Source organism: Heptranchias perlo, chromosome 20 (assembly GCF_035084215.1).
Source record: "Heptranchias perlo isolate sHepPer1 chromosome 20, sHepPer1.hap1, whole genome shotgun sequence".
Lineage (NCBI taxonomy): Eukaryota > Metazoa > Chordata > Chondrichthyes > Hexanchiformes > Hexanchidae > Heptranchias > Heptranchias perlo.
The window spans coordinates 10,891,953-11,180,310 of NC_090344.1; the positions used below are offsets into that span (position 1 = coordinate 10,891,953).

The 288,358-nt window shown below is 44.8% G+C and overlaps 2 protein-coding genes, 1 long non-coding RNA gene, 40 other non-coding genes and 1 pseudogene across 43 annotated transcripts; 26 read left to right on the forward strand and 18 right to left on the reverse strand.

The window, feature by feature from the left end:
• Nucleotides 1-1,856: 1,856 nt before the first annotated feature.
• Nucleotides 1,857-1,928, reverse strand: trnac-gca (transfer RNA cysteine (anticodon GCA)). The gene has a single exon. It is a non-coding gene; the product is annotated as a tRNA-Cys (tRNA).
• A 10,578-nt stretch (nt 1,929-12,506) lies between these two features.
• Nucleotides 12,507-12,578, forward strand: trnac-aca (transfer RNA cysteine (anticodon ACA)). Its single transcript has one exon. It is a non-coding gene; the product is annotated as a tRNA-Cys (tRNA).
• A 4,510-nt stretch (nt 12,579-17,088) lies between these two features.
• trnac-aca (transfer RNA cysteine (anticodon ACA)) lies at nt 17,089-17,160 on the forward strand. Its single transcript has one exon. It is a non-coding gene; the product is annotated as a tRNA-Cys (tRNA).
• A 2,279-nt stretch (nt 17,161-19,439) lies between these two features.
• On the forward strand, nt 19,440-19,511 carry trnac-gca (transfer RNA cysteine (anticodon GCA)). Its single transcript has one exon. It is a non-coding gene; the product is annotated as a tRNA-Cys (tRNA).
• Nucleotides 19,512-23,368: 3,857 nt separating this feature from the next.
• On the forward strand, nt 23,369-23,440 carry trnac-gca (transfer RNA cysteine (anticodon GCA)). The gene has a single exon. It is a non-coding gene; the product is annotated as a tRNA-Cys (tRNA).
• A 3,856-nt stretch (nt 23,441-27,296) lies between these two features.
• On the forward strand, nt 27,297-27,368 carry trnac-gca (transfer RNA cysteine (anticodon GCA)). Its single transcript has one exon. It is a non-coding gene; the product is annotated as a tRNA-Cys (tRNA).
• A 2,235-nt stretch (nt 27,369-29,603) lies between these two features.
• On the forward strand, nt 29,604-29,675 carry trnac-gca (transfer RNA cysteine (anticodon GCA)). The gene has a single exon. It is a non-coding gene; the product is annotated as a tRNA-Cys (tRNA).
• A 3,863-nt stretch (nt 29,676-33,538) lies between these two features.
• Nucleotides 33,539-33,610, forward strand: trnac-gca (transfer RNA cysteine (anticodon GCA)). The gene has a single exon. It is a non-coding gene; the product is annotated as a tRNA-Cys (tRNA).
• A 2,280-nt stretch (nt 33,611-35,890) lies between these two features.
• trnac-gca (transfer RNA cysteine (anticodon GCA)) lies at nt 35,891-35,966 on the forward strand. Its single transcript has one exon. It is a non-coding gene; the product is annotated as a tRNA-Cys (tRNA).
• Nucleotides 35,967-42,701: 6,735 nt separating this feature from the next.
• trnap-agg (transfer RNA proline (anticodon AGG)) lies at nt 42,702-42,790 on the forward strand. The gene is given in 2 exon segments: nt 42,702-42,737; nt 42,755-42,790. It is a non-coding gene; the product is annotated as a tRNA-Pro (tRNA).
• A 4,853-nt stretch (nt 42,791-47,643) lies between these two features.
• On the reverse strand, nt 47,644-47,725 carry trnas-gcu (transfer RNA serine (anticodon GCU)). Its single transcript has one exon. It is a non-coding gene; the product is annotated as a tRNA-Ser (tRNA).
• Nucleotides 47,726-55,324: 7,599 nt separating this feature from the next.
• trnag-gcc (transfer RNA glycine (anticodon GCC)) lies at nt 55,325-55,395 on the forward strand. Its single transcript has one exon. It is a non-coding gene; the product is annotated as a tRNA-Gly (tRNA).
• Nucleotides 55,396-58,531: 3,136 nt separating this feature from the next.
• Nucleotides 58,532-58,602, forward strand: trnag-gcc (transfer RNA glycine (anticodon GCC)). The gene has a single exon. It is a non-coding gene; the product is annotated as a tRNA-Gly (tRNA).
• Nucleotides 58,603-67,173: 8,571 nt separating this feature from the next.
• trnar-acg (transfer RNA arginine (anticodon ACG)) lies at nt 67,174-67,246 on the forward strand. Its single transcript has one exon. It is a non-coding gene; the product is annotated as a tRNA-Arg (tRNA).
• Nucleotides 67,247-79,528: 12,282 nt separating this feature from the next.
• trnat-agu (transfer RNA threonine (anticodon AGU)) lies at nt 79,529-79,602 on the forward strand. The gene has a single exon. It is a non-coding gene; the product is annotated as a tRNA-Thr (tRNA).
• Nucleotides 79,603-82,509: 2,907 nt separating this feature from the next.
• Nucleotides 82,510-82,591, reverse strand: trnas-cga (transfer RNA serine (anticodon CGA)). Its single transcript has one exon. It is a non-coding gene; the product is annotated as a tRNA-Ser (tRNA).
• Nucleotides 82,592-90,576: 7,985 nt separating this feature from the next.
• trnag-gcc (transfer RNA glycine (anticodon GCC)) lies at nt 90,577-90,647 on the reverse strand. Its single transcript has one exon. It is a non-coding gene; the product is annotated as a tRNA-Gly (tRNA).
• Nucleotides 90,648-94,072: 3,425 nt separating this feature from the next.
• Nucleotides 94,073-94,154, reverse strand: trnas-gcu (transfer RNA serine (anticodon GCU)). Its single transcript has one exon. It is a non-coding gene; the product is annotated as a tRNA-Ser (tRNA).
• A 3,268-nt stretch (nt 94,155-97,422) lies between these two features.
• Nucleotides 97,423-97,496, reverse strand: trnat-ugu (transfer RNA threonine (anticodon UGU)). The gene has a single exon. It is a non-coding gene; the product is annotated as a tRNA-Thr (tRNA).
• Nucleotides 97,497-102,826: 5,330 nt separating this feature from the next.
• On the reverse strand, nt 102,827-102,897 carry trnag-ccc (transfer RNA glycine (anticodon CCC)). The gene has a single exon. It is a non-coding gene; the product is annotated as a tRNA-Gly (tRNA).
• Nucleotides 102,898-110,855: 7,958 nt separating this feature from the next.
• On the reverse strand, nt 110,856-110,928 carry trnav-aac (transfer RNA valine (anticodon AAC)). Its single transcript has one exon. It is a non-coding gene; the product is annotated as a tRNA-Val (tRNA).
• A 7,391-nt stretch (nt 110,929-118,319) lies between these two features.
• On the forward strand, nt 118,320-118,831 carry LOC137335913 (zona pellucida sperm-binding protein 4-like; the record flags this gene model as incomplete). The annotated part of the gene is made up of 3 exons (XM_068001430.1): nt 118,320-118,372; nt 118,448-118,581; nt 118,662-118,831. Coding segments are annotated over 3 exons (357 nt in total), but the record flags the coding sequence as incomplete, so codon positions are not given.
• Nucleotides 118,832-119,062: 231 nt separating this feature from the next.
• Nucleotides 119,063-120,245, forward strand: LOC137335619 (uncharacterized). The gene is made up of 3 exons (XR_010966460.1): nt 119,063-119,199; nt 119,354-119,426; nt 120,213-120,245. It is a non-coding gene; the product is annotated as an uncharacterized lncRNA (long non-coding RNA).
• Nucleotides 120,246-136,121: 15,876 nt separating this feature from the next.
• Nucleotides 136,122-136,202, forward strand: trnal-uag (transfer RNA leucine (anticodon UAG)). Its single transcript has one exon. It is a non-coding gene; the product is annotated as a tRNA-Leu (tRNA).
• Nucleotides 136,203-140,112: 3,910 nt separating this feature from the next.
• On the forward strand, nt 140,113-140,194 carry trnal-uag (transfer RNA leucine (anticodon UAG)). The gene has a single exon. It is a non-coding gene; the product is annotated as a tRNA-Leu (tRNA).
• Nucleotides 140,195-141,701: 1,507 nt separating this feature from the next.
• trnak-uuu (transfer RNA lysine (anticodon UUU)) lies at nt 141,702-141,786 on the reverse strand. Its single transcript is given in 2 exon segments — nt 141,702-141,737; nt 141,750-141,786. It is a non-coding gene; the product is annotated as a tRNA-Lys (tRNA).
• A 6,321-nt stretch (nt 141,787-148,107) lies between these two features.
• On the forward strand, nt 148,108-148,179 carry trnaw-cca (transfer RNA tryptophan (anticodon CCA)). The gene has a single exon. It is a non-coding gene; the product is annotated as a tRNA-Trp (tRNA).
• Nucleotides 148,180-159,643: 11,464 nt separating this feature from the next.
• Nucleotides 159,644-159,717, forward strand: trnai-aau (transfer RNA isoleucine (anticodon AAU)). The gene has a single exon. It is a non-coding gene; the product is annotated as a tRNA-Ile (tRNA).
• Nucleotides 159,718-161,967: 2,250 nt separating this feature from the next.
• trnai-aau (transfer RNA isoleucine (anticodon AAU)) lies at nt 161,968-162,041 on the forward strand. Its single transcript has one exon. It is a non-coding gene; the product is annotated as a tRNA-Ile (tRNA).
• A 526-nt stretch (nt 162,042-162,567) lies between these two features.
• On the reverse strand, nt 162,568-162,657 carry trnap-ugg (transfer RNA proline (anticodon UGG)). Its single transcript is given in 2 exon segments — nt 162,568-162,603; nt 162,622-162,657. It is a non-coding gene; the product is annotated as a tRNA-Pro (tRNA).
• Nucleotides 162,658-164,515: 1,858 nt separating this feature from the next.
• Nucleotides 164,516-164,589, forward strand: trnai-aau (transfer RNA isoleucine (anticodon AAU)). Its single transcript has one exon. It is a non-coding gene; the product is annotated as a tRNA-Ile (tRNA).
• A 7,519-nt stretch (nt 164,590-172,108) lies between these two features.
• On the forward strand, nt 172,109-172,202 carry trnay-gua (transfer RNA tyrosine (anticodon GUA)). Its single transcript has 2 exons — nt 172,109-172,145; nt 172,167-172,202. It is a non-coding gene; the product is annotated as a tRNA-Tyr (tRNA).
• A 3,585-nt stretch (nt 172,203-175,787) lies between these two features.
• trnay-gua (transfer RNA tyrosine (anticodon GUA)) lies at nt 175,788-175,881 on the forward strand. Its single transcript has 2 exons — nt 175,788-175,824; nt 175,846-175,881. It is a non-coding gene; the product is annotated as a tRNA-Tyr (tRNA).
• A 4,177-nt stretch (nt 175,882-180,058) lies between these two features.
• Nucleotides 180,059-181,902, reverse strand: LOC137335615 (zinc finger protein 271-like; annotated as a pseudogene).
• A 35,003-nt stretch (nt 181,903-216,905) lies between these two features.
• Nucleotides 216,906-216,987, reverse strand: trnas-gcu (transfer RNA serine (anticodon GCU)). The gene has a single exon. It is a non-coding gene; the product is annotated as a tRNA-Ser (tRNA).
• A 3,560-nt stretch (nt 216,988-220,547) lies between these two features.
• trnat-ugu (transfer RNA threonine (anticodon UGU)) lies at nt 220,548-220,621 on the reverse strand. Its single transcript has one exon. It is a non-coding gene; the product is annotated as a tRNA-Thr (tRNA).
• A 5,330-nt stretch (nt 220,622-225,951) lies between these two features.
• Nucleotides 225,952-226,022, reverse strand: trnag-ccc (transfer RNA glycine (anticodon CCC)). Its single transcript has one exon. It is a non-coding gene; the product is annotated as a tRNA-Gly (tRNA).
• A 7,618-nt stretch (nt 226,023-233,640) lies between these two features.
• Nucleotides 233,641-233,713, reverse strand: trnav-aac (transfer RNA valine (anticodon AAC)). The gene has a single exon. It is a non-coding gene; the product is annotated as a tRNA-Val (tRNA).
• Nucleotides 233,714-240,010: 6,297 nt separating this feature from the next.
• Nucleotides 240,011-243,394, forward strand: LOC137335915 (zona pellucida sperm-binding protein 4-like). Its single transcript, XM_068001431.1, has 9 exons — nt 240,011-240,245; nt 240,821-240,999; nt 241,069-241,166; nt 241,242-241,375; nt 241,455-241,644; nt 241,880-242,027; nt 242,179-242,251; nt 243,022-243,135; nt 243,209-243,394. Exons 1-9 carry the CDS (start codon nt 240,023-240,025, stop codon nt 243,355-243,357), a joined length of 1,308 nt encoding a protein of 435 aa, XP_067857532.1. The 5' UTR covers nt 240,011-240,022; the 3' UTR covers nt 243,358-243,394.
• Nucleotides 243,395-254,045: 10,651 nt separating this feature from the next.
• Nucleotides 254,046-254,127, forward strand: trnas-uga (transfer RNA serine (anticodon UGA)). Its single transcript has one exon. It is a non-coding gene; the product is annotated as a tRNA-Ser (tRNA).
• Nucleotides 254,128-258,298: 4,171 nt separating this feature from the next.
• Nucleotides 258,299-258,372, reverse strand: trnat-agu (transfer RNA threonine (anticodon AGU)). The gene has a single exon. It is a non-coding gene; the product is annotated as a tRNA-Thr (tRNA).
• A 9,353-nt stretch (nt 258,373-267,725) lies between these two features.
• trnas-gcu (transfer RNA serine (anticodon GCU)) lies at nt 267,726-267,807 on the reverse strand. The gene has a single exon. It is a non-coding gene; the product is annotated as a tRNA-Ser (tRNA).
• A 15,676-nt stretch (nt 267,808-283,483) lies between these two features.
• Nucleotides 283,484-283,556, reverse strand: trnak-cuu (transfer RNA lysine (anticodon CUU)). Its single transcript has one exon. It is a non-coding gene; the product is annotated as a tRNA-Lys (tRNA).
• Nucleotides 283,557-286,529: 2,973 nt separating this feature from the next.
• trnai-aau (transfer RNA isoleucine (anticodon AAU)) lies at nt 286,530-286,603 on the forward strand. The gene has a single exon. It is a non-coding gene; the product is annotated as a tRNA-Ile (tRNA).
• The last annotated feature ends 1,755 nt before the right edge of the window (nt 286,604-288,358 follow it).

The window sequence follows — 288,358 nt, forward strand, 5'->3', positions numbered from 1 at the left end:
ATGCATTCTGCTACCTGTCCCCTGACTCCACACGCCCTGATCTTAATCATGCGTCTACAATGTGGTAACATATTGAAGGCCTATTGTAAATCCAAATATATTACATCTACTGCTTTACTCTTGTCCACTCTTTCTGTTACTTGGTCAAATGATTCAATAAGTTTGGTCAAGCGTGACGTTCCCTTTTGATATCCGTGCTCGCTACACTTTATTATGTTTCAGTTTTCTAGATATTTTTCTCTTTCATCTTTGAGTAATGATTCAATTATTTTTTTTCCCACCAACATTGAACTAACTGGTTGAACTAACTTGTTCGATCCCCCTTTTTGTTTTCAGAATAACATTACCTGTCCGCCAGTCCTCTGACACTATTCCCTTTTCTAGTCAATGTATTTATATTTGCAATATTGCCTCTGCTGTCTCTTCCCTAACTACTTTTGATATGTACTGATCCACTTTCTCCAGACTGGAGGTTTTATCTTCTCTAAGTTTGATTAGTTTATCAATTAACTCCCCCTTTCATTCTTAAATATCTTTACACCTTTTCTGATCTCTTCTTCTAATGTCCTGCCCACCTTGTTAGTCTCCTCTGGTAAATACTGAGGCAAAGTAAGTATTCAATATTTCTGCCACTTCACTGTCATTATCTGTGAGTTTATCTTGTGTATCCCTTAGTGGCTCAATTAATTTGATAAGTACCCTTTTGTTATTGATGTGTCTGCAGAATAATTTATTATTTCTTTTTATATTCCTTGAGAATTAATTTCCTAGTTTCTCATTGCTTTCTGAATTGTTTTTTGACAACCTTCCTAACCTTTTGCCCCAGAGCCTGACACCTCCCTGAAAGTGCGAAGGCTCCCCCAGAGTCTGACTCCTTCCCCAGAGTCTGACTCCTCCTCCAGAGCCTGACCGCTCCCCCAGAGCCTGACTCCACCCTCAGAGTCTGACTTCGCACCCAGAGACCGGACTCCGCCCCCAGAGACCTGACTCCCCCGCACAGTTTCTGACACCTCCCCAATGTCTCACTCCTCCTCCATAGTCTGACTCCTCCCCCAGAGCCTGACTCCGCCCCCAGAGTCTGACCCCTCCCCCAGACACTGTCTCCTCCCCCAGAGGCTGACTCCTCCTCCAGAGCCTGATTCCTCCACCAAAGCCGGACTCCTCCAGAATTTGACTCCTTCCACTGAGCCTGATTCCTCTGCTTGCCTCAGTTTCTTTGACTTTTATCAGGCACTGTACAGACACAGAATCTTACAATCATAAACTGGTTACAGCACAGAAGGAGGCCATTTGGTCCATCGAGCCGGTGCGAGCTCTTTGTAAGAGCAATCCAGTTAGTTCCATTCCCCCGCTCTTTCCTTGTAGTCTTGCAAATTTAAACCCTTCAAGTGTTGATCCAATTCCCTTTTTGAAAGCTGCAATTGAATCTACCTCCACCATCCTATCTGGCAGCACATTCCAGATAAGGAACACTTACTTTAAGATAATTAAAATGTTCCATATGGCGGACAGAGAGAGGAAATGTTTCTATCTTGCGGCGGAGGCCAGAACGAGAGATCATCGATATCAGATGGTCTCTGATGTGTTGAGAATGAGGAACTCGCCAGCACGAGGAGCAGTCGGAGCAAACAGGACAGATTGATCACAGGGGAAGATGGAGGAGCACTGGAGGGGAGGGCGATAGGGTGAGATGAAGTGGGGAGGGAGGAGGCTCGTGTGGAGCTTCAACAGTGGCATGGACCAAACGAGATGAGTGGCCTGTTTCCCTGCTGTCGACTCGACGTAAACATCAATCCTGCTGCTGCACGGAAAGCAGACTGAGTTTGTGGTTCCCAAGATAAGAACTTAAAAGGTAGAGAGAGCATTTGGATTTGAACCAAAGACCTCTTAATCTGCAGTCAAACGCTCTACCACTGAGTTACACCCCCCACCTCTATGATGATTTCTTGCACACACAAGTTAACGGAGCTCAGTACCTGGCCGTCACCAATGTTGATACAACCAACCTGAATAGAAGCTTCATCAGTTATTCTGGGAGACAAATAACTACGGCAATCAGAAATGTTTCATGAACGGAGTGAGTTACACTATTGTGTAAAGATGCGATGTACAACCCAACATGGACAGTGTTGTCACTAAACTTCAGTGAAGACATCCTTCCCACAGAACGCAGAACTCGAAGCACCAGACAAACGACAGCTGAATTTCAACGAGACGTTTCTCCAGCTGCATTCAAATGCTCTCTCACTGTGCTCTGCCCCCAGCTCTTTAGATCGTTGCAGTCAACACAAGAAACACCACGTTCAATGTGCAGTTTCTCAACATCATGCTCTCAGTGCCATATATGGAAGTGTACAGAATATCGCACCAATGTAATAAATATTCATCTAGCAGGCATTAGGCAAGTGTGGACAGGAGGAGACAGTGTGTGAAGCGACTGTAACTTACATGAAGTCAGTAAGCTCGTTTGCAGGTTGCGGAACAGAAGCGGGTCTTAATGAATGGAAACGTGTGTAAATTGCAGAATTCACATCCTGGCCATGAAATAAGAGGCTGTGAAAGTTCAAAGTGTGAATCCTCCAGGAATTAAAAGTGGAAAATGCTAAAAAAAAGTATCTTTTCATCCATCAGATGCAAGCAGAAAGTTCTGGTGACAGGGTTGTGGCCGTCTTTCTCAATCATTATTTTAAACCTTATTATGTTATGATCGCTATTACCCAGATGTTTCCCTACCCTGACATTTCTTAACTCCTCCGTTTCACTTCCCATTACGAGATCCAGCAGTGATTCATCTCTTGTCTGCCTGTCTTTGTTTTATCATTTCATCACTCCAGCCTGCTCTCCCTGCCTCACTCTCCCACTCAATCACTCACTCATTCACTTCTTCAATCACACACTCACTCATTCACTCACACACTCATTCACAAACTTCCTCATTCACTCACTTACTCAGTCGTTCATTCGCTCATTCACTAACTCACTCACTCATTCACTCATGCACTCACTCGTTTACTCGCACACTCAATCACTCACACTTTCACTGAATCCCTCACTCGCTCATTCACTCATGCACTCATTCACGCACTCACCCGTTCACTCACACACTCACTCACTCAGTCACTCTCACTCACTCACTCACTCAGTCTCACTCACTCACTCAGTCTCACTCACTCACTCACTTATTTACTCTCACTCACACACTCACTCACACAATCGTTCCACCCGAAGAGATTGAGAAAGACATAATTAAGACAAGGACCAAAGTGATAAATTGGATCAAAGCTCCTTTTGAGGGGATCAGAATGGAACTACGTCAGATAAACTGGAAAACATTTTGACAGACAACGAGATAGAACAGCAGAGGTAAATGTTTAAAACGGAGATCAGGAGAAATATATTCCTCAAAAAAACATGAACAAACTCGTCAATAATGAAACACCATTTGGTTGCCCATCCCAATATGTACACAATACATAAAATAATAAAATTACATAATATTATAAAAAGGTTATAGGGGCGTTGGAGAAGATGCAAAAAAAACGATTTACCAGGATGATACCAGAACTGAGAGGATGTAACTGTCAGGAAAGATTGAACAGGCTGGGGCTCTTTTCTCTAGAAAAGAGAAGGCTGTGGGGTGAACAGATAGAGGTCTTTAAGATTATGAAATTGTTAGACATGGAGAAAATGTTTTCACTTGTGGGGGAGTACAAAACCATAGGTCATAAATATAAGATCGTCATTAATAAATCCAACAGGGAATCCAGGAGAAACTTCTTTACCCAGAGAGTTGATGAAAAGGCGGAATTCGCAACCATAAGGAATAGTTGAGGCCAGTAGCTTAAATGCATTTAAGGGGAAGCTAGATAAAATAACAAAGGATAAAGTAAAGGCATGGAAGGGTTTGCTGATACGCTTAGATGAAGTAGGGAGGAGGTTGACGTGGAGCATCAATGCCGGCATAGACCAGTTGGGCCAAATGGCCTATTTTGCTGCTGCAGACTCAATGTAACTCAACATAAAGAAGAATCCTGCAGCTGCAGGGAAGGCAGACTGAGGGTCTGACTCACAACAGGATGAACTGAAAAAAAAAGGGGGCGTTTGGATTGGAACCATAGACTTCTAGACCTGCAATCAAATGTTCTAATACTGAGCTGCACCCCCAAATCTGCGATGATTTCTTGCACGCACAAGGTAACGGAGCTCAGTACCTGGCCGTCACCAATGTTGATATAACCAACCTGAACAGAAGCTTCATCAGTTATTCTGGGAGACAAACAACTACGGCAATCAGAAATGTTTCATGAATGGAGTGATTCACACTGTTGCGCACAGATGCGATGCGCAACCGCACATGGAAAGTCTTGTCACTGAGCTTCAGTGAACACATCCTTACCTCAGAACGCGGAACTAGAAGCACCAGATAAACGACACCTGAATTTCATCCAAATGTTTCTCCAACTGCACTTAAATGCTCTCTCACTGTGCTCCAACCCCAGCTCTTTAGATCTTTGACGTCAACACAAGAAACACCAGGTTCAATGTGCAGTTTCACAAGATCATGCTATCAGTGCCATATATGGACGTGTACAGCATATCGCATCAATGTAATAAGAACATAAGATAAGAACATAAGAAATAGTAGCAGGAGTAGGCGATAAAGCCCCCCGAGCCTGCTCTGCAATTCAATCAGATCATGGCTGATCTTCGACCACAACTCCACTTTACTGCCCGATCCCCATCTCCCTTGATTTCCCAAGAGTCCAAAAATCTATCCATCTCAGTCTTGAATATAATCAGCGAATAGCATCCACAGCCCTCTGTGGTAGAGAATTCCAAAGATTCACAATCCTCTGAGCGAAAAAAATCCTCCTCATCTCACTCTTAAATGGCCGACCCCTTATCCTCAGACTATGCCCTCTACTTCGAGACTCTCCAGAAACATCCTCTCAGTAACTACACTGTTAATTCCCCCAATAATCTTGTTTGTTTCAATGAGATCACCCCTCAGTCTTCTAAACTCCAGAGGGTATCGGCCCATTCTACTCAATCTCTTCTCATAGGACAACCCTCTCATCCCAGGAATTAATCCAGTAAATCTTCGTTGCACCACCACTAAGGCAAGTATATCCTTCCTCAGATAAGGAGACCAGAACTGTACACAATACTCCAGGTGAGGTCTCACTAAAGCTCTGTACTATTACAGCAAGACTTCCTTACTTTTTTACTCCAACCCACTTGCAATAAAGGCCAACATGTCACTTTCTTTCCTATTTGCCTAATAATAAGCATGCAGCAGGAATTCGGCAAGTGCGGAGAGGAGGAGCTCGTGTGGCAAAGCAATGGTAACACATGTTAAGTTAATACATTCAGTTGCAGGTTACGGAACAGAAATGGGTCTGAACTAAAGTCACCAAACAATGTGCGCAGTCGGAAAAGTAATAAATCAACTTCACCACAAGAGGCGAAAATGACCCTTCAGTAAAGTGCGTCAGATGGATTTGAACCAAGAGCTTTTCTGATTTATCGTCAAGTGTTCCACTGCTGAACTAAACCCACACAGGATAATATCCACTGTTACACACTTGTTGAAAAAAGGGTGTATGGATAAACCCGGCACCTAAAGGTCAATGAGTTCAACCGAAGTGGTGAGGAAGCTTTGAGAAAGAATAATCCAGGACAGAATTAAAAGTCACTTGGACAAATGTGGATTAATAAAGGAAAGCCAGCACGGATTTGTTGAAGGCAAATCGTGTTTAACTAACTTGGAATATAATCATAGAAATGTTACATCAGGGAAGGGGGCCATTCAACCCATCAAGTCCGTGCCAGATCTATGCAAGAGGAATCCAGCTAGTCCCACTCCCCCGCCCAATCCCTATAGCCCTGCACATTTTTTCGTTTCAAGTACTTATCCAGTTCCCTTTTGAAGGCCATGGTTGAATCTGCCTCCATCAGCCCCAAGGGCAGTGCATTCCAGATCCTAACCACTCGCTGTGTAAAAAAGTGTCCTCATGTATTATGTACCGATGAGGATCCACAAACAAGTGTTCTTTTATTATTGGCCCGATTGTTCTTCTGTTTAGAGGAATATATTTCTACTGAACTCTATTGGTCTCCGTTTTAAATATTTGCCTCTCCTGTTCTATCTCTTTGTCCGTCAAAATTTATTGCAGTTTATCTTCCCTAGTTCCATTCTCATACGCTCAAAATGAGCTTTGTTCCAATCTATCACTTTGGTCCTTGTCTTACTTCTGTCTTTCTCAATCTTTTACGGTGGAGGAATTGAGGGAGGGAGTGACTGTGTGAGGATGTGAATGAGTGAGTTACTTAGTGAATGAGTCTGTAAGTGAGAGAGTGTGAATGTGAGTGAGTCTGTGAATGAGTGAGTGAGTGATTGAGTGAGTGTGAGATATGGGGCTGGGACGGCTGGCAGGATCAACGAAATCACAAAATGGAGACAGGCAGACAAGAGAGGTATCGTTTCTGGATCTAGTCATGGCAAATAAAACGGATGAGAAAAGAAAAGTAATCGTAGGGGAACATGTCGGCACTAGCGATCATAACATAATAGGGATTAAAAGAATGATGGTGGAAGAGGGCCAGAAGTCTGTCATCAGCACTTGCTGCCTCCATTTTACGGTCAAAGATAGCCTTTCAGCATTTTCCACTTTTATTTCATGGACAATTCACACTTTGAACACTCACAGCTTCTTATTTCATGGCCAGGATATGAATTCTGCAATTTACACGCTTTTACATTCATTAAGACACACTTCTGTTCCGTAACCTGTAACTGAATATATTGACTTGACACGTGTTACAGTCACTTCACACACTATCTCCTCCTGTTGACACTTGCCTAATGCCTGCTGGATGCGTATTTATTACATTGATGCGATATTCTGTACAGTTACATATATGGCACTGAGAAACGGCCCATTGAACCTAGTGTTTCTTGTGTTGACTGCAACGATCTAAAGAGCTTGGGACAGAGAACAGTGAGAGAGCATTTAACCGCAGCTGGAGAAAACTCTGGTTCAAATTCAGGTGTCGTTTGTCTGGTGCTTCTATTTCCACGTTCTGTGGTCAGGATGTGTTCATTGAAGCTTAGTGACAAGGCTTTCCATGTCTGGTTGTGCATCGCATCTGTACACAATAGTGTGACTCTTTTCATTCATGAAACATTTTTGATTGTCGTCGTTATTTGTCTCCCAGAATAACTGATGGCGTTTCATTTCAGCATGGCGATATCAATATTGATGATGACCAGGTACTGAGCTCCATTACCTTGTGTGTGCAAAAAACCGCCAAGGTGTGGGGGTTTAGCTCGGTAGTATAGCATTTGATTGGCGAACAAGCGGTCTTTGATTCAACTTCAGGCGCCCCCTCTATCTTTAAAATGTTTTCTCCAGAGAGTCATACAGTAAGTCTGTTCCTGCAGTTGCAGGTTTGTTATTTACGTTGAGTTGCATTGAGTCTACAGCAGGCCATTTGGCTCAAGTGTTCTATGTCAGCATCCAGACTCGTTCATCTAAAACTCCCCATCCAGCTTCCATTCCTTTCTCCTTCGTGTGCTAATCTAGTTTCCCCTTAAATGCATCGAAGTTATTTAACTCAACTATTCCATTTGATAGCCTTTTCAACATTCTTACAACCTTTTGGGTAAGGAAGTTTCTTCTGAATTCCTTTGTGGATTTATTAGATTATCTGATATTGATAACCTCCAGTAATGGACTCCCCACAAGTGGAAACATTTTCTCTACGTTTACCCTATCTTATGTATCCCCTAGTGGTCCTAATAATCTGGCAAGTATACTTTTGTTATTGATGTGTCTGTCGAATAATTTTCTATTTCATTTTATATTCCTTAAGAATTAATTTCCTTGTTTCTCATCGCTTTCTGAATTGTTTTTTGACATCCTTCCAAACCTCTTCCTGTTCCCTTTTGCCCCAAACCTCTTTCTATTCCCTTTTGCCTGACCAATCCCCCAGAGTCTGACCCCGCCCTCGGCGTCTGACTCCAAAGCCAGAGACTGGACTTCTACCCCAGAGTCGGACCCCGCTCCTCGCGTCTGACGCCTGCCCCAGAGTCTAACCCCTCCATAGAGTGTGACTCCACCTACAGAGTCTAACTCCTCCACCAGAGCCTGATAACTCATTCAGAGCCTGAGTCCTCCTCCAGACACTGACTCCTCCCCCAGAGCCTGAATCCTCCCCCACAGTCTGACTCCTCCCAATGACTCAGTTTGCTTGACTTTGATCAGTCACTGTGCAGACGTAGAATTATAGAATCAATGATTGGTTACAGCACAGAAGGAAGCCATTTGGCCCATCGAGCCCGTGCCGGCTCTTTGTAAGGGCAATGCAGTTAGTCCCATTCCCCCGCTCTTTCCCCGTAGCCCTGCAATTTTAATCCCTTCAAGTGTTTATCCAATTACCTTTCTGAAAGCTGCAATTGAATCTGCATCCACTGTCCGAATGAGGCAGCGCATTCCAGATCATAAACACTTTCCTTAAAATAAATAATGGCTTTAATAAGGTGGACTGGGGTGGAGGAAATGTTTCCATCATGTGGGGAAGACCAGAACGAGAGGTCATCGCTGTAAGATGGTCACCAGTGTGGTGAGAATGTGGAACTCGCCACCAGGAGGAGAAGTCGGAGCAAACAGGACAGATGGGTGAAAGGGAAGATGGATGAGCACAGGTTGGGGGACAGTGACGGAAGGGGAGTGTGATTGGGTGAGATGAAGTGTGGAGGGAGGATGCTCGTGTGGAGCATCAACAGCGGCATTGACCAAAGGAGATGAGTGGCCTGCTTCCCTGCTGTAGACTCGATAAAAACATCAATTCTGTTGTTGCAGGGAAGGACGGACTGAGTGTCTGATTCCCGAGATAAGAATTTAAAAGGAGGAAACTGGATTTGAACCAGAGACCTCTTTATCTGCCGTTAAATGCTCGGTGATGATTTCGTGCACACACAAGGTAACGGAGCTCAGTATCTGGCAGTCACCATTGTTGATATAACCAACCTGAACAGAAGCTTCATAAGTTATTCTGGGAGACAAATAACTATGACAATCAGAATGTTTCCTGAATGCAGTGAGTCACACTATTGTGTATAGGTGCGATGCACAACCCAACATGGAAAGCCTTGTGACTAAGCTTCAGTGAACACATCCTCACCACAGAACGCGGAACAAGAAGCACCAGCCAAACGAAACCTGAATTTCAACCAGAGGTTTCTCCAGCTGCAGTCAAATGCAATCTCACTGTGCTCTGCCCCAGCGGCCAACACAAGAAACAGCAGGTTCAATGTGCAGTTTCACAATATCATGCTCTGTCTGCCATATATGGAAGTGCACTGAATATCGCATCAATGTAATAAATAATCGTCCATCAGGTATTAGGCAAGTGTGGACAGGATGAGACAGTGTGTGAAGTGACTGTAAGTTGTTTGAAGTCAATACATTCGATTGCAGGTTGCGGAACAGAAGTGGGCCTTAATGAATGGAAAAGTGTGTAACATGCAGAATTCACAACCTGGCCATGAAATAGGAGGCTGTGAGTGTCCAAAGTGTGAATCCTCCAGGAAAAGAAAGTGGAAAATTCTGAAAAGTCTCATTTTTTCCGTCAGATGGAGGCAAAAATTGGTGGCGACAGGCTTGTGGCCGTCTTTCTCAATCATTATTCGAAACTTCGTTATGTTATGATCACTATTGCCTAGATGTTCCCCGAAACTGACATTTCTTATCTCCTCCGTTTCAGTTCCCATTACTAGATGCAGCAGTGATTCCTCTCTTGTCTGCCCGTCTCTGTTTTATCATTTCATCGCTTCAGCCTGCTCTCCCTGCCTCCCTCTCGCATTCAATCACTCAAACACTCACTCATTCACACACTAACTCATTCACTGCCTCACTCCCACAATCCCTCTACCCGAAGAGATTGAGAAAGTCATTAGTAAGACAAAGTAATAGATTGGAACAAAGCTAATTTTCAGCGGATGAGATTGGAACTACGTTAAATAAACTGTTAAACATTTTGACAGACAAAGAGATGGAACAGCAGAGGCAAATATTGAAAACGGAGATCAATAGAGTTTAGCAGAAATATATTCCTCAAAAAACAAACTAGTCAATATTGAAACACCATTGGGTTGCCCATCCCCATCTGTAGACAATACATAAAATAATAAAATTACACAATATTATAAAAAGGATATCGAGGCATTGGAGAAGGTGCGTAAAAGATTTACTGGGATGATACCAGAACTGAGATGAGACATCTATCAGGAAAGATTGAACAGGCTGGGGCTCCTTTCTCTAGAAAAGAGAAGGCTTAGGGGTGACCTGATCGAGGTCTTTAAGATTATAAACATTTTAGACACAGAGAAAATGTTTCCACTTGTTGGGGAGTCCAAAAGCATAGGTCATCAATATAAGCTCGTCACTGATAAATCCAATAGGGAATTCAGGAGAAACTTATTTTCCCAGTGAGCGGTGAGAATGTGGAACTCGCTACCACAAGGAATAGTTGAGGGGAATATTGTAGATTCATTTTAGTGGAAGCTGGATTATCATATGGGAGAGAAATGAATCGAAGGATATGATGATGGGGTCAGATGAAGTAGGGAGGGAGGAGGCTATTGTGGAGCATCAGTGTCAGCATAGACCAGTTGGGCCGAGTGGCCTGTTTCTCTGCTGTCGACTCAATTTTGCTCAACATAAACAACAAACCTGCAGCTGCAGGGAAGGTGGACCGACGGAATGACTCCCAACAGGATGCAGTTAAAAAAGGGAGAGCGGATATCTGGATTTGCACCAACGACATCACGATTTGTAGTTAAATGCTCTGCCACTGAGCTACACCCCCACATCTGTGATGATTTCTTGCTCACAAAACGTAACGGAGCTCAGTACCTGGCAGTCAGCAATGTTAATATAACCAACCTGAAAAGAAGCTGCATCAGTTTGTATGTGCACCAAATCATCACAGATGTCAAGGTGTGGCTCAGTGTTAGAGCATATAACTGCAGATTACAAGATTTTCGGTTCAAATCCAAACGCCTCCTTGCACGTTTTACTTCTTACCTTGGGAATCGTGCCCTCAGCCTGCCTTCACTGCAGCAGTAAAATTTTTGTTTACATCGAGTCGACAGCAGGGAAACAGGCCGACTCGTTTGGTTTCTGCCATCGTTGATGCTCCACACAAGCATCCTCCCACCCGACTTCATCTCACGCGATCTCCCTCCCCTCCCGTTCTTTTCTCCCTCGTCTGCTGCTCCGGCGAAGAAACATAGAAAATAGGAGCATATTCGGCCCTTCGAGCCTGCTCTGCCGTTCAATATGACCATGGCTGACCCTCGATCTCAATACCATATTCCCGCTCTCTCCACATACCCCTTGATGCCTTCAGTGTCTTGAAATCGATCTCTCTCATTCTTCAACATATTCAGTGATTTGGCCTCCACAGCCTTCTGTGGTAGAGAATTCCACAGGTTTCCCACCGTCTGAGTGAAGAAATTTCTCGTCATCTCAGTCCTAAATGTCCTACCCCGTTCCTGTGACCCCTTGTTCTGGACCCCCCGGCCAGCGGAAAAATCCTCCCAGTATCCAATCTGTCTAGTCCTGTCGGAATTTTATTGTTTCAATGAGATCAGCTCTCATTCTTCTAAATTCGAGTGAATACAGGCCGAGTCAACCCAATCTCTCCTCTTCAGGGTCAGGCCCTGAGGGCGGAGTCAGATACAGGGGCGGGTTCACTTTCTGGGGGAAGAGTCAGATTATCGGGTCGGGGTGGGTGTCTGGCTCTGAGGCAGGATCAAAGCTCTGGGGAAGAGTCAGGCTCTGGGGGAGGAGTCAGTCTCTGGAGGCGGAATCAGGCTCTGGGGGAACAGTCAGACTCGGGGGAGGGGACCGACTCTGAGGGAGGATTAAGGCTCTGAGGAGGAGTTAGACTCTGAGGGAGGAGTAAGGCTCTGGGGAGGAGTTAGACTCTGATGGAGGAGTAAGGCTCTGAGGGAGGACTCAGACGCTGTGGAGGTGTCCGGCTCTTCGGGCGGAGTCAGTCATTGAGGTTGGAGTCAGTCATTGGGGGAGGAGTCAGTCATTGGAGGAGGAGTCAGGCTCTGGGACAGTGGTCAGACTCGGTGTCGGGTCAGACTCTGGGGGAGGTGACAGATTCTGGGGCAAGGTTCAGACTCTGGGGGACGAGTCCGACTCTGGAGGTAGGGTCAGACTCTGGGGGAAGGGTCAGACTCTAGGGCAGAGGTCAAAGGCTGGGGGAGGGGTTCCGACACTGAGTGCCGTGTCAGATTCTGAGGGCGGAGGCAGACTCGAAGGGAAGAGTTAAATTCTGAGGGACGGGTCAGGCTCTGGAGGTGGAGTCATATTCTTGCCTATCAGAATAACTCATGAAGGTTCTTTTCAGAATGGTGCGATCAATGTTGATGATGGCCAGGTGCTAGACTCCATTGACTTGTGTGTGCTAACGCTTCATGCAGATGTGGGGGTGTAGCTCAGCGGTAGAGCATTTGATTACAGATCAAGAGGTCTTTGGTTCAAATCCAAGCGCCCCCTCTATCTTTTAATTGTTCCCTGTCGGAAGTCATGCAGTCAGTCTGTTCCTGCAGCTGCAGGATTGTTATTTACATTGAGTCCACAGTCGGCCATTTTGCCCACTTGTTCGATGCCAGCGTCCATTCTCCACACAGGCCCTCTTCCTCCCTCGTTCATCGAACCCTTCCATTCCCGTCCCCTCTCGACTTTGAGGGAGTGCCAGAGAGAGATTAATCACCTTCTTAAATATTTCCCACTCTTGTTCTATCTCTTTGTCAATTTTTTTCAACTTCCCCAGTTCTATTCCAATCCGTTCAAAATTAGTTTGCTTCAAATCAATTAATTTGTTATTTGTCTCACTTAAGTATTTCTAAATATTTTACTGAGGAGGGATTGAGGGAGGGAGTGAGTGTGTGAGTGAGGGAGGGAGGAAGTGAGCGAGGGAGGGAGGGAGTGAGTGAGTTCGTGAGCGTTTGAGTGAATGAATGAGTGAAAGCGAGAGGGTGACGGATAGAGCAGGCAGGAACGAATGTAATGATAAAAGGGAGACAGGTGGGCAAGAGAGGAATCACTGCTTGATCCAACAATGGAAAATGAAACGGTGCAGATAAGAGAAGTAAGTATAGGAGAATAGCCAGGCACAAACGGCAAGATTTAAAATAATGATTGAGAAACACAGCCACAAGCCTGTGCCCAGCAATTTCTATTCGAATCCGGAGGGTCAAACAGAGGCTTTTGAGCATTGTCCACTTTGGACATTCACGGTCTCTTATTTCATGGTTAGGATGTGAATTCTGCAATTTAGACACTTTTCCATTTGATAAACCAACTTCTCTTCCGTAACCTGTAACTGAATATTTTGACTTAACACATGTTACAGTCGCTTCACACACTATCTCCTCCTGTCCACACTTGCATAATACCTGCTGGAAGCTTATTTATTAAACTGATGCGATATTCTGTACACTTACATATATGGCACTGAGAGCATGATCTTGTGAAACTGCACATTGAACCTGTTGTTTCTTGTGTTGACTGCAACGATCGACAGAGCTAGGGGCAGAGCAGAGTGAGAGAGCACTTGACAGCTGCTGGAGAAAAATCTGGTTGAAATTCAGGTGTCGTTTGTCTGGTGCTTCCAGTTCCGCGTTCTGTGGTAAGGATGTGTTCACTGAAGTTTAGTGACAAGGCTTTCCATGTTGGGTTGTGCATCGCATCTGCACACAATAGTGTGACTCACTCCGATCATGAATCATTTCTGATTGCTGTAATTATTTGTGTCCCAGAATAACTGATGAAGCTTCTTTTCAGATTGGTTCTCACTTCAGTGATGACTGCCAGGTACTGAACTCCGTTGCATTACTTCATCCGTGGACGATATCAGTGGGTGCATTGCTTAATTGCAGTGTTTCATTGTAAATCAAGCGATCGCTGGTTTAAATCCCGATACTCCCTCTTCTTTCTAAATGATTTTGTGATTCATACAGTAAGTCTGAATTCCCTGTAGCAGCAGGATTGTTTACATTGAAGCTTCAGCAGAGAAACAGGTTAGCTATCTCGATTGGTCAATTCCGGTATTTATGCACCACATGAGTCACCTCCTGCCCTATTCCATCTCGTTCGATCAGCCATACATTCCTTTCTCTTTCATCTCTTTATCTAGCTTCCCTTTTAAAGCACGTATGCCATTTGCCTCAACGATTCCTTTTGGTGGCGAGTTCCACATTCTTACCGCCCTTTGGGTAAAGAAGATTCTCCTGAATTCCCTCACAAATGGAAACGTTTTTTCTACGTCAACCCTATCGAACGCTTTCAAAATCTTAAAGACCTCTATCAGGTCACCCCTCAGTCTTCCCTTTTCTAGAGAAAAGAGCTTCAACCTGTTTAGTCCTCCTGAGAAGTATATGCTCCGAGTTCTATTATCATCCTTGTGAATCTTTTTTTCAGCTTTGCCAATTCCTCTTTATTCTTCTTATAATCTGTCGACCAGAATTGTTCACGTTACTCCAAGTGTGGTTTCCTTTTTCACTTCACCTCTGAACTTTCCATTCTCAGCCTGGTTCTGACTTTTATTATCAACCTGACATGTGCCATACGGCCACTTCCTCTGCTTCATTTTATTCTCTATCTCCTTCGTCATCCAGAGAGCTCTGGCTTTAGTTGCCCCACCCTTTCCTCTTGTGGGAATGGACACAGACTGTACCCGAACAATCTCCTCTTCAAAAGCCGCCCATTGCTCGATTACAGTTTTGATTCCATTTTACCAGGGCCGGATCAGTTCTCAACCCTCTGTAATTGACCCTCTTCCAATGAAGTATTTTTACTCTAGATTAATCCTTCTCCTTTTCCATTGTAATTCCAATCCTTATGATACTCTGTTCGCTGTTCCCTAAATGCTCCCCCAAGGACAATTGCTCCACATTAACTATCTCAATCCCTAGAACCAGGTCCAGCATTGCCTCCTAACTAATAGGTTACAGTTGCTTCACACACTAGCTCCTCCTGCCACACTTGCCTAATGCCTGCTGGATGCATCTTTATTATATTCTGTACACTTACATATATGACACTGATAGCATGATCTTGGAAAACCACGCATTGAATCTGGCACTGCATTTGTTGACTGCAAGTATCTAAAGAGCTGGGGGCAGAGCACAGTGACAGAGGACTTAAAGCAGCTGAAGACCTCTGCTTGAAATTCTGATGTTGTTTGTCTGGTGCTTCGAGTTCCGCGTTCTGTGGTGACGATGTATTCACTGAAGCCGAGAGACAAGGCGTTCCAAGTTGGGTTGTGCATCGCATCTGTACACAACAATGTGACTCAATCCATTCATGAAACATTTCTGATTGCCGTAATTATTTGTCTCCCAGAATAACTCATGAAGCTTCTTTTCATGTTGGTAATATCAACATTGGTGATTGCCAGCTACTGAGCTCCATGACATTGTGCGTGCAAGAGTATTGAACAGATGTGGGGGTGTATCTCAGTGATCGAGCTTTTGACTGCAGATCAAGAGGTCTCTGGTTCGAATCCAGGCGACCCTTGCACATTCGAAGTGCTTCTTTTGGGGACTCAGAAAATCAGTAATCTGTCGCTGTCGTTGTTGACATTGAGTTTGCCGCACAGATCCAGGCCTTTTGACCCAACGGGTTTGTGCCAGCCTTTATGCTTCACACAAGACACATCCCTCCCTAATTCATTTGCCCCCATCCGCACACTCTTCCATTCCTTTCGCCCCGTGTGTTTATCTAGTTTGCCATTTCATGTATCGATGTTATTTGCCTCTTTATTCATCCACAATGTTTCATTATGAACGATTTGTTGTTTTTATTTAGAGGAATGTATTTCTCTTGAACTCTGTTGATCACCGTTTCAAATATTTCCCAAAACCTGTTCTATATCTTTGTCAAGATTTTTTCCAAGTTCACCTTCCCAGGTTCCAATCTCATCCCCTCAAAAATAGTTTGATTCCAATCTATTAATTTGTTCTTTGTCTTACTGATGTCTCTCTCAATCTTTACGGTGGAGGGATTGAGTGAGGGAGTGAGGGAAGGAGGGAATGAGGGATGGATAGAGTGAGTGAATTAGCGTGTTCGTAAGTGTGCGAGTGACTGAATGAGTGAGAGCGAGAGGGAGGCAGGGAGAGCAGGCAGGAGCGATAAAATTACAAAAGAGAGACAGGCAGACAAGAGAGGAATCACTGCTGGATCTAGTAATGGGGAATGAAACGGAGGAGATAGGAGAAGTGAGTGTAGGCGAATATCGAGGCACTAGTGATAAGGTTTAAAATAATAATTGAGAAAGACGGCCACACGCCTATTGCCAGCACTCTCTGCGAGCATCCGCGGGCCAAATGGAGGCTTTCAGCATTTTCCACTTTTATTTCCTGGCGACGTCACACTTTCGACACTCACAGCTTCTTATTTCATGGCCAGGATGCAATTTACACACTTTCCCTTTCGTTTAGTCCCTCTTCAGTTCCGTAACCTGTAAATGAATCTATTGACTTAACAAATATTACAGTCACTTCACACACTATCTCCTCCTGTCCACTCTTGCCAAATGCCTGCTGGATGTTTATTTATTGCATTGATTCGATATTTTGTACACTTACATATATGGCACTGAGAGCATGATCTTGTGAAACTGCACATTGAACCTGCTGTTTCTTGTGTTGACTGTAACGATCTACAGAATTGGGGCAGAGCACAGTTAGAGAGCACTTGACAGCTGTTGGAGAAACATCTGGTTGAAATTCAGGTGTCGTTTGTCTGGTGCTTCCAGTTCCGCGTTCTGTGGTAAGGATGTGCTCACTGAAGTTTAGTGACAAGGCTTTCCATGTCGGGTTGTGCATCGCATCTGTACACAATAGTGTGACTCACTCCGTTCATGATTCATTTCTGATTGCTGTATTTATTTGTCTCCCAGAATAACTGATGAAGCTTCTTTTCATGTTGGTAATATCAACATTGGTGACTGCCAGCTACTGAGCTCCATTACATTGTGCGTGCAAGAATGGTAAATAGATGTGGGGGTGTAGCTCAGTGGTGGAGCATTTGACTACAGATCAAGAGGTCTCTGGTTCGAATCCAGTTGCCCCCTTGCACATTCTAAGTGTTTCTTTTGGGGACTCAGAAAATCAGTAATCTGTCGTTGTTCATGTTGAGTTTGCCGCACAGATCCAGGCCTTTTGATCCAACGGATCTGTGCCAGACTTTATGCTTCACACAAGACTCCTCCCTCCCGACTTCATTTGCCCCCATCCGCACACTCTTCCATTCCTTTCGCCCCCGTGTGTTTATCTAGTTTGCCATTTCATGTATCGATGTTATTTGCCTCAACTACTCATCAAGGGAGCGAATTCCACATTCTTGCAACTCTTTGGTCATGAAGTTTCCCATGAATTCTCTATTGGATTTATCAGTGACTATCTTATATTGATAACCGATAGTTTTAGAGTCCACTACGAGTGGAAACATTTTCTCTACGTCGACCCAATCAAACCCTTTCATTATCCAAAGACCTCCATCATGTCAGCCATCAGCCTGTTAAATCTATCCTGAAAGGTATTCTCTTTCAGTTCTGGCATCATCATTATTTTCACCTTCGCCAATTCCTCGATATCCTTTTGATAATAGGGAGACCAGAAGTGTTCACAGTGCTCCACGTGTGGTTTAACCAAGGATCTCGGACTACAGGTACACAAATCACTAAAAGTGGTGACGACATTAAAAAAAACAAGCCAAGCACTGGGGTTCATTTCCAGGGGGATAGAATTGAAAAGCGGAGAAGTTATGTTAAGCATGTATAGTCTCCCTGATAAATACTGAGACAAAGTAACTATTCAATATTCCAGCCATTTCACTGTTATTACCTCTGAGTATATCTTGTGTATCCCTTGTTGGCCCTATCCCTATCCTGATGTTATTGACATTTCAGTGCAATAATTGACTATTTCTTGATAATTTAATTTTGTATTTCCTTTCTGCTTTCCTGATTGCTTGTAGACATCCTTCCTAACGTCTTCATGTTCCCCTTTATCATCCTTTCCTTTATTGTCCATGTAGTTAGAATATGCATTTGTTCAATTTCAATTTTACCCTTATCTCTTTATTCATCCACAATGTTTCATTATTGAATATTTGTTGGTTTTTTTTTGGAGGAATGTATTTCTCTTGAACTCTATTCATCACCGTTTCAAATATTTCCCAACACCTGTTCGATTTCTTTGTCAAGATTTTTTCCAAGTTCACCTTCCCAGGTTCCAATCTCACCCCCTCAAAAATAGTTTGTTTCCAATCTATTAATTTGGTCTTTGTCTTACTGATGTCTCTCTCAATCTTTACGGTGGAGGGATTGAGGTTGGGAGTGATGTGTGAGTGAGTGAGGGAGGGAGTGAGGGAAGGAGGGAATGAGGGATGGATAGAGTGAGTGAATTAGCGTGTTCGTGAGTGTGCGAGTGACTGAATGAGTGAGAACGAGAGGGAGGCAGGGAGAGCAGGCAGGAGCGATAAAATTACAAAAGAGAGACCGGCAGACAAGAGAGGAATCACTGCTGGATCCAGTAATGGGGAATGAAACGGAGGAGATAGGAGAAGTAAGTGCAGGCGAATATCGAGGCACGAGTGATAAGGTTTAAAATAATAATTGAGAAAGACGGCCACACGCCTATTGACAACACTCTCCGCGAGCATCCGCGGGTCAAATAGAGGTTTTCAGCATTTTCCACTTTTATTTCCTGGCGACGTCACAATTTCGACACTCACAGCTTCTTATTTCATGGCCAGGATGCAATTTACACACTTTCCCTTTCGTTAAGTCCCACTTCAGTTCCGTAAACTGTAAATGAATCTATTGACTGAACAAATATTACAGTCACTTCACACACTATCTCCTCCTGTCCGCTCTTGCCAAATGCCTGCTGGATGTTTATTTATTGCATTGATTCGATATTCTGTACACTTACATATATGGTAGTGAGAGCATGATCTTGTGAAACTGCACATTGAACCTGTTGTTTCTTGTGTTGACTGTAACGATCTACAGAATTGGCGCAGAGTACAGTGAGAGAGCACTTGACAGCTGCTGGAGAAACATCTGGTTGAAATTTAGGTGTCGTTTGTCTGGTGCTTCCAGTTCCGCGTTCTGTGGTAAGGATGTGCTCACTGAAGTTTAGTGACAAGGCTTTCCATGTCGGGTTGTGCATCGCATCTGTACACAATAGTGTGACTCACTCCGTTCATGATTCATTTCTGATTGCTGTATTTACCTGTCTCCCAGAATAACTGATGAAGCTTATTTTCATGTTGGTCATATCAACATGGTGACTGCCAGCTACTGAGCTCCATTACATTGTGCGTGCAAGAATGTTCAACAGATGTGGGGGTGTAGCTCAGTGGTAGAGCATTTGACTGCAGATTAAGAGGTCTCTGGTTCGAATCCAGGCGCCCCCTTGCACATTCCCAGAGCTTCTTTTGGGGAGTCAGAAAATCAGTAATCTGTCGTTGTTAAAATTGAGTTTGCCGCACAGATCCAGGCCATTTGACCCAACGGGTCTGTGCCAGCCTTTCGGCTTCACACAAGACTCCTCCCTCCGAACTTCACTTGCCCACATCCGCACACTCTTCCATTCCTTTCGCCCCCGTGTGTTTATCTCGTTTGCCATTTCATGTATCGATGTTATTTGCCTCAACTGCTCCTTACGGGAGCGAATTCCACATTCTTGCAACTCTTTGGAAAATAAGTTTCCCATGAATTCTCTATTGGATTTATTAGTGACTATCTTATATTGATAACCGATAGTTTTAGAGTCCCCGACGAGTGGAAACATTTTCTCTACGTCGACCCAATCAAACCCTTTCATTATCCAAAGACCTCCATCATGTCAGCCATCAGCCTGTTAAATCTATCCTGAAAGGTATTATCTTTCAGATCTGGCATCATCATTATTTTCACCTTCGCCAATTCCTCGATATCCTTGTTATAATAGGGAGACGAGAAGTGTTCACAGTGCTCCAAGTGTGGTTTAACCAAGGATCTCGGACAACAGGTACACAAACCACTAAAAGTGGCGACGACATAAATAAAAACAAGCCAAGCACTGGGGTTCATTTCCAGGGGGATAGAATTGAAAAGCGGAGAAGTTATGTTAAGCATCTATAGTCTCTCTGATAAATACTGAGGCAAAGTAACTATTCAATATTCCAGCCATTTCACTGTTATTACCTGTGAGTATATCTTGTGTATCGCTTGTTGGCCCTTTCCCTATCCTGATGTTATTGACGTTTCAGTGGAATAATTGACTATTTCTTGATAATTTAATTTTGTATTTCCTTTCTGCTTTCCTGATTGCTTGTTGACATCCTTCCTAACGTCTTCATTTTCCCCTTTATCATCCTTTCCTTTATTGTCCATGTGGTTAGAATATGCATTTGTTCAATTTCTATTTTACCCTTATCTCTTTATTCATCCACAATGTTTCGTTATTGAATATTTGTTGTTTTCTTTAGAGTAATATAGGTCTCTTGAACTCTATTGATCACCGTTTCGAATATTTCGCAAAACCTGTTCTCCATCTTTGTCAAGATTTTTTCCAAGTTCACCTTCCCAGGTTCCAATCTCACCCCCTCAAAAATAGTTTGTTTCCAATCTATTAATTTGGCCTTTGTCTTACTGATGTCTCTCTCAATCTTTACGGTGGAGGGATTGAGGTAGGGAGTTTGTGTGTGAGTGAGTGAGGGAGTGATGGAGGGAGTGAGGGAAGGAGGGAATGAGGGATGGATAGAGTGAGTGAATTAGCGTGTTCGTGAGTGTGCGAGGGACTGAATGAGTGAGAGCGAGAGGGAGGTATGGAGAGCAGGCAGGAGTGATAAAATTACAAATGCGAGACAGGCAGACAAGAGAGGAATCACTGCTGGATCGAGTAATGGGGAATGAAACGGAGGAGATAGGAGAAGTAAGTGTAGGCGAATATCGAGGCACGAGTGATAAGGTTTAAAATAATAATTGAGAAAGACGGCCACACGCCTATTGCCAGCACTCTCTGCGAGCTTCCGAGGGTCAAATAGAGTCTTTCAGCATTTTCCACTTTTCTTTCCTGGCGACGTCACACTTTCGACACTCACAGCTTCTTATTTCATGGCCAGGATGCAATTTACACACTTTCCCTTTCGTTAAGTCCCACTTCAGTTCCGTAACATGTAAATGAATCTAATGACTTAACAAATATTACAGTCACTTCACACACTATCTCCTCCTGTCCGCTCTTGCCAAATGCCTGCCTAATGTTTATTTATTACATTGATTCGATATTCTGTACACTTACATATATGGCACTGAGAGCATGATCTTGTGAAACTGCACATTGAACCTGTTGTTTCTTGTGTTGACTGTAACGATGTACAGACCTAGGGGCAGAGCACAGTGAGAGAGCACTTGATAGCTGCTGGAGAAACATCTGGTTGAAATTCAGGTGTCGTTTGTCTGGTGCTTCCAGTTCCACGTTCTGTGGTAAGGATGTGTTCACTGAAGTTTAGTGACAAGGCTTTCCATGTTGGCTTGTGCAACGCATCTGTACACAATAGTGTGACTCAATCCGTTCATGAATCATTTCTGATTGCTGTAATTATTTGTCTCCCAGAATAACTGATGAAGCTTCTTTTCAGATTGGTTCTTTCAACAGTGATGACTGCCAGGTACTGAACTCTGTTGCATTCCCTTGTCTGTGGACGATGTCAGTGGGTGCATTGCTTAATTGCAGTGTTTAATTATAAATCAAGCGATCACTGGTTTAAATCCCGATACTCCCTCTTCTTTCTAAATGATTTTGTGATTCATACAGTAAGTCTGAATTCCCTGTAGCAGCAGGATTGTTGTTTACATTGAAGCTTCCGCAGAGAAACAGGTTAGCTATCTCGATTGGTCACTACCGGTATTTATGCACCACATGAGTCTCCTCCTGCCCTGTTTCATCTCGTTCTAACAGCCATATATTCCTTTCTCTTTCATCTCTTCATCGAGCTTCCCCTTTAAAGCATCTATGCCATTTGCCTCAACGATTCCTTTTGTTGGCGAGTTCCACATTCTTACCGCCCTTTGGGTAAAGAAGATTCTCTTGAATTCCCTCACAAATGGAACCGTTTTTTTCTTGGCCACCCAATCGAATCCTTTCAAAATCTTAAAGACCTCTATCAGGTCACCCCTCAGTCTTCCCTTTTCTAGAAAAAAGAGCTTCAACCTGTTTAGTCCTCCTGAGAAGTATATGCTCCGAGTTCTATAATCATCCTTGTGAATCTTTTTTTCAGCTTTGCCAATTCCTCTTTATTCTTCTTATAATCTGTCGACCAGAATTGTTCATGTTACTCCAAGTGTGGTTTCCTTTTTCACTTCACCTCTGAACTTTCCATTCTCAGCCTGGTTCTGACTTGTATTATCAACCTGACATCTGCCATACGTCAACTTCCTCTGCTTCATTTTATTCTCTATCTCCTACGTCATCCAGAGAGCTCTGGCTTTCGTTGCTTCTTGTGGGAATGTACACAGACTGTACCCGAAAAACCTCCTCTTCAAAAGCCGCCCATTGCTCGATTACAGTTTTGATTCCATTTTACCAGGGCCGGATCAGTTCTCAACCCTCTGTAATTGACCCTCTTCCAATTAAGTGTTTTTACTCCAGATTATTCCTTCTCCTTTTCCATTGCTATTCTAAACCTCATGATACTCTGTTCGTTATTCCCTAAATGCTCCCCCAAGGACACTTGCTCCACATTAACTATCTCATTCCCTAGAACCAGATCCATCATTGCCTCCTAACTACAGTTGCTTCACACACTAGCTCCTCCTGCCACACTTGCCACATGCCTGCTGGATGCATCTTTATTATATTCTGTGCACTTACATATATGGCACTGATAGCATGATCTTGGAAAACCACGCATTGAACCTGGCACTGCATTTGTTGGCTGCAAGTATCCAAAGCGATGGGGGCAGAGCACATTGACAGAGGATTTAAAGAAGCTGAAGACCTCTGCTTGAAATTCTGATGTTGTTTGGCTGGTGCTTCGAGTTCCGCGTTCTGTGGTGAGGATGTATTCACTGAAGCCGAGAGACAAGGCGTTCCAAGTTGGGTTGTGCATCGCAACTGTACACAATAATGTGACTCACTCCATTCATGAAACATTTCTGATTGCCGTAATTATTTGTCTCCCAGAATAACTCATGAAGCTTCTTTTCATATTGGTAATATCAACATTGGTGACTGCCAGCTACTGAGAACCATTACATTGTGCGTGCAAGACTGGTCAACAGATGGGGGGGTGTAGCTCAGTGGTAGAGCATTTGACTGCAGATCAAGAGGTCTCTGGTTCGAATCCAGGCGCCCCCTTGCACATTCTAAGTGCTTCTTTTGGGGACTCAGAAAATCAGCAATCTGTCGCTGTCGCTGTTTCTGTTGAGTTTGCCGCACAGATCCAGGCCTTTTGACCCAACGGGTCTGTGCCAGCCTTCATGCTTCACACAAGACACCTCCCTCCCGACTTCATTTGCCCCCATCCGCACACTCTTCCATTCCTTTCGCCCCGTGTGTTTATCTCGTTTGCCATTTCATGTATCGATGTTATTTGCCTCAACTGCTCCTTAAGGTAGCGAATTCCACATTCTTGCAACTCTTTGGTAAAGATGTTTCCCATGAATTCTCTATTGGATTTATTAGTGACTATCTTATAACCGATAGTTTTAGAGTCCCCTACGAGTGGAAACATTTTCTCTACGTCTACCCAATCAAACCCTTTCATTATCCAAAGACCTCTATCATGTCAGCCATCAGCCTGTTAAATCTATCCTGACAGGTATTATCTTTTAGTTCTGGCATCATCATTATTTTCACCTTCGCCAATTCCTCGATATCCTTTTGATAATAGGGAGACCAGAAGTGTTCACAATGCTCCAAGTGTGGTTTAACCAAGGATCTCGGACTACAGGTACACAAATCACTAAAAGTGGCGACGACATAAACAAAAACAAGCCAAGCACTGGGGTTCATTTCCAGGGGGATAGAATTGAAAAGCGGAGAAGTTATGTTAAGCATGTATAGTCTCCCTGATAAATACTGAGACAAAGTAACTATTCAATATTCCAGCCATTTCACTGTTATTACCTCTGAGTATATCTTGTGTATCCCTTGTTGGCCCTATCCCTATCCTGATGTTACTAACGTTTCAGTGGAATAATTGACTATTTCTTGATAATTTAATTTTGTATTTCCTTTCTGCTTTCCTGATTGCTTGTTGACATCCTTCCTAACGTCTTCATTTTCCCCTTTATCATCCTTTCCTTTATTGTCCATGTGGTTAGAATATGCATTTGTTCAATTTCTATTTTACCCTTATCTCTTTATTCATCCACAATGTTTCGTTATTGAATATTTGTTGTTTTCTTTAGAGGAATATAGGTCTCTTGAAATCTATTGATCACCGTTTCGAATATTTCGCAAAACCTGTTCTCCATCTTTGTCAAGATTTTTTCCAAGTTCACCTTCCCAGGTTCCAATCTCACCCCCTCAAAAATAGTTTGTTTCCAATCTATTAATTTGGCCTTTGTCTTACTGATGTCTCTCTCAATCTTTACGGTGGAGGGATTGAGGTAGGGAGTTTGTGTGTGAGTGAGTGAGGGAGTGATGGAGGGAGTGAGGGAAGGAGGGAATGAGGGATGGATAGAGTGAGTGAATTAGCGTGTTCGTGAGTGTGCGAGGGACTGAATGAGTGAGAGCGAGAGGGAGGTATGGAGAGCAGGCAGGAGTGATAAAATTACAAATGCGAGACAGGCAGACAAGAGAGGAATCACTGCTGGATCGAGTAATGGGGAATGAAACGGAGGAGATAGGAGAAGTAAGTGTAGGCGAATATCGAGGCACGAGTGATAAGGTTTAAAATAATAATTGAGAAAGACGGCCACACGCCTATTGCCAGCACTCTCTGCGAGCTTCCGAGGGTCAAATAGAGTCTTTCAGCATTTTCCACTTTTCTTTCCTGGCGACGTCACACTTTCGACACTCACAGCTTCTTATTTCATGGCCAGGATGCAATTTACACACTTTCCCTTTCGTTAAGTCCCACTTCAGTTCCGTAACATGTAAATGAATCTAATGACTTAACAAATATTACAGTCACTTCACACACTATCTCCTCCTGTCCGCTCTTGCCAAATGCCTGCCTAATGTTTATTTATTACATTGATTCGATATTCTGTACACTTACATATATGGCACTGAGAGCATGATCTTGTGAAACTGCACATTGAACCTGTTGTTTCTTGTGTTGACTGTAACGATCTACAGACCTAGGGGCAGAGCACAGTGAGAGAGCACTTGATAGCTGCTGGAGAAACATCTGGTTGAAATTCAGGTGTCGTTTGTCTGGTGCTTCCAGTTCCACGTTCTGTGGTAAGGATGTGTTCACTGAAGTTTAGTGACAAGGCTTTCCATGTTGGCTTGTGCAACGCATCTGTACACAATAGTGTGACTCAATCCGTTCATGAATCATTTCTGATTGCTGTAATTATTTGTCTCCCAGAATAACTGATGAAGCTTCTTTTCAGATTGGTTCTTTCAACAGTGATGACTGCCAGGTACTGAACTCTGTTGCATTCCCTTGTCTGTGGACGATGTCAGTGGGTGCATTGCTTAATTGCAGTGTTTAATTATAAATCAAGCGATCACTGGTTTAAATCCCGATACTCCCTCTTCTTTCTAAATGATTTTGTGATTCATACAGTAAGTCTGAATTCCCTGTAGCAGCAGGATTGTTGTTTACATTGAAGCTTCCGCAGAGAAACAGGTTAGCTATCTCGATTGGTCACTACCGGTATTTATGCACCACATGAGTCTCCTCCTGCCCTGTTTCATCTCGTTCTAACAGCCATATATTCCTTTCTCTTTCATCTCTTCATCGAGCTTCCCCTTTAAAGCATCTATGCCATTTGCCTCAACGATTCCTTTTGTTGGCGAGTTCCACATTCTTACCGACCTTTGGGTAAAGAAGATTCTCTTGAATTCCCTCACAAATGGAACCGTTTTTTTCTTGGCCACCCAATCGAATCCTTTCAAAATCTTAAAGACCTCTATCAGGTCACCCCTCAGTCTTCCCTTTTCTAGAAAAAAGAGCTTCAACCTGTTTAGTCCTCCTGAGAAGTATATGCTCCGAGTTCTATAATCATCCTTGTGAATCTTTTTTTCAGCTTTGCCAATTCCTCTTTATTCTTCTTATAATCTGTCGACCAGAATTGTTCATGTTACCCCAAGTGTGGTTTCCTTTTTCACTTCACCTCTGAACTTTCCATTCTCAGCCTGGTTCTGACTTGTATTATCAACCTGACATCTGCCATACGTCAACTTCCTCTGCTTCATTTTATTCTCTATCTCCTACGTCATCCAGAGAGCTCTGGCTTTCGTTGCTTCTTGTGGGAATGTACACAGACTGTACCCGAAAAACCTCCTCTTCAAAAGCCGCCCATTGCTCGATTACAGTTTTGATTCCATTTTACCAGGGCCGGATCAGTTCTCAACCCTCTGTAATTGACCCTCTTCCAATTAAGTGTTTTTACTCCAGATTATTCCTTCTCCTTTTCCATTGCTATTCTAAACCTCATGATACTCTGTTCGTTATTCCCTAAATGCTCCCCCAAGGACACTTGCTCCACATTAACTATCTCATTCCCTAGAACCAGATCCATCATTGCCTCCTAACTACAGTTGCTTCACACACTAGCTCCTCCTGCCACACTTGCCACATGCCTGCTGGATGCATCTTTATTATATTCTGTGCACTTACATATATGGCACTGATAGCATGATCTTGGAAAACCACGCATTGAACCTGGCACTGCATTTGTTGGCTGCAAGTATCCAAAGCGATGGGGGCAGAGCACATTGACAGAGGATTTAAAGAAGCTGAAGACCTCTGCTTGAAATTCTGATGTTGTTTGGCTGGTGCTTCGAGTTCCGCGTTCTGTGGTGAGGATGTATTCACTGAAGCCGAGAGACAAGGCGTTCCAAGTTGGGTTGTGCATCGCAACTGTACACAATAATGTGACTCACTCCATTCATGAAACATTTCTGATTGCCGTAATTATTTGTCTCCCAGAATAACTCATGAAGCTTCTTTTCATATTGGTAATATCAACATTGGTGACTGCCAGCTACTGAGAACCATTACATTGTGCGTGCAAGACTGGTCAACAGATGGGGGGGTGTAGCTCAGTGGTAGAGCATTTGACTGCAGATCAAGAGGTCTCTGGTTCGAATCCAGGCGCCCCCTTGCACATTCGAAGTGCTTCTTTTGGGGACTCAGAAAATCAGCAATCTGTCGCTGTCGCTGTTTCTGTTGAGTTTGCCGCACAGATCCAGGCCTTTTGACCCAACGGGTCTGTGCCAGCCTTCATGCTTCACACAAGACACCTCCCTCCCGACTTCATTTGCCCCCATCCGCACACTCTTCCATTCCTTTCGCCCCGTGTGTTTATCTCGTTTGCCATTTCATGTATCGATGTTATTTGCCTCAACTGCTCCTTAAGGTAGCGAATTCCACATTCTTGCAACTCTTTGGTAAAGATGTTTCCCATGAATTCTCTATTGGATTTATTAGTGACTATCTTATAACCGATAGTTTTAGAGTCCCCTACGAGTGGAAACATTTTCTCTACGTCTACCCAATCAAACCCTTTCATTATCCAAAGACCTCTATCATGTCAGCCATCAGCCTGTTAAATCTATCCTGACAGGTATTATCTTTCAGTTCTGGCATCATCATTATTTTCACCTTCGCCAATTCCTCGATATCCTTTTGATAATAGGGAGACCAGAAGTGTTCACAATGCTCCAAGTGTGGTTTAACCAAGGATCTCGGACTACAGGTACACAAATCACTAAAAGTGGCGACGACATAAACAAAAACAAGCCAAGCACTGGGGTTCATTTCCAGGGGGATAGAATTGAAAAGCGGAGAAGTTATGTTAAGCATGTATAGTCTCCCTGATAAATACTGAGACAAAGTAACTATTCAATATTCCAGCCATTTCACTGTTATTACCTCTGAGTATATCTTGTGTATCCCTTGTTGGCCCTATCCCTATCCTGATGTTACTGACGTTTCAGTGGAATAATTGACTATTTCTTGATAATTTAATTTTGTATTTCCTTTCTGCTTTCCTGATTGCTTGTTGACATCCTTCCTAACGTCTTCATTTTCCCCTTTATCATCCTTTCCTTTATTGTCCATGCAGTTAGAATATGCATTTGTTCAATTTCTATTTTACCTTATCTCTATCTCTTTATTCATCCACAACGTTTCATTATTGAATATTTGTTTCTTTTTTTTTTAGAGGAATGAATTTCTCTTGAAATCTATTAATCACCGTTTCAAATATTTCCCAAAACCTGTTCTATATCTTTGTCAAGATTTTTCCGAGTTCACCTTCCCAGGTTCCAATCTCACACCCTCAAAAATAGTTTTTTCCAATCTATTAATTTGGTCTTTGTCTTACTGATGTCTCTCTCAATCTTTACGGTGGAGGGATTAAGGTAGGGAGTGATGTGTGAGTGAGTGAGGGAGGGAGTGAGGGAAGGAGGGAATGAGGGATGGATAGAGTGAGTGAATTAGCGTGTTCGTGAGTGTGCGAGTGACTGAATGAGTGAGAGCGAGAGGGAGGCAGGGAGAGCAGGCAGGAGCGATCAAATTACAAATGAGAGACAGGCAGACAAGAGAGGAATCACTGCTGGATCTAGTAATGGGGAATGAAACGGAGGAGATAGGAGAAGTAAGTGTAGGCGAATATCGAGCCACTAGTGATAAGGTTTAAAATAATAATTGAGAAAGACGGCCACACGCCTATTGCCAGCACTCTCTGCGAGCATCCGCGGGCCAAATAGAGGCTTTCAGCATTTTCCACTTTTATTTCCTGGCGACGTCACAATTTCGACACTCACAGCTTCTTATTTCATGGCCAGGATGCAATTTACACACTTTCCCTTTCGTTAAGTCCCACTTCTGTTCCGTAACCTGTAAATGAATCTGTTGACTTAACAAATATTAGTCACTTCACACACTATCTCCTCCTGTCCACTCTTGCCAAATGCCTGCTGGATGTTTATTTATTACATTGATTCGATATTCTGTACACTTACATATATGGCACTGAGAGCATGATCTTGTGAAACTGCACATTGAACCTGTTGTTTCTTGTGTTGACTGTAACGATCTGCAGAACCAGCGGCAGAGCACAGTGAGAGAGCACTTGCCAGCTGCTGGAGAAACATCTCGTTGAAATTCAGGTGTCGTTTGTCTGGTGCTTCCAGTTCCGCGTTCTGTGGTGAGGATGTGTTCACTGAAGTTTAGTGACAAGGCTTTCCATGTTGGGTTGTGCATCTCATCTGTACACAATAGTGTGACTCACTCCGTTCATGATTCATTTCTAATTGCTGTATTCACCTGTCTCCCAGAATAACTGATGAAGCTTATTTTCATGTTGTGCGTGCAAGAATGTTCAACAGATGTGGGGGTGTAGCTCAGTGGTAGAGCATTTGACTGCAGATCAAGAGGTCTCTGGCTCGAGTCCAGGCGCCCCCTTGCACATTTCCAGTGCTTCTTTTGGGGAGTCAGACAATCAGAAATCTGTCGCTGTCGTTGTTAAAATTGAGTTTGCCGCACAGTTCCAGGCCATTTGACCCAACGGGTCTGTGCCAGCCTTTCGGCTTCACACAAGACTCCTCCCTCCGAACTTCACTTGCCCACATCCGCACACTCTTCCATTCCTTTCGCCCCGTGTGTTTATCTCGTTTGCCATTTCATGTATCGATGTTATTTGCCTCAACTACTCCTTACGGGAGCGAATTCCACATTCTTGCAACTCTTTGGTAAAGAAGTTTCCCATGAATTCTCTATTGGATTTATTAGTGACTATCTTATATTGATAACCGATAGTTTTAGAGTCCCCTACGAGTGGAAACATTTTCTCTACGTCGACCCAATCAAACCCTTTCATTATCCAAAGACCTCCATCATGTCAGCCATCAGCCTGTTAAATCTATCCTGAAAGGTATTATCTTTCAGTTCTGGCATCATCATTATTTTCACCTTCGCCAATTCCTCGATATCCTTTTTATAATAGGGAGACCAGAAGTGTTCACAGTGCTCCAAGTGTGGTTTAACCAAGGATCTCGGACTACAGGTACACAAACCACTAAAAGTGGCGACGACATAAATAAAAACAAGCCAAGCACTGGGGTTCATTTCCAGGGGGATAGAATTGAAAAGCGGAGAAGTTATGTTAAGCATCTATAGTCTCCCTGATAAATACTGAGGCAAAGTAACTATTCAATATTCTAGCCATTTCACTGTCATTACCTGTGAGTATATCTTGTGTATCGCTTGTTGGCCCATTCCCTATCCTGATGTTATTGACGTTTCAGTGGAATAATTGACTATTTCTTGATAATTTAATTTTGTATTTCCTTTCTGCTTTCCTGATTGCTTGTTGACATCCTTCCTAACGTCTTCATTTTCCCCTTTATCATCCGTTCCTTTATTGTCCATGTGTTTAGAATATGCATTTGTTCAATTTCTATTTTACCCTTATCTCTTTATTCATCCACAATGTTTCGTTATTGAATATTTGTTGTTTTCTTTAGAGGAATATAGGTCTCTTGCACTCTATTGATCACCGTTTCGAATATTTCCCAAAACCTGTTCTCCATCTTTGTCAAGATTTTTTCCAAGTTCACCTTCCCAGGTTCAAATCTCACCCCCTCAAAAATAGTTTGTTTCCAATCTATTCATTTGGCCTTTGTCTTACTTATGTCTCTCTCAATCTTTTACGGTGGAGGGATTGAGTTAGGGAGTTTGTGTGTGAGTGAGTGAGGGAGTGATGGAGGGAGTGAGGGAAGGAGGGAATGAGGGATGGATAGAGTTAGTGAATTAGCGTGTTCGTGAGTGTGCGAGTGACTGAATGAGTGAGAGAGAGAGGGAGGTATGGAGAGCAGGCAGGAGTGATAAAATTACAAAAGAGAGACAGGCAGACAAGAGTGGAATCACTGCTGGATCTAGTAATGGGGAATGAAACGGAGGAGATAGGAGAAGTAAGTGCAGGCGAATATCGAGGCACAAGTGATAACGTTTCAAATAATAATTGAGAAAGACGGTCACACGCCTATTCCGAGCACTCTCTGCGAGCATCCGCCGGCCAAATAGAGGCTTTTAGCATTTTCCACTTTTATTTCCTGGCGACGTCACACTTTCGACACTCACAGCTTCTTATTTCATGGCCAGGATGCAATTTACACACTTTCCCTTTCGTTAAGTCGCACTTCTGTTCCGTAACCTGTAAATGAATCTATTGACTTAACAAATATTACAGTCACTTCACTCACTATCTCCTGCTGTCCGCTCGTGCCAAATGCCTGCTGGATGTTTATTTATTACATTGATTCGATATTCTGTACACTTACATATATGGCACTGAGAGCATGATCTTGTGAAACTGCACATTGAACCTGTTGTTTCTTATGTTAACTGTAACGATCTACAGACCTAGGGGCAGAGCACAGTGAGAGAGCACTTGATAGCTGCTGGAGAAACATCTGGTTGAAATTCAGGTGTCGTTTGTCTGGTGCTTCCAGTTCCACGTTCTGTGGTAAGGATGTGTTCACTGAAGTTTAGTGACAAGGCTTTCCATGTTGGCTTGTGCAACGCATCTGTACACAATAATGTGACTCAATCCGTTCATGAATCATTTCTGATTGCTGTAATTATTTGCCTCCCAGAATAACTGATGAAGCTTCTTTTCAGATTGGTTCTTTCAACAGTGATGACTGCCAGGTACTGAACTCTGTTGCATTCCCTTGTCTGTGGACGATGTCAGTGGGTGCATTGCTTAATTGCAGTGTTTAATTATAAATCAAGCGATCACTGGTTTAAATCCCGATACTCCCTCTTCTTTCTAAATGATTTTGTGATTCATACAGTAAGTCTGAATTCCCTGTAGCAGCAGGATTGTTGTTTACATTGAAGCTTCGGCAGAGAAACAGGTTAGCCATCTCGATTGGTCACTACCGGTATTTATGCACCACATGAGTCTCCTCCTGCCCTATTTCATCTCGTTCTATCAGCCATATATTCCTTTCTCTTTCATCTCTTTATCTAGCTTCCCCTTTAAAGCATCTATGCCATTTGCCTCAACGATTCCTTTTGGTGGCGAGTTCCACATTCTTACCGCCCTTTGGGTAAAGAAGATTCTCTTGAATTCCCTCACAAATGGAACCGTTTTTTTCTTGGCCACCCAATCGAATCCTTTCAAAATCTTAAAGACCTCTATCAGGTCAACCCTCAGTCTTCCCTTTTCTAGAGAAAAGAGCTTCAACCTGTTTAGTCCTCCTGAGAAGTATATGCTCCGAGTTCTATAATCATCCTTGTGAATCTTGTTTTCAGCTTTGCCAATTCCTCTTTATTCTTCTTATAATCTGTCGACCAGAATTGTTCACGTTACTCCAAGTGTGGTTTCCTTTTTCACTTCACCTCTGAACTTTCCATTCTCAGCCTGGTTCTGACTTGTATTATCAACCTGACATCTGCCATACGTCCACTTCCTCTGCTTCATTTTATTCTCTATCTCCTACGTCATCCAGAGAGCTCTGACTTTCGTTGCTTCTTGTGGGAATGTGCACAGACTGTACCCGAAAAACCTCCTCTTCAAAAGCCGCCCATTGCTCGATTACAGTTTTGATTCCATTTTACCAGGGCCGGATCAGTTCTCAACCCTCTGTAATTGACGCTCTTCCAATTAAGTGTTTTTACTCCAGATTACTCCTTCTCCTTTTCCATTGCTATTCTAAACCTCATGATACTCTGTTCGCTATTCCCTAAATGCTCCCCCAAGGACACTTGCTCCACATTAACTATCTCATTCCCTAGAACCAGATCCATCATTGCCTCCTAACTACAGTTGCTTAACACACCAGCTCCTCCTGCCACACTTGCCACATGCCTGCTGGATGCAACTTTATTATATTCTGTGCACTTACATATATGGCACTGATAGCATGATCTTGGAAAACCACGCATTGAACCTGGCACTGCATTTGTTGGCTGCAAGTATCCAAAGCGATGGAGGCAGAGCACATTGACAGAGGATTTAAAGAAGCTGAAGACCTCTGCTTGAAATTCTGATGTTGTTTGGCTGGTGCTTCGAGTTCCGCGTTCTGTGGTGAGGATGTATTCACTGAAGCCGAGAGACAAGGCGTTCCAAGTTGGGTTGTGCATCGCATCTGTACACAATAATGTGACTCACTCCATTCATGAAACATTTCTGATTGCCGTAATTATTTGTCTCCCAGAATAACTCATGAAGCTTCTTTTCATATTGGTAATATCAACATTGGTGACTGCCAGCTACTGAGATCCATTACATTGTGCGTGCAAGAACCGTCAACAGATGTGGGGGTGTAGCTCAGTGGTAGAGCATTTGACTGCAGATCATGATGTCTTTGGTTCGAATCCAGTCGCCCCCTTGCACATTCTAAGTGCTTCTTTTGGGGACTCAGAAAATCAGCAATCTGTCGCTGTCGTTGTTTCGATTGAGTTTGCCGCACAGATCCAGGCCTTTTGACCCAACGGGTCTGTGCCAGCCTTCATGCTTCACACAAGACACCTCCCTCCCGACTTCATTTGCCCCCATCCGCACACTCTTCCATTCCTTTCGCCCCGTGTGTTTATCTCGTTTGCCATTTCATGTATCGATGTTATTTGCCTCAACTGCTCCTTAAGTTAGCGAATTCCACATTCTTGCAACTCTTGGTAAAGAAGTTTCCCATGAATTCTCTATTGGATTTATTAGTGACTATCTTATAACCGATAGTTTTAGAGTCCCCTCCGTGTGGAAACATTTTCTCTACGTCCACCCAATCAAACCCTTTCATTATCCAAAGACCTCTATCATGTCAGCCATCAGCCTGTTAAATCTATCCTGACAGGTATTATCTTTCAGTTCTGGCATCATCATTATTTTCACCTTCGCCAATTCCTCGATATCCTTTTGATAATAGGGAGACCAGAAGTGTTCACAGTGCTCCAAGTGTGGTTTAACCAAGGATCTCGGACTACAGGGACACAAATCACTAAAAGTGGCGACGACATAAATAAAAACAAGCCAAGCACTGGGGTTCATTTCCAGGGGGATAGAATTGAAAAGCGGAGAAGTTATGTTAAGCATGTATAGTCTCCCTGATAAATACTGAGACAAAGTAACTATTCAATATTCCAGCCATTTCACTGTTATTACCTCTGAGTATATCTTGTGCATCCCTTGTTGGCCCTATCCCTATCCTGATGTTATTGACGTTTCAGTGGAATAATTGACTATTTCTTGATAATTTAATTTTGTATTTCCTTTCTGCTTTCCTGATTGCTTGTTGACATCCTTCCTAACGTCTTCATTTTCCCCTTTATCATCCTTTCCTTTATTGTCCATGCAGTTAGAATATGCATTTGTTCAATTTCTATTTTACCTTATCTCTATCTCTTTATTCATCCACAATGTTTCATTATTGAATATTTGTTGCTTTTATTTTTAGAGGAATGAATTTCTCTTGAAATCTATTGATCACCGTTTCAAATATTTCCCAAAACCTGTTCTATATCTTTGTCAAGATTTTTCCGAGTTCACCTTCCCAGGTTCCAATCTCACACCCTCAAAAATAGTTTTTTCCAATCTATTAATTTGGTCTTTGTCTTCCTGATGTCTCTCTCAATCTTTACGGTGGAGGGATTGAGGTAGGGAGTGATGTGTGAGTGAGTGAGGGAGGGAGTGAGGGAAGGACGGAATGAGGGATGGATAGAGTGAGTGAATTAGCGTGTTTGTGAGTGTGCGAGTGACTGAATGAGTGAGAGCGAGAGGGAGGTATGGAGAGCAGTCATGAGCGATAAAATTACAAATGCGAGACAGGCAGACAAGAGAGGAATCACTGCTGGATCTAGTAATGGGGAATGAAACGGAGGAGATAGGAGAAGTAAGTGTAGGCGAATATCGAGCCACTAGTGATAAGGTTTAAAATAATAATTGAGAAAGACGGCCACACGCCTATTGCCAGCACTCTCTGCGAGCATCCGCGGGTCAAATAGAGGCTTTCAGCATTTTCCACTTTTATTTCCTGGCGACGTCACAATTTCGACACTCACAGCTTCTTATTTCATGGCCAGGATGCAATTTACACACTTTCCCTTTCGTTAAGTCCCACTTCTGTTCCGTAACCTGTAAATGAATCTGTTGACTTAACAAATATTAGTCACTTCACACACTATCTCCTCCTGTCCACTCTTGCCAAATGCCTGCTGGATGTTTATTTATTACATTGATTCGATATTCTGTACACTTACATATATGGCACTGAGAGCATGATCTTGTGAAACTGCACATTGAACCTGTTGTTTCTTGTGTTGACTGTAACGATCGACAGAACTCGGGGCAGAGCACAGTGAGAGAGCACTTGACAGCTGCTGGAGAAACATCTGGTTGAAATTCAGGTGTCGTTTGTCTGGTGCTCCCAGTTCCGCGTTCTGTGGTGAGGATGTGTTCACTGAAGTTTAGTGATAAGGCTTTCCATGTTGGGTTGTGCATCGCATCTGTACACAATAGTGTGACTCACTCCGTTCATGATTCATTTCTGATTGCTGTATTTACCTGTCTCCCAGAATAAATGATGAAGCTTATTTTCATGTTGGTCATATCAACACGGTGACTGCCAGCTGCTGAGCTCCATTACATTGTGCGTGCAAGAATGTTCAACAGATGTGCGGGTGTAGCTCAGTGGTAGAGCATTTGACTGCAGGTCAAGAGGTCTCTGGTTCGAATCCAGGCGCCCCCTTGCACATTCCCAGTGCTTCTTTTGGGGAGTCAGAAAATCAGTAATCTGTTGCTGTCGTTGTTGAAATTGAGTTTGCCGCACAGATCCAGGCCATTTGACCCAACGGGTCTGTGCCAGCCTTTCGGCTTCACACAAGACTCCTCCCTCACTGCTTCACTTGCCCACATCCGCACATTCTTCCATTCCTTTCGCCCCCGTGTGTTTGTCTCGTTTGCCATTTCATGTGTCGATGTTATTTGCCTCAACGACTCCTGACGGTATCGAATTCCACATTCTTGCAACTCTTTGGCAAAGAAGTTTCCCATGAATTCTCTATTGGATTTATCAGTGACTATCTTATATTGATAACCAATAGTTTGAGAGTCCCCTACGAGTGGAAACATTTTCTCTCCGTCGACCCAATCAAACCCTTTCATTATCCAAAGACCTCCATCATGTCAGCCATCAGCCTGTTAAATCTATCCTGAAAGGTATTATCTTTCAGTTCTGGCATCATCATTATTTTCACCTTCGCCAATTCCTCGATATCATTTTTATAATAGGGAGACCAGAAATGTTCACAGTGCTCCAAGTGTGGTTTAACCAAGGATCTCGGACTACAGGTACACAAACCACTAAAAGTGGCGACGACATAAATAAAAACAAGCCAAGCACTGGGGTTCATTTCCAGGGGGATAGAATTGAAAAGCGGAGAAGTTATGTTAACCATCTATCGTCTCCCTGATAAATACTGAGGCAAAGTAACTATTCAATATCCCAGCCATTTCACTTTCATTACCTGTTAGTATATCTTGTGTATCGCTTGTTGGCCCTTTCCCTATCCTGATGTTATTGACGTTTCAGTGGAATAATTGACTATTTCTTGATAATTTAATCTTGTATTTCCTTTCTGCTTTCCTGATTGCTTTTTGACATCCTTCCTAACATCTTCATTTCCCCTTTATCATCCTTTCCTTTATTGTCCATGTGATTCGAAGATGCCTTTGTTTAATTTCAATTTTACCCTTATCTCTTTATTCATCCACAATGTTTCATTATTGACTATTTGTTTTTTTTTAGAGGAATATAGTTCTCTTGAACTCTATTGATCACCGTTTCAAATATTTCCCAAAACCTGTTGTATATCTTTGTCAAGATTGTTTCCAAGTTCACCTTCCGAGGTTCCAATCTCACCCCATCAAAAATAATTTGTTTCCAATCTATTAATTTGGTCTTTGTCTTACTTATGTCTCTCTCAATCTTTTACGGTGGAGGGATTGAGGTAGGGAGTTAGTTTGCTGGTGAGTGAGGGAGGGATGGAGGGAGTGAGGGAAGGATGGAATGAGGGATGGATAGAGTGAGTGAATTAGCGTGTTCGTGAGTGTGCGAGTGACTGAATGAGTGAGAGCGAGAGGGAGGTATGGAGAGCAGGCAGGAGTGATAAAATTACAAAAGAGAGACAGGCAGACAAGAGAGGAATCACTGCTGGATCTAGTAATGGGAAATGAAACGGAGGAGATAGAAGTAAGTGTAGGCGAATATCGAGGCACAAGTGATAAGGTTTAAAATAATAATTGAGAAAGACGGCCACAAGCCTATTGACAGCACTCTGCGAGCATCCGCGGGCCAAATAGAAGCTTTCAGCATTTTCCACTTTTATTTCCTGGCGACGTCAAACTTTCGACACTCACAGATTCTTATTTCATGGCCAGGATGCAATTTACACACTTTCCCTTTCGTTAAGTCCCACTTCTGTTCCGTAACCTGTAAATGAATCTATTGACTTAACAAATATTACAGTCACTTCACACACTATCTCCTCCTGTCCGCTCTTGCTAAATGCCTGCTGGATGTTTATTTATTACATTGATTCGATATTCTGTACACTTCAATATATGGCACTGAGAGCATGATCTTGTGAAACTGCACATTGAACCTGGTGTTTCTTGGGTTGACTGTAACGATGTAAAGAGCTGGGGGCAGAGCAGAGTGAGAGAGCATTTGACTGCAGCTGGGGAAAAGTCTGGTTGAAATTCAGGTGCCGTTTGTCTGGTGCTTCATGTTCCGTGTTCTGTGGTAAGGATGTGTTCACTGAAGCTCTGTGACAATGCTTTCCATGTTGGGTTGTGCATCGCATCTGTACACAATAGTGTCACTCACTCTATTCATGAAACATTACTGATTGCCCGAGTGATTTGTCTCCCTGAATAACTGATAAAGCTTCTTTTCATGTTGGTTTTTCAACATTGATCACTGCCAAGTACTGAGCTCCGTTACCTTGTGTGTGTAAGAAGCGGGGCTGGTTGTGGGGGTGTAGTTCAGTGGCAGAGCATTTGACTTCAGATTAAGAGGTATTTGGTTCAAATCCAGGTACCCCTTTGCATTGTAAATGCTTATCTTGGGATGCGTAGGGTAAGTGTACCCTCCCTGCAGAAGCAGGATTGTTGCTTATGTTCTGTTACGTTATGCCGACAGCAGTTGAGAAGTCCACTCATCTCGATTGTTCCATCCTGATGTTTACGCTCCACATGAGCCTCCTCCCTCCCTACTTCATCTCACCCGATCACCCTGCCCTTTACTTCATCTGCTTATCTTGCTTCCCCTTTAAAGCATCTATGCCATTCGCCTGAACTATTCCTTTTGTTGGGAGTTTCACATTCTTCCCAAACTTTAGGTAAAGATGTTTCTCTTCAATTCCGATTGGATTTATTAGTGACTAGCTCATATTTATGACCTCTCGTTTTGGTCTCCCTCACAAATGGAAGCATTCTGACGACGTCTACCCTACCAAACCCTTTAATTATCTTAAAGATCTCTATCAGGTCATCCCCCAGTCTTCTCTTTTCGAGATAAAAGAGCTCCAACCTGTTGAGCCTTTCCTGATAAGTATTTCCTGATAAGTCCGAGTTCTATTATCATCCTTGTGAATCTTTTTTGCTGCTTTGCCAATTCCTCTCTAATCTTCTTATAATCTGGAGACCAGAACTTTTCACATTACTTCAAGTGTGGTCCAACCAAGGTTTATTCCTGCTTATCATCTGGTTTTCAATTGTATCCCTTCGTGGTCTCAGCCCGGATCCCTGTGGAATACCACTTCTCATCTTTTGTCAGTCTGAATAACGACCCTTACCCTTACGCTCTGTTTTCTGTTTTGTAGCCAGCTTGCTATCCATTTTGATACTTGTCCACTGACTCCACATCCTCAGACCTTAGATATGAGTTGAAAATGCTGAACCTTATTGAAGGCTTTTTGAAAATCCAAATTTATTACGACTGCTACATCAGCCATGTCTATTCTTCCTGTTACTTCTTCAAAGAATTCAATAAGATTGCTCAAGCATGACCTTCCTTTCTGAAATCCGTGCTGTCTATTATTTATTATAATTTAGTTTTCTAGATATTTTTTCTGTTGCATCATAGAGTAATCATTACATTATCTACACTAACACCGATTATAAACTCACTGTTTTGTTGCTCCCTGGGCTTGTTCTATCTCCCTTTTTTATTTTAGGAATAGGATTGCTGTCCATCAGACCTCTAACAATATTCCCTTTTCTAATGAATGTTTACACATATGAAAGAATATCTCTGCTATCTCTTCCCTAATGTCTATTAACATGCGCGGCTGCAATCGATCCTGACTGGGGGTCCTTTCCTCTCTAAGTTTGATTAGTTTATCAATTATCTTTTATGTTTTGTAGTGAAATTGCAGTTAAGGAGGAGGAGTGTGAAACATTGGATGGAATAAACATGTTGAGAGAAGAAGTATTAAGGAAATTAGCATCTTTGAATGTAGATTAATCCCCAGGGCCGGATGAAATGTATCCCAGGCTGTTAAAAGAAGCAAGGGAGGAAATAACGGAGACTCTGAACATCATTTTCCAATCCTCCCTGGATAAGGCGTGGTGCTGGAGAATTGGAGGACTGCTAGTGTCTTACCGTTATTTAAAAAGGGAGATAAGGATAGACCGAGTTATTATCGGCCAATCAGTTTTACCTCGGTGGTGGGCAAATTTTTGGAATCAATTCTGAGTGACACGTTAAACCATCACGTAGAAAGGAACGGGTTAATGAAGGACAGTCAAGATGGATTTATAAGGGAAGATCGTGACTGACTGACTTGATTGAATTTTTTGAGGAGGTAACAAGGATTGTCAATGACGGCAGTGCATTTGATGTCGTCCACAAGGATTCTAGCAATGGTCGACGGGAGTTTTTATGACTGGAAGGCTATTTCCAGTCAGGTTCCGCATGGCTCACTATTCGGTCCCTTGCTTTTCCTGGTATATATTAATGATTTTAACTTAAATGTACGTGCATGATAAAGAAGTTTGCTGAGGATACAAAAATTGACGGTCAACTTTTGTATTCTCTGCAAACTTCTTTATCATGCCCCATAATTTTAAGTTAAAATCATGAATATATAGTGAGGAGGAAACCTGTAGACTGCAGGAAGATATCAACGGACTAATCAGGTGGGCAGAAAATTGACAAATTCAATTCAATCCGGACAGGTGTGAGGTGATGCATTTGGGGAGGGCAAACAAGGCAATGGAATACAAAATAAATGGAATGATACTGAGAGGTAGAGGACGTGAGGGACCTTGGAGTGAATTTGCTTTCTTCGCCGAGGCATAGAATATAAGAGCAGGGACGTTATGCTCGAGCGGTATAAAACACTGGTTATATCACAGCTTAAGTACTGCATACAGTTCTGATCACCATATTACAGGAAACAATGTAATTGTACTGGAGAGGATACAAAGGAGAGTGGACGAATGAGTGAATGAGTGAGTGAATGAGTGAATGAGTGATTGAGTGAGTGAGCGAATGAGTGCGTGAGTAAGTGAGTGAGTGAGTGAATGAGTGAGTGAGTGATTGAGTGAGTGAGCGAATGAGTGCGTGAGTAAGTGAGTGAATGAGTGAGTGAGTGATTGAGTGAGTGAGCGAATGAGTGCGTGAGTAAGTGAGTGAGTGAGTGATTGAGTGAGTGAATGGGTGAGTGAGTGAGTGAATAAGTGAGTGAGTGGATGAATGAGTGATTGCGAGAGGGAAGCAGGGAGAGAAGACAGGAGCGATGAAATGACAAAAGGGAGACAGGCAGACAAGAGAGGAATCACTGCTGGATCTCGTAATGGGAAGTGAAATGGAACAGATAAGAGAAGTAAACGTTGGGGAACATCTAGGCACGAGCGATCACAACATAATAAGGTTTATAAATATCATTGCGAAAGACGGTCACAGTTCTGTCGCCTGCACTTTCTGACTGCATTTGACGGCCAAAAGTAGTTTATGGAGAATTTTCCACTTTTGTTTCCCGGAAATTACACACTTTGGGCACTCACAGCCTCTTATTTCATGGCTCGGATGTAAATTCTGTAATTTACAAAGTTTTCCATTCGTAAAAACCCATTTCTGTTCCGTAACCAGCAATTGGATGTATTGACTTAACATATAGAATCATAGAAATGTTACAGCACAGAAGGAGACCATTCGGCCCATCGGGCGCGGGCCGGCTCCCTGCAAGTGCAACCCAGTGACACTCCCCCATCCTATCCCCGTAGCCCTGCAATTTTTTCCCTTCAAGTACTTATCCAGTTCCCTTTTGAAGGCCATTATTGAATCTGCCTCCACGACCTCCTCGAGCAATGCATTCCAGATTCTAACAACTCAATGCGTAAAACAGTTTCTCTCTATCTACTCTGCAAGAAACCTCATGGTTTTGAAGACCTCCATCAAATTTCGTCTCAACCTTCTCTGCTCTGAGGAGAACAACCTCAGCTTCTCCAGTCTATGCACGTAACTGAAGTCCCACATCCCTGAAATCATTCCAGTAAATATTTTCTGCACCCTCTCTAAGGCCTTCACATCCTTCCTAAAGCGTGGTGCCCAGAATTTGACACAATACTCCAGTTGAGGCCAAACCAGTGTTTTACAAAGGTGAAGCCCTGAGAGGGGGTGCAGAAAAAAATTACTAGCATAATTCCAGGAATGAGGGACTTTAGTTACATGGATCGACTGGAGAATATGGGCTTGCTCTCCTTGGAACAGAGACGGTTTTGTCGAGTTTTGATAGAGGTATTCAAATCATGAAGGATCTCGACATGGAAGAAGGAGAGAAACTGTTCACATTGGCGGAAGGGTTCAGAACCAGAGGACATAGATTTAAGGTGATTGGCAAAATAACCAAAGGTGACATGAGGAAAAACTTTTTCACGCAGTGAGAGGTTCGGATTTGGAATGCACTGCCCGAGGATGTGATGGAGGCAGATTCAATCACGGCCTTGAAAGGGGAGCTGGTTAAGTACTTGAAAGGAAAAAAAATGCAGGGCTTCGGGGAAAGGCAAGGGAGTGTTTCTAGCTGGATCGCTCTTGCAGAGAGCCAGCACGGACTCGATGGGCCAAATGGCCTCTTTCCGTGCTGTAACCTTTCGATGATTCAACTTTATGTGTTGGAGGCGATTCAAAGGGAACAGAGCGTGCCGTAAATCGACACATCTCTCAGTATCCTCGCAAGCAATGCAGTTTAAGAGCAATTAATCCTGAAACGTCTTACTTGATAACTCAAGTCGTACACTCGAAACCAATTTGGTAAAGGAAGACTAATATTGGGGACTGGAAATAGTTAGTGTACAACTTGATATTGCTGCACACTGGAATAGAAAACGAGATTGGATGGACAGAAGTGGTCTGAAAGGATGGCCGATCGGCAGTGGGACGCCATGAACTGTTACACTGGCTGCACAATTGAGCGAACAGCGGCTCGTTGGTCTAGGGGTATGATTCTTGCTTAGGGCGTTTCATTGAATAATATGCAAGAGGTCCCGGGTTCAAATCCCGGATGAGCCCTCCTGTGTTGCTCCTTTTAGTGAAAAGTCACCAATTGGCTTCTGACATCTTTTCAGTGTTGCTGTTGGTGGAACTGAATTCTTTCCAGACCATGTTTGAGCTCCAGTGGACTGAATGCCGAAGATTCATCGGCGCAACACACAGAAAGCAAATAAAATGTCTCAAGATGATGAGGAGATTGAAACTGAATTTGCATTTTTCCCAATTCAGGCGGATATTAGATGACGGGATAGAAAGCCACATATCCAAGTTTGCCGATGACGCCAAGATGGGCAGCATTGTTAGCAGTGCAGATGAAAGCATAAAATTACAGAGATGCATTAATACAATGAATGACTGGGTAAAATTGTGTCAAATCGATATCTGTTTAGTCAAGTGTGAGGTCATCCACTTTGGACCTAGAAGGATAAATCAGAGTATTTTCGAAATGGTGAAAAGCTCGAAAAAGTGAAGGTCCAAAAAGACTTCGGGGTCCATGTACATAAATCATTAAAATGTCATGGACAGCTAAAAAAAATAATCAAAAATGTTAATGGAATGTTGGTCTTTATATCTAGACGACTAGAATACAAGGGGATAGGCATTATGATACAGTTATACAAAGCTCTGGTGAGACCACACCTGAAGTATTGTATTCAGTTCTGGGCAACGCACCTTCGGAAGGATATATTGGCTGTGGAGTGAGTGCAGCGTCGATTTACTAGAATGTTACCTGGACACCAAGGGTTAAATTAGGCGGAAAGTTTACACAAACTGGGGTTTACCTCGAATTTAGTCGATTAAGGGCTGATTTGATCGAACTTTTCAAAATATTAAGGGGAACTGATGGAGTAGATCGAGAAAAACTATTTCCGCCGGCTGGGATGTCTAAGACTTGGGGACATAGCCTAAACATTAGGGTCAGGACTTTCAGGAGTGAAGTTCGGAAACACTTCTCCAAAGCAAAGGGAGGTAGAAGTTTGGAACTCACTTCCGCAAACCGCAGTTGATGCGAGCTGAATTGTTAATTTTAAACCTGAGATTGATCGATTTTTGTTAACTGAAGTTATTCAGCGATACGGGGCTAAGGCGATTATATGGAGTTCGGTCACATATCAGCCATGATCTGTTTGAATTGCGGAACAGGCTCGAGGGGTGAAATGGCATACTTATATTCCTCAGCTCCTCATTGGTGAGAATGATTCTGCATTGGCCGGAAATCGAACCAAAGTCTCCCGCATAAGAATTGAGAATTCGACCCCTGCACAACCAATGCGCGCGTTCTTAATAGCGGCAAGTGTCCATTTGGAATCCTATCTCAACGAACATGCCGTTTACAGCTGCGGTGGCCGAGTGTTTAAAGCGTTGGACTCAAAATTCAATTGAGGTTTTCCTGCGCAGGTTTCAATTCTGCTCGCAGAGACACTGTTCAAAGATCTCTTCAGTGCTGAAATAGATTAACTTGGAGTTAATTGACCGCAGTTATCTCTCTCCCAGAATGAGAGATTTTACAGCGTGGCCGGTGCTTTTAATTAGTGTCGGATCTTCTCTTGCAAGATTTCAAGACCCGAGAAGGAATCTCTCCCAATCTGTAACTTAAATTCTGCTAGTTTGCAAAACCTGACATTTTTACTCTTTATTTTCTTTGTCTGCATCTCTCTATCTCTCCCTGTCTCTGTCTCTTGTCTCTCTGCTTTGTCCCGATGGACTTCTCAGGCTTCCTTGAACGGCGACAGCTGATCTCACCAGCAACAATAGCAGAGAATGTGAAAGGAAAAAAAAGACTGAGACAGTAGGAAAAGGAAAGGTGCAACCCAGCTGATAAATTGGTAGCTAATGTATCCACATTCATGGATCTTCGCTCTCATAGTGAATGAAAGCAGCAATTTGAGTAAAGTGTACTTATGGTGGAGTGTAAACTATGACGATGCCGAGACAGACGACAATGTCGTTTCAGAGTAATTCATTCTGTAAAGTGTTACTTGATAATACAAGTCGTACATTCAAAACAAATTTGATATTTTTGATGTGATATAATTAGTGCAGAACTTGACATTGTACAAGAAAGCGGGATTCTATCGACAGAGCCTTCTGAAAGGATGGCGGATCGGCTGCGTGGCAGCGAAATTTTACAGTGGTTGCACGGCTCTGTTGCCAGTTGGTCTTTGGGTCTGATTCTCGCTCAGGGAGTTTCATTGGTTCAAATCCAGGATAAGCCCCGTTGTGTCCCCATTTTTAGTCAAAAATCACCAATTGGCTTCTCACATCTTTTCAGCGGTGCAGAAGGCAGGTTTGACTTATCTCCAGCAGAACATGTTTGAGCACCAGAGGACAGAATGCAAAGGGTTTGTCCACGCAACACACGGAGACGAAATGAAGATAATCTTTCAAGAAGTTGGACAGATTGAAGCCGTCACATGAATTTATCCCAATTCAGGCGATCTCATGGGTGCAGAATACAAAAGGTAAAGGATGCTGCATTGTCCTGGAAAGAAACTCATGGTTTACCGCCGGCAGGCAAGGGTTTCACACTGAGCCACCAATGCACACCACGGCTGCAGACTGCACGTGTAACGTTGGATACATGTCTGGAACATGCAGACTGGCAGAGTTCCGGTTTGTCCACCTCAAAAATTTCAAGAATTGCCTTCAAGCTGCACCTTAAAATCTGCTCAATCACAGAATTTGGAGATTTATACTATTTTTCTTTGCATGCATCTCGATATCTCTGTCTGCGTTTCTTCCCTCTCTGCCTTTCCCCCTGATGGACTTATACAGCTTCTTTGAACGGCCAGACGGGTTTCTGGAACGCCCAGGTTTCCAGACTGTAGAATCTTCAGTCCATTTATTGTATTTCGACAGGATGATCTTTGCTATTTTTCCGTCTCCGTATTCAGAAAATATAAGCCCAGATGGGATTTCATCTCCTCGGGTCCCGTCACCTTCGGGTAATGGGAATGAACCCAATCTATCATTCGGTCTTAATATCTGTATTCTCATTGCTTAAGAATAAAATTACGGGGTTACAGTTATTTTGAGGACACATTTTGCAAATTAACACATAACAGACTTATTCGAAAACTAGAAGCACGTAATTAGCTAAAGGATAGGAGGCAGAGAGTCGTGGTGAACGGATGTTTTTCTGACTGGAGAGAAATATGCAGTGGGATCACCCAGGGGTCGGTATGAGGACTATTGCTTTTCTTGTTATAAATACATGACTTGGATGTAGGAATAGGGAGTACAGTTTGGAAATTTGCGGATGAGACAAAACTTGGCAACTTAGAGCATAGTGAGGAAGATAGTAGCAGACTTCAGGAGAACATGGACAGACTGGTGAAATGGGCAGTCACGTGACAGATTTAACGCCGATCAGTGTGAAGTCATGCACTTTTGGAAGCAGAACAAGAAGAGGCAGTATAATCTAAATGGAACAATTTATGGGGGGTTGCAAGAGCAGGGGGACCTGGGGGAGCATATTCACAAAACAGGGCAAGTTAATAAGGTAGTTAAAAAGCGTATGGGATATTTGGCTTTGTAAATGGGGGCATTGAATTTAATTACAAGGAAGTCACACAAAACCTTTACAAGTCACTGGTTAGGCCTCAGCTGGAATATATTGTACACTTCTGGGCACCATACTATACGAAGGATGAAAAAGGATTGAAGGGGATTCAGAGCAGGTTGACCTGGATGATACCAGGGATGAGGGACTTCAGTTATTTGGAGAGATAGGAGAAGCTGGGATTATTCTCCTGACAGCAGAGATGGTTAACGGGAGACCAAAGAGAGGTATTCAAAATAATGAGGGGTTTTGAAATAGCAAGTAGGGAGAAATTGTTTCCTCTGGCAACTGGGTCGGTAACCAAAGATCATAGATTTAAAATAATTGGCAAAATAACCAGAGAGGAATTTAAGAGATTTTTTTTCACACAGAGGGTTTGTTAAGATCAGGAACGCACTTCCTGAAAGGGTGGTTGAAGCAGATATCACAGGATCATTCAAAAGGCAATTAGACATGTACTTGAGGAGGACTAATTTGCAGGGTTATGGGGAAAATCTGGGGTGTGGGTCTAATTTGGACAGGACTTCGAAAAATAGCCGGCACAGGTACGATGGCCGAATGGCCTCCTTCTATGCTGTAAGATTCTATGATTCTATGATTACCTTCTGAATCGTTGGAATTGATAATATTTAGTGTTGTGGAGCCAAGAAAATTATAACCATGATATTCGGCTTCTCCATTTCCTTATGAATATCGCAGATTATAATGTCCAGGCGGGGTGGGACTGAATGGTGGATAGAGTGCGGAGATTGGGATGGAAGCCCAGCAGAATGAACTTGATGTCAACAGCAGGCGGTGAACCTTCTTCTCCAGAGAGGATCGTCATTTCAGTTCAGAAGGAAAAAGGTATCAAGAAAATCGGGTGAAATAGACAGGGAATGATCCGGGACTGACAGCACATCCCTTTTAAACAGACACAGACACGGAATGATCCAAGACTGACAGCACATCCCTTTTAAACTGACACAGACACGGAAAAATTCCGGGACTGACAGCACATCCCTTTTAAACTGACACAGACACGGAATGATCCGTGACTGACAGCACATCCCTTTTTCACCGATAGAGACACGGAATGATCCCGACATAAATCATAATTATGGTACATAAATTTCTCTTACGTTGACTACAAGATTTACTCGTTTTACAACGACATCACTGTCCACTTTTATTATTCGCGACCTTGCAATCTCAATACCTTGTTGGTTGGAACTGTTGCTGATTTCAGCAAACAATGCAAAAAATTCCTTCTGCCGTTTGCCGACCTTCTGGATGGACTGAATGAAAGAAACAAGATTAAACACAACGTCGACGAGTATGAAACTTGAACCCACGCGTGCAGAGCACAATAGATTAGCAGTCCATCGCCTTAACCACTCGGCCACCTCGTCGCATGCACAAATTTGCGAAAGCTCCTTTATTCAAAATGAAAATACTGCCGATGTTGCCAAACTGAAATAAAACAGTAAATGCCGGACATCCTCAGCAGGTCAGGCAGAATCTTGAGATACAGAGTTAACATTTCATGTAGATGACCATCACATGAGTGTTCTATTACAATCCTGACTTGCGCCTTGCAGATGGTGGGACGGCTTTGGGGTGTCAGGAGGTGAGTTACTCGGCGCAGAATATCCAGCCTCTGACCTGCTCTTGTTGCCACAGCATTCAGCTGGCTGGTCCAGTTAACTTTCTGGTTCATGGTGACCACCAGGATGTTGATGGTGGGTGATTCCTAGAAAGATTCCAGGAATGAGGGGCTCTAGTTTCATGGATGGACTGGAGAAGCTGGGGTTGTTCTCCTTGGAATAGAGACAGCTGCGAGGAGATTTAATAGAGGTATTCAAAATCATGAAGGATCTGGACAGAGTTGAGAGAGAGAAACTGTTCCCATTGGCGGAAAGGTCAAGAACCAGAGGACATAGATTTCAGGTGTTTTGCAAAAGAGCGAAAGGTGACATGAGGAAAAACTTTTTTACACAGCGAGTGTTTCGGATCTGGAATGCACTGCCCGAGGGGTGGTGGAGGCAGATTCGATCATGGCCTTCAACAGGGAACTGGATAAGTATTTGAAATGAAAAAAAAATACAGGGCGACAGTGAAAGGGCGTGGTGGGGTCTTGCTGGATTGCTCTTGCAGAGACCCGGTACGGACTCGATGTGCCGAATGGCCTTTTTCCATGCTGTAACCTTTCCATGATTCTATTCTGTGTGTCGGGGGCGATGCAAAGCGACCGGAGCGTGACGTAAATCGACCTGCTCATGTCCATTCCCTGATAATAAATCCGAGTGTGATGCAAAGAAGAAATACATAATTATGGTACATATCTTTCATCTTATGCTCACCACGAGAGATACTTCGTTTACCAGGAGGCCATTGCGCACTTTGATTGATACTTCACCTAGATCACCCCTTACACTCCCAACACCTCCGTGCAAGAAACATTTTGGGTGGCAATTCAGACTTTGCTGATTTGTGCAAACAGATGTCAGCCAGCAATGCGGAAACGCACTTCTTTGGAAAGAAGATTTTTGGGTGACGCGGCCAAAATGAACAGCTCTCCTAATTGTAGCAGAGGGGGGATCCGAACCCACATAATCGAAAGATTGACTCCACCATCTTGGACAACTGCATTGCTCTCCTCCAAACCAGTCCATCCATTTCTGATGAAAAAGTTCAGAGGGCTGAATCCTTACCTCTGGTTCTTTCTCCACAGGCGCTGCCTGACCTGCTGAGTGTTTCCAGCATTTTCTGTTTTCATTTTTGTGATTTCACAATGGCTGTTTTCCTGAAAACACCCAATTTGACCCAAGGACAAAGCTCCAACTTCACTTTCCCCACGCGCTTTAAAGTCTGTCGTTTCTGAACAAAATCCCCTCCGCGCCGGATATTCAAAGGACCTTTCGCTCACGGCCAACCTCCTGTCATCGACACTTTTTCACCATTCCCGCGCTTCTCATTTCTCCTCATTCCTTTTCAATCGGACATTTCCACAGACCTATTAAGATCAAGCGGAACATTTACGACCTGACTGCACCGCCCAGACTGACAAAAGTGCACCTTTCAGCCGTCATTCGCAGCTCTGTCGCGCCGCCCGTCTCTCCCGCACATCAACTGCTCGGGCAAAAGCGCCAACGACCATGAAAACAAAACCCAGTTCTTCAGTTAACATCCCCCGTGTCACAAGATACCCCATGGAAATTTCACGGAAAAGTATGCCGCTGTCCTTCCGAATGCCAGCCCTGCTTTCTTAGTGCTTGTCTCTGGAACAGTCACGCAGATCGAAATGTATCGATTGGTTTCAAGGCACAAATGAACATTGGTGCGAGCGGGACATGTGCCCCCGAGAAACAGCGGTCGATGTGGAGCAAACTTCAAGGCGTAAGAATGTGAAAGTGAATGTTACAGTTGGCAAGGCCGCAGGAAAGTCTCAATGAAATGGACGATGATTGTGGAAGGAAGAAAATGCTGGAAGAAGCGACAGGTCTGAATTTTGGATCATCCAGCAGAGACACATGAGAGAACAATAACAGGATACAGACAAAGGTGCTGGAGGCAGAAAGAAAAAGCACGAAATAAGAGGAATGAAAAGAGAGTGACTTAGTGGAGCGCGAAGAGATACAGTAGCATAGTGGTTATGTTAAGTGGCTAATAAGCCAGAGACCTGAACTCAGAATCCGGGGTCACGAGTTCATAATCCCGCCATGACAGCTGGAGAAATACAATTCATGAAAAATAAAATTTGGAATTAAAATACCAGTATCAGTAATGGTGGCCATGAAACAACCGGATTGTTGTAAAAACCCATCCGGTTTACTCATGCCCTTCAGGGAAGGAAACCTGCCTTCCTTACCCAGTCTGGCCTCTATGTGACTCCAGACCCACAGCGACCAATGTGGTTCATTCCTAATTGCCCTCTAAAATGGCCTGGCAAACCACTCAGTTGTAAAATCTCGATTAACAAAAAAGTCTTAATAAAACCGGACGGGCCACCAGGCACCGCACACGACAAAGGCTCAAACCAAGCCCAGTCGAGTCTGCAAAGTCCTCCTCACGAACATCTGGGGACTTGTGCCAAAATTGGGAGAGCTGTCCCACAGACTTGTCAAGCAGCAGCCTGACATAGCCACACTCACAGAATCATACTTTTCAGCCAAAGTCCGCAGACTCTTCCATCACCATCCCTGGGTATGTCCTGTCCAACCGGCAGGACAGACCGACCAGACAGTGGCGGTAGAGTGATTTGCAGTCAGGATGGGAGTGTTCAACATTGACTGTGGACCTCATGGCATCAGGTCAAACATGGGCAAGTGAAACCACCTATTGACAAGCCCTCAGCAGCTGATATCAGTCCTCCTCAATGTTGAACACCAATTGGAGGAAGCACTGAGGGTAGCTGGGGGATTTCAATGTTCATCACCAAAGGTGGCTCGGTAGCACCACTAATCGCGGAGACCTGAAGGGCATTGCTGCAAGATTGGGCCGACGGCAGATGGTGAATGAACCAACACGAGGGAAAAACCAACTTGACCTCGTCCTCACCAATCTTCCTGTCGCAAATGCATCTGTCCATGACAGTATTGGTAGGAGTGACCACTGCATAGTCCTCTTGGAGACGAAGTCCTGTCATCGCACTGAGGATACCATCCAACGTGATACGTGGCACTACCACCTTGCTAAATGGGTTCGATTCATAACAGATCCAGCAGCTCAAAACAGGGCATTCCATGAGGTGCAGTGTGGCCATCCTGCAGCAGCACAATTGTATTCCAGCACAATCTGTAACTTCATGGCCCGGCATATTCCTCACTCTACCAACAAGCCAGGGTATCAACCCTGGTTCAATGAGGAGTGTAGAAGAGCATGCCAGAAACAGCACTAGGTGTACCTCAAAATGAGGTGCCAACCTGGTCAAGCTACAACTCAGGAGTAAATGCATGCTGAACAGCGGAAACAACATGCTATAGATTAGAGCTAAGCGATTCTACAACCAATGGATCAGGTCAAAGCTCTGCAGTCCTGCCACAGTCAATCGTGAATGGCGGTGGACAATGAAACAACTAACGGGAGGAAGAGGCTCGGCAAACTCTGTAAATTTCCCCATCCTTAAATGATGGCAGAGTGCAGCACGCGAGTGCAAAAGACAAGGCTGTTAGCGTTTGCAGCCAGAAGTGCCGAGTGGATGAATCCATCATGGCCTCCTCCCCATATTCATAGCAGCCAGTCTTCGGCCAATTCGATTCACTCCACGTGATATCAAGAAACGGCTAAGTGCACTGGATACAGCAAAGGCTGTGGGCCCCGACAACATTCCGGCTGTAGTACTGAAGTCTTGTGCTCCAGAACTAGCTGCGCCTCTCGCCAAGCTGTTCCAGTACAGCGACAACACTGGCATCTAACTGACAACGTGGAAAATTGCCCAAATATGTCCTGTCCAAAACAGCGGGACAAATCCAATCCGGCCAATTACCGCCCCACCAGTCTCCTCTCAATCATCAGCAAAGTGATGGAAGGTGTCGTTGACAGTCCTATCAAGCGGAATTTACTCACCAATAACCTGTTCAACGATGCTCAGTTTGGGTTCCGCCAGGTCCTCTCGGCTCCAGACCTCATTACAGCCTGGGTCCAAACATGGATAAAAGAGCTGAATTCCAGAGGTGAGGTGAGAGTGAATAACCTTGACATCAAGAGAGCATTTGGCCGAGTGTGACACCAAGGAGCCCTCGTTAAATTGAAGTCAATGGGAATCAGGGGGAAAACTCTCCAGTGGCTGGAGTCATACCTAACACAAAGGAAGATGATAATGGTTGTTGGAGGCCAATCATCTCAGCCCCAGGTCATTGCTGCAGGAGTTCCTCAGGGCAGTGTCCTGGGCCCAACCATCTTCAGCTGCTTCATCAATGACCTTCCCTCCATCATAAGGTCAGAAATGGGGATGTTCGCTGATGACTGCACTGTGTTCAATTCCAATCGCAACCCCTCAAATAATGAAGTAGTCCGAGCCCGCATGCAGCAAGACCTGGCCAACATCCATGCTTGGGCTCATAAGTGGCAAGTAATATTCGCGCCAGACAAGTGCCAGGCAATGACCATCTCCAACAAGAGACCGTCTAGCCACCTCCTCTTGACATTCAACGGCAATACCATCGCCGAATCCGCCACCATTAACATCCTGGGGGTCAACATTGACCAGAAAATTAACTGGACCAGCCATATAAATACTGTGGCTACGAGAGCAGGTCAGAGGCTGGGTATTCTGCGGCGAGTTACTCACCTCCTGACTCCCCAAAGCCTTTCCACCATCTACAAGTCTCAAGTCAGGAGTGTGATGGAATAATCTCCCCTTGCCTGAAGTAGTGCAGCTCCAACAACACTCAAGAAGCTCGACACCATCCAGGACAATGCAGCCCGCTTGATTGGCACCCTATCCACCACCCCAAACATTCACTCCCTTCACCACCTGCGCACAGTGGCTGCAGTGTGTACCATCCACAGGATGCACTGCAGCAACTCGACAAGGCTTCTTCGACAGCACCTCCAAAACCCACACCCTCTACCACCTAGAAGGACAAGAGCAGTAGGCACATGGGAACAACACCACCTGCACGTTCCCCTCCAAGTCACACACCATCTCGACTTGGAAATATATCGCCGTTACTTCATCGTCGCTTGGTCAAAATCCTGGAACTCCCTTGCAAACAACACTGTGGGAAAACCTTCAACACACGGACTGCAGCGGTTCAAGAAGGCGGCTCACCACTCGCTTCTCAAGAGCAATTAGGGATGGACAATAAATGCCGGCCTCGCCAGCGACGCCCACATCCCATGAACGAATAAAACATTAATGTGAAGACATTGGCTCCAGAAGCGAGGTTGCACCTTTACTTTTCCTACCGTCTCAATCTTTCTTTTACCTTCTCTGCTGGTGTTGCAGGTTCGATCAGGCATCGCCGTTTCAGGAAGCCTGAGAAGTCCATCAGGGGACAATACGAGAGACAGAGACAGGGAGAGATTGAGAAATGCATGCAAAGAAAATAAAGAGAATACATAGAATCATACAATCATAAAATGGTTACAACACAGAAGGAGGCTGTTCGGCCCATCGAGCCCGTGCCGGCTCATTGTAAGAGCGATCCAGTTCGTCCCACTCACCCGCTCCTTCACGTGTATTGCGCCTTGGAAATTTCCGTACCCTGTCCTCCGGAGCTCAAACATTCTCTGGATATAATTCAATTCTCCCAACAGCAACACCGAAAAGATGTCGGAAGCTATTTGCTGATTTTTCACGAAAAGCATTGAGACAGGAGGGGTCGTGCGGGTTTTGAAGCTGAGATCCCGCGTATATCATTTAACATAAACCTCGAAGCGAGAATCATACCCCGAGACCCACGAACCGCTGCCAGTGCAGTCGTGCAGCCAGTTGAAATGTGCGCTGCCTCCCACTGCCGATCGGCCATCCTTTCAGACCTCTTCTGTCCATCCAATCTCGTTTTCTATTCTGGTGCACATCAATATCAAGTTGTACATTAACTACTTCCAGTGACCAATATCAGCATCCCTTTACCAAATTGGTTTCGACGGTACCACTTGAATTATGAAGTAAGACGTTTCAGAATTAGTTGCTCTGAAACTACATTGCTTGGGAGGAGACTGAGAGATGCAGATAAACATCGGAACGTTGGAGTGCATTTCCACAGATTCCAGAAGGTAGCAGAACAGGTAGATAATGTGGTTGAGAAGTCATAACGGTTTCTCTCCATTATTAGCAGAGGCATAAAATATAAGAGCAGGCGTGTTATGTTAGAAATTTATAAAACAATAGTTAGGCCACAGCAAGAATACTGGGTGCAGTTGTGGTCACCACATTACAGGAAAGGTGTGATTGCACTCGAGATGGTACAGAGGAGATTTACGACAATGTTGCCAGAACTGGAGAATTTTAGCTATGAGGATAGATTGGATAGGCTGGGGTTGTTCGCTTTGGAACTGATGAGGCTGTCGGGAGATTTAATTTAGGCGTATAAAATAATGACGGGCCTGGATAGAGTGCATAGCAAGAATCTATTTCCCTTAGCAGGGATGTCAATAATCAGAGTACATGGATCTAAGATAATTGGTCGAAGGATTAGAGGGCAGCGGAAGATATATTTCCCACCCAGTGGGCGGTGGGGGTCGGGAAATCACTGCCTGAAAGTATGGGAGAGGCGCATTGAATAATAAAAACTTCAGTATGCACCTGAAGATCCGTCACCTACAAGATTAGGGACCAAACGCTGGAAAGTGGGATGAGGCTCGGTACCGATTTTTCAGCCGGCACAGGCACGATGTGCAGAATGGCTTCCTTCTGTGGCCTAACTTTCTCGGATTCTACGATATGATTGCCGTCTGTCTCGGCATCGTGATAACATATACTCGACCATAAGTATACTTTAATCAAATTGGTGCTTTGTTTCATTGTGAGAGCGAAGAGACATAAGTGTATAAGCATTAGCTACAGCAGCTGGGTTGCACCTTTACTTTGCCTACCGTCTCAGTCCCTTTTTTTACCCTCTTCTGCTGGTGTTGCAGGGTAGATCAGCCTGCGCCGTTCAAGGAAGCCTGAGAAGCCATCAGGGGTCAAAAAGAGAGACAAGAGACAGAGACAGGGATGCATGCAAAGAAAATAAAGAGTATAAATGTCAGGTTTTGCAAGCTAGCAGAATTTAAGTTACAGATTGGGAGATATTGCTTCTCGGTCTTGAAATCTTGGAAGAGAAGATTGGACGCCCAATTAAAAGCACCGGCCACGTTGAAGTATCTCTCATGCTGGGAGAGAGGTGAATGTGTTCAATTAATTCCAATTAATGTATTTGAGCATTGAAGAGATCTTCAAGCCGCAGCACTCCATTGGAGTTTTGAGACAACAGCTTTAACCACTCGTCCATCGCAGCTGGAAACGGCATGTTCGTTCAGACAGGATTCCATTTAGAAACATGGAGACTTTGCACAAGCCAGCATTGGTGGTTCAGGGGTAGAATTCTCGCCTGCCACGCGGGAGACCCGGGTTCGATTCCCGGCCAATGCACGACCATTTTGCATTCTGCACCAAGGAGGAACTTCGGAACAGGATTCCGGTATTTGGTCCTTCCAGCCTGTTCCGCAACTCAATGAGATCATGGCTGAGTTGTGACCGAACTCCCTGTCCCCGCCCTCGTCCCAGATCTCTAAATACCTTTGGTTAACAAAAATCTTTCAATCACGGGTTTGAAATTAACAATTGTGCTCGCATCAAACTGCCGTTTGTGGAAGAGACTTCCACACTTCTACCTCCCTTTGCTTGTCGAAGTGTGTCCGAACTTCACTCCTGAAAGTCCTGACTCTAATGTTTGGCTCAGCCCCCAAGTCCGAGACACCCCAAAGAGCGGAAATAGTTTTTTTGTAACTACCCCAACAGTTCCTCGTAATATCTTGATAATTTCGATCACACAGCCCTTAATCTACTAAATTGCAGGGAATATAACCATAGTTTGTGTAATCTCTCCTCGTAATTTAACGCTTAGAGTCCAGGTATCATTCCAGTAAATCTACACTGCACTCCCTCCAAGGACAATATACCCTTCCGAAGGTGCGGTGTCCAGAACTGAACACAGTACTCCAGGTGTGGTCCAACCAGAGCTTTGTGCAGCTCTAGAATTTTGTCTATTCTCTTGTATTCTCGTCCTCTAAATATATAATTGTAAACAATTTTACAACACCAAGTTATAGTCCAGCAATTTTATTTTAAATTCACAAGCTTTCGGAGATTTTCTCCTTCCCGAAAGCTTGTGAATTTAAAATAAAATTGCTGGACTATAACTTGGTGTTGTAAAATTGTTTACAATTGTCAACCCCAGTCCATCACCGGCATCTCCACATCTAAATATATAGGCCGCCATTCCATTAGCCTTTTTGATTATTTCTTGTACCTGTCCATGATATGTTATTGATCTATGTACATGGACACCTAAGTTCCTTTGGAACTCCACAGTTTCGAATTTTTCACTTTTTATAAAGTATTCTGATCTATCTTTGTGAAGTCCAAAGTGGATGACCTTACACTTGCCAAAATTGAAATCCATTTGCCACGGTTTTGGCCATTCATTTATTATATTAATATCTCTCTGGAATGTTGTGCGTTCATCTACACTGCTTACAACGCTACCCATTTTGGGGCTATCGGCAAACTTCGATGTGTCGTTCTCTATCCCGTCATCTAATATCAATGAAACCGCCTTGACATGGGGGAAATTCCAATTCAGCATCAATCTCTTCATCATCTTGAGACATTTTATTTACTTTACATGTGTTGCGCCTTGGGAACTTCAGCACTCTGTCCTCTGGAGCTCAAACATGATCTGCATGTAATTCAATCCTACCAAATGCAATTCTGAGAAGATGTCAGAAGCCAGTTGGTGTCTTTTCACTCAAAGTAGTGGCATAGCAAGGCTCATCCGGGACTTGAACCCGGAACTTCTCGGATATTAATCAACTAAAGTCCCGAAGCGAGAATCATGCATCGAGATCAACCAGGCGCTGTTACTTGCTTCGTGCAGCCAGTGTAAAGTTTCGCTGTCTTCCAAAGCCGATCGGCCATCCTTTCAGACCTCTTCTATCCATCCAATCTCGATTTCTATTCCGGTGTGCGGTAATATCAAGTTGTACACTAACTATTTCCTGTCGCCAATATTCGTTTCCCTTTACTGAATTGGTTTCGTCTGTACGACTTGTATTATCAAGTAAGACGTTTCAGAATTAGTTGCTCTGAAACAACATTGCTTTAGAGGATACCGAGAGGTGTAAATGAAAAGAGGAACCTTGGAGTGCATGTCCACAAATCCCAGAATGTAAGAGGACAGATAGTTAACGTGGTTACAAATGCATACAGGATACTTTCCTTTATTAACCGAGGCAGAGAATGTAAGAGCAGGGAGGTTATGGCAGAAATTTTAAAACAATAGTTAGGTCACAGCAAGAATACTGCATACAGTTGTGGTCACCACATTACAGCATAGATGTGATTGCACTAGAAATGGTGCAGAGGAGATTTACGACACTGTTGTCAGAACATGAGAATTCTAGCTATGAGATTAGATTGGATAGGATAAGGTTGTTTGCACTGGAGGTGAGGAGGCTGTTGGCAGATTTTATTGAGGTGTATAAAATTATGACGGGCCTAGATAGAGTGGATAGCAAGGATCTATTTCCCTTAGCTGGGAGACCAATAATCAGGGTACATAGATCTAAGGTAATTGGTAGAAGGATTCGAGGGGAGAGGAAGATTTTTTTCCACCCAGCAGGTGGTGGGGGTCGGGAAATCACTGCCGAAAAGGGTGGGAGATGCAGAAACCCTCAGCGCATTGGCAAAATAAAAACTTCAATATGCAAGTTAAGATCCGTAACAAACAGGATTAGGTATCAAACGCTGGAAAGTGAGATGAGGCTCGGTACCGATTTTTCGGCGGCACAGGCACGATGTGCAGAATGGTTTCCTTCTGTGGCCTAACTTTCTAGGATTCGATGATATGATTGCGGTCTGTCTCGGCATCGTGATAACATACACTCTACCATAAGTATACTTTAATCAAATTGGTGCTTTGTTTCATTGTGAGAGCGAAGAGACATAAGTGTATAAGCATTAGCTACAGCAGCTGGGTTGCACCTTTACTTTACCTACCGTCTCAGTCCCTTTTTTGCCCTCCTCTGCTGGTGTTGCAGTTTAGATCAGCCTTCGCCGTTCAAGGAAGCCTGAGAAGCCATCAGGGGTCAAACAGAGACAAGAGACAGAGACAGGGAAAGATACAGAGGTGCGTGCAAACAAAATAAAGAGTATAAATTTTAAGTTTTGCAAGCTAGCAGAATTTAAGTTACAGATTGGGAGATATTGCTTCTCGGTCTTGAAATCTTGGAAGAGAAGATTGGACGCCCAATTAAAAGCACCGGCCACGTTGAAGTATCTCTCATGCTGGGAGAGAGGTAAATGCGGTCAATTAATTCCAATTAATGTATTTGAGCATTGAAGAGATCTTTAAGCCGTAGCACTGCGAGCCGACTTCAAACCTGAGCAGGAAAACCCCATTGGAGTTTTGAGACAACAGCTTTCACCACTCGTCCATCGCAGCTGTGAACAGCATGTTCGTTCAGACAGGATTCCATTTGGAAACATGGACACTTTGCCCAAGTCAGCATTGGTGGTTCAGGGGTAGAATTCTCGCTTGCCACGCGGGAGACCCGGGTTCGATTCCCGGCTAATGCACGACTATTTTGCATTCTGCACCAAGGAGGAACTTCGGAACAGGATTCCGGGATTTGGTCCTTCCAGCCTGTTCCGCAACTCAATGAGATCATGGCTGAGTTGTGACTGAACTCCCTGCACCCAACTTAGTCCCATATCTCCAAATACCTTTGGTTAACAAAAATCTTTAATCACGGGTTTAAAATTAACAATTGTGCTCACATCAAACTGCCGTTTGTGGAAGAGACTTCCTCTCTTTGCTTGTCGAAGTGTATCCTAACTTCACTCCTGAAAGTCCTGACTCTAATGTTTAGGCTATGCCCCCAAGTCCCAGACACCCCAACGAGCGGAAATAGTTTCTTTGTAACGACCCCATCAGTTCCTCTTAATAGCTTGATAATTTCGATCACATCAGCCTTTAATCTACTTAATTACAGGGAATACAACCATAGTTTGTGTAATCTCTCCTCGTAATTTAACGCTTAGAGTCCAGGTATCATTCTAGTAAATCTCCACTGCACTCCCTCCAAGGACAGTATATCCTTCCTAAGGTGCGCTGTCCAGAACTGAACACAATACTCCAGGTGTGGTCCAACCTGAGCTTTGTGTTGCTCTGGAACAATGTCTATTCCCTTGTATTTTCGTCCTCTAAATATATAGTCCACCATTCCATTCGCCTTTTTGATTATTTCCAGTACCTGTCCATGACCTGTTTTTGATCTATGTACATGGACACCTAAGTTCCTTTGGAACTCCACAGTTTCGAATTATTCACCTTTTGGAAAGTATCCTCATCTATCTTTGTGAGGTCCAAAGTGGATGACCTCACACTTGCCGAAATTGAAATCCATTTGGCACGGTTTTGGCCATTCATTTATTATGTTAATGTCTCTCTGGAATGTTATGCTTTCATCTTCACTGCTTACAAAGTGCCCATCGGCAAACTTCGATATCTCGTTCTCTATCCCGTCATCTAATATCAATGAGACCGCCTGCCCTGGGGGAAATTCACATTCAGCATGATTCTCTTCATCATCTTGAGACATTTTATTTAATTACATGTGTTGCCGAGGCATCGAATGTCAGAGCAGTGAGGTTATTCTAGGAATGAATATAACACTAGTTTGGCCACAGCTGGAGTATTGCCTACAGTTGTGGTCACCACATTACAGGAAAGATGTGACTGCACCAGAAATGGTACAGATGTGATTTACGACGATGTTTGGAGGACTGGAGAATTTTAGCTATGAGGATAGATTGGATAGGCTGAGGGTGTTTTCTCTGGAACAGGGGAGGCAGAGGGGAGATTTATTTGAGGTGTACAAAATTATTACAGGCCTAGATAGAGTGGAAAGGAAGGACCTGTTTCACTTAGCAGGGAGGTCAATAAAAAGGGGGCAGAGATTTAAGGTAATTGGTAGAGGATTAGAATGGAGCAGAGGGGATTTTTTTTCCACCCAGCGGGTGGTGGGGGTCTGGAACTCGCTGCCTGAAAGGGTGGGAGAAGCAGAAATCCTCATCGGATTTAAAAAGCACTTCAATATGCAGTTGAAGAGCCATAACCGACAAGACTACGGACCAAACGCTGGGAAGTCGGGCGATGCTGGATACCTCTTTTCGGCCGGTACAAACAAGATGGGCGCAATGGCCTCCGCTGGCGTAAATTTTTAAGATTGTCTGATTCTCTGATATGTTTGCCGTCTGTCTCGGCATGGCGATAACATACACTCTACCATAAGAATACTTTAATCAAATTGGTGATTTGTTTCACTGTGAGAGCGACGAGACATGTATGTGTAGACATTGGCTGCAGCAGCTGGGATGCACCTTTACTTTTCCTACCGTCTCAGTCTTTCTTTAACCTTCTCTGGTCGTTGCAGGTTCGATCAGCCGTCGCCGTTCAAGGAAGCCTGAGAAGTCCATCAGAGGACAACACAAGAGACAGAGACAGGGAAAGATAGAGAAATGCATGCAAAGAAAATAAAGGTTATGAATAGAATCATACAATCATAAAATGGTTGCAGAACAGAAGGAGACTATTCGGCCCATCGAGCCCGTGCCGGGTCATTTTAAGAGCAATCCAGTTAGTCCCATTCCCCCGCTCCTTCCGGTAGCTCGAAATTTTTATGCCTTCAAGTATTTATCGAATTCCTTTTTAAAACCCACGATTGAATCTGCTTCCACTATCCTTTCAGGCAGCGCATTCCAGATTATAACTACTCGCCGGGTAAAAAAGTGTTTCCTCATATCGCCTTTGGTTCTTTTGCCAATCACCGTAAATCTGTGTCCTCTGGTTCTCAACCTTTCCGCCAATGGGAACAGTTTCTCTTTATTTACTTTATCTAAGCCCTTCATGATTTTTAACACTTCTATCAATTCTCCTCTGAACGTTCTCTGCTCAATGGAGAACAACTCCAGCACGGGGTAAATGCGATCAATTAGCCTCAATTCATTAATTTGAGCATTAAACAGCTCTTTAAACGTTACTGTGAAATTATGGTAGCGTGGCCTCGCGGTCTAATGTGTTAAATTTAATTTCTTTCGATGTGTGGGTTTGAATCCCGCTGCTTTTAGAATTTCTGCCAATGTTTATTTTGTTCTGTTCACAGAAATCCCGATTGTAGTGCGATGGAGCAGAGGATGTGAAAGGAGCTGAAAGTGTAACTGCAGATATTATTTTCATCACGGGGACAGGACACGTTTCCACAGGTAAGGGCCTCTCACCTTAATATTATTTCCAGCAGAGTGGGACAGGTGATCAGAGTGACCGGGCTCCAGCGGCGCAGTCAGTGCGCGGTCCTTATCTGACAGTACAAGGTCGGGAAATGCCGAGGTTGTTGGTTGAGTCTCACCTAGATCAACGAATCCTTTTCCTTGTGAACATTTCGAACGGAGCTGAACGTATAATTGAGGTGTTCCAAAATGCATCAATTAGTTGTATCGCCACGTGGTTCCTCTTGTTGCAATATCAGATGTGATATTTAGTGTTATTAGTTTACAGGAGGGTGGCTGCGGAATTGGAGCCACAAACTATGATTTTGATCAATCTACTGATTTTGGGATTTAGCTTGAGTTTTAAACCAGCGCGTTAGAACGCTCAGCCACGATACTTTCCATCTTGCGATCATCAGGAGCTACTTTTACAGGAATTGAATCACTGCAAGCAAGAATTATACCCATCAAGCACCAATGCTCGAAAAGCAGCAGGATGAATGTGTCCAGTTGGAAACCAGTCTGAAGGAACATGCAGTCTGACAGAGCCGGAAGTTCAGCAGATTGACTTTTGCGGTGAGCAGATGATCAGCCTCCTTCTTGAGAGTGTTTCGCCAATCCAGCTCAGAGTGGATTAAGCCTTATAAATTCGGGTGGGACTGGAGCCACTTGTATAAGATGAAGTGGAGGGGGTTGTTTCCCTTCCTTGAAGGGCATTAATGATCCTGTTGTAGTTTTGCTGCAAAATTTCACTTCCCAGCGCCGAAATCACCGAACCCTGAGCTAAAATTCAACGATGGTGAGATTCGGACACACAACCTTTGCATTGATTAGAAGTCCCACGTGCTACTCATGGCGCCACAAATCGGCTATCGATTAGGTTATTTCACGTTACCCATATGCTGCTTTGGAACATTTGCTGCGGTGCAGTAAGTGGTTCGAAAGCTCAGTGGGGATTCAAAGCGCTGCTGAGAAATCGACATAGCGATGGTATGTGCAATGCACAGTGCTCTCTCTCTCCCAATTGCTCTCTCTTTCTCTCTCTCCCATTTGCGCACTCTCGCTTTCTCTCGAGCTCTCGCTCTCCCCGTTTATCTCAATAGGGTTGGAATACAAAGGGTGGATGTCATGTTACAGCTGCACAGAGCTCTGGTGAGACCCCATCTGGAGGATGGCATTCAGTTCCGGGCACCCACCTCAGGAAGGATGTCTGAAACTGGAGGCTCGAGCTGCTGAATGGCCTACTCCTGTTCCTATGTTCCAATGAATGGAACAATAATTCAAGTACAGGGACCCTAATGTATCAGGATGTGTGAGTGAAGAATGTTTTCTGTTTGAAGTACTGATTTCCTTCGTGTTCCAGTTCAGTGCAGTCCAGTCCAGACAAGCTGCTCGCACAAAGTGGCATTTTCTGTGAGAACACGAAAGACGCGTTCAGGCCATGACAATGCCGAGTGCGGGTCGGCCTGCGCGTGAAATGGAAAGTGAGGTGAAATACTCCCACAAGCTGTTGATGTCTCTGTTTCCATTTCCAAAACGCACGCACGCACGGGCCGAATCGATGCAGAGAAAGCTCCGAGGCGAAGCAGGACTGCCGTGGATCATTTGAAGCAACTGGAACACACAAGATTCGGCCCGTTTCACGTGGCATCTCCTGTTTCTGAATCTTCTTACCCTCCTGCTTCCTCTACTCCTCCAGCTGCCAATTGAATTAGATGTCTGATGCAAATACAGCCAATACATGAAACCTATCTTGACCTGGTCAGCAGGGAGAGAGAGGGCAAGAACGGTGCTGACCATTGAGAAGGGATGGATTTTGCACATGCCGGGAAAGGTCTCATCTCCCTGCTTCTTCGCTTTGCGGAATATCTTATTGTACAGGAGATGATCTCACTGCCCCCCAGGCCCATGATCCCCACTCACACTCTCCTTCCAATCTCACACACCTTTGCTTAGGTTTGAAATCGTGTATGTTTTCGCACTTGGATTACATTTGAAGAAAGCGATGCTGTGATAACCCGGGACTATTGAGGAGATGCAGTGCAAGAAGAGACATAAAAGGGTAATGATAACAGTGACTGTTCTGACACTGTGAGCTACAGTTAAAGGCTGAACACATTTAAAGTCTCATGCAGCAGGTCCAGGTCCAAATCTTTCACGTGGCATCTCCTTCTGCTTCTGTCACTCCTTTTCCTCCACGTAGAGTTCACTTGGAATTCCTGTGCGGCTGCATTGCGCATTTTCCAGATCTGCTTCGACCGCAATTCGCTCCAGTTCATCAATTGCAGATACTAGTTTCATCAAGACACATTTTCACAGAAAAGGGCTGTTCATCCTTTTGTTTTTCAAGCACAGTAGGGTAGATGATCAAAGTAACCGGATTGGGTGAACTGTCTGTACAGGTGCCTGGTGGGCTCGTGGTTATGATTCGGCATTCACACCTATGTAATTAATTACATGAAACCAAATAAACTCGACGAAAAGATGAATATTTCTGTAAACACCATTAACCAACCTATTATTTTCTGTTGCAGACTGAAAGAGACGCTAACGTGGTTACCGACTGACACTCACAAGTTTAATAATGATTTGTTTTGCATGTGAAACGCTTTTCAGACTGCATTTTAGAAATGGTCAGTGTATATCACACCAGGAGTTTGGTGCAGCCGTTGTTAAATTGAACAGGAACCGCCGATTGTCGACCTATCAACACAGGAGAAGAAACTCGCCCCTGAAGGTACATATCGAGCAAGTTCCAAGATAATGAAGAAAATCTGCCCGGGATCCAATTGGGGGCTTTTTGCATGTGAGATGAACGTGCTAACCGCTATAATACAGAAACCGCAACACGGTAAGTATTTGTAAAACTGTTCAGTGCAACCGCTGTTCAATTTCACAGGACCGGTGTTTTGCATCAAACAGAAGTTAGCAGCAAAAAGTGTTATTAATGGGAATAGTGGGACTGAGAAATGCTTAAACAGCCGGCACCCTGTAAAACAGAGCTCCAAATATCGGTTTAAATAAAATCCTGAACTGACGGAGCGGAGGGCAATTAAAGATTGAATTATATCGCAATTCACTGAATCTAACCAACGTTTAAAGAAGTGAATCTGTCAGGAGTGGGATTCCTGCGCTTTTGGTGAGGAAGTGTGGCGGGCTGCTGCTTCCGTCCCCCGCACTCCGAGAGGCGCGGTGGAGGTCGGTACCGATCTCCATCCTATGGATCCGGGTCCACACGTTTCCTGTGGAGCTGGTGGCAGAACTGCAGCGTCTGACTCCAGATCCGAAGACTACGTGTTTGAATTACGTTGGGTCGCAGCATTTTCACTCCGGCTCAGGGCTCTGCGACTGATTCAAAATTGGGACAGTGTTATAGGGATTGGCTGTTCAGCGTTTGCGCAGTAATAACAAAATTACATTTCATACATCAATGTTTTTTTTTCTGTTACTTTCTATTTACACCCTCTCCAGTTTTATTTAGAAACATATTTCAACGTTTAAGGGGTGTGCTGTCCAATGTTTGTGGAATCAGTGTAATTCAATTTGATGCATTGAATGGCTTTTTCTGCAACTTTCTATTTAGACCCTCTCCAGTTTAACATAGAAATAGGTTTCAATTTTTAAGGGCTGCAGTGTGCAATGTTTGTGGTATCAGTGAAATTCAATCTGCTACTTTAGTCTATTCCTTCTCCAACCCAAACTCTTGTCGTTAGATTTGTAACATTACCTAGTTCAAAATGGGATAGTCAGTGATATAAATAAATCAGTAACAGCCCCGAAATCTCAGCGGGTATATTTGTTCCAATACTTAGTGACCATCTCGATTTCCATTGAAAATTTCAATCAGCAAATCCCAGCGGGTATTTTGGGTTTGATAAACTAATTTAATTGCTTGACTGTTTCCTGGAAATGATACAGTTGGGATTTCCTTACCCGTACCGGCAATTGAATCAATACATTCGTTCATTTCGCAAATGACAGTTGCAGAAATAAATAAATCTCGACATGTAACATGGAAAAGCAACTCTTCCTGTCATTAAAAACAAATTACGCATTTTTTTTATTTGCTTACGTTTAAATGTAGAACATACATTCAGAACTGCCCTCTAAACTTAAAAAATGGTAAAACAATCCCAGATTTCAAACACAGAGCATGATGCTCATGTATAAGTAAGATTAATCATTACTTTGTGAAATTTGCATTCTAATTGTCTTTATGATGTTACGGAAAATATTTCTAGATGTCCGTCCCCAACTTAACGGAGATACGAAGATGAAAACCGAAAGGATTTTTCAAAAACTATTTGGAGCGATTTGATGGGTTCCCCATCTCCTTTCTTTAATTGATACCTTTTGCTAATTGCTCATCTTGATCCGTTTGCTTCATTTTTTCCTCAGTTATTTATGGTTAATTTTCTACCTGTTAACGTTGTTAAATATTTGATTTGTTTGTTCCCTCCTTCTTGACTTGTGATTTGTTGACCTCCAGGTAAAAGTCTGAAACAGAAATGTGTTTATATTCAGGAGTGACTCTGAAGTGTGAGACCGAGAGGTGATGCCGGATGTGTGACCGAGAGAACAACTGCTGTTGGCAGAACTGTCCGTAACGCAACATACCCTGTATGGCATTGCACATGGTAGGCCGGATGTTTTATATTGACTGAACGGCTATGTGTACAACACACACCGGATTTTACTGCTGGTTAAACTCCACAAAGTATAATCACCATAAATAACCAAAGTCTCAGATCAGTTGGAATTTAATTACTGTTGTTGAGGGGAGTTTGTACATTGAAAGGAGTTTATACATTTAAAGCTCCAGGTAAACCTGCAAACCTCTCTCGCCTGTGGGTGACGTCACCATGAGGTGTCTACCTTTCTTTGCGCTTCTGGAGTTCTGAAGTGTGATTGAACCTTACCAAAAGTTTCCTATAATTAGTAACGAAGGAAGGTATCAGTGTAAATGGGAGATATAAACGTGGTTGTTTCACTGGGTACCAAGGGAACCGGATACATTGCTCATTCCAGTTATTTGTTCAGCAGGAAACATAAATCATTCTCTTTAACTGTACTCGCCCGAAGGAAAAGGAAACAAACAAAACTGCTCAGTACTTTGTTTTCTCTTCTTCTGCTGGTTTACATTCACTCACCGAGAAAGTGACAGATAAAGAGACTGAGAGATTGGATTGGCTTTTTCACTTTGTAATCGATTGCACTTTGTACTTATTGTAAGAGACGGTTCCACCCAAACTATCCTGTGCCTGATATTTTCATTAATACCAAGATGTGTTCAAAATGAGTTTCTACCAATTTTACAAAAGCTGTGCAGCGAAAACTACTTTGAAACGAGTTTCGCTTCCCAACCTTTAATAGAGATGGGCTACTGGTTGTAAGTGAAGAAGGTTGTACACACAGGCCTTTGGATCAATATCCTCGAAACGTGTTTCGGACACATTGTATGAGAGGTCCGTCTGCACAGTGAAGGAACATTTCCGCATTGAAGCTCTTGAATCCTTTCCTTGTTGGCTCCGGAATTAATACAAATACCGCCCTTTGTTATTTTGTTGCTGAATTCACAAATTGGGTAAATATCACATAGGAGACTTAAGACAAAAAAGGCCCCGACCAAACGGGCACTTTGAGCAGCTTCGCCACGGAGCCAAATCAAGCTGCAACTTCACGACCTCCCCTCTCTGACACCTGTCAGATACCCTCCACTGTCTGTTGGAGTTTTTGGCCGTTTTGTACTTTTCTGTTTGTCGCGTCGATTTCGCTGTGTTCACCAACACCGTTTGTGTCTCTCGCTCCGTTGAGCTCGCTGTGGCAATGTGTGGATTGATTCTGAATGAAAAATGAAATAAAAGGTCTTAATTATCAGGTGGGCCAGTGGCGCAATGGATAACGCGTTTGACTACGGATCAGAAGATTGTAGGTTCGACTCCTACCTGGTTCGGTTTTCTGGAATTTTCCCCGTGACACTGGGGAATGAATGAGTCAGACATAAAAATTAGGTATTGTTTATGGTGAAGCAGCAAATAACACATTCCATTTTGAATGGTTTAGTTTCAGTTATGCAAAAAAAAAACTTTGACCACAACGTGATTCCAACAAGCCGCCTTTTCGGTTGATGTCAGACACACAAACATTGCAGCACGAGGTGTCGCCACCGCGCAAATGGCCTTCATGTGTTTACGGGCCTTTCAGACACTTCGTGTGACAAAAGAGCTTTCCAATCCCCGCCACCTCCTGAACATCGAGGCGTCCGGCAGAAGCAGCATTCACCGCCAGCACCGATATCGCGCTGCCTTTGCCGTTCTGCAGGAAATCCGATGCTGAAAATACAAAGCAGGACGGACAGTATCTGGAAAACAGTTAAACTTTCAGTGTTCAGACTTTGGTGAGAACTATAAGCAGGAATTTGGGTAGATATTAACTGGGTGTGTATTCGGAGTGCGCTGTTCTTTTATAAACTGTGGGAGCGTAGATATCAGTGCGATGTCTATATATGAATTGTGGGTGTGTATATATGAGTGAGATGTTTATATATTAATTGTGGGTGTGTCTTTCCGAGTGTGATGTTTATATATGAATTATGGGTGTGTATATATGAGTGAGCGAGTTTTTATATGAAATGTGGGTGTGTATATATGAGTGCGATGTTTATATATGAACTGAGGGTGTGTATATCTCAGTGTGATGTTCATATATGAACTGTGGGTGTGTATATATGAGTGTGATGTTCATATATGAACTGTGGGTGTGTATATATGAGTGCGATGTTCATATATGAAATGAGGGTGTGTATATATGAGTGCGATGTTCATATATGAGTGCGATGTTTATACATCAAGTGCGGAATGACCTGAAGTGACAATTCCACCCGGGGTTATATGTTGTTCCAACGAATGACACAAAGTTCAATTAACATTAGTCGGAAATCACTCAGTTGGGCGGGCGTTAGACTAAAGATCTGAAGATCTCGGGTTTCTGCAGTTTTAGTTATTTACCCGTAGCCCTTCATGTTTTTCCCTTCACGTACTTATCCAATTCCCCTTTGAAAGTCACGATTGAATCTGCCTCCAGCACTCACTCAGGCAGTGAATTCCAAATCTTAACCACTCGTGGCACAAAAGCGTTTTTCCTCATATCGCCTTTGATTCTTTTACAATCACCTTAAATCTTTGTCATCTGGTTCTTGACCTTTCTGCCAATGGGAGCAGCTACTCTGACTGGACCCTTCAAGATTTTATCCACCTTCCCCTTAAATGCATCTATGTGATTTGCCTCAACTACTCCTTGTGGTAGCACGCTCCACATTCCGACCACTCTTTGGGTAAAGAATTTGATCCCGAATTCCCTATTGGATTTATTAGTGACTATCTCATACTTATGACCTCTAGTTTTGGACTCGCCCACAAGGCAAGTGAAACCATTTTCTCTATGTCGACCCTATCAAACCCATTCATTATCTTAAAGACTTCTATCAGGTCACCCCTCGGCCTTCTCTTTTCCAGAGAAAAAAATCGTAGCCTGTTCGTCCTTTCCTGATAAGTCTCTCCTTTCAGTTCTGGTATCACCCTTGTGAATCTTTTCCACCTTCCCCAATGTCCCTATATCCTTCTTATAATATGGAGACCCGAACTTTGCCCAGTGCTCCAAGTTTTGTCCAACCAAGGTTCACTACGAGTTTAATATAACTTCTTTGCTTTTCAATTCTATCCCTCTAGAAATGAACCCCAGTGTTTAGTTTGTTTTCACGTGGCCATATCAACCAATGTCGCGACTTTTAGTGATTTGTGTATCTGTGTCCTTAGATCCCTTTGCTCCTCTATCCCATTTAGACTCTTATTATCCAAGCCGTATGTGGCCCACTTATTCTTCCGACCAAAATGCACCACCTCACACTAAGCTATATTTAAATTAATTTGCCATTTACACGCCCATGCTGTAAGGTTACGAATGATTGCCTGTATTTTTCGCATTTTTCCTTTGTATTAACTGGAACTCCCAATTAGGCGCCGTCCGTAAATTTTCAAAATGCACTTCCGATTCCCGTGTCCAAATCAATAATGTAAATTTTGAACAACAACGGCCCCAGTACCGATAAATTTTGAACAATAGAGATCCAAGCACCGATCAATTGTGAACAACAATGGTCCCAGCACCGATAACTTGTGAATAACGGTGATCCCAGCACCGACCAATTGTGAACAACAATGAACCCAGCACCACTAAATTTTGAACAACAGTGCTCCCTGCACCAATAAATTGTGAACAACAGTGGTCCCAACATTAATTAGTTGTGAACAACAGTGAACCCAGCACCGATCAATTGTGAACAACAGTGGTCCCAGCACCGATAAATTGTGAACAACAGTGGTCCCAGCACCAATAAATTGTGAACAGTGATCCCAGCCCCGGTCAATTGTGAACAACACTGGTCCCAGCACCAATAAATTGTGAACAACAGTGGTCCCAGGACTTTTGATCTTGAACTACAGTTGAAACTTCTGCAGGAAATAAAAAGAAGCGTCCAAATCGCTCCACGTGAATCTCAAGCACGTGGGGAAGAAGTTCAGTGCAAACAATCAGGAATTTAAAGGCACTTCAATGACCTGCACTTTCTTTGAATAAGTTTTGTTCGACATTGCATTCTAACCTGAAATCGCACTCGGCTTTCATATCACCGAAGCACAGTGTCGCCGCTTTGTATCTGTCTGCCTGTAAGTGACGAGGTTGGACTAGGCACGGCCTGATGCAATTTTTGAAATCTCACCAAGCGCCAGGGAAATGAAACTTAGAGTCGAACTGTGCCTGTAAGTGATGAGTTGAAGGGAATGTCGCTCCAAACAGATCGGGACAGAGCGCAGTGCAGCCACACAGGAGCTCCAAATCCACCCTCTCGCCAGTCGGCAATTACAAATTTTAACTGAACTATCCATTGGCCCAGAGTCACCCACTGAAATCGAGTTTTTCTCGGACACATTTTTTTCTTAACATTGGTTTAAAAGTGAAAACTGCGGTCCACTTCACTGCAAGTGCAAGAGAGAACTTTGTAGATGCTGCCCGCGTGCAGCAAGATCTGGACAACATTCAGGCTTGGGCTGATGAATAGCAAGTAGCATTCGCGCCAGACGAGTGCCTGGCAATGACCATCTCCAACAAGAGAGAATCTAACCACCTACCCTTGACAATCAACAGCATTACCATCGCCGAATCTCCCGCTATTCACAACCTGGGGGTTACCATGGACCACAAACTTAACTGGACCATCGATATAAATATTGTGGTATAAGAGCAGGCCAGAGGCTGAGTATTCTGCGGCGAGTGACTCACCTCATGCGTACCCAAAGCCTTTCTACGATCTACAAGGCACAAGTCAGGAGTGTGATGGAATACCCTTCACTTGCCTGGATGAGTGCAGCTACAACATCAGTCAACAAGCTTGGCACAATCCCGAACAAAGCATCCCACTTGATTGGCACCCCAGCCACCACCCTAAACATTCACTCCCTTCACCACCGGCGCACCGTGGCTGCAGTGTGTACCATCCACAGGATGCACTGCAGCAACCCGCCAAGGCTTCTTCGACAACATCACCCAAACCGACGACCTCTACCACCTAGAAGGACAAGGGCAGCAGACGCTAGGTAACACGGCCACCTGGACGTTCCCCTCCAAGTCACACACCATCCCGACTTGGAAATATATCGCCGTTCCTTCATCGTCGCTGGATCAAAATCCTGGAACTCCCTACCTAACAGCACTGTGGGAGAACTTTCAGCACACGGGTTGCAGAGGTTCAAGAAGGCAGCTCACTTCCAACTTCTCAAGGCCCATTAGAGATGGGCAATAAATGCTCGCCTTGCCAGCGACGCCCACATCCCATGAAAACATTGACATTGTCGAAAGGTTACAGCATGGGAGGAGGCCATTCGGCTCTATTCAAGAGCAATCCAGGTAACCCACTCCATCGCCCTTTCCTTTCATGTACTTATCCAGTTCCCTTTTGAAGGCCATGGTTGATTCTGCCTCCATCACATCCTCGGGCGATGCATTACTGATCCTAACAACTCGCTGTGTAAAAAAGTTTTTCCTCGTGTCACCTTTGGTTCTTGTGCCAATCACTTTAAATCTATGTCCTCTGGTTCTTGTAACTTCCGCCAATGGGTACAGTTTCTCACTATCTACTCTGTCCAGACCCTTCATGATTTTGAATACCTCGATCAAACCTCCTCGCAACCGCCTCTGTTCCAAGGAGAACAACCCCAGCTTCTCCAGTCTATCCACGTAACTAAAGTCCCTCATTCCTGGAATCATTCTAATAAATCTCTTCTGCTTCCTCTCTAAGGCCTTCACATCTTTCCTAAAGTGTGGTGCCCAGAACTGGACACAATACTCCAGTTGTGGCCGAACCAATGTTTTATTGAAGTTCATCATGACTTCCATACTTCCATACTCTATGCCACTTTATATAAAGCCCAGGATCCCGTATGCTTTTTTAATGGTTTTCGCAACGTGCTCTGGCACCTTTAACGATTTGTGCACGTCAACCCCCAGATCTCTCTGTTCCTGTACCCCTTTTAGAGTTGTGCCCTCCAGTTTACATTGCTTCTCCTCGTTCTTCCTAGCAAAATTTATCACTTCGCATTTTTACCGTTAAATTTCATCTGCCACTTGTCCGCCCATGCCACCAGCCTGTCTATAACCTCTTGAAGTCTATCACCATCCTCCTCACTGTTTATTTCCCTTCCAATTTTTGTATCATGTCCAAATTTTGAAATCGTGCCCTGTGCACCCAAGTCCAAGTCATCACTTTATATCAAGAAAAGCAGTGGTCCCAGCACTGACCGCTGGGAACACCACTGTGCACCTCCCTCCAGTCCAAAAAAACAACCGTTCACCATCACTCTCTGTTTCCTGTCCCTGAGCCAATTCTGCATCTGTTGCTACTGCCCCCTTTATTCCATTTGCCGCAATCTTAATGATACGCCTACCGTGTGGCACTTTATCAATCGCCTTTTGAAAGTCCATATACACCACATCAACTGCATTACCCTCATCTACCCTCTCTGTTGCCTCATCAAAAAAACTCTATCTGGTTAGTGAAACACGGCTTTCCCTAATCAATCCACACTCGTCCAAGTGACTGTTAATTCTGTCCAGGATTACCGTTTCTAAAAGTTTCCCCACAACTGAGGTTAAACTGAACGGCCTATTGTTGCTGGGTTTATCCTTACACACTTTTTTGAAGAAGGGTGTAACATTGCAATTCTCCAGTTCTCAGGCACCACCCCCGTATCTATGGATGTTTGAAAGATTATGGCCAGTAGCTCCGCAACTTCCATCCTTACTTCCCTCAGCAAATTGGGTTGCATCCCACCAGGACCGGGTGATTATCTAATTTAAGTACTGCTGGACTTTCAAATACCTCTTTATCATTTTTTAGGCCATCAATAATTAAACTATATCTTCCTTTACTGAGACTCTGGCAGTATCTTCTTCCTTGGTAAACACATGCACAAAGTCCTTTTATTTTATTCGTTCATGGGATGTGGGCGTCGATGGCGAGGCCGGCATTTATTGCCCATCGCTAATTGCCCTCATTTAGGATCTTGACCATCTCCTCTGCCTCCATGAGTAGATCTCCTTTATGGTCCCTAATCGGCCACACCCCTCCTCTTACTACCCGTTTAATGTTTACATGTCTGTCGAAGGCTTTTGAATTCCCTTATATGTTGGACGCCAGTCTATTCTCTCACTCTCTCTTTCCCCTCTTATTTCCTTTTTCACTTCCCCTCTGAGCTTTTTATATTCTGCCTGGTGAATGAATGAATAAAAAAAAACATTTTAGGATTTCCTTCAGCCTGAAACAGAAAGTTACCGATTGATTAATCGCGATTTGAACAAACATTCGTCTTTTTTCAGAGCTAATGAGTTTTGCGCAATTGATACATTGAATCATTTTGTAAAAGTTAATTCCCTGAACGGGAACCGAAGCCGTCTCCCGCACTGAGAGCATTTGCAGAAGGCAGCTATCTTCTGCGTTTTTCCTATAACAGCTCCATCGGTAGAGTTTCCGTAGTGTCGTGGTCATCACGTTCAACTAACCCGCGAAATGTCCCCGATACACAACCAAACGGAAATATTTTGGAAAAAGTTGTCCACTCAGAATCAATAAATATAAAAAAGGAAGAATTCATTTTGTGTTTAGATATGAATAAAATACAACGCTCACTGAACCGGTAGAGTTTCCTTCCTCTGCCCAGTTCTACACACACTCAAGTACGACACATATACCGACAGGATCTCTCCCTCACTCCCGTTTCCTACCCTGACGGTGCAGGAAGCCCCTCTCAAAGCTGCACATTGTGACTGAATACAGTTGTTTTGTGAAAGATCATTAAATGATCCTGCAGCGCTGCCTCGGTTAATAACTACAGTTCTAAACAGAATTGCAGCCGCGGCAACAAACACATCAGTTTTTCGATGTTCGATGTTCCCCAGCTCCTGGATTGTGTGAGGCCACGACAGCAACAACATTCAGGTCGCCTGTCCGGCCTCGCTCTCTCCACTCACACGTTAGACCAAGAGAGATAGGAGCAGGTCTAGGCTATTCGGCCCCTCGAGCCTGCTCCGCCATTTAATGAGATCATGGCTGATCTGATTTTTAACTCAACTCCACTTTCCCGCCCTTTCCCCATTTCCTTTGACTCCCTTGCTGATCAAAAACATTTGTCTAACTCAGCCTTGAATGTATTCAATGACTCAGCCTCCACAGCTTTTTGGGGTAAAAATTCCAAAAAATCACGACCCTCTGGGAGAAGAAATTCCTCCTCATTTCCGTCTTAAACGGGCGGCCCCTTATTCTGAGACTATGCCCCTTAGTTTTAGATCCCCCCAAGAGGGGTAACATCCTCTCAGCATCTACCCTATCGAGTCCCCTCAGAATCTTGTATGTTTCAAGAAGATCTCCTCTCATTCTTCTAAACTCCAATGTGTATAGACCCAACCTGTTCAATCTTTCCTCACAAGACAACCCTTCCATACCCGGAACGAACACAGTGAACCTTCTCTGAACTGCCGCTAATGCAAGTATGTCCTTCCTTCGTTGCTGGCGGAAAGCAGCAAATGCCGCTTCAGACAAAGCATTACTGCCCATCCCTGGGAAACAAGATGCCACGGAAGCTTTGACAACACATCGCAGGCATCGTCTGTCCCGCAGTTGTTGCTCCGACGCAAAGCAGAACTTTGCAAAGCCAGCTGTTACAAAATTTATAACCCTCAGATCACTGCACACCTTAAAAGTCTGATGCTCTACCGACTGAGCTACTCAGGCGCAAAACACAGCAAGATTCCGTTATCCACATCCATGGTAGGTCTCTGACTTATCCCTCGGAGACGTCAAACCATGGTGAAGATCCGATTTATAAAATTCTCAGTAACGTGTTGAACATGATGTAAGAAACATGGACACCGAACTCGAGATTTACAATTCTTCTTTTTTCTGCCAAATATCTTGATATTCGTTAGCACCAATTAAAAAAAACACTTTACCCAGTGGCTCAAAAGCTAAATTGTCCCACACGGGAGCTGGAAAAGGCCTCTCGACCTTTCACCGTATGAACATCTGTGAGATGAATAATTTCTCCCGTTAGACAGTGACACCAGGCAGCAAACTTCCCTTCCAAATTTTCCTTACACGAAACTTCCAACCGATGAATATCCGCTTAACGAAAAGAAGAATCGTGTGTTCGGTTCTTTTGATTTAAAGATCTCGTACAGCCCAGTTGTCTTATCAGCTGCCGCTAATCTCCCCCTCTCCCCCCATAAACAACTAAACTCACACCTGCTATTGCAAGACGGTAGGCCAGAGGAACTCAAGTGCTCACATGGGAACACTAAGAAGTAGATGCATTGTGGAACAGACCAGTTGTATCTTGAACTCCAGTCAAAATGTTCGAAGCGAAAGGTTCGACTATTATCGGTGAAGCTCGAACTCGCAACCTGAGCATTTCGAGAGCACCATAAAAGTTTCGTCGACTGATCGATTGCGCTACAAGATCACAAAAGCGTTTAAGTTGCGGTCTCTCGATTATCGTTTCGTGAGAAACAGAAGCCTCCAATCAAGATGCGCTTCGTTAAATATCCGCAGTGACGTTTAAAAGCCGTGGAATCTGAAACAAAACCCCAGAATATAAGAACTTTTAATTATTTTATTATTATTAACTTCGGACAAATTTTTATGGTACTTGAAGGAGGATTTGGGGAAAGTGTGAGATGAAACTAACAAACTCTCTTTACGCTGTCGGTGACTGAAACGATGGGCTTTATTTGACTTGAAAATTGAGGTTCGGAACTTTCTGATGGAGAAGTGTGACAGAAGATTGTGGTTAGTGGCAGTTGCCGGGGAGATCCAGAGGAGGGGCAGAAAAGTCAAAGTCACAGCTGTGACAGCTCAAGTGCTCTGCTTATCTGTAATATTTAAAAAGTAATGTACAATACGGGGCAAACCGATTTGGTATCAGTTATCAAAAATATTAAAAGACATAGGTTCAAAGACGGATTTGTGAAGAGGGAACGGATTTAACCGCCAGACTGAAATCATTCCACATGAATCTGAAGCGTCTTGGGGAAACGCGAACTGTTATGTTCGTGTCATGACTTGAAAGACCCTCCAATTACCGACAGTATCTTTGAACCGGTTGTGCAGCAAAACCGCGATTGAAGCCGCTTTGTATTTGTCAAACGTGCAGGTGATGATATTGGGGTTGATAAGGGTACATTTCAATTTCATGGAATCTAACCATATGACCCGAAAATCGACTGTAAAACCGAGTTTTTCCTTTAAGTCGTGAATTGAAGTGAAAGGCGCATCAAACAGATCAGGGAAATGAAGAGCAGAATACGTGGATGGAACTTGCACGAGTGAAAATCCCTCTTTGTCGGAAGACTCGGTCCCCAGTAGTGGAGAGGATTGATATTTCGAGCTGTTATTCACCAGCCTCAACTTCAGCAATTTCCCGTTTGCTAACAATGACATGAGTCGAAATGAGCTGGTCCAACGAGCCGGTCTGAAACACAGGCCAATGACTCAGTTCAACTCGTTAACCAGTCACTGGGCTCCGTTATAGTCACTCCAGTCAGTAACACACAAAGATGAATCTGAAACAGAAAGGGATAATTTTTAACACTTTATATCAACCACCAGCGTTTCCCTCTATCCGGCTTTTAGAACAATCTGTTTCACAGTTTGTCAAACCCGAAACAGCCTCTGGGATTTGCTGTTTGAGAATTTCAGTGGAAATTGGGACCTTCACTAAGTATCGGAACAAACATTCCCGCTGAGGTTTCGGGGATGTTACTGGTTTATTTATACAGTGAGTGACCGATTTTAAACTAGGTGCGGGTCTAAACCTAAGATACGAGCCTGGGATAGACAAGAGATTCTTCAATGTATCAAGTTAAATTACACTGATTCTACCAACACTGTACATCACATCCCTTAAACATTGTTACCTTTTACTGTATAAAACTGGTGAGGGAGGAAATGGAAAATAACTGAAGAAACCTTCATTGTATCAAACTTAATTCTGATCATTATTATTATACAAACATTGAACAGCTTATTCCTCAAAAAAGACCCAATAAAAAAACAGTCGCCAGTCCCAAAGCAGCTGTGCTTGTGGTATGATTTGCACCCGCTTCTGACTGACTTGGGACCAGACGCACTCCCGTCAAAAGTAAACAGATGGAGCCGGATTCATAACAGAAAAATGAGGACCGATCTGCGCGGTTCTCCAAGAGTGCGGGAGGCGGAATAACAGCAGCACACAGAGAAATCTCTCTAAACCAGCCACTGCCGCCGGAGAGAAGCGAGTCCCGTTCGGAGCCGTGTCTGCCAGGCGCCTGCCGACCCTCTCTTCACTGAAGGGGTCCGATTCAACACCAACTCATACACACACCATTGGATCATTCAGTCATCTTCAATACCTGAATTACATCAACACTTAATCTTCTATACACAAGGAAATTCAAGCCATGTCCACGCAACCTGGCCTCATAATGTAACCATTTTAGCCCCGGTATCATTCTGGTCTTTCGCGCTGCACCTCCTGCAAGGCCAATATATCCTTCCTGGGGTCAGGTGCCCAGGACTGAATGCCGTACTCTCAACAGAGTTGATATAATTGTAACATAACTTCCACCCCTTTGAATTCCAGCTCCCTTGAGATAAAGGCCGACATTCCATTCGCCTTTTAAAAATATTTTTGCACCTGTTTGCCAACTCTTCGTGATTTCCCTCAATATCGCTGCTCACCCACTGTTCCTAGCTGCTCACCATTTCGAAAATACTCTGATTTATCTTGCTCAGGGCCAAAGTGGATGGCCTCACATTTCCCCATATTGAAACTTTGAACAGTCTGGGGCTCTTTTTTTTATAGAAAATAGAAGGCTGAGGGTGACCTGATATAGGACTTTAAGATTATGCAAGGGTTTGAGAGGTCAGATGTAGATTAGGCGTTTATACTTTTGGGAGTGGGGACGTCAAAACTTAGGGCCATGAATATAATAGTCATCAATAAATCAAATATCGCATTCAAGAGAAACATATTTATCCAGAGAGTCGTTAGAATGTGCAACTCGCTACCACAAGGAGTAGTTCAGACAAGTAGCATGGAGACATTTACGGGGAAGCTAGATAAACACATGGAGGAGAAAGGAATATTCGGGTTTGCTCATAGGGTTAGATGAAGAGAGGTTGGTGGAGGCTGGTCTGCAGCATTAACACCGGCATAGATTGGTTGGGCCGAATTGCCTGTTTCTGTGATGTCCATTCTATGTAATTCTATGTAAGCTCCATTTGCCACAGTTTTACCAACTCACCTAATCTGATAATTTCCCTTTACAACTTTATGCTCTCATCTACACTACTCACTGTGTCACTAACTTGGTGTCTTCGACAAACGTGGATATACGGCTCTCTATTCCTTTATCTACCTCATTTATACATATAATAAAAAGATGATTCGCCGGTACAGATCCCTGGGGGACACCATTAATCAAATCCTGTCAATTTGTGTACATACCCATTAACCCTACTCTCTGTCTCCTACCTCCTAACTAACTCCCTCCCCATGTAAATGGGTTGCTTTGAATTCCACATGTTCTCATTTCTGTTAACAGTCTCTGATGCTAAACCTTATCGAATGCCTCTGGAAGTCAATGTACATATAACACCCATAGACACTCCATTATTTACTACGTTAGTTACATCTTCATAAAGTTCAACTAGTTTTGTTAGACTTGCCTTACACTTTACAAATCCATGCTGGCTTTCTCTGATCAATTCATGTTTATCCAAGTGCTCAGTTATTCTTTCTCTAATGACAGATAGTGGTAACTCCCCCACAAGAGACGTCAGACTAATAGGTCTATAATTTCCTGCGTTATCTCTCCTACCCTTCGTATATAATGGAATGACATTTGACATTTTTCAATCCGTGGAACAATTCCTGAATCAAGAGAGTTTTGAAAGATCATGATTAAAGCATGTACAATGTCCTCACCGATTCCTTTTAATCCCCTGGGGTGGTAAACATTATGTCCTGGAGATCTGTTTATCTTTAGTCTAATTATTTTCTCCATTACCATTATTTTACTTACACTGAATCTCCTTGATTTATTTTCAGTTTTCCTCTGTCTGTGGTATATTTTCCTCATGCCTTTCTGTGAGTATCAGCAAGTCTGCCATTTCCTGATTTTCAATTACAATATAACCTCCATCCGTCTTTAAGGGCCCACATTACTCTTAGTCACCCTTCTGTCTCTTAATATACGTGTAAAAACCTTGAAAGTTGTCCTTAATTTCAATCACAAATTTTTCTCGTTTTCCCTCTTTGCACCTTTTACGATTTTTTTTAGTTTCAGTACCACAATAAACAACACTTCGCTGTGAAATTTGCTAAATTAGTTCTTCAGTGTCAGAGCGAGAATTGTCCATCACTAATTTTTATTTAAAGTAACAAACAAACACAAGTACACATATTTATTCGTGTATCAAAGCACTGATGGACACAGAAAGATAAACACAGCTTGAAATGCAGGCAGTATCGAGATTCACAGGTAAACTGGCAAGCGAAATCGACAAAGAGAAAACAGTCTGAACCCACAACAGAATCTGACGTGTAGCTGATAGATATTAATGAGGAGGTGGGAAATCATCCCGTGAATTGGCACCGTGGCTTAGTTGGTTAAAGCGCTTGTCTAGTAAACAGGAAATCCTGGGTTCAACTCCCAGCGGTGCCTTTTTTTGTAATTCATGGTGTTTCGTGAATTTGAGAAGCATGCAGTGCTGTGTTTTGTTCAGGAGCAAACACGGAACTAATCAGCAAGTCTCTTCAGAAATGCCGTTTCATCATACGGACAGCCCTCTCAGAGAATGTGTCCGTGACACGTTCTTGTTTCTGCGCTCGTTAAGGTCGCGGTACAATTATTGATTCGATGGTTCATACCCCGGAGAAACCCTAATTTCGCCCTAGATTTTGGATCTTGAGCTGCGGTTCAAACTTTTGCAAAGAGGGAAAAGGAGTCCCCAAATCACTCCACCTGAATCTCAAACGCTTTCGGAAGAAGTTCAGTTCAAACAATCAGGACTTTAAAGGCACCTCAATGACCTGCACTTTCATTGAACGAGCTTTGCTTACAATTGCATTCGACCCTGAAACCGCTCTGGGCTTTCATCTCACTGAAGCAGAGTGTGGCCACTTTGTATCTGTGAGCATGTCGGTGACGAGCTTAGCTTTGATATTGGTCGCTTTCAATTTTTAAGATCTCTCCAAGCTCAGGGAAAAGAAACCGAGAATCGAATTGTCCCTGGAAGTGATGAATTGAAGGGATTGGTGCTCCAAGCGGATCTGGAAATTGCGCAGTGCAGTCGCTCAGGAGTTCGAAATCCACCATCCAGCCACTCGGTGATCATATTAACTGAGCTTTACTCTGGCCCAGTGTCACCGCGCTGAAATCGAGTATTTCTCCGGCACGTTTCTCTTAACTTCATAGTTGCTGGTTTAAGAGTGAAGAGCGGCTCGTTGGATTTTCACTCCTGCAAGCTTCAACTATTGATTTTGCAAAAGTGAACTGACATTGACAGCTGTTATATCGGCTGTTGCCGCCTTAAGGTTTAGCTCAGTGAATTACGCATTTAGCAGAGGGCTTTTCCATCTGTTTCAGTGGTGCGAAAGTTTGATGTTCGAGTCCTTTTTTTATTTTTCCTCAGGATTCATCGCCTCACAATTCCAGGGTTTCAATGTGTGTTTTGTCTGCAAGAAAATGTACCGTGATCATTGCCAGCTGAGCAGGGCTGATAGTCCGCCATTTACCCTGCGGTCGGAAATCAGCCACATGAGTCATATAAAGGAATGGAACATTGGCTTCACGGAAATCACAATTCATCTTGAGAGACAAGCCCCCGAAAGGCCCGAAGGGAGGCCGCACTAGCTGCAGGAGAGACGGTTCGTTGTGACATAGAGATTTCTGTGATGAGGTAGACCAGACTCTTTCTATGTTTGAAGAAGAAATGTCACACGATTTATTTTGGAAAAGCAAAACGGTGAGGATTTTTGTCATAGCCCGATGCCTCTCCTGTTGTATCAGATGTTCCTCGTTGCGTTACTTTCATCTTGATTGTAGAACCGGTTCGGGCGGTCCTGTGATAAACGGTGACAATTGCCTGTTAATTTGAAATTTAACAACGGCTGCACTGAGCTTATAATCCCACTCTTAAAATGCAGTCGATAAAATGATGAAATTTCATCGCATGCAAAGCACAAAAATCTTATTAAAGTTTTGACTGTCTCTCGGTAATCACGTCAGCATCTCCTTCAGCCTGAAATAGAAAGTTATCGGTTGATTAATGGTGATTAAAACAGTCATTCAACTACGAACAGGGTTTAATTGGCTTCATGTGGTTAATTTAATAAGTCCATAACTCTTGTTGAAGTTAATTCCCTGATTGGGAATGGAACCACGCGGCGGTGGGAGCACTGAATTTTAACCACCAGTCCATCGGGGAGCTCCCAGGATTGCGCACGAGATAAAGTGGAACTGATGAAATTTATTCTTCCTTCACTCTTCCGTGATTCATTCAGCTCTGTGTTTATTCTCAGGCCGCTTATCTCTCCCTTCTTTTCAGCTTCTGATTGCGGATATTCCTGTCGTTAAATACGAATAATATCGAATATCTCACAGCCCCGGTATATTTGCTCATTCTCTGTACAGTTCTGTACAAAACCAAACTGTACGCAGGTACCGACAGGATCAGCAGGAAATGCCACTTTAAACTGCCAGTTGCTTCAAATGATGCACGATGGACCTTGCAGTTTTTCCATTGATTCGGTGCGTGAATTTTGGAAATGGAAACATGTCCATCAGCAGCTTGTGGGAGTATTTTACCTCACTTTCCATTTCATGTACATGCCTACTTGCACTTGGTGCTGTCATTGCCTGAACATCACCTCTGTCGCGATAGTAGTTCGAACAGAAAATGCCATTTTGTGCGAGCAGCTTGGCTGGTACAAAAATGACCTGAATTACAAAGGGCCAAGTGGGAAAGGCCGCGTTGCTCTGCTTGTTCGCAGCAAAGAATTTTCATGCGTTTCCTTGCAGTTCAGTGTTTAGGATTCGGCGCTTTCATCACCACGGCAACGGTTTGATTGTCGGTCTCAACATCCGCATATTATACACTCTACCATAAGTGCACTGTACTCAAATTGCTGATTTTTCTCTGTGAGGGTGAAGAGACATAAATGTGTAGACATTAGTAACGAATTCATCCGCTGGGTTGCACCTTTGCTTCTCCCCCCGTCTCAGTCTTTCCATCTTTAACCTTCACTGCTGGTGTTCCAGGTTCAATCACCCGTGGCCGTTCAAGGAAGCCTGCCATGTCATGAGGGGAAAACACAGAGTCAAGAGACAGGGACAAGGTGAGATCAAAGTCTTGGAAGAAATAGTATAAATGTCAATTTCTGCGAACGGGCAGAATTTAAGATGGAGCTTGGGAGAGATTCCTTCACGTGTCTTGCAATTTTGCAAGAGACCATTGGGGTCCCAATTAAAAGCATGTGCCGTGCTGAAGCATCTCTCTGAGAGAGGGAATGCGGTTCGTCAACTCCAGTTCATATTTATTTGTGCAGTAAACATAACCTTAAGCAGCTGCGCTGCGAGCAGGATTCGAACCTGCGCAGGAAACTCCTATTGGATTTCGAGTCCAACGCCTTAACCACTCGGCCATCGCAGCCACAACCGTTGGTGGTGCATGGCTGTAAATCAGAATGCGTGGGTTTATCACAAGCTATCTGTGATACTCTGTTCTCTCCGACAGATTTCCAACTTGATGGTTGGAGCTTGTTGACGCGCGGGCATTGCTGTTTTGTGATGGAATCCTCCTCTGTCACGTGGTGAGGTCGGGCTTCGATTCCCGCTCAATTCAGGATTATTTTCATTCTCCATTCATAAGATTGCGTGAATTGGGATCTATTTGCACTCATCTTCAATCTGCTCACCATTCTGAATTTTTTTCCTTTCTTCACGTGTATTGCGTCGAAGCTGGGGAGGAAAATCACTTTACGAGTCCAACGCCTTAATCTTTGGGTCATCGCAGCTGCAAGCGACGAATCCAACACGGCTTCAGATCAGAATGAGGAAGGTTATCACAGGAGATCTATGAGACTGTATGTTCTTGCAGAGCGGTTTCCAGCTGGACACATGCAGCCGACTCCTATGCGGGCATTGCTGTTTCTGGGGTAAAATTCTCGCCTGTCATGCGGGATGTCCGCGTTCTTTTACCGGCCAATGGAGGACCATTTTCATTCTCCATTCATGAGGTCACGTGAATTGGGATACATTTACATTCAGCTTCAATCTGAACACCATCTTGAGGCATTTTCCTTTCTCCATGTGTGTTGTCGTCGACAAAACCTCTGCATTTTGTCCTCCTCCATGCACTGGAATTAAGTCAATCCTGCCGACTACACCGCTGACAAGACATGAGAAGCCAATTAGTGATTTTGCACGAAAAATGGGAACACCGCAGGGCTCGTCCGGGTTCTCTGACATAACAATCAGCAAATATCCAAAGCGAGAATCATACCCCAAGACCAACGAGCCACTGATAACAGAGGGGTGCAACCAATGCAGAATTCGGTGCCACCCACAGCCGACCGGTCCATCCTTCTGTCCATCCAATCACGTTTTCTAATCCGATGTAGAGCAATGTCTAGTTGTATTCTAACTGTTTCATATCAACAATATTAGCCTCTCTTTACCACATTAGTTTTTAATGTGCGACTTGTATTATCAAGTGAGACTTGGCAGAATTAATTGCTCTAAAGCTACATTGTTGTCTGTCTCGGCATCCGCAGATTATCCACTCGACCACAAGTATAACAATGACTACACTTCAAAAATACTTGATTGGCTATAAAGCGCTTTGGGACGTCTTGAGGTCGTGAAAAGCGCTTTATAAACACAAGAATTTATTTTTATACTGGGCTAAAATTACTGACCTTTTTACTGTGAGGACGAAGAGACATTAATGTGTGGACATTTGCTCCGAATTCATCTTCTTGGTGGGCCCTTTACATTTCCCACCGTCTCAGTCTTTCTATCTTTACCCTTCTCTGCTGCTGTCGCTGGTTCGATCACCCTTAGCCGTTCAAGGAAGCCTGAGGAGTCCATCAGGAGAAAACACAGAGATAGATAGAGACAGAGAGATCAAAGTATGGAAAAAATAACCTAAATATCAAGTGAGCAGAATTTAAGATGGAGCTTGGGAGTGATAAAATCATAGAATCATAGAATAGTTGCAGCACATTCCAGATTTTAAATACTCGCTTAGCAAAAAAGGTTTTCCTCATATCGCCTTTGGTTCTTTTGTCAACCACCGGAAATCTGTGTCGTCTGGTTCTCTTTATTTACTTTATCTAAACACGTCATGATTTTGAACACTTCTATCAAATCTCCCCTCAACCTTCCTGCCCTAAGGAGAACAACCTCAGCTTCTCCAGTCTATCCATATTCCAATTGTGGATTATTGTGAAGTTTCCTTCATCCATCTTGAAATTTTGCAAGAGACCATTGGGCTCCCAATTAAAGGGTCTGCCGCGGTGGATATCTCTCTGATAGAAGGAAATGTGGCCCGTTATCTCCAGTTCATATTTATTTGAGCATTGAACAAAACTTTTAAAAATAGCGCCGCCAACTTTCGCCGGAACACCCCATTGGTTTTTATATCGAACGCCTCAACCACTCGGACACGGCAGCTGCGAGCGTCTCTAATGCACGGCTGTAAATCAGAATGCGCAGGGTACTCAGAGGAGATTTGTGAGACGATATGCTCTTTCAGACAGGTTTCCAAGTAGAGACATGTAACCGCTACCGTGCAGACGTTGATGTTTCATTGGTAGAATTCCCCAGGTGCAGCTCACACACAGGCTCAGGAATCTCACTCCTGACAGATTCAATTCTTTATGTTTAGATTCAGTGAATTCGCATTTAATTTAATCCTCATCTGCACTCCGCTCTGTTTTACAGGGCGCTGGTTGTTGATGCATCTCATTTCCACTACTCCCATTAATAACACTTCTTGCTGCTAAATTCTGCTTAACATAAATTGCCCAGGAATTAGGGAATTTCTCCTGGGGACTGAGGAACTGACTCGGGTTTGTCTCAACCCTCAAATCCACGAAGTTATTGTCACTGCTACTGCACAGGATTAAAGGAAGGGACAGGTCCAGTGATAATCAATAAAACCCAATAATAGACACAGTCGTTGAGTATGTCATCTCAATACTCATATTCGAATGACGTACCCATGTGCACTTTAACCTTTTTGTGTTTGGTGTTGAAATGGTGAAATGAAGCTCTAGCGGGCAGATAGGCAGTTGGACGGGAGACACAGTTCAAAATACAGAAATGTAAACGGGAGGAGAGCAGTGAAAGGAAGTCTCGACTGAATGAGAGTAAAGGTATGGAAGGATGGAAGGGCGCAGATACTCACATCTTTAAAATTCATCCTATTACAGTTTGAGAGCTGTTAGTAATTGGGGCCAACAAAAATTAATCGACAAGATCACTCCCCGTGAATGTCAAGCAGTGCCCTTCGCGGTATTGATGCGGTCGGGGCAGTTTATGTGAGGTCAGTTATCTGCATTACTGGCGCCACACCTACGGTGCAAATCCGGGTCACGGCACAGATTGTTTTGCTCTCTGCGACACATGCTAATAGAACGCAACGAGAAATCAATATTTACTACATGAAAGAAAGAAGTTTTCTGGTGAAAGCCTGCTTACTCTTTTACATCCGAGCACTCTCATGTGTCTCTGCTGGATGATCCAAAATTCAGACCTGCCGCTTCTTCCAGCTTTTTCTTCCTTCCACAATCATGGTCCATTTCATTGAGACTTTACTGCGGCCATGCCTACTCTAATATTTACTTTCACATTCTTCCGCTTTAAGTTTGCTCCACATCGACCGCTGTTCCTCGGGGGCACATGTCCCGTTCACACCAATGTTCATCTGTGCCTTCAGACCAGTCGATACATTTCGATCTGCGTGACTGTTCCAGAGACAAGCACTAAGAAAGCAGGGCTGGCATTCGGAAGGACAGCGCCATACTTTTCCACAAAATTTCCATGGGGTATCTTGTGACACGGGGGATGTTAACTGAAGAACTGGGTTTTGTTTTCATGGTCTTTGGCGCTTTTCCCCGAGCAGTTGAAGTGCGGGAGAGACGGACGGCGCAACATAGCTGCGAATGACGGCTGAAAAGTGCACTTTTGGCAATCTGGGCGGTGCAGTCAGGTTGGAAATGTTCCGCTTGATCTTAATAGGTCTGTGGAAATGTCCGATTGAAAAGGAATGAGGAGAAATTAAAAGAACGGCAGTGGAGGAAAAGTGTCGATTGCAGGAGGTTGGCCGTGAGCGAAAGGTCTTTTGAATGTCCGGCGCGGAGGGGAGTTTGTTCGGAAACGGCAGACTTTAAAGCGCGTGAGCAGGGAAGTAAAGTGTGCTCTTGCGTGTGAGAAGAGCACAAGAAAGTTCTGCTTGGAGCTGCGTCCTTGAAGCAAATGAGATGTTTTCGCGACCTTCCACGAAGGTGTGCGATGTCAGGTCGCGAAGTTTCAAAGTGTTTCGTGGTGTCCTGGTAAAAACAGTAAATCTTATGGTCAACGAAAGAGGAACTTATGTACCATAATTACGGGTTATGTCCCGGTTTATGTCCCGGATCATTCTGTGTTTGTTTAAAAGGGATGTGCTTCAAGTCCCGGCTCATTCTGTGTGCGTTTCACCCGATTTTCTCGATACATTTTTCCTTCTGAACTGAAATGACGATCCTCTCTCGAGAAGAAGGTTCACGGCCTGCTTCGGGCAACTGGTAGGAAAAATAACAAAATCTGATGAGACCAAGTTCATTCTGCTGGGCTTCCATTCCAATCTCCGCACTCTATCCCCCATTCAGACCCACCCCGCCTGGACATTATAATCTGCAATATTCATAAGTGAATCGAGAAGCCGAATATCACGGTTAAAATTCTCCTCAATTCCACTCAAGTTCTTTTGCCAATTATTTTAAGTCTGTGACCTCTGGTTACCGACCCACTTGCCAAAGGATGGAGTTCCTACCTACTTGATCTTTCAAAACCCCTCATTATTTTGAATACATCCATTGGATCTCCCCTTAAACTTCTCCGCTGTAAGGAGAATAATCCCAGCTTCTCCAATCTTTCCACGTAACTGAAGTCCCTCATCTCTGGAATCATCCAGGTAAACCTGCCCTGAATCCTCTTCAATGCCTTTTGATCTTGAAGTGTGTGGTCCAGAACCGTCCAATATATTCCAGCTGAGGCCTAACCAATGATTAGTAATGGTTTAGTATGACTTCCTTGTTTCTATATTCAATGCCCTCTTTACAAAGCCGAGTACCCCATTCGCTTGCTGAACCGCCTTATCAACTTGCCGTGTTTTCTGAATATACACCCCCAGGTCCCTCTGCTCTTGCAACCCGCCATAAATTGGTCCATTTAGATTATACTGCCGCTCCATATTCTTCTTGCAAAAGTGCATCACTTCACACTGATCTGTGTTTAATCTGTCATGTGACTTCCCGTTTCACCATTCTGTCCATGTCCTCCTGAAGTCTGCTACTATCTTCCTCACTATTTACTACGTTGCCAATTTTTGTATCATCAGCAAACTTCGAAATTTTACTCCAAATTACCACATCCAAGTCATCTATACATAACAAAAAAACAATAGTCCGAATACCGAACCCTGGGGGATCCCACTGCATATTTCTCTCCAGTCAGAAAAACATCCGCTCACCACGACTCTCTGCCTTGTATCCTTTAACCAATTACGTACCCAGGTTACCACCGGCCCTTTGAACCCACGTGCTTCTTGTTTACGAATAAGTCTGTTATGTGTTAATTTCCAAAACGTGTCCTGAAAATATCTGTAGCCCCGTAATTTTATTCTTAACTAATGAGAGTACAGATATTAAGACCGAGTGCGAGATCAGGTTCATTCCCATTACCTGGAGGTGACGGGACCCGAGCAGGGCAAATCTCATCTGGGTTTATATTTTCCGAAAACGGTGACTGAAAATAGCAAAGTTCATCCCGTCCAAATAAAACAATTGGACTGAAGATCCAACAGCATTGTCCCGTCCCGGGTTTCCAGGCCTGGCCGTCCAAGAAAGCCTGATAAGTCCATCAGGGGAAACACAGAGAGAGAAGAAACACAGACAGAGATAGAGAGATGCAGGCAGAGAAAAAAAAAAACAATATAAATTTCCAAATTCTGTGATTGGGAGGATACTGAGAGGTGGAGACGTACAGCGGAACCTTGGAGTGCATGTCCACAGATCACTGAAGGTAGCAGGACAGGGAGATGAGGTGGTTAAGAAGACATTCGGGATACTTTCCTTTATTAGCCTAGGCATAGGATATAATTGCAGGGAGGTTATGTTACAACGACATAAAACACTAGTAAGGCCACATCTAGAGTACTGCGTACAGTTCTGGTCACCACATTACGGGAAAGATGTGATTGCTCTAGAGAGGGTACAGAGGAGATTTACGACGACGTTGCCAGGAGTTGAGAATTTTAGCTTTGATGAAAGATTGGATAGGCTGGGGTTGTTTTCTTTGGAACCAAGGACATTTAGACTCTTATCGTCCAAGTAGCATGCGGCCTCCTTGTTCTTGCTAACAAAATGCTCCACTTAACCCTCATCTGCATTTAGATTCATTTGCTAATTATACACCAATTTTTCCCCGTGATCATAAACAGCATCTCCTAGCATCCCTTCAATCATCTTCCCTCTGATCGAGGTCACACTGAAGGGCCTGTCATTCCCCGGCTCTGATTTGTCCCCTTTAATGAAAATGGGAACTACGTGAGCTACCTTCCAATCTCAGGGAACAATCCCTGACTCTACTGAGCTGTTGAAGATACAGGCAAGGGGCTCACAGAGCACCCGTCCCATCTCTTTATACACCCGGGTGTGAATATCATCTTGATCTGGAGCACAATCCATTTTGAGATTTCATCTTTTATCCAAGATCACATCCCTTTCTATTTTAAAATTTATGATGCGATTGTCGACAGCACATCCCACAGCTGGAATCTGAGCATCATCCACAGGAGTGTAGGCTGATGAGAAATAGTCATTCAACAGCTCTGCCATAGCCTGGGAATCGGCCCTGAACTGCCTTTCAGTGCAACTAATTCTGAAATGTCTCACTTGACAATACAAGTCGTCAGTCGAAACCAATTTGGTAAAGGGAGACTAATATTGGTGACTGGAAATAGTTAGTGTACAACTTGACATTGCTGCACACCGCAATAGAAAACGAGATTGGATGGACAGAAGAGGTCTGACAGGATGGCCGAGCGGTTGTCGGAGGCAGTGAACGTTTCCACTGGCTGCACAGTGAGAGCGGCGCGTTGGTCTCGGGATATGATTCTCGCTTTGCGGGTTTTATTGATTGATATGCGAGAGGTCCTGGGTTCGAGGCCTGCTGTCTTGCTGCTTTTGGTGAAAAGTCTCCAATTGGCTTCTAATATCTTTCCAGTGTTGCTGTTGGTAGAATTGAATTACATCCAGAGCATGTTTGAGCTCCAGAGGACAGAGTTCGGAAGTTTCCAAGGCGCAACACACGGGACGTAAATAAAATGTTTCAAGATGATGAGGAGATTGAAGCTGACTGTGAATTTATCTCAATTCAGACAGTCTCATTGATATTGGATGACGGGATAGAGAGCCACATATCCAACTTTGCTGATGACACCAAGATGGTCAGCATTGTAAGCAGAGTAGATTGAGGCATAAAATTAGAGAGAGACAGTAATATAATAAATGAATGGGCAAAACTGTGGCAAACGGATTTGAATTGACGCAAGTGTGAGGTCATCCACTTTGGACCTAAAAAGGATAGAACAGAATACGTTCTAAATAGAGAAAAACTTGAAACTGTGGAGTTCCAAAGGGACATAGGGTCCATGTACATAGATCATTAAATATCATAGACAGGTACAGAAAATAATCGAAAAGGCTAATGGAATGCTGGCCTTTATATCTAGAGGACTAGACGACAAGGGGATAGACATTATGCTACAGCGATACAAACCTCTTGTTAGACCACACCTGGAGTACTGTGTTCAGTTCTGAGCACCGCATCTTAGGAAGGATATATTGGCCGTGAATGGAGTGCAGCGTAGATTTACTAGAATGATACCTGGACTCCAAGGGTTAAATTACGAGGAGAGATTACACAAACTAGGGCTATATTCCCCGAAATTTAGTAGATTAAGGGCTGATTTGATCGAAGTTTTCAAGATATTAATGAGAACTGATGGGGTTGATGGTGAGAAACCATTTCCGCTGGTTGGGGAGTCCAGGATGGGGGGACACGGCCGAAACATTGGAGTCAGGACTTTCAGGATTGAAGTTAGGAAATACTTCTATCAGCAAAAGGAGGTGGAAGTTTGAAAATCTTTTTCGCAAACGGCAGTTGATGCGAGCACAATTGTTGATTTTAAAGCTGAGATTGAAATTATTTTGTTCACCAAAGGTATAAAGAGATTAGCGGCTAAGGCCCATATATGGAGTTACGTCACAGATCAGCCATGATCTCATTGAAATGTGGAACAGGCTCGAGGTGCCCAAATGACCCACTCCTGTTCCGAAGTTCCGCATGGTCCAGAATGCAAAAACTTGCTGCATTGGCCGGGAATCGAACCCGGGTCTCCCGCGTGGCAGGCGAGAATTCTACCCCTGAACCACCAATGCCCATAAAGGATGCCTTGCTTGTTTCCATTTGAAATGATCTCTGAACGAACATGCCGTTTGCTGTTGGGATGGCCGAGTGATTGAAGCGTTGGTCTCAAAATTCCAATGGTGTTTTTCTCCCTCGATTTGAATTCTGCTCGCAGCGTCACTGTTTAAAGATCTCTTCAATGCTGAAATAGAAAAATTGGAGTTAGTTGACCGCATTTATTTCTCGCTCAGCATGACAGATATTTCAGCGTGGCCGGTGCTTTTGATTGGGTGCTCAAACTTCTCTTGAAAGATTTCAAGACCCGAGAAGGAATCTCTCCCAATCTGTAACTAAAATTCTGCTAGTTTACAAGACCTGACATTTATACTCTTTATTTTCTTTTCGTGCATCTCTCTATCTCCCCCTGTCTCTGACTCTTGTCTCTCTGTGTTGTCCCCGATGTAATTCTGATCTAAACTGCAAAACCAGCAGAGAAGGGGAAAGAATAAAAAGATTGAGGCGGTTGGACAAGTAAAGGTGGAACTCAGCTGATAAATTCGGAGCTAATGTACCCACATTTATGTCTCTTCGCCCTCATAGTGAATGGAAGCAGCAATTTGAGTGAAGTATACTTATGGTGGAGTGTAAACTGTGACGATGCCGAGACAGACGACAATGTCGTTTCGGAGCAATTCGTTCTGTAAATTGTTACTTGAAAATACAAGTCGTACATTCAAAACGAATTTGATAAAGAGAGGCTAATATTGTCGATGTGAAATAATTCGTGTAGAACCTGATGTTGCTCTCCATCGTACATCGTACAAGAAAGCGAGATTGGAGGGACAGGGCGTTCTGAAAGGATGGTGGATCGGCTTCAAGGCAGCGAAATTTTACAGTGGCTGCACGGCTCTGTTGCCAGTTGGTCTTTGGGTCTGATTCTCGCTCAGGGAGTTCCACTGGTTCAAGTGCCGGATCAGCCCCGTTGTGTCCCCATTTTTGGTCAAAAATCACCAATTGGCTTCTCACAGCTTTTCAGCGGTTTTGACTTATCTCCAGCAGAGAATGTTTGAGCGCCAGAGGACAGAATGCAAAGGGTTTGTCCACGCAACACACTGAGACGAAATGAAGACAAGTTTTCTAGAAGTTGTACTGACTGAAGCCGGCAAATGAATTTATCCCAACTCAGGCGATCTCACGGGTATCGAATACAAAAGGTAAAGGATGCTGAATTCGACTGGAACCAAATCCCTGATTTCCCACCGGCAGGCGAAGATACTAACACTGAAATACTAATGCACACACAACTGCAGGCTGCACGTGTAGCGTTGGTTACATGTCCAGAACATGCAGTCTGGCAGAGTTCCCGTGATAACCCTACGCAGTCTGCTCCACTGCCGTGCAGTTCCTGTGGGTTACGTAAGGAGTGGGTCAAACATAGCCGTGTAATTCAATGGGGGCTTGAAACCACCTCACATCGCCACTGTGAAATGCTCAAATAAATAAGAGCTGTAGTTACCAGGCAGTGTTTACTCCCTCAGAGCATAAAGGATAATCCAGCCCATTGTTCACCTAAAAGATTTCACGACAAGAGACTGAATTTATTTTAACCTGTACTTTAAATTCTGCTCAATCACAGAATTTGGAGATTTATACTATTTTTCTTTGCATGCATCTCTCTATCTCTGTCTGTTTTTCTTCTTTCTCTCTATTTCCCCTGATGGACTTATCAGGCTTCCTTGAACGGCCAGGTCTGGAAACCAGGGATGGGACAAGGCTGTCGGATCTTCAGTCCAGTTGCTTTATTTCGACGGGATGAGCTTTGCTATTTTTCGTCTGCGCTTTCGGAAAATATAAACCCAGATGGAAATTCCCCTCCTCGGGTCCCGTCACCTCCCGGTAAAGGAAATGAACCCGATCTATCACTCGGTCTTAATATCTGTATTCTCATTGCTTAAGAATAAAATTACGGGGCTACAGCTAGTCTCAGGACACATTTTAGAAATTAACACATAACAGACTTATTCGGAAACGTGGGATTAAAGGGCAGGTGATAACCTGGGCACATAATTGGCTAAAGGGAAGGAGGCAGAGAGCAGTGGTGAACGGATGTTTTTCTGACTGGAGAGAAATATGCAGTGTGATCCCCCAGGGGTCGGTATTAGGACTATTGCTTTTCTTGTTTTTATAAATGACTTGGATGTGGGAATAGGGAGTACGATTTCGAAGTTTGCGGATGATTCAAAACTTGGCAACGGAGCAAATAGTGAGGAAGATAGTAGCAGATTTCAGGAGGACAGAGACAGACTAGTGAAACGGGAAGTCACGTGACAGATTTAACGCAGATCAGTTTGAAGTGATGCACTTTTGGAAGAAGAACAATTTATGGCTGGTTGCAAGAGCAGAGGGACCTGGGGTGCATATTCACAAAACAGGGCAAGTTGATAAGGCGGTTAAGCAAGCGAATGGTGTACTTCGCTTTGTAAATAGGACATTGAATATAGAAACAAGGAAGTCATACTAAACCATTACAAATCATTGGTTAGGCTCAGCTGGAATATATTGTACGGTTCTGGGCACCACACTTTAGAATGAAAAGGCATTGAAGAGGATTCAGAGCAGGTTGACCTGGATAATACCAGGGTTGAGGAACTTCAGTTATGTGGAGAGATTGGAGAAGCTGGAATTATTCCACTTACAGCAGAGAAGGTTAAGGAGTGAATCTAATGGATGTATTCAAAGTAACGAGGGGTTTTGAAATATCAAGGAGGAAGGAATTGCTTCCTCTGGCAAGTGGGTCAGTAACCAGAGGTCATAGATTTAAAATAATTGGCAAAAGAACTAGAGGGGAGTTGAGGAGAATTTTAACCGTGAAATTCGGCTTTTCTATTCCCTTATGAATATCGCAGATTATAATGTCCAGGCGGGGTGGGACTGAATGGAGTCCGGAGATTGGAATGGAAGCTCATCAGAATGAACTTGGTCTCATCAGTTTTTGTTATTTTTCCTACCAGTTGCCCGAAGCAGGCGGTGAACCTTCTTCTCGAGAGAGGATCGTCATTTCAGTTCAGAAGGAAAAAGGTATCAAGAAAATCGGGTGACACAGACACGGAATGATCCGAGACTGACAGCAATTCCCATTTAAACTGACACAGACACGGAATGATCCGGGACTAACAGCACATCCCTTTTAAACAGACACAGGCACGGAATGATCCGGACATAAATCATCATTATGGAACATAAGTTTTTCTTACGTTGACCATAAGATTTGCTCCTTTTTGCAATGACTCCGCTTTTCTCTTTGACACTTCGCGGCCATTCTCATTTCAACACGTTCGTGGAAGGAACTTTTGCTGATTTCAGCAAACAACGCAAAAACCTCTGCCCGCCGTTTCGAGAAGGATGGGACTTTCACCAGACCTGCTGAATGAGGGAAAGAAGACTTAAAACACAATAACGACGAGGGTGGGATTCGAACCCACGCGTGCAGAGCACAATGGATTAGCAGTCCATCGCCTTAACCTCTCGGCCACCTCGTCACATAAGGAAACCTGCGAAATCCCTTTTATTCAAAATGAAAATGCTGGTTATGTTGCCAATCTGAAATAACAATAGTAAATGTGGATATCCTCAGCAGGTCAGGCAGAATCTTTAGATATCGAAACAGAGTTAACGTTTCAGGTCGATGACCATCACATGAGTATTACATCACACTCCTGACTTGCGCCTTGCAGATCGGAGAACAGCTTTGGAGAGTCACGAGGTGAGTCACTCACCGCAGAACATCCAGCCTCTGACCTGCTCTGACAGCCACAGTATTTATGTGGCTGGCCCAGTTAAGTTTCTGGTCAATGGTGATCCTCAGGATGTTACTCGGGGGGATTCGGCGATGGTAATGCCATGGTAATGGTAATCTCCCACAGAAGAGATTTACTGGAAAGATTCCAGGGATGAGGGTCTTTAGTTGCATGGATAGACTGGAGAAGCTGAGGTTGTTCTCCTTCGAACAGAGACGGTTGCGAGGAGATTTGATAGAAGTATTCAAAATCATGAAGAGATTAGATAGAGAGAAACTGATCCCGTTGGCGGAAGGGTCAAGGACCAGAGCACATGGATCTCAGGTCTTTGGCAAAAGAACCAAATTTGAAGGAAAAACTTTTTTTACACAGCGAGTGGTTATGATGTGGAATGCACCGCCCGAGGGGGTCTTGGAGGCAGATTCAATCATGGCCTTCAAAAAGGAACTGGATAAGTATTTGAAAGGAAAAAATACAGGGCTACAGTGAAAGGGCGGGGGAGTGGGTCTTGCTGGATTGCTCTTGCAGAGAGCCGGCAAGGACTCAAAGTGCCGAATGGCCTCTTTCCGTGCTGTAACATTTCTATGATTCTATTCTATTTGTAGGAGGCGATGCAAAACGACCGGAGCGTGACGTCAATCGACCTGCTCATGTCCATTCCCTGATAATAAATCCTCGAGTGAGGGAAAGAAGAAATTCATAATTATGGTACATATTTTTTATCTTATGCTGACCATAAGAGATACTTGGTTTACCAGGGGACCATTGTGCACTTTGATTGATAATTCACCTAGATCACACCTTACAGTCCCAACACCTCCGTGCAAGAAACAGTTTAGGTGCTAATTTGACTTTGCTGATTTGAACAAACAGATGTTCGCCAGCAATGCGGAAAGGCACTTCTTAGAAAAGAAGGATTTTTGGTGAAGAGACCAAACTGAACAGCGCCAGCAAATTCTTACAGCGGTGGAATTCGAACCGTTGTAATTCAGAGATCAAATCTAACATTTTCGAAAACTAAGCCACTGTCCCACATGGCAATCGATTCGTTGCGGCTGAAAGATGTCATAGAGCTGAAACGTTACCTCTGGCTCTTTCTCCACAGGTTCTGCCTGACCTGCTGAGTGTTTTCAGCATTTTCTGGTTTAATTTTTATGATTTCAGAATGGCTGTTTTCCTGAATACACCCAATTTGACCCAAGGACGCAGCTCACTCTTTACTTTCCCCACGCGCTTTAAAGTCTGTCGTTTCCGAACAAAATCCCTTCCACGCCGGACATTCAAAGGACCTTTCGCTCACGGCCAACCTCCTGCAATCGACACTTTTTCACCACTGCCGCTCTTTGCATTTCTCCTCATTCCTTTTCAATCATACATTTCCACAGACCTGTTAAAATCAAGTGGAACATTTCCGACCTGACTGCAACGCCCAGATTGCCAAAAGTGCACATTTCAGCCGTCATTCGCAGCGATGTCGCGCCGCCCGTCTCTCCCGCACATCAACTGCTCGGGGAAAAGCGCCAACGACCATGGAAACAAAACCCAGTTCTTCAGTTCACATCCCCCGTGTCACAAGATACCCCATGGAAATTTCACGAGAAGTATGCCTCTGTCCTTCCGATTGCCAGCCCTGCTTTCTTCGTTCTTGTCTCTGGAGCAGTCTCGCAGGTGGGAATGTTTCAAGGCACAAATGAACATTGGTGCGAACGGGACATGTGCCCCCGAGAAACAGCGGTCGATGTGGAGCAAACTTAAAGACATAAGAATGTGAAAGTGAATGTTAGAGTCGGTAAGGCCGCAGTAAAGTCTCAATGAAATGGACCATGATTGTGGAAGGAAAAAAGTCTGGAAGAAGCGGCGGGTCTGAATTTTGGATCTTTCAGCAGAGACACATGAGAGAACAAAGACAGGATACAGACAAATGTGTTGGAGGCAGAAAGAAAAAGAACGAATTAAGAGGAATGAAAAGAGAGTGAAAGAAAGGATGGGATAGAAGGCGATGAAAGAAAGAAAGAAAGAGGGGAGAGAGAAAGACAACCGTGCAATACTCACCCAGCAAACGGGCGCTACTCCCAATCGGCTGCACTTCGCCCCACTGACCCTCGTCCCATTCACAACATCCTACAATATACTGTCAATGCTGTGCAGTGAAACAGAGAATTTAAAGGTATAAAGACACTCACACCGTCCTACAAAACACTTTCAATACCTGTGCAGTGAGACAGCGAGTTTCAAGGTATGGAGGCACTCACACACCGTCCTACAATATACTGTCAATACATGTGCAGTGAGACAGCGAGTTTAAAGGTATAGAGACACTCACCTTTTTGTTCAAAAGTAGCACATCCCAGGAATAAGAGAGAGCGAGGGTCAGTTTCCCTCTCCTGATGTAGCTGAGGCTTGTCAGTCAAGAGTCCCCTCCTCCCAGTATTGGCTGTGGAGGAAGTACAGTGTAGATTTAATGGAATACCTTCAGCCTGACCGAGGTTAGGCTGACTGGCCAGTTATTACTCGATCTATCCCTTTCTCCCTTTTTAAATAACGGTACATCTTTAGCAGTCCTCCAATCCTCCGGCATCACACCTGTAACCAGGGAGGATTGGAAAATGGTGGTCAGAGCCTCCGTTATTTCCTTTCTTGCTTCTATTAACAACCTGGGATATATTTCATCCGGGCCTGGGGATTCAGGTGGAATGATTTGGGTACTTTCTATTTTCTGTTTGCAAAAGTTTGCACCGCAGGTCAAGATCTCAAGTCTCGGTCAAAATTAGGACCACTTCTGGGTTTAAACCTCAAATCGTGAATTATACCACAACTCCAACGAGCCCAAAAACAAATAAATTAACGTGTTGCGGACACATTCTATGAGAGGTCTGTCTGTGCAATGAAAGGGCGTTTTTGATCAGTCATTCTGATATCCGTTTCCTCATGAAGCTTGAACAAATACAAATTCCACACTCTTATTTTGTCGTTTAATTCCACAAATTAGGTGAAAATAATAAATTACGGAAGGCACTGCTGGGAGTTGAACCCAGAATCTCCTGTTTACAAGACAAATACTTTAACCAACTAAGCCACAGCGCCACTTGATAACATTGCTCCCCCACCTCCTCTCACTAATATCTATCAGCGACACGTTACTGTCTGTTTGGGGTTCAGACCGTTTTAGCTTTGTCGATTTCGCTTGTCCGTTTACCTGTGCATCCCAATTTCGCCTGCATTTCTCTCTGTGTTCAACTTTCTGTATCCCTCAGTGCGTTGATACACGGATGATTATGTGTGCTTGTGTTTGTTACATTAAATAAATTAGGGGTTCAGACAATTCTCGCTCTGACATTGGACAACTATTGACCCAAACTTTACAGCGAAGTGTTGTTTATTATGGTGCCGAAACTAAAAAATCGTAAGAGGTCCAAAAAGGGAAAAGGAGATAAACTTGTGAGGGAAAATATTGACAACAATCAAGGTTTTTACACGTATATTAAGAGAAAAAAGGGTGACTAAGAGTAATGTGGGCCCCTTAAAGACAGATGGAGGTGATATTGTAATTGAAAATCAGGAAATGCCAGAGTTGCTAAATATTTACTTTTCATCGGTCTTCACAGAAATGGATGGGGCTAACATACCAGAGACACGAGGAAAACTGAAAATAAATCAAGGGGATTCATATAAGTAAAATAATGGTAATGGAGAAAATAATGAGACGAAAGATAGACAAATCTCCAGGACCTGATGTTTACCATCCCAGGGGACTAAGAGGAATAGGCGAGGAAATTGTACATGTTTTAGTCATGATCGTTCAAAAGACTCTTGATTCAGGAATTGTTCCTTTGATTGAAACATTGTCACTCTCACTCCATTATTTAGGATGGGTAGGAGAGATAAAGTTAGAAATTAAAGACCCATTAGTCTGAAGTCTGTTGTGGGGGAGTTACCAGTATCTGTTATTAGGGAAATAATGACTGAACACTTGGATAAATATGAAGTCATCAGCGAGAGCCAGCATGGATTTGTAAAGGGTAAGTCAAGTCTAACAAAACTAGTTGAACTTTTTGAAGGTGTAACTAACGTGGTAGATAATGGAGTTTCCTTGGGTGTTATATAATATTCACTTCCAGATGCATTCGATAAGGTACCACATAAGAAGCTATGAACAACAATGAGAGTGCGTAGAATTTAAGACAACCTAATGAAATGGGTTCGGAGTTGGTGAGAAGGTTGGAGACAGAGACCCCGGATAATAAGGTATGTACTCAAATTGGCAGGATGTGATCAGTGCTGGGGCATTAGCTTTTGACTATATGTATAAATAACGTAGGTGAAGGTATAGGAAGCCGTATCGCCACGTTTGTCGCTAACATCAAATTAGATATCACAGTGAGTAGCGTTTCTGGGTGTATAAGGTTGTGGTGCAATCGGTCAGCCTGCGGTAATTCGAGGACTCTAGATAATACCCAGGTTATGAATTCGAGTCGCACATTGGATAGACAAACCTTCCAATCCGAGCATTTTGACCGGAGTTCAAGGTGCAACTGGCATGTTCCATAAAGCATCTACTTCTTAGTGTTCCTATGTAGGCACTTGTGGGTACTTGAGTTCCTCTGGCCGACCGTCTTGCAATAGCAGGTGCGAGTTTACTTGTTTATAAGGGAAGAGGGGGCGATTAGCGACAGCTGATAAAGCAAAGCGGCCGACACGAGGTCCTTAAATCTAAAGAACCAAACACACAAATCTTCTTTTCGTTGAGTGGATATTCGTCGATTGGAAGTTTCGTGTGAGGAAAATTTGGAAGGGAAATCTGCTGCCTGGTGTCACTGTGTAACGGGTGAAACTATTCAGCTTACAGATGTTAATACGCTGAAAGGTCGAGAGGTTTATTCCAGCTCCCGTGTGGGACAAGTTTAGCTTTTGAGCCACTGGGTAAAGTGTTATTTTAATTGGTGCTAACGATTGACAAGACATTTGGCACAAACAAACAGAATTGTAAACTCACGAGTTCGCTCTCCACGTTTCTTACATCATGTTCAACAGAAACAAGGAATCCCCTCAACACGTCACTGAGAATTTTCAAAAAGGGATCCTCATCATGGTTCGACGTCAACGAGGGATAATTCCGACCACAGGAATCTGCAGAATGGAAACTTTTCTAATCGCGAGTCCGGGTAGCTCAATCGGAAGAACATCGGACTTTAAAACCCGATAATGATCTGAAGGTTCAAAGTCTGGTTCAGGCTGTAAATTTTGAAACAGCTGGCAAGTTCTGTCTTTGCAACGGAGCAACAACTGCGGGACAGACGAGGCCTGCGATGTGCTGTCAAAGCTTCGGTGGTATCCTGTTTCCCAGGGATGGACAGAAATGCGCTTTCTTCGGCGGCATTCGCTTCTTTCCGCCAGCAACGTGTGATTGGAGAGAGCGGGGCCGGACAGGCGGCCTGAATGTTGTTGCTGTCGTGGCTTCACTCAATCCGGGAGCTGGGGAACATCGAAATCGAAAAACTGATGGATGCAGTGCTGTTTAGAACTGCAGTTATTAACCGAGGAAGCGCTGCAGGATTCTATAATGATCTCTCACAAATCAACTGAAATCTGTCGCAATGTGCAGCTTTGAGAGGGGCTTTCTGCACCGTTAGGGCAGGGAACGGGAGTGACGGAGAGACACTGTCGGTAACTCTGTAATGCTTGAGTTTGTGTCGAACTGTACAGAGCTTCGATGAGGTGTTCTGTTTTTTTTCATATTTAACTACAGAGTGAATTCTTGCTTCATTTATATTCACTAATTGTTGGTGGATAACGTTTTCAAAATGTTTCCGCTCGGTTTCGAACCGGAGTTATTTAGTGTGTTCGGCGTGCGTGATAATTACTGCACGACGAAAAGTTCACTGTGGAAATGCATATTGGCATAACTCAGATGATAGCTGCCGTCTACAAATGCTCTCAGTGCGAGAGCCGGGTCAGATTCCCGTTCAGGGAATTAACTTTTACAAAATAGTTTATTGTATTAATTTCGCAAAACTCATTAAACTCTGTAAAAAAGACGAATACTCGTTCTAATCGCCATTAATCAACCAGCAACATTCTGTTTCAGACTGAAGGAAATCCTAACATTTTTTAATCATTCATGGGATGTCAGCGTCGGTGGAAAGGCCAGCACTTATTGCCCAATCCTAATTGCCCTTGAGAAGATGGAGGTGATCCGTCTTCTTGAACCGCTGCAGTCCGTGTGGTGAAGGTTCTCCCACGGTGCTGCAATGTAGGGAGTTCCAGGATTTTGAACCAGCGACGATGAAGGAACGGCGATATATTTCCAAGTAACGATGGTGTGTGACTTGGAGGGGGCGTGCAGGTTGCGGTGTTCATATGTGCCTTCTGCCCTTGTCCTTCCAGGTGGTAGAGGTCGCGGGTTTGGGAGGTGCATCTTGTGGATGGTACACACTGCAGCCACGGTGCGCTGGTGGTGGAGGGAGTGAATGTTTAAGGTGGTGGATGATGTGCCAATCAAGTGGGCTGCTTTTTCCTGAGTTGTGTCGAGCCTCCTGAGTGTTGTTGGAGCTGCACTCATCCAGGCAAGTGGAGAGTATTCCATCACACTCCTGACTTATGCCTTGTAGATGTTAGAAAGGTTTCGGGGAGTCACGAGTCTCCAGTGCAATCACATCTTTCCTGTAATGTGATGACCACAACTGCACGCAGTACTCAAGTTGTGGCCTAACTAATGTTATGTGCAGTTCAAGCATAACCTCACTGCTATTACAGTCTATGCCTCGGCTAATTAAGGAAAGTATCCGGTATGCCTTTTAACCACCTTATCTACCTGTCCATCTACCTTCAACGATCTGTGGACATGCACTCCAAGGTCCCTGTGTTCATCTACACCTATCAGTATCCTCCCAAACAAGATAGTTTCAGAGCAACTAATTCTGAAACGTCTTACTTGATAATACAGGTCGTACAGTCAAAACCATTTGGTAAAGGGAGACTAATATTAGTGACTGAAAATAGTTTGTGCACAAGTTGATATTGCTGTACACCAGAATAGAAAACGAGATGCGATGGACAGAAACGGTCTGAAAGATGGCTGATCGGCTGTGGGAGGCAGCGGACATTTATACTGGCTCTGCGACAGCCAGTGGTTTGTTTTTCTCGGGGTATGATTCTCACTTTGGGGATTTTATTGATTAATGATCCGAATGGTCCCGGGTTCGAATCCACGACGACCCTGACAACTAGAAGGCTTTTTGTGAAAAGTCACCAATTGGCTTCTGATACCTTTTCAGTGTTGCTGTTGGTCGAATTGAATTATATGTAAAGCATTTTTAAGATCAAGAGGTGAGAGTGCGGAACTTTCCAAGGCGAAACACATGTGAAGTAAATAAATGTCTCAAGCTGATGAGGAGATTGAAGCTCGATGTGAATTTACCTTCAGGCGGCCTCATTGATATTAGATGACAGGATAGAAAGCCACATATCCAAGTTAGCTGATAACACCAAGATGGGCAGCATTGTACGCAGTGCAGATGGAAGAACAATATTACAGAGAGGCATTAATATAATAAATGAAAGGGCAAAACTGTGACAAATGGATTTCAATTTAGTCCAGTGTGAGTTCATCCACTTTGGACCTAAATAGGATATTTCAGAATACTTTCTAAATGATGAAATGCTCGACGCTGTGGAGGTCCAAAGGGACTTGGGGTCCAGCTACATAGTCATTAGAATGTCATGGACAGGTGCAGAAAATAATCAAAAAGTTTAATGTAATGCTGGCCTTTATATTTAGAGGAATAGAATACTAGAGAATAGACATTATGCTACAGCTATTCAAATATCTGGTTAGACCACACTTGTAGTACTGTGTTCAGTTCTGGGCACCGCACCTGCGGAAGGATAAATTGGCTGTGGAGGGAGTGCAGTGTCGATTTACCACAATGATACCTGGACTCCAAGGGTTAAATTCCGCCGAGAGATTACACAAACGAGGTTTGTATACCCTGGAATTTGGTAGGTTAAGGGCTGATTTCATCGAAGTTTTCAAGATATTAAGGGGAACTGTTGGGGTAGATAGAGAGAAACTATTTCTGCTCGTTGGGTGCCTGGGACGAGGAGACATCGGATAAACATTAGAGTCAGCAATTTCAGGAGAGAAGTTGGGAAACACTTCCACAAGCAAAGGGAGGTAGAAGTTTGGAGCTCTCTTTCGCAAATAGCTGTTGATGCGAGCTTAATTGTTAATTTTAAACCTGAGATTGATAGTTTTTTGTGAACCAAAGGAATTAAGGTTTCTGATGCTCAGGCGGTTTTCTGGAGGTCAGTCACAGATCAGCCATTATCTCATTGAATTGCGGAACAGTCTCGAGGGGCGAAATGGCCGAATCCAGTTCCCAAGTTGCTCATTGGTGCAGAATGCAAAACGATCCTGCATTGGCCGGGAATCGAACCCGAGTCCTTCGCGTGGGAGGCGAGAATTCTACCACTGAACCACCAATGCTGGTACATCGACTAACTGCAAATGTCCACTTCCGTCTCTTCGCTCTCATCGTGAATGAAAGCAGCAATTTGAGTAAAGTTTACTTCTGGTCGAGTGCATATTGTGACGACACCGAGACAGACGACAATGTCGTTTCAGCGCAGTTCATTCTGTAAAGTGTTACTTGATATTACAAGTCGTACATTCAAAACGAATTTGATAAAGAGAGACTAATATTGTTGATGTGAAATAATTGGTGCAGAACCTGATATTGCTCTGCATCGTACATGGTACAAGAAGCGAGATTGGATGGACATCGCGTTCTGAAAGGATGGCGGATCGGGTATATGGGAGCGGAATTTTACCCTCGCTGAACGTCTCCGTTGCCTTTGGGTCTGATTTTTGCTCAGGGAGTTTCACTGGTTCAAACAGGATGAGCCCCGTTGTGTCCCCATTTTTAATCCAAAGTCACCAATTGGTTTCTCACATCTTTTCAGCGGTGCAGAAGGCAGGTTTGACTTATCTCCAGCAGAGCATGTTTGAGCACCAGAGGAGAGAATGCAGAGGGTTTGTCCACGAAACACACGTAGACGAAATGAAGATAATCTTTCAAGAAGTTTTACAGATTGAAGCCGGCACGTGAATTTATCACAATTCAGGCGATCTCATGTGTGCAGAATGAAAAGGTAAAGGATGCTGCATTGGCCTGGAACCAAACCCCTGGTTTCCCACCGGCAGACGAGGGTTCCACCACTGAACCGCTAATGTACACACAGCTGCAGGTTGCACGTGTAGCGTTGGACATATGTCTTGAATATGCAGTCTGCAAAGCTCCTGGGCAGCCTGTTTCACAGCCGCGCGGTACCTGTGGGGTAACGAGCGAATTATGCAAGGCATGGACTTTGAAATTCACCTGGGCGTTCAAAACCAACTCACACTCATAGTGCGAAATGCTCAAATAAATATGAGCTGTAATTACGAGGCACTACTTCTCTCAGAGATAAAGAGATAATCCAGCCAAATGTTTACCTATAAGATTTCACGATATGGGGTTTAATTTAAGCTGCACCTTAAATTCAGCTTAATCACCGAATGTGGAGATTTGTGCTATTATTTTCTTTGCGTGCTTCTCTCTACCTCTGTCTGCATTTCTTCTCTCTCTCTGTGTTTTCCCCTGATGGACTTATCAGGCTTCCTTGAACGGCTAGGTCCGGATGGAAAATGGCTGTCGGATCTTCAGTCAAATGTTGTATTTCGACGGGATGATCTTTGCGATGTTCCGTCTCCGTTTTCGGAAAACGGAGACGGAACATCTGAAGGCCCAGATGGGCCTTCCCCTCCTCAGGTCCCGTCACCTCCGGGTAATGGGAATGCACCTGATCTATCACTCGGCCTTAATATCTGTATTCTCATTGCTTAAGAATAAGATAACGGGGTGACAGCTATTCTCAGGTCACATTTTAGAAATTAATACGTAACAGATTTATTCGAAAACTAGAAGCACGTGGGGTTAAAGGACCAGTGGTAATGCGGGCACGTAATTGGCTAAGGGATAGGAGGCAGAGAGTAGTGGTGAACGGATGTTTTTCTGACTGGAGGGAAACATGCAGTGGGATCCCCCAGGGGTCGGTACCAGGACTATTGCTTTTCTTGTTATATATAAATGACTTGGATGTGGGAATAGGGAGTACAGTTTCGAATTTTGCGGATATTGCAAAAGTTGAAAAAGTTGAAAATAGTGAGGAAGACAGTAGCAGATTTCAGGAGGACATGGACAGAATGGTGAAATGGGCAGCCACGTGTCAGATTTAATGCAGATCAGTGTGAAGTGATGCACTTTTGGAAGAAGAACATGGAGAGTTAGTATAATCTAAATGGAACAATTTATGCAAGAGCAGAGGAACCTGGAGGTGCATATTCACAAAACACGGCAAGTTGTTAAGGCGGTTTAGAAAGCATAAGGGATACTTTGCTTTGTAAATAAGGGCATTGAATACAAAAAAAAGGAAGTCATACTAATCCTTACAAATCAGTGGTTAGGCCTCAGCTGGACGATATGTACAGTTCTGGACACCACACTTAAGGATGAAAAGGCATTGAAGGGGATTCAGAGCAGGTTGACCTGGATGATACCAGTGATGAGGGACTTCAGTTATATGCAGAGATTGGAGATGGTGGGATTATTCTCCTTACAGCAGAGATGGTTAACGGGAGACCTCATAGAGATATTCAAAATAATGAGGGGTTTTGAAAGAGCAAGTAGGGAGTAACTGTTTCCTCTGGGAAGTGGGTCGGTAACCAGAGGTCATAGATTTAAAATAATTGGGAAAAGAACTAGAGGGGAATTGAGGAGAATTGTTTCACACTGAGGGTTTGTTAAGATCTGGAACGCACTTCCTGAAAGGGCGGTGGAAGCAGATTCCATTGGATCATTCAAACGGCAATTGGACATATTGAAGAGGACTAATTTGCAGGATTATGGGGAAAAATCTGGGGTGTGGGTCGAAATGGAAAGGTCTTCGAAAGAGCCAGCACAGGTACGATGGCCGAATGGCCTCCTTCTGTGCTGTAGGATTCCATGATTACCTTCTGAATCATTACAATTGATGCTATTCAGTGTTGACGAAACAAGAAAATTATAATCGTGATATTCGGCTTCGCCATTCCCTTATGAATATCGCAGATTATAATATCTGGGGGAGGGGGGGGGATGAATGGGGGATAGAGTGCGGAGATTGGAATGGAAGCCCAGCAGATTGAACTTGGTCTCATCAGTTTTTGTTATTTTTCCTACCAGTTGCCCGATGCAGGCGGTGAACCTTCTCCTCGAGAGAGGATCGTCATTTCAGTTCGGAAGGAAAAAAGGTATCAAGAAAATCGGGTGACACAGACAGGGAATGATCCGGGACTTACAGCAGAGCTTTTTAAACAGACACAGAAAAGGAATAATCTGGGCCTTACGGCACATCCCTTTTCAACAGACAGAGACACGGAATAATCTGGAATTTACGGCACATCAGTTTTAAACAGACACAGACACTGAATGATACAGGACTTACCGCAAATCCTTTTAAACAGACACAGACACGGAATGATACAGGACTTACAGCACATCCCTTTTAAACAGACACAGACACGGAATGATCCAGGACTTACAGCACATCCCTTTTAATCAGACACAGACACGGAGTGATCCGGGACTTACAGCACATCCCTTTTAAACAGACACAGACACGGAATGATCCGGGACTTACAGCACATCCCTTTTAAACAGACACAGACACGGAATGATCCGGGACTTACAGCACATCCCTTTTAAACAGGCAGAGACACAGAATGATCCGGGACTGACAGCACATCCCTTTTAAACAGACACAGACACGGAATGATCCGGGACTTACCGCAAATCCTTTTAAACAGACACAGACACGGAATGATCCGGGACTTACAGCACATCCCTTTTAAACAGGCAGAGACACAGAATGATCCGGGACTGACAGCACATCCCTTTTAAACAGACACAGACACGGAATGATCCGGGACTGACAGCACATCCCTTTTAAACAGACACAGACACGGAATGATCCGGGACTTACAGCACACCCTTTTAAACAGACACAGACACGGAATGATCCAGGAATTACCGCAAATCCTTTTAAACAGACAGAGACACGGAATGATCCGGGACTTACAGCGCCTCCCTTTTAAACAGACAGAGACACGGAATGATCCGGGACTTACAGCACATCCCGTTTAAGCAGGCAGAGACACAGAATGATCCGGGACATACAGCACATCCCTTTTAAACAGACAGAGACACGGAATGATCCGGGACATACAGCACATCCCTTTTAAACAGACAGAGACACGGAATGATCCGGGACTTACAGCACATCCCTTTTAAACAGGCAGAGACACAGAATGATCCGGGACATACAGCACATCCCTTTTAAACAGAGAGAGACGGAATGATCCGGGACTTACAGCACATCCCTTTTAAGCAGGCAGAGACACAGAATGATCCGGGACATACAGCACATCCCTTTTAAATAGACACAGACACAGAATGATCCGGGACTTACAACCCATCCCTTTTGAACAGACACAGACACGGAATGATCCGGGACTTACAGTACATCGCTTTTAAATAGACACAGACACGGAATGATCCGGGACTTACAACCCATCCCTTTTGAACAGACACAGACACGGAATGATCCGGGACTGACAACCCATCCCTTTTGAACAGACACAGACACGGAATGATCCAGGATATAAACCACAATTATGGTCGATTAGTTTCTCTGACGTTGACCATAAGATCGACTCTTTTTACCAGGACACCGCTGTCCGTTTGTTCCGTCGCGATTTCACAATCTCAACACCTTCGTGGAAGGAAATGTTGCTGATTGCAGCAAACAACGCAAAAACCTCCGTCTGCCGTTTCGAGAAGCATGGGACTTACAGCCACAACTTCTGGATGGAGTGAATGAGAGAAACAAGACTTCAACACAATACCGACGAGGATGGGATTCGACCCACGCGTGCAGAGCAAAATACATTAACAATCGATTGATTTAACCGCTCGACCGCCGCGTCACATAAGCAGAAACTGGAAAGCCCTTTTATTCAAAATGAAAATACTGGCTATGTTGCCAATCTGAAATAATAACAGTCGATGCTGGAAATCGTCAGCATTTCAGACAGAATCTTTAGATATAGAAGTAGAGTTAATGTTTCAGGTCGATGACCTTTCGTCTGAGTCAGAATAAAAGCGCTTTTATTTTCATTTTTTTGAATGCAAAGCCCTGGATTCTGAGGACAAGAATGTCTGACCATACAATATGACCTGCCCATGCACCCAAATCGAGAATGTTGAAAATATCCAGTCAGCAGAAAACTTCGGTGGAAGAACAGATTTTGTCACTGCATGCAGCATGCTGGAAGGACCAAAGACTAATGGTGAGCGTGGGGAATTGCCAGGATACCAAGCATTAGGATTCACTCGATATTTTGGCAGAGAGACCTTTGATGAATTTCAGATGGAACAGCAACATGTTGAAATCCAGTCGGTGTGTGAAAGAAAGCGAGTGCTGATGGAAGGGGCTGGGAGTTCAGCAGTGTGGAACCGTGTGCCCAAACACAGCAGTTAAATCCGATTCCCAATTAGTGAACCCATCCAAAAGGTCTGTTTGTTTGGTTGAGGGTTTTTTTATTCGTCCATGGGATGTGGGCGTCGCTGGCGAGGCCGGCATTTATTGCCTATCACTAATTGCCCTTGAAAAGATGGTGGTGAGCCGCCTTCTTGAACAGATGCAGTCCGTGTGGTGAAGGTTCTCCCACACTGCTGTTCGGTCGTGAGTTCCAGGATTTCGAACCAACGACTTGGAGGGGAACGTGCAGGTGGTATTGTTCCCATCTGCCTGCTGTCCTTGTCCTGCTAGCTGGGAGAGATCGTGGGTTTGGGAGGTGCTGTCGAAGAAGCCTTGGCGAGTTGCTGCAGTGCATCTTATGGATGGTAAACACTGCAGCCACTGTGCGCCGGTGGTGAAGTGAATGAATGTTTAGGGTGGTGGATGGGGTGCCAATCAAGCGGGCTGCTTTGTTTTGGGTGTTGTCGAGCTTCTTGAGTGTTGTTGGAGCTGCACTCATCCAGGCAAGTAGAGAGTATTCCATCACACTCCTCACTAGTGCCTTGTAGGTGGTGGAAATGTTTTGGGGAGTCAGGAGAATATCCAGCGTCTGACCTGCTCTTGCAGCCACTGTATTTATGTGGCTGGTCCAGTTACGTTTCTGGTCAATGTGACCCCAAGGATGTTGATGGTTGGGGATTCGGCGATGGTAATGCCGTTGAATGTCAAGTGGACATGGTGAGACTCTTTCTTGTTGGAGACAGTCATTGCCTGGCACTTTTCTGGCGCGAATGTTACTTGGCACTCATCAGCCCAAGCCTGGATGTTGTCCAGGTCTTGCTGCATGCGGGCACGGACTGCTTCTTTATCTGAATGGTTGCGAATGGAACTGAACACCGTGCAATCATCAGCGAACATTCCCATTTCTGACTTTATGATGGAGGGAAGGTCATTGATGAAGCAGCTGAAGATGGTTGGGCCTAGGACACTGCCCTGTACTGTACATTACTTTTTAATATTATAGCTAAGCAGAGCACTTGAGCAGTCGCAGCTGTGACTTTGACTTTTCTCCCTCTTCTCCAGATCTCCCCGGCAACTGCCACTAACCAACTGCAATCTTCTGTCTCACTTCTCCACGAGAAAGTTCCGTGCCTCCGTTTTCAAATGAAATAACGTCCATCTCTTCAGTCACGGACAGCCCAGAGAGGGTTTCTGAGTCTCAGGTCCCACTTTGCCTCAATCCTCCATGAAGTACCATGAAAAAATGTCCTTCAGTTAATAATAATATAAATGAAAGTTCTTATCTTTTGGAGTTTTGTTCAGATTCCACGGCTTTTAAAGATCATTGCGGATATTTGACGAAGCGCCTCTTGATTGGCGGCTTCTCTTTGATTAAGATTCCGAAGCGACCATTGAGAGGCCGAAAATCAAGCTGTTTGTCAGAAACACTGTTATTTCGGTACTGATGAAAGCAGTATGGGTTCTGGAAGTGCTCAGGTTGTGAGTTTCAGTCTCACCTTCAACAATCCAACATTTCACTTCGGGCATTTTGTTCAAAGTGCAACTGGTATGTTCCATGATGCATCTACTTCTTAGTGTTCCCATGTGGGCACTTGCGTTCCTCTGGCCTTCCGTCTTGCTTGAGCAGATGCGAGTTTCGTTGTTTTCGAGGGAGAGGGCGATCTCAGCGTCAGCTGTCATGGCAAAGGGGCCGGGATGAGATCTTTAAATGGAAGGAACCAAACGTACGATTATTCTTTTCGTTGAGCGGATATTCATCGGTTGGAAGTTTCGTGTGGGGAAAATTTGGAAGGGAAATCTGCTGCCTGGTGTCACTGTGAAACGGGTGAAATTATTCAGCTTACAGATGTTAATACGCTGAAAGGTCGAGAGGCCTTTTCCAACTCCCGTGTGGGACAAGTTCAGCTTTTGGGCCAATGGGTAAAGTGTTATTTTAATTGGAGCTAACGAATGACAAGACATTTGGCACAAACAAGAAGAATTTTAGCTCACGAGTTCGCTGTCCATGTTTCTTGGATCATGTTCAATAAAATCAAGGATACCCCTCAACACGTGACTGAGAATTTTAGAACAGTGACCATCACCCCTGTTCGACGTCTTCGAGGGATAATTCAGAGTCCTCTTATGAATATTTAAGATGGGAACTAAACGATTAGCGAGCCAGGGTAGCTCGTTCGTTAAAGCATCAAACATTTAAAGCGGGTAGTGATATCAGGGTCCAGTGTTCAAGGTATAAATTTTGAAACAGCTGGTAAATTCTGAGTTTGTTGCGGAGCAACAGCTCCGGGACAGACGATGCCTGCGATGTGTTGTCAAAGGTTCGGTGGTGTCTTGTTTCCCAGGGATGGGCAGTAATGCGTTGTCTGCAGCGGGATTTGCAGCTTCCCGCCAGCAACGTGTGATTGGAGAGAGCGGGGCCGAAAGAGGGGCTTAATGTTGTTTCTGTCGTGGCCTCAATCAATCCGGGAGCTGGGGAACATCGAGCATCGAAAAACTGATGTTTGTTGCCGCGGCCGCAATTCTGTCTATAACTGTGGTTATTAACCGAAGCTGCACTGCAGGAGCCTTCAATGATCTCTCACAAATCAGCTTAAATTATTCGCAATGTGCAGTTTTGAGAGGGGCTTTCTGCACCGTCAGTGCAGGGAACGTGAGTGAGTGTGAAACACTGTCTGTATATGTGTAGTGTTTGAGTTTGTATTGAACTATACAGAGAATGGAAAATATACCTGTTCAGTGAGGTGTGGTATTTTATTCACATTGAACCACAGACTGAATTCTTGCTTTTTCACACTTATTGATTTTTAGTGGGTAACGTTTTCAAAATGTTTCTGCCCGGTTTCGAACCGGGGACCTTTCGCGTGTTAGGCAAACGTGATAACCACTACACTACAGAAACGCTGTTGCATACGATCTTGTAGGAAACCCTCAGAAGATAGCTGCCGTCTGCAAATGCTCTCAGTGTGGGAGACGGGTCCCTTTCCCGTTCAGGGGATTAACTTCTACAAAATAGTTTACTGTATTAATTTCGCAATACTCATTAAACTCTGAAAAAAGACGAATAGTTGTTCAAAACGCCATTAATCAACTAATAACTTTTTGTTTCAGGCTGACGGAAATCCTAACTTTTTTTTAATGTATTCATTCACCAGGCAGAATATAGAAAGTTCAGAGGGGATGTGAAAGAGGAAATAAGAGGGTCAAAGAGAGAGTATAAGAATAGACTGGCGGCCAACATAAAAGGGAATCCAAAAGTCTTCTACAGGCATGTAAACATTAAACGGGTCGTAAGAGCCCTACTCTGATCAGGGACCATAAAGGAGATCTGCACATGGAGGCAGAGTGGGTGGCTCAGGGACTAAATGAATACTTTGCATTTGTCTTTAACAAAGATGAAGATGCTGCCAGAGTCTCAGTATAGGAACATATAGTTGAGATACCAGATGGGCGAAACATTGGTAAAAAAGAGGTACTTGAAAGGCTATCTGCACTGAAAGTAGATAAGTCACCCGATCCGGATGGGATGCATCTTAGGTTGCTGATATAAGTAAGAGGGGAAATTGCAGAGGTACTGGCCATAATCATCCAAATATCCAAAGATACGGCGGTGGTGCAGAGGAGCGGAGAATTGCAAATGTTACACCCTAGTTCAAGAAAGAGTGCAAGGGTGAACCCAGCAACAAGAGGCCTGTCAGGTTACCTCAGTATTGGGGAAACTTTTAGAAACGATAATCCGGGACAGAATTCACAATCACTTGAACGAGTGTGGATTGATTAGGGAAAGCCGGCACGGATTAGTTAAAGGCAAAACGAGTTTAACTAACCTGATGGAATGTTTTGATGAGATAACAGAGAGGGTAGATGAAGGCAATGCAGTTGATACGGTGTATATGGACTTTAAAAAGGCATTTAATAAAGTGCCCCACTGTAGGCTTATCAGTAAGATTGCGGCCCATGGATAAAGGGGGCAATAGAAACATGGATACAGAATTGGCTAAGGGACAGGAAACAGAAAGTAGTGGTGAGCGGTTGTTTTGTGGACTGGAGGGAGGTGTACAGTGTTGTTCCCCAGGGGTTAGTGATGGGACCACTGCTTTTCTTCATATATATTAATGACTTGGACTTGGGTGTACTGGGCACAACTTCAAAATTTGCAGATGACACAAAATTTGGAATGGCGGTAAACACTGTGAAGGATAGTGATTCACCTCAAGAGGCGATAGACAGACTGGCTGCATGGCGGACACATGGCAGATGAAATTTAACGCAGAAACATGCATAGTGTTACATTTCGGTAGGGAGAACGAGGAGAGGCAATATAAACTAGAGGGCACAAATCTAAAAGGGGCACAGGTTCAGAGAGTTCTGTGGGTTTATGTGCACAAATCTTTGAAGGTGGCAAAGCAGGTTGAGAAAGCCGTTAAAAATCATACGGGATCCTGGGCTTTATAAATAGAGGCATAGAGTAAAAAAGCATGGACGTTATGATGAACCTTTATCAAACACTGATTCGGCCACAACTGGAGTATTGTGTCCAGTTCTGTGCACCGCACTTTAGGAAAAATGTGAAGGCCTTCGAGAGGGTGCAGAAGAGATTTACTGGAATGATTCCAGGGATGAGGGACTTTAGTTACTTGGATAGACTGGAGAAGTTGCGTTGTTCTCCTTGGAACAGAGACGGTTGCGAGGAGAATTAATCAAGGTATTCAAAATGATGATGGGTCCAGACAGAATAGATGGAGAGAAACTGTTCTCATTGGCAGAAGAGTCAAGAAACAGAGGACATAGATTTCAGGTGACTGGCAAAAGAACCAAAGGTGACATCAGGAAAAACTTCTTTACACAGCGAATGGTTAGGACCTGGAATGCACTGCCCGAGGGGGTGGTGGAGGCAGATTCAATCATGGCCTTCAAAAGGGAATTGGATAATTACTTGAAAGGAAAAGAATTGCACGGCTACGGGGAAACGGTAGGGGAGTGGGACGAGCTGGATTGCTGTTATATAGAGCCGAATGGCCTCCTTCCGTGCTGCAACCCTTCTCCGAAATCTATGATTTCATGGGATTTGACCGTCGCTGACAATGCCAGCGTTTATTGTGTATCCCTAATTTGCCTTGAGAAGGTGGCGGTGAGCCGTCTTCATGAACCGCTGAAGTCCGTGTGGTGAAGGTTCTCCCACAGTGCTGTTAGGCAGGGAGTTCTACGATTTTGACCCAGCGCCAAGTCGGCATTGTTTGTGACTTGGAGGGGAACGTGCAGGTGGTGTTGTTCCCATGCGCCTGCTGCTCTTGTCCTTCTAGCTGGTAGAGGTCGCGGGTTTGGGTGGTGCTGTCGAAGAAGCCTTGGCGAATTGCATTGCTGCAGTGCATCTTGTCGATGGTAAACACTGCAGCCACGGTGCGCTGGAGGGAGCGAATGTTAAAGATGGTGGATGGGGTGCCAATTAAATGGGCTGCTTTGTCCTGGATGGTGCCGAGCTTCTTGATTGTTGTTGAAGATGCATTCTTCCAGACGTGTGGAGGGTATTCCATCACACTCCTGACTTGTGCCTTGCAGATGGTAGAATGATTTTGGAGAGTCATGAGCTGAGTCACTCGCCGTAGAATGCCCAGCCTCTGACCTGCTATTGTAGCCACAGTATTTAAGTTTTTTTACATATATTCGTTCATGGGATGTGGGCGTCGCTGGCAAGGCCAGCATTTATTGCCCATCCCTAAACGCCCTTGAGTGGTGGTAGTGGTGAGCCGCTTTCTTGAACCGCTGCAGTCCGTGTGGTGAAGGTTCTCCCACAGTGCTGTTAGGTAGGGAGTTCCAATATTTTCACCCAGCAGTGATGAAGGAACGGAGATATATTTCCAATACGGGATGGTGTGTGACTTGGAGGGGAATGTGCAGGTGTCATTGTTCCCATGTGCCTGCTGCCATTGTCATTCTTGGTGGAAAAGGTCACAGGTTTGGGAGGTGCAATCGAAGAAGCCTTGGCGAATTGCTGCAGTGCATCCCAAAGATTGTACACACTGCAGCCACTGTGGGTCGGTGGTGAAGGGAGTGAATGTTTAGGGTGGTGGATGGGTGCCAATCAAGCGGGCGGCTTTGTCCTGGATGGTGTCGAGCTTCTTGAGTGTTGTTGGAGCTCCACTCATGCAGGCCAGTGGACAGTATTCCATCACACTCCTGACTTGTGCCTTGGAGATGGGGAAAGGCTTTGGGGAGTCAGGAGGTGAGTCACTCGCCACAGAATACCCAGCCTCTGACTTGCTCTTGCAGCCACACTATTTATATGGATGGTCCAGTTAAGTTTCTGATCAATGGAGAACCCAGGATGTTGATGATGGGGGATTCGGCGATGTTAATGCCGTTTAAAGTCAAGGGGAGGTGGTTCGACTCTCTCTTGTTGGAGATGGTCATTGCCTGGCACTTGTCTGGCGCCAATGTTACTTTGCACTTATCAGCCCAAGCCTGGATGTTGTCGAGGTCTTGTTGAATGCGAGCTCCGACTGCTTCATTATTTGAGGGATTGCGACCTCGTGCACTGCCCTGAAGAACTCCTGCAGCAATGCCCTGGGGCTGAGATGATTGGCCTCCAACAACCACTACCATCTTCCTTTGTGCTAGGTATGACTCCAGCCACTGGAGAGTTTTCCCCTTGATTCCCATTGACTTCAATTTTACGAGGGCTCCTTGGTGCCACACTCGGTCAAATGCTGCCTTGATATCAAGGGTCTGTAACTCTCACCTCACCTCTGGAATTCAGCTCTTTTGTCCATGTTTGGACCAAGGCTGTAATGAGGTCTGGAGCTGAGTGGTCCTGGCGGAACCCAAACTGAGCATCGGTGAGCAGGTTATTGGTGAGTAAGTGCCGCTTGATAGCACTGTCGACGACACCTTCCATCACTTTGCTGATGATTGAGAGTAGACTGATGGGGCGGTAACTGGCCGGATTGGATTTGTCCTGCTTTTTTGGACAGGACATACATGGGCAATTTTCCATATTGTCGGGTAGATGCCAGTGTTGCAGCTGTACTGGAACAGCTTGGCGAGAGGGGCGGCTAGTTCTGGAGCACAAGACTTCAGCACGACAGTCGGGATGTTGTCCGGGCCCATCGCCTTTGCCTTATCCAGTGCACTCCAGCCGTTTCTTGATATCACATGGAGCGAATCGAGTTGGCTGAAGATTGGCTTCTGTGAATTTTGGGATATCCAAAGGAGGCCCAGATGTATCATCCACACGGCACTTCTGGCCGAAGATGGTTGCAAACGCTTCAGCCTTGTCTTTTGCACTCATGTGCTGGGCTCTGCCATCATTGAGGATGGGGATGTTTACAGAGCCTCCTCCTCCCATTACTTGTTTAATTATCCACCACCATTCACGACTGGATGTGGCAGGACTGCAGAGCTTTGATCTGATCCGTTGCTTGTGGAATCGCTTAGCTGTTTATCATGCATGTCGTCCTGAGTTGTAGCTTCACCAGGTTGACACCTCATTATTTGGACGCCTGGTGTTGCTCCTTGCATGCTCTTCTGCACTCCTCATTGAACCAGGGTTGATCCACTGGCTTGTTGGTAATGGTAGAGTAAGGGATATGCCGATCCATGAGATTACAGATTGTGCTGCTGCTGATGGCCCACAGCAACTCATGGATGCCCAGTTTTGAGCTGCAAGATCTTTTCTGCATCTATCCCATTTAGCACGATGGTAGGGTCACACAACACGTTGGATGGTATCCTCAGTGCGAAGACGGGACCTCGTCTCCATGAGGACTGTGCAGTGGTGTCATGGAACAGATGCATTTGCGACAGGTAGATTGGTGAGGACAAGTAAGCTTTTCCCTCGTGTTGGTTCGCTCAACACCTAATGCAGGCCCAGTCTCGCAGCTATATCCTTCAGGACTCGACCAGCTCGGTCAGTGGTGGACATTGAAGTCTCCCACCCAGGGTACATTCTGTGCCCTTGCGACCCTCAGTGCTTCCTCCAAGTGGTGCTCAACATGGAGGAAGACTGATATCATCAGCTGAGGGAGGACGGTAGCTGCTAATCAGCAGGAGGTTTTCTTGCCCATGTTTGACCTTATGCCATGAGTTTTCATGGGGTCCAGAGTCAATGTTGAGGACTGCCCAGGGCCACACTCTCCTGACTGTATATCACTGTACCGCCACCTCTGGTCGGATCTGTCCTGCCGGTGGGACAGGACATCCCCAGGGATGGTGATGGAAGAGTCTGGGACGTTGGCTGAAAAGCATGATTCTGTGAGCATGGCGATGTCAGGCTGTTGCTTGACTCGTCTGTGGGACAGCTCCCCCAATTTTGGCACAAGTCTCCAGATGTTAGTGAGGAGGGCTTTGCGGGGTCAACTGGGCTTGTTTTGACCTTTGTCGTGTCCCGTGCCGAGTGGTCCGTCCGGTTTTATTCTTATTATGACTTTTTTTCAGCGAGATTTATACAACTGAGTTGCTTGCTCGGCCATTTCAGAGGGCAATTAAGAATCAACCACATTGCTGTGGGTCTGGAGTCACAGATAGGCCAGACCGGGTAAGGACGGCAGGTTTCCTTCTTTGAAGGATATTCGTGAAGCAGATGGGTTTTCACGACAATCCGGTCGTTTCATGGCAACCCATTACTGATACCAGTATTTTAATTCCAGATTTTATTTAATTAATTGAAATTAAATTCCTCAGCTACCGTGGCGGGATTTGAACTTATGACTTGGAGATTATTCAGCCAGGCCTGCTGGATTACTATTTCAGTTACATAACCACTCTGCTACCGTCCCTTATCTGGACAATGACATATTAATTTCACTCTGTTTATTAATTAGTTTTTAAAAAACCCGCATTCCCACCGGTCACACGGAGATGGGGCCTATTTTTAATAAACTATTAAAGGTGACGTTGGGTCCAAAAAATAAAGGTGACTGAAAAAGCAAAAAAAGAACAAATAATGCGATTTGGTTCCAGTTTTGTTGTGATGAAGAAATAAAGTTGTCGTTGGACCCAGTCTCACCTTTATTCTGCCATTAAAAATAGGCCCATCCGTGTGAGCCGTGCGAATGCGGGTTGATGTTCGGGAGCTCGTGGGCCACGGACTCTGCCTCATGCTGATTGGGACATTCCGTTACTGCGGGTTAAACAGCGCTGCTATAAAAAGGGGAAGCCCGTTTTCCATTATCACTTACTTCGCAGAGTTTGCTTGTTATAATGGAGGGGTTGGGGATTCTTGTTTTGTTATTTGTTGTAATCTGTTCAGCTCAGCCGCCCTCTCTTCTTTTCCCCGCCGATAAATGTTGGCTGTCTCCTAAAAACCGCGAAGACTGCGGATTTCTGGGAATTGAAGCTAGTGAGTGTGTGCAGAGAGGCTGCTGCTTCGATGCGGGTAATCGGGATGCGCCGCCGTGTTTCTATTCACTGGACAATCTGCCAGGTGGGTGTATTCTTGGTCTGTCTATATTCTGGGCCAGGACTTTCCAGGGTCACCCGCAATCCAGCTGCACGCGGTTTCCCTGGACAGTTTCATCTCTCTCCTTGTCCTACAACGCCAGTTCGAAATTCAAACGTTTCCGGTCCGGAGAGTGGAACCGGTGGTGGGATTGGGAGCTTCCAATCCCGCAGAGTAGATTTGATGGTGGGATTGGAGGGTGGCTGTTAATCAGACACAGAAAGGGTAATAGTTAATCGCCCTTTGACCCAGTATCTGGAGTTCGAATCATTCTACTGTTGCTCGATAACTTGGGAGTCACACTGTGGAAGGGCAGAGTGAACGAGCTCCGGCCCCTGCTGCCACTGACTATTTGGATTTGATATTTGATTTCTATCGGAGATGCGGGCAATTTAAGTCCAAGCAGCGCGGTGATGAGCTGTAGTTGGTCCACTGGTCTCCATTAGACAGATAATGGGGTGGGATAGAAACTGAAACATGGATGGGGTTTGTCCCCCTCCCGGTAACGGTTCCCTTGACCCTCCCCGTGGGGCAACTAACCGCCTTCCATTGCCTCTCTTGCAGTCTGCACCAAGGATGGGCGGGTCCTGATCGCGATCTCCAAGGATTTGACGCTGCCGCCTGTAAACCTAACAACCCTCCATCTGAAGGATGGAGACGGAGCTGAGTGCAGTCCAACCGTGGCCTCTGCAGACACTGTGCTCTTTCAGTTCGCAGTCACTGAATGTGGCGCTACTCAGCGGGTAGGTATTGCGGGCTCGGAGTCCCATCAATGTCTCAGATCGGGACTGATGGTCTTCTGTCCCTTGTAGCTGGATGGCGTGAACGTCCTGTATGAAACGGATGTGTTGGGTGAGTTTGAGATCTTGGATGGCGCTTTGGGATCGGTGACCCGGGACAGCCCTTTCAGGTGAGAATAGGAGCACATTCAGCGGGTAGAGACAGTGAGCAGCTGAATTCTCCAGCCGTGTCCGTTCTCTTGCAGGCTCCATGTCCGGTGCAGTTACAAGGGAAGCCAGGAGTCTGATCTGCAGGTGAAGCCCAGAGTTTACACCCTTTCTCCACCACTGCCTGCCACTGAGGCCGGGATCCTGCTTCTGGAGCTGAGAATAGCGAGAGGTAACGAGTGCTCGCTGATAGTAGTGCCCAACTTTAGGCTCTCTCCAAATAGTGCCCACCCTTCATGTTTCGCTTTTCAGATGGTGGCTACCGGAGCTGGTATGTGGCCAGTGACTACCCGATCCTGAGTGTGCTCCGGGACCCCGTGTTTGTGGAGGTTCGTGTTCTGAACAGGAACGATCCGTCCCTTGTGCTGCTGCTCAATGACTGCTGGGCGACCCCCACTGCCGAGCCGTATTCGGGGCTCTGATGGGACCTCCTGGTGGAGAGGTAAGGGAGCGAGTGAGGGGGCTTGAGGCAGATTGGGGAGGGGGCGACATGGGCGGGGATTAATACAGAAATCGTTACTTCAGTCCGGGTTAGTGATTGGGGAAATATTCCTTCGAAGTTGATATTTCGTTCCAGACGCTGGTATAATTGGTTTCATGTCAACCTATAATCGTGTGACTCACTCGTTGTCTCTGTTCCAGGTGCCCCTTTGCTGGTGATAACTACAAAACCCGCCTCCTTCCGGTAAACGCTGATTCCCATTTGCGGTTCCCAACTCACCATAATCGTTTTGTAGTCAGCACGTTCGCTTTCTGGGACCGAGTTTCGGGCCGTGCTCTGTCCGGGGAGGTGAGTTTCCTTCAGTGCTTCTTTCCCGGTCACTTGGTATCACTTGTTCCCTGGGTGTTAAGTGAGCAGGCCCCTGTTGGTCGGTTGACTGTAGAAGCATTAATCTCCGAACTGGGAGCTGTGGGATTGACCATACTGCACTGTCGCTTTGCAGGTTTATTTCCACTGCAGTGCTGAGGTTTGCTACCCTTCCACTCGAGAGAACTGCACGGCTCCCTGCAGCCCCAGTAAGTACCTGTAATCTGACTAGAAACTAAACCCTGATGGGGAGGGGTGGGTGTGGGACATCTGGACACGGGACTCCCTCAGCAAGAGGCCGAACACTGGGCACAGGAGGAGTGTCCTGAATCTGGCGGTTCTGGGAACTTTCCCAGTTGCATTCGGTGCAGGTTTCCATTTAGAATGGCAATCTAGGGCAGCGGGTCTGAGCACATCTTGCACCAGGTCAGTAATTGTGAAGGATGCTCTGATCCTTGAAATGGGATGAATGAAGTATTTCTGGTTCCTTGCTAATTGCCCGGATGCTGAGCTGCCCTCCTTGCCGACCGCTGAAGAGCAGAATCCTCCCATTGTTGGCATGGGTGTGTTCCGCATCCGGTTCGGAGTAGTCCACCCTTGGCATTGGAGAACATTTAACCAGCATCTAATTGTCGTCTTTCTGACACCGGGAGTTCAGGGTGCAACTGAAAGGATGTCCCGGGGCCGGACACCTGGCCAATTTGAAGGTCTCATGAAACTGCGGGTCAAAGTAATGCATCAAACACTGTCTCCTTCACAGGAGACCAGACTGGCCATTGTAGCAGCAGCAATTGCAAACTCTGCTCAGTTGGTGCGTCCTTCTGAGAATCGGTTTGGTGAGAACCAGATGCAATTATAGCCTGAACTCTAAACTCTGTCCGGTACCCAGGGCCCTGATGTTTTTTGCATGAGGCCATCTGATTCAGGATTTGCAGACAACTGTAGATTTAATTATTCACCATCAACTCTTGTCTCTTGTTCTCCTTCGCCCCCAGAGAGGCGAAGAAGCGCCGATAACCGGTCTGGGGCCTTGTTGACCGCTGATGGACCCATCCTTTTCCTGGAAGGTGAGGAGAGATTGGCTGCTCGGATCCACCAGGATGAGAAAGGTAAAGCAGGATGCTCCACCTGTCTCTCGTGATGGAGTGACTGGTGCCCATCTAACCCTGGCTTTTCCCCACAGATGCTGCTGTTGATTCCCCCTCCCGTGTTCCTGGATTGGCGGTTGGGGTAGCGCTGCTCTCCGTGGCCGTGTTGGTCGGGACTGTTGCTTTGTGGAAAATGGAGCAGGGCCGCAGGGTGGGCTCCGAGTGCAGCTCCATGGAACTGTAGATGTGTCTGTTGGATAATAAACTCCTGTTATAGACCATTGCTGGTCTCGTTATCTTTCAAATGCTCGCTGGATTGTACTGTTTGCAGTGAGTTAATTTGGTATCTGGTTTGAGAATTGTTTTTGCAGAATCCCACGGCTGCAGCAAACAATTCCCCCCCCCCCCCCCAACGATTCGCATTGAGATCCAGGGCAAAGCTGTGGTGGGTTTGTAGCAAAATGGTGTCGGGCAGGAATGACTGGTTCACTTGCCTCTCACACTGGTCCTGGGCACATGTCGCCGGAATTGGCTCTTCCCTGACGGCATCGATTGACCAATTTGCCAAGCCTGGCGAGTGTTGGGCTCTCCTCGCATGACCACTGGCTGCTCGTCTCGCCGGCTATCGGAACAGGAGAATAGACCAGATGAATGTGTGGCTGCAGGGATGGTGTCGGAGGGAGGGATTTAAATTCATGGGACATTGGGACCGTTCTGCAGAAGGTGGGACCTGTACAAGTGGGACGGGTTACACCGGAGCCGGACCAGGACTGATGTCCTCGCAGGGGAGTTTGCTCGTGCTGTTGGGGAAGGTTTAAACTAGAATGGCAGGGGGATGTGAACCTGAGCAGGGAGACAGGAGGGGAAAACAAGGATAGAAACAAGACAAAGGGAGGAAGCAATCGTGGCAGGCAGAGACAACAAGAGCAAAAAAACAAATAGGACCATAGTGCAAAAAAAAAATACTAGATAACTAGCAATCTTCAAGACCAGTCTGAAGGCATTGTCTTAATGTGTGGAGCATTCGCAATAAGGTCGATGAATTAACAGCACAGATATTAATGGGTATGAAAAATTTACGATTATGGAGACATGGCTGCAGGGTGACCAAGGATGGGAACTGAACATCCATACTCTGGAACAGTTCCTACAGATTGGAGGGTTGCAAATGTAACCGCACTTTTTTTTTAAAGGAGGGGGAGAAAAATCAGGGAATTGAAGACCAGTTAGCCTCATCAGTCGTGGGGAAAATGCTCGAGTCTATTTTAAAAGATGTGATAACAGAACAATTAGAAGGCATTAATGGGATTTGATAAAGTCAGCATAGGTTTATGAAAGGGAAATCATGCTTAACAAATCTACTGGAGTTTTTTGAGGAGGTAACTAGTAGAATAGATAGGTGACAACCAATGGATGTGGTCTACGTGGATTTTCAGAAGGCTTTTGATAAGGTCCCACACAAGAGGACCGTGTGCAATATTAAAGCACATGGGATTCAGGGAATAGACTGGCCTGGATTGAGAATTGGTTGACAGACAGGAAAGAGCAGGAATAAACGGGTCTTTTCCCGGGTGGCAGGCAGTGACCAGTGGGGTGCCGCCGGGATCAGTGCTTGGGCCCTAGCTATTCACAATATATGTCAATGATTTGGATGAGGGAACGGATGTAACATTTCCAAGTTTGCAGACGACACAAAGCTGGGGTGGAATGCGAGCTGTGAGGAGGATGCAAAGTGGGTCCAATGTTATTTCGACAAGTTGGGTGAGTGGGCAAGAACATGGCAGATGCAGTATAACGTGGATAAATGTGAGGTTATCTACTTTTTTTGTCAAAACAGAAAGGCAGATTATTATCTGAATGGTGATAGATTAGGAAAATGGGGAGGTGCAACGAGACCTGAGTGTCCTTGTACACCAGTCGCTGAAAGCGAGCATTCAGATGCAGCAAGCAGTTTGGAAGGCGAATGGTATGTTGGCGTTCAATGCAAGAGGATTTGAGTACAGGAACAGGGAATGTCTTACTGCAGTTGTACGGGGCCTTGGTGAGACCACATCTGGAGTTTTGTGTGCAGTTTTGGTCTCCTTATCTGAGGAAAGATGTCATTGCCATGGAGGGAGTGCAACGAAGGTTTTGCAGACTGGTTCCGAGGATGGCAGCACTGACGGATGAGGAGAGATTGGGTCGACCAGGCCGATATTCGCTCGAGTTTAGAAGAATGAGGGGTGATCTCATCGAAACATATAAAATTCTAACAGGACGAGACAGACTAGATGCAGGGAGGATGTCCCCGATAGCGGGGGAGTCCAGAACCATGGGTCACAGTCTCAGGATACAGGTATGTCATTTAGAACCGAGATGAGAGATTTCTTCACTCAGAGGGTGGTGAACGTGTGGAATTCTCGACCACAGAAGGCAGTGGAGGCCAATTCATTAGACGTATTCAAGAAGCAGATAGATATATTTCTTAATGTTAAAGGGATATGGGGAATAAGTGGGAACAGGGTACTGAATTAGACGATCAGCCATGATCATTTTGAATGGCAGAGCAGAATGATCTACTCTTGCACTTATTTTCGATGAAATTGACAAAGATAAAACCGTCTGCACCCCTAACAGAATGTGTAGCACAAATATTAATGAGAGGAAGTGAGAAGCGTTCCCGTGAATTGGCTTCGTTGGTTAAAGAACTCCGGTCCTAGATTCAGCTCCCGGTGGTGCTTTTGTGGCATTTATGATGTGTCGTGAATTTGACCAGCAAAAACATCGTGCGGTGTTTGTACTTTGTTCAGGGTCCAATACGGAACTGCTCAGAATATCTCTTCAAAATGCCCTTTTATTTTACAGACAGACCTCTCATAGAATGTGAGCGTCACACATTAATGTAAGGACACGTTCTTGTTTCTGGGCTCGTTGAGGTTGGGGTACAATTCTCGATTCGAGGTCCATATCCCGTAGAATCCCCAATTTAGCCCTTGACTTTTTATCTTTAGTTGCGGTTGACTTCTGCAAAGAGGGAAAAGAAGTCCCTAAATTTGAATCTACCTGAATCTCAAACGCTTTCGGAAGAAGTTCAGTTCAAACAATCAGGACCTTAAAGGCACCTCAATGACTTCCACATTCATTGAACGAGCTTTGCTTGCAATTGCATTCGACCTTGAAACCGCTCTGGGCTTTCATCTCACTGAAGCAGAGTGTGTCCGCTTTGCATCTGTGAGCATGTCGGTGACAAGGTTAGCTTTGATATTGGTCTCTATCAATTTTTGAAATTTCACCAAGCCTCAGGGAAAAGAAACCGAGAATCGAACTGTTCCTGCAAGTGAAGAATTGAAGGGATTGGTGCTCCAAGCAGATCTGGAAAATGCGCAGTGCGGGCGCTCAGGCATTCAAATCCACCCTCTCGACACTCGGCGATAATATTAACTGAGCTTCACACTGGCCTTGTCACCGCGCTGTAATCGAGGACGTTTCTCTTAACTTCACAGTTGCTGGTTGAAGAGTGAAGACCAGCTCGTTAGATTTTTACTCCTGCAAGCTTCAACCAATCATTTCGGAGAAGTAAACTGACAGTCGGCAACTGTTATATTGGTGGCTGTGAGAATCCCTACGTGGTCAGTTTTTAGTAAAATATTAAAATGCCTATGTGGCAAAGAAGCAGAATGCAAAATGGTTAGAAAGGGTTAATTAGTTAGTAACTGAGATTGATACAAGTGGCCTGGCCCTCCTGCTGGGCCATATGTTTGCTTAGTCAGCAGGCCTGCATTGTCTTATCAATGATAGGTCTTTGATGTGAGTCAAGGACTGGTCTGAATGTCTCCATGTTTATGGCAGATCAATATAGGGAACGAGCTTAGCCAAAGTTGAAAGACATTCCAGGTTGGGAGATAAGGAATAGAAGGAACAGGGAAGAACCTTCCAAGTTGGAAAGTGAGGAAGTAACCCCTTTGATGTCTAATAGCAACATGGTCAGCACATGGATTGTCTATGATTGGCCGGAAATAATGTAACCCCGCATGGTAGCCTGTGCCCGGCTTATGATTGGTGTTGACTTTTGTGTTAATGATGTTCCAACCTCTATGGATTTGTATAAAGGTATGAGTTTTTGTCTTTGTCTTTGTCTCTCCTTATTCTGTTAGAATCGTTCGGATTCTCTCAGGAATCTGAATTGAAGCTACAGACTAAGATCTGCTATTAAAGTTGTTTGAACTTTACGGTGTACTCGAATCAGTTCTTGCTGAACCAGACTGAGGGGAAAGAATCCGGTTCGTCATTTGGTGGCCCTTACGGGGATTTCAACGGTCGTTCACCGAGAGTTCGCGGAGTAAGAGGCGGTTTGTCTTGGACACAGAGGACGGGAAGGGCGCGCCCGGTGTGAGTAAACTTTTCTTTACTATATCGGCTTTCCTAAATCTGTTAAGTCTGACGACGAATCGTCCAATCGCTAACACTCGAGTGGCGTCTTTACGAGATTCAGGTCAGTCTGGCGAATACACAGAAATAGCAGAAAGAGGTCAATGGTTGAATATCACTGAGGGTCAGTACAGGGACTGAGGGAATAACTTGTAAGCGGTAGGTCAGTGATCGAACTAGAACTTCGGGTCAGTGATCGAACTAGAATCTTGAGTCAGTGATTAAAATTATCACAGAGTTAGAGTTCGAGTTCCTGGTGAGTGGGTACAAACAGGAACTGATTGCTTGTGCTGATCGACTAAGGGAGGAAGTCCCTGTCTCAACGCGCAGCCTTCGACCGGTTGTTAAGAGGGGAGATCCCCCACGCGAAGGTCAGGACCCTGAAGTGGGCGTAGAGACCAAAGGCACTTGGGATTGTGAGGCACAAGGAGTCAGGTCCATCTTTGAATTCTGTTCAAATACGGTTGTATTAATTAGTTGACTAAGAGTAAAGGAAAACGGGACATAGAATGGGTAGTTGTCTGGATACCTCTGCAGAACCAGGGAGTGCCTTACAGACTTTGTGTGAAAAATATCCGGACAAGGCAAAACAATTTAGACAATTGTCAGGCGGGTTGAATAAAAAACTGGGGAATGGCCATTGGGAGGAGTTAAAGACCTAGATACTGCCATAAAAGCACAGGAATTAATTTGGAAAAATAACGGAAATAAAGTAGCCAAAGATTTAATTGCTTTATGGAGACAGTACTGTCAAGAACTGAAAGAAGCTTCGTTATTAGCAAGTTGGCAGGATAATGCGTTGAAGTTAGGGATAGGACTCACTGAAGGAGGGGTGGTCAAGTCCGTCGAGGTCCTAAAAGGAGAATGTGCTCATGAAAAGTGCTCTAAAAAGAGGTCTGAAAAGACTTCGGGCGAGCCCAAACTGGTTGAGAAAAGTGGATTATGTAATCCAATGATTGGCCTTGCCTTGGCTGGGGGAGACGATGATGATTTGGATGAGTGGAATTGTAGGTCCCGTGTAGCTCCCCAGGGTCCTAGTGCCCCTCCTGAGTACAGTAATATCTATTCTTCAGGGCCTACGGTACAGACTGTTCAGACCCCTGTGATAATGCCTCAAACTGTCTCCCCGGTTGCTTCCCGTACTAGAAGTAAAACTAGGGAATTATTGGCTCCAACATTTAAATTCTCAGTCAGCCCACTTAGTTTAAGTCAGCAGAGAGATCAGTGATTGGACAGTCAGGGACTTAGAGACGCAGAAACTGAAGAGTCAGGAGACGACTTGCCATCACTAAACTTAGAACGTACTACTGAGACACTAGCTAGGGATGAGCCGACCCCTCGTCATTTACCAATGAGGCCGATGCCTAATCCTACTTTTGACCCAAACCCAGACAATGTTGGAGTAGCCGGCAACTCCCGAACGATAGATGTGTACTGTCCATGGAAACCTAACGAGATAATGGCCATTCTATCTGGGGTGCCGGATAGGAGAAAGTCACCTACCGCATTTATAGAATTCCTTAAGACTACCGTTTCTGTCTATAATGCAGAATCAAGGGACTTATGGTCGCTAATACAGCAAGTTTTAACCCATGCTGAACATACCAAATTCCTGGACCAATTGAATGTCCGGACTCATGTCGCATTGGTAGCACAGATACCAAACAATGATGTTGAGCGCCAGGAGCGTCTTTTGGGTGCCCTTAGTGCTACTCTACAAAAACCAATTGACATAACTAAGATCTTAAACACCAGGCCTAAAAAGGGAGAAGGAGCAGATGAATATTTGGAAAGATTCTCGGAAGTATACCGGAATCAATCAGGAGACACAGCGTACCGTGAGGGAAGAGACTCACCACAGTACTGCGCCATGCTACTGAACTGCCTACCGATTCCGGTTTCTCAAGCAATTAGGACTAATAATATGGACTGGTCAGAGAATACTTCCAGCCAGATGAATAGGGCAGTAAAATACTACTGGATGGATAATAAGCACCAGGAAGGTCAGGCCGAAGTTAGAGTTAAAACTGAGTATGTGGTGAAAAAGGAAGGGCCGAAACGCACCTCAGACAGAACAGGATATCAGATGGAGCCTCAGTATTGTGTTCCAGGATGGGTTAATGGAGAAGGGTATGGGTACGATACACACCCTAACGGACCAACCGCCCCTAACTATGGCCCACCCTACGTTCCTCCGAGACGTAATTTTGAAGGGAAAAGAGGAGGAGGGAGACAAACAGGGTCAGATGCCTGTTTCAATTGTGGTCAGCTAGGCCACTGGAGCAAGGAATGTCCCTCCCGTAGACAGGGAAGAGGGGGCCATATGCAAGGGCAGCGAAGAGGAGGTTGGCAAGGGAATCGAGGACGAGGAAGATATACGGACTTTTCCCAAAACAATCCGTTCCCCCAGTATTGACTAGCTAACCTTGTGGTAAACGGGATCCAGTCAGAGCAGGAGCCCGTTTTGTCACTGATGATTAAAGGAAACCCACATACATTCTTGGTAGACACCGGAGCAACCATGTCATCTGTCCGATCGGAGCTCAATCTCCCTGAGTCCGGGGAAAAACAGAGTCTGTCTGGTTTTCAGGGACAAGTGAGCCAATACCCGATATCTGAACCAGTGGAAGTACAATTTGGAAATGAGTCAGTGAAACACCAATTTGTAATTACAAGTGGACTAGACTGTAACCTCATGGCTAGAGACTTGCTATGTGCATTCCGCCTGAGCATTGAATGCGGGGACGAAGGACTGATTGTGAAACCATGGGCTCCCAAAATGCAGTGTTATGTTTCCATCACCCCACAATGGTGGTCTCTAGACTTCGAAGATGAGGGTTCCCTTCATGTAACCTTGGCCTACGATATGAGTGGGAGAAATAAGGAATTGGAGGACTTTTACCGAAGCTATATAGGAACGGAATGGGAGGTTATTCGCCGGGCTATGGTTACAGGACCAGAAGGGAGAGCAGAGTATGTTGAGATCCCCTCAGAGTTGTGGAAGGAAGCACCTGTTACAGGTTACATCCCTCGGGGTGCTGCAAAAACAATAGGATGGGACCCAGGACCCTTTGAAATAAAGGGAGCCCCACATATCACCTGGGAGGTGAATTACCCGTACCATGCGAAAGATTTAGGACCCATGATAAAACAGACAGTCGAACAAGCTGATTCAAATAATCGACAGAAACAGACCCTGTCATGCGGTCGGACTATTCTGTTTTACCAGACACCAAGGGTTAACAGGGCACAATTGCGCCACCATGTGGGCAATGAAAAACCAGAATATGTTAATCCGCAAGTGTGGGCGGAGGATCCCACACAGGTGGGATGCGTTAAAATGATTCCTATTCATATTGCCCTGCAGGAAAATGTTGTATTACCCTCTATTCGACAATATCCACTAAAGCAACAGGCGATACCAAGCATTGACAAATTGATCGCTGGGTTGTTAAAACAAGGGATTTTGATTAAATGTCAGTCCCCGTGTAACACGCCGATACTGGCAGTTCCAAAGCCAGGCAAGCCAGACCAGTACAGATTAGTACAGGATTTGCGATCAATCAATGCCATTGTACAGCCACTCCACGCGCTAGTGCCCAATCCAGCTCATATTCTGGCTCAAGTTCCTGCAACAGCCAAAGTCTTTGCAGTAGTCGATCTTCAACACGCCTTTTTCGCCTTACCGCTAGACCCATCAAGTCAGTACCTTTTTGCCTTCACTTACAAGGGACAGCAATATACTTGGACCCGACTGCCACAAGGCTTTGTTAACTCCCCAACATTATTTTCTAGATGCTTACAGGAACAATTACAGACCTTGACTTTGAAACAAGGGTCTGAACTAGTCCAGTATGTGGATGATCTGTTGATAGCCAGCCCTGATGAGCAGAGTAACCGAAAAGACACTGCCCAATTGCTAAATCACTTATCCTCGCTAGGGTACATAGTATCCCAGTCGAAAGTACTGGTGGGCCAACAGAGGGTTAAGTTTCTTGGAGTTATGCTCTCAGCAACTGAGCGGAGCCTAGAAAGAAGCAGGATTGAACCAATCTGTCAATTCCCTGTGCCTCGCACTGCAAAGGAGGTACGGCAGTGGATGGGAATGGTAAACTATTGCAGACAGTGGATCCCTAACATTGCTTTGGACACTAAATTATTAACGCCATACACCAGCATAGAGGGTGAATTTCAACTAGATTCTGATGCCTTGGGAGCATTTGAGAGATTAAAGGAAGCTTTGTCACAAGCACCCGCATTGGAGAGACCCTTGTATGACAGACCATTTCAGTTGTACTGTACTATCCTCGCTGATTGCTCGACTGCTGTTTTGACTCAAAAACATGGCGACAAGCATAGACCGGTGGCGTACTACTCTTCAAAGTTAGATCCAGTAGCACTAGGACATCCAGTTTGTACTCAGATTTTAACGGCCATTTACAATAGCCTACAGTCGGCGGCTAATCTGACTTTACAACAGGACATTACTGTATACAGTTCACACTCGGTAACTGCATTATTAGGACAGCTGCAGACTCAACATCTTACCATGGCTCGACAGAATAAGTATGAGATATATCTGCTTAATAATCCTAGACTGCGATTTAAACATTGTACTACTATCAACCCAGCATGTTTTCTCACAGAACCACCCATGGAACAGACTGATCCAGGACATGATTGTTTATCTTTAATTAAGGAAGACACTTCTGTCAGAGATGATCTATCTGATGTCCCAATAAAAGATCCGGACATAACTATGTACGTGGATGGGAGTGCCTCTATTGGTTCCTTTGGAGAGAAACTTTCTGGATATGCAATAGTGGACCAGGACGGTAAAACTGTCGAATCTGCTGCTTTTGAGTTTCCATATTCTGCCCAGCAAGCGGAGCTGTTTGCATTGATAAGAGCTTGTGTCCTCGGGAAAGACCAAAGGGTTAATGTCTATACAGATTCGAGATATGCTTTCGGGGTAGTTCACGACTTTGGACAGTTATGGAAAAACAGAGGGTTTCTGACTTCTGTAGGTACGCAGATTTCCCATCAGAAGTTAGTTTCAGATTTGTTACAAGCCCTTATGCTACCAAGACAGATCTCGGTTATAAAATGCCCCGCCCACACGACAGGACAGACCCCAGTAGATATAGGGAATAGATATACTGATGAGGAAGCTAAGGAAGTGTCCCAGACACAGAGGGTGGTTGTCCCTAGAATGATGAGTCAGACTAAAAGCTCAAAACAGAGCAAGTCTCCCTCTGAAAAGCCAATGCCAACCATCCAAGACGTCATTAAATTACAGGAGGACGCTCCTGACTGTGATAAACAATTGTGGAAACAACTTGGTTGTACTTATGACTGTGTATCTAAATTATGGGTTACCCCTGTGGGGCAGACCTGTATGTCAGATAAATTAGCAGTATGGGTTATTGAATGTGTACACTTTGCAACTCATTGTGGTGCCAAAGCTGTTAGTGGTACGCTGCTGGCCACTTGGTGGCATCCTAGGTTGCAAGCCCTAGCTCAGAGCATCAGCAGTCGCTGTCTCATTTGTCAACAATACAACCCTGGGAAGGGAGTGCCTTGCGAATGGGGAAAGATCCCTTTGCCGGAAGGTCCCTTTGAGACCCTCCAGATGGACTACATTGAGTTGGAAAGATGTCAGGGTTATAAATATGTCCTAGTTATTGTTGATGTATTTAGTAAATGGATAGAGGCCTATCCGACAACAGATAACAAAGCCTCCACTGTTGTAAAAGTTCTGATGAAAGAGATCATCCCGAGATACGGAATCCCAAATCAATTGAGTTCAGATAACGGCCCTCATTTTGTGGGTCAGGTGAACAAGGAATTCTGCACCCAAATGGGCATTAAACAACAGTTACACTGTGCCTACAGGCCACAGGCCGCTGGGTTGGTCGAACGAGCTAATCAGACTTTGAAAAATAAACTGGCTAAACTGCAGGCAGAGACTGGTACTACTTGGCTTAAACTTCTTCCTATAGCCTTATTTCAGATACGTACTACTCCGGCTGGGGTAGCACGGTTAAGTCCTGCTGAAATTATATACGGGAGACCCCCTCAAGACCCCGTGGAATCAAAACGTTCCGAAAACTGTCCACTTTCACCACATGACGACAGAAATGACTAACTATATTTTGTCATTAACTAAGGCATTGAGAAGCCTCCACTCTCGGGTACGAGCTGCCTACGTCGAACTTCCTCCTATCGCCAGTCCATCTAAAATTGAACCGGGAACGTACGTGTTAATCAGGAATTGGACAAGGAAAGGACTGGAACCTCGTTGGGAGGGGCCCTATCAGGTTCTACTCACCACCCCTACCGCTGTGAAGGTAGAGGGGAAGAGTGCTTGGGTTCACCTCCACCACTGTAAAACTATCAGTCCCATGTCTCAAACTTAAAATGCTAACTTTTCTTTTCTTCTAAGAAATCTTCCCTATATAGGTATCGTGACCAGTTATGAAAGTCTTCCCTTGGATCTTCTGCCTTGAACTCTTGCTGACCCTGGGAGTAACCAAAGAGAGAACATGTCGACGGGACCAGCCTAAGCGCATACACCACTTATGCAAAGGAGACGTACTTCGATGCAACGATAATGACCCAGACGGATTCGGAAGGTGGAACATCACCCGGATAGATGGATGTGCCGGGCTCCTGAGGCAGCCCCACCGCTCGATAGAGTTTGGAATATCGCATGGAGGAATACCTTGTTATTGGACTGAGTGCAAATATGATTATGTTTGTAAACGTGAAGGGGAAAAGACCTCTGAGTTGTGTGAACAAGAGAGAGATACACAGAGGTACGATCGGTACCTGAGATTTAACCAAGGGAGAAAGCGTAATGGGTTAGCCCCCATAGAGATTTTTAACTATCCAAGATTAGGGGGTTCTCTGCTACAGAGACGAAAGAGAGATCTCCAACTCCAAAAGCGCGAACTGCACGTTAACACCTTCCTGTACATGAGTTATGTGTATGCCAAACGGCAGGGTATCTCTAGCTGTTGGGTGTGTTCTCACATTCCTATCCATTCCAAGGGAGGTATCCCTTTAAAGCCGATTCCCTTTATGTCCCATGAATCTGCGGAATGGGTCATTAGACGAAACAATTCGGGAAATGCGATAGGAACCCCGGAAACAATAGAATGGGATTCAGCGGGGTATAGTCTTAATGAGTTTAGAGGATGGTACCAGCCTAATTACAATCAATCCCATAAGCCCCCGTTCTTGCTCTTGACCAATACGTCTAGACCAAACGGGACGGTATGTTGGAATAAGAATGCCCCAAATAATGGCCCCTTTATGGGACATAGTGATTGCAGCACCACCCACTATTGGCTACCGCCCATAGTCAACCTGACTACCCAGGGCATGTTCCAGGGCCAATGGGCCCCAACGCTTAATAAAACCAGTGGGTTGCTGTGGAATCACCTTGACTCTCAGCCTCTTATATATATGGCTAAAAAGGGAAATTTAACTGCATATAATGGTACGTATTTCATATGCGGCCATAAGGCATACCCATGGTTGCCTCAGAACTGGATCGGGTCCTGTTATTTAGGATATGTAGTACCCCATGTTCATCACTTGCCTTCCCTAGCGGATCATTACCAATATAGGTCTAAAATGGAAATTACAGAAACGGAGCGATATTTCGCTATTTTGTTCCCTGGGTATGGGGTAGCCAGGACAATTAAGGAAATTCGGCAGATAGCTTCGGTATTAGAAGAAGTAGCTAATGACACCGCAGTGGCACTGAAGGATACAAATGCAGAAATGATAGCCATTCGGACAATGGCCTTGCAGAATCGCATGGCTTTAGACTACCTGTTAGCCGCAAAAGGGGGAACCTGTGCACTGATTGGATCAGAATGCTGCACCTACATACCAGATAACTCAGAAAATATAACTAATCTGGTTGAGCATATACAGAAAGCCGTAACAAAATTACACCAGACCCTGGGAGAAGGTTGGTTAGAATGGCTCCTCAGTGGCTCATGGGGATCGTACTTGATGCATGGATTAGTTATTCTAATTGTAGCAATACTTACTTTTGGCCTGATCGTTGCTTGCGTTAAAATCTGCTGGAAGGCGGCAATGGAACAGATTCGTGTATGAGACTCTGCTTAGGCAGAACTGATGAGTGAACAAGGGTTGGTTATCATTAAATGATAAAAGGGGGGAATGAGAATCCCTACGTGGTCAGTTTTTAGTAAAATATTAAAATGCCTATGTGGCAAAGAAGCAGAATGCAAAATGGTTAGAAAGGGTTAATTAGTTAGTAACTGAGATTGATACAAGTGGCCTGGCCCTCCTGCTGGGCCATATGTTTGCTTAGTCAGCAGGCCTGCATTGTCTTATCAATGATAGGTCTTTGATGTGAGTCAAGGACTGGTCTGAATGTCTCCATGTTTATGGCAGATCAATATAGGGAACGAGCTTAGCCAAAGTTGAAAGACATTCCAGGTTGGGAGATAAGGAATAGAAGGAACAGGGAAGAACCTTCCAAGTTGGAAAGTGAGGAAGTAACCCCTTTGATGTCTAATAGCAACATGGTCAGCACATGGATTGTCTATGATTGGCCGGAAATAATGTAACCCCGCATGGTAGCCTGTGCCCGGCTTATGATTGGTGTTGACTTTTGTGTTAATGATGTTCCAACCTCTATGGATTTGTATAAAGGTATGAGTTTTTGTCTTTGTCTTTGTCTCTCCTTATTCTGTTAGAATCGTTCGGATTCTCTCAGGAATCTGAATTGAAGCTACAGACTAAGATCTGCTATTAAAGTTGTTTGAACTTTACGGTGTACTCGAATCAGTTCTTGCTGAACCAGACTGAGGGGAAAGAATCCGGTTCGTCAGCTGCAATCTCAAAATTTAGCTCAGTGAATTGCTGGTTTAGTAGGTAACCTCTTCGCATGTTTCGGTGGTGTTATCATTTAGCCAGAAAGTTTGATGGTTCGAAACCTTATTTCATTTTTCTCTAAAGATTCATCGCCTCAAAGTTCTAGTGTTTCAATGTGTGTTTGGTCTGCAAGAAAATGAACCGTGATCATTGCCGGCTGAGCAGGGCTGCTATTCCACCACTTAACCTACGGTCGGAAATCAGGCATATGGAACATTGGCTCCACGGATATCACAATTCATAACCCATTTCTTTAAATGAGTTAACGCCTGCCTTAAATGGTAGACTCAAGACTCTCACACAAACTGGTTAAATCTTCATAAAAATAATTACCAGAGTCATTCTTTTACCGTTGATGTTGGAGGGTTTATACTATTGTAATGGTCGCAGCGATTATTTCCGATTCATTAATTTCATGCAAATTGAATAATACTAAACTAGCGAATCATTTCCTGCCGAGACACACCTTGAGGTGCAATCGGAACGTGTCTGGCAACAACTTATTAAACGATGTGTTTGAAACACGTTGTGGTCACAGTTTCTTTTTGAACAGAACTGAACCTAAATCATTCAAGATGGCAGCTTTATAATGGTTAAAAATAAACAATATCTTGCCATTAAGTTTGGCTGCTTAGGGAGCTGCAGTGTCAAATGGAGAATTGTCTGATTTCCTCATTTATTTCACGTAAGAAACAAACACAAACACAAGCATTAAATCAGAATCAACTCACAGATGGACAAACAAAGAAAAACACAGCGAGAGACACAGACAGTATCGGGAAACACAGAGAAACAGACACAAGAAATGGATGAGTACAAAATGGCCCCACACTCCTCAAACTCACCTTCTCTGCTCAAACGAAGCTGACAGATATCAGTGAGATGTGGTATTTTAGTATTGTGATTTGGCGCCTTGGTTTAGCTCTTCAAAGCACATTATCTACACTATCTAGTAAATAGGTAGATCTTGGGGTCGATTTCCAGCGGTGCCTTTTTGATTCCTTCGTGATATTTGGTACTTTGTGAATTCAACCAACACAATATTACAGGGCGGAGTTGAGGTACAGATCACCCAAGATCAAATTGAATGGCGCAGCAGGTTGGAGGGGCTGAATGGTCTTCTCCTGTCCCGATGTTCCCACATTGCTCAACGCGGGGCTGTATGACAAGTAACAAAATACAGACAGACTCCAGATTGAAAAATCGGGTCTTCAGAAGGAACTCTCCTCGGATTGTTGGACAAATTGACCCAATGCAGCAAAACCAATTGCTCCCTTCCTGCCAGAAGAGGCAACAAATGTTGCCAGTGGGCCCGGCGAACTCTCGCCGTCAGCGCATGAGACTCTTAATTTCAGGGTCGTGGGTTCGAGCCCCACGTTGGGTGGTTTACATTTTATTTCTCACAAAGGGTTCCAGGTGCAACCTCTTATCTTCAATTAATGAAATCCAGTTATATTAACGGATACAACAATGAGCTGTGTGAAACAAAACCGTGAGCACTGGCAAACATCCAGTCCCGTCCCGATTCTATCTTTTCATTCCCTGCACGTGGGACACGGCAGATCATCTGTTCAATTCGGATTCATTTCTTGCTGTTATTAAATATTAAGAAATGTAATGTTTAGAAGATGACAACTCTGGATCCATGAGCCTCTCTGATACCTCCTGAACGCGGCTCTCCCTCTTTAATTCTCCCTGAGCTCATTGACTTCTCTGATACGCTCTGTCTCTTACCTGCTCCGATCCCCACAGAGAGTCAATTATCCTCTTTGATACCTTGTCAGCGCCCTTTACGTTCTCTGATACACTGAGTGCCACTTACGCATTGATATGCCCGGAGACCCCTTACATTCTTTGACTCCCTCTCACAATCCGTTCCCCCTATATCAGATCCCCCTGCCCGACCGGATCACCACGAAGAAGCCATTAAACTCCCTGATACGTTCTCAGAAGAATTACAGGTTTATAGTTCAATCTCGGGTTTCGGCAGCTTTCTCTGTTGGGAGAATCCAGAATGAGGGGGCTTAATCTGAAAAGTAGAGCAAAACCATTCAGCTGATCAATCAGGAAGCACTTTATCACAGAAAATATCGTAGAAACCTGGAACTCATTTCAACAAAAGGCTGCAGATGTTGGGTCAATTCATATTTTGAAGACTGAGATCGATGGATTTTTCCCCGAAAGTGTGTCAAGGAATATGTGTCACAGTCGGGGAAATAGAGTTGATGCACAGATCACCCCTGATCGAATTAAATGGCGCAGCAGGTTCGAGGAGCTGAACAGTCTTCTCCTGTCCCCAATTTTCGAAATTTATCAACGTCGGGCTCGATGACAAGTTTTTTGAACAAGTGTTAAATGCAGGAAGGGCTCAGAAAGCCCATTAATTTCCTTCTTGCACAATTCAAAAGCACTGGACCCAAATGATTTCGAGCAAGAAAGCCGGATTTCAATCACTAGCCTCATGTTTCATTAATGATGGTGCAATTTTGTGGCAGCATGGCCGAGCGGTCTAAGGCGCTGGATTTAGGTTCCAGTCTCTGCGTCCCGTGGGTTCGAATCCCACTGCTGTCAGGGTTAGTAGCAATGTTTATTTTGACGAATTCACAGAAAATCATGGTGCAGTGTCGTCCAGCGGACAATGCAAAAGAAGCGAAAAGTACAGCAATGAGGATCATGGAGAGTTGCTGCACAAAGGTGGACCATTCGGCCCACCGTGTCCGTGCCGCTTTCAAATTTTTGCAGCGGTGCGATTCGATACCATGTACCCGGAGAGACTTTAGCTCCAATCCAGGATTCGTTTCAACAAGGGGGCAAGACACGTTTTCATTGGTAAGTGCGGCTCATGTTTGCATTCTTTCCACCAGAGTGGGACAGGTAAATACACGGTATTGGTGTATGAGTTAAGGCTCGGGGAATGTCGAGATTGTGAGTTCGATTCCCACGTGGAACAAGTAATCGTTTTGCTTGTGAACAATTCGAACGGAGTTGAAGGAACAATTGGTGTTCTTCAAACTGCATCTCCTCATTGGTGTTGCCATGTGGTTTCTCCAGCCTATCGTGTTCCAATAGCAGATGAGAGGTTGAAAGCAGCGCTTCAGCATTACTTGTTTACTGGAGGGAGGCTGTGGTTTTGGAGCCAGAGGTTTTGATTTTGATCCATCTACAAAATGTGGGATTTATCTGGAGCTTTAAACCAGCGCCTGAGACCACTCAGACACGATACTTTCCATCCTGCACTTCAGCATCTACTCTTACAGGAACAGAATTACTACAAGCAAGAATAGTACCTCTGAAGCACCAATGTTCGCACGGCAGAAGAGTGTTTTGTCCAATTGGAAACCTATATGAAAGAACATGCAGTCTGGCAGAGCTCGGCGTCCAGCAGATTGAATTTTGCGCGAAGCAGATGATGAGGCTCCTTCTTGTGAGTTCTCTGGACTTTAGTGTAACAGCTCCAGGGGTCAAAATGGCCTAACGGGTGTAAGGTGCTGGGTTCAGGTCGCAATCTTCCCTGGAGGCGTGGGCTCCAATCCCAATAATTTAATGATTCTAATAAAGTAGCATGAGTCGCTTGTTCAGGGACTTGCACTGATTGAAATGCGATAAGTCAATGGTCAAAGTCCCGGATAAAGTGGGCATCTTCACTCAAAAATCTCCAATTCATATAAACGTTGAAGAAAACAGAAATATTTTGAATTAATAACTGCAACAACATCTGATTTACGCTGAAATATTATTCATGATTCCAACAAACAGCAACAAGCGTTGCATCAAAATATAAATGAGAGATTTTTACGAAACGAAGTAAAATGAATTCTAGCCGTTTTTTGTCTCCTGTTCTTCACGGGGAGAGGATTCAAATTCACAGGAGACACTTAGATTGTTGAGAGAATGCGCTGCAAACAAGAAGGGAACCTGAGCGGGGAAAACCGCAGTGAGTGTCGAGTCCAACGGTGGAACATCCCGCCCAAGGTTTCTTCAGTCGGCGGGAAGGAAGTCGAGGCTGAGGCTGATCAGCGTCACGTGGGAGCAGACCACCAAATAATATTCATCGAATTACATCGAAACTACAGCACAGAAACAGGCCATTCGGCCCAACTGGTCTCTGCCGGCGTTTAAGCTCCACCCGAGTCTCCACCCTCCCTACTTTATCTCACCCTATCAGGATACCCTTCTATTACTTTCTCCATCATGGGCTTATCTGGCTTCCTCTTCAATGTATCTCGACTATTTGCCTCAACTATTCCTTGTGGTAGCGCGTTCCACATTCTAACCAGTCTATTAGCGACTATTCCTTCTGTTTATATTCATTATCCTGCAGAATATTCGATACTGTTCTCAGCATCTTCTGTTACCGTTAATATTGGAGGGTTTATACCATTGTAATGGTCGCTGCGATTATTTCCGATTTCATGCAAATTGAATAATAGTAAACTAGTGAAACATTTCCTGCCGAGAAACACCTTGAGGTGCAATCGGAACGTGTCTGGCAACAACTTATAAAACGATGTGTTTGAAACACGTTGTGGTCACAGTTTCTTTTTGAACAGAACTGAACCAAAATCATTCAAGATGGAAGCTTTATAATGCTTAAAAATAAACAGTATCTTGCCATTAAGTTTGGCTGCTTGGTTCCCCAGTGTCAAAGGGAGAATTGTCTGATTTCCTCATCTATATCACGTAAGAAACAAACACAAACACAAGGACATGCATTAAATCAGAATCAACTCACAGATGGACAAACAAAGAAAAACACAGCGAGAGACACAGACAGTATCGGGAAACACAGAGAAACAGACACAAGAAATGGATGAGTACAAAATGGCCCCACACTCCTCAAACTCACCTTCTCTGCTCAAAGGAAGCTGACAGATATCAGTGAGATGTGGTATTTTAGTATTGTGATTTGGCGCCGTGGTTTAGCTCTTCAAAGCACATTATCTGCACTATCTAGTAAATAGGTAGATCTTGGGGTCGATTTCCAGCAGTGCCTTTTTGCTTCCTTCGTGATATTTGGTACTTTGTGAATTTAACCAACACAATATCACAGGGCGGAGTTGAGGTCCAGATCACCCATGATCAAATTGAACAGCTCAGCAGGTTCGGAGGGGCTGAATGTATTTCTCCTGTGGCGATGTTCCCGTACTGCTCAACGCGGGGCTGTATGACAGGTGAAAAAACACAGACAGTCTCCAGATTGAAAAATCGGGTGTTCAGAAGGAACACTCCTGGAATTGTTGGACAAATTGACCCAATGAAGCAATACCAATTGCTCCCTTCCTGCCAGAAGAGGCAACAAATGTTGCCAGTGGGCCCAGCGATTTCGCGCGTTGGACTCTTAATTTCAGGGTCGTGGGTTCGAGCCCCACGTTGGGTGGTTCACATTTTATTGCTCACAAAGAGTTCCAGGTGCAACCTGTTATCTTCAATTAATGAAATCCAGTTTTTGAAACGGAACAACAAAGAGCTGTGTGAAAGAAAACCGTGAGCACTGGCAAATATCCAGTGCCGTCCCGATTCTACCTTTTCATTCCCTGCACGTGGGACACGGCAGATTATCTGTTCAATTCGGCTTCATTTTTTGCTGTTATTAAATATTAAGAAATGTAATGTTTAGAAGATGACAACTCTGGATCCATGAGCTTCTCTGATACCTCCTGAACGCCCGTTTCCCTATTTAATTCAATCTGAGCTCATTGTCTTCTCTGATACGCTCTGTCTCTTACCTTCTCCGATCTCCTCAGAGAGTCCATGATCCTTTTTGATACCTTGTCAGCGCCCTTTACGTTCTCTGATACCCTGAATGCCCCCTCCACACTGATATGCCCGGAGACCCCTTACATTTTCTGACACCCTCTGACAATCCGTTCCCCGATCTCAGATCCCCTTGCCCTACGGGATCACCACGAAGAAGCCATTAAACTCCCTGATACCTTCTCAGAAGATTTACAGGTTTATAGTCCAATCTCGGGTTTCGGCAGTTTTCTCTGTTGGGAGAATCCAGAATGAGGGGGCTTAATCTGAAAAGTAGAGCAAAACCATTCAGCTGATCAATCATGAAGCACTTTATCACAGAAAGTATCGTAGAAATCTGGAACTCTTTTCAACAAAAGGCTGTAGATGCTGGGTCAATTCACATTTTGAAGACTGAGATCGATGGAATTTTCCCCGAAAGTGTATCAAGGGATATGTGTCACAGTCGGGGAAATAGAGTTGATGCACAGATCACCCCTGATCGAATTAAATGGCGCAGCAGGTTCGAGTGGCTGAATAGTCTTCTCCTGTCCCCAATTTTCGAAATTTATCAACGTCGGGCTCGATGATAAGTTTTTTGATCAAGTGTTAAATGCAGGAAGGGCTCAGAAAGCCCTTTAAATTCCTTCTTGCACAATTCAAAAGCACTGGACCCAGATGATAAAGAGCAAGAAAGCCGGATTTCAATCACTAGCTTCATGTTTCATTAATGATCGGCTTATTTCGTGACAGCATGGCCGAGCGGTCTAAGGCGCTGGATTTAGGTTCCAGTCTCTGCGGGGACGTGGGTTCGAATCCCACTGCTGTCAGGGTTAGTAGCAATGTTTATTTTGACGAATTCACAGAAAATCATGGCGCAGTGTCGTCCAGCGCAGAATGCAAAAGAAGCGAAAAGTACAGAAATGAGGATCATGGAGAGTTCCTGCACAATGGTGGACCATTCGGCCCATTGTGTCCGTGCCGCTATCAATTTTTTGCAGCGGTGCGATGCCATACCATATACCCAGAGAGACTTTAGGCCTAATCCAGGATTCGTTTCAACAAGGGGACAAGACACGTTTTCATTGGTAAGTGCGGCTCATGTCCGTATCTTTTCCAGCTGAGTGGGACAGGTAAATAGGCGGTATTCGGAAACCAAAAAAGGCTCGGGGAATGCCGAGATTGTGAGTTCGATTCCCATTTGGAACAAACAATCGTTTTGCTTGTGAACAATTCGAACGGAGTTGAAGGAACAATTGGTGTTCTTCAAACGGCATCTCCTTATTGGTGTTGCCATGTGGTTCCTCCGGCCTATCGTCTTCCAATACCAGATGAGAGGTTGAAAGCAGCGCTTCAGCATTACTTGTTCACTGGTGGGAGGCTGCGGTTTTGGAGCCATCGGCTTTGATTTTGATCCATCTACAAAATGTGGGATTTATCGGGAGCAAAGTGAAGTGGACAGGTTAAGTGAGTGGGCTAGAAGGTGGCAAATGAAGTATAAAGTGTGGAAATGTGAGGTTATTCACTTTGGTAGGAAGATTAGAAAAGCACAATATCTTTTAAAAGGTGATAGACTACGAAATGTTCATAGTCAGAGAGATTTGTGTGTCCTTTGCACACGGATTACAGAAGGTTAACATGCAGGTGCAGCAAGCAATTAGGAAAGCAAATGGTATGTTGGTCTTTATTGCGAGGTGGTTGGAGTACAAATATAAGGAATTCTTGCTGTAATTATATAGGGCTTTGGTGAGACCGCATCTGGAGTACTGTGTACAGTTCTGATCTCCTTACCTGCGGAACGATATACTTGCCTTAGAGTGGCTGTAACAAAGGTTCACTCGATTGATTCCTGGGATGCGAGGGTTGTCCTGTGAGGAGAGATTGAGTGGAATGAGCCTATATTCTCTGGAGTTTACAATAATGAGGTGATCTCATTGAAACATATAACATTCTTACAGGGTAGATGCTGGGACGCTGTTTCCCCTAGCTGGAGAGTCTAGAACTAATGGTTATAATCTCAACATAAGGGGCCGGCCATGTAGAACAGTGTTGAGGAATAATTTCTTCACTGAGAGGGTTGTGAACCATTGGAATTCTCTGCCCCAGAAAGCTGTGGATGCTGAGCCATTGAATAGATTCAAAACTGAGATTGGTAGATTTTTGGACACCAAGGAACTCAAGGGAGATGGAGCGAGGTCGGGAAAATGGAGTTGAGATCGAAGATCAGCGATGACGCTATCAAATGTCGGAGCAGGCCACTGCATGGCCAACTCTTGCTCCTTTCGCTTCTGTTGGTCCGCTGGAAAAGCAGAAGTTGCCAGCTGTTTTAAAATTTTGAGCCTGAACAGGGACTTGAACCCTGGACCCTCAGATCACTACCTGTGTTAAAAGTCTGATGCTCTACCGACTGAGCTATCCAGGCTCGCTGTTGGGTTGTTTTCCAACATACAGATTCATGGTAGGACTCTGAATTATACCTGTCGATTTCGAATTTGGGGGAGGATCACTTTTATACAATTTCCAGCATCGTGTTGAGGAGAATCATTGTTTCTGTTGAACATGATGTATGAAACATGGACAGCGAACTCGTGATTTTGCAACTCTTCTTGTTTGTACAAAATGTCTTGTCATTCGTTAGCAGCAATTAAAAACAACACTTTACCCAATGGCTCAAAAGCTAAACTTGTTCCACACGGGAGCTGGAAAATGCCTCTCGACCTTTCAGCCGATCAACAATTGAAAGCTGAATAATTTCACCCGTCACACCGTGACACCAGGCAGCAGATTTGCCTCCCGAATTTTCCCGACACGACACTTCAAACCGATGAATACCTGCTTCACGGAAAGAAGAATTGTGTTTTTGTTTCTTTCGATTTAAAGATGTCGTGCCGGCCGCTTTACCATTTCAGTTGTCGCCAATTGCCCACTCTCCCTCCTTTTAACAAATAAACTCTCACCTGCTATTGCAAGACGGTCGGCCAGAGGAGCCTCAGTGCCCACATGGGGACATGAAGAAGTCGATGCGTTATGGAACCGGTTTTACCTTGAACTCCAGTCAAAATGTTGAGAAGTTTCAACTACCTTCGACGGCGCTGGAGCTCACAACTCCAGCATGAATCGAGCGTATAATTATTGTGGAAGTAACGCGCGCTGACCAATTGCGCCACTGCAGCCGTGCACGGTCTGTGTCACCAGTGCTCGCATCAAACAGCTTCATCCTGGGGTTGATAAGGGTCGATTTCAATTATTTGAAATCTCACCACGTGACCCGAAGATTGACCGCAGAATCGAGTTTTTCCTGTAAGTCCTGAATTGAAGGAAAAGGCGCAACAAGCAGGTCGGAGAAATGAAGAGCAGAAAATGTGGATCAAACTTGCACGAGTGAAAATCCCTGTATGTTGGAAGACTCAGTCCCCAGTGGTGGAGAGGATTGGGATTTCAAGGTGTTTCACAGCTCACACACACACCATTGGCTCATTTAATCACCTTCAACAACTCGATTACATCATCACTTAATCTTCTATACACAATGAAAAACAAACCTTTTCTCTGCAACTTGTCCGCATAATTTAAACATTTTAGCCCCGGTATAATTCTGGTGAATCCGCGCTGCACCCCCTCCAAGGCCAATATATCCTCCCTGAGGTGTGGTGCCCAGAACTGAATGCAGTACTTTAAATGTGGTCTCAGCAGAGTTTATATAACTGTAACATAACTTCCACCCCTTTGAATTCCAGCTCCCTTAAGATAAAGGCCAAAGTTCCATTAGCCTTTTAAATTATTTTTTGGAACTGCCCACTGACTTTTCATGATTTCTGCACTTGGACCCGTGAACATCTTTCCTTCCCCACAGTTCCGAGCTTCTCACGAGTTAGAAAATATTCTCATCTATCTTGCTTCGGTCCAAAGTGGATGACCTCACACTTCCCCATATTGAAAGATTGAACAGTCTTCGGCTCATTTCCATGGAAAATAGAAGGCTGAGGGTGACCTGAAATAGGACTTTAAGATTATGCAAGGGTTTGATAGTTCAGAGGTGTTTGCAATTTTGTGGGGAGGAGAACAAAATTGGGGCCATATATATAAGATAATCACATTTAATCCAATATGGCATTCAAGAGAACCATATTTACAATGAGACTCGCCAGAATGTGCAACTCGCTACCACAAGGAGTAGTTAAGGCGAAAAGCATCGATGCATTTACAGGGAAGCGAGATAAACACATGGAGGAGAAAGGAATATTAGGGTTTGCTCAGTCATTCTTTCCCTAATAACAGATACTGGTAAATTCCCCACAACAGACGTTATACTAATAGGTCTGTAATTTTCTACTTTATCTCTCCTCCCCTTCCTGAATAATGAAGTGACTTTGGAAATTTTTCAATCCATGGAACAATTCCTGAAACAAGAGAGTTTTGAACGATCATGACTTAAGGATGTAAAATTTCCTCACCTATTCCTCTTAGTTCCCTGGGGTGGAGATTTCTCTATCTTTAGTCGAATTATTTTCTCCAATACCGTTATTTTACTTAGACTGATTTATTTCTGGGCTCGATCAGGTAGGGGTATAATTCTCGATTCGAGGTTCATACCCCGGAGAAGCCCTAATTTAGCCCTGGACTTTTGTTCTTGAGCTGCGGTACAAACTTTTGCAAAGTGGGAAAAGAAGTCCCCAAATCACTCCACCTGAATCTCAAGCGCTTTCGGAAGAAGTTCAATTCAAACAATCAGGAACTTAAAGGCATCTCAATGACCTGCACTTTCATTGAACGAGCTTTATTTGCAGTTGCCTTTCACCTTGAAACCGCTCTGGGCTTTCATCTCACTGAAACTAAGTTTGGCCGCTTTGTATCTGTGAGCATGTCGGTGACGAGGTTCGCTCTGATATGGGTCGCTTTCAATTTTGAAGATCTCGCCAATCTCAGGGGAAGAAAAACGAGAATCGAATTGTCTCTGTAAGTGATGAATTGAAGGGATTGATGCTTCAAGCAGATCTGGAAAATGCACAGTGCGGTCGATCAGGAGTTCCAAATCCATCCTCTCGCCACTCGGTAATCATATAACTGAACTTTACTCTGGCCCAATGTCACCGCGCTGAAATTGAGTATTTCTCCGGCACGTACCTCTTAACTTCACAGTTGCTGGTTTGAGAGTGAAGACCGGCTCGTTGGATTTTCAGTCCTGCAAGCTTCAACCATTCATTTTAGAAAAGTAACCTCTCAGTAGACAGACAGCTGTTATATTGGTCGCTGCAACCTCAAGCTTTCGCTCAGTGAATTACTGGTTTAGCAGGTGACCTCTTCACTTGTCTCGATGGTGCTATTGATTAGATTGATTCGAGCACCTATTTTATTTTTCCTCAGGATTCATCGCCTCAACGTTCCAGGGTTTCAATGTGTGTTTTGTCTGCAAGAAAATGTACCGTGATCATTGCCGGCTGAGCAGGGCTGTTAGTCCAACATTTACCCCGTGGACTAAACAAAAACCTTGTGATCGGAGAGCAGGCACATGAAACTTATAAAGGAATGGAACATTGGTTTCACGGAAATCACAATTCATCTTGACAGACAAGGTCCCGAAAGGCTAATTCGCTGTGACATGGAGATTTCTGTAGTGAGCGAGACCAGACTGTTTCTATGTTCAGAGAATAAATGTCACACTCTTTATGTTGGAAAAGCAAAACGGGTGGGGATGTTTGTCATCGCCCGATGCCTTTGTGTTAAATCAGATGCTTCTCGTTGCGTTACTTTCATCTTGATCGCATATTCGGTTAGGGCGTTTCTGTGATAAACGGGGACAATTGCCTGTTATTGATAAATTTAACAACGGCTGCAGCAGATTCCTGGTGTCAGAAGCACTGAACTTTTCATCGCACTCTTACGGTACAGTCTTTAAAATGGTGAAATTTCATCACATGCAAAGCACAAAAATCAACGATTCCAACCACTCGCTGTGTAAAGAAGTTTTGCTCATGTCACCTTTGGTCCTTTTGCCAATCACCTTAAATGTATGCCCTTTGGTTCATGTCCCTTCCGCCAATGGGAACAGTTTCTCTCTATCTACTCTGTCTAGGCCTTTCATGATTTTGAATATCTCTATCAAATCTCCTCTGAACCTTCTCAGTTCCAAGGAGAACAATCCCAGCTTCTCCAGTCTATCCATGTAATTTAAGTCCCTCATCCCTGGAATCACTCCAGTAAATCTCCTCTGCACCCTCTCAAGGCCTTCACATCCTTCCAAAAATGCGCTGGATACAATATTCGATTTGGTTTATAAAGGTTCATCATGACTTCCTTGTTTTTCTACTCGACGCCCCTCTCTATAACCCCAGGATCCAGTCTGCTTTTTAAGCCGCTTTTTCAAACTGCCCTGCCACTTTCAACGATTTGTGCATATATACCCCCAGATCCCTCTGTTCCTCTAACCCTTTTAGAATTGTGCCCTCCAGTTTATATTGCCTCTCCTCATTTTCCCACCGAAATGCATCACCTCGCATTTTGCCGTGTTAAACTTCATCTGCCACGTGTCCGTCCATGCCACCGACGTGTCCATATCCTCTTGAAGCCTATCCACCTCACTGTTCACTACCCTTCCAAGTTTTGTGTCATCTGCAAATTTTGATATTGTACCCTTTACTCCCAAGTCCAAGTCATTAATATCTATCAAGAAAAACAGTGGTCCCAGCATCGACCCCTGTGGAACACCACTGTACACCTCCCTCCAGTCCGAAAAACAACCATTCACCACAACTCTCTGTTTCCTGTCATTTAGCCAGTTCTGTTACCATGTTGCTATTGCTCCCTGTGTTCCACGGGCCGCAATCTTGAGCGCAAGCCTACCACGTGGCACTTTATCAAACGCTTTTTGAAAATCGATATACACCACGTCAACTGCATTGACCTCATCTATCCTCTCTGTTACCTCATCAAACAATTCTATCAATTTGGGTAAACACGATTTGCCTTTAATAAATCTGTGCTGGCATTCCCTAATCAATCCATACTCGTCCAAGTGACTGTTAATTCACTCCCGGATTATCGTTTCCAAAACTTTTCCCATCACCGAGGTTAAACTGACTGACCTATAGTTGCTGGGTTTATCTTTACACTCATTTTTGAACAAGGTTGTAACCTTTGCAATTCTCCAGTCCTCTGGCACCATCCCCATATCTAAGGATGTCTGGAAGATTATGGCCAGTAACTCTGCAATTTCCCCCTTTACTTCCCTCAGCATCCGAGCGTGCATCCCATCCAGACGAGTTGACTTATCTATTTTAAGTACAGCAAGCCTTTCTAGTACTTCTTCTTTCTCATTTTTCAGCCCATCCAGTATCTTAACTATATCTTCCTTTATCGAGAATCTGGCAGCATGTTCTTCCTTGTTAAAGAACAATGCGAAGGACTCATTTAGTACCTCTGCCATGCCAATTGCCTCCATGTGTAGATCTCCGTTATGATCCCTAATCGTCCCCGCCCCTCCTCTTACTACCCGTTTACTGTTAACATGTCTGTAGAAGACTTTTGGATTCCCTTGTATGTTGTCTGCTCTTCTTATACTCTCTCTTTGCCCCCCTTATTGTTTTTTCACTTCCTCTCTGAACTTTCTATATTATCTCGGTTTGGTACTTGTGTTATCAGCTTGATACCTGACATACGCCTCTTTTTTCCACTTCATCTTACTCTCTATCTCTCTTATTACCCACGGAGCTCTGGCTTTAGTTGCCCTACCTTTCTCCCTCGTTGGAATGTACCTTCTCGATACCCGAATCATCTTTTTTAATGACAAACCACTGTCCAATTACAGTTTTGCCTGACAATGTTGGATTCCAATTTACCCAGGCCAGATCTGTTCTCATCCCACTGAAATTGGCCCTCCTCCATTTGAGTATTTTTACTAAGAGTGGACAAAGTCCATTTCCATAGCTATTCTAATCCTTATGATACTGATCGCTGCTCCCTAAATGCTTCCCCACTGACACTTGCTCCAATTGGCCCGACTGATTCCCTTGAACCAAGTCCAGCAATGCCTCCTTCCTCAGTGGGCCAGAAACGTACTGGTCGAGAAAGTTATCCTGAACACATTTCAAAAATTCCTCCCCTTCTTTGCGCCTTATATTATTGTTATCCCAGTCTATATTAGGATAGTTGAAATCCCCCGTTATCACTACTCTATGGCTTTTGCACTTCTCTGTAATTTCCCTGCACATTTGCACCTCGATATCCGTCCCACTAGCTGGTGGCCTATTGAATACACCCAGCAGTGTAATCTCACCTCTATTGTTCCTTAACTCGAACTCAGTACCCAGGAGAAATTCCCGAGTTCCTGGGCACTTTTTATTGAGCAGAAGTTAGCAGCAAAATGTGTTTGTAGTGGGCAACCTGTAAAACAGAGCTCCAAGTATCGGTTTAAATGAAGTCCTGAACTGACAAAGGGGAGGGCAGATGAGGATTGAATTAAATCCCAATTAATTGAATCTAAGGTTTAAAGAAGTGAATCTGTCAGGAGCGGGATTCCTGATCCTGTGTGTGAGCTGAAACAGGATCGGTACCGTTCTGTAAAGAGAGAGCGGCAGGCGGCTCCCAGACAGGGCTCAGGCCGGGACCGGTAACTCACCACGGGCGGCGGCTGGATTGGAGAGCGGGGCTCTTGCGCTGTTGCTGCTGCTGCTTCCGCCTCTGAGAGTCCCTGTGGCGTTCAATACCGATCTCCCTCCCATGGATCCGGCTCAAACGGTGCTGTATGGACCTCGTGGCGCAACGGTAGCGCGTCTGACTCCAGATCAGAAGGATGCGTGTTCGAATCACATCGGGGTCATAAACATTTTCACGGCGTTTCAGTGTCTCGCTGACTCTATTTCACAGCGGATGGTGTGTTCACTATTTGTAAAATAACAATTATCATGGAATCATACAATGGACCGTCCGACCCATCAATCCCGTACCTGCCTTTTGTAAGAGCAATCCAGTTCTTCCCATTCCCGGGCACTTTCCCCGTTGCTCTGCATTTTCCCCATCAAGTGTTTATCCATTCCTTTTTAAAAGCCACGATTGAATCTGCTTCCACCACCCTCACAGACAGCGCATCCCAGATTATAACTGTTCACTGCTTTAAAAAGTTTTCCCTCATGTTGCCTTTGGTTCTTTTGCCAATCACCTCAATTCTGTGTCCTGTGGTTCCAGACCATTCCGCAAATTAGAAAAGCTCTTCTTTCTTCATTTCATCTGAACCCTTCATGATTTTGAACACTTCGATCAAATCTCCTCTGAATTTTCTCTGCTCGAAGGGGAACAACTCCAGCTCGCGGCAAATGCGGTCAATTCGTTCCAATTCATTGATTTGAGCATTGAACAGACCTTGAAACAGTGACCATTGGACCCTGTTCCGAAGTTACTTATTGGTGCAGAATGCAAAACGTTCCTCCATTGGCTGGGAATCGAACCCGGTTTTCCCACATAGCAAGCGAGAATTCTACCCCTGAACTACCAATGCTCGTACCCAGAGTCCCTGCATGTGTCCATTTGGAATTCTGTCTGCACGAACATGGGGTTGACAGCTGCGATGGCCGAATGGTTGAAACGTTGGGCTCAAAATTCCAATTGGGGTTTTCCTGCGTAGGTTTGAATTCTGTTGGAAGCGCTACTGTTTAAAGATCTCTTCAATGCTCAAACAGATTAATTGGAGTTAATTAACCGTATTTACCTCTCTCCCAGCATGACAGATACAACAGCGTGGCCGATGCTTTCAATTGGATGTTAAAACTTCTCTTGCAAGATCCGGAGACGGAATCTGTAACTTAAATTCTGCTAGTTTGCTAAACCTGACATTTATACACCTTATTTTCTTTGCATTCATCCCTCTATCTCTCCCTGTCTCTGGCGCTTCTCTCTCTGCGTTGTCCCCGATGGACTTCTCAGGTTTCCTTGAACGGCGAAGGCTGATGTAACCTGCAACACCAGCAGAGAAGGGTAAAGAAATAAAAGTCTGAGACAGTAGGAAAAGTAAAGGTGCAAGCCAGCTGCTGCAGCCAATGCCTACACATCAATGTCTCTTCGCTCTCACAGTGAAACAAAACACTAATTTGATTGAAGTATACTTATGGTAAAGTGTATATTATCACAATGCCGAGAAGTTTATGTGCGAGCATTGGAGTTTGAGGGGTAGAATTCTTGCTTGCAGTAATTCTATTCCTGTAAAACTAGCTCCTGAAGTGTCGGATGGAAAGTATCCTGGCTGAGCGGTCGAAGGCGCTGGTTTAAATTTCCAGTTAATCCCACGATTTGTAAATAGATGAAAATCATAGTTTGCCTCTCCAAAACCGCAGCCTCCCTCCTGTAAACAAGTAATACTAAACATCTCATCTGCTATTGTAACAGCGTGGTCCGGAGGAACCACATGGCAATTCAAATAAGTTGATACATTTTCGAACATACCAATTGTACCTTCAACTCCGGTCGAAATGTTCACAAGCAAAAGGATTGTTTGATCTAGCTGAGACTCGAATTAACAACCTCGGCATTTCCACAGAATCTACGGCATAAAAAGACCGCGCACTGACCGATTGTGCCGCTGGAGCCCGGTCACTCTGATCAACTGTCCCACTCTGCTAGAAAGAATCTTCAGGTGAGATTTCCTTACCTGTGGAAACGTGTCCTGTCCCCGTGATGAAACTAATATCTGCACTTTCACTTTCAGCTTCTTTCACATCCTCTGCTCCATCGCTCTACAATCGGGTTTTCTGTGAACAGGTCAAAATGAACATTGCCAAAAATTCTGTCAGTGGTGAAATTTGAACGCACAAACAACACAGACATTGGATCCAAGCGCTTTTGACCAGCAGCTCAGGCTTCCATAAAACATGGCCACTGTTTAAAGGTCCGTTTAATGCTCACATAAATGAATTGGAACCAATTGACCGCATTTGCCGCGTGCTGGGATTGTTCCCTTTGAGCAGAGAAGGTTCAGAGGAGATTTGATAGAAGTGTTCAAAGTCATGAAGGGTTCAGATAAAGTAAATAAAGAGAAGCTGTTCCCATTGGCGGAACTGTCGAGAGCCAGAGGACACAGATTTGAGGTGATTGGCAAAAGAACCAAAGGCGACATGAGGAAAAACATTTTTACGCAGCGAATACTTATAATCTGGAATGCGCTGCCTGAAAGGGTGGTGGAAGCAGATTCAATCGTGGCTTTCAAAAAGGAATTTGATAAGTACTTGAAGCGGAAAAAATGCAGGGCTACGAGGAAAGGGCCTAACTGAGTTGCTCTTACATAATGCCAGGAATCTTACAACACCAGGTTATAGTCCAACAAATTTATTTTAAAATCACAAGCTTTCGGAGATTATCTCCTTCGTCAGATGATTGAATGAAAAGGTTCTCAAATCGCATATCTTATACGATGTTGGGACAGCATCACACCAATCAAAAGGTGTCGTTGTTATTCAAACAGGCCAGTCACGGAGAACAGCACGTCCCAGTACACTCGATATACATTGTGTCTTTTACACAGGCAGGCAGAAAGAAACTCAAAATGGCAGAGAGAGAGAGAGAGAGAATCGTCGAGCAGAAGTTGATAGCCAAGTTCCGCACCCATGAGGACGGCCTCAACCGGGATCTTGGGTTCATGTCACGCTACACGTAACCCCACCAGCAAAAAGGGGGGAAAAATTTATATGTTTTTTAAAATTCTCTCTCTCTCTCTCTCTCTGCCATTTTGAGTTTCTTTCTGCCTGCCTGTGTAAAAGACACAATGTATATCGAGTGTACTGGGACGTGCTGTTCTCCGTGACTGGCCTGTTTGAATAACAACGACACCTTTTGATTGGTGTGATGCTGTCCCAACATCGTATAAGATATGCGATTTGAGAACCTTTTCATTCAATCATCTGACGAAGGAGATAATCTCCGAAAGCTTGTGATTTTAAAATAAATTTGTTGGACTATAACCTGGTGTTGTAAGATTCCTTACATTTGTCCACCCCAGTCCATCACCGGCATCTCCACATCATTACATAATGCCGGCATGGGTTCGATAGGTCGAATGGCCTCCTTCTGTCCTGTGTCCATTCTATGATTCTACAATAATTATTATTTTACAAACATTGAACAGCCCATCCCAAAAAGACGGCACCGCTATAAAACAGAGAGACATTTAACCGCAGTGGAAACGTGACTCGAACACGCATCTTTCCGACATTGGAATCAGACGCGCTACCGTTGCGCCACGAGGCCCACATCCAATAACTGGAGCCGTATCCATAAGAGGGAGATCAGTACCGACCGCCGCACGGACTCACAGAAGCGGAAGCAGCAACAGCAACAGCGCAGGAGCCCCGCTCTCTCATCCAGCCGCTGCCCGGTCCCGGCCTGAGCCCTGTCTGGGAGCCGCCTGCCGGTCTCTCTTCACTGAACGAGATCATTAAAGGCTCCTGCAGCGCTGTCTCGGCGAATAGCAACAGTTCAAAACCGCATTCCAGATGCGACAACAAAACCATCAGTTTTCTGCTGTTCGCCAGCTCCCGGAGTGAGAGAGGCTGCGACATCAGGATTTATGGAGGACCGAAGAGAGTGAAACTTTATTTGGGCTTTAGTGGGAAATCCAGTGAAAGTGAATAAGAGCTCCTGGATTTGAACCAGTGAAATTGCCTGAGCGGGAATCAGATCCAAAGATCAACTGGCAACAGAGCCGTGCAGCCAATGTAAAATTTCGCTGTCACGCAGCCGATCAGCCATCCTTCCAGAACACAGTATCCGTCCATTCTCGCTTTCTTCTACAATATATGATGTGCAGCGATATCAGATTCAACACTTATTATTTCAAGTCAACAATATTATCCTCTCTTCACCAAATTCGTTTTGAATGTACGACTCGCATTATCATGAAACACTTTGCTGAATGAATTGCTCTGAAGCTCCATAAATGTGGAGACATTGGCTACGAACTCATCAGCTGCGTTTTAACTTTACTTTTCCTACCGTCTCAGCCAGCTGGTGTTGCTGGTTAGATCAGCTTTCACCATTCAAGGAAGCCTGAGAATTCTATCAATTGAATTATTTGGATAATACATTAAACGATTGAATTATTTGTATAATAAATTAAACCCTTTAATTTATTATATAATTACATTTTAAAATTTATTTATAACAATTAAACACGTGAATTATTTATATAATAAATTATACACTTGAATTATTTATATAATAAATAAACCAATTGAATTATTTCAATTATAAATTAAATTAATGAATTATTTTTATAATAAATGAAACTATTGAATTATTTATATAACAAACTATTGAGTTATTTTTAAAATAAATTGAACATTTTAATTATTTTGATAATTAAACATTTGAAGTGTTTATATAAAAATAAACACTTGAATAAATTGTATAATAAATGAAACAGTTAAATTGTTTATACTGTAAATTAAACAATTGAATTATTTATATAATAAATTAAACACTTGTCTTTATATAATAAATTAAACAATTGAATTATTGATATGATAAATTAATCAATTGAATTATTTAGATAACCAATTAAGCTATTGAATTATTTATATAATAAATTAAACACAAATTATTATAAAAGAAATTAAACAATTGAATTTTGTATTAACAAATTAAAGACTTGTGTTCTTTATATAATAAATTAAACAGTTGATGATATAACAAATTTTAAAAATGAATTATTTATATGATAAATTAAACACGAAGTATTTATGCAATCAATTAAACAATTTCATTATATAATACATTAAACAATTCAATTATTGATATATTAAGTTAAACTATTGAATTATTTATATAAGTTAAACAATTGAATTATTTAGATAATAAATTAAACACATGAATTATTATATAATATATTATACACATGAATAATGTATGTAAAAAATTAAACACTTGTCGACAAGAGACAGAGTCAGTGACGGATACAGAGATGCAAGGAAATAAACAAAGAGTATAAATGCCAGGTTCTGCAATCTAGCAGAATTTAAGTTGCTAATTGGGAGATAATCCTTCTCGTGTCTTGAAATCTTGAAAGAAAGCATTGGTCGCCCGCCACGGTGGAATGCCTCTCCTGCTTTGAAATAGGTAAACGCGGTCAATTAGCTCTAGTTTATTCATTTGGACATTGAACATATCGTTAAACAGTAACTCACCGAGTAGAATTCAAACCGGGGCAAGAAAACCCGAGTGGGGTGAGAGTCCAACGTTTCAAACACGAGGCCATTGCAGCTGCACAAAGTAATTCTTGCACAGCTGTGGGTCAGACTGAGGAGGGGGATCACAGTACCTCCGCCAGACTGCATGTGCTTTCAAACAGGATTCCAAACGGACACATGCAGCAAATGGCCATGGGAGGATTGGTGGTATTGGCATTGAATTCTCGCCTGCTTATCATGCGATTCGAGCTTGATACCTGGCCAATGCAGGATCGTTCCAAATTCTGCACCAATGAGGAACACGGGATCAGGAGTCGGTCATCTCGCCAATCGAGTCTGTTCCGCAATTCAGTCCACAAAAAGCAGAACAAATCGAATCCGGCCAATTGCCGCACCATCAGTCTGCTCTCAATCATCAGCAAAGTGATGGAAGGTGTCGTCGACAGCGCTATAAAGCGGCACGAACCCACCAATAACCTGCTCACCGATGCTCAGTTTGGGTTCCACCAGGACAAATAGGCTCCAGATCTCATGACAGCCTTGGTCCTACCATGGACAAAAGAGCTGAATTCCAGAGGTGAGGTAAAAGTGACTGCCTTGACAGCAAGGCAGCATTTGACCGAGTGTGACATCAAGAAGCCCGAGTAAATTTGCAGTCAATGGGAATCAGGGTGAAAACTCTCCAGTGGCTGGAGTCATACCGAGCACAAAGGAAGATGGTAGAGTTTGTTGGAGGCCAATCATCTCAGCCCCAGGACATTGCTGCAGGAGTTCCTCAGGGCAGTGTCCTAGGCCCAACCATCTTCAGCTGCTTCATCAATTCCTTCCCTCCATCATAACGTCAGAAATGGGGATGTTCGCTGATGATTGCACAGTGTTCAGTTCCATTCGCAACCCCTCAGATAATGAAGCAGTCCGAGCCCGCGTGCAGCAAGACCTGGACAACATCCAGGCTTGGGCTCATAAGTGGCAAGTAACATTCGCGCCAGACAAGTGCCAGTGAAGAGACTTTCTAACCACCTCGCCTTGACTTTCAACGACATTACCATCGCAGAATCACTCAAATCAACATCCTGGGGGTGACAACGGATCAGAAACTTAACTGGACCAACCACATAAATACTCTGGCGACAAGAGCAGGTCAGCGGCTAGGTATTCTCTGGCGAGTGAATCACCTCCTCATTCTCCAAAGCCTTTCCACCATCGACAAGGCATAAGTCATGAAGGTGATGGAATAATCTCCACTTGCCTGGATGGGTACAGCTCCAACAACACTCAAGAAGCTCGACACCATCCAGGACAAAGCAGCCCGCTTGATTGGCACCTCATCCTCCACAATAAACATTCACTCCCTTCACCACCGGTGCACAGTGGCTACAGTGTGTACCATCCACAGGGTGGACTGCAGCAACTCGCCAAGGCCTCTTCGACAGCACGTCCCAAACCCGCGACCTCTACCACCTAGAAGGAAAAGAGCAGCAGGCACATGGGGACAAAACCGCCTGCACGTTCCTCTGCAATTCACACCCCGTCCCGACTTGGAAATATATCGCTGTTCCCTCGTCGTCACTGGGTAAAAATCCTGGAACTCCAAACCTAACAGCACTGTGGGAGAACCTTCACCACACGGACTTCAGCGGTTGAAGATGACGGCTCACGACCACCTTCTCAACGGCAGTTAGGGATGCACAATAAATGCTGGCCTTGCCAGCGATGCCCACATCCCATGAATATTTAAAAAATGGCTGACCTGTGACCTAACTCCCGATAACCGCCTCAGCCCCATATCTCTTAGTACCTTCGGTTAACAAAAACCTATCAATCTCAGATTTAAAATTAACAATTGAGCTAGCTTCAACTGCCGTTTGCTGAACCGTGTTCCAAACTTCTACCAACCTTTGCGTGCAGAAGTGTTTCCTAACTTTACTCCTGAAAGTCCTGGCTCTAATTTTTAGGCGATGTTCCCTAATCCTAGACTCCCCAACCAGCGGAAATAGTTTCTCTCCATCTACCCCTTCAGTTCCCCTTAATATCTTGAAACTTCGATCAAATCACCCCTTACTCTTCTGAACTTCAGGGAATGCAACATAGGAACATGAATAGGCCATTCAGTCCCTCGTTCCTGCTCTGCCATTTGATAAGATCATGGCTGATCTGTGATCTAACTCCATATACCTGCCTTTGGCCCATATCCCTTAATACCTTTGGTTACCAAAAAAAACCTGTCTATCACAGATTTAAATTTAGCAATTGAGCTAGTATTACTTGCCGTTTGCGGAAGAGAGTTCCAAAGTTCTACCACCCTTTGTGTATAGAAATGTTTTCGAATCTCTCTCCTGAAAGGTCTGGCGCTAATTTTTAGACTGAGCCATCTACTCCGAGAATCCCCAATCAGTGGAAATAGTTTCTCTCTATCCACCCTATCTGTTCCCCTTATAAACTTCGATCAGATCACCCCTTAACCTTCGAATCTCGAGAGAATGCAACCACAATTTGTGTAATCTCTCCTCGGAACTTAACACTTGAAGTCCGGGTATCATTCTAGTAAACCTACGCTGCACTCCCTCCAAGGCCAAAATGTCCTTCCGAAGGTGCGGTGCCCAGAACTGCACACAATACTCCAGGTATAACCAGACTTTTGTATAGCTGCAGCATAACTTCTGCCCCCTTGTACTCTAGTCCTCTCGATATGAATGCCAGCATTCCATTAGCCTTATTGGTTATTTTCTGCTTCTGTTCATGACACTTCAATGATCTATGTACCTGAACCCTTAAGTCCCTTGGACATCCACTGTTTTTAACTTTTTACCATTTAGAAAGTACCCTGTTCTATCCTTTTTTGATCCAAAGTGGATGACATCACATTTGTCTGCATTGAATTCCATTTGCCACAGTTTTGCCGATTCACTTAATCGATCAACATCGCTTTGTAATTTTATGTTTTCATCTACACTGCTTACAATGCAACAATCTTTGTGTCATCGGCAAACTTAGATATGAGACTTTCTATGCCTTCACCTAAGTCGTCAATAAATATTGTGAATAATTGAGGCCCCAAGACAGATCCCTGCTGGACTCCACTAGTCACATCCTGCCAATGTGAGTACCTACCCATTATCCCTACTCTCTGTCGCCTTTCGCTCAGCCAACTTCCTAACCAAGTCCGTACTTTTCCTTCGATTCCATGGCCTTCTATCTTAGCTAACAGTCTTTTATGAGGGACCTTATCAAATGCCTTCTGGAAGTCCATATAAATAACATCCATTGACAGTCCCTTGTCCACTAAATTAGTCACCTCTTCAAAAAATTCAATCAGGTTTGTCAGGCACGACCTACCTTTCACAAATCCATGCTGGCTCTCTCTGATTAACTGTAAATTCTCGAGGTGTTCAGTCACCCTATACTTAATTATAGACTCCAGCATTTTCCCCACAACAACCCTCGTTTGTGTAATCTCTCCTCATAATTTAGCGCTTGGAATCCAGATACCATTCTGGTAAATCTATGCTTCACTCCCTCCAAGGCCAATATATCGCTCCGAAGGTGCTCAGAACTGATCACAGTACTCCAGGTTTGGTCCAAACAGGAACTTTGTAGAGCTGAAGCATGACTTGTAACCCCTTGTATTCTAACCCTCCAGATACAAAGGCCAACATTCCATTTGACTTTTTCCTGTACCTGTCCATGACAGTTTAATGATGTATGTACATAGACCCCAAAGTCCCTTTGGACCTCATGAGTTTCGAGCAATTCACCAATTATAAACTATTCTGATGTAACATTTTTCGGTCCAAAGTGGATGGCCTCACACTTGCCAACATTGAAATCCATTTGCCACAGTTTTACTCATTCATTGAATCTAGTAATACCTCTCTGTGATCTCATTCTTCCATCCACACTGCTGATAATTCTGTCATCGGCAAACTTGGACATGTGATTCTCCATCCCGTCATCGAACATCAATCAGACCGCTCAAACTCGGGTAAATTCACATTCAGCTTCAATCTCCACATCATCTTGAGACATTTTATTTGCTCCGCGTGTGCTGCGCCTTGGAAACTTCTGCACTCTGTCCTCTGGAGTTCAAATCTCACAACTGCAAAGATGTCAAAATCCAATCGGTGACTTCTCACTCAGAAAAGGGCTCGTCCGGGATTTGAACCTGGGACCTCTCACATATTCACGTAGTTGAAACACCCTAAGCGAGAATCATACCCCTAGACCAACGAGCCGCTTGACAAACAGCCAGTCTAACATTTCACCACCGTCTTCAGCCGATTGGCCATCCTTTCAAACCGCTTCTGTCCATCCAACCTCGTTTTCTATTCCGATGTGCAGCAATATCAAGTTTTACACTAACTATTTCCAGTCACCAATATTATTCTCTCTTTACTAAATTCGTTTCCAATGAACGACTTGTTTTATCAAATAAGACTTTTCAGAATTCGTTAATCTGAAGCTACATTGTCATCTGTCTCGGCATCGTCATAGAATATAAGTGACCATCAGTGTACTTCACTTACAACGCTGTTTTCTTTCACTGTGAGGGCGAAGAGACATAAATGTGGAGAAATTAGCTCCGAATTTATCAGGTGGGTTGCACCATTAATTTTCCTACCGTCTCGGTCTTTTTTTTCTTTACCTTTCCCTGCTGGTGTTGCAGGTGAGATCAGCCTTTACCGTACCAGGATGCCTGAGAAGTCCATCAGGGGACAACACAGAGACAAGAGACAGGGAGAGATAGAGAGATTCATGTAAATAAAGTCGCTTATAAATGGGTGGTTCTTCAAAGTAGCAGAATTTTAGTTGCAGATTGGGCAAGATTCTTTCTTGTGTATTTGAATTTTGCAAGAGTACATTGGGCACCCAATTAAAAGCGCCGGCCACGCTCGAGTATCTCTCATGCTCTGAGAGAGATAAATGAAGTGAGTTAGATCCAGTTCATTTATTTGAGCATTGAACGGATCTTTAAACAATAATTCAGCGAGCAGAAATCAAACCTGCGAAGGAAAACTCCATTTGATCTTGAATTTAACGCTTCAACCACTCGGCGATCGAAGCGGCACATGGCAGTACTTACATGGCTGTAGATGCTACTTTAAACTGCCAGTTGCTTCCAACGATGCCCGATAGACCGGCGATGTCTTGTAGCTTTCCAAGCAGCTTCATTTGATTCGGTGGGTCAAGTTTGGGAAATTGAATGATTTTCACTGGCAGCTTGTGGTAGTATATTACCTAATTTTCATTACCGGTAATGAACCACTGCAGCCACTGCAGAATTCGGTGCCACCCACAGCCGATCGGCCATCCTTTCAGACCTCTTCTATCCATCCAATCACGTTTTCTATTCCGATGTAGAGAAATGTCGAGTTGCACATTAACTATTTCCTCCGTTCTCTTTCGCAAACATATCACTGAACCAAACTTCACAAGTCACTCAGGAAAAATAATTCAGTTCAAAATCATTAGCTTCCGAAGGACCTGCGAGGACAGACTGACCAAACCTGCGTTCAGTCGTGAAGCTTGTGGGTGTGTTGTGATCCTAAGGGACAGAGACAGGCCTGCGACACAGAGCGAAGGCAGGAACTCAGAAATGTGGCCAGAAATGGGCAGACAGTCAGTCACAGTCATTGATTCTGACACACGGCCCGGTATTTGTTCAGTCAGTCGGGGAGCGAGGCCTGCAGCCAGCAAACAAAAAGCCTGGCCTGAGAATAAGGCCGAGACCCAATCAGACGGATAAACAGACAGACAGATAGACAGACAGACATCTGACTCAACGTCAAAACGCAGCGTGATAGAATCACGTTGCGGTGATATCATTTTCACAGTAGCTCAGGGTCCTGCCCACATGCTTTAGAGCGGGGCAGTGTTTTATGGATGGGCTGTTCATTGTTAGTAAAATAATATTGATGGGAATTTAATTTGTTGCATTAAAGTGCTCTTTGTTTGTTAATCTTGATCTACATCCTCGACAGTATATACAGAAACAAGTAACAATGTTTAAGGGATGTGGTTTCTTCAATATTCGTTGTAAAACCCTGTCAGCTGGTGTAAAAATAAAGACAAACTACCCAACACGCGGGTAAGCCCATAAAGCTAAGATGTCTACATGGCCGGTTAGCTCAGTTGGTTAGAGTGTGGTGCTAATAACGCCAAGGTCGCGGGTTCGATCCCCGTACGGGCCATAAGGTTCCATTTGCAATATTTTGGTAACTTTTAAAAGTTTGGCAGACTTGAGAAACAAGCGAATCCACACAAAATGTCATGAGGTCAATTTTTTGGAGTAACATCCAATAATATGTTTTCTGATGTATCTTTTTGAGGTCCAAAGTGGACAGCCTCAAACTTGCTTACGTTGAAATCCATTTGCCGCAGTTTTGCCCATTCACTTAATCTAGTAATATCTCTCTGTAATCTCATTCTTCCATCCACACTGCTATGAATTCTGTCTATCTTTGTGTCATCGGCAAACTTGGATATGTGGTTCTCGATCCCGTCATCTAATATCAATGAGACCGCCTAAATTGGGGTAAATTCACATTCAGCTTCAATCTCCACATCATCTTGAGACATTTTATTTACTCCGTGTGTGTTGCGCCTTGGAAACTTCTGCACTTTGTCCTCTGGAGCTCAAATATAATTCAATTCGAACAACTGCAAAGATGTCAGAATCCAATTGGTGACTTTTCACTAAAAAGCAGTGAGATAACAGGGCTCGACCGGGATTTGAACCCGGGACCTCTCGCATATTCCATTAGAAAAACGCCCAAAGCGAGAATCATACCCCTAGACCAACGAGCCGCTTGCTAGAAAGCCCTGCAGCCGGTCTAAAATTTCACCATAGTCTTCAGCCGATCGGCCATCCTTTCCAACCGCTTCTGTCCACCCAATCTCGTTTTCTATTCCAAAATACAGCAATATCAAGTTGTACACGACCTATTTCCAGTCACCAATATTAGCATCTCTTTACTCAATTCGTTTACAATGTACGACTTGTTTTTTCAAATAATACTTTTCAGAATTAGTTCATCTGAAGCTACATTGGCATCTGTCTCGGCATCGTCAGAGTATACAAGCTATCATAAGTATATTTTACTCAGATTGCTGTTTTCTTTCACTGTGAGGGCGAAGAGACAAAAATGTGGAGACATTAGCTACGAATGTATCAGCTGGGTTGCACCTTTACTTTTCCGACCGTCTCAGTCTTTTTTTCCTTTACCTTTCCCTGCTGGTGTTGCAGGTTAGATCAGCCTTTACCGTTCCAGGAAGCCTGAGAAGTCCATCAGGGGACAACATAGAGACAAGAGACAAGGAGAGATAGAGAGATTCATGTAAATAAAGTCGCTTATAAATGGTTGGTTCTGCAAAGTAGCAGAATTTTAGTTGCAGATTGGGCAAGATTCTTTCTTGTGTATTTGAATTTTGCAAGAGTACATTGGGCACCCAATTAAAAGCGCCGGCCACGCTCGAGTATCTCTCATGCTCTGAGAGAGATAAATGAAGTGAGTTAGATCCAGTTCATTCATTTGAGCATTGAACGGATCTTTAAACAATAATTCAGCGAGCAGAAATCAAACCTGCGAAGGAAAACTCCATTTGATCTTGAATTTAACGCTTCAACCACTCGGCGATCGCAGCGGCACATGGCAGTACTTGCATGGCTGTCGATGCTACTTTAAACTGCCAGTTGCTTCAAACGATGCCCGATAGACCGGCGTTGTCTTGTAGCTTTCCCAGCAGCTTCATTTGATTCGGTGGGTCAAGTTTGGGAAATTGAATGATTTTCACCGGCAGCTTGTGGTAGTATATTACCTCATTTTCATTACCGGTAATGAACCACTGCAGCCACTGCAGAATTCGGTTCCACCCACAGCCGATCGGCCATCCTTTCAGACCTCTTCTATCCATCCAATCACGTGGCCATAAATGGGCAGACAGTCATTCACAGTCATTGATTCTGACACACGGCCCGGTAGTTGTTCAGTCAGTCGGGGAGCGAGGCCTGCAGCCAGCAAACAAAAAGCCTGGCCTGAGAATAAGGCCGAGACCCAATCAGACGGATAAACAGACAGACAGATAGACAGACAGACATCTGACTCAACGTCAAAACGCAGCGTGATGGAATCACGTTGCGGTGATATCATTTTCACAGCAGCTCAGGGTCCTGCCCACAGGTTTTATAGCGGGGCAGTGTTTTATGGATGGGCTGTTGATTGTTAGTAAACTAATATTGATCGGAATTTAAATTGTTACATTAAAGTGCTCTTTGTTTGTAAATTTTGATCTACATCCTCGACAGTATATACAGAAACAAGTAACAATGTTTAAGGGATGTGGTTTCTTCAATATTCGTTGTAAAACCCTGTCAGCTGGTGTAAAAATAAAGACAAACTACCCAACACGCGGGTAAGCCCATAAAGCTAAGATGTCTACATGGCCGGTTAGCTCAGTTGGTTAGAGTGTGGTGCTAATAACGCCAAGGTCGCGGGTTCGATCCCCGTACGGGCCATAAGGTTCCAATTGCAATATTTTGGTAACTTTTAAAAGTTTGGCAGACTTGAGAAACAAGCGAATCCACACAAAATGTCATGAGGTCAATTTTTTGGAGTAACATCCATTAATATGTTTTCTGATGTATCTTTTTGAGGTCCAAAGTGGACGGCCTCAAACTTGCTTACGTTGAAATCCATTTGCCGCAGTTTTGCCCATTCACTTAATCTCGTGATATCTCTCTGTAATCTCATTCTTCCATCCACACTGCTTATAATTCTGTCTATCTTTGTGTCATCGGCAAACTTGGATATGTGGTTCTCGATCCCGTCATCTAATATCAATGAGACCGCCTAAATTGGGGTAAATTCACATTCAGCTTCAATCTCCTCATCATCTTGAGACATTTTATTTACTCCGTGTGTGTTGCGCCTTGGAAACTTCTGCACTTTGTCCTCTGGAGCTCAAATATAATTCAATTCGAACAACTACAAAGATGTCAGAATCCAATTGGTGACTTTTCACTAAAAAGCAGTGAGATAACAGGGCTCGTCCGGGATTTGAACCCGGGACCTCTCGCATATTCCATTAGAAAAACGCCCAAAGCGAGAATCATACCCCTAGACCAACGAGCCGCTTGCTAGAAAGCCCTGCAGCCGGTCTAAAATTTCACCATAGTCTTCAGCCGATCGGCTATCCTTTCCAACCGCTTCTGTCCACCCAATCTCGTTTTCTATTCCTATTTGCAGCAATATCAAGTTGTACACTACCTATTTCCAGTCACCAATATTAGCCTCTCTTTACTAAATTCGTTTACAATGTACGACTTGTTTCTTCAAATAATACTTTTCAGAATTAGTTAATCTGAAGCTACATTGGCATCTGTCTCGGCATCGTCAGAGTATACAAGCTACCATGAGTATATTTTACTCACATTGCTGTTTCCTTTCACTGTGAGGGCGAAGAGACAAAAATGTGGAGACATCAGCTACGAATTTATCAGCTGGGTTGCACCTTTACTTTTCCGACCGTCTCAATCTTTTTTTTCCTTTACCTTTCCCTGCTGGTGTTGCAGGTTCGATCAGCCTTTCCCGTTCCAGGAAGCCTGAGAAGTCCATCAGGGGACAACATCGAGACAAGAGACAAGGAGAGATAGTGAGATTCATCAAAATAAAGTCGCTTATAAATGGGTGGTTCTGCAAAGTAGCAGAATTTTAGTTGCAGATTGGGCAAGATTCTTTCTTGTGTATTTGAATTTTGCAAGAGTACATTGGGCACCCAATTAAAAGCGCCGGCCACGTTCGAGTATCTCTCATGCTCTGAGAGAGATAAATGAAGTGAGTTAGATCCAGTTCATTCATCTTTAAACAATAATTCAGCGAGCAGAAATCAAACCTGCGAAGGAAAATTCCATTTGATCTTGAATTTAACGCTTCAACCACTCGGCGATCTCAGCGGCACATGGCAGTACTTGCATGGCTCTAGATGCCACTTTAAACTGCCAGTTGCTTCAAACGATGCCCGATAGACCGGCGTTGTCTTGTAGCTTTTCCACGAGCTTCATTTGATTCGGTGGGTCAAGTTTGGGAAATTGAATGATTTTCACTGGCAGCTTGTGGTAGTATATTACCTCATTTTCATTACCGGTAATGAACCACTGCAGCCACTGCAGAATTCGGTGCCACCCACAGCCGATCGGCCATCCTTTCAGACCTCTTCTATCCATCCAATCACGTTTTCTATTCCGATGTAGAGAAATGTCGAGTTGCACACTAACTATTTCCTCCGTTCTCTTTCGCAAACATATCACTGAACAAAACTTCACAAGTCACTCAGGAAAAATAATTCAGTTCAAAATCATTAGCTTCCGAAAGACCTGCGAGGACAGACTGACCAAACCTGCGTTCAGTCGTGAAGCTTGTTGGTGTGTTGTGATCCGAAGGGACAGAGACAGGCCTGCGACACAGAGCGATGGCAGGAACTCAGAAATGTGGCCATAAATGGGCAGACAGTCAGTCACAGTCATTGATTCTGACACACGGCCCGGTAGTTGTTCAGTCAGTCGGGGAGCGAGGCCTGCAGCCAGCAAACAAAAAGCCTGGCCTGAGAATCAGACGGATAAACAGACAGACAGATAGACAGACAGACATCTGACTCAACGTCAAAACGCAGCGTGATGGAATCACGTTGCGGCGATATCATTTTCACAGCAGCTCAGGGTCCTGCCCACAGGTTTTATCGCGGGGCAGTGTTTTATGGATGGGCTGTTGATTGTTAGTAAACTAATATTGATCGGAATTTAATTTGTTACATTAAAGTGCTCTTTGTTTGTAAATTTTGATCTACATCCTCGACAGTATATACAGAAACAAGTAACAATGTTTAAGGGATGTGATTTATTCAGTATTCGTTGTAAAACCCTGTCAGATGGTGTAAAAATAAACACAAACTACCCAACACGCGGGTAAGCCCATAAAGCTAACATGTATACATGGCCGGTTAGCTCATTTGGTTTGAGCGTGGTGCTAATAACGCCAAGGTCGCGGGTTCGATCCCCGTACGGGCCATAAGGTTCCTATTGCAATATTTTGTTAACTTTCAAAAGTTTGGCAGACTTGAGAAACAAGCGAATCCACACAAAATGTCATGTGGTCAATTTTTTGGAGTAACATCCATTAATATGTTTTCTGATCTATCTTTTTGAGGTCCAAAGTGGACGGCCTCAAACTTGCTTACGTTGAAATCCATTTGCCGCAGTTTTGCCCATTCACTTAATCTAGTGATATCTCTCTGTAATCTCATTCTTCCATCCAAACTGCTTATAATTCTGTCTATCTTTGTGTCATCGGCAAACATGGATATGTGGTTCTCGATCCCGTCATCTAATATCAATGAGACCGCCTAAATTGGGGTAAATTCACATTCAGCTTCAATCTCCACATCATCTTGAGACATTTTATTTACTCCGTGTGTGTTGCGCCTTGGAAACTTCTGCACTTTGTCCTCTGGAGCTCAAATATAATTCAATTCGAACAACTGCAAAGATGTCAGAATCCAATTGGTGACTTTTCACTAAAAAGCAGTGAGATAACAGGGCTCGACCGGGATTTGAACCCGGGACCTCTCGCATATTCCATTAGAAAAACGCCCAAAGCGAGAATCATACCCCTAGACCAACGAGCCGCTTGCTAGAAAGCCCTGCAGCCGGTCTAAAATTTCACCATAGTCTTCAGCCGATCGGCTATCCTTTCCAACCGCTTCTGTCCACCCAATCTCGTTTTCTATTCCTATTTGTGGAAGTGACAATTTCGAATCCTTCGCATTTGAAAATCACAGAACAATGCCCGGTGATTCCTGCCCGTTGCCAAGGCAATCACAGTGAGCAGACAGAAAGGTGTCATCTAAAAGGCCACTGAATGTACAACCCCCCCCAAAAAAAAAGAGAGAGAGACAGAACGAAGACAGTCAATGACCCGTTATATTAAAAACAGATAACATTTGTTCGCTGGTGGGGTTACGTGTAGTGTGACATGAACCCAAGATCCCGGTTGAGGCCGTCCTCATGGGTGCGGAACTTGGCTATTAATTTCTGCTGGACGATTTTGCGTTGTCGTGTGTCTCGAAGGCCGCCTTGGAGTACGCTTACCCGAAGGTCGGTGGCTGAATGTCCATGACTGCTGAAGTGTTCCCCGACTGGGAGGGAACCCTCCTGTTTGGCGATTGTTGCGCGGTGTCCGTTCATCCGTTGTCGCAGCGTCTGCATGGTCTCGCCAATGTACCATGCTCTGGGGCATCCTTTCCTGCAATGTATGAGGTTAGACAACGTTGGCCGAGTCACAGGAGTATGAACCGTGCACCTGGTGAGTGGTGTCCTCTCGTGTGATGGTGGTATCTGTGTCGATGATCTGGCATGTCTTGCAGAGGTTACCGTGGCAGAGTTGTGTGGTGTCGTGGACGCTGTTCTCCTGAAAGCTGGATAATTTTCTGCGAACGATGGTTTGTTTGAGGTTGGGTGGCTGTTTAAAGGCGATTAGTGGAGGTGTGGGGATGGCTATAGCGAGGTATTCGTCATCATTGATGACATGTTGAAGGCTGCGGAGAACATGGCGTAGTTTCTCGGCACCGGGGAAGTACTGGACGACGAAGGGTACTCTGTTGGTTGCTTCCCGTGTTAGTCTTCTGAGGAGGTCCCGTTGCCAAGGCAATCAAAGTGTTCAGACAGAGAGGTGTTACCTACAGGGCCACCAAATGTACAAACAACAAAAAAGAAAAAAAAACAGAGAGAGAGAGGCAGAAACATAGAAACATCCGGAAGGAAGAGAAAGACAGCAAATGACCCGTTATATTAAAAACAGATAACATTTGTTCGCTGGTGGGGTTACGTGTAGTGTGACATGAACCCAAGATCCCGGTTGAGGCCGTTCCCATGGGTGCGGAACTTGGCTATCAATTTCTGCTCGACGATTTTGCGTTGACGTGTGTCTCGAAGGCCGCCTTGGAGTACGCTTACCCGAAGGTTGGTGGCTGAATGTCCTTGACTGCTAAAGTGTTCCCCGGCTGGGAGGGAACCCTCCTGTCTGGCGATTGTTGTGCCGTGTCCGTTCATCCATTGTCGCAGCGTCTGCATGGTCTCGCCAATGTACCATGCTCTGGGGCATACTTTCCTGCAACGTATGAGGTAGACAACGTTCGCCAAGTCACAGGTTGTATGAACCGTGCACCTGGTGGGTGGTGTACTCTCGTGTGATGGTGGTATCTGTGTCGATGATCTGGCATGTCTTGCAGAGGTTACCGTGGCAGGGTTGTGTGGTGTCGCGGACGCTGTTCTCCTGAAAGCTGGGTAATTTGCTGCGAACGATGGTCTGTTTGAGGTTGGGCGGCTGTTTAAAGCTGAGTAGTGAAGGTGTGGGGATGGCCATAGCGAGGTGTTCGTCGTCATTGATGATATGTTGAAGGCTGCGGAGAACATGGCGTAGTTTCTCCGCTCTGGGGAAGTACTGGACGACGAAGGATACTCTGTTGGTTGCGTCCCGTGTTAGTCTTCTGAGGAGGTCTATGCAATTTTTCGCTGTGGCCCGTCGGAACTGTCGATCGATGAGTCGAGCGTCATATCCCGTTCTTACTAGGGCGTCTTTCAGCGTCTGTCGGTGTCCATCGCGTTCCTCCTCGTCTTAGCAGATCCTGTGTATTCACAGGGCCTGTCCATAGGGGATGGCCTCTTTGACGTGGTTAGGGTGGAAGCTGGAAAAGTGGAGCATCGTGAGGTTGTCCGTGGGCTTGCGGTAGAGTGAGGTGCTGAGGTGCCCGTCTTTAATGGAGATTCGTGTGTCCAAGAAAGAAACTGATTCTGAGGAGTAGTCCATGGTGAGCTTGATGGTGGGATGGAATTTGTTGATGTTATCGTGTCGTCTCTTCAGTGATTCCTCAACGTGGGTCCATAGAAAGAAAATGTCGTCGATGTATCTGGTGTATAGTGTTGGTTGGAGGTCCTGTGCAGTGAAGAAGTCCTGCTCGAACTTGTGCATGAAAATGTTGGCGTATTGGGGTGCGGATTTGGTCCCCATGGCTGTTCCGTGTGTTTGGGTAAAGAACTGGTTATCGAAGGTGAAGACATTGTGATCCAGGATGAAGCGGATGAGTTGTAGGATGGCGTCTGGGGATTGGCTGTTGTTGGTGTTGAGTATTGATGCTGTCGCAGCGATGCCGTCATCGTGGGGGATACTGGTGTAGAGTGCCGAGACGTCCATCGTGGTGAGAAGTGTTCCTGGTTCAACTGGTCCGTGGGTACTGAGTTTTTGTAGGAAGGCTGTAGTTTCGCGACAGAAGCTGGGGGTTCCCTGTACGATGGGTTTCAGGATGCCCTCGATGTATCCAGAGAGGTCCTGACCTTCAAAGCATCCTGCACGCTCTCATCCCACGTACTCCCCGAGTGGGAGACTTCTACTGCCTCCCAAAGATACACAAAGCCAACACACCCGGACGTCCTATCGGATCCCTGTGTGAGAACTTCTCTGGATACATCGAGGGCATCCTGAAACCCATCGTACAGGGAACCCACAGTTCTGTCGCGACACTACAGACTTCCTACAAAAACTCAGTACCCACAGACCAGTTGAACCAGGAACACTTCTCACCACGATGGACGTCTCGGCACTATACACCAGTATCCCCCACGATGACGGCATCGCTGCGACAGCATCAATACTCAACACCAACAACAGCCAATCCCCAGACGCCATCCTACAACTCATCCGCTTCATCCTGGATAACAATGTCTTCACCTTCGATAACCAGTTCTTTACCCAAACACACGGAACAGCCATGGGGACCAAATTCGCACCCCAATACGTCAACATTTTCATGCACAAGTTCGAGCAGGACTTCTTCACTGCACAGGACCTCCAACCAACACTATACACCAGATACATCGACGACATTTTCTTTCTATGGACCCACGGCGAAGAATCACTGAAGAGACTACACGATAACATCAACAAATTCCATCCCACCATCAAGCTCACCATGGACCACTCCTCAGAATCAGCTTCTTTCTTGGACACACGAATCTCCATTAAAGACGGGCACCTCAGCACCTCACTCTACCGCAAGCCCACGGACAACCTCACGATGCTCCACTTTTCCAGCTTCCACCCTAACCACGTCAAAGAGGCCATCCCCTATGGACAGGCCCTGCGAATACACAGGGTCTGCTCAGACGAGGAGGAACGCGATGGACACCTACAGACGCTGAAAGATGCCCTAGTAAGAACGGGATATGACGCTCGACTCATCGATCGACAGTTCCGACGGGCCACAGCAAAAAATCGCATAGACCTCCTCAGAAGACTAACACGGGACGCAACCAACAGAGTACCCTTTGTCGTCCAGTACTTCCCCGGAGCGGAGAAACTACGTCATGTTCTCCGCAGCCTTCAACATGTCATCAATGACGACAAACACCTCGCTATGGCCATCCCCACACCTCCACTACTCGCCTTTAAACAGCCACCCAACCTCAAACAGACCATCGTTCGCAGCAAATTACCCAGCTTTCAGGAGAACAGCGTCCACGACACCACACAACCCTGCCACGGCAACCTCTGCAAGACATGCCAGATCATCGACACAGATACCACCATCACACGAGAGGACACCACCCACCAGGTATATGGTTCATACTCCTGTGACTCGGCCAACGTTGTCTACCTCATACGTTGCAGGAAAGGATGCCCCAGAGCCTGGTACATTGGCGAGACCATGCAGACACTGTGACAACGGATGAACGGATACCGCGCAACAATCGCCAGACAGGAGGGTTCCCTCCCAGTCGGTGAACACTTCAGCAGTCAAGAACATTCAGCCACCGACCTTCGGGTAAGCGTACTCGAAGGCGGCCTTCAAGACACACGACAACGCAAAATCGTCGAGCAGAAATTGATTGCCAAGTTCCGCACCCATGAGGACGGCCTCAACCGGGATCTTGGGTTCATGTCATGCTACACGTAACCCCACCAGCGAACAAAAGTTATCTGTTTTTAATATAACGGGTCATTTGCTGTCTTTCTCTTCCTTCCGGATGTTTCTATGTTTCTGCCTCTCTCTCTCTGTTTTTTTCTTCTTTTTGGTTGTTTGTATATTCGGTGGCCCTGTAGGTAACACCTCTCTGTCTGAACACTTTGATTGCCTTGGCAACGGGCATTTGGAAAGACGATCTGTAATCACCAGGTATTGTTCTCTGATTTATAAATGCGAAATGTCCGAGGATTTCATTTCCACATTCACCTGAGGAAGGAGGACGCCTCCGAAAGCTTGTGATTATGAAATAAAATTGTTGGACTATAACTTGGTGTTGTAAAATTGTTTACAAATTGTCAACCCCAGTCCATAACCGGCATCTCCACATCATTTTTAAACCTGATTGATGTCAAACTCGAGGGGAAAACTGGCCCTTTCTGTTGTGGCTTTAAACAGATGGAACCGTGTGGGTGGAGCAAAGATTTCAACATTTGTTCTAAAATGGATTAATTCAGGACAGACAGCAGGGATTATTGGAGGAAATAACACAGTGTAGGGATAAAATGCAATGGATGTTGTGAAGATGGATTGTTAAAAATTGTTTGAGAAGATGCCGGACAGGAGGCTTGTTGATAAGATTAAAGCTCACGGTATTAAAGGGAGTGGGTCAGTGTGGATGGGAAGTTGGATAAAGGGCAGAGTAGTGGTTAATGGATGTTTTTCAGACTGTGGGGATGTAAACGGTGGTGTCACCCAGGGGCAGTGTTGGGACCATTGCTCTTCTCAATACAGAGCAATGACCTGGGCTTAGGTACAAGGGCATTAGATCAACATTTCCTGACAACACCAAGATAGGGAGCATTAAGAACTGTGAAGAGGAATGTTAGCAACTTAAGTGTGATATAGGAACATTAGGAACAGGAGTAGGCCATTCAGCCCCTCAAGCCTGTTCCACCATTCAGTGAGATGGGTGTCAGTGAGTATGGGGTTGGTTTGTATCAGACAGGTTAAGATTAATGTCAGTGACTGTGGTGTTTTTTTCAGAATGGAGGTGATTGGTGTCAGTGACTGGGTTCAGGAACAGGAATTCGCCATTTAGCCCCTGAAGCCAACTCCACCATTCAATTGGATCAGGACTAATCTGTACCACAACTCCATTTACTCGCCTTTGTTCCATATCCCTTGCAACCCTCAAACAACACAAATCTATCAATCTCAATTTTGAAAGTTTCAATCGAGCCCCAGCATCCACAGCCTTTTGGGGAAATGAGTTTGTAATTTCCACTTTGTTTTGCTCTTAAATGACCTAGCTCTAATTTTAAGATTATCAAGAAGGTGGCAGATGGAGTACAATGTGGGGAAATTTGGAAATTATTCACTTTGGTGGGAAGAATAGAAAAGCAGAATATTTTCTAAAAGCTAATATGCAGGTACAGCAAACAATCAGGAAAGCAAATAGTATGTTGGCCTTTATTGTAAGTGCATTGAGGAATAAGAGTAAGGAAGTCTTGCTGCAATTGTATAGGGCTTTGGTGAGACCACACCTGGAGTACTGTGTACAGTTTTGGTCTCCGTACCTGAGGAAGGATATATTTGATTCGAGGGGGTGCAACAAAGGTTCACTGGATTGATTCCTGGGATGAGAGGGTTGTTGTATGAGGAGAGATTGAGTAGAATTGCCCTATATTCTCTGGAGTTTGGAAGAATGAGAGGTGATCTGATTGAAACGTCTAAAATTCTTAGAGGGCTTGACAGGGTCGATGCTGAGAGGTTGTTTCCCCTGGCTGGAAATAGTGGTTATTAACATCAGCAGAACCAAATCCAAACTTCCAGAATGAAGTTCTGCTGCTGAAACCCTCATCCGTGCCTTTGTTTACCTCTAGATTCGACCATTCCAATGCTTTGCTGTCCCGGCCTTCCACTTTACACCCTCCGTAAATTTGAACCCACAATCTCCAGATCAATAATCAGTCACATTATTCATTGTGTCACTGGCCCAGGCTGTGGAGAACACGGAGCAGCTCACACTCCCACAGCGCTGCGGTATGAGCAGGTACCGAGTCAGCCTCAGTCATGAGCACTGGAATCCACGAGTCCGGGTGTGTCAAAGGTGCACGGTGAACAATCACCAATGTGAAATATTTTTGCCGCTTCCCTTCCATACCTCAGCTGGTCGAGCGACAAGACTGTCGCGGAAAATAAGACAAAGTCATCCTTATGTCATTTGTTGAATTCCGGCTTGATGGAGTACGTGTGCTTTTGCAATAAGCAGCAATTAGTTCAAGGTCACTCTCTTAATTTTACACACAACTTACAGATTAACATGTTGCCATGAAGGCACAGGACGCCTCTTTTCCTTTCACAAACTTCAGAACTTTCTGTGTCTGCCCAAACAAGGCTGTTTTGCCTCTGCTCACCAGCAGGGAGTGCTTTTGAGCAGCAATACTTCAAAAAACTCAGCTCTCGCTTTCAGGCAAAAGAAGTCTTCGATCAGCACCGGACTCCACGAGTCTGAACATGTCAACAGGCGCACGGTGAACAATCACCAAAGACAATCCTTTCTATCACTTCCCTTCGATAGCTCAGCTGGTAGAGCGGAGGACTGTAGTGAATTAACCAAAGTAAAGTCATCCTTAGGTCGCTGGTTCAATTCCGGCTCGAAGGAGTGAGTGTGCTTTTGGAATAAGCAGCAATTACCTCAAGGTCGTTCTCTGAACTTGACAGGCACCTCCCAGATTAACATGTTGCCACTGAGTCACAGGACACCACTTTTCCTTTCTCAAACCTGAAAGCTTTCTGTGTCTGCCCGAGCATGGCTGTTTCACTCGAGCTTTTCCCTCTGCTCACCAGCAGGGAGTGCCTTTGAGCAGCAACACTTCAAATCGCCCTCAATTTCAGGCAAAAAGGTCTTCGATCAGTCAGTCAGTCAGGGCTCACGCTGCTCCCTCAAGCTCGGGCGGCTGTTGCTTTCCAGTGACCTCGTCTTCCTTCCGCAGGCTCGGGCTCTTCTCAGCATCATTCATGATTACTGTGGCTTCCCGTTCTGCTGTTCCTCACTTGCTGATGCTCGATACCGCCGATTGGAGCAAAGTATTTAATATATTCAAGGAGCGGCAACCCAAGGCAAGATTTCTCTGCTGGTCGTGGAGCAGCTTGGAGGCGAGTGCGAGGCGGGAACTGTGAAGGGCGATTTACAAACAGCAAACTGGAAATTAGCTCAACTGGCAGAGCGGTCACTTGGCATGTGAGAAGTAGTGGGATCATTGATTATATTCTCCACTCACCGATTGTCTTGGTGCAATTATACAGAAAGAAGAGTGTTGTCATTGAGTCCATAGCCCATGAACTTCCTAAACTTCGCTGTGTGTTTGGGTACAGAGAGGTCAAGGGGCAGCAAATCTTTTGATGTGCTGCAGTCAGCAAAAGTTCTTGATTTTGCTCTGCAGCAAAGATGGAAAGATGAGGTGAGAGATGGAAAAAAAGCTTCGTAATCCTTGATGCCTTCTCTGAAGATTGAATTCAGGACCTTCAGATTATGACACTGATGCACTGCTTGCTGGCACTGAGAAGGCACTTATCAGGTCTGGAGCCAGGCAGCCCCAGCAAGTAGGACAGCTTGCAAGGTATTGGCAGCCATAAAATAATGCACAATTTGCAAAAAAAAATGCAAGCCAAGTATGAATTGAGCTTACAATCTTTTGATCTGTAATCAGATGCGTTATCCATTGCACCACTAACCCCTGTTATAGTGAGTAAGTAGCAGTGGGAGGCAGTGGGCATGGCAGAGGTACTAAATCAATACTTTGCATCTGTCTTCACCAAGGAAGAAGATGCTGCCAGAGCGACAGTGAAGGAAGATGTAGTTGAGATACTGGATTGGCTAAAAATTCATAAAGAGGAGGTACTTGAAAGGCTGGCTGTACTTAAAGTAGAAACGTCACCTGGTCCGGATGGGATGCATCCTATGTTACTGAGGGAAGTAACGGTGGAAATTGCAGAGGTACTGGCCATAATCTTCCAAACATCCCTAGGTATGGGGGTGATGCCAGAGGACTGGAGAATTGCAAATGTTACACCATTTTTCTAGAAAGGGTGAAAGCTAAAACCCAGCAACTACAGACCAGTCAATTTAACCTCGGGAGTGGGGAAAGTTCTAGCAACGATAATCCGGGATAGAATTAGCAGTCACTTGGACAAGGATTAGGGAAAGCCAGCACGGATTTGTTAAAGGCAAATCGTTTTTAATCTAACTTGATACAGTTTTTTGATGAGGTAACAGAGAGGGTCGACGAGGACAATTCGGTTGATGTGGTGTGTATGGACTTTCAAAAGGCGTTTGATATAGTGCCGCATAATGGGCTTGTCATCAAGATTGAAACCCATGGAATCAAAGGGGCAGTAGCAGCATTGATACAGAATTGGCTGAATAACATGAAGCAGAGAGTCGTGGTGAATGACTGATTTTCGGAATGGAGGGAGGTATACAGTGGTGTTCCCCAGGGGTCGATGCTGGGACCACTGCTTTTCTTCATATATATATTACTGACTTGTTCTGGATTCCCCCTCCAGAAGAAATAATTTCTCTGTATCTACCTTATTGTGTACCTTTATTATTTTAAACACCTCAGTGAGATCACATCTCAATGTTCCAAACTCATGGGAATAAAAACCAAGTTCATGCCACCTATCCTCATAATTTAATCCTTTTAACCCCGGCGTCATTCTGGTGAATCTGCACTGTATCTTTCCCAAGGCCGATTTATCTCTCCTGAGGTTCGGTGCCCAGTTCTCCAGATGGGGTCTGACCAAGGTTCTTTACAACTGAAGCATCACTTCTGTATTCCAACCCCACTCAAGATAAAGGTCAACATTCAATTAGACTTGTTGATTATTGTCCAGATTTGTGAGGTATTTGCAAAGGATTCGAGGGAATCTTAGAGTTGGGATTTTTCTTTATTCTGTCCACTCAAGGAGTTTGATATCAGACTTACTCCTTTGAATTTAGTGCTGGATTATTGAGCCGTGATGCATTTACTTGTTTGTATTTTGTTAAATACATTTGCTGAGTGTATTTAAATTTAAGCCGAGATTCCCAGGCCTGATGCTCTATTCACGCATTGAAGGTGAGAGAGATGCTGTGGGACACACGATAAGTCCAGTAGCTGAAAGTGATTCACAGACTGGGTTTTGTGTTTGGTGATCCCGGGTACATTACCGATACCTTCCCTGGATCCCAAGGCTGGGAGAGGCACTCGGGAAGGACTGGGGAGCTGGGACTTGGCCATGAGAGTAATTGAAGGTATGAGAACTGAAATAATCTACAGTGAGAAAGGAGAAAAGGCATAATAATCGGTAATTAGGACATCAATTCGTCTCTTACCTTGAATTCAGCAAGTAATTGAACCATTCTGTTTGAAACAAAGTTGATTTATTTGATAAAGATCCTGAATATTGGATGTCAGCCCAGTTACAGCGGTTATTAACATCAGCAGAAACAAATCCCAACTGCCAGAATGAAGTTCTGCTGCTGAAACCCTCATCCATGCCTTTGTTTACCTCTAGACTCGACTATTCCAATGCACTCCAGGCCCGGCCTTCCACTTTACACCCTCCGTAAACTTGAACCCACAATCTCCAGATCAATAATCAGTCACATTATTCATTGTGTCACTGGCCCAGGCTGTGGAGAACACAGAGCAGCTCCCACTCCCACAGCACTGCGGTATGAGCAGGTACCGAGTCAGCCTCAGTCATGAGCACTGGAATCCACGAGTCCGGGTGTGTCAAAGGAGCACGGTGAACAATCACCAAAGTGAAACATTTTTGCCGCTTCCCTTCCAAACCTCAGCTGGTCGAGTGACAAGACTGTCGTAGAAAATAAGATAAAGTCATCCTGATGGCATTTGTTCAATTCCAGCTCGAAGGAGTACGTGTGCTTTTGGAATAAGCAGCAATTAGTTCAAGGTCGCTCTCTAAGCTTTACAGGCACCTTACAGATTAACATGTTGCCATGAAGGCACAGGACGCCTCTTTTCCTTTCTCAAACCTTAAAACTTTCTGTGTCTGCCCAAACAAGGCTGTTTTGCCTCTGCTCACCAGCAGGGAGTGCTTTTGAGCAGCAATACTTCAAAACACTCAGCTCTCGCTTTCAGGCAAAAGAAGCCTTTGATCAGCACCGGACTCCACGAGTCTGAACATGTCAACAGGCGCACGGTGAACAATCACCAAAGACAGTCATTTCTATCGCTTCCCTTCGATAGCTCAGCTGGTGCAGCGGAGGACTGTAGTGCATTAACCAAAATAAATTCATCCTTAGGTCGCTGGTTCAATTCCAGCTCGAAGGAGTGAGTGCGATTTTGGAATAAGCAGCAATTACCTCAAGGTCGCTCGATCAACTTTGCAGGCAGCTCACAGATTAACATGTTGCCACTGAGTCACAGGACACCTCTTTCCCTTTCTCGAACCGAAAAGCTTTCTGTCTCTGCCCGAGCACGGCTGTTTCACTCGAGCATTTGCCTCTGCTCACCAGCAGGGAGTGCCTTTGAGCAGCAACACTTCAAATCGCCCTCAATTTCATGTAAAAAGGTCTTCGATCAGTCAGTCAGACAGGGTTCATGATGTTCCCTCAAGCTCGGGCGGCTGTTGCTTTCCGGTGACCTCGTCTTCCTTCCGCAGGCTCGGGCTCTTCTCAGCAACATTAATGATTACTGTGGCTTCCCGTTCTGCTGTTCCTCACTTGCTGATGCTCGATACCGCCGATTGGAGCAAAGTATTTAATATATTCAGGGAGCGGCAACCCAAGGCAAGATTTCTCTGCTGGTCGTGGAGCAGCTTGGAGGCGAGTGTGAGGCGGGAACTGTGAAGGGCGATTTCCAAACAGCAAACGAGGAATTAGCTCAACTGGTGGAGCGCTCACTTGGCATGTGAGAAGTAGCGGGATCGTTGATTATATTCTCCACTCACCGTTTGTCAAGGGACAATTGTACAGAAAGAAGAGTGTTGTCAGCGAGACATGAGCCCATGTACTTCCTAAACTTGGCCGTGTGTTTGGGTACAGAGAGGTCAAGGGGCAGCAAATCTTTTGATGTGCTGCCGTAAGCAAAAGTTCTTGATTTTGCTATGCGGCAAAAATGGAAAGATGAGGTGAGAGATGGGAAAAAAGCTTCGTAATCCTTGATGCCTTCTCTGAAGAATGAATTCAAGACCTTCAGATTATGACACTGATGCACTGCTTGCTACACTGAGAAGGCATTTAGCAGGTATGGAGCCAGGCAGCACCAGCAAGTAGGACAGCTGGCAAGGTATTGAATGTCATAAAATTTTGCATATAAAAACCAAGCCAGGTAGGAATCGAACCTAATGCGTTATCCATTGCACCATTGGCCCAGATTATAACGAATTAGTAGCAGTGAGAGGCAGTGGGCATGACAGAGGTACTAAATAAATACTTTGCATCTGTCTTTCCCAAGGAAGAAGACGCTGCCAGAGTGTCAGTAAAGGAAGATGTTGCAGAGATACTGGATTGGCTAAACATTCATAAAGAGGAGGTACTGGAAAGGCTGGCTGAACTTAAAGTAGAAACGTCACCTGGTCCGGATGGGATGCATCCAACGTTGCTGAGGGAAGTAACGGTGGAAATTGCAGAGGTACTGGCCATAATCTTCCAAACATCCTTAGATATGGGGTTGATGCCAGAGGACTGGAGAATTGCAGATGTTACACCCCTGTTCAAGAAAGGGTGAAAGAAAAAATCCAGCAAATACAGACCAGTCAGTTTAACCTCGGTGGTGGGGAAAGTTCCACCAACGATAATCCGGGATAGAATTAGCAGTCACTTGGACAAGGATTAGGGAAAGCCAGCACGGATTTGTTAAAGGCAAATCATGTTTAACTAACTTGACACAGTTTTTTGATGAGGTAACAGAGAGGGTCGATGAGGGCAATGCAGTTGATGTGGTGTGTATGGACTTCCAAAAGGCGTTAGATAAAGTGCCGCATAATGAACTTGTCATCAAGATTGAAGCCCATGGAATAAAGGGGGCAGCAGCAGCATTGATACAGAATTGGTTAAATAACAGCAGAGTGTAGTGGTGAACGGTTGTTTTTCGTAATGGAGGGAGGTGTACAGTGGTGTTCCCCAGGGGTCGGTGCTGGGACCACTGCTTTTCTTGATATACATTAAAGACTTGGACTTGGGTATACAGGGCACAATTTCCAAATTCTTGCTACCAAAATGCTCCACTTCACTGTCATCTGCATTAAACACCCATTTTGCAAGTTTATTAATGTATTTTGTATTTGGTCGCAATCTTCATCAATATTATCTGAACTCCACCCCACCCCGCCAATCTGGTGCCATCTGTAAATTTTGAAATTGTACTTCCGATTCCCGAGTCCAAATTGTTTATGTGAATTGTGAACAGTGGTCCCAGAACTAATCCTTGTGGAACATCACTTTCCACCTTATACAGTGTGTGTCGCTACAATTAACCCCTGCTATCTGTTTTAGAGCAGTCGTCAAGAGAAACTTCTTTACATAGGGAGTAGTCAGTCTGTGGAATTCACTTCCACGGTTAGTGTTTGGGGCACACAGTTCTGTAATGACAAGTGGTCCTCATGTTTTTATCCAAGACAGGCCTCAGCCCAGTCATTTACTCCAAATGTTGATGCAATAGTTCAAGCTAAGAGGTGCCAGGTATCGGGAGCAGCAGTAGCTGTAAATAAAATCTAAATGTACGTAAGTAACAATAGAGTTCATTTTCATCTATTTCCAGTTTAATAACTTTTGCTGAATGTGGTCCAGGCCAAGTGTCATGATATCGGGTCAGGTTCACCATAGGAAATGAGTTTGACACCCCTGAGATAGACAATGTGAACCGGATTACCCTCATCCACTAACCCAGCAACTTCTTCAAAAAACTCAAGCAAGTTTGTAAGACAGCATTTTCTTTCCCAGAAGCCGTGTTGAGTATCTCTAATGGCTCCTTCTCTTTCCCCGTGATCATAAACAGCATCTCTTAGGATCCCTTCAAGCATCTTCCCTCAGATCGAGGTCACACTGATGGGCCTGTCATACCCCGGCTCTGATTTGTCCCCTTTAATGAAAATGGGAACTACGTGAGCTACCTTCCAATCTCAGGGGCCTATCGCTGACTCTATTGAGCTGCTGAAGATACAGGCAAGAAGCTCACAGAGTACCCGTCCCATCTCTTTAAACACCCGTGGGTGAATATCATCTGGACCTGGAGCACAATGCATTTTGAGAGTTCATATTTTATCCAAAGTGACATCCCATTCTATTTTAATATTTATGATGTTATTGTTGACAGCACATCCCACAGCTGGAATCTGAGCATCATCCACAGGAGTGTAGACTGATGTGAAATAATCATTCAACAGCTCTGCCATAGCCCGGGAATCTGTCCTGAACTGTCTTTCGGTGGCCCTAAAGCATCTTTAATGGTCTTCTGACTCCTGACGTAGCTGAAAAAACATTTGCTGTTATCCTCAGAATTGTGCACCATTTTCTTTTCCAAAGATCTCTTAGATTCTCTAATGGCTGCTTTTGTCTCCCTCGATTGTGGGTGATATTTGTCCCAATTCTCCGGTAAACTGAATTCATCCTGATCTGATCTGGTTTAAATGTAACATAGTTCGGGGACTCAGGAATCATTCACCGCTAGACCCACACCGACAGGTAAAGCCCCAGACGGTTCCTTAGTAAGGATTCCTCTGGTACCTCAGCATATATTTGTCAGCTATCTTACAGTCCTCTCCTGGAGGCCCCACTCCCTGAGCCTGCAACCTTCAGCAGGGTCAGTGGTGGAGTTCCGCAGTGGGAGTGATCCCAGAGTAAATGTCGGGATCGCCCCCACCCTGTGGATGGTCCGGGTCGTGTATTTTTAGTGATCCTGGTGTCTAACACGCAGACAGCAATAAAACCATGAATTCTGGAAACACACTGCAGGTCTTTCTTTATCTGAGATCGAATGACTGTTGTATAATTGTACCAGCAGTTAACAGGCTCCTGTGAACTCCTCCCTCTGCTACTTCAATTCAGACTTTAACTCATTTATTTTTAACGGGTTTATTTTAAATGAGTTCACGCCTGCCTTCAATGGTAGACTCAGGACTGTCACACAAACAGGTGAAATCTTCATAGAATAATTACCACTGTCATTTTTAGACTGGATGTCTCACGGTGACTTTGCTGTCAGTGAAGAGAGACGAGAAAGACCAAAGTGCCGTTTGCCCCTCTCAGTGTGGCCCTGAAGGACTGTGTCCAGGCTGAAGTTCTGTTCCCCCCGGACGATCCTCCCCCCAGATTGTCCTTTCTGAGCTCCAGTCAGGTGAGGCTAAACATTCAGGTGGGAAAGACCAAAATCTACAACAAGGTGTTTAAAACAAATCTGATTTATTGAACAGATATCCAGATTATTAAACTCCAGCCCAGTTATAGGGGTTATTGACATCAGCAGAAACAAACCCCAACTGTCAGAATGAACATGGTTCAGTCCTGGATGGGATTAACAGCAGAATCCGACCCCTGCAGTCATATGTGAACTCACTGGTGTCTCAGCACGTGTGATGACTGAGTGAATCCCTTCCCACACACGGAGCAGGTGAACAGTCTCTCCCCAATGGTCGTGAGTTGATGTGTCAGCAGTTCATTTCTGCTTTTAAAGCTCTTCTCACAGTCAGTGAATTAACAGGTCACTCAATAGTGTGAACAAGTTGATGTTTCAGAAGGTGGGATGAATTAGTGAATCCCTTCCCACACACGGAGCAGGTGAACAGTCTCTCCCCTGTGTCAGTGCGTCGATGTCTCAGCAGTTCGTTTCTGATTTTAAATCTCTTCCCAAAGTCAGAACATTTAAAGGTCTCTCATCAGTGTGAACTCGCTGGTGTCTCAGCAGGGTGGATGACCGGGTAAATCTCTTCTCACAGAAGGAACAGGTGAACGGCCTCTCCCCAGTGTGAGTGCGTTGGTGTGTCAGCAGATCAATTTTGCTTTTAAATCTCTTCTCACAGTCAGAACATTTAAAAGGTCTCTCATCGGAGTGAACTCGCTGGTGTGACAGAAGGTTGGATGACCGAGTAAATCTCTTCTCACACAAGGAACAGGTGAACGGCCTCTCCCCAGTGTGAGTGCGTTGGTGTCTCACCATTTCGTTTCTGATTTTAAATCTCTTCTCACAGTCAGGACACTTAAAAGGTCTCTCATCAGAGTGAACTCGCTGGTGTGACAGGAGGTGTGATGATTGAGTGAATCTCTTCTTACACACAGAGCAGGTGAATGGCCTCTCCCCAGTGTGAGCTCGCTGGTGTGTCAGCAGAGTGGATGACCGAGTGAATCCCTTCCCACACACAGAGCAGGTGAACGGCCTCTCCCCAGTGTGGGTGCGTTGGTGCATCAACAGGGTGGATGACCGAGTGAATCCCTTCCCACATGCAGTGCAGGTGAACGGCCACTCCCCAGTGTGACTGCGTTGGTGTGACAGCAGATCAATTTTGCTGTTGAATCTCTTCTCACAGTCAGAACATTTAAAAGGTCTCTCATCAGTGTGAACTCGCTGGTGTGACAGAAGGTTGGATGACCGAGTAAATCTCTTCCCACACAAGGAGCAGGTGAACAGCCTCTCCCCAGTGTGAGTGCGTTGGTGTCTCAATAGTTCAATTCTGATTTTAAATTTCTTCCCACAGTCAGAACATTTAAAAGGTCTCTCATCAGAGTGAACTTGCTGGTGTTGCAGAAGGTGGGATGACTGAGTGAATCTCTTCTTACACACGGAGCAGTTGAAAGGCCTCTCCCCAGTGTGAACTCGCTGGTGTGTCAGCAGGATGGATGACCGAGTGAATCCCTTCCCACACACTGAGCAGGTGAACGGCCTCTCCCCAGTGTGAGTGCATTGGTGTGTCAGCAGATTCCTTTTGCTTTTAAACCTCTTCTCACAGTCAGAACATTTAAAAGGTCTCTCATCAGAGTGAACTCGCTGGTGTGACAGAAGGTGGGATGACTGAGTGAATCTCTTCTTACACACGGAGCAGGTGAACGGGCTCTCCCTAGTGTGAACTCGCTGGTGTGTCAGCAGGGTGGATGAACCAGTGAATCCCTTCCCACACACGGAGCAGGAGAACGGCCTCTCCTCAGTGTGAACTCGCTGGTGTGACAGAAGCTGAGATGACCGAGTGAATCCCTTCCCACACACGGTGCAGGTGAACGGCCTCTCCCCGGTGTGAATGCGTTGGTGTGTCAGCAGGTTACTTTTGCTTTTAAACCTCTTTTCACAATTCGAACACTTAAAAGGTCGCTTATCAGAGTGAAATCGCTGGTGCATCAGGAGGCTGTATGACTGAGTGAATCCCTTCCCACAAACGGAGCAGGTGAACGGCCTCTCCCCAGTGTGACTGCGTCGATGAGTTTCCAGCAGTGACGGGTAATTGAATTCCTTCCCACAGTCCCCACATTTCCGCGGTTTCTCCGTGGTCCGGGTGTCCTTGTGTCTCTCCAGGTTGGACGATCAGTTGAAGCCTCGTCCACACACAGAACACGTGTACGGTTTCTCCCCGCTGTGAATGGTGTGATGTTTTTTCAGGCTATGTAACTGGTTAAAGCTCTTTCCACAGTCAGTGCACTGGAACACTCTCACTCGGGTGTGTGTGTCTTGGTGCTTTTCCACTCACACTGATGTTTGAAATCTTCTCCCAGAGACAGAACAGAGAAACATTTCTCCTTCCACATTCAAAGGCCGATGATCTTCAAGTCCTGATGAATCAAATGACTCTGTCAGATCTTGACGTGATCTTTGGTTTGAGTTTCCTGTCTGCAAATCCTCCTCTTCTAATAACCTGTGAAAGGAGTTTATAAAAGTTATCACTGTAAATACAGGATAAAAATTCAGATCAGATAACTCGACGTTCTATGGAACATTCTTTCCTCTCTTATTCCTCAAAGCTGTAAATCCCCGTCCCACACACTCTCCCTCCTCCCTGTGCTGAAATCCAAACACATCGCATCATCTTTGAGTGGCCGTAAACCATGAGTGAAAGGGTGAATGTGAGAGAGTGAGTGTGAGAGAGTGAATGTGATTACAGCAGTGGGCTCGGTGTGGAGAATGAAGTGGGGCAGGTGGAGCATGTTTCAATGGGGCAGCAGTGATCATAATCTCATTAGGTTTAGAACAGTTATGGAAAAGGACAGGGGACAGTCAAATGTGAAAATTCTTAACTGGAGGAGGGCTAATTTCATGAGTTAAAATGGGATCTTGTCCAGGTGAATTGGTGTCAAAAATTGGCAACAAAACAGTAATTGAACAGTGGGAGGCCTTCGAGGAGGAGTGGGTTTGGTAGAGAGTAGACCGATTCCCACGAGGAGCAAAGGAATAGCATCCAAAGCTAGAGCTCCCTGGATGACTGAAGAAAAAGAGATCACCATTTCTCCTTCATTTACAGACTCTCGCTGACTGATCACCATTTCTCCTTCATTTACAGACTCCCCCTGACTGATCACCATTTCTCCTTCATTTACAGACTCCCCCTGACTGATCACCATTTCTCCTTCATTTACAGACTCCCCCTGACTGATCACCATTTCTCCTTCATTTACAGACTCCCCCTGACTGATCACCATTTCTCCTTCATTCACAGACTCCCCCTGACTGATCACCATTTCTCCTTCATTTACCGATGCTCCCTGAATGATCACCATTTCTCCTTCATTTACAAACGCTCGTTGACCGATCACAATTTCCCCCTCATTTGCATATGTTCCCTTATCGATCACGATTTCTCCTTCATTTACAGACGCTCCCTGACCGAATACCATTTCTCCTTCATTTACAGACGCTCCCTGACCGATCACCATTTCTCCTTTTGTTGAGAGTTGGTCCGGAGCGAAACGGGAGAAACCGGAAACCGGCGGGTAGTGAGGGGGGATAATGTTCACTGTTTTATATTCGGGTCTGGGGCCGCACTCGGGGTTTGTGAAGCCTGAGCCTGGGCCTGAGCCCGGACCCGGGCCCCGGGGTTTATTGATCCTCTTGCTCCGATCCTCTCACCTGCACCGAACGCGCTCCTCCCGCAGCCTCGACTGACCGCGCATGCTCAGGACACACAGCCCGATAATGAGTCAGACTGCGCCTGCGCGCTGTGCTTCACTGATTCAGATAGGGCACAATCTGTACCGTGCTGCATGCTGGGTGTTGCGGCCGCCATTGCTGGTCTTAACATCTTGCTGAGAAGCAAATACATTGGAAGAAGCGAGAGCGCGTTTGGATCAAGGAAAATAAAATTAACTGAAACCCCAGCTCTTCGTGCCATTTAAACTGGCACAAACATACAGCGCAGACGCTCCACCACTTTGGTAAACTCCAGAAAATATTTTTTACGGTAACTTTTATTAATTTCGTTTTATTAAATGTTGCAACTGACGGGTTCAATTAAGGTTTATTTTCGAACTGCACCTCAGGATGTCAGTGTCAACACTAATCCCACCATGGTGATGAAGGAGAGTTCCGTATCAATAGGAGGAGCGGAAATTGACTGGAGGGGTGAGCGGGTGAGTTGTTCCTCCAATCAATCGGAGTGTGTGAGGGGCGAGAGTTGCGGCACAGAATGGGCGGGTCTCAGCCCAGATGCCCGTCATTGTCTTAAACATAATTTTTAAAATCTAATTTATCTTAAACTCCAGAAGACGACTTGATCTTTCTGTTGCGTTTTGAAACAGATAAAAGCAGATGAGGTGGAGCAAGCATTTCAACATTTGTTAGAAAAACACATTAATTAAGAACAGCCAACATGGATCATTTGAGAGAACTCAAGTCTACTGATAAAGGGAATGTCGTGGATATTGTGTACATTGATTGTGAAAGGGTGTTTGGTAAGATGCCGGACAGGAGGCTTGTTGATAAAATTAATACTGCCCTTAGTATCGGGAATGAGGCAGTGTGGATAGGAAGTTGTGTAAAGGGCAGAAAACAGAGAGTAGTGGTTAATGGATGTTCTTCAGACTGGAGGGATATTAATAGTGGTGTGCCCCAGGGTCAGTGTTACCATGGCTCTTCTCAATATAGAGAATGATCTGAGCTTGGGTATGTGGGACACAAGGTGCAGATTTCTAGATGACGCCAAAATTGGCACCTTGGGCAATTGTCATGTCCACGGGTTAGTAAATGGGGCAGGTGAAATTTAATGCAGAGAAATGTGACGGGATGCATTTTGAGAGGAAGAAAAATGAGATGAAATGTAAACTAAATGGTAAAAGTCTTAAAGTGGAGCAGCAAAGAGACTTAGGTGTGGAAGGTTCTAACTGATGCATTGTCTTATTAATTAACAAGTCTGAGAGTCAGCAACTTTAATACCTCATTAAGAAATATATGAGCAAATTCTCTTGCTTCTACCGTTCCAGAGTAAACATGCAAATCCCCCGTGTAGACGAGATCAGTCCTCTGGATGGAACGACGGACGCCCTGAGCTTGATCTCCGGTGTCTCCAGTCCCAACTGCCCCTTACATCAGTATCCCCTCATTTTTATACCCTGTTGTGATCCATCTGTCACTGGAGCTGCAACTTCCCTAATCTGTGGTTTACAAGGACACATTGCTTGGTTCCCAGCAGTTACTTTTCTTCAGTAGTGTTCTCCTGATCCCTGAACTACCCTGCTTACTGTTAATTAGAATCATAGAATCATAGAAAATTTACGGCACAGAAGGAGGCCATTCGTCCCATCCAGCCTAATCCCACTTTCCAGCACTTGGTCCATAGCCTTTTAGGTCACAGCACTTCAGGTGCATATCCTGGTACCTTTTAAATGAGTTCAGGGTTTCTGCCTCGACCACCCTTTCAGGCAGTGAGTTCCAGACACCTATCAACCTCTGGGTGAAAAATGTTTTCCTCAGCTCCTCAATAATCGTACTACCAATCACTTTAAATCTATGCCCTGCCCTTTGTTTATTGACTTCTCTGCTAAGGGAAATCGGTCCTTGCTACCCAGCCTATCACGGCCACACATAATTTTGTACACCTCAATGAAATTACTCCTCAGCCTCCTCTGTTTCAAAGAGAACAATCCCAGCCTATCCGATCTTTCCTCGTGCATAAAATTATCCAGTCCTGGCAACATCCTCGTAAATCTCCCCTGTACCCAATCAAGTGCAATTACACCCTTCCTGTATTGTGGTGACCAGAACTGTACACAGTACTCAAGTTGTGGCCTAACCAGTGTTATATACAGTTCCAGCAAAACCTCCCTGGTCTATGCCGTGGCTAGTAAAGGAAAGAATTCCATATGCCTTGTTAACCACCTTATCGACCTATCCTGCTACCTTCAGGGATCTGTGGACATGCATTCCAAGGTCCCTCACTTCTTCTACACCGTTCAGTATCCTCCCATTTATTGTGCATTCCCTTGCCTTATTTGCTGGCCCCAAATTCATTACCTCACACTTCTCCGGATTGAATTCCATTTACCACTTTTATGCCCACCTGATCAGTCCATTGATATCTTCTTGCACTCTATAGCTTCCTCCTCACTATCAACCATGCGGCCAATGTTGTATCATCTGCAAACTTCTTGATCAAGCCCCCTACATTTAAGTCCAAATCATTAATATACATCACAAAAAGCAAGGGACCGAGTACTGAGCTCTGCGGAATCCCACTGGAAACAGCCTTCCAGTCAAAAAAACACCCGTCGATCATTACCCTTTTCTTCCTGCCACTGAGCCAATTTTGGATCCAACTTGCAATTCTCCCTTGGATCCCATGTGATTGTACCTTTTTGACCAGTCTGCCATGTGCAATCTTGTCAAAACTCTTGCTAAAATCCATGTAGACGACATCAAATGCATTACCCTCATCGACTCTCCTTGTTACCTCCTCAAAAAATTCAATCAAGTTAGTCAGACACGACCTTCCCACAACAAATCCACGCTGACTGTCCTTGATTACTCCGTGCCTTTCTCAGTGATGGTTTATCATGTCCTTCAGAATTGATTCCCAACTTGCCCACCACCGAAGTTAGACTGACTGGTCTGTAATTACTCGGTCTATCCCTCGCTCACTTTTTAAACAATAGTACAACATTAGCAGTCCTCCAATCCTCCAGCACCACGCCTGTATCCACTGAGAATTGGAAAATTTTGGTTAGAGCCTCCGTTATTTCCTCCCTTGCTTCTTCTAACTCCCTGCGATACATTTCATCCGGCCCTGGTGATTTATCTACTTTCAAAGATGCTAAATCCCTTAATGCTGCTTCTCTCACTAAGTTTATCGCATCCAATATTTCACACTCCTTCTCCTTAACTACAATGTCTGCACCATCCCTCTCTTTTGTGAAGACGGGAGCAAAGTATTCATTAAGAACCATACCGACATCTTCTGCCTCCACACATAGGTACCTTTTTTGGTCTCTAAAAGCCCCTACTCTTTCCTTCGTTTTCCTCTTGCTCTTAACGTATTTATAAAACATCTTTGGATTTTCCTTCATTTTATTTGCCAATATTTTTTGATGCTCTCTCTTTGGTTTCCTAATTTCTTTATAATTTCACCCCTGCACTTTTTATACTCCTCTAGGCTTTCTGTATTATTGAGCTCTCGGTGTCTTACATAAGCTTTCCTTTTCTGCCTTATCTTACCCTGTATGCTTCTTGACATCAGGAGATAAAATTTCATATTCATTAAATAAGCATCACACATTACAATCTAATCTACTATATTGCTCACTCTGGTTTAGGTTTACATTATGGTTAATAAAAAAATAATTCCTGTTCCTTCCCCTTATCGGATTATCATAGAATCATAGAGGTTACAACATGGAAACAGGCCCTTCGGCCCAACATGTCCTTGTCGCCCAGTTTATACCACTAAGCTAGTCCCAATTGCCTGCACTTGGCCCTTATCCCTCTACACCCATCTTGCCCATGTAACTGTCTAAATGCTTTTTAAAAGACAAAATTGTACCCGCCTCTACTACTGCCTCTGGCAGCTCGTTCCAGACACTCAACACCCTTTGAGTGAAAAAAATTGCCCCTCTGGACCCTTTTGTATCTCTGCCCTCTCACCTTAAATCTATGTCCCCTCGTTATAGACTCCCCTACCTTTGGGGAAAGATTTTGACTATCTAACTTATCTATGCCCCTCATTATTTTATAGACTTCTATAAGATCACCCCTTAATATCTACCTTATCTATGCCCCTCATTATTTTATAGACTTCTATAAGATCACCCCTTAACCTCCTACTCTCCATGGAAAAAAGTCCCAGTCAATCTAACCTCTCCATATAAGTCAAACCATCAAGGCCCGGTAGCATCCTAGTAAATCTTTTCTGCACTCTTTCTAGTTTAATAATATCCTTTCTATAATAGAGTGACCAGAACTGTACACAGTATTCCAAGTGCGGCCTTACTAATGTCCTGTACAACTTCAACAAGACATCCCAACTCCTGTATTCAATGTTCTGACCAATGAAACCAAGCATGTCGAATGCCTTCTTCACCACCCAATCCACCTGTGACTCCACTTTCAAGGAGCTATGATACTGTACTCCTGGATCTCTTTGTTCTATAACTCTCCCCAACGCCCTACCATGAACGGAGTAGGTCATGGCCCGATTCGATCTACCAAAATGCATCACCTCACATTTATCTAAATTAAACTCCATCTGCCATTCATCGGCCCACTGGCCCAATTGATCAAGGTCCCGTTGCAATCCTAGATAACCTTCTTCACTGTCCACAATGCCACCAATCTTGGTGTCATCTGCAAACTTACTAACCATGCCTCCTAAATTCTCATCCAAATCATTAATATAAATAACAAATAACAACGGACCCAGCATCGATCCCTGAGGCACACCGCTGGACACAGGCCTCCAGTTTGTAAAACAACCCTCCACAACCACCCTCTGTCTTCTGTCGTCAAGCCAATTTTGTATCCAATTGGCTACCTCACCTTGGATCCCATGAGATTTAACCTTATGTAACAACCTACCATGAGGTACCTTGTCACTGAAATGATACCAGTTGGATTAGAGATTCCAACTAGCCGATTCTGTGGAATGGAATGGCTGATTTGTGTTGCCATGGCGACCTGTCTGCAGTCAAGCGCCTGTTTGAGTTTCTAACACAGATTAAACTTCTCTTTCCCATAATACACATTATATCACACATTTAATGTCAATGTATTTTAGCCATGTTATGTTAATATCTCTAAAGCCTGCAAAGTGTTCAGATACACAAACCTTTAAAAGTGGGAGGTTAAGTTGATAAAGTGGTTGAATAAATACATGTGATCTTCGGTTTTACAAATAGGGTATAGAGTACAAAAGGACAGAGGTCATGTAAACCTGTACAAGTTATTGGTTAGGCTGCAGTTAGAATATTTTCTCAAGTTTTGGGGATCTTACACTCGGGAAGATGTCAAGGCCATGGGGAGGGTGAAGAAGAGATTCACTGAAATGATACCAGTGAACAGAGACTTTAGTTATGAGGAGAGAGTAGAGAAACTGGGACTCTTTTCATAGAACAAAGAACAGTAAGGGGAGATCTGAGGGAGGTGTTCAAATTTTGATTATGCGCATTGTCTCAATGTGTTAGGGACACTCAATGTCTCCTAAGATCTGTGTACAGGGGAGGAGCAGATGGGTTTACCTTCTCATCTTCTGGTTAAGTGTTGTTCTCATCGAGGTGAGCACCCAGTGTCAACATTCTCCAGTCAGGTACAGCACGGGTTAGATACAGACAAAAGACCCTCTACACTGTACCATCAAACACTCCCAGGGCAGGTACAGCACGGGTTAGAGACAAAATAAAGTTCCCTCTACATTGTCCCATCAAACACTCCTGTGGCAGGTACAGCACGGGTTAGATACAGAGTAAAGCTCCCTCAGCACTGCCCTATCAAACACACCCAGGATAACTACAGTACAGGTTAGACACAGAGTAATGCTCCCTCTACACTGTCGCATCAAACCCTCTCAAGGCAGGGACAGCACGGGTTAGATACAGAGTAAAGCTCCCTCGCCTTGTCCCATCAAACACTCTAAGGGCAGGGACAGCACAGAGTAAAGCTCCCTCCACACCCTCCACGCTGTCCAATCAAACACTCACCGACCATGCTGAGCAGGGTTATTCGGCACTGCAGTGATGTCATAAAGCAGTGCCATTCAGCCCATCTGGTCCTGTCCTTGTCCCTTTAAAGGTGGAGAGCTGGGACATCCTTTCTCAAAACAAAACCCACCGGTTCATAGTGAGAATCCCAGGGGAAGGGTCAAGGTCCAGAGTGTGGAATGCCGGTATAAAATGCCGGCTTTTTTAAAGTCATGACGCTGATCAATGTCTGCGTGAAGATTTCTTGCCATTTGTGTCAAGATTTGGAAAAGACCTGCTGCCTGACACTTTAAATATTGCCCAGCTTTAACTGTAGCTCACGCTGTCCGAAGAGGCAGTGATGTCATTAGGTTTTTATGTATCTCCTTGTGCTCCGTCTCCTTAACAACACTTGCTGATCACAGCAATGTTTTCATCAAATGGAATCCCCGTGTGAAAAATTGCACAATTTCACAGCGAAGCAACATATGCAAGATTGGTGGGAGATGCGACTGGAGATAATGGGCCTGGGGCAGTGATAACATCTCTTTAGCATTAAGATATTCAGTATCCGAAGAAGCAGGGAGATGAGGTCGTTGTGCCTATTTATCCAGGTATCTGCAAAATCCATCGTCTCTCAATGCCCAGCATCATTCTTCCCCTCTCCTGCTTTCCAGTTAAGGTTTTTTTTCGTTAAGTCGCAGTATTTGCTTTGAACATCTATTTCACTGGCATCTGGAGGATCAGAGGAAGCTGGAGATAAAGTAGTGTAACTGCCTACCCGCATTTGGGGCTGTCGTTGTCTGAACAAATCGTTCATGTTCTAACAGTAAATTCCATTTTGTGCGAGCAACTTGTCTGGGGCGAAAGTGACGTGAGTTTCAAAGGGACAAGTCGGAAAGGCAGCGTTGGTCTGCTTGCTTGAATGAAAACTGCCTGAACAGCCAGCAGCTCATCATTCTTCAATTTTACAACCCATAAGAGCGATACACAATGCACTTTCTTGCCTTCTGTAAAATGCCTCCTGTTCGAAAGTCGGGCCGCTCATCAAAGTCTGCGTGTGGTTTTCTTGCCATTTCTGTCATGATTTGGAAAAGATCTGCTGCCTGACACTTTAAATGTTGCCAATCTTTAACTGTCGCTGACAGTGTCTGAACAGTCACTGTTATCATTAGCCTTTTATGTATCTTCTTGTAATCCATTTCCTGAACAGCACCAGCTGATCACAGCATCGCTTTCTTCAAATTGAATCCCAATGTGAAAAAATGAACAATTTCAAAGCTAAGCAACGTGTGCAAGATTGGAAGGAGAGTGCGAGTGGAGATAATTGGCTTGGATCAGTGATCTCTTGAGCATTCAGACATTCATTATCTGATAGAAGCACGGATATGAGATTTTTGTCGATATTTATCAGTATAGAAAAGAAGCAGGGAGTTGAGATCCTTTTGTCTATTCATCCTGCTATTTACAAAATCCTTCGCCTCTCAATGCCCAGCATCTTTCTTTCCAACTCCTTGCTCTGCAGGGAAGTCTTGGTTTCATTAATTCTCCTTGTTTGCAGCAAACATCTAATTCACCTGGCAGATCTGGCCTTGTCTTCACGTCATCAGTCATCCCATCTTGCTGACATCATGTTAGCAACTCAAGGTAACCTGTTTTATGTTGATGGAATGCATTCGAGCCAGTTTTCTGGATCAATATGTCGAGGAACCAACAAGGGAACAGGCTATTTTAGATCTAGTATTGTGTAATGAGACAGGATTAATTAGTAATCTTATAGTAAATGATCCTCTGGGGAAGAATGATCATAATATTATAGAATTGCATGTTGAGTTTGAGAGTGATGTCGTTAAGTCCGAAGCTCGGGTCATAATTTTTTTTAAAACCCAATAGAGTAGTTATGAGGGGTGAGTTGGCTAAGGTAGTTTGGGAAATTAGTTTAAAAATATGATGGTAGATAAGCAATGGCGAACATTTAAATAAATAATTCATTATTCCTCAACAAAATTACATTCCCTTGAGGATTAAAAACTCCACCGGAAAAGTGGTCCAACATTGGTTAACTGGAGAAATTAATGATAGAATTAGGTTCAAAGAGGCTTACAATGTTGCCAAAAAGAGTAGTAAGCCTGAGGATTCGGAGGGTTTTTAGAAATCAGCAAAGGATGACCAAGAAATTGCTAAAATGGGAGAAAATAGAATGAGGGTAAACCAGCAAGAAATATAAAAATGGATTTTTAGAGCTTCTACAAGTATGTATAAAGGAAGAGATTAGCGAAAGTAAACATGGGTCCCTTGGAGACAGAGACAGGAGAATTTATAATGGCGAATAAGGAAATGGTGGAGACGTTAAACAAATATTTTGTATCTGTCTTCACAGTAGAAGACACAAGAACATATCGGAAATAATGGGGTACCTAGTGTCTAATGAGAGTAAGGAACCTAAAGCAATTAAGATTAGTAAAGAAAAAGTACTGGAGAAATTAATGGGACTAAAAGCTGACAAATTCATTGGCCCTGATGGCCGACATCCTATGGTTTTAAAAGAAGTGGCTGCCGAGATAGTGGATGCATTGGTTTTATCTTCCAGAGTTCCCATGATTCTAGAAAGGTCCCCATGGATTGGGAGGTACCAAATGTAACCCCGCTATTCAAGAAAGGAGGGAGAGAGAAAACAGGGAACTACAGGGAATTTAGCCTGACAATAGTAGTCGGGAAATTGCGAGAATCTATTAGAAAATCATAATATGGTTAGGCACATGCAACACGGTTTTATGAAAGGGAAATCATGTTTGACAACTCAATTAGAGGTTTTGAGGGTGTAGATTGCAGGGTAGATAAGGGAGAACCAGTGAATATAGAATATTTGGATTTTCAAAAGGCATTCGATAAGGTGTCACACAAAAGGTTGTTAAACAAGATTAGAGCTCATGGGATTGTGGGTAATATATTAGCATGGATTGTGGATTTGTTGATGTACAGAAAACAGAAAGTCGGAATAAACAGGTCATTTTCGGGTTGGCAGGTTGTAACTAGTGGGGTGTCGTGAAGATCAGTGCTTGGGCCTCAGCTATTTACAATCGATATCAACGACTTAGATGAGGGGACCGAGTGCAATGTATCCAAGTTTGCTGACGATACAAAACTAGGTGGGAAAGTAAGCTGTGAGGAGGACGCAAAGAGGATGCAAAGTGATACAGACAGGTTAAGTGAGTGGGCTACAATTTGGCAAATGAAGTATAAAGTGGGGAAATGTGAGGTTATTCACTTTGGTAGGAAGAATAGAAAAACAGAATATCTTTTAAAAGGTGAGAGACTACGAAATGTTGGTATTCAGAGGGATTTGTGTGTCCTTGCACACGGATCACAGAAATTTAACATGCAGGTGCAGCAAGCAATTCGGAAAGCAAATGGTATGTTGGCCTTTATTGCGAGGTGATTTTAGTACAAAGATAAGGAAGTCTTGCTGTAATTTAGTCATTTAGTACAGAGATGAGGAATAATTTCTTCACTGATGGGGTTGTGAACCATTGGAATTCTCTACCCCAGAGTGCTGTGCATGCTGAGCCATTGAATAGATTCAAAACTGAGATAGATAGAATTTTGGACACTAAGGAACTCAAGGGATATGGGGATAGGACGGGAAAGTGGAGTTGAGGTCGAAGATCAGCGATGACGTTATCAAATGGCGAAGCAGGCTCGAGGGACTGGATGGCCAACTCTTGCTCCTTTCGCTGATGTTGTTCCACAGGAAAAGCAGAACTTGCCAGCTGTTTTAAAACTTTTAGCCTGAACAGGGACTTGAACCCTGGACCCTCAGATCACTACCGACTAAGCTATCCAGGCTCGCTGTTTGATTTATTTCCATCATACAGGTTCATGGTCGGACTCCGAATTATCCCGGTCGATGTCGAATTAGGGGGAGTATCCCTTTTATACAATTTTTAGCAACGTGTTGCGGAGAATCCTTGTTTCTGTTGAACATGATGGAAGAAACATGGACAGCGAACTCGTGATTATACAACTCTTCTTGTTTGTACAAAATGTCTTTTCATTCCTCAGCAGCAATTAAAAAAACACTTTACCCAATGGCTCAAAAGCTAAACTTGTTCCACACGGGAGCTGGAAAAGGCGTCTCGACCTTTCAGCCGATCAACAATTGAAAGCTGAATAATTTCACCCGTTGCACCTTGACACCAGGCAACAGATTTGCCTCCTGATTTTCCCTACTCGACACTTCAAACCGATGAATCCCTGCTTCACGGAAAGAAGAATTATGTGTTTGGTTCTTTAGATTTGAAGATCTCGTGCCGTCCGCTTTACCATTTCAGCTGTCGCCAATCGCCCCCACTCCTCGATAAACAAGGAAACTCGCAGCTGCTATTGCAACACGGGAGGCCAGGGGAGCATAAGTGCCCACATGGGAAGAAGTCGATACGTTCTGGATCATACCGGTTGTACCTTGAACTCCGGTCAACATGTTGAGAAGGTTCAACTACTTTCGGTGAAGCTGAAACTCACAACCTCGGCATTTCTCGAGGGTATAATTATTGTAGAAATATCGCGCGCTGACCGATTGCGCCACTGGAGCCGCGCACGGTCTGTGTCACCAGTGCTCCCATCAAACAGCTTCATCCTCGGTCTCTCAATTATCGCTTCGTGATCTTTCCCACACAGAAGCCTCGAACCAAGAGGCGCTTCGTTAAACATCAGCAGTGAACTTTAAAAGCCGTGGAATCTGAAACAAAACCCCAAAAGATAAGACTTTAAATTATATTAGTAATGATTTAAGGACAGTTTTTTCATGGTATTTAAGGAGGATTTGGGGAAAGTGGGAGCTGAAATTAAGAAACTCTCTCTGAGCTGTCGTTGATTGAAGAGATGGGCGTTATTTGATTTGAAAACCGAGGTTCGGACCTTTCTGATGGAGAAGTGTGACAGAAGATTGTGGTTAGTGGCAGTTGCCGGGGAGATCGAGAGGAGAGGGAGAAAAGTCAAAGTCACAGCTGTGACAGCTCAAGTGCTCTGCTTATCTGTAATATTTAAAAAGTATTGTACAGTACAGGGCAAACCGATTTAGTGTCGGTTATCAAAAATACTAAAAGACACGGGGTCAAAGGCGGATTTGTGAAGAGGGAACGGATTTAACCGCCAGACCGAAATCATTCCCCATGAATCTGAAGCGTCTTGGGGAAAACGGCAGTGCGAACTGTTATGTTCGTGCCAAGACTTGAAAGACCCTCCAATTACCGACAGTATCTTTGAACGAGTTGTGCAGCCAAACCGCGATAGAAGCCGCTTTGCATTCGTCAAACGTGAAGGTGACGATATTGGGGTTTGATGAGGGTCGATTTCAATTATTTGAAATCTCACCATGTGACCCGAAGATTGACGGCAGAATCGAGTTTTTCCTGTAAGTCCTGGATTGAAGGGAAAGGCGCAACAAGCAGGTCGGAGAAATGAAGAGCAGAAAATGTGAATGAAGCTTAAAAATCCCTGTATGTTGAAAGACTCAGTCCCCAGTGGTGGAGAGGATTGGGATTTCAAGCTGTTTCACAGCTCACACACATATCATTGGCTCATTGAATCACCTTCAACAACTCGATTACATCATCACTTAATCTTCTATACACAAGGAAATACAAACTTTGTCCACGCAACCTGTTCGCATAATTTAAATATTTTAGCCCAGGTATCATTCTGGTCAATTCTGGTGAATCTGCAATGCACCCCCGCCAAAGCCAATATCTCCTCCCTCAGGCGTGGTGTCCAGAACTGAATGCAGTACTCTAAATGTGGTCTCAGCAGAATTTATGTAACTGTAAAAAAAAATTTATTCGTTCATGGGATGTGGGCGTCGCTGGCAAGGCCAGCATTTATTGCCCATCCCTAATTGCCCTTGAGAAGGTGGTGGTGAGCCGCCTTCATGAATCGATGCAGTCCGTGTCGTGAAGGTTATCCGACAGTGCTGTTAGGAAGGGAGTTCCAGGATTTTGACCCAACAACGATGAAGGAACGGCGATATATTTCCAAGTCGGGATGGTGTGTGACTTGGAGGGGGACGTGCAAGTGGTGTTGTTCCCATGTGCCTGCTGCCCTTGTCCTTTTAGGTGGTAGAGGTCGCGGGTTTGGGAGGTGCTGTCGAAGAAGCCTTGGCGAGTTGCTGCAATGCATCCTGTGGATGGTACACACTGCAGACACAGTGCGCCGGTGGTGAAGGGAGTGAATGTTTAGGGTGGTGGATGGGGAGCCACTCAAGCGGGCTGTTTTGTCCTGGATGGTGTCGAGCTTCTTGAGTGTTGTTGGAGCTGCACTCATCCAGGCAAGTGGAGAGTATTCCATCACACTCCTGACTTGTGCCTTGTAGATGGCTTTGGTGAGTGAGGAGGTCATTCACTCGCCGCAGAATGCCCAGCCTCTGACCTGCTCTTGTAGCCACAGCATTTATGTGGATGGTCCAGTTACGTTTCTGGTCAATGGTGACTCCCAGGATGTTGATGGTGGGGGATTCGGCGATGGTAATGCCATTGAATGTCAAGGGGAGGTCGTTAGGCTCTCTCTTGTTGGAGATGGTCATTGCCTGGCACTTATCTGGCGCGAATGTTACTTGCCATTATCAGCCCCAGCCTGCATGTTGTCCAGGTCTTGCTGCATGCAGGCATGGACTGCTTCATTATCTGTGGGGTTGCGAATGGAACTGAACACTGTGCAATCATCAGCGAACGTCCCCATTTCTGACCTTATGATTGAGGGAAGGTCATTGATGAAGCAGCTGAAGATGGTTGGGCCCACGACACTGCCCTGAGGAACTCCTGCAGCAATATCCTTTGGCTGAGATTATTGGCCTCCAACAACCGCCACCATCTTCCTTTTTGCTAAGTATGACACCAGCCACTGGAGAGTTTTCCCCCTAATTCCCATTGATTTCAATTTTACTTGGGCTCCTTGATGCCACACTCGGTCAAATGCTAGCTTGATGTCAAAGACAGTCACTCTCACCTCACCTCTGGAATTCAGCTCTTTTGTCCATGTTTGCTCTTAGGTTGTAATGTGCTCTGGAGCCGAGTGGTCCTGGCAGAACCCAAACTGAGCATCGGTGAGCAGGTTATTGGTGAGTAAGTGCCGCTTGATAGCACTGTCGACAACACCTTCCATCACTTTGCTGATGATTGAGAGTGGACTGATGGGGCGGTAATTGGCCGGATTGGATTTGTCCAGCTTTTTGTGGACAGGACATACCTGGGCAATTTTCTAATTTGTCGGGTAGATGCCAGTGTTGTAGCTGTACTGGAACAGCTTGGCTAGAGGCGCGGCTAGTTCTGGAGCACAAGTCTTCAGCACTACAGCCGGGATGTTGTTCGGGCCCATAGCCTTTGCTGTATCCAGTGCACTCAACCGTTTCTTGATATCACGTGGAGTGAATCGAATTGGCTGAAAGCTGGCTTCTGTGATGGTGGGGATATCGGGAGGAGGCCGAGATGGATCATCCACTCGGCGTTTCTGGCTGAAGATGGTTGCAAACGCTTCAGCCTTGTCTTTTGCACTCACGTGCTGGACTCTGCCATCATTGAGGATGGAATTGTTTACAGAGCCTCCTCCTCCCGTTGGTTGTTTCAATGTACACCACCATTCACGACTGGATGTGGCAGGACTGCACCGCTTGGATCTATTCCATTGTTTGCGGAATCGCTTAGCTCTGTCTACATCATGTTGCTTCTGCTGTTCAGCATGCATATAACTTCCACACCTTTGTATTCCAGCTCCCTTGAGATAAAGGCCCACATTCCATTATCCTTTTTGATTACTTTTGTACCTGTCCACTGATTTTTAGTGATTGCTGTACTTGGACCCCTAAATATCTCTGCTTCCCCACAGTTGCTTGCTTCTCTCCATTTAGAAAATGCTGTTCATGATCTTGCTTAGGTCCAAAGTGAATGACCTCACACTTTCCCATATTGAAAGTTTGAACACGCTGGGTGTCTTATCTATAGAAACGAGAAGGCTGAGGGTGACCTTATATAGTACTTTAAGATTATGCAAGGATTTGATAGGTCAGATGTAGATAAAGTGTTTGTACTTTGGTGGTAGGGACTCCAAAACCTGGGGCTAATAATATAAGATAGTGTTTAATAAATCCAAAATAACATTCAAGAGAACCATATTTACGCAGAGAGTCGTTAGAATGTGCAACTCGCTCGCACAAGGAGTAGTTAAGGCGAAAAGCATGGATGCATTTAAGGGGAAGCGAAATAATCACATGGAGGAGAAAGGAATATTCGGGTTTGCTCATAGGGCTAGATGAAGAGGGGTTGGAGGTGGCTCGTCTGCAGCATAAACACCGGTATGCTCTAGTTGTGCCGAATTGCCTGTTTCTGAGATGTACATTCGATGTAATTCTATGTAAGCTCCATCTGACACAGCTTTACCAACTCACTTAATCCATCAATTTCCTTTTGCAACTTTATGCTCCCATCTGCACTACTCACGGTGCCACCAAACTTGGTGTCGTCGACAAACTTGGATATACGGCTCTCTATTCCTTCATCTACCTCATTTATACACATAGTAGAAAGCTGATGCCCCGGTACAGATCCCTGGGGAACTCCACAAATCACATCCTGTCAATTTGAGCGCAGATCCATTATCCCTACTCTCTGTCTGCTACCTCCAAACCAACTCCCTACCCATGTCAATAGGTTGCTTTAATTTCCATGCGCTCTCATTGTTTTTAACACTCTCTTATGTGGTACCTTATCGAATGCCTCTTGAAGTCAATGTACATATAACACCCATAGACACTGCATTATCTACCACGTTATTTACATCTTCAAAATCTTCAGCTTGTTTCGTTAGACTTGACTTACCCTTTACAAATCCATGCTGGCTCTGTCTGATCCATTCATATTTATCCAAGTGCTCAGTCATTCTTTCCCTAATAACAGATACGGGTAACTTCCCCACAACAGGCATCAGACTAATAGGTTTATAATTTCCTACTTTATCTCTCCTCCCCTTCCTAAATAATGGAGTGACATTGGCATTTTTTCAATCCATGGAACAAATCCTGAATCATGACAGTATGAAAGATCATGACCAAAGCTTGTAAAATTTCCTCACTTACTCCTTTTAATCCCCTGGGGTGGTAACCATCAGATCCTAGAGATATGACTATCTTTAGTCTCATTATTTTCTTCATTACCATTATTTTACTTACACTGAATCGCCTTGATTTATTTTCAGTTTTCCTCGTGTCTATGGTATATTATCCTCATCCTTTTCTGCGATTATTTCGCTGGTCTGCCATTTCCTGATTTTCAATTACAATATCACCGCCATTTGTCTTTAAGGGTTCCACATTACTCTTAGTCACCCTTCTTTCTCTTAATACACGTGTAAAAACCTTGAGACTTGTCCTTAATTTCCCTCACAAGTTTTTCTCTTTTACCCTTTTTTCACCTCTTATGATTTTTTTAGTTTCAGCATCACAATAAACATCACTTCGCTGTCAAATTTGCTTAATTAGTTCTTCAGTGTCAGAGCGAGAATTGTCTGATCCTCGAGTTTATTTAATGTAACAAACAAACACAAGCACAAATATTCATCCGTGCACCAACGCACTGATGGACACACAAAGATAAACATAGCCAGAAACGCAACCAGTATCTGGATTCACAAGTAAACGGGCAAGCGAAATAGACAAAGATAAAACAGTCTGAACCACCAACAGAATGTGCCGTGTAGGTGAAAAGGATCTCAACTCCCTGCTTCTTTTCTGTACTGATAAATGTAGACAAAAATCTCATCTCGGTGCTTTTTTCAGATAATGAATGTCTTAATGCTGAAGAGATCGCTGATCCAAGCCAATTATCCCCAGTCGCAATCTCCTTCCAATCTTGCACGTGTTGCTCAGCTTTGAATTTGTGCATTTTTTCACACTGGGATTTAATTTGAAGGAAACGATGCTGTGATCTGCTAATGTTGTTAAGGAGATGGAGCACAAGAAGATAGATAAATGGCCAATGATAACAGTGACTGTTTAGACACTGTGAGCTTCAGTTAAAGGTCAGCAACATTTAAAGTGTCAGGTAGCAGATCTTTTCCAAATCTTGACAGAAATGGCAAGAAAACTTAACGCAGATTTTGATCAATATCACAACTTTCAAATAGCGGACATTTTATACAAGGCAAGAAAGATTTACAAGGATGTTGCCTGGACTGTAGAATTTTAGCTAAGAGGAAAGATTGGATAGGCTGGGGTTGTTTTCTTTGGAACTAAGGAGGCTAAAGGCAGATTTAATTAACGTGTACAAAATTATGAGGGGAATTGATAGTGTAGATTGGAAGGACCTATTTCCCTGAACAGAGAGGTTAATAACCAGGGGTATAGATTTAAAGTGATTGGTAGAAGGATTAGTGGGGAGCTGAGGAGAAATACTTTCACCCAAGGGTTGTGGGATCTGGAACACACTGCCTGAAAGGGTGGTCGAGGCGGACACCCTCATCGCATTTAAAGAGTTTTTTTTTATTCGTTCACGGGATGTGGGCGTCGCTGGCAAGGCTGGCATTTATTGCCCATCCCGAATTGCCCTCGAGAAGGTGGTGGTGAGCCGCCTTCTTGAACCGCTGCAGTCTGTGTGGTGACGGTTCTCCCACAATGCTGTTAGGAAGGGAGTTCCAGGATTTTGACCCAGCGACAATGAAGGAACGGCGATATATTTCCAAGTCGGGATGGTGTGTGACTTGGAGGGGAACGTGCAGGTGGTGTTGTTCCCATGTGCCTGCTGCCCTTGTCCTTCTAGGTGGTAGAGGTCGCGGGTTTGGGTGGTGCTGTCGAAGAAGCCTTGGCGAGTTGCTGCAGTGCATCCTGTGGATGGTGCACACTGCAGCCACAGTGCGCCGGTGGTGAAGGGAGTGAATGTTTAGGGTGGTGGATGGGGTGCCAATCAAGCGGGCTGCTTTATCTTGGATGGTGTCGAGCTTCTTGAGTGTTGCTGGAGCTGCACTCATCCAGGCAAGTGGAGAGTATTCCATCACACTCCTGACTTGTGCCTTGTAGATGGTGGAAAGGCTTTGGGGAGTCAGGCGGTAAGTCACTCGCTGCAGAATACCCAGCCTCTGACCTGCTCTCGTAGCCACAGTATTTATATGGCTGGTCCAGTTACGTTTCTGGTCAATGGTGACCCCCAGGATGTTGATGGTGGGGGATTCGGCTATGGTAATGCCGTTGAATGTCAAGGGGAGGTGGTTAGACTCTCTCTTGTTGGAGATGGTCATTGCCTGGCACTTATCCGGCGCGAATGTTACTTGCCACTTATCAGCCCAAGCCTGGATGTTGTCCAGGTCTTGCTGCATGCAGGCTCGGACTGCTTCATTATCTGAGGGGTTGCGAATGGAACTGAACACTGTGCAGTCATCAGCGAACATCCCCATTTCTGACCTTATGATGGAGGGAAGGTCATTGATGAAGCAGCTGAAGATGGTTGGACCTAGGACACTGCCCTGAGGAACTCCTGCAGCAATGCCCTGGGGCTGAGATGATTGGTCTCCAACAACCACTACCATCTTCCTTTGTGCTAGGTATGACTCCAGCCACTGGAGAGTTTTCCCCCTGATTTCCATTGACTTCAATTTTACTAGGGCTCCTTGGTGCCACACTCGGTCAAATGCTGCCTTGATGTCAAGGGCAGTCACTCTCACCTCACCTCTGGAATTCAGCTCTTTTGTCCATGTTTGGACCAATGCTGTAATGAGGTCTGGAGCCGAGTGGTCCTGGCGGAACCCAAACTGGGCATCAGTGAGCAGGTTATTGGTGAGTAAGTGCCGCTTGATAGCACTGTCGACGACACCTTCCATCACTTTGCTGATGATTGAGATTTGTCCTGCTTTTTGTGGACAGGACATACCTGGGCAATTTTCCACATTGTCGGGTGGATGCCAGTGTTGTAGCTGTACTGGAACAGCTTGGCGAGAGGCGCAGCTAGTTCTGGAACACAAGTCTTCAGCACAACAGCTGGGATGTTGTCAGGGCCCATAGCCTTTGCTGTATCCAGTGTACTCAGCCGTTTCTTGATATCACGTGGAGTGAATCGAGTTGGCCGAAGACTGGCTTCCGTGATGGTGGGGATATCGGGAGGAGGCTGAGATGGATTATCCACTCGGCACTTCTGGCTGAAGATGGTTGCAAACGCTTCAGCCTTGTCTTTTGCACTCACGTGCTGGACTCTGCCATCATTGAGAATGAGGATGTTTACACAGCCTCCTCCTCCCGTTAGTTGTTTAATTGTCCACCACCATTCACGACTGGATGTGGCAGGACTGCAGAGCTTTGATCTGATCCGTTGGTTGTGGAATCGCTTAGCTCTGTCTATAGCATGTTGCTTCCGCTGTTTAGCATGCATGTCGTCCTGAGTTGTAGCTTCACCAGGTTGGCACCTCATTTTTAGGTACGCCTGGTGCTGCTCCTGGCATGCTTTTCTGCACTCCTCATTGAACCAGGGTTGATCGCCTGGCTTGTTGGTAATGGTAGAGTGAGGAATATGCCGGGCCATGAGGTTAAAGATTGTGCTGGAATACAATTCTGCTGCTGCTGATGGCCCACAGCGCCTCATGGATGCCCAGTTTTGAGCTGCTGGATCTGTTCTGAATCTATCCCATTTAGCACGGTGGTAGTGCCACACAACACGTTGGATGGTGTCCTCAGTGCGAAGACGGGATTTCATCTCCACGAGGACGATGCGGTGGTCACTCCAACCAATACTGTCATGGACATATGCATTTGCGACAGGTGGATTGGTGAGGACGAGGTCAAGTCAGTTTTTCCCTCATGTTGGTTCGCTCACCACCTGCCGCAGGCCCAGTCTCGCAGCTGTGTCCTTCAGGACTCGGCCAGCTCGGTCAGTCGTGGTGCTACCGAGCTCACTCTTGGTGATGGACATTTTGTGCACTTGCCACCCTCAGTGCTTCCTCCAAGTGGTGTTCAACATGGAGGTGGACTGATTCATCAGCTGAGGGAGGACAGTCGGTGGTAATCAGCAGGAGGTTTCCTTGCCCATGTTTGACCTGATGCCATGAGATTTCATGGGGTCCAGAGTCAATGTTGAGGACTCCCAGGGCCACTCCCTCCCGACTGTATATCACTGTACCGCCACCTCTGGTGGGTCTGTCCTGCCGGTGGGACAGGACATACCCAGGGATGGTGATGGAAGAGTCTGGGACGTTGGCTGAAAGATATGATTCTGTGAGTATGGCTATGTCAGGCTGTTGCTTGACTCGTCTGTGGGACAGCTCTCCCAATTTTGGCACAAGTCCCCAGATGTCAGTGAGGAGGACCTTGCAGGGTCGACTGTGCTTGGTGTTTTGCCGTTGTCGTGTCCTGTGCCTCGTGGTCCGTCCGGTTTTATTCTTATTGTGACTTTTCGTTGCGAGATTTTACAACTGAGTGGCTTGCTCAGCCATTTCAGAGGGCAATTAAGAATCAGCACATTGTTGTGGGTCTGGAGTCACATCTCGGCCAGACCGGGTAAGGGCAGCAGGCTTCCTTCCCTAAAGGACATTAGTGAACCAGATGGGTTTTTACGACAATCCAGCAGTTTCATGACCATCGTTACTGATACTGGTATTTTAATTCCAGATTTTTATTTAATTAATTGAATTTAATTTAAATTTCTCTCCATTAAATAGCTGACGTGGCGGGATTTGAATTCATGACTCTGGATTTTAGTCCAGGCCTCTGGATTACTAGCCCAGTAACATAACCACTATGCTACCGTACCCTTGGTACGTGGGTATATACTCAAAGTGCCATAACATACAAGGTTACAGACCAAGAGCTGGGAAGTGGGATGAAGCTGGATAGCTCTATTTCGGCAGGAACAGACACGACGGGCCGAATGGCCTCTTTCTGTGCCGTAAATTTATTTGATTCTCTGATTCTAATTAACAGTAAGCAGGCTAGTTTAGGGGTCATAAAAATGCTACTGAAGAAAAGTAACTGATGGGAACCAAGCAATGTGCCCTTGTAAACCACAGATTTGCGAAGTTCCAGCTCCAGTGACAGAGATGGATCACTACAGGGTATAAAAGTGAGAGGATACTGATGTAAGGGGCAGTCGGGAGTGGAGACACTGGAGATCAAGCTCAGGGTGCCTGAGGTTCCATCCAGCGGGATCATCTCGTGTACACGGGGGACTTGCATGTTTACTCTGGTGCGGTAGAGGAAAGAGAATTTGCTCATATATTTCTAAATAAGGTATTAAATTTGCGGACTCTCAGAATTGTTAATTAATAAGACAATGCATTAGTTAGAACCTTCCACCCCGAAGTCTCTCTGCTCCTCTACTTTTAAACTTTGACCATTTAATCTCATTTTTCTTCCTCTCAAAATGTATGACGTCACATTTCTCTCCATTAAACTTCACCTGCCTGTTTACGAACCTGTGGACGTCACAATGACGTCACTGACACTCCTCTTCACAGTTCCCCACGCTGCCAATTTTGGCGTCATCTAGAGATTTTCACCTTGTGTCCCACATACCCAAGCTCAGATCATTCTCTGTATTGAGAAGAGCAATGGTCCCAACACTGACTCTGGGGGACACCACCATTTACATCCCTCCAGTCTGAAGGACATCCATTAACCACTACTCTCTGTTTTCTGCCCTTTACACAACTTCATTTCCACACTGCCCCATTCATTTTAATACCGTGAGTATTAATTTTATCAACAAGCCTCCTGTCCGACATCTTATCAAACACCTTTTCACAATCCATCTACACAACATCCACTACATTCCCTTTAACGGTAGACTCGAGTTATCTCAAATAATCCATGTTGGCTATTCTTAATTAATGTGTTTATCCAACAAATGTTGAAATGTTTGCTCCACCTCATCTGGTTTCATCTGTTTCAAGCGACAACAGAAAGGTCGAGTTTGCTCCTGGAGCTTAAGATAAATTATTTTTTTTAAATGATGCTTCAGACAATGGGGTCATCTGGGCTCAGACCCGCCCGTTCGGTGCCGCAACTCACGCCCCTCACACACTCCGATTGGTTGGAGGACCAACTGTTCTCTCATCCCTCCAGCCAATTTACCATAAGACCATAAGATCATAAGGGATAGGATCAGGAGTAGGCCATTCGACCCCTCGAGCCTGCTCCGCCATTTAATGAGATCATGGCTGATCTGATGTTTACCTCAACTCCACTGACCCGCCCTTTCCCCATATCCTTTGACTCTCTTGCGAATCAAAAATTTGTCGAACTCAGCCTTGAATGTATTCAATGACTCAGCCTCCACAGCTTTTTGGGGTAAAGAATTCCAAAGATTCACAACCCTCTGGGAGAAGAAATTCCTCCTCATTTCCGTCTTAAACGGGCGACCACTTATTCTGAGACTATGCCTCCTAGTTTTAGATTTCCCCATGAGGGGTAACAACCTCTCAGTATCTATCCTGTCGAGTCCCCTCAGAATCTTGTATGTTTCAATAAGATCTCCTCTCATTCTTCTAAATTCCAATGAGTACAGACCCAACCTGTTCAATCTTTCCTCATAAGACAGCCCTTCCATACCCGGAATCAACCGAGTGAACCTTCTCTGAACTGCCTCCAATGCAAGTATGCCCTTCCTTAAATAAGGTCACCAGAACTGTACGCAGTACTCCAGATGTGGTCTCACCAGCACCCTGTACAGTTGTAGCATGTCTTCCCTGCTTTAACACTCCAACCCCCTCGAAATAAAGGACAATATTCCATTTGCCTTCCGGATTACCTGCTGCACTTGCATGTTGACTTTTTATGTTTCATGTACGAGGACACCCAGATTCCTCTGTACCGCAGCACTTTGTAGTATTTCTCCATTCAAATAATATTTTGCTTTTTTAGTTTTCCTCCCAAAGTGCATGACTTCATATTTTCCCACATTATATTCCATCTACCAAATTTTTGCCCATCCGCTTAACCTGTCAATATCTCTTTACAGTCACTTTGAGTCCTTATCGCAACTTGCTTTTCCACCTATCTTTGTATCATCAACAAATTTGGCCACAAGACACTCTGTTCCTTCATCGAAGCCATTATTATATATTGTAAAAAGTTGAGGCCCCAGCAATGATCGCTGCGGCACCCCACTCGTTAAAGGAAATTCCGATAAATTCCGGCTGCTCCTTTTGGTCCGGATATCTCGTTAATCACCATGGCGGGATTAATGGAGAAACTGACGGTTCTGAGGTGCAGTTGGAAAATAAACATTAATTGAACCCGTCAGTTGCAACAATTAATAAAACGAAATTAATACAAGTTACCGAATAAAATATTTTCTGGAGTTCACCAAAGTGTGTGTGGTGGGGGGGGGGGGGCTTCTATGCCGTGTGTTTGTGCCGGTTTAAATGGCACGAAGGGCTGGGCTTTCAGTTTATTTCATTATCCTTGACCCAAACGCGCTCTCCCTGCTTCAAATGTTTTTGCTTTTCGTACAGATATTAAGATAAGCAATGGCGGCTGTACCACCCAGCATGCAGCGCGGTACAGATTGTGCCCTATCTGAATCAGAGGAGCACAGTGCGCAGGCGCATTAGTGACTCATGATAAGGCAGTGTGTCCTGAGCATGCGCGGTCAGTCGAGGCTGCGGGAGGAGCGCGTTCGGTGCAGGTAAGAAGATCGGAGCAAGAGGCTCAATAAACCCCGGGGCACGGGTCCGGGCTCAGGCCCAGGCTCAGGCTTCACAAACCCCGAGTGCGGCCACAGACCCGAATATAAAACAGTGAACATTATCCCCCCTCACTACCCGCCGGTTTCCGGTTTCTCCCGTTTCGCTCCGGACCAACTCTCAACAAAAGGACGCGGACCCGCGCCTGCGCGGTGTGAACTGGGAACTCTCAGGGAGCGTCTGTAAATGAAGGAGAAATTGTGATCGGTCAGGGAGCGTCTGTAAATGAAGTTGAAATGGTGATCGGTCAGGGAGCGTCCGTAAATGAAGGAGAAATGGTAATCGGTCAGGGAGTGTCTGTATATGAAGGAGAAATGGTGATCGGTCAGGGAGCATCTGTAAATGAAGGAGGAATGGTGATCTGTCAGGGAGCGTCTGTAAATGAAGGAGAAATTGTGATCGGTCAGGGAGCGTCTAAAAATGAAGGAGAAATAGTGATCGGTCAGGGAGCGTCTGTAAATGAAGGAGAAATGCTGATCCGTCAGGGAGTGTCTATAAATGAAGGAGAAATGATGGTGGGTCAGGGAGCGTCCATAAATGAAGGAGAAATGGTGATCGGTCAAGGAGCGTCTGTAAATGAAGGAGAAATTGTGATCGGTCAGGGAGCGTCTAAAAATGAAGGAGAAATAGTGATCGGTCAGGGAGTGTCTGTAAATGAAGGATAAATGTTGATCGGTCAGGGAGCGTCTGTAAATGAGTGAATAATAATGATCTCTGCACCTTTAGTCATCCAAGGATCTCGATCTTTGGAGGCCGTTCCTTTCCTCCTCGTTGGAATCTTTCTGCTCTGTACTCAAACCAACTCCTCCTTCAAGGCCTCCCATTGTTCAATTACTGTTTTGTTGCCAATTTTTGATTCCAATCCACCTGGACAAGATCCCTTTTTAACTCACTGGAATTAGCCGTCCTCCAGTTACGAATTTTCACATTTGACTGTCCCTTGTCCTTTTCCATAACTGTTCTAAACCCAATGAGATTATGATCACTGCTGCCCCACTGAAACATGATCCACCTGCCCCACTTCATTCTACACACCGAGCCCACTGCTGTACTCACGCTCACTCTCTCACGCTCACTCTCTCACGCTCACTCTCTCACGCTCACTCTCTCACGCTCACTCTCTCACGCTCACTCTCTCACGCTCACTCTCTCACGCTCAATCTCTCACGCTCACTCTCTCACCCTTTCACTCATGGTTTAGCACCACTGAAAGATGATGCGATGGGTTTGGATTTCAGCACAGGGAGGAGGGAGAGTGTGTGGGATGGGGTTTTATAGCTTTGAGGAACAAGAGAGGAAAGAATGTTCCATAGAAACTAGAATTGTCTGTTCTAAATTTGTTTCCTGTACTTACAGTGATAACTTTTGTAAACTCCTTTTACAGGGTATTTGAAGGGGTGGATTTGCAGACAGGAAACTCAAACCAAAGACCACGTCAAGATCTGACAGAGTCACTCGATTCATCAGGACCTGAATATCATTGGCCTTTGAATGTGGAAGGAGAAATGTTTGTCTGTTCTGTTTTTGGGAAAAGATTTGAAACATCATTGTGAGTGGAAAAGCACCGAGACACACACACCCGAGTGAGAGTGTTCCAGTGCACTGACTGTGGAAAGAGCTTTAACCAGTTCCAAAGCCTGAAAAAACATTGCACCATTCAAAGCAGGGAGACACCGTACACGTGTTCTGTGTGTGGACGAGGCTTCAACTGATCGTCCAACCTGGAGAGACACAAGGACACCCGGACCACGGAGAAAGCGTGGAAATGTGGGGACTGTGGGAAGGGATTCAATTACCCGTCACAGCTGGAAATTCATCGACGCAGTCACACTGGGGAGAGGCCGTTCACCTGCTCCGTGTGTCAGAAGGGATTCACTGAGTCATCCCACCTGCTGACACACCAACGAGTTCACTCTGATGAGAGACCTTTTACATGCTCTGACTGTGGGAAGAGCTTTAAAAGCAGCAACATACTTCTGAGCCATCAGCACAGTGACACTGGGGAGAGGCCGTTCATCTGCTCTGTGTGTAAGAAGAGATTTACTCGTTCATCCACCCTGCTGAGACACCAGCGAATTCACACTGGGGAGAGGCCATTCTCCTGTTCCGTGTGTAAGAAGAGATTCACTCAGTCATCCAACCTGCTGAAACACCAGCGAGTTCACACTGGGGAGAGGCCATTCTCCTGCTCAGTGTGCAAGAAGAGATTCACTCAGTCATCCACCCTGCTGATACACCAGCGAGTTCACACTGGGGAGAGGCCGTTCTCCTGCTCTGTGTGTGGGAAGAGATTCACTCAGTCATCCAACCTGCTGACACACCAGCGAGTTCACACTGATGAGAAACCTTTTAAATGTTCTGACTGTGAGAAGAGATATAAAATCAAAAGGAATCTGCTGACACACCAACGTACTCACACTGGGGAGAGACTTTTTAAATGTTCTGACTGTGAGAAGAGCTTTAAAAGCACAAATGATCTCCTGAAACACCAACACACTCACACTGGGGAGAGACTGTTCACCTGCTCCGTGTGTGGGAAGGGCTTCATTCAGTCATCACACGTGCTGAGACACCAGCGAGTTCACATCTGACTGCAGGGGTTGGATTCTGCTGTTAATCCCATCCTGGACTGAACCATGTTCATTCTGACAGTTGGGGTTTGTTTCTGCTGATGTTAATAACCCCTATAACTGGGCTGGAGTTTAATATTCTGGATATCTATTAAATAAATTAGCTTTGTTTTAAACACTTTATTGTTGATTTTGGTCTTTCCCACTTGAGTGTTTAGCATCACCTGGCTGGATCCCAGAAAGGACAATCTGGGGGGAGGATCGTCCGGTGAGAACAGAACTTCAGCCTGGACACAGTCCTTCAGGGCCACACTGAGAGGGGAAAACGGCACTTTGGTCTTTCTCGTCTCTCTTCACTGACAGTAAAGTCGCCGTGCGGGTTTATCTTGCGTGTAAGAAATGTGTCCCAGCCGCTCTCTTTCATGGTTCCGATCTCCTAGGCACGGAACAGAAGGGTCCTTTCCAATGGAGTCAAGAAGGACAATGGTGAATGCTGGAAAAGTGCTGTCAAATCAGAGATTGGTGTAAAACTGTGATCGATTCCTGACTGGAAGTGAAACGGCAGGTTTAAGTCTCCAGTCTAAAAAAATCTGGTATTTATTCTATGAAGATTTAAATTGTTTGTGTGACAGTCCTGAGTCCACCAATTAAGGCAGGCGAAAATAAACCCATTTAAAATCAGTGGGTTAAAGCGTGCAATAAAATAGCAGAAGAGTTAATTCATAGGAGCCTGTTAACTGCTGGTACAATTATACAACAGGCATTTGATCTGTCGGCAAAGAAGGACCTGCAGTGTGTTTCCAGAATTCCCTGTTTTATTGATGTCTTTGTGTTAGACACCAGGATAACGAAAGATACACGACCCGGACCATCCACAGGGTGGGGGCGATCCCGACAGTTACTCTGGGATCACTCCCGCTGCGGACCTCCACCACTGACCCTGCTGAAGGTTGTAGGCTCAAGGAGTGGGGCCTACAGGAGTGGACTGTGAGAAAGCTCGATTTCGGTATCTTAACAAATATATGCCGAGGAACCAGAGGAATCCTTATTAAGGAACCGTTTGGGGTTTTACCTGTCTGTGGAGGTCTTGTGGTGAATGATTCCTGACTCCCCGAACTGTCTTACATTTAACCCAGGTTTGATCAGGATGAATTCAGTTTACAGGAGAATTGGGACAAATATCACCCACAATCAAGGGAGACAAAAGCAGCCATTAGAGAAGCTAAGAGATCTTTGAAAAGAATTTGGTGCACAATTGTAATAATAGTAAAAGCTTTTCCAGCTGCGGCAGGAGTCAGAAGACCATGAAAGATGGTTTAGGGCCACTGAAAGGCAGTTCAGGGCTGATTCCCAGGCTATGGCAGAGCTGTTAAATGACTATTTCTCATCAGCCTACACTCCTGTGGATGATGCTCAGATTCCAGCTGTGGGATGTGCTGTCGACAATCGCATCATAAATTTTAAAATAGAAACGGATGTGATCTTGGATAAAATATGAAATCTCAAAATGGTTTGTGCTCCAGGTTCAGATGATATTCACCCCCGGGTGTTTAAAGAGATGGGACGGGTGCTCTGTGAGCCCCTTGCCTGTATCATCAATAGCTCAATAGAGTCAGGGATTGTCCCCTGAGATTGGAAGGTAGCTCACGTAGTTCCCATTTTCATTAACGGGGACAAATCAGAGCCGGGGAATGACAGGCCCATCAGTGTGACCTCGATCCGAGGGAAGATGCTTGAAGGGATCCTAAGAGATGCTGTTTATGATCACGGGGAAAAAGAAGGAGCCATTCGAGATACTCAACACGGCTTCCGGGAAAGAAGGTCGTGTCTCACAAACTTGCTTGAGTTTTTTGAAGAAGTTACCGGATTAGTGGATGAGGGTAATCCGGTTCACATTGTCTATCTCAGGGGTGCGAAACTCATTTTCTATGGTGGGCCTGATCCGATATCCTGGCACTTGGCCTGGGCCACATTCAACAAAAGTTGTAAACTAGAACTGGATGAAGATGAACTATATTGGTGCTTACTTGCACTTAGATTTAATTTACTGCTACTGCTGCTCCAGATACCTGGCACCTCTTAGCTTGAACCATTGCATCAACATTTGGAGTAAATGACTGGGCTGAGGCCTGTCTTGGATAAAAACATGAGGACCACTTGTCATTACAGTACTTTGTGCCCCAAACACTAACCGTGGAAGTGAATTTCACAGTCTCACAACTCTCTACGTAAAGAAGTTGCTCTTGATCACTGCTCTATAACAGATAGCAGGGGTTAAGGGTCGCTACTCAGACTGTATAAGGTGGAATGAGGTGTTCCACAAGGGTCGGTTCTGGGACATTGTTCATAATTTACGTAAATAATTTGGACTCGGGAATCGGAAGTACAATTTCAAAATTTACGGATGACACCAGATTAGCGGGGCGGGGGGCTATGGGTGGGTGGGGTATAGATAATATTGATGAAGCTTGCGACCAATTACAAGAAAACATTAATAAACTTGCAAAATGGGTGTATAATTAGCAAATGAATCTAAATGCAGATGAGGGTTAAGTGGAGCATTTTGGTTGCAAGAACAAGGAGGCCGCATGATACTTGGACAATAAGAGTCTAAATGTCCTTGGTTCCAAAGAAAACAACCCCAGCCTATCCAATCTTTCATCATAGCTAAAATTCTCAACTCCTGGCAACGTCGTCGTAAATCTCCTCTGTACCCTCTCTGGAGCAATCACATCTTTCCTGTAATGTGGTGACCAGAACTGTACGCAGTACTCTGGATGTGGCCTTACTAGTGTTTTATGTAGTTGTAACATAACCTCCCTGCTATTATATCTTATGCCTAGGCTAATAAAGGAAAGTATCCCGAATGTCTTCTTAACCACCTTATCTACCTGTCCTGCTACCTTCAGTGATCTGTGGACATGCACTCCAAGGTCCCGCTGTTCGTCTCCACCTCTCAGTATCCTCTCAAGCAATGTTGTTTCAGAGCAACTAATTCTGGAACGTCTCACTTGATAATACAAGTCGTAAGTCAAAACCAATTTGGTAAAGGGAGACTAATATTGGTGACTGGAAATAGTTAGTGTACAACTTGATATTGCTGCACACCGGAATAGAAAACGAGATTGGATGGACAGAAGAGGTCTGACAGGATGGCCGAGCAGTTGTCGGAGGCAGTGAATGTTTACACTGGCTGCACAGTGAGAGCGGTGCGTTGGCCTCGGGATATGATTCTCGCTTCGGGGGTTTTATTGATTGATATGCGAGAGATCCTGGGTTCAAATCGCGGACGAGCCCTGCTGTCTCGCTGCTTTTAGTGAAAAGTCTCCAATTGGCTTCTGATATCTTTCCAGTGTTGCTGTTGGTAGAATTGAATTACATCCAGAGGATGTTTGAGCTCCAGAGGACAGAGTTCGGAAGTTTCCAAGGCGCAACACACGGGAAGTAAATAAAATGTTTCAAGATGATGAGGAGATTGAAGCTGACTGTGAATTTATCTCAATTCAGACGTTCTCACTGATATTGGATGACGGGAAAGAGAGCCACATATCCAAGTTTGCTGATGACAACAAGATGGGCAGCATTGGAAGCAGAGTAGATTGAGGCATAAAATTACAGAGAGACAGTAATATAATAAATGAATGGGCAAAACTGTGGCAAATGGATTTGAATTGACGCAAGTGTGAGGTCATCCACTTTGGACCTAAAAAGGATAGATCAGAATACGTTCTAAATGGAGAAAAACTCGAAACTGTGGAGTTCCAAAAGGACATAGTGTCCATGTACATAGATCATTAAATATCATGGACTGGTACAGAAAATAATCGAAAAGGCTAATGGAATGCTGGCCTTTATATCTAGAGGACTAGACGACAAGGGGATAGACATTATGCTACAGCTATACAAACCTCTTGTTAGACCACACCTGGAGTACTGTGTTCAGTTCTAGCACCGCATCTTAGGAAGGATACATTGGCCGTGAATGGAGTGCAGCGTAGATTTACTACAATGATACCTGGACTCCAAGGGTTAAATTACGAGGAGAGATTATACAAACTGGGGCTATATTCCCCGAAATTTAGTAGATTAAGGGCTGATTTGATCGAAGTTTTCAAGATATTAATGAGAACTGATGGGGTTGATGGAGAGAAACCATTTCCGCTGGTTGGGGAGTCCAGGATGGGGGGGACACGGCCGAAACATTAGAGTCAGGACTTTCAGGATTGAAGTTAGGAAATACTTCTATCAGCAAAAGGAGGTGGAAGTTGGAAAATCTTTTTCGCAAGCGGCAGTTGATGCGAGCTCAATTGTTGATTTTAAAGCTGAGATTGAAATTATTTTGTTCACCAAAGGTATTAAGAGATATGCGGCTAATGCCCATATATGGAGTTACGTCACAGATCAGCCATGATCTCATTGAATTGTGGAACAGGCTCGAGGTGCCCAAATGGCCCACTCCTGTTCCCAAGTTCCGCATGGTCCAGAATGCAAAAACTTACTGCATTGGCCGGGAATCGAACCCGAGTCTCCGACGTGGCAGGCGAGAATTCTACCCCTGAACCACCAATGCTCATAAAGGATGCCTTGCTTGTTTCCATTTGAAATGATCTCTGAACGAACATGCCGTTTGCTGTTGGGATGGCCGAGTGATTGAAGCGTTGGTCTCAAAATTCCAATGGTGTTTTTCTCCCTCGATTTGAATTCTGCTCGCAGCGTCACTGTTTAAAGATCTCTTCAATGCTGAAATAGAAAAATTGGAGTTAGTTGACCGCATTTATTTCTCGCTCAGCATGACAGATATTTCAGCGTGGCCGGTGCTTTTGATTGGGTGCCCAAACTTCTCTTGAAAGATTTCAAGACCCGAGAAGGAATCTCTCCCAATCTGTAACTTAAATTCTGCTAGTTTACAAGACCTGACATTTATACTCTTTATTTTCTTTTCGTGCATCTCTCTATCTCCCCCTGTCTCTGACTCTTGTCTCTCTGTGTTGTCCCCGATGTAATTCTGATCTAAACTGCAAAACCAGCAGAGAAGGGGAAAGAATAAAAAGATTGAGGCGGTTGGACAAGTAAAGGTGGAACTCAGCTGATAAATTCGGAGCTAATGTACCCACATTTATGTCTCTTCGCCCTCATAGTGAATGGAAGCATCAATTTGAGTGAAGTATACTTATGGTAGAGTGTAAACTGTGACGATGCCGAGACAGATGACAATGTCGTTTCGGAGCAATTCGTTCTGTAAATTGTTACTTGAAAATACAAGTCGTACATTCAAAACGAATTTGATAAAGAGAGGCTAATATTGTCGATGTGAAATAATTCGTGTACAACCTGATGTTGCTCTACATCGTACATCGTACAAGAAAGCGAGATTGGAGGGACAGAGCGTTCTGAAAGGATGGTGGATCGGCTTCAAGGCAGCGAAATTTTACAGTGGCTGCACGGCTCTGTTGCCAGTTGGTCTTTGGGTCTGATTCTCGCTCAGGGAGTTTCACTGGTTCAAGTGCCGGATCAGCCCCGTGGTGTCCCCATTTTTGGTCAAAAATCACCAATTGGCTTCTCACAGCTTTTCAGCGGTTTTGACTTATCTCCAGCAGAGAATGTTTGAGCGCCAGAGGACAGAATGCAGAGGGATTGTCCACGCAACACACTGAGACGAAATGAAGACAAGTTTTCTAGAAGTTGTACTGACTGAAGCCGGCAAATTAATTTATCCCAACTCAGGCGATCTCACGGGTACAGAATACAAAAGGTAAAGGATGCTGAATTGGACTGGAACCAAATCCCTGATTTCCCACCGGCAGGCGAAGATACTAACACTGAAATACTAATGCACACACAACTGCAGGCTGCACGTGTAGCGTTGGGTACATGTCCAGAACATGCAGTCTGGCAGAGTTCCCGTGATAACCCTACGCAGTCTGCTCCACTGCCATGCAGTTCCTGTGGGTTACGTAAGGAGTGGGTCAAACATAGCCGTGTAATTCAAAGGGGGCTTGAAACCACCTCACATCGCCACTGTGAAATGCTCAAATAAATAAGAGCTGTAGTTACCAGGCGGTGTTTACTCCCTCAGAGCATAAAGGATAATCCAGCCCATTGTTCACCTAAAAGATTTCACGACATGAGACTGAATTTATTTTAACCTGTACTTTAAATTCTGCTCAATCACAGAATTTGGAGATTTATACTATTTTTCTTTGCATGCATCTCTCTATCTCTGTCTGTGTTTCTTCTTTCTCTCTATTTCCCCTGATGGACTTATCAGGCTTCCTTGAACGGCCAGGTCTGGAAACCCGGGATGGGACAAGGCTGTCGGATCTTCAGTCCAGTTGCTTTATTTCGACGGGATGAGCTTTGCTGTTTTTCGTCTCCGCTTTCGGAAAATATAAACCCAGATGGAAATTCCCCTCCTCGGGTCCGGTCACCTCCCGGTAATGGAAATGAACCCGATCTATCACTCGGTCTTAATATCTGTATTCTCATTGCTTAAGATTAAAATTACGGGGCTACAGCTATTCTCAGGACACATTTTAGAAATTAACACATAACAGACTTATTCGGAAACGTGGGATTAAAGGGCAGGTGATAACCTGGGCACATAATTGGCTAAAGGGAAGGAGGCAGAGAGTAGTGGTGAACGGATGTTTTTCTGACTGGAGAGAAATATGCAGTGTGATCCCCCAGGGGTCGGTATTAGGACTATTGCTTTTCTTGTTTTTATAAATGACTTGGATGTGGGAATAGGGAGTACGATTTCGAAGTTTGCGGATGATTCAAAACTTGGCAACGGAGCAAATACTGAGGAAGATAGCCGCAGATTTCAGGAGGACATAGACAGACTAGTGAAACGGGAAGTCACGTGACATATTTAACGCAGATCAGTTTGAAGTGATGCACTTTTGGAAGAAGAACAATTTATGGCTGGTTGCAAGAGCAGAGGGACCTGGGGTGCATATTCACAAAACAGGGCAAGTTGATAAGGCGGTTAAGCAAGCGAATGGGGTACTTCGCTTTGTAAATAGGACATTGAATATAGAAACAAGGAAGTCATACTAAACCATTACAAATCATTGGTTAGGCTCAGCTGGAATATATTGTACGGTTCTGGGCACCACACTTTAGAATGGAAAGGCATTGAAGAGGATTCAGAGCAGGTTGACCTGGATAATACCAGGGTTGAGGAACTTCAGTTATGTGGAGAGATTGGAGAAGCTGGAATTATTCCACTTACAGCAGAGAAGGTTAAGGAGTGAATCTAATGGATGTATTCAAAGTAATGAGGGGTTTTGAAAGATCAAGTAGGTAGGAATTGCTTCCTCTGGCAAGTGGGTCAGTAACCAGAGGTCATAGATTTAAAATAATTGGCAAAAGAACTAGAGGGGAGTTGAGGAGAATTTTAACCGTGAAATTCGGCTTTTCTATTCCCTTATGAATATCGCAGATTATAATGTCCAGGCGGGGTGGGACTGAATGGGGGATAGAGTGCGGAGATTGGAATGGAAGCTCATCAGAATGAACTTGGTCTCATCAGTTTTTGATATTTTTCCTACCAGTTGCCCGAAGCTGGCGGTGAACCTTCTTCTCCAGAGAGGATCGTCATTTCAGTTCAGAAGGAAAAAGGTATCAAGAAAATCGGGTGACACAGACACGGAATGATCCGAGACTGACAGCAATTCCCATTTAAACTGACACAGACACGGAATGATCCGGGACTTACAGCACATCCCTTTTAAACAGACACAGGCACGGAATGATCCGGACATAAATCATCATTATGGTACATAAGTTTTTCTTACGTTGACCATAAGGTTTGCTCCTTTTACAATGACTCCGCTTTTCTCTTTGATACTTCGCGACCATTCTCATTTCAACACGTTCGTGGAAGGAACTTTTGCTGAATTCAGCAAACAACGCAAAAACCTCTGCCCGCCGTTTCGAGAAGGATGGGACTTTCACCAGACCTGCTGGACAGACTGAATGAGGGAAAGAAGACTTAAAAAAATAACGACGAGGGTGGGATTCGAACCCACGCGTGCAGAGCACAATGGATTAGCAGTCCATCGCCTTAACCTCTCGGCCACCTCGTCACATGAGGAAACCTGCGAAATCCCTTTTATTCAAAATGAAAATACTGGTTATGTTGCCAATTTGAAATAAAAACAATGAATGCTGGACATCCTCAGCAGGTCAGGCAGAATCTTTAGATATAGAAACAGAGTTAACGTTTCAGGTCGATGACCATCACATGAGTATTACATCACACTCCTGACTTGCGCCTTGCAGATCGGAGAACAGCTTTGGAGAGTCACGAGGTGAGTCACTCACCGCAGAACATCCAGCCTCTGACCTGCTCTGACAGCCACAGTATTTATGTGGCTGGCCCAGTTAAGTTTCTGGTCAATGGTGATCCTCAGGATGTTACTCGGGGGGATTCGGCGATGGTAATGCCATGGTAATGGTAATCTCCCACAGAAGAGATTTACTGGAAAGATTCCAGGGATGAGGGTCTTTAGTTGCATGGATAGACTGGAGAAGCTGAGGTTGTTCTCCTTCGAACAGAGACGGTTGCGAGGACATTTGATAGAAGTATTCAAAATCATGAAGAGTGTAGATAGAGAGAAACTGATCCCGTTGGCGGAAGGGTCAAGGACCAGAGCACATCGATCTCAGGTCTTTGGCAAAAGAACCAAAGTTGAAGGAAAAACTTTTTTTACACAGCGAGTGGTTATGATGTGGAATGCACCGCCCGAGGGGGTCTTGCAGGCAGATTCATTCATGGCCTTCAAAAGGGAACTGGATAAGTATTTGAAAGGAAAAAATACAGGGCTACAGGGAAAGGGAGGGGGAGTGGGTCTTGCTGGATTGCTCTTGCAGAGAGCCGGCACGGACTCAATGTGCCGAATGGCCTCTTTCCGTGCTGTAACATTTCTATGCTTCTATTCTATTTGTAGGAGACGATGCTAAACGACCGGAGCGTGACGTCAATCGACCTGGTCATGTACATTCCCTGATAATAAATCCTAGTGTGAGGGAAAGAAGGAATATGTAATTATTGTACATATTTTTTATATTATGCTGACCATAAGAGATACTCGGTTTACCAGGGGGCCAATGTGCCCTTTGATTGATAATTCACCTAGATCACACCTGACACTCCCAACACCTCCGTGCAAGAAACAGTTTAGGTGCTAATTTGACTTTGCTGATTTGAGCAAACAGATGTTAGCCAGCAATGCGGAAAGGCACTTCTTAGAAAAGAAGGATTTTTGGTGAAGAGACCAAACTGAACAGCGCCAGCAAATTCTTACAGCGGTGGAATTCGAAACCTTGTAATTCAGAGATCAAATCTAACATTTTCGAAAACTAAGCCACTGTCCCACATGGCAATCGATTCGTTGCGGCTGAAAGATGTCATAGAGCTGAAACCTTACCTCTGGCTCTTTCTCCACAGGCGCTGCCTGACCTGCTGAGTGTTTTCAGCATTTTCTGGTTTCATTTTTATGATTTCAGAATGGCTGTTTTCCTGAAAACACCCAATTTGACCAAAGGACGCAGCTCGCACTTCACTTTCCCCGCACGCTTTAAAGTCTGTCGTTTCTGAACAAAATCCCCTCCACGCCGGACATTCAAAGGACCTTTCGCTCACGGCCAACCTCCTGTAATCGACACTTTTTCGCCACTGCCGCGCTTTGCATTTCTCCTCATTCCTATTCAATCGGACATTTCCACAGACCTGTTAAAATCAAGTGGAACATTTCCGATCTTCCTGCACCGCCCAGATTGCCAAAAGTGCACATTTCAGCCGTCATTCGCAGCGATGCAGCGCCGCCCGTCTCTCCCGTCCATCAACTGCTCGGGGAAAAGCGCCAACGACCATGGAAACAAAACCCAGTTCTTCAGTTAACATCCCCCGTGTCACAAGATACCCCATGGAAATTTCACGGAGAAGTATGCCGCTGTCCTTCCGATTGCCAGCCCTGCTTTCTTCGTTCTTGTCTCTGGAGCAGTCTCGCAGGTGGGAATGTTTCAAGGCACAAATGAACATTGGTGCGAACGGGACATGTGCCCCCGAGTAACAGCGGTCGAAGTGGAGCAAACTTAAAGACATAAGAATGTGAAAGTGAGTGTTAGAGTCGGTAAGGCCGCAGTAAAGTCTCAATGAAATGGACCATGATTGTGGAAGGAAAAAAATCTGGAAGAAGCGGCGGGTCTGAATTTTGGATCTTTCAGCAGAGACACATGAGAGAACAAAGACAGGATACAGACAAATGTGTTGGAGGCAGAAAGAAAAAGAACGAATTAAGAGGAATGAAAAGAGAGTGAAAGAAAGGATGGGATAGAAGGCGATGAAAGAAAGAAAGAAAGAAAGACGGGAGAGAGAAAGACAACCGTGCAATACTCACCCGGCAAACGGGCGCTGCTCCCAATCGGCTGCACTTCGCCCCACTGACCCTCGTCCCATTCACAACATCCTACAATACACTGTCAATGCTGTGCAGTGAAACAGAGAATTTAAAGATATAAAGACACTCACACACCGTCCTACAATACACTTTCAATACCTGTGCAGTGAGACAGCGAGTTTCAAGGTATAGAGACACTCACACACCGTCCTACAATACACTTTCAATACCTGTGCAGTGAGACAGCGAGTTTAAAGGTATAGAGACACTCACACACCGTCCTACGATACACTTTCAATACCTGTGCAGTGAGACAGCGAGTTTCAAGGTATAAAGACACTCACACACCGTCCTACAATACACTTTCAATACCTGTGCAGTGAGACAGCGAGTTTCAAGGTATAGAGACACTCACACACCGTCCTACGATACACTTTCAATACATGTGCAGTGAGACAGCGAGTTTAAAGGTATAGAGACACTCACACACCGTCCTACGATACACTTTCAATACATGTGCAGTGAGACAGCGAGTTTAAAAGTATAGAGACACTCACCTTTTTGTTCAAAAGTAGCACATCCCAGGAATATTAGAGACCGAGGGTCAGTTTCCCTCTCCTGATGTAGCTAAGGCTTGTCAGTCAAGAGTCCCCTCCTCCCAGTATTGGCTGTGGAGGAAGTACAGTGTAGATTTAATGGAATACCTTCAGCCTGACCGAGGTTATTCTGACTGGCCAGTAATTACTCGATCTATCCCTTTCTCCCTTTTTAAACAACGGTACATCTTTAGCAGTCCTCCAATCCTCCGGCATCACACCTGTAACCAGGGAGGATTAGAAAATGATGGTCAGAGCATCCGTTATTTCCTTTCTTGCTTCTATTAACAACCTGAGATATATTTCATCCGGGCCTGGGGATTCAGGTGGAATGATTTGGGTACTTTCTATTTTCTGTTTGCAAAAGTTTGCACCGCAGGTCAAGATCACAAGTCTCGGTCAAAATTAGGACCACTTCTGGGTTTAAACCTCAAATCGTGAATTATACCACAACTCCAACGATCCCAAAAACAAATAAATTAACGTGTTACAGACACATTCTATGAGAGGTCTGTCTGTACAATGAAAGGGCGTTTTTGATCAGTCATTCTGATATCCGTTTCCTCCTGAAGCTTGAACAAATACAAATTCCACACTCTTATTTTGTCGTTTAATTCCACAAATTAGGTGAAAAGAATGAATTACGGAAGGCACTGCTGGGAGTTGAACCCAGGATCTCCTGTTTACAAGACAGATGCTTTAACCAACTAAGCCACAGCGCCACTTGATACCATTGTTCGCCCACCTCCTCTCACTAATATCTATCAGCGACACGTTACTGTCTGTTTGGGGTTCAGACCGTTTTATCTTTGTCTATTTCGCTTGTCCGTTTACCTGTGCATCCCAATTTCGCCTGCATTTCTCTCTGTGTTTAACTTTGTGTATCCCTCAGTGCGTTGATACACGGATGATTATGTGTGCTTGTGTTTGTTACATTAAATAAATTAGGGGTTGAGACAATTCTCGCTCTGACATTGGACAACTATTGACCCAAACTTTACAGCGAAGTGTTGTTTATTATGGTGCCGAAACTAAAAAATCGTAAGAGGTCCAAAAAGGGAAAAGGAGATAAACTTGTGAGGGAAAATATTGACAACAATCAAGGTTTTTACACGTATATTAAGAGAAAGAAGGGTGACTAAGAGTAACGTGGGCCCCTTAAAGACAGATGGAGGTGATATTGTAATTGAAAATCAGGAAATGCCAGAGTTGCTAAATATTTACTTTTCATCGTTCTTCACAGAAATGGATGGGGCTAACATACCAGAGACACGAGGAAAACTGAAAATAAATCAAGGGGATTCGTATAAGTAAAATAATGGTAATGGAGAAAATAATGAGACGAAAGATAGACAAATCTCCAGGACCTGATGGTTACCATCCCAGGGGACGAAGAGGAATAGGCGAGGAAATGGTACATGTTTTAGTCATGATCGTTCAAAAGTCTCTTGATTCAGGAATTGTTCCTTTGATTGAAACATTGTCAATCTCACTCCATTATTTAGGATGGGTAGGAGAGATAAAGTTAGAAATTAAAGACCCATTAGTCTGAAGTCTGTTGTGGGGGAGTTACCAGTAACCGTTATTAGGGAAATAATGACTGAACACTTGGATAAATATGAAGTCATCAGCGAGAGCCAGCATGGATTTGTAAAGGGTAAGTCAAGTCTAACAAAACTAGTTGAACTTTTTGAAGGTGTATCTAACGTGGTAGATAATGGAGTTTCCTTGGGTGTTATATAATATTCACTTCCAGATGCATTCGATAAGGTACCACATAAGAAGCTGTGAACAACAATGAGAGTGCGTAGAATTTAAGGCAACCTAATGAAATGGGTTCGGAGTTGGTTAGAAGGTGGGAGACAGAGACCCAGAATAATAAGGTATGTACTCAAATTGGCAGGATGTGATCAGTGCTGGGGCATTAGCTTTTGACTATATGTATAAATAACGTAGGTGAAGGTATAGGAAGCCGTATCGCCACGTTTGTCGCTAACATCAAATTAGATATCACAGTGAGTAGCGTTTCTGAGTGTATAAGGTTGTGGTGCAATCGGTCAGCCTGCGGTAATTAGAGGACTCTAGAAATACCCAGGTTATGAATTCGAGTCGCACCTTGGAGAGACAAACCTTCCAATCCGAGCATTTTGACCGGAGTTCAAGGTGCAACTGGCATGTTCCATAACGCATCTACTTCTTAGTGTTCCTATGTAGGCACTTGTGGGTACTTGAGTTCCTCTGGCCGACCGTCTTGCAAAAGCAGGTGCGAGTTCACTTGTTTATAAGGGAAGAGGGGGCGATTAGCGACAGCTGATAAAGCAAAGCGGCCTACACGAGGTCCTTAAATCTAAAGAACCAAACACACAAATCTTCTTTTCGTTGAGTGGATATTCGTCGATTGGAAGTTTCGTGTGAGGAAAATTTGGAAGGGAAATCTGCTGCCTGGTGTCACTGTGTAACGGGTGAAACTATTCAGTTTACAGATGTTAATACGCTGAAAGGTCGAGAGGTTATTTCCAACTCCCGTGTGGGACAAGTTTAGCTTTTGAGCCACTATATAAAGTGTTATTTTAATTGGTGCTAACGATTGACAAGACATTTGGCACAAACAAACAGAATTGTAAACTCACGAGTTCACTGTCCATGTTTCTCACATCATGTTCAACAGAAACAAGGAATCCCCTCAACACGTCACTGAGAATTTTCAAAAAGGGATCCTCATCATGGTTCGACGTCAACGAGGGATAATTCATAGTGCAGGAATCTGCATAACGGAAACTTTTCTAATCGCGAGTCCGGGTAGCTCAATCGGGAGAACATCGGACTTTTAAACCCGATAATGATCTGAAGGTTCAAAGTCTGGTTCAGGCTGTAAATTTTGAAACAGCTGGCAAGTTCTGTCTTTGCAGCGGAGCAACAACTGCGGGACAGACGAGGCCTGCGATGTGCTGTCAAAGCTTCGGTGGTATCCTGTTTCCCAGGGATGGACAGAAATGCGCTTCCTTCGGCGGCATTCGCTTCTTTCCGCCAGCAACGTATGATTGGAGAGAGCAGGGCCGGACAGGCGGCCTGAATGTTGTTGCTGTCGTGGCTTCACTCAATCCGGGAGCTGGGGAACATCGAACATCGAAAAACTGATGGATGCAGTGCTGTTTAGAACTGCAGTTATTAACCGGGGCAGCGCTGCAGGATTCTTTAATGATCTCTCACAAAACAACTGAAAACAGTCGCAATGTGCAGCTTTGAGAGGGGCTTTCTGCACCGTTAGGGCAGGAAACGGGAGTGAGGGAGAGACACTGTCGGTAACTCTGTAATGCTTGAGTTTGTGTAGAACTGCACAGAGCTTCGATGAGGTGTTGTGTTTTTTTCATATTTAACTACAGAGTGAATTCTTGCTTCATTTATATTCACTAATTGTTGGTGGATAACGTTTTCAAAATGTTTCCGCTCGGTTTCGAACCGGAGTTATTTAATGTGTTCGGCGTGCGTGATAATTACTGCACGACGAAAAGTTCACTGTGTCAATGCATATTGGCATAACTCAGATGATAGCTGCCGTCTACAAATGCTCTCAGTGCGAGAGGCGGGTCAGATTCCCGTTCAGGGAATTAAGTTTTACAAAATAGTTTATTGTATTAATTTCGCAAAACTCATTAAACTCTGTAAAAAAGACGAATACTCGTTCTAATCGCCATTAATCAACCAGCAACATTCTGTTTCAGACTGAAGGAAATCCTAACATTTTTTTAATCATTCATGGGATGTCAGCGTCGGTGGAAAGTCCAGCACTTATTGCCCAATCCTAATTGCCCTTGAGAAGATGGAGGTGATCCGTCTTCTTGAACCGCTGCAGTCCGTGTGGTGAAGGTTCTCCCACGGTGCTGTTAGGAAGGGAGTTCCAGGATTTTGACCCAGTGACGATGAAGGAACGGCGATATATTTCCAAGTAACGATGGTGTGTGACTTGGAGGGGGCGTGCAGGTTGCGGTGTTCTTATGTGCCTTCTGCCCTTGTCCTTCCAGGTGGTAGAGGTCGCGGGTTTGGGAGGTGCATCTTGTGGATGGTACACATTGCAGCCACGGTGCGCTGGTGGTGGAGGGAGTGAATGTTTAAGGTGGTGGATGATGTGCCAATCAAGTGGGCTGCTTTTTCCTGGGTTGTGTCGAGCCTCCTGAGTGTTGTTGGAGCTGCACTCATCCAGGCAAGTGGAGAGCATTCCATCACACTCCTGACTTATGCCTTGTCGATGTTAGAAAGGTTTCGGGGAGTCACGAGTCTCCAGTGCAATCACATCTTTCCTGTAATGTGATAACCACAACTGCACGCAGTACTCAAGTTGTGGCCTAACTAATGTTATATACAGTTCTAGCATAATCTCACTGCTATTGCAGTCTATGCCTCGGCTAATTAAGGAAAGTATCCGGTATGCCTTTTAACCACCTTATCTACCTGTCCATCTACCTTCAGCGATCTGTGGACATGCACTTCAAACGTCCCTGTGTTGATCTACACCTCTCAGTATCCTCCCAAGCATGGTAGTTTCAGAGCAACTAATTCTGAAACGTCTTACTTGATAATACAGGTCGTACAGTCAAAACCATTTGGTAAAGGGAGACTAGTATTAGTGACTTAAAATAGTAAGTGCACAAGTTGATATTGCTGTACACCAGAATAGAAAACGAGATGGGATGGACAGAAACGGTCTGAAAGTTGGCTGCTCGGCTGTGGGAGGCAGCGGACATTTATCCTGGCTGTCTCACAGCCAGTGGTTTGTTTTTCTCGGGGTTTGATTCTCACTTGGGGGATTATATTGATTAATGATACGAACGGCCCCGGGTTCGAATCCACGACGAACCTGACAACCACAAGGCATTTTGTGAAAAGTCACCAATTGGCTTCTGATACCTTTTCAGTGTTGCTGTTGGTCGAATTGAATTATATCGAGAGCATTTTTAAGATCCAGAGGAGAGAGTGCGGAACTTTCCAAGGCGAAACGCATGTGAAGTAAATAAATGTCTCAAGCTGATGAGGAGATTGAAGCTCGATGTGAATTTACCTTCAGGCGGCCTCATTGACATTAGATGACAGGATAGAACGCCACATATCCAAGTTAGCCGATAACCCCAAGATGGGCAGCATTGTACGCAGTGCAGATGGAAGAACAATATTACAGAGACATTAATATAATAAATGAATGGGCAAAACTGACAAATGGATTTCAATTTAGTCCAGTGTGAGGTCATCCACTTTGGACCTGAGGAGGATATTTCAGAATACTTTCTAAATGATGAAATGCTCGAAACTGTGGAGGTCCAAAGGGACTCAGGGGTCCAGCTACATAGATCATTAGAAGGTCATGGACAGGTGCAGAAAATAATCAAAAAGGTTAATGTAATGCTGGCCTTTTTTATTTAGAGGAATAGAATACTAGAGAATAGACATTATGCTACAGCTAATCAAAGCTCTGGTTTGACAACACCTGGAGTACTGTGTTCAGTTCTGGGCACCGCACCTGAGGAAGGATATATTGACGGTGGAGGGAGTGCAGTGTTGATTTACTACAATGATACCTGGACTCCAAGGGTTAAATTCCAACGAGAGATTACACAAACTCGGGTTGTTTTCCCTGGAATTTGGTAGGTTAAGGGCTGATTTTGTCGAAGTTTTCAAGATATTAAGGGGAATTGTTGTGGTAGTTCGAAAGAAACTATTTCTGCTCGTTGGGTGCCTGGGACGAGGGGACATCGCTTAAACATTAGAGTCAGCAATTTCAGGAATGAAGTTGGGAAACACTTCCACAAGCAAAGGGAGGTAGAAGTTTGGAACTCTCTTTCGCAAACAGCAGTTGATGCGAGCTTAATTGTTAATTTTAAACCTGAGATTGATAGGTTTTTTTGAACCAAAGGAATTGAGGTATATGATGCTCAGGCGGTTTTATGGAGGGAGGTCACAGAACAGCCATAATCTCATTGAATTGCGGAACAGTCTCGAGGTGCCAAATGGCCGACTCCAGTTCCCAAGTTGCTCATTGGTGCAGAATGCAAAACGATCCTGCATTGGCCGGGAATCGAACCCGAGTCCCTCGCGTGGGAGGCGAGAATTCTACCACTGAACCACCAATGCTCGTACATCTGCTATCTGCAAATGTCCACTTAGGTCTCTTCGCTCTCATAGTGAATGAAAGCAGCAATTTGAGTAAAGTTTGCTGATGGTCGAGTGTGCGTTGTGACGATATCGAGACAGTCGACAATATTCAGCGCAGTTGATTCTGCAAATTGTTGCTTGATATTACAAGTCGTACATTCAAAACGATTTTGATAAAGACACTCTAATATTGTTGATTTGAAATAATTGGTGTAGAACCTGATATTGCTCGACATCGTATTTGGTACAAGAAAGAGAGATTGGATGGACACAGCGTTCTGAAAGGATGGCGGATCGGGTATATGGGAGCGGAATTTTACCCTGGCTGAACATCTCCGTTGCCTTTGGGTCTGATTTTTGCTCAGGGAGTTTCATTGGTTCAAACCGGATGAGCCCCGTTGTGTCCCCATTTTTAATCAAAAATCACCAATTGGTTTCTCACATCTTTTCAGCGGTGTCGAAGGCAGGCTTGACTTATCTCCAGCAGAGCATGTTTGAACACCAGAGGACAGAATGCAAAGGGTTTGTCCACTTAACACACGGAGACGAAATTAAGATAATCTTTCAAGAAGTTTTACAGATTGAAGCCGGCACGTGAATTTATCCCAATTCAGTCGATCTCATGTGCGCAGAATGAAAAGGTAAAGAATGCTGCATTGGCCTGGAACCAAACCCCTGGTTTCCCACCGGCAGACGAGGGTTCCACCACTGAACCGCTAATGCACACACAGCTGCAGGTTGCACGTGTAGCGTGTGATATATGTCTTGAATATGCAGTCTGCAAAGCTCCTGTGCAGCCTGCTTTTACAGCCGCGCGGTACCTGTGGGTTAACGAGCGAATAAGATAAGGCATAGACTTTGAAATTCACTGTGCTTTCGAAACCAACTGACAATCATGGTGCAAAATGCTCAAATAAATAAGAGCTGTAATTACCAGGCAGTGCTTCTCTCAGAGATAAAGAGATAATCCAGCCAAATGTTTACCTATAAGATTTCACGATATGGGCTTTAATTTAAGTTGCACCTTAAATTCAGTTTGATCACCGAATGTGGAGATTTATACTATTATTTTCTTTGCGTGCTTCTCTCTATCTCTGTCTGCATTTCTTCTCTCTCTGTGTTTTCCCCTAATGGACTTATCAGGCTTCCTTGAACGGCCAGGTCTGGATGGGATATGGCTGTCGGATCTTCAGTCAAATGTTGTATTTCGACGGGATGATCTTTGCGATTTTCCGTCTCTGTTTTCGGAAAATATAAACCCAGATGGGATTCCCCCTCCTCAGGTCCCGTCACCTGCGGGTAATGGGAATGAGCCTGATCTATCACTCGGTCTTAATATCTGTATTCTCATTGCTTAAGAATAAGATAACGGGGTTACATTTATTTTCAGGTCACATTTTAGAAATTAACACATGACAGATTTATTCGAAAACTAGAAGCACGTGGGGTTAAAGGACCAGTGGTAATGCGGGCACGTAATTGGCTGAGAGATAGGAGACAGAGAGTAGTGGTGAACGGATGTTTTTCTGACTGGAGGGAAACATGCAGTGGGATCCCCCAGGGGTCGGTATTAGGACTATTGCTTTTCTAGTTACGTATAAATGACTTGGATGTGGGAATAGGGAGTACAATTTCGAAGTTTGCGGATGTTACAAAACTTGGCAAAGTAGTAAATAGTGAGGAAGATAGTAGCAGACTTCAAGAGGACATGGACAGAATGGTGAAATGGGCAGTCACGTGACAGATTTAATGCAGATCAGTGTGAAGTGATGCACTTTTGGAAGACGAACATGGAGAGGCAGTATAATCTAAATGGAACAATTTATGGGGGTGGGGGTGTGGGGTGGGGTGGGATGCAAGAGGAAAGGGACCTGGGCGTGCATGTTTTGAAATCAGGGCAAGTTGATAAGGCGGTTTACAAATCATAAAGGATACTTTGCTTTGCAAATAGGGGCATTGAATACAAAAAAAAGGAAGTCATACTAATCCTTACAAATTTGTGTTTAGGCCTCAGCTGGAGTATATTGTACGGTTCTGGGCACCACACTTTAGGATGAAAAGGCATTGAAGAGGATTCAGAGCAGGTTGGCCTGGATGATACCAGGGATGAGGGAATTCAGTTATTTGGAGAGATTGGAGAAGCTGGGATTATTCTCCTTACAGCAGAGTTGGTTAACCGGAGACCTAATAGAGATATTCAAAATAATGAGGGGTTTTGAAAGTACAAGTAGGGAGAAACTGTTTCCTCCGGCAAGTGGGTCGGTAAACAGAGATCATAGATTTAAAATAATTGGGAAAAGAACTAGAGCGGAATTGAGGAGAATTTTTTCACACGGAGGGTTTGTTAAGATCAGGAACTCACTTCCTGAAAGGGTGGTGGAAGCAGATTCCACAGGATCATTCAAAAGGCAATTGGACATGTCCATGAAGAGAACTAATTTGCAGGGAAAAATCTGGGGTGTGGGTCTAATTGGACAGTTCTTCGAAAGATCCAGCACAGGTACCACGGCGGAATGGCCTCCTTCTGTGCTGTAAGCTTCTGTGATTCTATGATTACCTCCTGAATCATTACAATTGATGCTATTCAGTGTTGAGGAACCAAGAAAATTATTAACGTGATATTCGTCATCTCCATTCCCTTACCAATATCGCAGATTATAATGTACAGGCGGGGGTGGGACTGAATGTGGGATAGAGTGCGGAGATTGGAATGGAAGCCCAGCAGAATGAACATGGTCTCATCAGTTTTGTTAATTTTCCTACCAGTTGCCCGAAGCAGGCGGTGAATCTTCTTCTCGAGAGAGGATCGTCATTTCAGTTCAGAAGGAAAAAGGTATCAAGAAAATCGGGTGACACAGACACGGAATGATCTGGGACTTACGGCACATCCCTTTGAAACAGACACAAACACGGAATAATCTGCGACTTACGGCACATCCCTTTTAAACAGACACAGACACGGAATGATCCGGGATATAAATCACAATTGTGGTCGATTCGTTTCTCTTCCGCTGATCACAAGATCAACTCTTTTTACCAGGACACCGCTGTCCGTTTGATACGTCGCGATCTCCCAATCTCTGCACCTTCGTGGAAGGGACTGTTGCTGATTGCAGCAAACAACCCAAAAAGCTCGGTCTGCCGTTTCGGGAAGCACGGGACTCACATCCACACCTTCTGGATGGAGTGAATGAGAAAAACAAGACTTGAACACAATAACGACGAGTATGGATTCGAACCCACGCGTGCGAAACACAATGGATTAATAATCCGTTGCCTTAACCTCTCGGCCACCGCATCACAAGAGTAGCACTCCGAAAGTCCTTTTATTCAAAATGAAAATACTGGCTAACTTGCCAATCTGAAATAATAACAGTCGATGCTGGAAATCGTCAGCAGGTCAGACAGAATCTTTCGATACAGAAACAGAGTTAATGTTTCAGTTCGATGATCTTTCGTCTGAGCTGAGTCAGAATAAAAGCGCTTTCATTTTCTTTTTTTGAATGCAAAGCCCTGGACTCTGAGGACAAGAAAGTCGGACCATACAATGTGACCTGCCCATGCACCCAAATCGAGAATGTTGAAAATACCCAGTCAGCAGAAAACTTCGGTGGAAGAACAGATTTTGTCACTTCATGCAGCGTGGGGAATTGCCAGGATGCCAAGCATTAGGATTCACTCGATATTTTGTCAGAGAGGCCGTTGATGAATTTCAGATGGAACAGCAACATGTTGAAATCCAGTCGGTGTGTGAAAGAAAGCGAGTGCTGATGGAAGGGGCTGTGAGTTCAGCAGTGTGGGGCCGTGTGCCCAAACACAGCAGTTAAATCCGATTCACAATGAGTGAACCCATCCAAAAGATCTGTTTGTTTGGTTGAGGTTTTTTCTTATTCGTTCATGGGATGTGACCGTCGCTGGCGAGGCCGGCATTTATTGCCTATCGCAAATTGCCCTGGAGAAGGTGGTGGTGAGCCGTCTTGTTGAACCGCTGCAGTCCGTGTGGTGAAGGTTCTCCCACAGTGCTGTTCGGCAGTGAGTTCCAGGATTTTGACCCAGTGACGATGAAGGAACGGCGATATAATGTCGATGAAAACATAAATTACAAAGGGAGATTGATAGATTAGGTGAATGAGCAAAATTGTGGCAAATGGAATTCAATGCAGACAAATGTGAGGTCATCCACTTTGGATCAAATAAGGATAGAACAGGGTACTTTCAAAATGGGAAAATGTTAAAAACAGTGGATGTCCAAAGGGACTTAGGGGTTCAGTTACATAGTTCATTGAAGTGTCATGAACAGGTGCAGAAAATAGTCAATAAGGCTAATGGAATGCTCGCCTTTATATCGAGAGGACTAGAGTACAAGGGGGCAGAAGCTATGCTGCAGCTATACAAAACCCTGGTTAGACCGCACCTGGAGTACAGTGAGCAGTTCTGGGCACCGCACCTTCGGAAGGACATATTGGCTTTGGAGGGAGTACAGCGTAGGTTTACTAGAATGATACCCGGACTTCAAGGGTTAAGTTACGAGGAGAGATTACACAAATTGGGGTTGCATTCTCTTGAGTTTCGAATGTTAAGGGGTGATCTGATCGAAGTTTATAAGATATAAAGGGGAACGGATAGGGTGGAGAGAGAGAAATTATTTCCGCTGGTTGGGGATTCTAGCAGTAGGGGGCGCAGTCTAAAAATTAGAGCCAGACCTTTCATGAGCGAGATTAGAAAACATTTCGACACACAAAGGGCGGTAGAAGTTTGGAACTCTCTTCCGCAAACGGCAATTGATACGAGCTCAATTGCTAAATTTAAATGAGCGATCGATAGCTTTTTAGCAACCAAAGGTATTAAGGGATATGGGCCAAAGGCAGGTATATGGAGCGAGATCACAGATCAGCCATGATCTTATCAAATGGCGGAGCAGACACGAGGGGCTGAATGGCCTACTCCTGTTCCTTTGTCCTATGTTCCTATATTTCCAAGTCGGGATGGTGTGTGACTTGGAGGGGAATGTGCCGGTGGTATTGTTCCCATGTGCCTGCTGCCCTTGTCCTGCGAGCTGGTAGAGTTCGTGGGTTTGGGAGGTGCTGTCGAAGAAGCCTTTGCAAGTTGCTGCAGTGCATCCTGTGGATGGTACACACTGCAGCCACTGTGCGCCGGTGGTGGAGGGAGTGAATGTTTAGGGTGGTGGATGGGGTGCCAATCAAGCGGGCTGCTTTGTTCTGGATGGTGTCGAGCACTCATCCAGGCAAGTGGAGAGTATTCCATCACACTTCTCACTAGCGCCTTTACGATGGTGGAAAGGCTTAGGGGAGTCAGGAGGTGAGTCACTCGCTGCAGAATATCCAGCGTCTGACCTGCTCTTGTAGCCACAATATTTATGTGGCTGGTCCAGTTAAGTTTCTGGTCAATGTGACCCCAAGGATGTTGATGGTTGGGGATTCGGCGATGGTAATGCCGTTGAATGTCAAGGGGACACGGTTAGATTCTCTCTTGTTGGAGACAGCCATTGCCTGGCATTTGTCTGGCGCGAATGTTACTTGCCACTTATCAGCCCAAGCCTGGATGTTGTCCAGGTCTTGCTGCATGCGGGCACGGACTGCTTCTTTATCTGAGGGGTTGTGAATGGCACTGAACACTGTGTAATCATCAGCGAACATCCCCATTTATGGCCTTAGGATGGAGGGAAGGTCATTGATGAAGCAGCTGAAGACCATTGGGCCTAGGACACTGCCCTGTACTGTGCACTACTTTTTAAAATATTACAGATAAGCAGAGCACTTGAGCAGTCACAGCTGTGACTTTGACTTTTCTCCCTCTCCTCTAGATCTCCCCCGCAACTTCCACTAACCAACCGCAATCTTCTGTCACACTTCTCAACGAGAAATTTCCGTGCCTCAGTTTTCAGATGAAATACCGTCCATCTCTTCAGTCACGGACAGCCCAGAGAGAGTTTCTGAGTTTCAGGTCCCACTTTGCCTCAATCCTCCTTGAGGTACCATGAAAAAATGTCCTTCTGTTAATAATAATACAAATAAAAGTTCTTATCTTTTGGGGTTTTGTTTAGATTCCACGGCTTTTAAAGATCATTGCGGATATTTGACGAAGCGCCTCTTGATTGGCGGCTTCTCTTTGACAAAGATCCCGATGCGATCATTGAGAGGCTGAAAATCAAGCTGTTTGATAAAAGCACTGATACTTCGGTATTTATGAAAGCAGTATGGGTTCTGGAAGTGCTCAGGTTGTGAGTTCAAGTTTCACCTTCAACAATCAAACCTTTCAATCCGGGCATTTTGACTGGAGTTCAAAGTACAACTGGTAAGTTCCATGATGCATCTCCTTCTTAGTGTTCCCATGTGGGCACTTGGGTTCCTCTGGCCTTCCGTCTTGCTTGAGCAGATGCGAGTTTCGTTGTTTTCGAGGGAGAGGGGGATCTCAGCGTCAGCTGTCATGGCAAAGGGGCCGGGATGAGATCTTTAAATCGAAGGAACCAAACATACGATTATTCTTTTCGTTAAGCGGATATCCATCCGTTGCAAATTTCGTGTGGGGAAAATTTGGAAGGGAAATATGCTGCCTGATCTCACTGTGTAACGGGTGAAATTATTCAGCTCACAGATGTTCATACGCTGAAAGGTCGAGAGGCCTTTTCCAGCTCCCGTGTGGGACAAGTTCAGCTTTTGGGCCACTGGGTAAAGTGTTATTTTAATTCGTGCCAACGAATGACAAGTCATTTGGCACAAACAAGAAGGATTTTAAACTCACGAGTTCACTGTCCATGTTTCTTGGATCATGTTCAATAAAATCAAGGATACCCCTCAACACGTGACTGAGAATTTTATAACAGGGACCCTCACCCCCGTTCGACGTCTTCGAGGGATGATTCAGAGTCGTCTTATGAATATTTAAGATGGGAACTTAACGACGAGCGAGCCTGGGTAGCTCATTCGTGAAAGCATTAAACTTTTAAAGCGGGTAGTGATATCAGAGTCCAGTGTTCAAGCTATAAATTTTGAAACAGCTGGTAAGTTCTGCCTTTGTTGCGGAGCAACAGCTCCGGGACAGACGATGCCTGTGATGTGTTGTCAAAGCTTCGGGGGTGTCTTCTTTCCCAGGGATGGGCAGTAATGCGTTGTCTGCAGCGGGAATTGCAGCTTCCCGCCAGCAACGTGTGTTTGGAGAGAGCGGGGCCGAAAGAGGGGCTTAATGTTGTTTCTGTCGTGGCCTCAATCAATCCGGGAGCTGGGGAACATCAAACATCGAAAAACTGATGTTTGTTGCCGCGGCCGCAATGCTGTCTTTAACTGTGGTTATTAACCGAAGCTGCACTTCAGGAGCCTTTAATGATCTCTCACAAATCAGCTGAAATTATTCGCAATGTGCAGCTTTGAGAGGGGCTTTCTGCACCGTCAGTTCAGGAAACGTGAGTGAGTGTTAAACACTGTCTGTATATGTGTAGTGTTTGAGTTTGTATTGAACTATACAGAGAATGGAAAATATACCTATTCTGTGAGGTGTGGTATTTTATTCACATTTGACCACAGACTGAATTCTTGCTTTTTTCACACGAATTGAATTTTAGTGGGTCACGTTTTCAAAATGTTTCTGCCCGGTTTCGAACCGGGGACTTTTCGCGTGTTAAGCAAACGTGATAACCACGACACTACAGAAACGCTGTTGCACGCGATCGTATAGGAAGCCCTCAGAAGATAGCTGCCGTCTGCAAATGCTCTCAGTGTGGGAGACGGGTCCCTTTCCCGTTCAGGGGATTAACTTCGACAAAATAGTTTACTGTATTAATTTCGCAATACTCATTAAACTCTGAAAAAAGACGAATAGTTGTTCAAATCGCCATTAATCAACTAATAACTTTTTGTTTCAGGCTGACGGAAATCCTAACTTTTTTTTAATGTATTCATTCACCAGGCAGAATATAGAAAGTTCAGAGGGGATGTGAAAGAGGAAATAAGAGGGTCAAAGAGAGAGTATAAGAATAGACTGGCGGCCAACATAAAAGGGAATCCAAAAGTCTTCCACAGGCATGTAAACATTAAAAGGGTCGTAAGAGCCCTACTCTGATTAGTGACCATAAAGCAGATCTGCTCATGGAGGCAGAGTGGGTGGCTCAGGGACTAAATGAATACTTTGCATTTGTCTTTAACAAAGATGAAGATGCTGCCAGAGTCTCAGTATAGGAAGATATAGTTGAGATACCAGATGGGCGAAACATTGATAAAAAAGAGGTACTTGAAAGGCTATCTGCACTTAAAGTAGATAAGTCACCCGATCCGGATGGGATGCATCTTAGGTTGCTGATAAAAGTAAGAGGGGAAATTGCAAAGGTACTGGCCATAATCATCCAAATATCCAAAGATACGGCGGTGGTGCAGAGGAGTGGAGAATTGCAAATGTTACACCCCAGTTCAAGAAAGAGTGCAAGGGTGAACCCAGCAACAAGAGGCCAGTCAGGTATCCTCAGTATTGGGGAAACTTTTAGAAACGATAATCCGGGACAGAATTCACAATCACTTGAACGAGTGTGGATTGATTAGGGAAAGCCGGCACGGATTAGTTAAAGGCAAAACGAGTTTAACTAACCTGATGGAATATTTTGATGAGATAACAGAGAGGGTAGATGAAGGCAATGCAGTTGATACGGTGTATATGGACTTTAAAAAGGCATTTAATAAAGTGCCCCACTGTAGGCTTATCAGTAAGATTGCGGCCCATGGATAAAGGGGGCAATAGAAACATGGATACAGAATTGGCTAAGGGACAGGAAACAGAAAGTAGTGGTGAGCGGTTGTTTTGTGGACTGGAGGGAGGTGTACAGTGGTGTTCCCCAGGGGTTAGTGATGGGACCACTGCTTTTCTTCATATATATTAATGACTTGGACTTGGGTGTACTGGGCACAACTTCAAAATTTGCAGATGACACAAAATTTGGAATGGCGGTAAACACTGTGAAGGATAGTGATACACCTCAAGAGGTGATCGACAGACTGGCTGCATGGCGGACACATGGCAGATGAAATTTAACGCAGAAACATGCATAGTGATACATTTCGGTAGGAAGAACGAGGAGAGGCAATATAAACTAGAGGGCACAAATCTAAAAGGGGCACAGGTTCAGAGAGTTCTGGGGGTTTATGTGCACAAATCTTTGAAGGTGGCAGAGCAGGTTGAGAAAGCCGTTAAAAATCATACGGGATCCTGGGCTTTATAAATAGAGGCATAGAGTAAAAAAGCATGGACGTTATGATGAACCTTTATCAAACACTGATTCGGCCACAACTGGAGTATTGTGTCCAGTTCTGTGCACAGCACTTTAGGAAAAATGTGAAGGCCTTCGAGAGGGTGCAGAAGAGATTTACTGGAATGATTGCAGGGATGAGGGACTTCAGTTACTTGGATAGACTGGAGAAGTTGCGTTGTTCTCCTTGGAACAGAGACGGTTGCGAGGAGAATTAATCAAGGTATTCAAAATGATGATGGGTCCAGACAGAATAGATGGAGAGAAACTGTTCTCATTGGCAGAAGAGTCAAGAAACAGAGGACATAGATTTCAGGTGACTGGCAAAAGAACCAAAGGTGACATTAGGAAAAACTTCTTTACACAGCGAATGGTTAGGACCTGGAATGCACTGCCCGAGGGGGTGGTGGAGGCAGATTCAATCATGGCCTTCAAAAGGGAATTGGATAATTACTTGAAAGGAAAAGAATTGCACGGCTACGGCGAAACGGTAGGGGAGTGGGACGAGCTGGATTGCTGTTATATGGAGCCGAATGGCCTCCTTCCGTGCTGCAACCTTTCTCCGAAATCTATGATTTCATGGGATTTGACCGTCGCTGACAATGCCAGCATTTATTGTGTATCCCTAATTTGCCTTGAGAAGGTGGCGGTGAGCCGTCTTCATGAACCGCTGAAGTCCGTGTGGTGAAGGTTCTCCCACAGTGCTGTTCGGCAGGGAGTTCTAGGATTTTGACCCAGCGCCAAGTCGGCATTGTTTGTGACTTGGAGGGGAACGTGCAGGTGGTGTTGTTCCCATGCGCCTGCTGCTCTTGTCCTTCTAGCTGGTAGAGGTCGCGGGTTTGGGTGGTGCTGTCGAAGAAGCCTTGGCGAATTGCATTGCTGCAGTGCATCTTGTAGATGGTACACACTGCAGCCACGGTGCGCTGGAGGGAGTGAATGTTAAAGATGGTGGATGGGGTGCCAATTAAATGGGCTGCTTTGTCCTGGATGGTGCCGAGCTTCTTGATTGTTGTTGAAGATGCATTCTTCCAGACGTGTGGAGGGTGTTCCATCACACTCCTGACTTGTGCCTTGCAGATGGTAGAATGATTTCGGAGAGTCATGAGGTGAGTCACTCGCCGTAGAATGCCCAGCCTCTGACCTGCTATTGTAGCCACAGTATTTAAGTTTTTTTACATATATTCGTTCATGGGATGTGGGCGTCGCTGGCGAGGCCAGCATTTATTGCCCATCCCTAAACGCCCTTGAGTGGTGGTAGTGGTGAGCCGCTTTCTTGAACCGCTGCAGTCCGTGTGGTGAAGGTTCTCCCACAGTGCTGTTAGGTAGGGAGTTCCAATATTTTCACCCAGCAGTGATGAAGGAACGGAGATATATTTCCAAGACGGGATGGTGTGTGACTTGGAGGGGAATGTGCAGGTGTCATTGTTCCCATGTGCCTGCTGCCATTGTCATTCTTGGTGGAAAAGGTCACAGGTTTGGGAGGTGCAATCGAAGAAGCCTTGGCGAATTGCTGCAGTGCATCCCAAAGATTGTACACACTGCAGCCACTGTGGGTCGGTGGTGAAGGGAGTGAATGTTTAGGGTGGTGGATGGGTGCCAATCAAGCGGGTGGCTTTGTCCTGGATGGTGTCGAGCTTCTTGAGTGTTGTTGGAGCTCCACTCATCCATGCCAGTGGACAGTATTCCATCACACTCCTGACTTGTGCCTTGTCGATGGGGAAAGGCTTTGGGGAGTCAGGAGGTGAGTCACTCGCCACAGAATACCCAGCCTCTGACTTGCTCTTGCAGCCACACTATTTATATGGCTGGTCCAGTTAAGTTTCTGATCAATGGAGAACCCAGGATGTTGATGATGGGGGATTCGGCGATGGTAATGCCGTTTAATGTCAAGGGCAGGTGGTTCGACTCTCTCTTGTTGGAGATGGTCATTGCCTGGCACTTGTCTGGCGCCAATGTTACTTTGCACTTATCAGCCCAAGTCTGGATGTTGTCGAGGTCTTGTTGAATGCGAGCTCGGACTGCTTCATTATTTGAGGGATTGCGACCTAGTGCACTGCCCAGAAGAACTCCTGCAGCAATGCCCTGGGGCTGAGATGTTTGGCCTCCAACAACCACTACCATCTTCCTTTGTGCTAGGTATGACTCCAGCCACTGGAGAGTTTTCCCCTTGATTCCCATTGACTTCGATTTTACGAGGGCTCCTTGGTGCCACACTCGGTCAAATGCTGCCTTGATATCAAGGGTCTGTAACTCTCACCTCACCTCTGGAATTCAGCTCTTTTGTCCATGTTTGGACCAAGGCTGCAATGAGGTCTGGAGCTGAGTGGTCCTGGCGGAACCCAAACTGAGCATCGGTGAGCAGGTTATTGGTGAGTAAGTGCCGCTTAATAGCACTGTCGACGACACCTTCCATCACTTTGCTGATGATTGAGAGTAGACTGATGGGGCGGTAACTGGCCGGATTGGATTTGTCCTGCTTTTTTGGACAGGACATACCTGGGCAATTTTCCATATTGTCGGGTAGATGCCAGTGTTGCAGCTGTACTGGAACAGCTTGGCGAAAGGGGCGGCTAGTTCTGGAGCACAAGACTTCAGCACGACAGTCGGGATGTTTTCCGGGCCCATCGCCTTTGCTGTATCCAGTGCACTCCAGCCGTTTATTGATATCACATGGAGTGAATGGAGTTGGCTGAAGATTGGCTTCTGTGATTTTGGGGATATCGGAAGGAGGCCCAGATGGATCATCCACACGGCACTTCTGGCCGAAGATGGTTGCAAACGCTTCAGCCTTGTCTTTTGCACTCATGTGCTGGGCTCTGCCATCATTGAGGATGGGAAGGTTTACAGAGCCTCCTCCTCCCATTACTTGTTAAATTATCCACCACCATTCACGACTGGATGTGGCAGGACTGCAGAGCTTTGATCTGATCCGTTGGTTGTGGAATCGCTTAGCTCTGTATATAGCATGTTGCTTCCGCTGTTTATCATGCATGTAGTCCTGAGTTGTAGCTTCACCAGGTTGACACCTCATTATTTGGACGCCTGGTGTTGCTCCTGGCATGCTCTTCTACACTCCTCATTGAACCAGGGTTGATCCACTGGCTTGTTGGTAATGTTCGAGTGAGGGATATGCCGATCCATGAGATTACAGATTGTGCTGCTGCTGATGGCCCACAGCAACTCATGGATGCCCAGTTTTGAGCTGCTAGATCTTTTCTGCATCTATCCCATTTCGCACGATGGTACGGTCACACAACACGTTGGATGGTATCCTCAGTGCGAAGACGGGACCTCGTCTCCATGAGGACTGTGCAGTGGTGTCATGGAACAGATGCATTTGCGACAGGTAGATTGGTGAGGACAAGTCAGCGTTTCCCTCGTGTTGGTTCGCTCAACACCTAATGCAGGCCCAGTCTCGCAGTTATATCCTTCAGGACTCGACCAGCTCGGTCAGTGGTGGACATTGAAGTCTCCCACCCAGGGTACATTCTGTGCCCTTGCTACCCTCAGTGCTTCCTCCAAGTGGTGCTCAACATGGAGGAAGACTGATATCATCAGCTGAGGGAGGACGGTAGCTGCTAATGAGCAGGAGGTTTCCTTGCCCATGTTTGACCTTATGCCATGAGTTTTCATGGGGTCCAGAGTCAATGTTGAGGACGACCCAGGGCCACTCTCTCCTGACTGTATATCACTGTACCGCCACCTCTGGTCGGATCTGTCCTGCCGGTGGGACAGGACAACCCCAGGGATGGTGATGGAAGAGTCTGGGACGTTGGCTGAAAAGCATGATTCTGTGAGCATGGCTCTGTCAGGCTGTTGCTTGACTCGTCTGTGGGACAGCTCCCCCAATTTTGGCACAAGTCTCCAGATGTTCGTGAGGAGGACTTTGCGGGGTAGCTGGGCTTGTTTTGACCTTTGTCGTGTCCCGTGCCGAGTGGTCCGTCCGGTTTTATTCTTATTATGACTTTTTTTTCAGCGAGATTTATACAACTGAGTTGCTTGCTCGGCCATTTCAGAGGGCAATTAAGAATCAACCACATTGCTGTGGGTCTGGAGTCACAGATAGGCCAGACCGGGTAAGGACGGCAGGTTTCCTTCTTTGAAGGATATTCGTGAAGCAGATGGGTTTTCACGACAATCCGGTCGTTTCATGGCAACCCATTACTGATACCAGTATTTTAATTCCAGATTTTATTTAATTAATTGAAATTAAATTCCTCAGCTACCGTGGCGGGATTTGAACTTATGACTTGGAGATTATTCAGCCAGGCCTGCTGGATTACGATTTCAGTCACAGAACCACTCTGCTACCGTACCGTATCTGGACAATGACATATTGATTTCACTCTGTTTATTAATTAGTTTTAAAAAACCCGCATTCCCACCGGTCACACGGAGATGGGGCCTATTTTTAATAAACTATTAAAGGTGACGTTGGGTCTAAAAAATAAAGGTGACTAAAAAAGCAAAAAAAGAACAAATAATGCGGTTTGGTTGTGATGAAGAAATCGATGTGTCGTTGGACCCAGTCTCACCTTTATTCTGCCATTAAAAATAGGCCCATCCGTGTGAGCCGTGCGAATGCGGGTTGATGTTCGGGAGCTCGTGGGCCACGGACTCTGCCTCAGGCTGATTGGGTCATTCCGTTACTGCGGGTTAAACAGCGCTGCTATAAAAAGGGGAAGTCGGCTTTCCATTATCACTTACTTAGAAGAGTTCGCTTGTTATAATGGAGGGGTTGGGGATTCTTGTTTTGTTATTTGTTGTAATCTGTTCAGCTCAGCCGCCCTCTCTTCTTTTCCCCGCCGATAAATGTTGGTTGTCTCCGAAAAACCGCAAAGACTGCGGATTTCCGGGCATTAAAGCGAGTGAGTGTGTGCAGAGAGGCTGCTGCTTCGATGCGGGGAATCGGGATGCGCCGCCGTGTTTCTATTCACTGGACAATTTGCCAGGTGGGTGTATTCTTGGTCCGTCTATATTCTGGGCCAGGACTTTCCAGGGTCACCCGCAATCCAGCTGCACGCGGTTTCCCAGGACAGTTTCATCTCCTTGTCCAACGACGCCAGTTCGAAATTCAAACGTTTCCAGTTCGGAGAGTGGAACCGGTGGTGGGATTGGGAGCTTCCAATCCCGCAGAGTAGATTTGATGATGGGATTGGGGGATGGCTGTTAATCAGATACAGAAAGGGCAATAGTTAATCGCCTTTTGACCCAGTATCTGGAGTTCGAATCATTCTACTGTTGCTCGATGACTTGGGAGACGCACTGAGGAAGGGCAGAGTGAACGAGCTCCGGCCCCTGCTGCCACTGACCATTTGGATTTGATATTTGATTTCTATCGGAGATGCGGGCAATTTAAATCCAAGCAGCGCGGTGTTGAGCTGTAGTTGGTCCACTGGTCTCCATTAGACAGATAATGGGGTGGGATAGAAACTGAAACATGGATGGGGTTTGTCCCCCTCCCGGTAACGGTTCCCTTGACCCTCCCCGTGGGACAACTAACCGCCTTTCATTGACTCTCTTGCAGTCTGTACCAAGGATGGGCGGGTCCTAATCGCGATCTCCAAGGATTTGACGCTGCCTCCTGTAAACCTGACAACGGTCCATCTGAAGGATGCAGACGGAGCTGAGTGCCGTCCAACCATGGCCTCTGCAGACACTGTGCTCTTTCAGTTCGCAGTCACTGAATGTGGTGCTACTCAGCGGGTAGGTATTGCGGGCTGGGAGCCCCAACAATGGCTCAGTTCGGGACTGATGGTCTTCTGTCTCTTGTAGCTGGACGGGGTGAACATCCTGTATGAAACGGATGTGTTGGGTGAGTTTGAGATCTTGGATGGCGCTTTGGGATCAGTGACCCGGGACAGCCCTTTCAGGTGAGCATAGGAGCACATTCAGCGGGTAGAGACAGTGAGGAGCTGAATTCTCCAGCCGTGTCCGTTCTCTTGCAGGCTCCATGTCCAGTGCAATTACAAGGGAAGCCAGGAGTCTGATCTGCAGGTGAAGCCCAGAGTTTACACCCTTTCTCCACCACTGCCTGCCACTGAGGCCGGGATCCTGCTTCTGGAGCTGAGAATAGCAAGAGGTAACGAGTGCTCGCTGATGGCTAGTGTCCAACTTCAGGCTCTCCAAATAGTGCCCGCCCGTCATCTTTCTCTCTTCAGATGGTGGCTACCGGAGCTGGTACGTGGCCAGTGACTACCCGATCCTGAGTGTGCTCCGGGACCCCGTGTTTGTGGAGGTTCGTGTTCTGAATCGGAACGATCCGTCCCTTGTGCTGGTGCTCAATGACTGCTGGGCGACCCCCACCCCAGAGCCGTATTCGGGGCTCCGATGGGACCTCCTGGTGGAGAGGTAAGGGAGCGAGTAAGGGGGCTTGAGGCAGTGTGGGGATTGGGGAGGGGGCGACATGGGCGGGGATTAATACAGAAATCATTACTTCAGTCCGGTTAGTGATTGGGGAAATATTCCTTCGAAGGTGACATTTTGGTCCATTCTCCGGAATAATTGGGTTGATGTAAACCTATAACAGTGTGGCCATCTATTGGAGGTCTCTTCTCCCCGTGACGCCTCTCTGCCTCTGTTCCAGGTGCCCCTTTGCTGGTGATAACTACAAAACCCGCCTCCTACCAGTAAACGCTGCTTCCCATTTGCTGTTCCCAACTCACCATAATCGTTTTGTAGTCAGCACGTTCGCTTTCTGGGACCGAGTTTCGGGCCGGGTTCTGACCGGGGAGGTGAGTTTCCTTCAATGCTTCTTTCCCGGTCACTTTGTATCACTTGTTCCCTGGCTCTTAAGTGAGCAGGCCTCTGTTGGTCGGTTGACTGTAGAAGCATTAATCTGACTGTAACCTGTGGGATTGACCATACCGCACTGTCCCTTTGCAGGTTTATTTCCACTGTAGTGCTGAGGTTTGCTACCCTTCCACCCGAGAGAACTGCACGGCTCCCTGCAGACCCAGTAAGTACCTGTGATCTGACTAGAAACTAACCCCTCATGGGGAGGGGTGGGTGTGGGACATCTGGACATGGGGCTCCCTCAGCAAGTGGCCGAGCACTGGGCACAGGGTGAGTGTCCCGAATCTGGCGGATCTGGGAACTTGTTCAGTTGCAGGTTTCCGTTAGACCAGCAATCTAGGTCAGCGGGTCTGAGCACATCTTGCACCAGGTCAGTAATTGTGAAGGATGCTCTAATCCTTGAGCTGGGATGAATGAACTATTTTTGGTTCCTTGCTACTTGCCCGGATGCTGAGCTGTCCTAATTGCCGATCCCTGAGGAGCAGAATCCCCATTGTTGGCACGGGGGTGTTCCACATCCGGTTCGGAAGAGTCCACCCTTGGCCTTGGAGAACATTTAACCGGCATCTCATTGTCCTCTTTGACACCGGGCCTTCAGGGTGGAACCGAACGGATGTCCCGGGGCCCGACACCTGGCCAATTGTCAAAGACTCATGAAACTGCGGGTCAAAGTAATGCATCAAACAGTGTCTCTTCACCAGGAGACCAGACTGGCCATTGTGGCGGCAGCAATTGCAAACTCTGCTCAGATGCCGCGTCCTTCTGAGAATCGGTTTGGTGAGAACCAGATGCAATTATAGCCCGAACTCTCAACTCTGTCCGGTACCCAGGGCCTTGATGTTTTTTGCATGAGGCCATATGATTCAGGATTTGCAGAGAGCTGAAAATTTCATCATTCACCATAAACTGTCTCTTGTTCTCCTTGTCCCCCAGAAAGGCGAAGAAGCGCCGATGACCGGTCTGGGGTCTTGGTGACCGCTAATGGACCCATCCTTTTCCTGGAAGGAGAAGCGAGATTGGCTGCTCGAATCCACCAGGACGAGAAAGGTAAGCAGTAAGCTCCACTTGTATCTAGTGATTGAGTGTCTGATGCCCATCTAACCCTGGATTCTCCCCACAGGTGCTGCTGTTGATTCACCCTCCCGTGTTCCTGGATTGGCGATTGGGGTAGCGCTGCTCTCCGTGGCCCTGTTGGTCGGGACTGTTGCTATGTGGAAAATGGAGCCTGGCCGCAAGGTGGGCTCCGAGTGCAGCTCTATGGAACTGTAGATGTGTCTGTTGGATAATAAACTCCTGTTATAGATGATTGCAGGTCTCGTGTTACCTTCCAAATGCTCGCTGGATTTTACTCTTTGCAGTGAGTTAATTTGGTGCCTGGTTTGAGAATTGTTTGTGCAGCATCCGACGGCTGCAGCCAACAATTACCATAGCCCCCACCCCCACCATTCGGATTGAGATCCGGGGCAAAGTTGTGGTGGGTTTGTAGTAAAATGGTGTCGGGCAGGAATGACTGGTTCATTTGCCTCTAAGTCTGATCCTGTGGGTTGGTCCTGGGCCCATGACTCTGGCATTACCTATTCACTGAGGGCATCGATTGACCAGTTTGCCAAGCCTGGAGTGTTGGGCTCTCCTCGCATGCCTGCTGGCTGCTGGGGTCTCCGGCTTTTAGAACAGGAGAATGGACCAGATGAATATGTGGCTGCAGGGATGGTGTGGGAGGGATTTAAGTTCCTGAGACATTGGGACCGGTTCTGCGGAAGGTGGGACCTGTACAAGTGGGATGGGCTACGCCGGAGCAGGACCAGGACCGATGTCCTCGTGAAGGTGTTTGCTAGTGCTGTTGGGGATGGGAATTTGAGCAGGGAGGCGGAGGAGGTTGAAACAAGACAGAACGGGAAGAAGCAATAGTGGAAGGCAGAGAAAACAAGGGCGAAAAACAAATAGGCTCATAGTGCAAAATAATTCTAAGATGGCTGGCAATCTTCAAAACCAGTCGAAAGGCGTTGTCTTAATGTGCAGAGCATTCGCAATAAGGTAGATGTATTAAATGCAGATCGATATTAACGGGTATAATATAGTTGCGATTCTGGAGACATAGTTGCAGGGTGACCAAGAATGGGTACTGAACATCCACGGGTATTCAATATTTAGGAACGACAGGCAAAAAGGGGAAATGAGGTGGGGTAGCGTTGCGAGTAAAGGAGGAAATCAATGCAATAGTAAGGAAGGATATTTCCTGCGAAAATCAGGATGTGGAATCTCTATGGGTGGAGCTAATGCACCAAGGGGCAGAAAGCGTCGGTGGGGGTTGTCTATTGCCCCCTCCCCCCCCCCCCCCAAACTGAAGTGGAGATGTAGGGGAGGGCATTAAACAGAAAATTAGGGACGCATGCAAGAAGGGTACAACTATAATCATGGGTGACTTTAATTTACACATCGATTGGTCAAACTAAATTAGCAATAATACTGTGGGGGAGGAATTACTGGAGTGTGTACGTGATGGATTTCGAGACCAATATGTTGAGGAACCAACTAGAGAACAGACGATCCTAGAATGGGTATTTTGCACTGAGAAAGGATTAATTAACAATCTTGTTGTGCGGGGTCCCCGAAGGAAGAGCAATCATAACTTGATAGAATTCCTCATTAAGATGGAGAGTGAAGTAGTTGAATCCGAAACTAGGTTCCTGAATCTGAATAAATGAAATTACGAAAGTATGAGGTGTGAGTTGGCCAGGATAGATTGGGGAACTTTACTAAAAGGGATGATGGTCTGGAGGCAATGGCTAATATTTAAAGAACGTGTGCACGAATTACAACAATTATTCATTCCTGTCTGGCGCAAAAATAAAACAGGAAAGATGGCTCAACCGTGGCTTGCAAAATAAATTAGGGATAGTATTAGATCCGAAGAGGAGACATATAAAATTGCCAGAAAAAGCCGCAAGCCTGAGGATTGGGAGCAGTTTAGAATTCTGCAAAGGAGGACAAAGAGATTGATTAAGAGGGGAAAGATAGAGCAAACTAGCAGGGAACATAAAAACTGACTGTAAAAGCTTCTATAAAAATATGTCAAGAGAAAAAGATTAGTGAAGACAAATGTAGGTTCCTTACAGTCAGAAATGGGAAGTTATAATTGGGAACAAAGAAATGGCAGAACAATTAAACACATACTTTTTGTTCTGTCTTCACAAAGTAGGATACAAATAACCTTCCAGAAATGTTGGGGAACCAAGGGCCTAGTGAGGGACAAACTGAAAGAAACAAGTATTAGTTTAAAAAAAAATAGTGCTCGGCAAATAAATGGGGCGAAAGGTTGAAAAATCCCCAGGGCCTGCTAATCTCCAACCCAGAGTACAAAACGAAGTGGCCCTGGAAATAGTGGATGCATTCGTGATCATCTACCAAAATTCTATAGACTCCTGAACGGTTCCTACAGATTGGAAGGTGGCAAATGTAACTCCACCATTTAAAAAAGGAGGGAGAGAAAAAACAGCGAATTACGACCAGTTAGCCTAACATCAGTCGTGGGGAAAATGCTCGTCTATTTTAAAAGATGTTAATGCAGAACGCTTGGAAGGCATCAATGGGATTAGACAAAGTCAGCATAGATTTGTGAAAGGGAAATCATGCTTAACAAATCTACTGGAGTTTTTTGAGGATGTAACTAGTAGAATAGATAGGGGAGAACCAGTAGATGTGGTGTACTTGGATTTTCAGAAGGCTTTTGATAAGGTCCCACACAAGATGTCGCGTGCAAAATTTAAGCACATGGGATTGGGTGGAATAGACTGGCATGGATTGAGAATTGGTTGACAGACAGGAAACAGAGTAGGAATGAACGGGTCTTTTTCCGGGTGGCAGGCAGTGACCAGTGCGGTACCGCAGGGATCATTGCTTGTGCCCCAGCTATTCACAATATATATCAGTCTGGTAAACCTTCGTTGCACTCCCTCCATGGCAAGGACATCCTTCCTCACATAAGGAGACCAAAACTGCACACAATACTCCAGATATTGGTGTGGCCTCACCAAGGCCCTGTATCAATGCAGTAAGACGACCCTGTTCCTGTACTCAAATCTTCTTGCAATGAAGGCCAACATACCATTCACCTTCCTAACTGCTTGCTGCACCTGAATGCTCGCTTTCAGCGACTGGTGTCCAAGGACACCCAGGTCTCGTTGCACTTCCCAATCTATCACCATTCAGATAACAATCTCTCTTTATTTTTACAACCAAAGTGGATAACATCACATTTATCCACGTTATACTGCATCTGCCATGTTCTTGCCCACTCACCCAACTTGTCGAAATCACATTGGACAATATATGATATGGATGAGGGAACGGAATGTAACATTTCCAAGTTTGAAGACGACACAAAGCTGGGGTGAAATGTGAGCTGTGAGGAGGATGCAAAGAGGGTCCAATGTGTCGTTGTGGACAATGCAAGGACAAATCAAGTATGAAAATACTCAACCTGGAAGAGCGAATTTCAGCGAGTTGAAAAGGGATCGGGTCCAGGTGGATTGGAATCAAAGATTGACAGGTAAAACAGTAAATGAGCAATGGGAGGCTTTGAGTGAGGAGATAGTTCGGGTACAGACTGGACACATTCTTACTCGGGGAAAGTTAGGGCATGCAAAACTAGAGCTCCCTGGATGACAACAGAGTATTTGAGACAGCATTTTGTACATTCTGAATACCAATGTCCGGACAGGTGTGCCCGCGGTTATCAACCACAACCTCGTCACCTGCACGCTGACAAATAAAAAGCGGCCACATTCTGCTTCAGTGAGATGAAATCCGAGAGCGGTTTCAAGGTCAATTGCAATTGCAAGTAGAATGCATTCAGAGAACGTGAGATCATTGAGATACCTCCAAACACCCTGCCAGTTTGAACAGCAGCTCAACATCAAAAGTCTGGGGGGAAAAAAAATGAGGGCTCGTCCGGGATTTGAAACCGGGATCTCTCACATATTTCAAGTAACAAACCCGAAGCGAGAATCATAGCCCTAGACCAACGAGCCCGCTGAAAAAAAAACAACAATCATTAATTTCTGACTATCAGCGGCCACTTTCCCCAAATCTCCCTTAAAGTACCGGAAATAAAAATGTTTCCGTACATTAGTGAAGAATCATAAAGCCAATGTCTTCTCTGTTGGGTTTTGTTTAGGTCTCCCGACGCTGATAAAGAGGATTAGGGACAGTTGATGAGTTAATGGTTGTAACGGTGCAGATACTCCGGTGTAACGGTGCAGATACTCCGGTGTAACGGTGCAGATACACCACTGTGAGGGTGCAGATACTCTGCTGCAAAGGTGCAGATGCTCGGATTTAAAGGTGCAGATACTCCGGTGTAATGGTGCAGATATTCCGGTGCAACGGTGCAAATACTCGGATGCAGGGATTTGTTGCCGCGACTGAAATGCGGCTTAGAACTGTTGTTATTATCCAAGGCAGCGCTGCAGGATCCTTTCATGATCTCTCACAAATCAACTGAAACCCATCGGAATGTGAATACAATTTTGCGTTTCCAAAATAAAAGGGGGTGACATTCATTGTGGAAACAGTCTGGTGTCACTCACTGCAGAAATATCCATGTCAGAGTGAAGCGGCTCTCCTGCAACCTTCGGACATTTTCCATCAAGAAGAATTCAGATTTCCGCGAAGCCAATCACAGGTCGAATGGTGGAAGATCGGCCGTGCTCAGCTGGCCATCGAAACCGGGCATTTGTTTTGCAGCCAAAACAAACATCAGAACCAGGAAATGCGATACCATGAAGATAAAAGTTTCCCTACCGTCCTTGGGTGGGATCGAACCACCAAACCTTTACCGAACGCGCTAACCGATTGCGCCACAGAGACAGAACACGTTTGCTGTTGAACTACTGATTCAACGAACTAAAAATTCAGGTTGCAGCGATCAAAATAAATTCTCTCCACTGTCGGTTCACTTTTCCAAAATAAAGTGTGTGAAGTTTGCACGACCGAAAATCAGTGCTCTATTATTCCTGAACATTAAACTCACTTTGCCATTAAACACCTGTGTGTTGAAAGACTCAGTCCCCTCGTGGTCGAGAAGATTGATTTATCGAGCTGTGATTCGCCATTCTCTATTCCAGTAATATTCAGGTTTACTGAAAATGAGATGAGATGAAATGAGCAGGTCCGACGAGCAGGTCTGTGACACGACTCGGTGTTTACAAAGATGTCTCTTGCACTTACAGTGAAGCGGGCGGCAGTTTTCACTCTTAAACCAGTAACCATGATGTTCAGAAAAACTGTGGTCGAGAGATACTCGATTTCAGCGCGGTGACACTGGGTCAGAGTAAAGTTCAGTTCATGCGATTGCCGAGTGGCGAGAAGGTGGATTTGGAACTCCTGTGCGGCTGCGCTGCGAGTTGTCCAGATCTGCTTGGAGCGATATTCACTTCAATTCATCACTGACAGGGACAATTTGATTCTAAGTTTCTTTTTCTCTGCTGCTTGGTGAGATTTCAAAAGTTGTAAACGACACATACCGGCCCCAAACACGTCACTTCCACTCTGACAGATGTAACGCGGTCACACTCTTCACTTCAGTCAGATGAAAGCGGAGAGCGATTTCACGGTCGAATGCAATGGCGAACAAAACTCATTCCAAGAAAGTGCAGGTCATTGAGGTGCCTTTAAATTCCTAACTGTTTGCACTGAACTTCTTCCCAAAGCGGTTAAGATTCAGGTGGAGCGATTTGGGGACTTATTTTCCATCTTTGCAAAAGTTTCAACCGCAGGTCAAAATCAAAGTCGGAATGAGACGCCTTCCTGAAATTTGAGAACCAGGGAAGCAGACTTTAGAGCAAGGTTCTGTTTATTGAGAAAAAGCAGATACAATATTCATCCCGGAACGATCCAGAATCTGATCAGCTCGAAAAGTAACGGTTACCCCGTGATTTGAACACTCAGCCTTCTGGTGACGCAATAAGTCATGAAGATTGAAGCAGGAAGTTGAAAAGTGGGAATTGATAGATTCAGTGAGTGGGCAAAACTGCGGCAAATATAGTTCAATGGGGGGTGAGCGAGATCATCCAATTTAAATCTAAGAAAGATAAATCAGAATGTTTTCTAAATGGTGAGAAACTAGGAACTGTGGAGGAGCAGAGAGATTTTGGAGTCCAAGTGCAGAAAGCGCTACCAACCAGCGTACAGGTACAGAAATTAATTAAAATGTCTAATGGACCGTCAGTACGGCCGGTTAACTCAGTTGCTTAGACGATGTTGTAACGCCTTAATCACGGATTCGATTCTTATAATTTACTTTATTTATTTCGGCTTTTTATAACTTTTAAAATCGAAGCTTTACAAAAAATTATATAAAGACAGATTCGAGGGGACAGTTTTTTGAATAGTATCCATTGTCACTTTGCCCCTGGACCGGAGAAACACGTCTTTCTTTTTATTCGGGATTTTTTGGCAACTGACCCTGTGACGCAATGGCGAGTGTGTTGGACTTCGACTTGTTTTGTTTGATAAGCCATTCAAAGGTTGTGGATTCGAGTTGCAACGGCGTTGGATTTTAGTTCGGGAGCTGGGAAGTGAAATTTTACAGCAAAACCGCAACAGGATCATTAATGTCCGTCAAGGATGTGAAACTGCCCCCGACACTTCATCTTACACAAGTGGCTCCAGTCACACCCGAATTCATGATTGTTCAACCACTCTGAGCTGGATTGGCGAAACTCTCTCAAGAAGGAGACTCAACACCTGCTCAGACCGAAAGTCAATCTGCTGGACTTCCGGCTCTGTCAGTCTGCATGTTCCTTCAGACAGGTTTCCAACTGGACACATTCATCCTGCTGCCGTGGCAGCATTGGTGCTTCAGGGGTAGAATTCTTGTTTGCAGTAATTCTATTCCTGTAAAACTAGCTCCAGAAGTGTCGGATGGAAAGTATCCTGGCTGAGCGGTCGGAGGCGCTGGTTGAAAGCTCCAGTTGAATCCCACAGTGTGTCGATGGATCAAAATCATAGTTTGTGTCTACAAAACCGCAGCCTCCCTCCTGTAAACAAGTAATACTCAACATCTCTTCTGATAATTCAACAGCGTAGTCCAGAGGAACCACATGGCAATTCAGATAAGTAGATGCATTTTCGAAAACATCAATTCTAACTTCAACTCCGGTCGAAATGTTCACAAACAAAAGGATCGTTTGATCTCGGTGAGACTCGAATTAACAGCCCCGGCATTTATCGAGCCTGGAACTCATATCAGGGCCGATTGCGCCGTTAGAGCCCGGTCACTCTGATCACCTGTCCCACTATGCTGGAAACAATCTGAAGGTGAGAGATCCTTACCTGTGGAAACGTGTCCTGTCCCCGTGATGAAACTAATATCTGCACTTTCACTTTCAGCTTCTTTCACATCCTCTGCTCCATCGCACTGCAATCGGGTTTTCTGTGAACAGGTCAAAATAAACATTGGCAGAAATTATGTCAGTGGTAAAATTCGAATCGAGAAACGCCCCAGACATTGAAACCAGCGATTTAAACCACCAGCTCACACTTCCACAAAACAAGGCATGTCTTTAAAGGTCTGTTTAATGATAATATAAATTAATTGAAGCTAATTGACCGTATTTGCCGGGTGATGGGTTGTTCCCCTTCGAGCAGAGAAGGTTCAGAGGAGATTTGATAGAAGTGTTCAAAGTCATGAAAGGTTTGAAGTTAATAAAGAGAAGCTGTTTTAATTGTCGAAATGGTCGGAAACCAGAGGTCACAGATTTGAGGTGATTGCAAAAGAACAAAAGGCGAAATGAGGAAAAACTTAATTACGCAGCGAGTAGTTCTGATCTGGAATGCGCTGCTTGAAAGGTGGTGGAAGCAGATTCAATCGTGACTTAAGAAAGGAATTTGAAGTAAAAAAATACAGAGCACCGGGAAAGGGCCGGGGAATGGGACTAATTGGATTGCTCTTATGAAAAGCAGGCACGGGCTCGATGAGCCCAATCGCCTCCTTCTGCGCTGTAACCATTCGATGATTCGATGGACAGAAGCGGTCTGAATGAATGGGCGATCGGTTGTGAGTAGCAGGGAAATTTTCGACTGGTTGTCCGGTTGTGTTAATGACGGCTCCTTGTTCTCGGATTATGGTTTGCATTTTGGACGTTTCACTGTTTGATATGTGAGAGTTCCCCAGTTCAAATCCCAGAACCCTCCTGTTTCACTATTTCCAGTGAGGATTCACTCATTTCTTTCTCACATCTTTTCAGCGTTGCAGAAAGCAGCATTGATTTAATTCTCGAACATGTTTGAGGTCCAGAGGCCAGAATGCAGCCGGTTTATCGACGCAACACACACGGAGAGAGTGAAATGCCTCACGCCGGTGTGCAGATTGAAACTGAAGGTGAATTTATCCCAATTCAGGCGATCTCAGAGGTGCAGAATAAAAATGAGCCTTAATTGGTCGGGAAAACGAACCCTGTTCCCTCGCGTGGTAAGTGCAAATTCTACCAGTGAAACAGCAACGTTTGCTGTGTCCAATTGGAAACCTGTTCAAAACAACATATCATTTCACAAATATCCTCTGAGCACCTTGCGCATTCTGATTTACAGCCCTGCATTACGAGCACTCGCTGCTTGTGATGGCCGAATGGTTAAGCCGTCACATCTAAAACTCGACGGGGTCTTTTGGTAAAACACTGGAATGCTGCTCGCGGCGCTATTGTTTACAGTTTTGTTCAATGCTCAAATAAATATGAACTGGAGATAACGGGCCGCATTTCCTTCTCTCAGAGAGATCCTCCACCGCGGCAGAGCCTTTTAATTGGGAGTCCAATGGTCTCTTGCAAAATTTCAAGGTGCGTGAAGGAAACTTCACAATAATCCACACCTGGAGTATTGTGTCCAATTCTGGGCACCGCACTTTAGGAAGGATGTGAAGGCCTTAGAGGTGGCGCAGAAATGATTTACTGGAACGGTTTCAGGGATGAGGGACTTCAGTTACGTGGATAGACTGGAGAAGCTGGGGTTGTTCTCCTTCGGGCAGGAAGGTTGAGAGGAAATTTGACAGAAGTATTCAAAATCATGACGGGTTTAGATAAAGTAAATAAACAGAAACTGCTCCCGTTGGCGGAAGAGTCGAGAATCAGAGGACATCGATTTACGGTGGTTGACCAAAGGAGATATGAGGAAAAACGTTTTAAATCAGCGAGTAGTTATAATCGGAAATGCATCTCCTGAAAGGGTGGTGGAAGCGGATTTAATCGTTAATTTCTAAAAGGAATTGGACAAGTATTTGAAGGAAATATATTTGCGGTCTACAGGGAAAGAACGGGGAAATGGGACGAACTGGATTGCTCTTAAAGAGATCCGGGGCAGGCTCAATGGGCCGAATGGCCTCCTTCTGTGCAGTAACGATTCTTTGAGTGTATGATTCCATCTCTCTCAAGCTTCATTTAAAATTCTTTTAACTTGATATTCAGGCTTATTTTCTATACTTTTATCTCTATCTCTCCCTGTCTCTGTCCCGCTCTGTTTTCCCCTGATGGACTTCTCAGGCTTCATTGAACGGCCAAAGCTCATCGAACCTGCGACACCAGCAGATAACGCTAAAGATCGAAAGAATGAGACGGGAGGAAAAGTAAAGGACCAACCCAGATGATGAATTCGTAGCCAATGTCCACATATTGATGTCTCTTCGTCCTCATAGTGAAATTATCAGTACTTTTAGCCCAGTATAAAAACAAAGTCTTGTATTTATAAAGCGCTTTTCACGACATCAAGACGTCCCAAAGCGCTTTACAGCCAATGAAGTATTTTTGAAGTGTAGTCACTGTTATACTTGTGGGAGAGTGGATAATCTGCGGATTCCGAGACAGACAACAATGTCGCTTCAGAGCAATTAATTCTGCAAAGTCTCACTTGATATTACAACTCGCACATTCGAAACGAATGTGGTAAAGAGAGGCTAATATTGTTGATATGAAATAGTTAATGTACGTCTTCACATTGCCGTACATCGGAATAGAAAAAGTGATAGGATGGACAGAATGGTGGCCGATCGGCTGTGGGTGGCACCGAATTCTGCATTGGTTTCACCCCTCTGTTATCAGTGGCTCTTTGGTCTTCTGGTATGATTCTCGCTTTGGGGATTTGCTGATTGTTATGTGAGAGATCCCGGACGAGCCCTGCGGTGTTACCATTTATAGTTCAAAATCACAAATTGGTTTCTCACGTCTTGTCAGCGGTGTTGTCGGCAGGATTGTCTTAATTCCAGTGCATGGAGGACAGAATGCAGAGGTTCTGTCGACGACAATACACATGGAGAAAGGAAAATGTCACAAGATGGTGTTCAAATTGAAGCTTAATGTAAACGTATCCGAATTCACATGACCTCATGAATGGAGAATGAAAAATGCTCCTCGATTGAGCGGTGGTCGAACTCGGGCCTCCCGCGCAGACAGCAAGAATTTGATCGCTGAAATAACAAAGTCCGCACAGCAGCCGGTGGTCTGCGCTCAGTTCGAAACCTGTCTAAAAGAACATACAGTCTCAGAGTTCTCCTGTCATAACCTTCTTCATTCTCTTCTGCAGCCGTGTCGGATTTGTCGCTTGCAGCTGCGATGACCGAATGATTAAGGCGTTAGACTTGCAATGTGATTTTCCAACCCAGCTTCGACGCAACACACGTGGAGAATGGAAAATGTCTCAAATGGTGCGCAGATTGAAGCTGAGGGCGAATGTCGCACAATTCACGCGATCTTATGAATGGAGAATGAAAATAATCCTAAACGAACCGGAAATCGAACCCCGGTTTCTCACGTGATAAATGAGAATTCTATCACCGAGACAGCAAAGTCAGCACATCAACAAGCTGCAAGTTTCCAGTTGGAAACCTGTCTGAGAGAACAAAGTGTCACAGATCTCGTGTGATAACCCTACGCATTCTGATTTATAGCTGTGCATCATCGATGTTTGCAGCTGCGATGGCCGAGTGGTTAAGGCGTTGGACTTGAAATCCAATGGGGTTTCCCTGCACAGGTTCGAATCCTGTTCGCAGCGCTACTTTTTAAAGTTTGTTCAGTGTTCAAATTAATATGAACTTGAACGAACGGACCTTGTTCGCTCCCTCAGAGAGGCGCTCCATCGCCAACGACGCTTTTAACTCGGAGCCCAATGATCTCTTGCAAAATTGCAAGACACGTGAAGGAATCTCTCCCAAGCTCCATTCTAAATTCTGCTCGTTCGCAGAACTTGACATTTATACAATTTATTTCTATGTTTTAATCTCTCACTGTCTCTGTCTCTTGACTTTGCCTGTTTTCTCCTGATGGACTTCTCAGGCATCGTGAACAGCGAAGAATGATGGAACCTGCAACACCAGCAGAGAAGGGTAAAGATGGAAAGACTGAGACGGTAGGAAAAGAAAAGGTGCAACCCAGCTGATGAATTCGTAATTAATGTCCACACATTTATGTTTCTTCCCCTTACGATGAAAAAATCAGCAATTTGAGTACAGTACACTTATGGTAGAGTGTATAATATGCGGAGGTTGAGACCGACAATCGAACCTTTGCCGTGGTGATGAAAGCGCCGAATCCTAAACACCAAACCCCAAGGAAACGCTGAAAATTCTTTGCTGCGAACAAGCAGAGCAACGCGGCCTTTCCCACTTGCCCCTTTGTAATTCAGGTCATTTTCCTGCCAGACAAACTGCTCGCACAAAATGGCATTTTCTGTTCGAAATAATATCGCGACAGAGGTGATGTTCAGGCAATGACATCACCAAGTGCAAGTAGGCATGTACATGAAATGGAAAGTGAGGTAAAATACGACCACAAGCTGCTGATGGACATGTTTCCATTTCCAAAATTCACGCACGGAATGCAGCTCCTTGGAAAACTGCAAGGCCACGCAGGTCCATCGTGAATCGTTTGAAGCAACTGACAGTTTAAAGTGGCATCTCCTGCTGCTTCTGTGGGGAGTGAGAGAGAGGCACTGTCGGTATTTGCGTACAGTTTGATTTTGCACAGAACTGCACAGAGAAACAGCAAATATACCGGGGCTGTGAGATGTTCTATATTATTCATATTTAGCCACAGGAATATCCGCAGTCAGAAGCTGAAAAGTAGGGAGAGATAAGAGGCCTGAGAATAAACACAGAGCTGAATGAATCATGAAAGAGCGAAAGAAAAAATAATGTCATCTGTTCCACTCTGTCTCGTGCGCAATCTTGGGAGCTCCCCAATGGCCTGGTGGTGAGAATTCGGTACTCTCACCGCCGCGAGGTTCGATTCCCAGTTCGGGAATTAACTTTAAAAAGAGTTGTGAACTTATTAAATTAATTACATGAAGCTAATTAAATCCTGGTCGTAGTTGAATCCCTGTTTTAATCACCATGAATCAATCGATAACTTTCTATTTCAGACTGAAGGCGATGTTGACGTGGTTACCGAGAGACAGTCAAAACTTTAATAAGATTTTTATGCTTTGAATGTGATGATTTTTTTTCATTTTATAGACTGCATCTTAAGAGTGGGATTAAAAACGCAGTGGAGTCGTTGTTAAATTTAACATTAACTGGCAATTGCTGTTTATCACAGGAGCGCCCGAACTGGTTCTCCGATCAAGATGAAAGTAACGCAACGAGGAACATCTGATACAACACGAAAGACATCGGGCTATGACAAAAGTCCCCACCGTTTTGCTTTCCCAAAATAAAGGGTGTGAAATTTATTCTCTGAACATAGGAACAGTCTGGTCTCGCTCACTACAGAAATCTCCATGTCACAGCGATCCAGCTCTCCTGCTACGAATGCGGCCTCCCTTCGGGCCTTTCGGGGGCTTGTCTGTCAAGGAGAATTGTAATTACCGTGAAGCCAATGTTCCATTCCTTTAAATGATTCATGTGCCTGATTTCCGACCGCAGGGTAAATGGTGGAATATCAGCCCTGCTCAGCTGGCAATGATTCCGGTAGATTTTCTTGATTCCAAAACATGCGTTGAAACCCTGGAACTTTGAGGCGATGAATCCTGAGGAAAAATAAAATAAGGGCTCGAACCATCAAACTTTCACGCTAACGGATAACACCGCCGAGAACAGGTGAAGCGATCACTTGCTAAACCAATAATTCACTGAGATAAACTTTGAGATTGCAGCGACCAATATAACAACTGTCTGCAGTCAGTGAAAAATGAATGACTAAAGCTTGTAGGAGTTAAAATCCAACAAGCCGGTCTTCACTCTTAAACCAGCAACTATGAAGAAAAACATGCCGGAGAAATACTCGATTTCAGTGCGGCGACACTGGGCCAGAGTAAAGTTCATTCAATATAATTGCCGAGTGGATGGAGGGTGGATTTGGAACTCCTGGCCGATTGCACCACGCATTTTCCAGATCTGCTTGGAGCACCAATCCCTTCAGTTCATCACTTAGAGGGACAATTCGATTCTCGATTTCTTTTCCCTGACGATTGATGAATTTTACAAATTGGAAGCGATCAATATCAAAGCTAACAAGTCACAGACATGCTCACAGATACAAAGCGGCCACACTCTGCTTCAATGTGATGAAAGTCAAGAGCGATTTCACGGTCGAATGTAATGGCTAACAAAATTCATTCAACGGAAGTTCAGGTCGTTGAGGTGCCTTTAAAGTCCTGATTGTTTCTATCAAACTTCTTCCCAAAGCGTTTGAGATTCACGTGGGACGATTTGGGGACGTTATTTCTTTTGATGCAAAAGTTTCAACTGCAGTTCAAGATCAAAATTCGTGGGACCACAGCTGTTCACAAATTGTCGGCGCTGGGACCACTGTTGTTCACAATTTATCGGTTCTGGGACCACTGTTGTTTTCAATTTATCGTTTCTGGGACCACTGTTGTTCAAAATTCATCGGTTCTGGGACCACTGTTGTTCAAAATTTACATTTATGATTTGGACACGGGAATCGGAAGTACAATTCCAAAATTAGGGATGACACCTAATTGCGAGCTGTAGTTAATACAAAGGAAAAATGAGAAAAATAAGGACGACATTATCAACTTTGCAGAATGGGCGTGTAAATGGCAAATTAATAACAATATTTGTTGTGCACTCCTTTGCCTTTTTGCCCCCCCCCTCAACTCACTCACACTTCTTCAGATTGAATTGTATTTGCCACTTTTCTATCCACCGTTCCGCTCTATCTGTATCTTCTTGCAGTCGACAGCTTTCCTCCTCACTATCAACCACAGGACCAATTTTTGTATCATCTGCACATTTCTTAATCATGCCCCCTGAATTTAAGTCTAAATCAATGATCTGTACCATGAAAAGCAGGGACCTATTACGAAGCCGCATGGAACCCCACTCGAAACAGCCTTCCAGTCACAAAAGCACCCGTCGACCACAACCGCTTGCTTCCTCCCACTCAGCCAATTTTGGATTTAACTTGCCAATGTCCCTTGGATGCAATGGGCATTTACATTTTTGACCAATCTGCCCTGTAGAACTTTGTCAAAAGCCTCGCTAAAACCCATGTTGACTTCATCAATCGCGCTACCCTCATCGATCCTCCTTGATATCTCCTCAAGTAATTCAATTCAAACGACCATCCCTTAACAAATCCACGCTGACTGTCCTTGATTAATCCGTGCCTTTCGAAATGACGATTAATACTGTCCCTCAGAATTGTGCAAAATAATTTACCCACCATCGAGTTTAGGCTGACTGGCCTGTATTTACTCGATCTATCCCTTTCTCCCTTTTTAAACAATGGTACAACGTTTGCAATCCTCCAATCCTCCAGCACGACAACTTTTGCCAGGGTGGATTGGAAAATGATGGTCAGAGCCTCCGCTATTTCCTTCCTTGCTTCTGTTAACATCCTGGGATATATTTCATCCGGGTCTGGAGATTCAGGTGGAGCGATTTGAAGACTTATTTTTCCCATTTGCAAACGTTTGTACCGCAGGTCAAGATCACAAGCCTTTGTCCAAATAAGGACAAATTCCGACTTTGAACCTCAAATCGTGAATTATACCCCGACCCCAACGAGCCCAGAAACAAGAACGTGTCCTTAAATTAACGTGTGACAGACACATTCCATGAGAGGTCTGTCTATGGAATGAAAGGGCGTTTTTGAACAGTCATCTTGCGATCCGTTTCCTCCTGAAACCTGAACAAAGACAAAGACCACAGTGTTATTTTGTCGCTTCATTGCACAAATTAGGTAAAATAATAAGCTGCACAAGGCACTGCTGAGAGTTGAACCCAGGATCTCCTGTTTACTAAACAGATGCTTTAACCAGCTAAACCACAGCGCCAATTGATGATGCAACAGCCCCATCTCCTCTCACTAATATCTATCAGCGACACTTCACCATTGGGGGTTCAGGCCGTTTTCTCTCTGTCCATTTCGCTTGTCCGTTTACCTGTGCATTCCGACACTGACTGGATTTCTCGCTGTGTTTATCTTTGTGCATCAATCAGTGCGTTGATACATGGATGATTATGTGTGATTGTATTTGTTACGTTAAATAAATTAGGGCTTCAGACAATTCTCGCTCTGACATTGGAGAACTATTGAGCCGAACTTTACAGCGAATTGTTGTTCATTGTGGTGCTGAAACTAAAAAATCCCAAGAGAAGCAAAAAGGGAAAAGGAGAAAAACTTGTGAGGGAAAATGAGGACAACTCTCAAGGTTTTTACAAGTATATTAAGAGAAAGAAGGGAGGCTTAGTGTAATGTGGGCCGCTTGAAGACAGATGGAGGTGACATTGTAATTGAAAATCAGGAAATGGCAGAGTTGCTAAATTTTTAATTTGCATCGGTCGTCACAGAAATGGATGAGGCTAACATACCAGAGACACGAGGAAAACTGTTAATAAATCAAGGGGATTCGTATAAGTAAAATAATGGCAATGGAGAAAATAATTAGGCTAAAGATACACAAATCTCCAGGACCTGATGGTCACCATTCCAGATGATTAAAAGGAACAGGTGAGGAAATTTAGTCTTGATCGATCAAAACTCTCTTGATTGAGGAATTGTTATTTAACGAAGCGCATCTGATTGGAAGCTTCTGTTTGAGAAAGATCTCGAAGTGATAATTGAGAGACCGAAAATGAAGCTGTTTGGCAGGAGCGCTGATGCCGTCCGTTGTTCGCTGCTCTCGTATTGTACAATTGTTAAGCGTACGTTACTTATTTATAGCAGTATGGGCTCCAGAAATGACCAGGTTGTGAGTTCGAGCGTCTTCTAAAACAACCAAACCTTTTACTCCGAACATTTTGATCGGAGTTCAAGGTACAAATGGTATCTTCCATAACGCATCTTGTTAACAACCAGTCGTTTTTACAATACGCTCTTCTGGGACAAACGTATGGAGGTCAACAATCGACTTCTTAGTTTTCCCATGTGGGCATTTGCGTTCCTCTGGCCTACCGTCTTGCAATAGCAGGTGGCAGTTTAGTTGTTCATAGCGGGAGAGGGGGCTTTTAGCGGCAGCTCATATGGCAAAGGGGCCGGTACGAGATCTTTAAATCTAAAGAACCAAACAAACAATTCTTCTTTTCTTTAAGCCGATATTCATCGGTTGGAAGTTTCGTGTGGGGAAAATTTGGAAGAGAAATATGCTGCCTGGTTTCACTGTGTCACGGGTGAAATTATTCAGCTTACAGATGTTAATACGCTGAAAGGTCGGGAGGCCTTTTCCAACTCCCGTGTGAGACAAGTTCAGCTTTTGAGCCTCTGGTTAAAGTGCTATTTTAATTGCTGCTAACGAATGACAAGACATTTGGCACAAACAAGAAGAATTGCAAACTCACGAGTTTACTGTCCATGTTTCTTACATCTTGTTCAACAGGAACAAGGATTCTCCTCAACACGTTGCTGAGAATTTTATCAAACGGACCTCACCCTCGTTCGACGGCTGCAGGGATAATTCAGAGATCTCCCATTAATATGTACGATGGGACCTTATGCAGTATCGAGCCTGGGTAGCTCAGTCGGTAGAGTATCAGACTTTTAAAGTGGGCAGTGAGCTGAAGGTCCAACGTTTAACTCCCTGTCCAGGCTCCAGATTTCGGAACAGCTGGCAAGCTGTGACTTTGTAGGGGGATCCGAGATGTGTTGTCAAAGTTTCGATCGTATCTTGTTTCCCAGGGATGGGCAGTAATGCGCTGTCTGAGGCGGTTCCCGATCAGGAATTCAACTTTACTGTATTAGTTCACTGTATTAATTTCGCAAAACTCATTAAACTCTGTAAAAAAGACGAATACTTGTTCAAATCGCCATTAATCAACCAGTAACTTTCTGTTTCCGGCTGAAAGAAATGTTAACTTTTTTATGCGTTAAATCACCAGGCAGAATTTAGGGAGTTCAGAGGGGAAGGAAAAAGGAAATGAGAGGCACAGAGAAATATGACTATTGACTGACGGCCAAAATAAAATGGAATCCAAAAGACTTCGACAGGCATGCATACAGTAAACGGGTAGTCAGAGGAGGGGTGAGGCCGATTAGGCACGATAAAGGAGATCTGCTCATGGAGGCAGAGGGGATGGCCTTGGTACCAAATGAGTACTTTGCATCTATCTTTACCAAGAAGACAGAGTCTCAGCAAAGGAAGTTATCGTTTAGATACTGGATGGTCTAAAAATTGATAAAGAAGAGGCACTTGAACGGCTGGCTGTACTTAAAGCAGATAAACCACCACGTCCGGATGGGATGCATGCTCGGTTGCTGAGGGAAGTAAGGGTGGAAATTGCGGAGGTACTGACCATAATCTACCAACATCCTTAGATATGTGGGTGGTGCCAGAGGACTGGAGAATTGGAAAGGTTACACCCTTGTTCAAAAAAGGGTGTACGGATAAACCCAGCAACTATCGGCCAGTCAGTTTAACCTCAGTGGTGGGGAAACGTTTAGAAACGATAACCCGGGACAGAATTAACAGTCACTTGGACGAGGGTGGATTGATTAGGGAAAGGCAGCACGGATTTGTTAAAGGTAAATCGTGCTTAACTGACCTTTTAGAGTTTTTTGATGAGGTAACAGAGAGGATAGATGAGGGCAATTTAGTTGATGTGGTGTATGTGGACATTCAAAAGGTGTTTGCTAAAGTGCCGCATGGTAGGCTTATCATCAAGATTGCGGCCCATGGAATAAACGGGGCAGAAACAACATAAATGCAGAATTGACGAACAGAAGTAAACAGATTACTCGTGAACTGTTGTTTTTCGAACTGGCGAGAGGTGTACAGTGGCGTTCCCCAGGGATCAGTGCTGGGACCACTGCTTTTCTTGATATATATTAATGACTTGGACTTGAGTGCACAGAGCACAATTTCAAAATTTGCAGATGAAACAAAACTTGGAAGAGTAGTAAACAATGATAAGGATCGTGATGGACTTCAAAGGATATGGACAGGCTGGTGGCTTGGGCGGAGACGGGGCAGATGAAATTTAACGCAAAAAAAATGCGAAGTGATACATTTCGGTCGGAAAAACGAGGAGAGGCAAAATAAACTCCAGGGCACAAATGTAAATGCGGTAGAGGAACAAAGAGGGGTTTATGTGTACAAATCGTTGAATGTGGCAGGGCAGGTTGAGAAAGCGGTTAAAAAGCATACGGGATCCTGGGCTTTATAAATAGATGTATAGAGTACAAAAGTATAGAAGTCAGGATGAAACTTTATAACACACTGGTTCGAACACAACTGAAATTTTGTGTGGGGTTCGGGACACCGCACTTCAGGAAAGATGTGAAGGCCTTCGAGGGGGTGCAGAAAAAAAATACTGTCAGAATTCCAGGGATAAGGGACTTTACTCACGTGGATAGACCGGAGAATCTGAGGTTGTTCTCCTTGGAACAGAGACGGTTTTGTAGAGATTTGATAGAGGTATTCAAAATCATGAAGGATCGAGGCATGGAAGATGGAGAGAAACTGTTCCCATTGGCGGAAGGGTCAAGAACCAGAGGACAGAGATTTAAAGTGATTGGCAAAATAACCAAAGGTGACATGAGGAAAAACTTTTTTACACAGCGAGAGGTTCGGATCTCAATGCACTGCCCGAGGGTGTGATGGAGGCAGATTCAATCATGGCCTTCAAAGGGGAGCTGGATCAGTACTTGAAAGGGAAAAAAATGCAGGGCTTCGGGGAAAGGCAGGGGAGTGGTTCTAGCTGGATTGCTCTTGCAGAGATCTCGCACGGACTCGATGGCGCGAATGGCCTCTTTCCGTGCTGTAAGTTTTCTATGATTCAATACTACGTGTAGGTTGCAATGCAAAGGGAACAGAGCGTGCCACAAATCGACACGACTCTGAGTATCCTCACAAGCAATGTATTTTTAGAGCAACTAATTCTGAAACGTCTTACTTGATAACTCAATTCGTGCACTCGAAAGCAATTTGGTAAAGGGAGACTAATATTGGTGAATGGAAATAGTTGGTGCACAACTTGATATTGCTGTCCACCCGAAGAGAAAACGAGATTGGATGGATCGAAGTGGTCTGAAAGGATGGTCGATCGGCTGTGAGACGCAACCAACTTTTACACTGGCTGCACAATTAAAGTAACAGTGGCTCGTTGGTCTAGGGGTATGATTCTCGCTTAGGGCATTTCATTAAGTGATACGCGAGAGGTCCCGGGTTCAATTCCAGGACGAGCCCGCATGTCTTTCTCCCTTTAGTGAAAAGTCACCAATTGGTTTCTCACATCTTTTCAGTTTTGCTGTTGGGAGAACTGAATTCTGTCCAGAGGATGTTTGAGCTCTCGTGGACTGAATGCCGAAGTTTCGTCGACGCAATACACATGAAGCAAATAAAATGTCTCAAGATGATGAGGCAATTGAAACTGAATTTGGATTTTTCCCAATTCAGGCGGATATCAGATGACGGGATAGAAAGCCACATATCCAAGTTTGCCGATGACACCAAGATGGGCAGCATTGTAAGCAGTGCAGATGAAAGCATAAAATTACAGAGAGGCATTAATTTAATAAATAAATGGGTAAAATTGTGGCAAATCGATATGAATTTCGTCAAGTGTGAGGTCATCCACTTTGGACCTAAAAGGATAAATCAGAGTACTTTCTAAATGGTGAAAAGCTCGAAACATTGGAGGTCCAAAAAGACTTAGGGGTCCATGAACATACATCATTAAAATGTCATGCACAGGTACAAAAAATAATCAAAAAGGTTAATGGAATGTTGGTCTTTATATCCCGAGGACTAGATTCAAGGGGATAGGCATTATGATACAGTTATACAAAGCTCTGGTTGGACCACACCTGGAGTATTGCCTTCAGTTCTGGGCAACGCACCTTAGGAAGGATATATTGGCTATGAAGGGAGTGCAGCGTCGATTTACTAGAATGTTACCTGGACTCCACAGTTCAAATTACGCGGAGAGATTACATAAACTCGGGTTTGCCTTGAATTCAGTAGATTAAGTGCTGATTTGATCGAACATTTCAAAATATTAAGGGGAACTGATGGGGTAAACAGAAAAAAAAAGATTTCCGCCCGTTCGCGTGTCTCGGACTCGGGGACGCAGCCTAAATATTAGGGTCAGGACTTTCAGGAGTGAAGTTGGGAAACACCTCTGCAAGCAAAGGGAGGTCGAAGTTTGGAACTCTCTTCCACAAACGGCAGTTGATGCGAGCTCAATTGTTAATTTTAAAACTGAAATTGATAGATTTTTGTTAACCAAAGGCATTAAGGGACATGGGGCTAAGGCGATAATATGCAGTTAGGTTACATATCAACCAGGATCTCACTGAATTGCGCAACAGGCTCGAGGGGCGAAATAGTCTTCTTTTGCTCTTCAGCTCCTCATTGTTACAGAATGATCCTGCATTGTATCGGGAATCGAACCAAGGTCTCCAGCGTAACAAGTAAGAATTCGACCCCAAGCACCATCAATGCGCGCGTTTGTAACAGCAGCATGTGTCCATTTGGAATCCGATCTGAATGAACATGCCGTTTACAGCTGCGGTGGCCGAGTGTTTAAAGCGTTGGACTCAAAATTCAATTGAGGATTTCCTGCCCAGGTTTGAATTCTGCTCGCAGAGCTACTGTTTAAAGATCACTTCAGTGCTGAAATAGATTAATTGAAGTTAATTGACCGCATTTATCTCTCTCCCAGAATGAGAGATTCTCCAGCGAGGCCGGTGCTTTTAATTTGTGTCCAATCTTCTCTTGCAAGATTTCAAGACCCAAGAAGGAATCTCTCCCAATCTGTAACTTAAATTCTGCTAGTTTGCAAAACTTGACATTTATACTCTTTATTTTCTTTGTCTGCATCTCTCCATCTCTCCATGTCTCCGTCTCTTGTCTCTCTGTGTTGTCCCCGATAGACTTCTCAGGCTTCCTTGAACGGCGATGGCTGATCTAACCTGCAACAATAGCAGAGAAGGGTAAAGAAAAAAAAGACTGAGACAGCAGGAAAAGGAAAGGTGCAACCCAGCTGATAATTTCGCAGCTAATGTTTCCACATTCGTGGCTCTTCGTTCTCATGGTGAATGAAAGCAGCAATTTGAGCAAAGTGTACTTATGGTGGAGTGTAAACTATGACGATGCCGAGACAGACGACAATGTCGTTTCAGAGTAATTCATTCTGGAAAGTGTTACTTGATAATACAAGTCATACATTCAAAACAAATTTGATAAAGAGAGACTAATGTTGTTGATCTGAAATAATTAGTTTAGAACCTGATATTGCTCTACATCGTATATCGTACAAGAAAGCGAGTTTGGATGGCCATGGTGTTCTGAAAGGATTGCGGATCAGCTGCGCGGCAGCGAAATTTTACAGTGGCTGCACGGCTCTGTTACCAGTTGGACTTTGGATCTGATTCTCGCTCAGGGAGTTTCACTGGTTCAAATCCCGGTATGAGCCCCCTTGCGTCCCCATTTTTCGTCAAAAACCACCAATTGGCTTCTCACATCTTTGAAGCAAGTGCAGAAGGCAGGTTTGACTTATCTCCAGCCGAGCATGTTTGAACACCAGAGGAGAGAATGCAGAGGGTATGTCCACGAAAGACACGTCGACGAAATGAAGATAATCTTTCAAGAAGTTGTACAGATTGAAGCCGGCACATGAATTTATCCCAATTCAGGCGATTTCATGGTTCCAGATACAAAAGGTAAAGGAAGCTGCATTGGCCTGGAACCAAACCCCTGGTTTCCCGTCGGCAGGCGAGAGTTCTACACTCAACCACCAATCCACACACGGCTGCAGGCTGCACGTGTCGCGTTGGATACAAATCTGGAACATGCAGTCTGGCAGAGTTCCTGTGATTATCCTGCGCAGTCTACAACCGCGTGCTACCTGTGGGTGACCAAACGAGTGGGTCAAGCATGGTCTTGAAATTCACTGAGATTCGAAATCACTTCAAACCGCCACTGTAAAATGGTCAAATAAATAAGAGCTGTCGTTACCAGGCAGTGTTTACTTTTTTCAGAAATAAAGTTATAATCCAGCCCTATGTCGAACTCTTAGATTTCACGGCATGCGACGAATTTCCATTAAGCTGCCACCTAAATTCTGCTCAATGACAGAATTGGAGATTTATACTATTTTTCTTTGCATGTATCTATCTATCTCTGTCTGCGTTTCTTCACTTTCGCTGTTGATCCCTAATGGACTTATCAGGCTTCCTTCAACAGCCAGGTCTGCAAACCCGGGATGGGAAAAGGCTGTCGGTTCTTCGTCCAATTGTTGGATTTCGACGGGTTGAGTTTTGCTATTTTCCGTCTCCGTTTTCGGAAAATATAAACCGAGATGGGATTTCCCCTGCTCGGGTCCCGTCACCTGCGGATAATGGGAATGAACCCGATCTATCATCCGGTCCTAATATCTGTATTCTCATTGTTTAACAATAAAATTACGGGGTTACAGTTATTTTCAGGACACATTTTAGAAATTCAGACTTATTCGAAAACTAGAAGCACGTGGGATTAAAGGGCCGGTGGTAACGTGGGCAAGTAATAGTCTGGGGGATAGGAGGCTGAGAGTAGTGGTGAACGGATGTTTTTCTGACTGGGGAGAAATATGCAGTGGAATCCCCCAGGGGTCGGTATTTGGACTATTGCTTTTCTTGTTATATATAAATGTCTTGGATGTGGGAATAGGGAGTACAATTTCGAAGTTTGCGGATGATACAGAACTTGGCAACGTAGTAAATAGTGAGCATGATAATAGCAGACTTCAGGAGGACATGGACAGACTGGTGAAATGGGCGGTCACGTGACAGATTTAACGCCGATCAGTGTGAAGTGATGCACTTTTGGAAGAAGAACATGGAGAGGCAGTATAATCTAAATGGAACAAATTATGGGAGGTTCCAAGAGCAGAGGAACCTGGGGGTTCATATTCAGAAAACAGGGCAAGTTGATAAGGCGGTTAAGAAAGCGTATGGGATACTTGGCTTTGTAAATAGGGGCATTGAATACAAAAAATGGAAGTCATACTAATCCTTACAAATCAGTGTTTAGGTCTCATCTGGAGTATATTGTACAGATCTGGGCACCACACTTTAGGATGAAAAGGGATTGAAGAGGATTCAGAGCAGGTCGACCTGGATGATACCAGGGATGAGGGACTTCAGTTATTTGGAGAGATTGGAGAAGCTGGGATTGTTCTCCTTACAGCAGAGATGGTGAACGGGAGACCTAATAGAGGTATTCAAAATAGTGAGGGGTTTTGAAAGAGCAAGTATGGAGAAACTGTTTCCTCTGGCATGTGGGTTGGTAACCGGAGATCACAGATTTAAAATAATTGGGAAAAGAACTAGAGGGGAATTGAGGAGAATTTTTTTCACACAGAGGGTTGTTAAGATCAGGAACGCACTTCCTGAAAGGGTGGTGGAAGCAGATTCCATGGGATCATTCAAAAGGCAATTGGACATAATTAAAGAGGACTAATTTGCATGATTATTGGGAAGAATCTGGGGTGTGGGTCTAATTTGGACAGGTCTTCGAAAAATCCGGCACTGGCACGACGGCCGAATGGCCTCCTTCTGTGATGTAAGATTCTATGATTCTATGATTACCTTCTGAATCATTGCAATTGAAGCTATTCAGTGTTGAGCAAAGAAGAAAATTATAACCGTGATATTCTGCTTCTCCATTCCCTTATGAATATCGCAGATTATAATGTCCAGGCGGAGGTGAGACTGAATGGGGGATAGAGTGCGGAGCTTGGAATGGAAGCCCAGCAGAATGAACTTGGTCTCATCAGTTTTTGTTATTTTTCCGACCAGTTGCCCGAAGCAGGCGGTGAACCTTTTTCTCGAGAGAGGATCGTCATTTCAGTTCAGAAGGAAAAAGGTATCAAGAAAATCGCGTAAAACGCACACAGAATGATCCGGGACTGACAGCACATCCCTTTTAAACAGACACAGACACGAAATGATCCGGACATAAATCATAATTATGGGACGTAAGTTTCTCTTACGTTGACCATAAGATTTACTCATTTTACAATGACACCAATGTGCACTCTGATATTTCGCGATCTCACAATCTCACAATCTCAACACCTTCCTGGAAGGAACTGTTGCTGATTTCAGCAAACAATACAAAACCCTCCGTCTGCCGTTTCGAGAAGGATGGGACTTTCACCAGACCTTCTGGGTGGACTGAATGGGAGAAACAAAACATAAACGCAATAACGACGAAGATGGGATTCGAACCCACGCGTGCAGAGCACAATGGATTAGCAGTCCATCGCCTTAACTTCTTGGCCACCTCGTCGCATGCAGAAACATGCGAAACCCCCTTTATTCAAAATTAAAATTCTGGCTATGTTGCCAATCTGAAATAAAAACTGTGAATGTGGATATCCTCAGCAGGTCAGGCAGAATCTTTCGACATAGAAACAGAGTTAACGTTTCAGGTCAATGACCATCACATGAGTATTCCAACTCACTCAACTTGCGCCTTGTAAATGGTTGAACGGCTTTAGGGAGTTAGAAGGTGAGTGACTTGGCTCAGAATATCCAGCCTCTGACCTGCTCTTGTCGCCACAATATTTATGTAGCTGGTCCAGTTAAATTTCTGGTTAATGATGACCACAAGTATGTTGATGGTGGGGGATTCGGCGATGTTACTAACGAATCCCCACAGAAGAGATTTACTGTAATGATTCCAGGGATGAGGGGTATAAGTTTCATGAATAGATTGGAGAAGCTGGGGTTGTTCTGCTTGGAACAGAGACGGTTCCGAGGAGATTTGATAGAGGTATTCAAAATCATGAAGGATCCAGACAGAGTAGATAGAGAGAAACTGTTCCAATTGGCGGAAGGTTCAAGGACCAGAGAACATAGATTTAAGGTGTTCGGCAAAAGAACCAAAGGTGACATGAGGAAAAACTTTTCGACACAGCGAGTGTTTAGGATCTGGAATACACCGCCCGAGGGGGTGGTGGAGGCAGATTCACTCATGGTCTTCAATAAAGAACTGGATAAGTATTTGAAACGAAAGAGAATACAGGGCTGCAGGGAATGGACGGGGGAGTGGGTCTGTCTGGATTGCACTTGCAGAGAGCCGGCACGGACTCGATGTGCCGAATGGCCTCTTTTCGTGCTGTGACCTTTCTATGATTCTATTCTATTTGTGGGAGGCGATGCGAAGCGACCGGAGCGTGACGTAAATCGACCTGTTCACGTACATTCCCTGATAATAAATCCGAGTGTGATGAAAAGAAGAAATGCATAATTATGGTGCATATCTTTTATATTATACTGACTATAAGAGGTCCTCGGTTCACCAGGGCGCCATTGTGCACATTGATTGATACTTCACCGAGATCACACCTTACAGTCCCAACACCTCCGTCTAAGAAACAGTTGGGTGGCAATCCAGACTTTGCTGAATTGTGCAAATAGGTGGAAACCAGCAATGCGGAAAAGCACTTCTTATTTAAGAAGGGTTTTTGGTGAGGCGGCCAAAATGGAAGGGTGTACAAATTCTGGCAGCAGTGAGATTCGAACCCACATAATTCAGAGATGGAAGCCAGCATCTGAAACAGCGAAGTTACTCACGCACATGGCAAACCCTTCAGATGTGATGATAAAGGTCATCGAGCTGAAACGTTCCCTCTGATTCTTTCTCCACAGGCGCTGCCTGACCTGCTCAGCGTTTTCAGCATTTTCTGTTTTCATTTTTGTGATTTCACAATGGCTGTTTCCCTGAAAACACCCAATTTGACCCAAGGACAAAGCTCACACTTCACTTTCCTCACGCGCTTAAAGTCTGCCGTTTCCGAACAAAATCCCCTCCGCGCCGAGCTTTCAAATGACCTTTCGCTCATGGCCAATCTCCTGTAATCGACACCTTTTCACCATTGCCGCTCTTTTCATTTCTCCTCATTCATTTTCAATCGGACATTTCCACAGACCTATTAAGATCAAGCGGAACATTTCCGACTTTCCTGCACCGCCCAGATTGCTAAAGTGCACATTTCTGCCGTCATTCGCAGCTGTGCAGCGCCGCCCGTCTCTCCCGCACATCAACTGCTCGGGGAAAAGCGCCAACGACCATGGAAACAAAACCCAGTTCTTCAGTTAACATCCCCCGTGTCACAAGATACCCCAGGGAAATTTAACGGAAAAGTATGCGCTGTCCTTCCGAATGCCAGCCCTGATTTCTAAGTGCTTGTCCCTGGAGCAGACACGCAGATGGAAATGTATCGACTGGTTTCAAGTCAAAAATGAACATTGATGCGAACGGGACATGTGTCCACCAGGAACAGGGGTCGATGTAGAGCAAACTAAACGGCATCACAAAGTGAAAGTGAATGTTAGAGTAGCAAGGCCGCAGTAAAGTCTCAACGAAATGGACCATGATTGTGGAAGGAAGACAAAGCTGGAAGAAGCGGCGGGTCTGAATTTTGGATCATCCAGCAGAGACACATGAGAGAACAAAAACAGGATACAAACAAAGGTGCTGGAGGCAGAATGAAAAAAAAACGAATTGAGAGGAATGAAAAGAGAGTGACTTACTTGAGAGCGAAGAGACATTAATGTGTAGACATTGGCTGCAGCAGCTGGATTGCCCCTTTACTTTTCCTACTGTCTCAGTCTTTCTGCTGGTGTTGCAGGTTCGACCAGCCGTCGCCGTTCAAGGAAGCCTGAGAAGTCCATCAGGGGACAACACAAGAGACCGAGTGCAGGGAGAGATAGAGAAATGCATGCAAATAAAATAAAGAGAATAAATAGAATCATACAATCATAAAATGGTTACAGCACAGATGGAGGCTATTCGGTCCATCGAGCCCGTGCCGGCTCATTATAAGAGCGATCCAGTTCGTCCCACTCCCCCGCCTCTTCCCTGTAGCCCTGCATTTTTTCCCTTCAATTATTTATCAAATTCGTTTTTGAAAGCCACGATTGAATCTGCTTCCACCATCCTTTCAGGCAGCGCATTCCAGATCATAACTACTCGATGGGGAAAAAAATAATTTCCTCGTGTCGCCTTTGGTTCTTTAGCCAATCACCTTAAATCTTTGTCCTCTGGTTCTCGACACTTCCGCCAATGGGAACAGTTTCTATTTATTTACTTTATCTAAACCCTTCATGGTTTTGAACACTTCTATCAAATCTCCTCTTAAAGTTCTCTGCTCTGAGGAGAACAACCCCAGCACGGGGTAAATGCGATCAATTAGCTTCAATTCATTTATTTGAGCATTAAACAGCTCTTTAAACGTTACTGTGACATTATGTTAGCGCGACCTCGCGGTCCAGCGTGTTCCATCAACTTTCAATGGAGGAGTGGGTTAGAATCCCACCGCTGTTAGAATTTCTGCCCATGTTTATTTCGACCTGTTAGCAGAAAACCCGATTGTAGTGCGATGGAGCAGAGGCTGTGAGATAAGCTGAAAGTCAAAGTGCAGATATTATTTTCATCACGGGGACAGGACACGTTTCCACAGGTAAGGACATCTCACCATAATATTCTTTCGAGCAGAGTGGGACAGGTGATCAAAGTAACCGGGCTCAAGTGGCGCAATCAGTCAGTGCGCGGTCCTTATGTGATATTACAGGGTCGAGAATGTTAGTCGAGTCTCACCGAGATCAACCAATCCTTTTCCTTGTGAACATTTCGACTGGAGTTGAAGGTATAATTGGTGTTTTCCAAAATGCATCTCCTTATTTGAATTGCCATGTGGTTCCTCCGGACTACGCTGTTGCAATAACAGATGAGATGTTCACTGTTATGAGTTTGCAGGAGGGAGGCTGCGGAATTGGAGCCACAAACTATGATTTCGGTCCATTTACAAATTATGGGATTTAGCTTGAGCTTTAAACCAGCGTGTTAGACCGCTCAGCCTCGATACTTTCCATCTTGCGATCTTCAGGAGCTACTTTTACAGGAATAGAATTACTGCAAGCAAGAATTCTACCCCTCAAGCACCAATGCTCGCACGGCAGCAGGATGAATGTGTCCAGTTAGATGATGAGCCTCCTTCGTGAGAGTGTTTCGCCAATCCAGCTCAGAGTGGATTAAACATTATAAATTCGGGTGGGACTGGAGCCACTTGTGTAAGAGGAAGTGGAGGGGGTTGTTTCCCTTCCTTGACGAAGGTTATTGATCCTGTTGTGGTTTTGCTGCAAAATTTTACTTCCCAGCGCCGAAGTCGCTCGTTTTAACAGCAGGTCAACATCAAAAGGCGTGGAGAAAATGAGGGTTCGTCCGCGATCTCTCGCATATTTCAATCAGTAAACCCGAATCGAGAATCATTCCCCTGGACCAACGAGCCTGCTGAAAAAATAGCACCAAGTAGCGATATGCGAGGGTGACTTTCTGAGTATCAGCGCCCACTTTCCCCAAATCTCCTTTAAAGTACACGAAATAAAAATATGTCCGTACATGAGTGAAAAGTTATAAAGCTAATTTCTTCTATGTTGGGTTTTGTTTCGGGTTCCCGATGCTGTTCTAGGTGATTGGGGACGGTTCATGAGTTAACGGGTGTAAGGTTGCGATACTCCGGTGTAAGCGTGCAGATACTCCGGTGTCAGGGTGCAGATACTCGGATTTAAGGGTGCAGATACTCCGGTGTCAGGGTGCAGATACTCGGATTTAAGGGTGCAGATACTCGGATTTAAAGGTGCAGATACTCGGATGTAAGGATTTGTTGCCGCGACTGTAATGCGGCTCAGAACTGTTGTTATTATCCGAGGCAGCGCTGCAGGATCCTTTCATGATCTCTCCCAAATGAACTGAAACCCTTCGGAATGTGAAGACAATTTTGCGTTTCAAAATAAAGGGAATGACATTCATTGTGGAAACAGTCTGGTGTCGCTCACTGCAGAAATATCCATGTCAGAGTGAAGCGCCTCTCCTGCAACCTTCGGACCTTGTCTGTCAAGAAGAATTCAGATTTCCGCGAAGCCAATCACAGCTTAAATGGTGGAAGATCGGCCGCGCTCAGCTGGCCATCGAAACCGAGCATTTATTTTGCAGCCAAAGCACACATTGGAAACGAGGAAATGCGAGACCATGATTCTTAAGGTAAAAGTGACCCTCGCGTCCCTGGGTGGGCTGGAATTACAAACTTTTCTATTAATAGCCGAACGCACTAAAAGATTGTGACACAGAGAAGCGATACGTTCGCTACTGGACCACTAATTCAACGAGCTCAAAATTCAGCTTGCAGCGATCAATATAACATCTCTCCACTATCAGTTTACTTTTCCAAAATAAAGGGTGTGAAGGTTGCACGAGTGAAAATCTGTGCTGTATTATTTCTGAACATTAAACTCACCTTGCCACTAAACACCTGAATGTTGGAAGACTCGGTCCCCTCGTAATAGAGAGGGTTGATCTTTCAAGCTGTGATTCGCCATTCTTCATTCTCACCCAGGTCCAACGAGCAGGTCTCTGACACTACACGGTGTCTACAAAGTTGTCTCTTGCACTTACATTCAGGCGGGCGGCAGTTTTCACTCTTAAACCAGTAACTATGATGTTAAGAACAAAAAGGCCGAGAAATACTCGATTTCAGCGCGCTGACACTGGGTCAGAGTAAAGTTCAGTTAATGTGATTGCCGAGTGGTGAGAGGGTGGATTTGGAACTCCTGTGCGGCTGCACTGCGCATTGTCCAAATCTGCTTGGAGCGATATTCACTTCAATTCATCACTTGCAGGGACATTTGATTCCATGTTTCTTCTCTCTGGTGCATGGTGAGATTTCAGAAGTTGGAAACGACCTGTGCTTACCCCAACCTCGTCAATTACACGCTGACCGATACAAAGCGGTCACACTCTGGTTCATTGAGATGTAAATCGGGAGCGATTTTACGGTCGAATGCAAAGGCGAACAAAACTCATTCAAAGAAAGTGCAGGTCATTGAGCTGCCTTTAAATTCCTGAGTGTTTGCACTGAACTTCTTCCCAAAGCGTTTGAGATTCACGTTGAGAGATTTGGGGATTTCTCCCTCTTTGCAAAAGTTCCATCCGCAGTTCAAGATCAAAAGTCGAGGGCAGAATGAGACGCCTTCCTGAAATTTGGGAACTAGGGAAGCAGACTTTAGAGCAAGGTTCTGTTTATTGAGAAAAATCAGATAAATCGTTCATTCCGGTAACGATCCAGAATCCTACCAGCTCGAAAAGTAACTGTTACCCCGGCGGGATTTGAACACGCAACCTTCTGGGGGAGCAGTGAGTGATGTGGAAAGAAGGAGGAAGTTAAAAAGTGGGAAATGATAGATTCAGTGAGTGAGCAAAACTGTGGCAAAGAGTTCAATGTGAGGGAGAGCGAGGTCATCCACTTTAAAGCTAAGAAAGATGAATCAGAGTACTTTCCAAATGGTGATAAGCTCGGAACTGTGGAGGAGCAGAGAGATTCAGGGGTCCTTGTATAGAAATCACTTCAAACTAGAAAAGGTACCAAAAAAGGTTTGAAATTTTGAATGGGATGTTAGTAACGGCTGGTCAGCCTGCTAGATTAATACATGCCATAATGTCGTGATCGCGGGTTTGATTCCTGTCTGGGCTGATGAGGGGCTTTGTTTTGGGTTTTCGTAATTTTAAAGTCCAAGCTTCACAAACAGATCCACAGACAAATTCACGGGACAATTTTATTGAATAACATCCATTTTAACTTTAACCCCGGGCCGGAGAAACACGTCTTTATTTTTATTTGTCTTTCTCCGGTTTGCGGAGAAAAGTTTAACTCGCGGCCTGTTCCCATTAATGATCATCAGCAACAACAGACAGACAGAGCGGGTCTGACCGCCCCGAGATGTGAAATACGCACCCACATTTCATATGTAAACATCTCATTCATATATACATACACAAAGCTCAGAGAGGGGAAGGGACTATCAGAGGGTATTAGAGAGTGTAAATGGGTCACAGCGTGGGCAAATGAGTATCAGAGGGCATCAGCAGGCTCAGGGTGCATGGGTGGATAAGGGGCATTTAGCGGGCATCACAGAACATAAAGGGTGTTGAAAAGGTTGAAAGAGGACAATGGATTATCTGAGGATATTGGAGAAGATAAGGAGCTCAGGGAGAATCGAAGAGGGCAAGGGGGTGCTCAGGAGGTATCAGAGAGGTCAGTTTGAGAAATAAACACAAAGCCCCCAAAATGGGGCTCGAACCCATGACCGTAAGATTAAGAATCTAATGCTCTACCGACTGAGCTGGCCGCGCCCCCTATCATACCTCTTCCCATCCTATTATTACAGAGAGGCAGCTGTTGGCTTTGCTGCAGGGGTCCTGTCTGTCCGACAATCCCAGGGAAGCTCCTTCTGAACACCCGATTTTCATTCTGGAGTCAGTCTGATGCCTTTAACCTGTCATGCAGACCCGCGCCGAGCAGGATAGGAACAGCGGGGCCAGAGAAGACCATTCAGCCCCTCGAAACTGCTGTCGCATTCAATTGGATCATGAGGTGGTCTGTAACTCAACTCTATTTCCCCGCCTTCGACACATATTACTTGGGACCCGAAACGAAAAAAGATCTATCAATATCAGCCTTGAAAATTTGAACTGAGCCAGAATCCACATCCTTTTGGCCGAGAGATTTCCAGCTTTCGGCCGTATTCTGTTTGCTAAAGTGATTCCTGATTTCTTGCCTCATTAATCTGGCTCCAATTTCAAGATTAAGCCCCTCATTATGGATTGCTCCAACTGAGAGAGAGGAAAAAAGGCCGTTTTTAGCAGAGATTGAACAAAGGATCTCTGGATTTTAATTCTAATGCTTCCCCATCTGAGCTATTTCTGTTTTCTGTACATGCAATGTTTTATTTTTCTTTGAAAATCAAATAAACTTAGATGCGATTTCCCTCTCGGTGAACAGAGTGCTTCGGAGGAATGGGAGCGAACAAACCGTGGGTCTGATCCTGAACAAAGACTGGTAGATCCACATGTGGAATTAAATCGCACTTGGGGAGCAGAGAGGTTAATTGCTCCTGAGAATGAACCAGGGAGTCCAAGGGTTTCTTAGTGTCGATCCGGAGGGTCAACGGTATTCCCAGAGGCTGTGAGGGAATCAAAGGGCTTCTCAGGGCTTATAAAGGGGTATGAGGCTACGAAGTATCAAAGAGTTTACGGCACTGTCAGAACTTATCAGAGCGGGCAAGGGACTGTCAGATGTTGTCAGGGAGAGTCAGGGCGTGTCAATGGGTAAGGGGCACTCCGAGCGTATCACAGAATGTAAATGGTACGGAGTCCGTATCAAGATTTGTTTTTAATTCGTTCATTGGACGTGGGCGTTGCTGGCGAGGCCGGCACTTATTGCCCATTCCTAATTGCCCTTGAGAAGGTGGTGGTGCGCAGCCTTCTTGAACCGCTGCAGTTCTATGTGATGGAACGATGGAACGATTCCAACGATGGAAAATCGATAATGGGATATAAGCAACGGTTCGTTAGCTTGGTTAGAAGTGCCATAATATCCCGATCGCGGTTTGAATCCTGTAAGGGCTGATAAGGGGCGTTGATTCAGGTTTATATGACTTTTAAAATCCAAGCTTTACAAACAGATCCACAGACTAAATCACGGGGACAATTTTTTGAATAATATCCATTGTAACTTTGCCCCTTGGCCGGAGAAACACGTCTTTCTTTTTATTTGTCCTTCTCCGGTTTGCAGATATACGTTTAACTCGTGGCCTGTTCCCATGAACGAAGATCAACAGCAACAGACAGACAGAACGGGTCTGACCGCCCCGAGATGTGGAAAATAGATCAGTTTCGGACAAATGCATCAAATCAAATGTTCACTCGGCACCGAGAGAAAAAAAAAACAAGAGAAAAAGGCAGAAGGTAACTGAGAAATAAAACCAAATAAAGACAATAGAAATAATTCCCATCCTTGATGTCTCTCTATTCAATCCCCAATCCTTCAGTGGCGGGGATAACATTTCACTGCAAATAAATGCGAGAATCGCCCCAAAGAAGAAGAAACTAAACAACCGCCTTGCTATTCATTACCGCACTTCATATATAAACATCGCACTCATATATAGCCAAGCACAGTCCATAGATAAACACCGCACTCATATGCACACATCCACAGTTCAAGATATAAACACCGCACTCACATACACACAACAACAGTTCATATATATAAACATCGCACTTATATATACACACCCACAGTTCATATATAAACATCTCACTCACATATACATACCCACAGTTCATATATAAACATCGCACCCACAGAAACAAATCGACAGTCCACATATAAACATCGCACTCATATATACACACCCACAGTTCATATATAAAAATTGCATTCATATATACTCATCCACAGTTCATATTTAAACATCGCACTCGGATATACACACCCACAGTTCATACACAAACATCGCACCCACATAAGAACATAAGAAATTGGAGCAGGAGTAGGCCAATCGGCCCCTCGAGCCTGCTCCGCCATTCAATAAGATCATGGCTGATCTGATCCCAACCACAAATCTAAAGAACACAAGAAGTCGGAGCAGGACCCGGCCACATAGCCCCTGGGCCCTCTCCGCCACCCACAGGGCATTGACCGATCCGAACTCAGCTTCATGTCCAATTTCCTGCCCGCTCCCCATAACCCCTAATTCCCTTTACTTCTAGGAAACTGTCTATTTCTGTTTTAAATTTATCTAATGATGTAGCTTCCACAGCTTCCTGGGGCAGCAAATTCCACAGACCTACCACCCTCTGAGTGAAGAAGTTTCTCCTCATCTCAGTTTTGAAAGAGCAGCCCCTTATTCTAAGATTATGCCCCCTAGTTCTAGTTTCACCCATCTTTGGGAACATCCTTACTGCATCCACCCGATCAAGACCCTTCACAATCTTATATGTTTCAATAAGATCGCCTCTCATTCTTCTGAACTCCAATGAGTAGAGTCCCAATCTACTCAACCTCTCCTCATATGTCCGCCCCCTCATCCCCGGGATTAACCGAGTGAACCTTCTTTGTACTGCCTCGAGAGCAAGTATGTCTTTTCTTAAGTATGGAGACCAAAACTGTATGCAGTATTCCAGGTGCGGTCTCACCAATACCTTATATAACTGCAGCAATACCTCCTTGTTTTTATATTCTATCCCCCTAGCAATAAAAGCCAACATTCCGTTGGCTTTCTTGATCACCTGCTGCACCTGCATACCAACTTTTTGATTTTCTTGCACTAGGACCCCCAGATCCCTTTGTACTGCAGTACTTTCCAGTCTCTCGCCATTAAGAAAATAACTTGCTCTGTGATTTTTCCTGCCAAAGTGCATAACCTCACATTTTCCAATATTATATTGCATCTGCCAAATCTCTGCCCACTCACCCAGCCTGTCTATATCCCCTTGCAGGTTTTTTATGTCCTCCTCACTCTCTACTTTCCCTCCCATCTTTGTATCATCTGCAAATTTTGATATGTTGCACTCGGTCCCCTCCTCCAAATCGTTAATATAGATTGTAAAGAGTTGGGGACCCAGCACCGACCCCTGTGGAACACCACTGGTTACTGGTTGCCAGTCCGAAAATGAACCATTTATCCCAACTCTCTGCTTCCTGTTCGATAACCAATCCTCCACCCATGCCAGAATATTACCCCCAATCCCGTGATTTTTTATCTTAAGTAATAATCTTTTATGTGGCACCTTGTCGAATGCCTTCTGGAAGTCTAAATACACTATCTCCACTGGTTCCCCTTTATCCACCCTATACGTTATATCCTCGAAGAACTCAAGCAAATTTGTCAGACATGACTTCCCCTTCATAAAGCCATGCTGACTTTGTCCTATTAAATTATGCTTATCTAAATGTTCCGTTACTGTCTCCTTAATAATAGACTCCAAAATTTTACCCACCACAGATGTTAAGCTAACTGGCCTATAATTTCCAGCCTTCTGCCTACTACCCTTTTTAAATAACGGTGTTACATTAGCAGTTTTCCAATCTGCCGGGACCTCTCCTGAGTCCAGGGAATTTTGGAAAACTATCACCAAAGCATCCACAATCCCTACTGCCACTTCCCTCAAGACCCTAGGATGGAAGCCATCAGGTCCAGGGGATTTATCCGCCTTGAGTCCCATTATTTTACTGAGTACCATCTCCTGAGTGATTTTAATCGTATTTAGCTCCTCCCCCCCGAGAGTCCCCTGTTTGTACAGTGTTGGGATATTCTTAGTGTCCTCTACTGTAAAGACTGAAACAAAATATTTGTTCAGCATTTTTGCCATCTCCATGTTTCCCACCATTAATTTCCCGGTCTCAACCTCTAAGGGACCTATGTTTGCCTTAGCCACCCTTTTTCTTTTTATATAACTGTAGAAACTCTTGCTATCTGTTTTTATATTTTTTGCTAATTTCTTTTCATAATCTAACTTCCCTTTCTTAATCAATCCTTTAGTTACTTTTTGCTGTCTTTTGAAGAATTCCCAATCTTCTATCCTCCCACTAAGTTTGGCTACCTTATATGTCCTTGTTTTTAGTCGGATACTATCCTTGATTTCTTTACTTAGCCACGGATGGCTGTCATTTCTTTTACACCCTTTTTTCCTCAGTGGAATATATTTATTTTGAAAGTTGTAAAATAACTCCCTAAATGAACACCACTGCTCATGTACCGTCTTACCCTTTAATCTATTTTCCCACTCCACTTTAATCAATTCCGCTCTCATACCATACATATACTAATCTACAGTCCATATATAAACAGCGCACTCATATAGACACACCCACAGTTCATATATAAACATCGTACCCACATATACAAATCGACAGTTCATATATCAACATCTCACTCATGTATACGTACCCAGAGTTAATATATAAACATCACACCCATATATAATCACCCACAGTTTATATATAAATATCACATTCATTAATACTCACCCACAGCTTATACATAAACATCGCAATTTTTTTATTCGTGCATGGGATGTGGGCGTCACTGGCGAGGCCAGCATTTATTGCCCATCCCTAATTGGCCTTGAGAAGGTGGTGGTGAGCCGCCTTCTTGAACTGCTGCAGTCCGTGCGGTGAAGCTTCTCCCACAATGCTGTTAGGAAGGGAGTTCCAGGATTTTGACCCAGCGACGATGAAGGAACTGCGATATATTTCCAAGTCAGGATGGTGTATGGCTTGGAGGGGAACGTTCAGGTGGTGTTGTTCCCATGTGCCTGCTGCTCTTGTCCTTCTGGGTGGTAGAGGTCGCAGGTTTGGGAGGTGCTGTCGAAGAAGCCTTGGCGAGTTGCTGCAGTGCATCCTGTGGATGGTGCACACTGCAGCCACTGTGCGCAGGTGGTGAAGGGAGTGAATGTTTAGGGTGGTGGATGGGGTGCCAATCAATCGGGCTGATTTGTCCTGGATAGTGTCCAGCTTCTTAAGTGTTGTTGGAGCTGCACTCATCCAGGCAAGTGGAGAGTATTCCATCGCACACCTGACTTGTGAATTGTAGATGGTAGAAAGGCTTTGGGGAGTCAGGAGGTGAGTCACTAGCCGCAGAATACCTAACCTCTGACATGCTCTCGTAGCCACAGTATTTATATGGCTGGTCCAGTTAAGTTTATTTTCAATGGTGACCCCCAGGATGTTGATGGTGGGGGATTTGGCGATGATAATAACGTTGAATGTCAAGGGGAGGTAGTTAGACTCTCTCTTGTTGGAGATGGTCATTGTCTGGCACTTGTCTGGTGCGAATGTTACTTGCCACTTATGAGCCCAAGCCTGATTGTTGTCCAGGTCTTGCTGCATACGGGCTCGGACTACTTCATTATTTGAGGGGTTGCGAATGGAACTGAAAACTGTGCAACCATCAGCGAACATCCCCATTTCAGACCTTATGATGGAGGGAAGGTCATTGATGAAGCAGCTGAAGATGGTTGGGCCTAGGACACTGCCCTGAGGAACTCCTGCAGCAATGTCCTGGGGCTGAAATGTTTGGCCTCCAACAACCACTATTATCTTCCTTTGTGCTAATTATAACTCCAGCCACTGGAGAGTTTTCCCCCTGATTCCCATTGACTTCAATTTTACGAGAGCTCCTTGGTGCCACACTCGGTCAAATGCTGCCTTGATGTCAAGGGCAGTCACTCTCACCTCACCTCTGGAATTAAGCTCTTTTGTCCATGTTTGGACCAACGCTGCAATGAGGTCTGGAGCCGAGTGGTCCTGGCGGAACCCAAACTGAGCATCGGTGAGCAGGTTATTGGTGAGTAAGTGCCGCTTGATAGCACTGTCGAGGACACCTTCCATCACTTTGCTGATGATTGAGAGTAGACTGATGGGGCGGTAATTGGCAGGTTTGGATTTGTCCTGCTTTTTGTCGACAGCACATACCTGAGCAATTTTCCTCGTTGTCGGGTAGATGCCAGTGTTGTAGCTGTACTGGAATAGTTTGGCTGGAGGCGCAGCTCGTTCTGGAGCACAAGTCTTCAGCACTACAGCCGGGATGTTGTCGGGGCCCAAAGCCTTTGCTGTATCCAGTGCCCTCAGCCGTTTCTTGACATCACGTGGAGTGATTCGAATTGGCTGAAGACTGGCTTCTGTGATGGTGGGGATATCGTGAGGAGGCTGAGATGGATCATCCACTCGGCACTTCTGGCTGAAGATAGTTGCAAACGCTTCAGCCTTGTCTTTTGCACTCACGTGCTGGACTCCGCCATCATTGAGGATGGGGATGTTTACACAGCCTCCTCCTCCCGTTACTTGTTTCAGTGTCCACCACCATTCACGACTGGATGTGGCAGGATTGCAGAGCTTTGATCTGATCCGTTGGTTCTGGATTCGCTTAGCTCTGTCTATAGCATGTTGCTTCCGCTGTTTAGCATGCATGTTGTCCTGAGTTGTAGCTTCACCAAGTTGACACCTAATTTTTAGGTACGCCTGGTGCGGTACCTGGCATGCTCTTATGCACTCCACATTGAACCAGGGTTGATCCCCTGGCTTGTTTATTAATGGAAGAGTGAGGAATATGCCGGGCCAAGATATTACAGATTATGCTGGAATACAATTCTGCTGCTACTGATGGCCCACAGCACCTCATGGATGCCCAGTTTTGAGCTGCTAGATCTGTTCTGAATCTATCCCATTTAGCACGCTGATGGTGCCACACAACACGTTGGATGGTATCCTCAACACGAAGACGGTACTTCGTCTCCACGAGGACGGTGCGGTGGTCACTCCTACCAATACTGTCATGGACAGATGCATTTGCGACAGGTAGATTGGTGACGACGAGGTCAAGTAACTTTTTCCCTCGTGTTGGTTCTCTCACCATCTGCCACAGTTCCAGTCTGGCAGCTATGTCCTTCGGGCCTCGGCCAGCTCAGTCAGCAGTGATACGACCGAGCCACTCTTGGTGATGGACATTGAAGTCCTCCATCTAGAGTACATTCTGTATCCTTGCTACCCTCAGTGCTTCCCCCAAGTGGTGTTCAACATGGAGGAGGACTCATTCATCAGCTGAGGGAGGGCGGGAGGTGGTAATCAGCAGGAGCTTTCCTTGCCCATGTTTGACCTGATGCCATGAGATTGCATGTGGTCCAGAGTCAATGTTGAGGACTCCCAGGGCCACTCCCTCCTGACTGTATATCATTGCACTGCCACCTCTGGTCGGTCTGTCCTGCCGATGGTACAGGACATACACAGGGATGGTGATGGAAGAATCTGGGACGTTGGCTGAAAGGTATGATTCTGTAAGTATGGCTATGTTCATCTGTTGCTTGACTAGTCTGTGGGACAGCTCTCCCAATTTTGACACAAGTCCCCAGATGTTACTGAGGAAGACTTTGCAGGGTCGACTGGGCTTGGTTTGCCTTTGTTGTGTCCGGTGCCTAGTGGTCCGATGCCGGGTGGTCCATCCGGTTTTATTCTTATTATGACTTTTATTAGCGAGATTTTACAACTGAGTGGCTTGCTAAGCCTTTTCAGAGGGCAATTAAGAATCAACCACATTGCTGTGGGACATATATACTCAACCACAATTCACATATAAACATCTCACTCATATATATACACCCACAGTTCATATATAAACATCGCTCTCATATATAAACACAGTTTATAAATCAACAGCGCGCTCATACACCCAGACCCAGTTTATAGGAGCAGATCGGTACCGATCGCCGATAGAGCTCTCAGAGTCGGAGAGGCGGACGCAGCAGCAACCGAACAAACTCTGGATCTCATCCTTAACACATACCGGTCGATCCACCTGTAAAATTACATCGCACTTGGATATCAGGGAGGGTAATGGTTCTGAGAAGGTATCAGGGAGCCTAATGGCTTCTTAGTGGCGATCCATCGGGGCAAGGGGATCTCGGAGAGGGGAAGGGACTGTCAGAATGTATCAGAGAGTGTAAGGGGACCTCAGAGAGTGGTAGGGACAGTCAGCTGTCATCAGAAAGTGTCAGGGGGCTCAGAGAGGGGATGGGACTGTCAGAGGGCATCGGAGAGTATATTAAGAACTGAGAGAGGGGAAGGACTGCCGAGTCTGAGAGAGTGTAAGGGGGCTCAGGGCGGATCTGTGCAAGGGGCACTCAGTGGGTATCAGAGAAGGTAAAGAGCACTGACAAAGTTCAAAGAGGATCATGGACTCTTTGAGGGTATCGCAGCAGGTAAGAATCAGAGCGTATCAGAGAAGATAAGGAGCTCAGGGAGAATCAAAGAGGGTAAGGGGGACTCAGGAGGTATCAGAGAGGCGAATTGATCCAGAGATGTCATCTTCTAAATAAAACAATTTCTAACCTTCAACATTTTTGATAACAGCAAAAAATGAAGCCGATTGAACCGATAATCTGCCGTGTCCCATGTGGAGGGAATGAGAAGGTAGAATCGGGAGGGACTGGATATTTGGCAACGCTCAAGGTTTCATTTCACACTGCTCAGTGTTGTGTCTGTTTTTTTAACTGGATTTCATTAACTCGAGAAAAGAGGTTGCAATTTGATACTTTTATCACCCATTGTGAAAAATGGAACACAAATCGCCCAACGTGGGGCTCGAACCCACGACCCTGAGATTAAGAGTCTCATGCTCTACCGACTGAGCTAGCCGGGCTGGTTGGTAAAATTCTTCCCATTCTGTTATTGTAGAGCGACAGCTGTTGGCTTTGCTGCAAAGGTTCAGTTCGTTCTGCAATCTCAGGGTTTCTCCTTCTGTGCACCTGATTTTCATTCTGGAGTCAGTCTGATGCCTTTTACACGTCATCCAGCTCCACGCTGAGCTGGAAAGGAACATCGGAACAGGAGAGGGCCATTCAGCCCCTCTTCCTGCTGCGCCATTCAATTAGATCATGAAGTGATCTTCAACTCAACTCCACTTCCCCGCCTTGGATACATATCCCTTGGTACCCGAACCGAGAAAAGATCTATCAATATCAGTCTTGAAAATTTGAATTGAGCCACAATCCACATCCTTATGGCCGAGAGAGTTCCAGCTTTCGGCCGTATTTTGTTTGTTAAAGTAATTCCTGATTTCTTGCCTGATTGGTCAGTCTCCAATTTCAAGATTAAAACCCCTCATTATGGATTCCGCCAACAGAGAGAGAGAGAGAAAAAGACCGCCTTAAGCTCAGATTGAACAAAGGATCTCTAGATTTTAATTCTAACGCTACCCCATCTGAACTATTTCTGTTTTCTGTACATGCAATGTTTTATTTTTCTTTGAAAATCACATAAATGAAGATGCGATATCCCTCTCGATGAATGAAGCACTTCGGAGGAATGGGAGCGAACAAACTGTGGCTCTCATCTTCAACACAGACTGGTAGATCCACATGTGTCATTAAATCGCGCTTGGGTATCAGAGAGGTTAATGGCTCCTGAGAAAGAATCGGGGAGTCTAAGTGTTTCTTAGTGTCGATCCGGTGGAGCAACGGGATCCCCGAGGCTGTAAGGGAATCAAAGGGCTGCTCAGGGGTTATAAAGGGGTATGAGGATACGATGTATCAAAGAGTTAACGGCACTATCAGACGTTATCAGAGAGGGCAGGGGACTGCCGGATGTTATCAGGGAGAGTCAGGGCGTGTCGGTGGGTAAGGGGCACTCCGAGCGTATCAGAGAATGTAAAGGGCACGGAGGAGGTATCAAGATAACAGAGAGGGAGAGAAAAGGCTCCTGAAACCCGAGATTGAACCCTTTAGATCTTCAGTCTGACTGAGCTTTTTCGGTGCTCTGGATATCCCGGCAATTCAAGGGAGGGTCTGTTAAATTTGCAATAAAACTCTTCCCACAATCGCATCCTCTAAACCTCCACCCAGGACTTTCAATGGTGCAAGTTTGATGAACTTCTGCTACTTTTTAATTTGTTCTCAGCAGCAACTGTGCACATCCTTTATTTGGTCCATGACATGGCATCGAGAAGAAAATGTCGATTGCAGCTTGAGTGAAGCGGAGGACGCTTTGCACTCGTGAATTATCATACGCGAAAGAGAGGGTTTGAGCGAGGTGACACCGGGCCAGAATATTTGGAACTTCTGTGCGGTTGCTCTGCGACTTTCACAGATCTGCTTGGAGCGATATTCTCTTGAATTCATCACCGACAGGGACAATTTGATTCTCAGTTCCGGTTTTATCCTGCTCCGCTTCTGAGATAAAAGAAAACGAATCGATGATATCAACCTGAACCTCGTCACGGACACGCTACAGACTCAAAGCTCAGCACAACTCCAATCTGTTTCAGTGGGAAATTGTTTCCCAGGGTTGGACAGTAATGCGCTGTCTGAGACTGCATTCGCTGCTTTCCGCCGGCAGCGGGTGATTGGAGAGAGCGGAACCGGACAATGTTGCTGCTGTCACGGCCTCACTCACTCGGGGAGCTGGGGAACAGCGAAAAACTGATGGATTTGTTGCTGCGGCAAAAATGCGGCTGAGAGCTACTTTTGTTAACTGAGGGAGCGCTTCAGCGCTATCCAAGGGAGCCTTTAACGATTTCTCACAAATAAACTGAAACCTGTCGGAAGGTGAATAACATTTCACTTGAATCGTGAGCCCTCCTTTTTCAACCTTGTCTGTCAAGAAGTATTCCGATTTCTCGCTTTGGGCGTTTTTTTAATGGAATATGCGAGAGGTCCCGGGTTCAAATCCCGGACGAGCCCTGTTATCTCACTGCTTTTTAGTGAAAAGTCACCAATTGGATTCTGACATCTTTGCAGTTGTTCGAATTGAATTATATTTGAGCTCCAGAGGACAAAGTGCAGAAGTTTCCAAGGCGCAACACACACGGAGTAAATAAAATGTCTCAAGATGATGTGGAGATTGAAGCTGAATGTGAATTTACCCCAATTTCGGCGGTCTCATTGATATTAGATGACGGGAACGAGAACCACATATCCAAGTTTGCCGATGACACAAAGATAGACAGAATTATAAGCAGTGTGGATGAAAGAATGAGATTACGGAGAGATATTACTAGATTAAGTGAATGGGCAAAACTGCGGCAAATGGATTTCAACGAAAACAAGTGTGAGGCCGTCCACTTTGGACCTTAAAAAGATAGATCAGAAAACATATTAATGGATGTTACTCCAAAAAATTAACCTTATGACATTTTGTGTGGATTCGCTTGTTTCCAAAGTCTGCCAAACTTTTAAAAGTTACCAAAATATTCTAATAGGAACCTTGTGGCGCGTACGAGGATCGAACCCACGACCTTGGAAAGGATAGCCGATCGGGAAGCGAGGACTGCAGCCAGCTCAACGTCAAAACGCAGCGTGATCGAATCACGTTGCGGTGATATCATTTTCACAGCAGCTCAGGGTCCTGCCCACAGGTTTTATAGCGGGGCAGTGTTTTATGGATGGGCTGTTCATTGATAGTAAAATAATATTGATCGGAATTTAATTTGTTACATTAAAGTGCTCTTTGTTTGTTAATTTTGATCTACATCCTCGGCAGTATATACAGAAACAAGTAACAATGTTTAAGGGATGTGGTTTATTCAATATTCGTTGTCAAACCCTGTCAGCTGGTGTAAAAATAAACACAAACTACCCAACACGCGGGTAAGCCCATAAAGCTAAGATGTATCCATGGCCGGTTAGTTCAGTTGGTTAGAGCGTGGTGCTAATAACGCCAAGGTCGCGGGTTCGATCCCCGTACGGGCCATAAGGTTCCAATTGCAATATTTTGGTAACTTTTAAAAGTTTGGCAGACTTCAGAAACAAGCGAATCCACACGAAATGTCATAAGGTTAAATATTTGGAGTAACATCCATTAATATGTTTTCTGATCTATCATTTTGAGGTCCAAAGTGGACGGCCTCACACTTGCTTACGTTGAAATCCATTTGCCGCAGTTTTGCCCATTCACTTAATCTAGTAATATCTCTCTGTAATCTCATTCTTCCATCCACACTGCTTATAATTCTGTCTATCTTTGTGTCATCGGCAAACTTGGATATGTGGTTCTCGATCCCGTCATCTAATATCAATGAGACCGCCTAAATTGGGGTAAATTAGGCACTCGGAGCGGAGCTCCAGGCGGGAGCGGACCTTGGAAAGAGCGCGGGACTCGGAAACTACTAAAGGCCCAGGCTCGAGGGACAACCCGCACTCGGAGCGGAGCGGACCTTGGAGAGAGCGCGGGACTCGGAAACTACTAAAGGCCCAGGCTCGAGGGCCTACCCGCACTCGGAGCGGAGCGGACCTAGGAGAGAGCGCGGGACTCGGAGACTACTAAAGGCCCAGGCTCGAGGGACGACCCGCACTCGGAGCGGAGCGGACCTAGGAGAGAGCGCGGGACTCGGAGACTACTAAAGGCCCAGGCTCGAGGGACGACCCGCACTCGGAGCGGAGCGGACCTAGGAGAGAGCGCGGGACTCGGAGACTACTAAAGGCCCAGGCTCGAGGGACTACCCGCACTCGGAGCGGAGCGGACCTAGGAGAGAGCGCGGGACTCGGAGACTACTAAAGGCCCAGGCCCGAGGGCCTACCCGCACTCGGAGCGGAGCGGACCGAGGAGAGAGCGCGGGACTCGGAGACTACTAAAGGCCCAGGCCCGAGGGCCGACCCGCAGAGAGGCAATCGGTGAAAAAAACAAGGATTGACGTCACAGGACGGCGGGTAGGTGATTGGCGAGTCGATAAAGGGAGGAGCGGAGGCCTGAGGTGAGAAATTAAACTCACCGACGTGAGTCTTTTTCCCCAGCGGGGAAGGTGCTTCGCGGCTTTTTCAAAGGCAGGGGGCGGGGCCAATTCATTGGTACCCATATATAGGTGGAGCGGTTGCTAAACCCGAGACACTACACTAGTAGTGACTCCCACCCTCCCACCTCCTCTAACCTTTTGGGGGGGGGGGGGGTGGGTAGAGGGAATTTAAAGGGTATGTTCGTTTTTATATTTTGTTTTCAGGGACTTAACTCCTGGACCGAAGATAAATAAGAAGCAAAAAGTAATCCAAAGTGGGACGTCACCAAGGAAGAGGTAAGTGATTGGTTCGTGAGTATTTTCCTGCTGAATTTGTCTCAGGTTAGATTTTGTGGATTCTCGGGTCTCTGTTGTGTAGTGGGGGACTGCTGTTCAGCAAGGGCCCTTGAGTTTACCTTTTAATTGAAGTGAAATTGGTGGGATTCATTTAATTTGAATTAATTAGTTAAAGGGTAAGTCATGTCAGGACAGCCCAGCCTCGTGTTATGCTCTTCCTGCTCTATGTGGGACGACCATGTGTGCGGGAAATGTATCCAGCTGCAGCTACTGACAAACCGCATTGCGGCACTGGAGCTGCGGATGGATTCATTATGGAGCATTCGCGATGTTGAAAACGTCGTGGATAGCACGTTCAGTGAGATGGTCACACCGCAGGTAAAGGTTGTACAGGCAGGAAGTAAGTGGGTGACCTCCAGGCAGAGTAAGAGGAGCAGGCA

Coding starts and splice junctions, on each gene's coding strand:
- LOC137335915 (XM_068001431.1), top strand. CDS start 240,023: ATGGAGGGGTTGGGGATTCTTGTTTTGTTATTTGTTGTAATCTGTTCA. Junction 240,246..240,820: donor TTCACTGGACAATTTGCCAG/GTGGGTGTATTC, acceptor ACTCTCTTGCAG/TCTGTACCAAGGATGGGCGG. Junction 241,376..241,454: donor GGAGCTGAGAATAGCAAGAG/GTAACGAGTGCT, acceptor TTCTCTCTTCAG/ATGGTGGCTACCGGAGCTGG.